The 288,358-nt window shown below is 42.8% G+C and overlaps 1 protein-coding gene, 1 long non-coding RNA gene, 1 other non-coding gene and 1 pseudogene across 10 annotated transcripts; 2 read left to right on the forward strand and 2 right to left on the reverse strand.

The window, feature by feature from the left end:
- Positions 1 to 997: 997 nt before the first annotated feature.
- Positions 998 to 78,702, reverse strand: LOC105498737 (uncharacterized). Of its 4 annotated transcripts, XR_011612395.1 has the most exons (7): positions 53,062 to 53,179; positions 51,373 to 51,486; positions 36,605 to 37,194; positions 28,869 to 28,980; positions 27,261 to 27,393; positions 11,273 to 11,322; positions 998 to 2,093 (listed from the first exon to the last, which is right to left on the reverse strand). It is a non-coding gene; the product is annotated as an uncharacterized lncRNA (long non-coding RNA). The 4 variants fall into 4 exon arrangements; XR_011612396.1 differs by lacking the exons at positions 998 to 2,093; positions 53,062 to 53,179 and adding an exon at positions 78,383 to 78,702 and having other exon boundaries at positions 8,234 to 11,322; XR_011612397.1 differs by lacking the exon at positions 998 to 2,093 and having other exon boundaries at positions 8,234 to 11,322; positions 36,819 to 37,194.
- On the forward strand, positions 48,787 to 48,893 carry LOC112423013 (U6 spliceosomal RNA). Its single transcript, XR_003013461.1, has one exon. It is a non-coding gene; the product is annotated as a U6 spliceosomal RNA (small nuclear RNA).
- Positions 78,703 to 78,785: 83 nt separating the features above from the next.
- LOC105498736 (TLE family member 1, transcriptional corepressor) lies at positions 78,786 to 186,744 on the forward strand. Of its 5 annotated transcripts, none has more exons than XM_011771023.3 (20): positions 78,786 to 80,132; positions 80,915 to 81,015; positions 82,450 to 82,513; positions 82,626 to 82,670; positions 114,855 to 114,917; positions 116,922 to 117,026; positions 134,931 to 135,135; positions 135,868 to 135,884; positions 148,659 to 148,775; positions 152,598 to 152,651; positions 153,163 to 153,315; positions 155,425 to 155,569; positions 156,913 to 157,103; positions 158,570 to 158,646; positions 176,806 to 177,055; positions 179,029 to 179,276; positions 182,256 to 182,403; positions 184,769 to 184,919; positions 185,902 to 185,978; positions 186,121 to 186,744. In XM_011771023.3, the coding sequence occupies exons 1-20, from the start codon at positions 80,109 to 80,111 to the stop codon at positions 186,226 to 186,228; spliced, it is 2,343 nt and encodes a 780-aa protein (XP_011769325.1). In that variant the 5' UTR covers positions 78,786 to 80,108; the 3' UTR covers positions 186,229 to 186,744. The 5 variants fall into 5 exon arrangements, with proteins under 5 accessions (XP_011769325.1, XP_011769328.1, XP_011769327.1 ...); XM_011771026.3 differs by having other exon boundaries at positions 116,922 to 116,996; XM_011771025.3 differs by having other exon boundaries at positions 79,238 to 80,132; positions 156,916 to 157,103.
- A 94,442-nt stretch (positions 186,745 to 281,186) lies between these two features.
- Positions 281,187 to 281,554, reverse strand: LOC105498964 (CST complex subunit TEN1-like; annotated as a pseudogene).
- Between the last annotated feature and the right edge of the window lie 6,804 nt (positions 281,555 to 288,358).

A 288,358-nucleotide genomic window follows, 5' to 3' on the forward strand; every position in this document is an offset into this window, starting at 1 on the left:
TGTAGTCCCAACTACTTCGGAGGCTGAGTCGGGAGGATTGCTTGAGCCCAGGAGATAGAGGCTGCAGTGAGCTGTGACTGTGCTGCTGCATTCCAGCCTGGGCAACAGAACGAGACCCTGTCTCAAAAAGAAAAAAGAAAGAAAGAAGAAGAAAAAGAAAGAAAGAAAGAAAGAGAAAGAAAGAAAGAAAGAAAGAAAGAAAGAAAGAAAGAAAGAAAGAAAGAAAGAAAGAAAGAAAGAAAGAAAGGGAAAGAAAGAAAGAGAGAGAGGGAGGGAGGGAAGGAGGGAAAAGAAAAGAAAAGGAAAGAGATAAAATTATGTAGAGAAGAAAAATGTTACTTTCAAAGTCTTTTAACTATTCAAGTTTAGTGTAATGAAAAAAGTATAATCCATATCTGGCACTGGAGTCATCATATTTCTAGTAAATTGGTTAAATTTTCTTTCATTACACCTCTCAGAATTTTGTCCTTTTGAGGAAGGCAAACAACTCAGCCTCGGCAATACTGTGTCTCATTTAACAATCTATTTCAGTCTTATTCTTGGCAGTTACCAATGACCTGGCGCTGTTGACACATTTTCAGTGTGTGTGGCTATGTGTGAAATGCTGCCATGTTGCTATTTTCCTACACAGTTCTCCCCTTTGATCACCAACCTTGTCTTGTCTCCCACTCTCCCTTGCAGCTCTAATTGTTTTTTATTCCTTTGAAACCATCTGGAAAAAAAGAAGGTCCTTAAAGAATAGTCTCCTTTCCAGTCATTGCTGCCAACTTAGAAATATTTCAATTTCTTTCTTGCTGAGTATTTTTAGTTTGTTAAGAAGATTTTTTCTTCCCACCTAGCCAAGATTAGTTAAAACCTAGGTCTACCCAATTGTCCTCCAGCAGTAACATCCCAGGGCCCCCAGGTGTCACAGTGGGAAGATTACAGGATTTAAATCAAAACATTTTATTTTATTTCAAGTCATAATCCTACCACTTTCCCAGTTAGAGACCTTGGGCAATCACAGCCACTCTGGGATTCAGTGTCCTCATCTGTAAAATGGGGGTGATCAGACCACCTAGTTTTCAGGGTTGTTTTAAGGATTAAATAAGTGAATGTACATGAATATCCCTTGAGAAGTGTAATGCAGTGATGTTAATGTTTGCTCAGTTCAATAAACATTTCTTTAATAACTAATAGGGGTGGCAAACTCAAAGGACTACAGGTAACAGGCAACGTAAATGCATGCAGCAGGCAGGGTTCCATGCCTCAAGGAGTGGGGAAGGTGCGTGTCTGGAGACCTTGAGCTCACAAGCCTGTCTGAGGACAATCTTGGCTCAGCTCCAGTCTACAGTTTCCATCTCAGAAAAAGATCTAGTGTTGGCCAGATGTTTTGATTTTTCAAGAAAAGCTAGAAAATATGATCATTTCAATGTGAAATCTTTTTATTTTTAAATGTTGACAACTAATTTTTAGAACTCCCTTTGTGGGTGAAAACACAATACTCATCTACCAGCTGAATTTGCCCCACAGACCTCCAGTTTTGCCTACTATGTGCCATATACCATGGGAGGCCCTAGGAATGCAAAGAAAAAATATATAGTCCATGGTGGACATGGAGATGCAACTGCCTTGATCCCCTTTTGAGAAAGGATGTGCTGCCCAGCTGCAGGGAGCGCTGTCAGCAGATGGCCCTCAGCTGTCAGCCTCTTCAGGTACTGCTTCAGCTGCAGAGCTGCATCACTCATGGTCACGCCCCTTCCTGGTTGGCCCATACCCAATAATGGGTGGTGGCAGGGGTGTAAAGACCTAGCTACCTCACACCAATTCAGAACAACGAAAGGCCATTCCAGCTCCAGAGCTCTTCACGGTGTCAGGTGAGACAGTTGTCAGGTTTGCATCAGAGCTTCACTTCACCTTAGGTCCATTCTTGTTTCCTTGTCTTCCTTTCCACAGGTGATGACCCAAAGGCCCACATACATATTTTGGTCACTAAACTCCATCTCAGAAGCAGCTTCCTGGGGAATCCAGCATGCAGCATGATCCTTGAACTCAGGGAACAATTTGTATGATGAGCCAGGTGGACAGATGAATTCAATACTGTGTGAGAAGTGCTAGGATAGACACATAAAGAAAAAGCGATAGGAAGGGAGGAGAAGTACACCAATTCAATCAATGAGGCTCAAGTTCTTCCTGGAGTGAATAATCTTGAGATAATTTTGAAGGTTTTTAAGCATATAAAGAAGGAAGAACAGGCCAGGCTCAGTGGCTCACACGTGGGATTTGGCTCAGTGCTGCCAAATCCCAGCACTTTGGCAGTCCAAGGTGAGAGGATCACTTCAGGCCAGGAGTTCAAGACCAGCCTAGGCAACATAGTGAGACCTTGTCGCTACAAAAAAAAAGAAGAGAGAAGAAAGGAAAGTAGAAAGGAGAGGAAGAAGGAGGAGGAGGAAGAGGAGGAGGAGGAAGAGGAGGAGGAGGAAGAGGAGGAGGAGGAGAAGGAAGAGGAGAAGAGAGAAGGAGGAGGAGGAGGAGAAGGAAGAGGAGAACAGATAAGGAGGAGGAGGAGGAGGAACAGGTATTTCAGGCAAAGCAAACACTGAAAGCAAGCAGTAAATAGACATCCAAGAAACAGATGCCATATACATGGAGGATCAGCAGCAGTTTGGTACTAACAGAGCTTAAAATGTTAAGTTGGGAATAGGCCTGAGATGAAGTTGAAGAGAAAGTTTTAACTTAAGAACTTGGCCTTGATTCAGTAGATAAAGTGAACTGAAAATTTTTCCTCTTAGTTTACTAAACACTTATTCTTTCTTTCCTCCAATAAGCTTTATATGTTGGTCCTTCCTGGAGTCTATTTTCATTCAATAGGCATTCCTTGAGAAGTTTCATCTTCTATCATAGTTGAAAATCTAGACATAAGCACCCAACTCATCTCCACGTAAATGGCCCATAGGAATCACAAATTCAACATGTCCAAAATCAAGTTCATCACCTGACTCTCCTACACTTCATCTTTCCAAATTTCCAACCTTAGTGAATACTAGCACTGTCCACCCAATTGCTCAAGCTAGGGTCCTAAGCATCAGTCTTGGTTCCTTCCACTCCTTTACACTCCAAATTCAGTCTTTTTTAATGTGTCCTATAAATAATCTCACTTTAATATATTTCTCATCACTCCATAGCCAGTGCCACTTTTTTAGTTCAGTCAGAGCTCTTTACAGTTGGCTCATTTGCCTCTAGTCTTATCCCCTTTCAAGTCTATTCACCAAATAACTGCAAGAACAATCCCTCCAAAGCACACATATGATCATATCAAGCTTCAACCTAAAGTCCTCCAGGGGTCTCCATAATCTTTGAGATAAAGTCCAAAGTTCTCAACAAAATTCATCATCTGATACTGATTTCACACTTTCTGCTTCACACACAATATATTACTTTCAATTCCTCCAGCTCTTTATGCCCTCTCTCACTCCAGAACTTGTACCAGCTTGCCCACATAGTCTGAAATTTCTTTCCCTGGCTGTCTCTACTTTCCTTCTCTTCACCTGGTTAACCCCTGTTAGTCGTTCAGGGATTAACGTATGTGTTGCTTTCTCTACCACCTTTACCCCTATTATAAGCTAAATGCCTTGTTTATAATTCTGTCATTGCACCTATCAATCTGTACTTCTGTCTCTCTACCACAAGATACAACTGAATGCAGAGAACATATCTATTCATTCCCAAATGTCCAATGCTTAGCACAACATCATTTCCAAATAAATGAATGAATGAAATATATTTTATTTCTAAATGTTCCCTCTGATAGCAATGTGACTAACTGTTTCAAGAGGGAACTCACTAGAGGCCAAGAGACATGTTATAAGAGGCAGTGATGACCTAAACCAGAAAAGTGGGAGTGGCAAAAAAGTAGCTATATGGAGAAATAGCTTACAGATAAAATCAGCAGAATTGATGATTGGATATTGGGGCTAAGGAAAAGGTTATGGTATGAAATAATGTTTGGATTTCTGATTTGGGCACCAGGATAGTGATATCTTAACTAGGATACAATATGAGAGGAGAAGCAGGTTGGATAAAGGGCATAGCGACGATGAGTTTTAATGAGTTTGCTCAGGGCACGTTGAGGATGAAGTGCATATGGAAAGACCAGGTGGATTTATTTTGACTTTGGCATATGGATTGGGGGGAGTAGTAAAAACCATAAATGAAATGGTATGATGAGCTGGGCATGGTGGCGGATGCATGTAGTCCCAGCTACTTGGGAGGCTGGAGAATGGTGTGAATCCAGGAGGCTGAGCTTGCAGTGAGCTGAGATTGCGCCACTGCACTCCAGCTTGGGTGTCAGAGCAAGACTGTGAAAGAAAGAAAGAAAAGAAAGAAAGAAAGAAAGAAAGAAAGAAAGAAAGAAAGAAAGAAAGAAAGAAAGAAAGAAAGAAAGAAAGAAAGAAAGAAAGAAAGAAACAAAGAAAGAAAGAGAGAGAGAAAGAGAGAAAGAAAGAAAGAAAGAAAGAAAGAGAAAGAAAGAAAGAAAGAAAGAAGGAAAGAAGGAAGGAAGGAAGGAAGGAAGGAAGGAAGGAAGGAAGGAAGGAAGGAAAGAAAGAGGAGAGAGAGAGAGAGAGGGAGGGAGGGAGGGAGGGAAGGAAGGAAGGAAAGAAAAAGAAAGAAAGAAATGGCATAGTGAGGGCGAGCGTGGTGGCTCACACCTGTAATCCCAGCACTTTGGGAGGCTGAGGCAGGCGGATCACCTGAGGTCAGGAGCTTGAGACCAGCCTGACCAACATGGAGAAACCCTTTCTCTACTAAAAATACAAAATTAACTAAGCATGGTGGCACATGCCTGTAATCCCAGCTACTCAGGAGGCTGAGGCAGGAGAATCGCTTGAACCTGGGAGGAGGAGGATGGTGTGAGCCGAGATTGCGCCATTGCACTCCAGCCTAGGCAACAAGAGCAAAACTCCATCTCAAAATTAAAAAAAAAGAGGAAGAAATGGCATGGGGGAATAGTTGGTGTAAGGAAGAGGTCAAGCACAGTGCCCTGGGAACATCAACTTTGTTACAGGTTGGGCTAGATTTCTTCTTTTTGCCCCCTCCAGATCCACTGTCCATCCCACCCCAGGAGACTGACCTATATGGACTACGCCAATGGGCTTCCTTGCCCTCTGGTTTTGCTTTGGTTTAGCTCATGAGAAAGACTACCAGTAGAGAGAAGGAGAGAGGAGAATGACATCCAGGTATTTATTCTCCAGCTCACTCTCTGCTTCATCCCTTTACCAACTACCTCTCCAAGTTCCAGCAATGGCCCTTCCTACCTATCAGGGCCAGGTGTGGTAAGGAAGCCTCGCTGATACTAGCCAGGGGTACTGTCCTAGTCCTTCTTACTTTTCCTAAGCCATACACACTTTTTAAATAACTCTTTTATTAAAATCTCCCCAATTACGGCCAGGCACGGTGGCTCACGCCTGTAATCCCAGCTCTTAGGGAGGCCGAGGCGGGCAGATCACCTGAGGTTGGGAGCTGGAGACCAGCCTGACCAACATGGAGAAACCCCGTCTCTACTAAAAATACAAAATTAGCCAGGCGTGGTGGCACATGCCTGTAATCCCAGCTACTCCAGAGGCTGAGGCAGAAGAATCACTTGAACCCAGAAGGCAGAGGTTACGGTGAGCCGAGATCGTGCCACTGCACTTCAGCCTGGGCAACAAGAGTGAAACTCCGTCTCAAAACATAATAAATAAATAAATAAATAAATAAATAAATAAATAAATAAATAAATAAAATCTCCCCAATTATTCAGCTTGAAAATGCCATCATTTTCCTAAAGAGACCCTGAGAGATAAACAAAGGATGCTAGGAAAGAGAGGGAAACTAATCTGATAAACGAACTCTATCACGGTGCCTTAGTAGATTACTCTTCCCAAGTAAACAGAGTTATCTGAAAACTAAAGAATAACCCTAAAAGTGGAAATTTCAGGCACCAGGACGAAGGAGGAAGTGGTTGATAGCTAGAATGAATGTAACGGCAAACAACTTGGAAATTCTTAAGGATTAAATTCCAATGAGGCATATTCCAAAGGGCTAAATAACTCTACATATAAGTCACTTCTAAGTGCCTGTGGTGACATGGTCTCATATTATAATAAACTTTGTAAGAGTTAATAATAGCAGGGGTTCCAAATAACTGAGTATAAAATACTGGTGTGTGGGGATCTAAAAGGATAGCAATCTTGCTAACTTAATGGGATCCAACTAATGGAGTCCAACAGCTGAGCATCAACATAGCACAAAAGATATGCAAAAATATTAAGAGAAATTCAGCTGTCTGCTCCATTGGAACCACAAAGAAGTAATATTAACATATTCGGTTGTATTAAAGATAGGATTTTGACATACATGTATATGGCCTCAACATTATTTTGAATACATTCAAGCTGGACAGTGGCCTTTATTGGAGTTCTTCAGATTGTAAAATGTAGGTCACGCTGACTCTGGGCCAGTTCTGTGATATCCCCTTCCCTGTCTGTATCCTCCTGGTCATCTTTACTGCTCCACAATGTCTGACTCCCTTCCTACATGAGCCCTCTAAACAGATTCTACTTCATTCTAGGCAGCTGTTGTCGTACCTACAACCCCTCAGGACCCTTATACTGCCAGCTTGTTTACGGAAATTGGCTAGATTACAAATTTAATTTGTTTTTCTATGATTTAGCCTATCAACCCTGCAAGAATGTAAAAAAAAAAAATAGTGGGGGCAACTCAAGAACAATTAAAATGTCAGCTGGGCACAATAGCTTGTGCCTGTAATCTCGTGATTCCGGAGGATCAATTGCGGTCAGGAGTTTGAGGCTGCAGTGAGCTATGACGGTACCAGTGCACTTTAGCCTGGGTGACAAAGTGAGACCCTGTCTCTAAAAAAAAAATTCTTTTTTGTTTTTTGAGACGGAGTCTTGCTCTGTCGCCCAGGCTAGAGTGCAGTGGTGCGATCTTGGCTCACTGCAAGCTCCACCTCCTGGGTTCATGCTATTCTCCTGCCTCAGCCTCCTGAGTAGCTGGGACTATAGGCGCCCGCCACCACGCCTGGCTAATTTTTTGTATTTTTAGTAGAGACAGGGTTTCACTGTGTTAGCCAGGATGGTCTCGATCTCCTGACCTGGTGATCTGCCCGCCTCAACCTCCCAAAGTGCTGGGATTACAGGCGTGAGCCACCATGCCCAGCCAAAAAAAATTTTTTTAAGGAACAATTAAAATGTCAACGTGTTTAGAAAGAGACCTATTCGTAATGCAAATATGAAATGCTTTTGATGTTGATATTCAGGTCATTAGAACTCAGTGTCAATCACGGCGTCAGAATTTTGCTTTGACTTACCAATGAGGCAAAAAAAAAAAAAAAAAAAAAAAAAGGGCAGCAGACCTAGAGCTTGTTTCCCCTACTTATCTCAAGTCAACAATCTAAAATCAAAGAAAAATCCCGAACTTCGAAATAACTCTAAAGTTCACCTCTTCTAACTTGCTTCTCCATTTGCTAACATCTTGTATGATGTCCCCCACAAAGTCACTTGTTCATGCATTCAACAGACACAAATTGAGCACCTGTTCTTGCCAAGCACCACTTATTTAACTCCAAAGATGAAAGCACTTTTGTTGCTACTTCCAAGAAACTCACACTAAGCCTGTCCTTGAATGGTGACTTCATGACATAAATCATTATGATCAAGTTCTCTTGAATTGAAATTGCCTCTGCACTACTTCCAGAAGAGAAAATTTGGTTCTGTCTTCACATATTTTTAGGGAGTATTAAGTTTTTGTGCTGTCCACCCTGACCTCAAGATTTTTTGGCAAAACATACGAAGTTCACTCAATTACTCCTCATATGATTTAGCATCTAAAACGCTCAGAACCCTGGTCACACTCCTCTAAACACATTCAAGTTTGTCAAAGCCCCTCTTAAAGTGAGGAGATCAAAATAGAAAATGTATCACATTTCTATTTCTATTTTCTAGAATGACCTGGTTACTGACTTTTTTTTTTTTTTTTCCCTCTTAGACGGAGTTTCACTCTTGTTGCCCAGGCTGGAATGCAATGGTGTGATCTCGGCTCACTGCAACCTCCGCCTCCCGGGTTCAAGTGATTCTCCTGCCTCAGCCTGCCGAGTAGCTGGGATTACAGGCACACACCACCATACCTGGCTAATCTTGTATTTTTAGTAGAGATGGGGTTTCACCATGCTGGCCAGGCTGGTCTTGAACTCCTGACCTCAGGTGATCTGCCCACCTTGGCCTCCCAAAGTGCTGGGATTACAGGTGTAAGCCACTGCACCCGGCTGGATACTGACTTTTTCTAATGCAACTACAATTCCTTGGCCTTTGAAAACACTTCTGTCATTCTGCTATATGAGCATGGTCTTTGGAGTCAGACCCAAGTTCATATAGATAGATGATTTTGTAATCTTGGACAAGTTGCTTCACATCTCTGAACCCTAACTTCATCTGTGAAACAGAGATAATCATTATTTCCTTATAGATTTTTTGGTAAGGGTGAAAATATATGACATGTAAAGCCCCTTAGCACAGTACTTGGTACATAGTAGATGCTCAAAAAATTGCCATTGGGCTGGGCGCATTGGCTCACATCCAGCACCTTGGGAGGCTGAGGTGGGCAGATCACTTGAGGTCAGGAGTTCAAGACCAGCCTGGCCAGCATGGTGAAACTCCATCTCTACTAAAACTACAAAAATTAGCCAGGTGTAGGGGTGCATGCCTATAGTCCTAGCTACTAGGGAGACTGAAGCACGAGAATCTCTTGAACCCGGAAGGCAAAGGTTGAAGTGAGTAGAGATAGCGCCACTGCACTTCATCTCAAAAAGAAAAAAAAATTGCTAATTGGTACCCTTAATATCATTTTTATTTTCACAGACACAGCAATTGCTTTTCTTTTGAAACAGTGTCTCTCTTTGTCGCCCAGGCTGGAGTGCAATGGTGCGATCTTGGCTCACTGGAACCTCTGCCTCCTGAGTTCAAGTGATTCTCCTGCCTCAGCCTCCCAAGTAGCTGAGACTACAGGTGCCCATCACCATGCTCGGGTAATTTTTTTGTATTTTTTAGTAGAGACGGTGTTTCAGTGTGTTGGCCAGGCTGGTCTTGAACTGCTGATCTCAGGTGATCCGCCCACTTCGGCCTCCCAAAGTGCTGGGATTACAGGTGTGAGCCACCGCACCCAGCCTTGTTTTTAATTTTCCACAGAAACTGACCTCAAATTCAGTCCCATCCTTCCTTTATTCAACTGATTTTCTCCCTGACATTTCAGACTTCACGTTTGTTATTGTAACAGTTCATGTGTGTTCATCTTCTCTTCCCAGTGTATTGAGATTTTCTTTAGATTTGAATACTGTTGTGTCACCTGCAGATCGGATACACCCGACCTTTAAGTCTTCATCCTGGTTACTGATAACGCTGAAAATAGAGAGACCAAGGACAGACAGCCCCATGACACACTAGGAGACCTTCATCAGGTTTATGCCTGTTCCCAGTTTTCAGCAGTTGTTTAATGAGTTGTGAATAGATCTGCTGCACTGACACCTTACACAAATGCTATTATCTTTCCACAAGCACATCCTAAGAGAAAAACTGGAGGATCAATTTGTCTCTGGCATCCCCCAAATCTATTTGCCTAGTAACTCTGTTACATAAGAAAATATCTGCTATGATTTAATGAATTTACACTGGCTCTCAATGCTTATTTTCTTTTCTAATTATTTATAAGTCATCTCTCTAATAATTCACAGTATGTCTTTTCCTCCTCCTTCTTTGTATTAAGCAAAATAATAATGGATCCCCAAATATGTCCATATCCTAATGCCAGCCTGTAAAATTGTTCTTTCTGTGACAAAGGGACCTTATGGATGAGATTTTAAGGCTAAGGACTTTCATATAAGGAGAGCAGCCTGAATTACCCAATTACTGAATCCAATTACATAATTACATGAGTCTTTTTTTTTTTTTTCAGACGGGAGTCTTGCTCTGTTGCCCAGGCTGGAGTGCAGTGGCATGATCTCAGCTCACTGCAACCTCCGCCTCCTGACTCAAGCGATTCTCATGCCTCAGCCTCCCGAATAGCTGGGATTATAGGGGCCTGCCTGGTTAATTTTTGTAGTTTTTAAAGTAGAGACGGGGTTTTGCCATGTTGGCCAGACTGGTCTTGAGCTCCTGGCCTCAAGTGATCTGCCTGCCTCGGTTCCCCAAAGTGCTGGGATTACAGACGTGAGCCACTGCGCCCGGTCTAATCGCATGAGTCTTAAGAGCAGAGAACCTTTTTCAGCTGTGGTCAGGGGGTGATCAAGTTCCCTGAGGGAGGTGCAATGTCACTGGCCACAAGCCAAGGAAAGTGGGCAGTCTTTAGAAGTCAGAAAAGGCAGAAAACAGATTCTCCTCTACAGCCTCCAGAAAGGAATGCAACTGTGCCAAAACTTGATTCAGTCCAGTGAGACCTGTGTTGGACTTCTGGTCTTCAGAACCATAAAATAATAAATCTGTGTAGTTTGAAGCCCCCAAAGTGCTAACTTGTTATAGCAGACATAGGAAACTAATACCTTCTCATCATCTTTCTCCCACTCTTTTGTGAATTTATACTTTGAGTTAACATGGATTTTTTTTCAATTTCACTTTTGGCCAATTGGGGTTTAATTTGGCCAAGACATAGGAGACCAGGATAAGTCTGGTGAATAGCAGGAAGTCATCCGTTAATCTCTCAATAACAAATCATTCTTGTCTCTCCATTCATGTAGGTTGCAATGACACGTCTGTGTAGCAAAACTTTGCTGGAATTGTAATCACTATGACTACATAACTGCATTTCTTTTTTGACACAAGTTCTCGCTTGGTTATTGAGACTGAAGTGGCATGAATATGGCTCACTGCAGCTTCAACCACATGGGCTTAAGTGGGCTCTGCCCACCTCAGCCTTCCAAGCAGCTGGGACGACAGGTGCACCACCACACCTGGCTAATTTTTTGCTTGTTTGTAAACAGGAAGTCTCACTTTTTGCCCAGGCTAGTCTTGAACTCCTGGGCTCAAGTGATCCTCCTGCCTCAGCCTCCCAAAGCACTGGGATTACAACTATATTTCTTTTTTTAAAAAAATCTAAAAATTCATCTAGTCTTCACTCCCTTGCACTTCTGATATATATCAACAAAATTTGATGTAGTTTTACTAAATATATTCTATGCTTAAAACCTGTACAATTATGTCATTGTGGAAGCTACACTTGTGAGCCAGAGCCCAACTCTGTCACTTACCAGTTTGTGACTTTCAATAGTAATTTCTTTCTGCACCTCAGTTTTCATACCTAGGAAAACAAGGACATTTGATAAGACAATCTCTAAAGTCTCTTTCTTACTCTAAATTGCTGTGTTTTATTAGAGTATAGACAAAAAAAAAAAAAAAAAAATTGTCTCTGTTTCTTTGCCAAAAGGATAAACTGACTAAAATACATTATTTCCTTTATTTGTTCATGCCAGTCCATTTACATGAAATGCACTCTCCTTCTCCTTTATTTTCTTTTATCACTTAGATTTCCAGCTAGTAAAATGCTCCTCTGCTTTCAAGTCCCAAATCAAATGCCACTTCTCATGAAAACTTCCTTGATCACAGCATCAGGAGTTAATCTTGCTCTCCTCTGAAATACTACAGCACTCATTTCCTGTAGGCTTATCACACACTGAGTTATTCTCCTTTGTTGCCATGTCTTGCCACTCTAACCACACTGCAGCCTCCTGGAGATGGGACCATGTTCCTTGTCTGCCAATCACAAGTGTTGAGTAAATATCCTGGCCGGGTGCAGTGGCTCACACCTGTAATCCTAGTACTTTGGGAGGCCCAGGTGGGTGGATCACTTGAGGTCAGGAGTTCAAGACCAGCTTGGCCAACATGGTGAAACCCTGTCTGTGCTAAAAATACAAACATTAGCTGGGCGTGATGGCACGCGCCTGTAATCCCAGCTACTCAGGAGGCTGAGGCAGGAGAATCACTTGAACCCAGGAAGCAGAGGTTGCATATCATCTCCTATCTCTCCGTTTCCTTTAACTTTTCCAGCTTCAGCCCAACAGCTCAACTGTCTCCCATTTGATTAAAAAAAAAAAAAAAAAAAAAATCCTCCAAAGGCCCCATATCCAACTCCAGCCCCATCCCTGGATCTCCCACTGTCACATGTCATGGAGGAGTGGAGGTGTGTACATCTACCCCCTCTATTTCACCACCTCCTCCTTGTGCTCCACTGCCATCTGCCTTCCACCCCATCACTCCACAGAACACACTTCTCCCAAGGCTACCAATGCCCCCAACTCGCTGTAGACAGTGGACACTATACTTATCCTCTAGGCATCACTTTCTGCTATTGACCAAGAGCTCCTTCCTGAAACCCTTTCTTCCATGGCCCTCCGTGGCAGGACGCAGCTCTTCCTGCCCGGATGGTCCTTCAGTCTCTAGCGCCTGCTCTCCCTCCGTCATTCACCTCCTGCACACTTACCCTCCTTAGAGTTCTATCCTGGGCCTTCTGCTGCACTTGGTCTACAGGTTTCCTTGTACCCCTTCCATCCTCAAAGCACCCATCATCATATAAAAGAGCAATTTAGACTAGCAAGGCCTTTGCTCTCCAGAAGTTTATATCCTAATATGCAAACACAGGCAATAAACAAGCAAACGAATAAATCCTAAGATAATTTCAGACAGTGATAAGTGCAATGAAGGAAATAATTAACTGGAGGAGGATATTTTACGAAGGGGGGTGAGAGAAGGCTTCTCTGAGGAGGTGACACAGAAGCTGGAAAAAAAATACCTCTGATTACAAAGAACCAGTTCTGAGATGAACCAAGGAAAAGCATTCCAGGCAAAGGGAATTTACAAGTTAGAAGGTCCTGAGATGGAAAAGATTCTGCCCTGTTTTAGAGAGACAATAGGAGGTCATGGCATTTGATGAGGTGGCAGCAGGACGCTGGAGTCCAATGCAAACAGCCTTGTAGGCTGAGATGAGGAATTTGGATTTTCGTCTAAGTGCACAGAACAGCTATAGGTGATTGCAGCAGTCATTACTATGAATTTCCTACAAAAGCCAAGTGTTTTTTAAAATGCAGGTCTGTTCTTATCACTGCCCTGAGGAAATCTCCCCAGTAGTTTCCTATGCTCTTAGGAAGGTCTGAACCCTTGAAATGACCTCCAAGGGCAATCATGCCTGCTGCGATCACTTCCTATATCCAGGCCTGTCCTTGCCACAACCCCTTTGCCCTTCACATTCTAACTACACTCTAGTAGCTTTAGGTCCTTGGACACATTGGGCTCACAGTAAATTCCAGACAGTGCTGTCCAAGAGAAATATACTGTGAGCCACATGTATAATTTTAAGCTTTCTAGTAGTCACATTATGCAAATAGAAAGAAACAGGTGAAACTAGTTTTTTGCTTGTTTGTTTGTTTGTTTTTGAGACAGGGATTCACTCTGTCACCTAGGCTGGAGTTCAGTGGTGCCATCTCAGCTCACTGCAACCTCTGCCTCCTAGGTTCAAGCAGTCTTCCCAGCTCAGCCTCCCAAGTAGCTGGGATTACAGGCATGTGCCACCATGCCTGGCTCATTTTTGTGTTTTTTTGTAGAGCCCTATTAATGGGATTTGTAGTGTTCACCTGGTTGAAGGGATCACCTGGTTGAAGAGCAAAGACCATAGAGACAGGACCTCTTGTCAGTGTCAGGAGACATAAGGTGCACCTTTCGTTGTTGTTCTATTGACAGATGCGTTGTTATATAAGTAATGCATTTACTTGTTACAAAATTCAAAAGGTACAGATATGAAGAGTAAGTCTTGCTTCATCCCAGTTTCTAAGCCATCCCCTTTCTGGAGACTACAAATATTACTCATTTCTGATATTTACTTCCGTTCTCTTCTAATGGAAAAAAAATCATCTTACAGACTAACATTTTTCAGTTTTCTCAATAATGCGAAGAATGAAAGAACCAACAACTCTTCCTTAGAAGGCACCCTTTGGACTATTATCTGCTCTCGGGCATGTGCTACAGAATTAATGGATTTCTGTACTTTCATTTAAATGGGGAAGCAATATAATGTGGAATTGAATTTTTTTTTTTTTTTTTTTTTTGCTATGGGAATTGAAATATTTTTATCCAAACAATTATCCTTAGTTGAGGTCTTTTCCACTGAAATATTACTAATCACTAAATGGAGTAGACAATTCTCTCTTTTTTTTTTTTTTCTTTTTTTGAGACGGAGATTCGTTCTTGTTGCCCAGATTGGAGTGCAATGGCACAGTCTTGGCTCACTGCAACTTCTGGCTCCTGGGTTCAAGTGATTCTCCTGCCTCAGCCTCCCAAGTAACGGGGATTACAGGCACCTGCCACTATGCCCGGCTAATTTTTTTGTATTTTTAGTAGAGACGGGGTTTCACCATGTTGGCCAGGCTGGTCTTGAACTCCTGACCTTGGGTGATCTGCCCGCCTCAGCCTCCCAAAGTGCTGGGATTACAGGCATGAGCCGCTGCACTCAGCTGGAGTAGACAATTCTTTAGACTTACTTATCACTGGCCATGTAAGGAGCATTAAATGCCCAAGTCCATCCTTTTACATGTGTAAGTGTTAGGTATTATTCAGTCTATGTCTAAGAGGGAAATCTTCAATACAAAATGCCTTGACCAGTCAGGAACTGTGGCTCACACCTATAATCCCAGCACTTTGGGAGGCCAAGGTGGGAGGGTCATTTAAGCCCAGGAGTTTGAGACCAGCCTGGGCAACATAGGGAGACCCCATCTCTACAAAATATAAAAGATATAAAACAAACAAACAAAAAAAACCCCAAAATGATTTGACAAAGGCTGAAAGGTCATGAAGGGAACACTTTTAGGCATATGATTATTGATTTTTATTTATATTCCATTCCAGTCTCCACAGCCCCAACCCCTTGCTTGTATCTCTCTCGGCCTAGCAAAGCCTCAGCAGACCCTACAAAAGAGAAGTGGAGCCAGAAACCAAAAGATTCTCAGGGCCCATATGCCCTGACTCTTCCTGTCCCCTCTTGCCCACCTTTGGCCACCCGGGTAGCTGGAGAAGAGGTTCTAAAAGAATGCACAGTTGGTTCTGGCCCCTTTTATCATCACAAGAATGCAGGTCTGAAAAAAAAATGTCAGTTAAAGGTACATTTTAAAAGTTGGTAAAAAAAAAAAAAAAAAAAAAAAAGGCCAGGTGTGGTGGCTCAGGCCTATAATCCCAGCACTTTGGGAAGCCAAGGCAGGTGGATCACGTGACGTCAGGAGTGTGAGACCAGCCTGGCCAACATGGCGAAACCCGTCTCTATTAAAAACACAAAAGTTAGTCAGGCGTGGTGGTGGGTGCCTATAATCCCAGCTATTCAGGAGGCTGAGGCAGGAGAATAGCCTGAACCCAGGTGCCAGAGGTTGCAGTGAGCTGAGATTGTGTCACTTCACTCCGGGCTGGGTGAAAGAGTGAAACAAAGTTTCAAAAAAATAAATAAATTGGTTAAAATCTTTCAGATTTTGCTGTTTGAATGGAGTGTGTGTGTGTGTGTGCACGTGCGCGTGCGTGCATGCCTGTGTGTGACAGGGTCTAGCTCTGTTGCCCAGGCTGGAGTGCGGTAGCACAATCTTGGGTCATTGCAATCTCTGCCTCCTGGGTTCAAGCGATTCTCGTGCCTCAGCCTCCCCAGTAGTTAGAACCACAGACACTCACCACCATACTCAGCTAACTTTTGTATTTTCAGTAGAGACGATGTTTCACTATGTTGGCCATGCTGGTCTTGAACTCCCAGGCTCAAGCAATCCGCCTGCGTTGGCCTCCCAAAGTGCTGGAATTATAGGCATGAACCACAATACCTGGCCTTGAATGGCACATTTTCATAGACTTTTGCTGTTGTTGTTGTTGTTGTTTTGAGACAGAGTTTCACTCTTATTGCCCAGGCTGGAGTGCAATGGCATGATCTCAGCTTACTGCAACCTCTGCCTCCTGGGTTCAAGCAATTATCCTGCCTCAGCCTCCCAAGTAACTAGGATTACAGGCATGTGCCACCATACCCGACTAATTTTTGTATTTTTAGTAGAGACAGGGTTTTGCTGTGTTGGCCAGGCTGGTCTTGAACTCTTGACCTCAGGTGATCCACCCACCTCGGCCTCCCAAAGTGCTGGGATTATAGGCATGAGCCACCGTGCCCAGCTGCTATTGTTGAGACTGAGTCTCACTCTGTCGCCCAGGCTGGAGTGCAGTGGTGCCATCTTGGCTCACTGCAAACTCTGCCTCCCAGGTTCATGCCATTCTCCTGCCTCAGCCTCCTGAGTAGCTGGGACTATAGGTGCCCACCACCACGCCCATTGGTCAGGCTGGTCTTGAACTCCTGATCTCAGGTGATCCATCTGCCTCGGCCTCCTAAAGTGCTGGGATTACAGGCATGAGTCACTGCACCTGGCCAAATTCACCTACTTGGGAGGCTGGGGCAGAAGAATCACTTGAACCCAGTAGGCGGAGGCTGCAGTGAGCCAAGATTGCGCCATTGCACTCCAGCCTGGGCAACAAGAGTGAAACTCTGTAAAAAATCAAACCAAACCAAACAAACAAACAAACAAACAAAAACCTCAAATATACTTTCCTCTTTCCTAAAACTTCTTTGGAAACTTAGCCTATGATGGAGTGCTGATGGAATAATGTGTGACCGTCTTTAGGGGAAAGACATTCTCATGGACCTCTGATGTCATCCTAAGTGATTTTTATTAAAACGTTATAATATATGGAAACTTAAAACTAGATATAAAGAATGTTTGCGTATAGACATCATGCCACAATAAAACCAAAACAAACTTATAGGTCAACAAATGTAGGAAAGCCATACAATTCAAATGAATACTTTTAATTTAATGGAACAAATACAGAATGCTCACTCCCCTCAACAGCGTGAAAGTGGTGCTCCCTGCCCAGGCTCTCCTGAGTTCAGCCCGCTGGCCTCATGCTTCGCAGTGACTCAATGCTTCCACTGCTTGTCTCTATTTACGTTACGCAGAACCTTCCTTTGTACATCCTGTGATGAGGTCATTGGGCCTTCACTTGGTGAGAACACAACATTCACATGTCTGTGTGTTTTGTCTTGTTTTTAATCATTTACAATGATTTTTCTGACAAAGAAACTGTCATTCCCTGTCACCAAGAAAATCTTAAACACAGATAAAAATGCAGGCCCTGAAAGTATGTGGAAGCTCTCTGTTAAGTTGATCAGCCAAATGAACCAAAATATGTTGATTGTCCCTGATTATTAGCATCAAAATGAAAATACAAAATTGAATTCTCATAGAGAACTCAAGGCCCCTTGAGAATATGACTGAAGACTTTCAAGGATCTTCAGCTCTCAATTTGAGAAATATAAATGAAGTGAAAAAGGTCCTTGATTAAAAGTCAAAAAAATCTGGATACAAATCGGAGCACTAACATTTATAGCGAATGGGCCTGGGATGTTTACCTCATAGATCTGTTAGAAAGATTAGCTATGATCTGATAAAAATTATTTCTGAAACCACCTTAGAACATGTTAGAAGATGCCTTGGCCAAGTATCCTGGAAAACAGTATGAGCGTAAGTGATAGGTGCGCGACAGCGGGCACTGCTGTCCCAGGGAAGAAGAGGAAAGAAAAGGGGAGAGGCCTGTTATTCCGTCATCATTATGGATAAGAATATTCCAACCTTCCCTTGCCCCTGTCAGGGGGTTCAGATTTTGAATATAATTAGAAAAAATACTAGTTTGCAATTTTGCATTTAAATTATATTCTGAATTATTCTGTTTTTAAAATAAAGCCAACCCTCACCCCAAATTTTTATTATAAATAGAAAACATAAAATATTTTATCCCTAGAGGCCATTTGGGGATTTTATTGTAGTATAGTCTCATGTCCTGATTATGGTCATGTGTACCTGAAGTATATTTGCTGAAACTCGTTGCCTAATTTGAAATTCAAAACTTTAGAAATGCAAACATGCAAACATGATTGCAAATATGCAAAGTACAAGGTCTAATACGATTGGCCCTAATCAAGGCAAAGTCCTTTAAAATAAATACATAAAACAGAGTTTAGAATAGGCTAAGAAGCAGTAACACATGCAAAGTAGCTAATTGCTCTTGGTTCACCATGAATATTAATCTTATTTAACCTGTAAAAGATAACTACAGGGAAAACACCAAAAGGCCTGCTCTCTGTCCCATCATTTTTTCCACCCAGCCATTTTGCAGTTTTCACTTCTCAATTCCAGGCTGTGCCTATTCTTAGACAGTCAGTAATACCAAGTATAAGCCACTGCATGTTAGGCATGAATTAATTAACAGTAATATCCAGGTTGCTGGCAACATAGTGCCAGCAGGTAGGGTCAGGCAAGATGGGTCATGGAAAGAAGGTGTGTTCTGTGGTCTTACGTCAGACACCACTGAGTTAAGTAAATAGACAATGGTGCATTTCATCCTGCCTATGGGGCTTTGAACATTTTACCCACCATCACAGCTCTTGCAAAGACAGCCACCCATGCAGAAAGAGACAGGACCCCTTGAGAGCGTGCTGACCGACTCATCCAGGTCAGGAGGCCACAGTGAGCACAGCCCGTCCAGTGAGCTAGCTGGACGGAGGCAAGTCTCCAAAATAACAGTCCTCCCCTAAAGAGTGGACATCTCAGCTCAGACCAAATCAAGCGAGAAAAAAACAACAGTGAGCATGCAAAAGAGAATTCAATCCAAGTAAGTCTAGAAAACCCCCTTAGCTGCTTCAGTCTGCTGTGGTCACTGCTTCCGTAGGGAGGAGAAACTAGAGGTGAATATAAGAACTCACTGAAGTCCCGTGCACTATGGTACATATAAATACGAGTGTAACCGCTATGTATTTAGTTTGCTTTAGAGCATGGGTCCAGTCATTCTCAGTATATTCTGTCCTCTTTGGAGTTTTGAGTTAAAAACAAACCAAAAGAATCTTATAGTTTTTGCCATGTAGATGCATCTGATTAGGGTTTTGATTTCTGACTTTTACCAAGACTCTGATTATTACCAAGATGGCCAAAATCCCTAAGAAACATTTCTCAGGTCAATATGCAAGTATGTTATGTATGTTTAGTAAATGGCTGCTGCTTGCTTTGATTAGAACCCATCCTTCCAAGAAAGAAGCCCCCTTTCTGGAATAGCTCCTTTCCGCCCTATAAACAAGTGGTTCACGGGATGGGGGGAGTGTGGCCATGTTCTTATATGACCCCGCCTCCGCCAAACTAGAGTTGCCAGGACCCGGCTGGGGCCCACACAGTCAGAGCCTTCCCCAAGACTTTTCTATCTAGAATTAAGAAACAAAATCAGGGCCGGGCGCGGTGGCTCACGCCTGTAATCCCAGGGCTTTGGGAGGCCGAGGCGGGTGGATCACAAGGTCAGGAGATCGAGACCGTCCTGGCTAACACGGTGAAACCCCGTGTCTACTAAAAAATACAAAAAACTAGCGGGGCGCGGTGGTGGGCGCCTGTAGTCCCAGCTACTCGGGAGGCTGAGGCAGGAGAATGGCGTGAACCCGGGAGGCGGAGCTTGCAGTGAGCCGAGATGGCGCCACTGCACTCCAGCCTGGGCGACAGAGCAAGACTCCATCTCAAAAAAAAAAGAGAAAAGAAAAAAAGAAACAAAATCAGCCCCTCTTTGGTGTTTTAACCCACAGTATGTGAGACTCAGATCTGCGATGAGAGAGAAAGCCCTGGATACCAGGAGGGATAGAGCTGCAGACAGAGAGAGAAGGAATCCAGGGGGCACTTGGGAGTCCCGGTTCCGGTTTTATTTCATTTTATTGTTAAATTTCTGCCTGGTTCCTTGTCTTTCTCATAGATTGACCTCTTGACCCCTCCTTCAGTTACTTAAAATATCCCAATATTCTCCCAATATATTCCTCCCTTATTCTTAAACAAATTCAGTTCGGGTTTCGGTTGCCAGCAACCCAGGGGATCCTGAATAATAAAGCAATATGTGGTTATTGTCTCAGGCCTCAAAGGATAAACATGAAAATGTACAACAGCTAAAGGACTAGGTGGTGATTCCAGCTACAACTTTATTTTAGCTAACGTGGACAGGTGGCTTACCACAAGTTTAGCCTCAAGGGTTAGGCTGATATCAAAGCAAAAAAAAAAAAAAACCAAAACTCGATTTCCACATTGTTGGATTTCCACACTAATGAAAGGGCAATCGCTGTAGGAGACAGTGGGAAACAGTAAGGATTTTCAAAGAGGGCTTCTTTCTTTCATTCTTTTTATTATTATTATATTTTTAAAAATTCTCTGCTTCTGAACCCTTTGCTCCACAGGCAGTGCAGCTGGGGAAGCCATGGGCGATCTCCCCCTTACTCTACCAGCAAGGCCCGGAACGACTTGCCTCCTGGTCATTGCCCCTAACTAAACAGGGCCCAAGGCTGGGAGAAATCAAAGGAGTTATTTTTACAAAGAAGGGTTTTTTTGCATGCTGTGCAGGTCCATTAGGAACTGTCTGGCTGGAAGCTGAACCGTCTGAAGCAACTGCAACAGGAAGAAATGGCAATCGAGATCCCTCTGCTTTCCCTTCACTCCTGCCACCCTCGCCAAACCCACATCCAAATGGCAGCAGAGACATCAGCACCTGTCTGGTTCAGAAGAGCCTTTGAATCTCCCCAAGGGGTGCACAGTTGGGAAGCAAAACATGTTTGCTTGTTTGTTTGGTTTTGCTTTCTTGAAGGAAACCTTAAGATAACACAGCACTGCCCTCAACATCTCCCCCTATGTCGGTGATTGGGAGATGAAAGGGACAGACAGCACCACCCAGAGTGGAAAAGACAAATTAAGACTTGATCAACTGAGCAATCCCCTGCTGAGGCCCCCCAGCTTGGCCAGACCTCTTAACACGGAGACAATCCCGCAATGTACAGGTCGGCTTTGCTGCTGCCTGTGCAGCCAACTATTATTTTAAAGAAAATCTGAAATCTTCACCTCCCACACACATCTCCCAAACAATAGTCCTCCCCTCTCTGCTTCATCATGGAGGAAGTCTAAAAGGGTTGCAATTCAGAGATTCCTCTCCCTTCCTCCTATATGTAGGCATTACCTTCAGTCCAAAGACTGGCCTAATGTTAGCTAAATGAAATCTAGAGAGTTAGATTTTCGGCTGTTGTGAGTGTGCATTCCTTCACAAAGACACCACAGAAAGAAATGCCCTGAGATGAAAGGAATTCATGCGTGGGTTTGCTCTCCTGTACCTTGGCTGAAAGAGCTGTGCCTACGCAAAGAGAGTAGCTTCGCTGGAAGGTGCACAAGTTAGGCTAATGTTTCAATGTGTCATTGAGTTAGTAGAGTGAGGATTGTTTATCTTTTAATCAGTAAAAATACTTTTGCTGAGTATGAAAACCAATGAAAGTGTTTTATTACCTGAATTGTATTCAGATCTGTTTATTACTTTTCATTGTTTTTAAGTCCTTGATCAAAGACTTCACAGCACATGGACTGAGTCCTGTGGATTTGTTTTGCAAATGGGTTTTCACATGTGTTAACTGTGACTTCTGGTAAAGAAAACCAGAGCTAGCCAGTGTATAAGCAGTAAAAACAGATTTTATTCAGGAACTATTGCAATCAGGAAAAAGAGACCTCAGTGGAGAACAGAGTTCAGCTGCAAATAAGACAAGGAGGGGTAGGGAGTTACAGCAAGGAGTAGGCTTGAAGAGTGGGGAGAGACTGGTGGATGGAAAATTACTAAAAGGAGACACCAAGGGTGAGGGGAGATCCTTGGTGCAGACAGGGCAGAATGATCAGATATTGAAGGTAGGGGATGAGGAATTTGATCAGATATGGAAGAATCTGATATCAAAGGTGTGAGATTCTCTTTAACTTAACCGGACTCTTGCTAAAACTGAGCAATGCAGGCCCAACCAAATGTACACTGAAGCCCACGCTTGAGCCATGTTGAGAAGAGGGCTTAGAGCAGTCTCACTAGAGCTGGGTCAAGGAGAGAGTTTTGTCACATTTACCATCCAGAATTTACAGGGCAGATGTATACTGTTCCCCTGAAAGCAGTCTTCTGAGGAGGCAACACTACCACTGGCATCGCTTGAAGTATTTCTGGATCCTTCTTAAACACTGCCTACAGAAAAGTGAAGCAGATCTGGGTTTGAATTCTTGCTTTACCACTCATTTACAGTCTAATCTGATAATTAACTTCTCAGCCTGTTCTTTCATCCATGAAATGGGGTTACTAATACCTACCTTTCAGGTTGTTGAGAGGGTTAGAGAAGATAGCTGATGTGAAACACTGGTTAACTTTGGAAACACATAAAGCCTAAATAAATAGCTATTCTAAAGATCTCCTTTAAAGCTGGCGATGTTCTTTTAAATGTCCCTAGTGGTTACACACTTGGTTTTCTGGATTTTTGAAATGGCCTAAATTTACCAAAGCCCATCCCTACGGGAAAGATATCAAACTGAGTAATACTGTTTTTGGTCAGAAACAGAGTTTACCTCTTACATTATGAGGCTGCTTTTGTCATATTACTTGGAAACTGGTTCTGAAGAAATGGCCAAAAAGAAATTCCTAAGTGGTTGCCATGGCCTTCCCTGGTGGTTGTTAGCTTCCACTCCACGTCTGCACAGCTCCATCTACCACTGCCCCCCGCCCCATGTATAGTCTCAGACCCAACACCCGTCTCCAACCTAGGCTGCCTGGCTTCTTGTCCATTCAGACGCTTAATGTTTAGGCACCTTACCAGACCTGGTTTCTAGTAACACATTTACAAGAGCTGGACTCCTGAATCAGCCCCCAAATCACTCTGTTACCATACAGACTGCATGCCCAAGAATCAAACTTTTTTTTTTTTTTTTGAGATAGACTCTCATTCTATTGTCCAGGTTGGAGTGCTGTGGTACAACCTCAGCTGACTGCATCCTCTACCTCCTGGGTCCAAGCGATTCTCCTACCTCAGCCTCCCAAGTAGCTGGTTCTACAGGCATGCACTACCATGCCCAGATAATTTTGCCTTCTTAGTAGAGATAGGGTTTTACCATGTTGGCTAGGCTGGTCTCAAACTCCTGGCCTCAAGTGATCCACCTGCCTCAGCCTCCCAAAGTTGTGGAGGCGTGGCTGGCCATAGATGTTAACAACTTCTTCTTTTTTTTTTTTTTTTGAGATGGAGTCTTGCTCTGTTGCCCAGGCTAGAGTGCAGTGGTCCAATCTCAGCTCACTGCAACCTCTGCCTCTTGGGATCAAGTGATTCTCTTGCCTCAGCCTCCCAAGTAGCTGAGACCACAGGCGCATGCCATCATGCCCGGCTAATTTTTTGTATTTTTAGTAGAGATGGGGTTTTACCGTGTTAGCCAGAATGGTCTCGATCTCCTGACCTTGTTATCCACTGGCTTCGGCCTCCCAAAGTGCTGGGATTACAGGCATGAGCCACTGCGCCTGGCTGATGTTAACTTCTTTTTTTTTTTTTTTGAGACGGAGTCTCGCTGTGTCTCCCAGGCTGGAGTGCAGTGGCGTGATCTCGGCTCACTGCAAGCTCCGCCTCCCGGGTTCACGCCATTCTCCCGCCTCAGCCTCCCAAGTAGCTGGGACCACAGGCGCCCACCATGTTAACTTCTTAAGAAGCTATTTTTACCTTCAGATTCCAATATTGTCCCAGTTCACTGACCTGGGCTCTTCCAACTCCCGGCCCTGACACGTGACCACACTGAGCTCTCTGGATCGCCCTGGCACTCCCTCAGCACGCCAGTTCTCCTGCTATTTGAAATGGGCCTTGCTACACAGAAGAAGAATCCCTGTATAGAAGATTCATCACATTCTTCTTTGCAAGCAATAGAATCAAACTGACTAGTTTTAATAGAAAAGTAATTTATTGAAGGATACTGGGACTTGAGAGAAGATCAGGAAAGGCTAGACAACCAGGCTCAGTAAATGGGCAAGAAGAAGAAAAACTAGAATCAGCCACAGCCAGAGCCAAAATCATGCCCAAGCCCTTACTGGTGAGGACACCACTGCCACAAGTGCTGAGTGCTGGACCTCATGGCCACCACCTCAGCTCTGTGCATCAGATGCAGCACCCCTCAGCTCCTGCCACTACAGGCATCCCCCAAAGGGATTCTCTACTATGCTTCTTTGTATAAACAGCCTCTGCCGCAGTCTGGAGGGAGCCAGTTAGACTGGTCTATCCCAGGTCGTAGGGCAGTGCCCTTGCTTCAAGAGATCCTGGGAAAGTATCTGACATCTTCAGCTTCCACGACAGGTGTCCAAAACAAGTATCCGTGAAGCCTCGCAGGCTGTGTCTGCTATGACGAGGACATCAATCTCAATGTAGTAAACTTTAGCTCACTGGAATTTTAAAAGTTTGGAACAATTTTCTGGAAAGCCTTAAAAGAGGTTAAGCCTTTGCTTTAAGAAATTTCATTGCTGGGCACAGTGGATCACGTCTGTAATGCCAGCACTTTGGGAGACCGAGGCTGGTGGATCACCTGAGGTCAGGAGTCGGACACCAGCCTGGCCAACATGGTGAAACCCCCATCTCTACTAAAAATACAAAAATCAGCTGGGCGTGGTGGCGGGCACCTGTAATCCCAGCTACTCAGGAGGCTGAAGCAGGAAAATTGCTTGAACCTGGGAGGCGGAGGTGGCAGTGAGCCAAGATTGCACCATTGCACTCCAGCCTGGGCAACAAAAGCAAAACTTTGTCTCAAAAAGAAAGAAAAAGGAAGGAAGGAAGGAAGGAAGGAAGGAAGGAAGGAAGGAAGGAAGGAAGGAAGGAAGGAAGGAAGGAAGGGAGGGAGGAAGGAAGGGAGGAAGGGGGGAACGGGGGAAGGAAGGGAGGAAGGAAGGAGAAATTCCACTTTTCAGAGTCTAGGATTAGGCTATAATGTGAAGCAGACTAAAATTTCTTCAAAAATATGTTCATTTTTATTAACTATTACAATTGGAAAAAACTCTAAATGTTCACGCCTGTAATCCCAGTGCTTTGGGAGGCTGAGGTGGGAGGATAGCTTGAGGCCAGGAGTTTGAGACCAGCCTGGGCAACAATGCAAGTGATCCCATGCTATAAAAAAATTTTTTTTTCATGAGCTGGGTGCAGTGGTATGATCCCATTCTATAAAATTTTTTTTTTTTTTTCATGAGCTGGGTGCAGTGGTATGCACCTATAGTTCCAACTACTTGGAAGGCTGAAGCAGGAGAATCACTTAAATCTAGGAGTTCGAGGCTATAGAGAACTATGATCATGTCACAGCACTCCAGCCTAGCTTGGGCAACAAAGTGAGATGCTGTCTCTTAAAAAAAAAAATTACAATCATATTAATTTTGAAGATACAAAGCAAGATATAAAACTGCCTACATAAATGCAGAATTACATACAGAATGGTCTTACCATGTAAAAGTATTGACAGATAAGGAGCTAGACAGATAAATGCATCAGTAGGGTAGTCATGCTCACAATTGGTAAAAGCCATAAAAAATTTCTTTTCTTATTTCCACTTTCTGTATCTTTCTGATTTTTCTTTTAAAGGGGATGTACTGAATATATTCCTTATATATTTTTAAAAGTGATTTTTAAAATATCTGTTTCATTTCCTATGGTCACTCCTGATATAACAATTTATCAATTAAGTTAGCTTATTTTATATTTTAAAAGACTAAGAGCCATACAGTTAAATGCAATGACACACAGTTCTTTTTTCTTTCTTTCTTTCTTTTTTTGAGATGGAGTCTCACTCTGTCGCCCAGGGTGGAGTGTAGTGGTATGATCTTGGCTCACTGCAACCTCCACTTCCCGGGTTCAAGCAGTTCTCCGCCTTAGCCTCCGGAATAGCTGGGACTACAGGCGTGCACCACCATGCCTGGCTAATTTTTGTATTTTTAGTAGAGATGGAGTTTCACCATATTGGCCAGGCTGATCTTGAACTCCTGACCTCATGATCCGCCCACCTCGGCCTCCCAAAGTGCTGGGATTACAGGCGGGAGCCACCGCCCCCAGCCGACACACACAGTTCTAAAAGTCACGTTATAAACAACTGGAGTTAGCTGAGTGTGCGCTCGGTGTTAGATGATATTAGGGAATTATTTTTTGAGATATATTGGTTCGAATAGTCACAATGTCTATAATTTAATTTTTAAAAATCAGCAAAAATATATGTAAAGGAAATATTAAAAAATTAAGGAAAGCCATATAAAATGTTCAAAATGATTGAAAGTAATTGGTTAGGAAAAGGCAAAGGGTTAAATAAGGATGGGCCGGGCGCAGTGCCTCATGCCTGTAATCCCAGCACTTTGGGAGGCCGAGGCAGGCGGATCACCTGAGGTTAGGAGTTCAAGATCAGCCTGGCCAACATGGTGAAACCCCGTCTCTACTAAAAATACAAAAATTAGCCAGGCATGGTGGCAAGTGCCTGTAATCCCAGCTGCTCCAGCTACTGGGGAGGTTGAGGCAGGAGAATCGCTGGAACCCAGGGGGCGGAGGTTGTGGTGAGCGGAGATGGCGCCACTGCGCTCCAGCTTGGGTGACAGAGCGAGACTCCGTCTCAAAAAAACAAAACAAAAACAAACAAACAAAATCGATGCAAGTATTAACCAGAAGAAAGAAGGTGTAGCTATATTAATATTAAATTAGTGGTTAAAGCAGAAAGTATTGCTAGAGATAAATAGAAAAACTTTATTATGAGATAAAGGTTAAGTTTACCAGAAGATATAAGAATTCTAAATTTGTATTCACCCTAATAACCTAGCCTCAAAATGTATACAGCAAAAACTGAAGAAAGAAATGAAGTCATACTTTCAGTGAGAGATTTTATCACCCCTCTCTCAATAAATGATAGAATAAGCAAACACTCAAAACAAGCAAAAAATAAGCAAATCATGAACAATACAGAAGGCTTGAACAAGGTTAATAAACTTGACACAATTGACAAGAGGAACATTCCCACCAACAACCACAGAAAACATTTCCTTTTCAAGTGTATTTGGAACATTTATCAAACTCATGTATGCTGGACAACAAAGCAAGTCTGAACAACTTTCACATGACTGAAATCATACAGAATCTGTTCCCTGGGCTTCACAGAATGACGCTAAAACATCACTTGTAATAGAAATACAGGGCTGGGCACAGTGGCTCCCAGTGCATTGGGAGGCAGAGGTGGGAGGGTTGCGTGAGGCCAGGAATTCAAGACCAGCCTGGGCAACAAAGCAAGATCCCGTCTCCAGAAAAAATAAAAATTAGCTGGGTGTGGTGGTACATACCTGTAGTCTCAGCTGCTTGAGGGGGAGTACGGTTTCAGGCGAGAGGGTCACTGGAGCCCAGGAAGTCGAGGCTGCAGTGAGCTGTGATCGCACCACTGCGCTCCAGCCTGAGCAGCAGAGAGACACCCTGTCTCTAAAAAAAAAGAAAGAAAGAAAGAAAAAAAGAAATATAGATACCATTAGGAAAAAGGTAACTAGAAAATTCACAAGTTGGTCTGGCATGGTGGCTCATGCCTGTAATCCCAGCACTTTGGGAGGCCGAGGTGGGCAGATCACCTAAGGTCAGGAGTTCGAGACCAGTCTGACCAATATGATGAAACCCCATCTCTATTAAAAATACAAAATTAGCCGGGCGTGGTGGCATGAGCCTGTAATTTCAGCTACTTGGGAGGCTGAGACAGGAGAATTGCTTGAAGCTGGGAGATGGAGGTTGCAGTGAGCTGAGATCACACCATTGCACTCCAGCCTGGGCAACAAGAGCAAAACTCCATCTCAAAAAAAAAAAAAAAAAAAAATTCACAAATTAAGTGACCCAGTTTTAAATATTTTGTGGTATAAAGACTAAATCACAAAAGAAATTAGAAAATATCCAGAACTGAATGATGAATAACTTACCCCTTTAAGATATTCTATGCCACACTACCAAACCAAAGACAGTTCATTTTTTATAAAATAGCAAGACTTTTCTTATTCCAAAAAGAGCTATACATGACCAGGCAAAAAATATCCAGGTCAATTTTTTTTTTTTTTTTTTTCTCTTGAGACAGAGTTTCGCTCTTGTTGCCCAGGCTGGAGTGCAATGGCATGATCTTGGCTCATGCCTGTAATCCCAGCACTTTGGGAGGGCAAGGCAGGTGGATCACCTGAAGTCAGGAGTTCAAGACCAGCCTGACTATGATGGTGAAACCCCATCTCTACTAAAAATACCAAAAATTAGCCGGGTGTGGTGGTGCATGCCTGTAATCCCAGCTCTTCATGAAGCTGATGCAGGAGAATCGCTTGAACTCAGGAGATGGAGGTTGCAGTGAGCCGAGACTGCGCCACTGCACTCCAGCCTGAGCGACAGAGCAAGACTCCATCTCAAAAGGAAAAAAAAAAAAAAGTCAAATTAAGAAAACTAAGAAAGGCAGAGAAATTTCTCCATATTAAAGGAACAAAGGAGACATGGGAACTCAGTACAAGGCATGATCCTACACTGGATCCTGATCTGGGGAAAAAATTCGTTTATAATTAATTATTGGGACATCATTTTAACAATTGAGAAAATCTGAATTTACATTTGAACTATGGATTACATAGATAATACAAAGAAACACAGCAAGTGGGGCAAGATATAAATAATGAATGAATGTAAAGGGCATTTGGGAGTTCCTTGCACAATTCTTGAAACTTGAGATGAAAGGAAGTAATTGTTCCTGAACCATCATAACGGAATGGGTAGAAACAAACCCTGTCTTGTTTCTTTTTGGCCTTTTAATTTAAAGTCAATATTTTAATAATCTTTTTGATGCTCCAGTTGGTTGCTCCCAGCCTGCAAATGGACCACTACCAATATGTAATTAAAGGAGAATAACAAAGAGAATATAGATTACACAGGTGCTGACTTACAAATGCAAACGTTGTAGCAGAAGATTAAGCTCCCTGGAGGCTAGAGGTGCACATCTTTGCTTATTGCCATCATAATTCATTAATGGTCAAAGTAACGCTGAGATCAATATTCCTGCAGTCATGGGAATGAAAAAAAATGATCACCACCAAAACAAGATACAAAGACAGCCTCAAAATGTTTCTCCCTGCATAATTAAGAAACCACTCATTGTCATGAATTTTAAAACTGAACAGATTTTCTTAGGTATTGTGTGTTCAAGAGGTGGCATACATTAAAGGATGTTGAAAAGAATTGTTGTTCCCTTACATAGAAGGGTATGCAAGAGACAGAGAAACAGAGTTGCATATGTTTATCTAGTTATCTTCTTAGCTCCTCAAGAACAAATATTTTCCTTGAAGTCTTCTTTCCTTTCTCTCTCTCTCTCTTTCTTTCCTTCTTCTTTTTAATTTTTTTTGAGACAGAGTCTTGTTCTGTCACCAGGCTGGAGTGCAGTGGTGTGATCTTGGCTGACTGCAACCTCTGCCTCCCGGGTTCAAGCAATTCTCCTGCCTCAGCCTCCCGAGTAGCAGGGACTACAGGCACCCGCCACCACTCCCGGCTAATTTTTTTTTTTTTTTTCCAGATGGAGCCCAGGCTAAAGTGTAAGTAGTGCGATCTCCGCTCACTGCAAGCTCCGCCTCCCGGGTTCAGGCCATTCTCCTGCCTCAGCCTCCTGAGTAGCTGGGACTACAGGTGCCTGCCACCACACCCGGCTAACTTTTTGTATTTTTAGTAGAGATGGGGTTTCACTATGTTGGCCAGGATTGTTTTAGTCTCTTGACCTCATGATCCGCCTGCCTTGGCCTACCGAAGTGCAGGGATTACAGGCGTGAGCCACCACGCCTGGCCTACATTTTTCCTATTGGCCATTTGTGTGTCTTCTTTTGAAAAGCATCTATTAAGGTCTTTTGCCCATTTTTAAATTGGATTATTTATTTTTTGCAATTGAGTTAAATTCCTTATCTATTTTGGATATTAACTCCTTCTCAGATGCAGTTTGTAAATATTTTCTCCCATTCTGTGGGTTGTCTTTTCACTCTGTTGATTGTTTCCTTTGCCGTGCAGAAGGTTTTTGGTTTGATGTAATTCCACTTGTCCATTTTTACTTTTGTTGCTTGTGCTTTCTTTTTTTTTTTTTTTTTTTTTTCTGAGTCTCACTCTGTCGCCCAGGCTGGAGTACAGTGGCGTGATCTCAGCTAACTGCAAGCTCCACCTCCTGGGTTCACGCCATTCTTCTGCCTCAGCCTCCCAAGTAGCTGGGACCACAGGCGCCCGCCACCTCGCCTGGCTAATTTTTTGTACTTTTAGCAGAGGCGGGGTTTCACCATGTTAGCCAGGATAGTCTCAATCTCCTGACCTCGTGATCCGCCTGTCTCAGCCTCCCAGAGTGCTAGGATTACAGGTGTGAGTCATTGCACCAGCAGGCCTTTTTTTTTTTTTTTTTTTTTTTTGAGAGGGAGTCTCACTCTGTCACCCAGGCTGGAGTGCAATGGTGCAATCTCGGCTAACTGCAACTTCTGCCTCCTGGATCCAAGCGATTCTTGTGCCTCAGACTCCCGAGTAGCTGGGATTACAGGCACTCACCACCATGCCTGGCTAATATTTTGTATTTTTAGTAGAGATGGGGTTTCGCCATGTTGGCCAGGCTGGTCTTGAACTCCTGACCTCAGGTGATCCACCGCCTTGGCCTCCCAGAGTGCTGGGATTACAGGCATGAGCCTCCGCGCCTGACTGTGCTTTTGAGTTCTCATCCAAAAAATCTTTCCCCAGATCGATGTCACGAAGTATTTCCCTTATGTTTTTTTTTCCAGTAGTTTTATAGTTTCAGATCTTACATTTAAGTCTTTAGTCCATTTTGAGTTGATTTTTGTATATGGTGAGAGGTAGGTGTCTAGTTTCATTCTTCTGCATATGGACATTCAGTTCTCCCCACATCATTTATTGAAGATACTGTCCTTTTTCCAATGTATGTTCTTAGTACCATCACAGAAAATCAGCTGGCTGTGTGTGGATTTCTTTCTGTGTTCCCTATTCAGTGCCATTTTTATAGTGTGTCTATAGCTTATGTGTCTATTTTTATGCCAATACCATGCTATTTTGGTTATCATAGCTTTGTATAGTATATTTTGAACTCAGGTAGTGTGATGTCTCCAGTTTTGTTCTTTTTGTTCAAGAATGCTTTGGCTATTTGGGAACTTTTGTGGTTCCATACAAATTTTAGAATTAATTTTTTTCTATTTTTGTGAAGAATGTCATTTAAAGTTTGACAGGGATTGCACTGAATCTGTAGATCATTTTGAGTAGTATGTACATTTTAAGAATATTAATTATTTCAGTCCATGAACACAGAATATCTTTCCATTTATTTGTATTCTCTTCAATTTCTTTCATCAGTGTTTTATAGTTTCCATTGTAGAGATATTTTACCTCCTTGGTTAAATGTATTCCTAGATTATATATATTTATATATATTAGTTATTATAAATGGGATTTTCTTGATTTCTTTTTTGGATAGTTCATTATTGGTATAAAAAAACACTACTGATTTTCGTATGTTAATTTTGCATCCTGCAACTTTACTAAATTGGTTTATCAGTTCTAACCGTTTTTTTGGTGGAGTCATTAGGGTTTTCTACACACATGTCAACTGCAAACAGGGACACTTTGACTTCCTCCTTTCCAATTTGGATGTCTTTTATTTCTTTCTCTTTCCTAATTACTTTGGCTAGCAGTTCTAGGACTATGTTGAATAAAAGTGATGAAAGTGGACATCCTTGTCTTGATCCAGATCTTAGAGGAAAACGTTTCAAGTTTTCCCCATACAGTATGATGTTAGCTGTGGGTTTGTGTGAGACTTTCTGTTAAACATTTCTTGTTTTTTTTTTTTTTTCTTTGGATGGAGTCTTGCTCCGTCGCCCAGGCTGGAGTGTAGTGGTGCATCTTGGCTCACTGCAACCTCTGCCTCCTGGGTTCAAGTGATGCTCCTGCCTCAGCCTCCCAAGTAGCTGGGACTACAGGTGCCCACGACCACACCTGGCTAGTTTTTGTATTTTTAGTAGAGACAGGGCTTCACCATGTTGGCCAGGCTGGTCTTGAACTCTCAACCTCAGGTGATCTGCCCTCCTCGACCTCCCAAAGTGCTGAGATTACAGGCATGAGCCACTGCGCCCAGGCTCTGTTAAACATTTCTGCTTTTAGTTTTCTAGTTGTAAAGAGGCTCTCTCACCCAAAACTTTTAAAATAAATACTGCCCTTTTATGATATGCTCATATTTTACATAAGTTGGAATAACAAGGCTCTCAAGAGTGATATGACTCACGCCTGTAATCCCAGCATTTTGGGAGGCTGAGGTGGGAGCATAGCTTGACTGCAGGAGTTCGAGACCAGCCTGGGCAACACAGAGGGACACTGTCTCTACAAAAAACAAACAAACAAACAAACAAAATTAGCTAGGCGTGGTGGTGTGTGCTTGTAGTCCCAGCTACTTGGAAGGCTGAGGTGGGAGGATCACTTGAGCCTGGGAGGTCAAGGCTGCAGTGAGCCCTGATCGTACCACTTGCACTCAGCCTGGGCAAAAGAGCAAGACCCTGTCTCAAAAACAAACAAAGAATAATGAATATTTGAAATAGTATAACCGGCCTATTAAGAAAGTCCCAGCTTTGGCAGGCACAGTGACTTACACCTGTAATCCTAATACTTTGGGAGGCTGAGGTGGGAGGGTCACTTGAGCCCAGGTGTTTAAGACCAGCCTGGGCAACATGGTGAGACCCCATCTCTGAAAAAAATTTTTTTTTAATTAAAAACATGGGCCGGCTGCGGTGGCACACACCTGTAATCCCAGCACTTTGGGAGGCCAAGGCAGGTGGATCACGAGGTCAAGAGATCAAGACCATCCTGGCCAACATGGTGAAACCCCGTCAACATGGTGAAACCCCGTCTCTACTAAAAATACAAAAACTAGCCAGACGTAGTGGTGCGTGCCTGTAGTCCCAGCTACTTGGGAGGCTGAGGCAGGAGAATCTCTTGAACCTGGGAGGTAGAGGTTGCAGTGAGCTGAGATCATGCCACTGCACTCCAGCCTGGCAACAGAGCAAGACTCCGTCCAAAAAAAAAAAAAAAATTGGCCAGACGCAGTGGCTCATGCTTATAATCCCAGCACTTTGGGAGGTGGAGGTGGGCAGATCACCTGAGGTCAGTATTTCAAGACCAGCCTGGCTAACGTGGTGAAATCCCGTCTTTACTAAAAATACAAAAACTAGCCAGGTGTGGTGGCACATACCTGTAGTCCCAGTTACTTGGGAGGCTGTGGCAGGAGAATTGCTTGAACCCAGGAGACAGAGTTTGTAATGAGCCGAGATCATGCCACTGCACTCCAGCCTGGGTGACATAGCAAGACTCTATCTCAATAAATAAATACATAAATAAAGTTTTAAAAATAAGAAAGTCCCAGTTTTGTGCAAAATTTGAAATTATTTAACTCCAGTCAAGAGTAATTTTTTAGGCTGGGTGCAGTGGCTCATGCCTGTAATCCTAACACTTTGGGAGGCCGAGGCCGGTGGATCACCTGAGGTCAGGAATTCAAGACCAGCCTGGACAACATGGTGAAACCTTGTTTCTACCAAAAATACAAAAATTAACCAGGCGTGGTGGTGGGCACCTGTAGTTCTAGCTACTTGGGAGGCTGAGTCAGGAGAATGCTTGAACCTGGGAGGCAGAGGTTGCAGTGAGCCGAGATCGCACCACTGCACTCCAGCCTGGGTGACAGGAGCGAGACTCTATCTCAAAAAATAAATAAATAGGCCCGGTGGGGTGGCTCACGCCTGTAATCCCAGCACTTTGGGAGACCGAGGCAGGTGGATCACCATGTCAGGAGTTCAAGACTATCCTGACCGACATGGTGAAACCCCGTTTCTACTAAAAATACAAAAATTAGCCAGGCATGGTGGCGCATGCCTGTAATGGCAGCTACTCAGGAGGCTGAGGCAGGAGAATCGCTTGAACCTGGGAGGCGGAGGTTGCAGTGAGCCGAGATCGCACCATTGTGCTCCAGCCTGGGCAACAAGAGCGAAACTTGTCTCAAAAAAAAAGTTCATCAAATTAAAAAAATATAATAATATTTTGTAGAAAGGAGGTCTTACTTTGTTGCCCAGGCTGGTGTCAAGCTCCTGGGCTCTAGTGATCTTCCTACCTCAACTTCTCAAAGTACTGGGATTACAGGCGTGAGCCACCACCCCTGGCCTATTATTTTAATTTTTAGAGTTATAATTTTTAAATAGTTTTTATTCTATAACAAGGTCATCTAAGGAGCAAGTTCCAGTGAGCATTTAATTCAGTGAGAACAATAACCCAATCTTGAAAATATATTCTTTTGGAACAGAAGTCAGAGACAATAAAACACTAGATAAAGCCACATGGCCATGTACCAAGCTATTAAATTTTGGAGACAGTACTCTGTGAAATATCAAAGATAATTCCGGGAAAATTTGAGAGAGTATTAAAGCAAATACAACTTTAAGTTTGCAAATACAATCTTATAACTGGGTATGGATAATGAAATGGAAAAAATGCTATGGCTGCAAGATCATTCCTAACACAATGTGTCCCTATGCTACAGAGATTGTCTGCACCTGTGCTATGAGATTATACCCCCATGACCATACAGACCTGCCTACAAAAAAACTACTCATGACTTATGCATGCTTTGAATATATGAAGTGTTTGGAAAAATCACTCTTCTTTCCAATTTCTTGGTTATCTAATGGCCTGCAGGTATAAAAGATAAGAACCTAGCTCATTTATGTTTTCTTCTTCCTTCCAATTCCTTCAGTGTTAGGTAGTTATGTCATTATTTTTAAGTTTTGTTGTGGTTACCCTTTAACTTTAAATAGTATGTTACACCTCAATTTTTCATTCCAAAAACTTGAGTCAGTATCCTGACTTCAGATTATAGAAGTTGCAGGTATCTATGATACTATCCTTCTCTTCATATTTCCTTAACTTTCCATTTCCCACCTTTTGTTACCTATACTTTTATATTATGAAGAATAATGCTTGCCTTTTTTTGCAACATAACCAAGATCTTCCTTACTTTGTCCTTAAGTTGAGTGTAAAGGATGAACTTTAACTTAGAAGATGAATACATTCTAGAGATCTAATGTACAGGATGGTGACTGTAGTTAAGACAACAACGACAACAAAAAGTAATTACATTAGTAAGACTACATCAATATTGTGCACTGCTGAACTAGGTAGCATATTAGGAATGCAATTTTCCTCTCTATGAGGGCAGTGTCATATCCTTCATATATTTATCATACCCTTCATATGTTTATCATACCCTTCATATATTCAATGAAAAATGTCTTAGCACCATGTACTAGTCTTTTTCTCACACTCCCTAAATTACTGAAAATTATACATTATTCTTCTAAATTGGGCCATAACATACTCAATTAGCTTTTGGTTTTTCTGGAATTATTAATTTCCTATCTTTTTATTGACTAAATATATAGTTTATCTTATACTAAAATTTTTTTTTTTTTTTTGAGACAGACTCTCTCTCTGTCGCCCAGGCTGGAGTGCAGTGGGGCGATCTCGGCTCACTGCAAGCTCCGCCTCCTGGGTTCACGCCATTCTCCTGCCTCAGCCTCCCGTGTAGCTGGGACTACAGGTGCCTGCCACAGCACCCGGCTAATTTTTTGTACTTTTAGTAGAGACGGGGTTTCACCATGTTAGCCAGGATGGTCTCGATCTCCTGACCTTGTGATCCGCCCGTCTCAGCCTCCCAAAGTGCTGGGATTACAGGCGTGAGCCACCACGCCAGGCCTATACTAAAACTTTTGTTGTTGTTCTCCTAGTAACACTATGAACTGCATGCAATACTTTTGCCCCAGAGTCCTTCTCTTTGGAACTCTTTGTCCTCCTACTTCAAAATGGATAATTTTTTTTTTTAATCACACACTACTTTCCTTTCTTGTGTTAGAAAGATCCCTTGCCTTAATCTTTCTTGGATAACTTCATCATCCTGCTGGAATACATGCTCAAATAACTTAAAAAAGGAGTCCTTTACAAGCCCTGGTTTGTATGAAACACCTACATTCTACCCTCACAGTTGATTGATAGGTAGGCTGGATATGTAAATTAGTTTCAAATTTAATTTCCCCCAGAATTGAAAGGACTACTCGATTATCTTCCAGCAGCCAGAGATGTTAATGAGAATTTGGCTGTTCAATTTTCATTCCTCTATAGGTGGCCTAATTCTTCCTTCTGGAAGCTTTCAAAAACTTTTGTTTATTCTTAGAGTTCTAAAAATTTTACAAAATTATGTCCAAGTGGGTTATCTTCCCCATTTATCACTGTTGGCACTTAGAGGGTTATTCTAATGTAAAAATGTGTCCTTTTCTCGGAAATTTTCTTATATAATTTCTCTAGTAATGTCCCTTATGCCATTTTGTCTGTTCTCCACTTCTGGATCTCATATTACTTAGCTGTTGGACCTCTTAAATGGGTTTTTACATCGCCTATTTTCTGTCATATGTCTCATCAGTGATGGAGAATGCCATCTTCACCGCACTACTGTCACTTTTGTCTACATCAATTGATTAAAATAATAATAACTACTACTACTAACTATGTCAGCCTGGAGTAGAATCCTTGTTTTTACCATTTTGAGTGTTTTACCCAGCGTCATAGCTACCCAACTGCTGTTCAGATAGCATCCTCTCAGAAGGTTGATGCTGAAAATGCCAGGAAATGGAATATTTTAAATAAAAATAGAAAACCTTATTGAAGTCCGGTTGTAGATATTTCTTTGCCCTCTTCTGCCAGGCTCATCACTCTACCATAGATAAAATTAAATTGGTGTGGCATAATTTGCACTTCACAAAATCATGTTGATTACGACCCAGTACCTTGTGCTCTTCTAGGTGGTTGCAAATTGATTGTTTGATGATTTGCTCTTGTATCTTCCCAGGTATCCAAGATAAGCTGAATAGTCTATAATTACTACAGCTGTCTTTTTCCCTGTTTTAAAAAACAGGTACTCCATCTGCTGATTCTACTTGTCAGGACCTTCTTCTGTCCAACCTTCATTTTCTAAAATAAAGGCTGGTGGTCTTGCAATTATATTTGCCAATTCCTTAAGTGTCCTGGGATGCGAGTAATCAAGCCCTGCTGATTTGAATGTACCAGGCTTTCTGAAGTGCTCTTCAATCACTTCTTTCTCCTTGTTTGCCTTTGCACCTCCAAGATGATAGCACTTAATCCAGTTTAGTTTCCTTATCATCGCTGATTAAAAAGAAAAATGAAACAGGTTAAAAACACAGTGAAAGCCTCTGCTATTACAGTTCTTTGTTAATAGTTTTTATTTAGCAGTATCTGCTGATAGTGTTGTTTTGCTGGTAGTTTTAGTGGTTGCATTTTACATCCTATAGAGCAAATTCCTTCTGGTATTCTTCCTTCCATTTTTTCACCCTTCCTGCCTCTTTCATTCCTTCCTTTCTTCCTCCCTCCCTCCTATTTTCCCTCCTTCCTTCTCTCTGTCTCTCTCTTTCTTTCTTTTAAATTTCTTACAGAGGATGAGATAAGGGGAAGGGAGGAAAAAAAGAGGCCAAGAATCCCACATAATATTATGATTAAGACATTTACTAATCACCAAATGCCCACATGCTGCCCGCAATTTTTCAGCCTGCTTGTAGCTGGAGTGAGGGGGCACATGACTAGTTCTGGTCCACAGGTACTGAAGAGCTATGAGTCTCCCAGGATTTCTTTCCTCTGCCCCAGGTAGGTAGAAGTCACATGTTCTGGACGGTGAACCAACAAAAGACAAGCAGCGTGGACCCCTGAGTCACCATTAGAAGGCCGCAGTCCTAGAGAGTCATCAGATCCCCAGAGGACTATGTGTTAAGCCACAGATATTTGGGGGTTTGTTTTTTCTAGCTTAACATCACTAATACAGTACCAGTTTTTGGATTAGTCAGATTAGGCTAGGTTTTTACCAAGGGAACAAATTAACCCTGAAATCTAAGTGGTTTAACATGACAAAGGTTTATTTCTTACTCATGGTACGTGGTAGCTAGTCTCCAAAAAGGGCTCCCAATGACTCTTCCCTCCTGGTAATCACACCCTTGGAAAGTTACCTCCTACTCTGACTCTGCATGATCCCATGACTCACTTTAAACAAGGAAGTGTGCAGAAATAAGTGTGGCAGAAGTGACACTGTGGCTCTCCCCAGTGCCTTAGAAATCCTGGCACTTCCTGATATTGCATTTGGAGCCATTCACGATATAAAATGTCTAGAGAATGAACCTCTATGGAGAGGAGCACCAAAGTGCCAGACATAAGCAAAGAAGCATCTTTAGTTCAATCCCAGTCAAGCTTCCTAAGCACCCCAGACCCAGTCACCATCTGACCACAACCACAGGACAGACTCTAAGTGAGTAAGAACTCCCCAGGTGAGCCCAGCCAACTCACAAAATTGGAGAAGTAACAAAAAATTGTTGTTTTAAACCATTTTGTATGGGATGGCTTGTTAGGCAGCAGTAGCAACCTGAAGCATCATACATACCCAATGTAGGTGAATGGGCACTGGGCTCCACACAGACATTCATGGAACCAGGTTGACATGGGTTCCACCATCTTGTATCTGCACCATTGGGAATGCGACCTCTTTGATGGCAGTAGTAAGGGAAGAGAGGGCTGAGGGGTTGCAACCCAACTTTTAAATGTTTTCATCTCTGCTCCCATTCCATTGGCCAATGAGAATTGTCAGGGAGTAAACGGAGATTCAATGCACATTACATGACTCTGCCATGGACCTTGCCAATAAAATTTGCCCTTGTTTCCTATAGTATTATAAGGCGGCTTATCCAAGTACCTACCACCCAACTGGCTTTCCAAGAATTATAAACAATGATGTAGGACTGGCTCATACATCTCACAGAACCAACTGGGTGTACCTCCTCCCAACTTTGCATTCTGTGATGCCATGTGGGTAGCTAGAAGTCAGCCACGGTAGAAATATTTGCACCATATAGCTTGGCAAATGCTACAAATCAGGGCTTTCTTCCCATGTATCTAGTTACACCAGATCCAAAATATACCTACTATTCAGGTTGCCTCTATATTCATGCACATTTGTTTATTATTATAGGTAGAATTTTTTAAACTAGCCACTGATGGTCTCATTTCTTTCCCTATTGCAAACAGACCAATCTATGAATTGAAGATGTTAACATAAACCTGATTAACCTTTTATTAATAAAAAAAAGATGGCAGTTTGAAGTTTCTTCTATATAACCAGAATGTGCATATTTTAATACACAGACACTAGGTTAATATTCGTATTAGTACAGTACTGGAAATGTTGCTATAAAAGAAGTATTAAATGTACCTGTTCTCAGTCAGCATCAACAAGGTTTTCACCCCTCCAGTAATTATTGCATCTAATAACACTGCCTTAGCTACTGATTCATTCTGGAAGCTTCAGTATCTTTTAGGCTTTAGAGTTTATATGACTAAACTCCTTTATTTTAAGCCTTGCTGAAAGAGTTAATTCAGTGTCCTGTTCTAGTTCACCAACTCTTTATTTCCAAACCTTCAACCTCCACATACAAACAATCAGGAGAAAGGCCATCAATAAGGTTTCAGCATCTATTATGGGATATGAAGCAATAACATTTTAAATAGCACCTTGGAGGCCTGGAGGAGTTAATACATCTTTCAGCAGTCCCTACTTTATAGCTCTGGAGTATTTTGAACCCTGAAAAGCTGGATTATTTATGAGGAGATTGAGAAGGCTCCAGTTGGAGGGAAACCTCATTTCTTGTTTCTTATACAAACAAGAAAGGGTATGCTTTGATAAGGTTTGAATCTGTGTCCCGGCCCAAATTTCATGTCAAACTGTAATCCCCAGTGTTGGAGGTGGGACCTGGTAGGAGGTGATTGGATTATGGGAGCAGTTTCTCATGAATGCTTTAGCACCATCCCCTGGGGGCTTTTCTTGTGATAGTGAGTTATCATGAGATCTAGTTGTTTAAAAGTGTGTAGCACCTGGCCGGGCGCGGTGGCTCACGCCTATAATCCCAGCACTTTGGGAGGCCGAGGCGGGTCTCATGAGGTCAGGAGATAGAGACCATCCTGGCTAACACGGTGAAACCCCGTCTCTACTAAAAATACAAAAAATGAGCAGGGCATGGTAGCAGGAACCTGTAATCCCAGCTACTTGGGAGGCCTGAGGCAGGAGAATCGCTTGAACCCGGGAGGCGGAGGTTGCAGTGAGCTGAGATCGCACCACTGCACTCCAGCCTGGGCAACAAGAGCGAAACTCCGTCTCATAAAAAAAAAAAAAAAATGTGATGCTGACATTCCTTCACTGAGAGATGGGGTCCCTCAACTAAGGTGGATTTTTGTAACTGCTTCCACAAATAGAATGAGATCAAATGACATTGCATGGCTTCAGAGGCTGGGTACTAAAAGGCAATGTGGCTTCCACCTGGCTCTCTCCTTGGGACCTGTGCATTTGGAGCCCTTAGCCTCCATGGGAAAGTCCATCTATCCTGAAGCTACCATGATAAAGAGACCACAGAGAAACAGAGAGGTTCCTATACAGCCACAACTCTTCCAGCCACAACTGCTTGAGTCTTTGCAACCCAAGAATCAGGCATGTGCGAGTGTCAGCCTTCAAGCTGTCAGCTGAAACCAAGTTGGAGTGGAAATGAGCTGTCCATGCTAAGCCTTGTTCAGATTACAGATCTGTAAGAAAAGTAAGTGTTGCTCTTGTTTTAAGCCACTGAATTTTGCAGCCCTTGTTTCTGAAACAGCAAGTAACAGATGCCCTTCTAGCTAGCATCCGCAGAATGTTGAAGAAGATTATAGGATGAAGGTCTAGAATCATCTGAGGAGCCCAAAAATAAGACGCACAGCTGGATCTCATGATGGCTTGACGAGAACCTAAACCAGAAGAGCAGCAAAAATCAAGTCAGCTACTTAGCTCCAGTGTCCTCCTCTCTGTGCCTCCATGGTCTTCTCCTGTCTCTTATTTTGCGGCCCTCCTCTCTGCCTCTCAGCATGTCTACTTCCTTCCTTCTCTCTGCAGTCTGGTGTTGTGTGTTTCTTCTTGACTGCTGCAAAGCCAAAGCTCTTCAGTTGGGATGCTCTTAGTTTAAGAGACCAGCCTATACTAACTTGCATCCTTTCTCTCCAGTGAAAAATTCTTGGGAGAGAGGATCTAATTGGCCAGCCTGAGTCAGATGTCTCTTTCTGGTCCAATCAGATGACACTGGGGGCAAGGCCACATTGTACCAACATGGCTGCCACTCCCACTGCCCAGCTCCCTGTGAAAATTCTTAGAAGGGGGCTCAGAGGCTTGCAAACATAGCAATACATCCAATGCTTGAATATTAGAAGGCATTTTGGATAGTCTTATTCATGACTACCACAGCCAGGCACGGTGGCTCACACCTGTAATCCCAGCACTTTGGGAGGCCGAGGCGGGCAGATCACCTGAGGTCGGTGATCAGCCTGACCAATATGGAGAAACCCCATCTCTACTAAAAATACAAAATTAGCCGGGTATGGTGGCGCATGCCTGTAATCCCATCTACTCGGGAAGCTGAGGCAGGAGAATCACTTGAACCCGGGAGGCAGAGGTTGTGAGCTGAGATTGCGCCTTTGCACTCCAGCCTGGGCAACAAGAGTGAAACTCCGTCTCAAAAAACAAAACAAAACCCTACCACAGACTCCCCTTTAAATTGCTTTTTGCTTTATTTACAAATATGCTTAGACAAGTGTATGCCAACCCCCTCCTCATTCCCAGCCCATTCTCACAGTTATTTGAAAGGGCACTTCTGGAACTCCACAAGAAGGCAGTGGATCCGAAAGATGTAACCTCAAGGAACGGAACTCAACGCTTGTTTTTCTTATATTTATTGTTTGAGGTTTATCTTATAATGTGAAGTTGCCTTCCTTCCTTTCCTCCCTTTCCTCCCTTTCCTCCCCTCCCCTCCCCTCCCCTCCCCTCCCCTCCCCTCCCCTCCCCTTCCCTTCCTTAGACAGAGTCTCTGTCGCCCAGGCTGGTGTGCAGTGGCACAATCTCGGCTCACTGCAACCTCTGTCTCCCGGGTTCAAGCGATTCTCCTGCCTCAGCCTCCCGAGTACTTGGGATTACAGACGCGCGCCACCATGCCCAGCTAATTTTTGTATTTTTAGTAGAGTTGGCGTTTCACCATGTTGGCCAGGCTGGTCTCAAACTCCTGGCATCAAGTGATCTGCCCCCCTCAGCCTCCCGAAGTGCTGGGATTACAGGCGTGAGCCACCGCACCCGGCTGAAACTGAGGCTTCTTGATGAACTTTGACAATTTTCCCACACTAAAAATTTTCTGGCAGGGCACGGTGGCTTATGCCTGTAATCCGAGCATTTTGGGAGGCCAAGGCAGGAGGCTGGCTTGAGGCCAAGAGTTCAAGATCAGCCTGGGAAACATAGCAAGTCTCTGAAAAAAAGAAAAAGATTTTAGAATTTCCCATTGCTAAGTAATCTGTGGTGTCAGAAATCAGGATAGAGGTTGCCCCCAGGGGAGGGAGAGACTGGACCGGATCTCTGGAGTGCTGAGAATGTTTTGTTTCTTTTTCTGGGAGGTGGATGAATGAGTGTATTCCAGTTTGTGAAAACTCATGAAGCTATACACATATGATATGTACATTTTTCTGTAGGTATATTATCCTTCAATACATGTTTAAATATACTTCACTAATTATAAAAGATCGCTCAAACCAGCGTCACTATCACATGTTGCTGATCAGTTTGTAGAAATATAGATAAAATATATGGTATATACACATATGATTTAACAGTACAAATAACATCTTCTATAAATACATACATGTTTGTTAGGGTGTAAACTCCATCGTAACATTTCTTCAGGATACTGTATAGATATACTAACCTCTCAGAAAACTCAGGCCCCTAAAATACTCCATTTGAGTGACAGTGGAATAGTGAATGGCTCTAGAGTCAGACTGTTCGGGCTCCAATTCTACTGCATGCTAGGTTTTTTTTTTTTTTTTTTTTTTTTTTTTTTTTTTTTTTTTTTTTGTTGTTGTTGTTGTTGTTGAGACGGAGTTTTGCTCTTGTTGCCCAGGCTGGAGTGCAATAGGGCAATCTCGGTTCACTGCAACCTCTGCCTCCCAGGTTCAAATGATTCTCCTCCCTCAGCTTCCCAAGTAGAGGGATTACAGGCAGGCGCGATCACGCCCAGCTAATTTTGTATTTTCAGTAGAGACAGGGTTTCTCCATGTTGGTCAGGCTGGTATCGAACTCCCGACCTCAGGTGATCTGCCCACCTTAGCCTCCCAAAGTGCTGGGATTACAGGTGTGAGCCACCGTGCCTGACCTTTGTTTTGTTTTTGAGACAGGGTCTCAAACTTTTTTTTTTTGAGATGGAGTCTCGCTCTGTAGCCCAGGCTGGAGTGCAATGGCGCGATCTTGGCTCACTGCAACCTCCGCCTCCTGGTGTGTCTGGAATTGGTTCCGGCCGGTGGGTTCGTGGTCTCACTGAATTCAAGAACTGAGCCACAGACCTTTGGGGTGAATGTTACAGCTCTTAAAGATGGCGCAGACCCAGAGAGTGAGTGGTTGCAAGGTTAATTGTGAAGAGCAAAAGGACAAAGCTTCCACAGCATGGAAGACCACCCCAGTGGGTTGCTGCTGCTGGCTGGGGTGGCCAGCTTTTTTCCCTTATTTGTCTCCTCCCATGTTCTGTTTCTGTCCTATCAGAATGCCCTTTTTTCAATCCTCCCTGTGATTGGCTACTTTTGGGATCCTGCTGATTGGTGCATTTTACAGAGTGGTGATTGGTGCGTTTTACAATCCTCTTGCTAGACAGAAAAGTTCTCCAAGTCCCCACTTGACCCAGGAAGTCCAGCTGGCTTCACCTCTCACTGGGTTCAAGCAATTCTGCCTCAGCCCCCCGAGTAGCTGGGATTACAGGAGACTGCCACCATGCCCAGCTAATTTTTGTATTTTTAGTAGAGACAAGGTTTCACTATGTTGGTCAGGCTGGTCTTGAACTCCTAGGTTAAAGCAATCCTCCTGCCTTCACCTCCCAAAGTGCTGGAATTACAGATGTGAGCCACCCTGCCTAGCCTGCATGCTAGTATTATGACCTTGGGAAAGTGATTTAACTTCAGCTTTCTTATCTAAAATGGAAATATTAAAAATAACTACTTCATGGGAATGTTGTATAAATTTTAAAAATAATGCTTATAAAGTGCTTGAAAACAGGTCTGTCCCATAGTAAAAACTTCATAGATATTAATTATTATTGTTGTTGTTATTAGACTATCTGAAAAATCAAAGAAGAGAGCATCCCTTTTTCTACCTTTTACTATCCCATCCACTCCAACTCAACAGAACTCACTTCAATTCAGTTTACATTGATTGGGCATCTCTGTGGGCCAGGCTCCATGCTCAAATCTGGGCAGAGTGGATGCTTAAAGCATGTTTCGGGCTGTACAGAGTCCCCTACTGCAGAGACCTAAACCCCTGGGAAGATTCTATGCTGGTAGCATTTCCCAAAGGTTCTGTGGCTCATTTCTCCCCAAGTTCACTTCTGGTGCTATTAGAAGTTCTACAAATTTCAGTCTTGAGCCAGTGCGTGAACACAGGCAAATTGTCTCTGGTGGGGTTCTCATCAGAGGAACCTGGCAAGGTAAAAAAGAGGAAGCAGGATGAAGGCTGTGTTTATTTTTTGTTGTGGATATTGTGTTGTGTTTCACCAGGGTGCCAGTCTACTTGACCTAAACAGAAACAACCTGTGTAGTCTTGTGTGACACTGGTATTGTTTTAAGTCAACATTAGGAGGTGGGACAAGAGAAAATGGCCATTAATTAGAACTTAAGCCCCAAACTCTCTCTATATACAATGGGGCATGGAGCGTCCAAGCTGAACAACTGTTTGGAGGTCATTTGTAACCAGGGTAATCTGCTATGGACAGTATCGAAAACGACAGTCACCTCCTTCAGAATTTACTGTCACCGTTGTCCTTAATAACTCCTATTTTTACTGTTCACATCTAGCACTGCATCAATGGATGAGCTGAGAACGTCTTGAAAAGGAACTTGTGAAAAATGCGAAGGAAATACTACTGCTAAATAGGCAAGGCTAATGTTCTCACAACTGTGGAAAACAAAACTGAAAAGAAAACACAACACCAAAGTCCTAAAGCAGTGTTTTTGCATTCATTTTCTCCCTCCATCCTTCCTTCCTGAATAAGCAGCTAACGGAGAACAGCCTGATATGCATTCCTCTTCCCTTCCAGATAGAGAATTGGGTGCTCTGCAGCTGGGCTTCTGTCCTGTCCATACCTGGCAGGACATGGACAAAAGAAGAAGAAGAAGCTGGTAAAAGAAGAAGAAGAGACTGGGTGCAGTGGCTCACACCTGTAATCCCAGCACTTTGGGAGGCCGAGACGGGCAGATCACCTGAGGTCAGGAGTTTCAAGACCAGCCTGACCAAGATGGAGAAACCCTGTCTCTACTAAAAAAAAAATACAAAATTAGCTGGGCGTGGTGGTGCATGCCTGTAATCCCAGCTACTCGGGAGGCTGAGTCAGGAGAATCACTCGGGAGGCTGAGGCAGGAGAATCACTTGAACTGAGGAGGAGGAGGTTGCGGTGAGCCGAGATCGCACCATTGCACTCCAGCCTGGGCAACAAGAGCGAAACTCCATCTCAAAAAAAAAAAAAAAAAAGGAAGAGCAGGGGTAGAGGAGGCAGGAACTCCGCAGTGCGCAGGGAGGGACTGTCTCCCCCCAGGTTAAGCAGCCCTGTGCCATGTATCACGGCATGTGGGAGGTAAGGATCCTTCCCCACTTGATTGTTTCTGGGCAGAATTCAGCATGGTGAATAGCATGGGCTGGCACCCAAAGTGCTTGGCTTTGAGTCCTGGCTCAGCCATTTACCTTGCATAAGTAATTTAGTCTCTCTGTGCCTCAGCTTCCCCATCTGTAAAATGGGGATAACAATAGTACCTGCCTTCTAGAGTTGTGATGAAATTAAAGGAGTTAGTATGTGAAAAACAGTTAAAACAGGGCTTAGCACATATAAACCACCCAATAAATGTTAGCTGTTATTATTATCTCCTTTAGCTCCAAATCATAATTACGATGAACATCATTGTATTATTTTGTCCTCCAGCTGCATGCCATGAAACCACCATATAGGCAAAAATTACCAAGTCCTTTTTCTATTTTAGTTACTACATACTTTATCAGACTCAAGATGAAACACTGTGGGCTGACTTAACAGTGATGACTAAAGTGAGGTCCAGGATGCTATTTTACTAGAAATCCTACCTCTAGGAGTACCTTCTAAGGGAATTTTCAGATATGCAAATCCAAGGTACAAAGGGCATCACTGCAGTATTATTTACGGAGTGAAAAACTGGCCTAAGTGTAGAACAATCTGAGAATGATTAAATATGTTATGGTGCAGAAATAGGCTTTTGAAGAATTTTTAATGACTAGGAAATGCTCATTAAATAAACGTAAGTAGAAAAGCAGGCTTCAAAACTGTTTACAATTGGATCACATTTGGTAACTATGTAAGCACATTTGCAGAGAAAACAAAACCCTAGAGAAATGTATCAAGATGTTCACAGTGGAGTTTCTGAGGGTGGAACTTAAGTATGGTTTTTGTTTACATTTTCTTTATATTTTTTGGTGCCTTCCATGTTTTACACAGGAACACACACAGTTTTTATATTTGGGAAAAACATTAAGTCATAAAACCAAAACATTTAAAGAAAGAATCCTTCAGAAGACATACAGTGGACTGAGAGGAACTAGGAATTGAACCCATGTTTCCTAACCTCTAGTTATTTGGGTGTTTTAAAGCCCAGAATGCCACATAATAGAGACAGGTGTTGTTACTTTTGAAAAAATAAATAAATAAATAAATAAATAATTATTATTATTATTATTTGAGACGCACTCCCGCCTTGTCGCCCAGGTTGGAGTGCAGTGGCGTGATCTTGGCTCACTGCAACCTCCGCCTCCTGGGTTCAAGCAATTCTCCTGTCTCAGAGTGGGATTACAGGTGCGCAACACCATGCCCGGCTAATTTTTTGTATCTTTAGTAGAGACGGGGTTTGTCCATGTTGGCCAAGCTGTTCTCAAACTCCTGACCTCATGATCCGCCCACCTCGGCCTCCCAAAGTGTTGGGATTATAGGCGTGAGCCACCATGCCCGACTGGTGTTGCTACTTTTCAACTTACTTTGCTCTGGGAAGAAAAGCTACGTGAAATCTCTGGGTTAAAAAATTACAGAGCCCAGCGCAATAGCAAGTAACTGCAGTCCTCAGGAGGCTAAGGCAGGAGTATTGCTTGAGCCCAGGAGTTTGAGGCTGTAGAGTGATATGATTGAGTCTGTGTATAGCCACTGTACTCCAGCCTGGGCAATACAGCCAACACCCCATCTCTAACATTTAAAAAAAAAAAAAAAGATAAATGAAAAGATACAGGGCTGGATGCGGGTGCGGTGGCTCATGCCTGTAATCCCAGCACTTTGGGAGGCCGAGACAGGCGGATCACGAGGTCAGGAGATTGAGACCATCCTGGCCAACACGGTGAAACCCCGTTTCTACTAAAAAATACAAAAAACTAGCCGGGCGAGGTGGCGGGCGCCTGCAGTCCCAGCTACTCAGGAGGCTGAGGCAGGAGAATGGCATAAGGCGGAGCTTGCAGTGAGCTGAGATCCGGCCACTGCACTCCAGCCTGGGCGACAGAGCGAGACTCCATCTCAAAAAAAACAAAAACAAAAACAAAATAAAACAAAAAAAAGATAAATGAAAAGATACACGGCCGGATGTGCGTGCGGTGGCTCACGCCTGTAATCCCAGCACTTTGGGAGGATGAGGCAGGTGGATCACCCGAGGTCAGGAGTTCAAGACCAGCCTGACCAACATGGAGAAACCCTGTCTCTACTAAAAATACAAAATTAGCTGGCTGTGGTAGCATGAGCCTGTAATCCCAGCTACTTGGGAGGCTGAGGCAGGAGAATCACTTGAATCCAGGAGAAGGAGGTTGCAGTGAGCTGAGATCGCTCTTGCTGCCCAGATTGCACTCCAGCCTGGGCAGCAAGAGCGAAACTCCCTCTCAAAAAAAAAAAAAAAAAAAGAAAGAAAGAAAGAAAAGAAAAGATATATAGATATAGATGAGGACATCTGGGGAGAATAGCAGGGACTTCTTAAGTATAGGATACAATTTGGTATTGAATAATCACAACCATTTGTTTTTACATGGGGGAGAAACATCCTTGGCCCACAGCAGAATGGACGAAAGCCATCCATCCACTCTTTTGGAAGGAGTTTTTTCAAAAAAATTCCGTGGTTTAGCTGGGCACGGTGGCTCACACCTGTAATCCCAGCACTTTGGGAGGCTAAGGTGGGCAGATCATGAGGTCAGGAGTTGAAGACCAGCCTGGTCAATACGGTGAAACTCTGTCTCTACTAAAAATACAAAAAAAAAAAAAAAAAAAAATTAGCCAGGCGTAGTGGCGGGCACCTGTAATGCCAGCTACTCAGGAGGCTGAGGCAGGAGAATTGTTTGAACCCAGGAGGAGGAGGTTACAGTGGGCCAAGATTGCGCCATTGCACTCCAGCTGGGCGACAGGGTGAGACTCTGTCTCGGGGAAAAAAAAAAAAAAAAATCCGTGGTTTTTAAAAAAAAGAAAAGCTAACTAACACAAACAAACAGGACAAGAGACATATCTAAATAGACAAGTAACAGAATTCCCAAATTCCCATGCCTCTGCACGCAGGACCTTGCTAATAAACCTCCCATTTGGAGTCCTACACGTCAAGGAAGATTACTAAGAAGAATTTGGAGTGCTCACTTTGGCAGCACGTATACTAAAACTGGAACAATACAGAGGAGATTAACCTGCCCCTTGCATAAGGATGACATGCAAATCTGTGAAGCATTCCACATTTTTTTAAGAAAGTTTTTTTAAAGAAAAAAAAAAAATGAAACAGCTTGGAAAACATCAGAGAAAGCCAGCAGACCATCCAGGCCACTGGAGCCTATTCAGCCGAGCCTGGGCTCCTGCCCCGTTCAGCTGTGTGCCTGGGCCTGCAGCTCAGCAGGAGAGGGACCTTGCAGGACTCACACCTTGGCCTGAGAGGCCAGAGTAATAAAATTAGGATTATTTATGATGCAGAAGTGATTTAATAACATTTTTCAAGAACCTGAAGGATTTATGTAGAGGAACTGCTGTTCTAGTAACTAAACCCTTTTGGATGGTCTCCAAGATAAACCAGGCTTGTCTAGCTTCCGCCCTGAGCCCCTCCACCTCTTCCAATTGCTCTTGGCAAATAATCTCTTCCACTTTACCAGAGGGTGATGGTCAAGGAGATGACCTTCCTGGCTGCTTTATCTACCCTCCTCCCCACCTCAAAATATCTCCCAACATCTCTCTTTGTTCCTTCACGTCACAAAGGAAGAATCAAAGGAGGAGGGAGCTAACATTTATTGACTGCCTGCTGCGTGCCAGCAGCTTGCAGAAACATTACCTCATTTAATTCCCACAAACACCCTGTGAGGTAGGCATAATTATCCCTGTTTTGCTTGTTAGGGGATGGAGGAATATTCTTTTAGCAACTGGTATGAGAATTTCTCCTGGGGGCGAGGCGTGGTGGCTCGGGGCTGTAATCCCAGCACTTTGGGAGGCCAAGGAGGGTGGATGACTTGAGGTCAAGAGTTTGAGACCAGCCTGGCCAACATGGCGGAACCCTGTCTCTATTAAAAATACAAAAAATTAGCCGGGTGTGGTGGTGCACGCCTGTAATCCCAGCTTCTCAAGATGCTGAGCCATGAGAATAGCTTGAGGCCAGGAGGTAGAAATTGCAGTCCACACTCCAGCCTGGAACAGAGCAAGCAGAGCAAGACTCTGTCTCAAAAAAAAAAAAAAAAAAAGAATTTGTCTTGGGGAGAGAATCATCTTCATGGGAAAATGCCTTTATCAGCCTCTTTGGACAGTGTGGAGGGAGGGGAGAGAGATGAGGAAATGTGTGTGGAATGGGCAGGGTGAGGGGACAGTGGGCTCCTCACTCAGAAAGAAGAGGGGAGGGGCAGAGGCAAGAAAAGAGCAGGAGCTTTAGAGAAAGGTTTTGGGTGGCACAATATGCCCCTACCCTCAAAAGCATCTCTCTTAAAATCTCAAGTAAATTTACTAAGCTCATGAAATGCTGAAAGAAAATTGTTGAATGTGCTTTCTGGCATAGGGTGAAACAAAGCCACGTGTGTGTCACCTGAGATGGTGACAGGCAGACCTGTAAAGGAAGTACATTTCCTAAATTCAAGAGCAGGAAGGCCCCCCACCCCCACCCGTTGACATCTGAGTTCTGTAGAGAGGGGAAAACTGAGGCTCAGAAGTTAATCAGCTTCACTAAAGTCACACAGCATCACTAACAAAGGGAATTGATCCCAGGTCTGTTTATCTCGAATGCCTATTGTTTTTACTCTACTCCACATGCTGCTCGAGGAAAGACAGCTTCTTCCTCTCCCAGGCCAACTCTTCCACTGCTGTACTCCATCTAATCATAGTAATTAATAGTAGTGAATATGCATTGAGTATCTACCATATGCCAGACATTGTTGCATGCAGTAGCTCATTTGCTCCTCACAACGACACTATATTTTTGACCATATAATTATTCACATTTTATTATATGGAAACTGCTGCTCAGAGAGGTTAAGACACTACTAGCTCAAAGTCCCACTGCTGTAAGTGGTGAAACCAACATTTGAATCACAGCCTATGGTCTTAACTGCATTGCACTCTCTCATCTCATCCCTTCTCACCTCTTGAAAGAACAGTTCTTCAAATTAACCCATCTAATTAACCTGTTCTCTCCCTCCTGCTCCTAGGATGGGACCTGGTGGGGTTTGCAGAGGTCACGCAACACTGAACAGGGAAGGTGTTCTGATGGGCTTGGGTCAAAGCTCAGGCTAATAGTATAACTTGGGGGTTTGGTAAATTTTTTCTGTAAAGAGCCAGACAGTAAATATTTCAGGCTTTATGGGCCATATGGTCTCTGTAGCCAACTGCTCAACTCTGCTCTTGTAACATGAAAGTAGCCATAGTCATAAGTGAATGGGCAGGACTGTGTTCCAATAAAGCTTTATTGATGGACACTGACATTTGAATTTCCTAAAATTTTTATGTGTCACAAAATACTATTCTTCTTTTGCTTCTTTTCTCCAATCATATAAAAAGGTAAAAACCATGCTTAGCGTAAAAGTCATATAAAAATGGGAGGCAGGCTGGATTTGGCCTGCAGGTGACAGTTCGCTGACCCTAGTTTTACCAAACCTTCCCTTCTTTTGGATTCTACATCCAGCTGGGCCAACTCCAGATTAAACAGCTTCTGGGTCGGGCTTTGAGCCTGCCCTCCTTTGCCCGCTTCTCTTACCTATGAAACCACACAGGTCCAGTCCACAAGCCTCTGCTCATCGCTGCCCCATCAGGAGCTCTCCTCCAGTCTTCTAGCATCTCCTGACCAACCACAAGCTGCTGTCTGCTGTCCCTGCAGGAGGTGGCCATAAAGAAAGATGGAACTGCCATCATTTAGATGACCCTGGTGAAGCAAAGCCCCAAGGACAGGTTAAAGGGGTATCACGCAAACACTATGACAAGCCTTGCAAATAATACGCTTCAAATAGACTGCACATCATAAAAGGAAATCTCTAGGAAAGGTGGAGAAGACATTGCTAACAATCTGGGTCCAAGGAAGGAGTCCTGGAGACAGAAATGGAAATGCCTTTCTCCTGCAGGAGACCAAGGCCAGAGGACAAGATATGGAGGACAGGAGTGCACCAGGGTCACAGGACAGTTTAGGTCTAGTACCACAGAGAGGACTAAAAAGCACTGACAGTCGGGCGCGGTGGCTCATGCCTGTAATCCCAGCACTTTGAGAGGACAAGGCGGGTGGATCACCTGAGGTCGGGAGTTCGAGACCAGCCTGGCCAACATGGCAAAACCCCATCTCTACTAGAAATACAAAAATTAGCCAGGCATGGTGGCATGTGCCTGTAATCCCAGCTACTCGGGAGGGAGGCTGAGACACGAGAATTGCTTGAACCCAGGAGGCAGAGGTGCAGTGAGCTGAGATCGTGGCACTGCACTCCAGCCTAGGTGACAGAGCAAGACTCTGTCTCAAAAAAAAAAAAAAAAAAAAGCACTGACTAAGGAAAGGCTAAGAATAACAACAACAACAAACTGCTAACTTTTTTTTATTAAACACCTATTGTGTTCTAGGCATATGTTGCTGGTTTTTAAAAAATAATACTGTCTCTTATTTAACTCTTTCAACACTCTGGCAAAATAGTCATTTAAAAAATCTTGCATTCATTTTTTTAAAATAAATATTGTGCATCTTTTATGTGGCAGACACTATGCTAGATGCTGAGGATAAGCAAGTAAGCAAAAATAGACCTTGTGCCTGCTTTCATGGAGATTATACAGGGATTGACAAATTTTTTTTCCGTAAAGGACCAGATTGTAAGTATTTTAGGTTTTGTGGGCCATAAGGCCTCTGCTGCAACTACTCAACTCTGCCACTGCAGTGCAAAAGCAACCACACACAATATGTAAAAAAGTAGGTGTGGCTGCATGCCAATAAAACTTTTTTATGAAAATAGGCTTCAGGCCAAAGCCGGCTACAGTTTGCTGACCCCTGTTCTAGTAGGAGACAAACATTAAGTAAATAATTACACAAAAAGCAATCATTAAGTGACATCAGGTAGAAGTTCCTGATACTAAAAAACACTATAATCAGAGAGATTTAACCTATTCAGGGAGATCAGAGGTTTCCCTGAGGGAGCAGGTCTTAGATCTAATGTAGCAGTTAATTAGTGAGGTGAGAGTAAGACTATTGCAGACAAAGGAAACAGCTTGTGCAAAGGCCTGGGCCAGAAAGAAGCATAGTAAACCCAAGTTAAAAGAGGTTTATAGGGCCAGCGCGAGGTGGCTCACGCCTATAATCCCAGCACTTTGGGAGGCCGAGGCAGGCAGATTACCTGAGGTTGGGAGTTTCAGACCAACGTGGAGAAACCCTGTCTCTACTAAAAATACAAAATTAGCTGGGCGTGGTGGCACATACCTGCAATCCCAGCTACTAGGGAGGCTGAAGCAGGAGAATCGCTTGAACCTGGGAGGCGGAGGTTGCGGTGAGCTGAGATCGTGCCATTGCACTCCAGCCTGGGCAACAGGAGCGAAACTCCGTCTCAAAAAAAAAAAAAAAAAAAGGAGGTTTATAAGCCTGGTGCGGTGGCTCATGCCTGTAATCCCAACATTTTGGGAGGCCGAGGGCAGGTGGATCACAAGGTCAGGAGTTCAAGACCAGCCTGGCAAAGATGGTGAAACCCCATCTCTACTAAAAATACAAAAATTAGCTGAGTGCGGTGGCGGGTGCCTGTAATTCCAGCTACTTGCGAGGCTGAGCCAGATAATTACTTGAACTCAGGAGGCAGAGGTTGCAGTGAGCTGAGATCTTGCCACTGCACTCCAGGCTGGGTGACAGAGTGAGATTCTGTCTCAATATATAAATAAATAAATAAATAAATAAATTAATTAATTAATTAATTAAAAGGTTTATATAGTTGGGGCAGAAAAAGTCAGTGAGTGTGAGCTCAGACTGAAAACAGCAGGGAGTGCTAAGCCCTGTAAGGTCTTGTGGATCTTGTTAGGGGATAAGGTCCCTATTTAAATACAGAGACTGCTGCACAGGGAGTTAAGTAACACGCTCAAGGTCATGTAGCCCGCAAAAGGTGGAGCTAGAAGCCTTATCTCTAGACCCAACTTCCGTATTCCCTTCGTGTTCATTTTGGTTCTGTTTGCCCAGTGTCTTTACAAATTTTCCTCTGTGAAATTCCCAAATCATTCAACAAAATTAAAAGGAAAGAGAAAGCCGAGTCCTGCACCTAGGCTAGGAGGCTAGCAGAGCCCTGATACCAGCGGGAAACCAGAGTGAACCTGGCAGATAAGTCCTACTGTGGAGGACCTACAGGTCTGGGGAGAGCTGTGCTCCTACTTCTTCTTTTTTCTCTGATGACCCCTTATATGAGTCTTAGCAAAGCTTCCTCTGTCCTTGATGTCAAAGGAACCTTCAGAATTATCGCCCAGACTCCTCCCCCTGCGTTGCCAGGCCCTCTGGATCTTGCCCTGCCTGCCTCTGCACTCTGTCCTCACTGCCTCACTTGCACGCTCCCCTTGGGGACACTTGCATGGCTTGCTGCTCTGTGAACACTCCACGTCCCCTCCTCAGTTCCACGCTGTTCCGCTGCTGGAAGAGCACATGCCTTGCCCTTCCCCTTTGTCTGGAAACCTTCTCTTCTTGAAGAATCCACGAAAATGTAGCACATAGACACCATGGAATACTATGCAGTCACCAAAAAGGAGTTCATGTAATTTGCAGGGACATGGATGAAGCTGGAAACCATCATTATCAGCAAACTAACACTGGAACAGAAAACCAAACACCACATGTTCTCACTCCTAAGTGGGAGCTGAACAATGATAACACATGGACACAGGGAGGGGAACATCACACACTGGGGCCTGTCAGAGGGTTGGGGGGCTAGGGGAGGGATAGCATTAGGAGAAATACATCATGTAGATGACGGGTTGATGGGTGCAGCAAACCACCACGGCACATGTATATCTATGTAACAAACCTGTACATTTTGAACATGTATCCCAGAACTTAAAGTATAATATAATAAAACAAAACAAAACAAAAAACCTTCAAAGAGGAATCTCCAAAAGCAAAATAAATAAATAAATAAAAGAATCCACCTAGGAGGCCGGGCTCAGTGTCTTACAGCTGTAATCTCAGCACTTTGGGAGGCAGAGGTGGGTGGCATGTGCTGCAATCCCAGCTATTTGGGAGGCTGAGGCAGGAGAATTGCTTGAACCCAGGAGGTGGAGGTTGCAGTGAGCCAAGATCATGCCACTGCACTCCAGTCTCGGTGACAAGAGCAAAACTGAAATCAAAACAAAAACAAAACAAAAAAACAAAAACAAAACCAAATCCACCCAGGAATGGTTCCTGATGCTTCCAGTTCTGCAGGAAGCTGTGCTCCCCTTCAATGCCCACACGGTTCTTGGTGTGAATGGCTAACATCCTAAACTACAGTTCATGTCGGCCTCCCACACTGTACCCTGAGCTAGCAAAGGGCTTATGCGATGGGCGTTTGGCACTTTCATATGGAGGTTAACCCGCTGACTTGTTAACTCCACTTATTCCCAGCTCTTAGGCATCTGCATATTTCTATCCTTCAGATTTCCTAGCACTAGGCCTGATAGCAGCACTTCTCAAAGTGGGGTCCCCAGTCCAACAGCATCAGCATCACCTGGGAACTCTCTAGAAATGCAAATTCTAGAGCCCTCATTGGACCTCTGAGATCAGAAACCGGGGGTGTGCAGCGATGTGTGCTTTCATAAGCCCTCCAGGTGACACTGAGGCAGGCGAATGTTTGAGAACCACGGCCTCACCAGAAGTTATTGCTCATTAAATTGTTGATTCCCTGAGGATGGTAACTGGTTGTTTTCAGCCTAGAAAAGAAAAAGAGTAACTGAGAAAATGACACGAAAAGCTTTTACTAGGCTGGGTTTTTAGAAAAGAAATTTTCTGACACGATATTTCAAATATGGGACTTTCAAAGAAGGCTCTGCTTTGTAAGCGTTGAAAAACAAGATCGATTCTCCTCTGTCTGGCTTGGGTGTGGTCTTGCTGAAGGGCAGGGGTTTGGACGAGATAACCTCGCCAGATGCCCTCCACTGCTCAGATTCTCTGCTTCTCGATATTCTATGCTCCAGGAAAGAAATATAAGTTAGGGAGCAGGGCATTATTGCTAGGGGACTTTGGGCTTTCAGCCCACAAGGAAGTATATACTTCTTTCCTCTTCTAAGGTGAGTCTTTGCCAGTCTATACTCATAAAAAGAGATGACCAGGACCTTTGAGAAAGGTAATTGTTTGTTTTTAGGTCATAAAAATGAATCCTTGCTTTGTTTTCAAAGGAACATGCTCTTCATGCAATCTATACAATCTGAATGACAAGTAGGTGAGGTCCAAGATTGGAAAGATAAAACTTCATTGTTGGTTTTTGGCCTGGAGCTGAAACAATGGGACAAAGGAGTGGCTTGTTGGTATAAGCTCTATAAAACACAATAATATTAGTCATGTAAACAGGAGAAAATAGGAGAGGCTTAATGAGATAAATTACACCGAGTCACCACATTAGGGATTAAAAGATTCTGATTAAGCAAACGCTAAAAAGTACAAAAGAAAGGATAAAGGGAAGCGTGGTAACTTTAGTGTTAGAAAACAATGGGTCCTTCTATCTAGGGTGCTGTTTGACAAGGGGGAGCTTTGAGAGGCTGCCTGAGCCAACTGTGAGCGTCCATTAAGATCCCACTTTTCATCCAAAAAAAAAAAAAAATCCTATACTCAAACCAGGGCTCACAAAGCCAACACATTCTTTTTTTCTTCCTTATTCTTTTTCTTTCCCTCTTCACAATTGCAAAGCAATCCATTTTGCTAGATGAGTCTGTGAAGGGAATAAAAGCACTCCAGGTTTCTGAATCTATTAGCATTCCCAGATTTGCTGGCCTAACTTCCAAAGTGTGACTGGCTGCCATTCTCAGGCTAAGGGGAAAATAGCCAACTCATTGATGTTTAAGATTGCCTGTGTACCTGTGAGAACAGCCACTTTTTCATAACTATTTTTATAAGGACATTTGAACAACTGAAGTAGAGGGTACAGATGTGTACTATTTCATCTAACAGAGCCGCTGGAGCCTTGAGTCAGTATTACCTGCTCATCATGTAGCTGTCTGTATTAAAGTGCACATCTACAGATGAGAAGATATAAAACTCTGTCAAAACGTAGAACAGCGAAACTCTCAGTGGTTCGCACTTCCACATACTTCTTGGCACCGGTATAAGTGCAAGGTCGCCAAAGGCCAGCGAGCCTTTATATATATGTATATTTTGAGACAGAGTCTTGCTCTTTCACCCAGGCTGGAGGGCAGTGGCACCATCTCGGCTCATTGCAACCACTGCCTCCCAGGTTCAAGTGATTCTTGTGCCTCAGCCTCCCCAGTAGCTGGGATTAGAGGTGCGTGCCACCACAACCGGCCTGGAACAATTTTTTTTTTTTTACATAAATGTAAAACATAAGCTCCCAGAAGCAGAATTGCTTTCAAAGGGTAGGAATGTTTTAAAATTTTTGGTATTACTTACACATGCCTTTCAGAACAGTGATACTAGGCCAGGTACTGTGACTCATGCCTGTAATCCCAGCACTTTGGGAGACCAAGGCTGGCGAATCGCTGGAACCCAGGAGTTCGAGACCAGCTGGGCAACATGGGGAAACCCCACCTCCACTAAAAATACAAAAAATTAGCTCGGTGTGGTAGTGCACACCTGTAGTCTTAGCTATGGAGGCTGAGTTGGGAGAATCACCTGGGCCCAGGGAGGTACAGGCTGCAGTGAGCCAAGATCCCAGCCTGGGAGTACACTCCAGCCTGAGAGTGAGAACCTGTCTCAACAACGAAAGAAAAGTGATATGAAATTCACTTCGACTAACAGTGAATGATTTTGCTTATTTCCTTGACTCCCTGAACCATACTTTTTCGTACAAGTATTTGCCAATTTGAGGAGCTAAAAATGACATTCCATTTTTGTTTTAATAAGTATTTCATATTCATGTTCTATATATAGAGAGAGAAAATTGTTTTTTCTTTGGGAATTGCGTATTCATGTGTTTGCACATTTTTTTTTTACTGAAATAGCGGTAGTTTTTTGCATGGATTATAAAAACTTCATGTATTAATGATACTACTTTACTTGCTCATATATGCTGTAGGATTTCCCTCTAATTTTTCATTTTAATTTTTTTCATGGTGTTTTTGACATGCCAAAGTATTTAACATTCATGTAGTCAAATCCGGAAATGCGTTGTTTTCTTCCTTTGCTTTTAAGCTTACAAAATTCTGTACTGGCTGGGTATGGTGGCTCAAGCCTGTAATCCAGCACTTTGGGAGGCCAAGGCTGGCGAATCGCTGGAACCCAGGAGTTCGAGACCAGCTGGGCAACATAGCAAGACCCCATCTCAAATTTTAAAAATTAAAAATTTTAAACATTAAAAATAAATAAATAGGGCCAGGTGTGGTGGCTTACACCTGTAAAACCAACACTCTGGGAGGCTGAGACAGGAGGATCACTTGAGCCCAGGAGTTTGAGACCAGCTTGGGCAACACAGCAAAATCCTGTGTCTATGAAAAATAGAAAAATTAACCGGGTGTGGTGGTGCATGCCTGTAGTCTCAGCTACTCCGGAGGCTGAGGTGGGAGAATGGTGTGAACCCGGGAGACGGAGCTTGTAGTGAGCAGAGATCACGCCACTGCACTCCAACCTGGAGGAGAGTGTGAGACTCTGTCTCAAAAAATAAAATAAAATAAAGTAAAATGCAATTGCCTCATCCTCTGAGGTGGGACCCATAAATCTGCATTTTCACCAAGCATCAGAGAGAATTCTTCTGCAAGGTGGCACAAGAAAATTTTCAACATTGATTATCTGATTCGATACATAGGTATACATCCACATCCACATCTGTATAGTACCCACGGATCATCTCCAGCTGTACATCTCCCAGGTACCTACAGCTCAATCCAAAACAGAATTCAACACCTCTCTACCCAAAACTCTTCCTCCTCTTCCTTCTTCCTCTTTCTTTCTTCCAGAAAGAAAAAAGTATCATTTTTCTTTCTGACACACACCACGACGTTTCCTTGCCCCAGATCTGAATCAGCCATGTCTTCAGGGAGCTCTGGGTACATTCTCATGGGTAATGACATTCAGATACTAAGATATTGGCACTAGGTATCATTCGAATTCTCTTGTCTTAATTTGAACTGTTTTCTCAGAATGCAGTTCCAACAGTGGGATTATTAAATTAGGAAAGGTGATATATTTTATGGCTCTTAATTCAATATTGACAAAGGTACAGCCAGTCCACTGCTGGGCTCTGTTAGGACTGTATTCCTTTGCCTCTCCTTCGCCTGTTAGTGTCAGTCACTAATATTAAAGCAGTAGCATTGGCTGACAGTGTCCTCAAATGTGAGAGCTTCAGAGAACAGTTCTGACGCACAGCTCCTGTCATTCCCCTCTCTGGTCCTCTGGGGATCTTTGCTGAAGAGACACATTCTGAACTAGAGCCAGAGAGGGAATAAAGAACTAGTTGGGTAAGTGCATAAACAGCTCGACTTCTACCTCATCCCCAAATTAGTGCAGCTCTGGTTAATTTTGTGTGTGTGTGTGTGTGTGTGTGTGTGTGTGTGTGTGTGTGTGTTGAGATGGAGTCTCACACTGTCACCCAGGCTAGAGTGCAGTGGCCTGATCTAGGCTCACTGCAACCTCTGCCTTCCGGTTTCAAGTGATTCTCCTGCCTCAGCCTCCTGAGTAACTGAGATTACAGGCGCCCACCACCACGCCTGGCTAATTTTTGTATTTTTAGTAGAAACAGGGTTTCACCATGTTGGCCAGGCTGGTCTCGAACTTCTGACCTAGTGATACGCCCACCTCGGCCTCCCTAACTGCTGGGATTACAGGCATGAGCCACTGCACCCGGCCAACTCTGGTTGATTTTTAGGGGAAGACATGGCCAAGGCCGGAACTCCTGAGCAGGGCATTCCACTTCTGTTTCTTTCCTGAGTCTAAGCAGCATCAGAATGTACAAGGAAGGCTAGCCTGATCCTTTGGGGTGGCAGGAGGTAAGAAAGAATAAAATGGAATGTGGTTTCTGAACTTCAATGAACAGTAATGACACACGCTGATAAATGTGGCCCAGGTTAGTATACTGAGGAGAATGCAGGGTGGTGAGGGAGTAGTCAAGAGGAAGGTACAAAGGGGACAGAAGTATGACGGCAAAGTGGGCTCTCCTAGAACCATTTTAGATGTGCAGGAGAAGAAATTCCCTCTCCCAAATCTACTGCCAGGCATACCCTCCAGCCATGTTTACCTCTCCCTTTTGGTGGTAAAGCCCACCGAAACTAACTCCAAAAGAGACTGAGAGCCCCAGAAAGAACAGGTCTTGCTTCAAGCTGTTTCAATATCTTTTTTTTTTTTTTTTTTTTTTTGAGAAGAAGTCTAGCTCTGTTGCCCAGGCTGGAGTGCAGTGGCACGATCTTGGCTCACCGCAACCTCCACCTCCAGGGTTCAAACAATTCTCTGCCTCAGCCTCCTGATTAGCTGGGATTACAGGTGGCCGCCACCACGCCCAGCTAATTTTTGTTTTATTAGAAACAGGGTTTCACCACCTTGGCCAAGCTGGTCTTGACCTCCCCACCTTGTGGTCTACCCACCTTGGCCTCCTAAAGTGCTGGGGTTACCGGCGTGAGCTACCGCACCGAGCCTGTTTCAACATCTTTAAGGACTAGAAGTGAAGAAAAAGATGTTAGGTAAGAACCAGACCATATATTGTTTGACTTGACAAATCTTGTACTTATCTAAAATGTGCTAATACTCTGTTGCTTCTACTGTCTGTGAGCTCAAGAGACACAGTTTCCTTCCTAGGCTTTTCTAGTGCTCCTGCGTCATAGAGATCCTAATATCTTCTGATTGACCTCTTCGTATTCTATTTATTTATTTATACTTTAATTTTAGAGACAGGGTCTCACTTTGTCTGCAACCTCGAACTCCTGGGCTCAAGCCGTCTTCCTGTGTTAGCCTCCCAAGTAGCTAGAAATATAGGCGTGTGCCACCAAACTCTCAGCTAATTTTTTTTTTCTTTTTCTTTTTGTAGAGATGAATGTCTCACTCTATTATTGCCCAGGCTGGTCTTGAACTCCTGGTCTCAAGTGATCCTCCAGCCTCGGCCTCTCAAAATGTTGGGATTACAAGTATGAGCGACCTCACCGGGCCCAAATTAGGATAACAAATAGAAATTTTAAATTTAAATTTTCATGCCATAAGTTTTTATACCTTTAGTGCTAATACGTGTTTGGAAAGAATTAATACGTAGAAAACAAGTATTATTGGAAAAGTTCAGAAACAGTTGCTTAGGCCTAGCACAGCAGCCAGATTATGTTTCGTGATGATGTATCCGTGGTTTCTATTTTAGACTGCATAGATAGGACAGCCATTTTCCACCAGGTAAATTAGTCTTCATCTGGTTGTGCTCTTCCAGGAGCACAGCGTCAAGACTCAGTGACACTCATGACACCATTTCAAGTCACATGGCCCCACCACTTCATCCAGGTCTCTCTGAAGCTAACCCTTATTTGACCCGTAGCATATATTCTGTGATAGTCTTTTACTATTACTCATAATTTAAAGTATGAGTTTTGAATTTCCGGCTATCCTGTATGTTTTGAGATAAGAAGTAACATTTATGTAAATAGTTCCTTATGTCCTCAATACCTAGAAGAGAACTGTATTTTTTGGTAGATCTAAATAAATACTGGCTGATAACTTGTTACCTGGAACAGATTATGCTTGAAAACTTTAACTTCCATTAACGCACACACACCCATCCTTGAAAGTGGATATGGGGCAGCTAAATCTTGATAAGTAAGGGATGAGACAATGTACACCAACTAAGGACCAACAGCCCAGGAGTTTGAATTCTAGGAGGACCATGAGAGGTGTACAGCTGGACTTTGATGAGAAGGTCATTAGCCCCTAAAAGAGTTGTCATAGCTTTTGGGGAGAAAATGCTTCACCAAAGAAATTCTATTTATTTTATGATGAGATCGGGCACATTCAGGATGGTATGGCCTATTTATTCTATTTATTTTAAAGGCTTGCTGGAAGCCATCTAGCCACTGGCCAACTGCAAACTATGTGCACTTTTCTGGGTCCCAAAGCCAACTTAAGAGGCTGCATCCCTAGCGTTCCTTTTACCTGTGAAAGAACTGTTTTTTTCTATACAGACCTCTGAGCTACACTCAGTGAAACTAATTCCAACTTGGGATTCTTATTAATTATCTGTTGAGATTGTAGAACTAGGCAGTATCCTTTCGGAATATTTTTCAAGAAATGAGTATAATAGTATTCACAAAAGGAAAACATCAGGCTCTTTTTGCAATGCAAATAACAACTCTCAACATTAATCCCTTCCACCGGCCACCACCACCACCATCACTACCTTCCTAACTTTCCCTAATACCATCCTGGCTGCTATCTTCAACCCAAAAGGATGATGGGGAAGAGAATATTCCCTCCTTATGAAAGAGCTTCCTAGGGCTGGTGCAGTGGCTCATATCGGTAATCTCACCACTTTGGGAAGCTGAAGACGAGGATCACTTGAGCCCAGAAGTTCAAGACCAACGTGAGCAATATGGTGAGACTTCATCTCTCCAAAAAGTTTAAAAATTAGGCCGGGTACGGTGGCTTACACCTGTAATCTCAGCATTTTGAGAGGCCAAGGCAGGTGGATTGCTTGAGCTCAGGAGTTTGAGACCAGCCTTGGCAACATGATGAAACCCCGTCTCTACAAAAAATACAAAAATTAAGCCGGGTGCGGTGGCTCACGCTTGTAATCCCAGCACTTTGGGAGGCTGAGGCAGGCAGATCACAAGGTCAGGAGTTCAAGACCAGCCTGGCCAACATAGTGAAACCCCGTCTCTACTAAAAATACAAAAATTAGCCAGGCGTGGTGGCACATGCCCGTAGTCCCAGCTACTCAGGAGGCTGAGGCAAGAGAATTGCTTGAACCCTGGAGGTGGAGGTTGCAGTGAGCCAAGGTGGTACCACTGCACTCAGGCCTGTGCTACAGTGAGACTCTGTCTAAAAAAAAAAAAAAAAAAAATACAAAAATTAGTCAGGCCTGGTGGTACACACCTGTGGTCCTGCTACTTGGGAGGCTGAAGCGGGAGGATCGCTTGAACCCAGGAGGTCGAGGCTGCAGTGAGCTATGACTATGCCACTGCACTCCAGTCTGGGTGACAGAGCAAGACCTTGTATATGTATTTAAAAAGTAGGCTGGGTGTGGTGGTTCATGTCTGTAATCCCAGCACTATGGGAGGCCAAGGCGGGAAGATCACAAGGTCAAGAGATAGAGACCATCCTGGCCAACATGGTGAAATGACATCTCTACTAAAAATACAAAAATTGGCTGGGCATGGTGGTGCATGCCTGTAATCCCAGCTACTCAGGAGGCTCAGGCAGGAGAATTGCTTAAACCCAGGAGGTGGAGGTTGCAGTGGAGCTGAGATCACGCCACTGCACTCCAGCCTGGTGACAGAGCGAGACTCCGTCTCAAATAAAAATAAAAATAAAAATAAATAAAATAAATAAATAAATAAAGTTTCCTAGTTCTAGCCTGGTACAATCATGGACCTTCCAGTCCATGCTGTTCCTAATGTCTGCTAATGTATTAGTATGTGAATATGCATATTAAAAATAGAGGAATGTATTCCAAAGAATGTATCTGAAAACATTGGATAACATTTAACAAACTGTAAATCCTAAAGATGCCTCCCCATTTGACACTGAGGGAATTCTTAGTAAGTGAAATTTAAGAAGAAACTAAATACCACCTTCTCCTCCCCCTTGTTCATTATTCCTTTCTCTTCCCTCCTCCAACTCTGAGAGCTAGGCACTGCTTAGAGCATAAAGATAGGCTTTGTTCTATCTTCCCAAGTAGAACTTTTCTTAAATGGCTGCAATGGGGAAGGAGAGGAATAGCAATGTAAAAGCTGGTAGAATTTGTCTAGGGATACAGCAATGCTAAGCAAACGATGGCTTTGTTTGTTTTGTTTTTTGCTTGAACTGTGTAGCCAAGATTGATTACCTGATGGTCCAATATTTCCTTACTGAAAAAAGCTAAATCTAGAGAGAAAAATCCCTTCTCCTTTTCTTTCATTTTTCACAAATGAAGGTTTTGTATTTTGATTTTTTTTTTTTTTTTTTGTCTTTCTAAAGTAGGCCTGATTTGAAAGGAAAGATTTCAAATGAAAAAAGACACATAGAAGAGGTTCTAGGGAGTCTCCCAGATAATTGTTGAATTAAAAGATAATTGGATTAGGCCAGGCGTGGTGGCTCACACCTATAATCCCAGCACTTTGGGAGGCTGAGGCAGGTGGATCACTTGAGGCCAGGAGTTCAAGACCAGCCTGGCCAACATGGTGAAAACCCATCTCTACTAAAAATATAAAAATTAGCCGGGCGTGGTGGTGCGTGCCTGTAATCCCAAGTACTTGAGAGGCTGAGGCAAGAGAATCGCTTGAATTGGGAGGCGGAGGCTGGAGTGAGCTGAGATCCCGCCACTGCACTCCAGCCAAGGTGACAGAGATAGACTTCATCTCAAAAAAAAAAAAAAAAAAAAAAGAGAAAAAAAAAAGAAAAGATAATTGAGTTTGACTTCTACCACATAGCGGCAACCCATAGCCATTAGAATTCTTATTTAACCAGGGCTCATCAATTCTCACTAAACCTTATTCACAGATTTGAGAGACCTCAACCATCACTAATAAAATTGATGATGTGAAAGGAAAATCTCCAGGAGGAAAAATGGAAAGTTCCCAGTTCAAAACGAATACTAGACCAGATCATATTCCTAAAAAGAATCCAGCTGATATCTAATTCACTTCCTAATTTCTATATGTGTTTCTCAAGCTCTTTCTAACATACAACTTGATATTCATTGGGTGAGATGGCATGACATTCAAGGAGAGCATATGTGAGATCTGATTCCATTAACCTCTCAGATTAGCACCATTTCGTTCTTATTATATTATGTAAATGGGCAACTCAGGGCAGTAGTCACCAAAAATAGCTGATGTATACTGTTCATTCTTTGTTTTCCTTGCCCTCTCACCCAAAGTTTGAAAGTTTGCATTTCTAGTTTCTTTCTTTTTTTTCTTTTCTCTTTTGAGACAAGGTCTTGGCTTTGTCGCCCTGGCTGGAGTACAGTGGCGCGATCTTGGCTCACTGCAACCTCCACCTCATGGGTTCAAGCAGTTCTCTGGCCTCAGCCTCCTAAGTAGCTGGGACTATAGGCATGCGCCACCACATTCAGCTAATTTTTGTATTTTTAGTAGAGGCGGGGTTTCACCTGTTGGCCAGGCTGGTCTCCAACTCCTCACCTCAAGTGATCCACCCACCTCGGCCTCTCAAAGTACTGGGATTATAGGCATGAGCTACCGTGCCCAGCCTCTAGTGCTGTTTTTTCATGAGTATGAAACAGTCTATGAATGGATAGGGGGTGGGAGGGTATTCAAGGTCATTGGCTCCTGCCTTTCCCTGAGATCCATTTATCCTGCCCCCGAGAAATACCATGATGATGTCCTTCTTGGACCCTGGAGTTTTGGGCCGTGATTGGACTAAAGTTTCACAGAACATTATTTTTGGAGTCCATGCTGCCCTGTGATTGTCCAGGATGCATCTCTAGTAAGGGTGTTATTTTCCCAGCACCTGCTGACCTCAGACAGGGCCTTCAACATGCCTCAGGCAAAAAAAGGAAAGGGAATAATGTTCACAAAGTTAAACACTGTGTTAATTACTTTACTACCGTATCTCACTTCTCCTCTTTCAGTCCAAGAAACCACCTTGAGAGACTGTGTTATTATCCTTATTTTATAAGTGAGGAAACTGAGGCCCAGAGAGCAGCAGTTGTTTGCCCAAGGTCAATCTAGTAAGGGGTAGGGAGGAATTCCTTTTCAGGACCCTCTGTCTCCGAGCCTGGTTCTCTTTTTTTGGACCACTCTAGGCTTGGGGTGAGTAGATGGGCACGGAGGCAGCTGAGAGATGCCATCAGATGTGGCAGACAGGAGAGGGGTGCTGAGATTGGGGGTGCAGGTGGGGGCCTCAAGGCAGAAAAGAGCCAGCAGGGAAGGGAGCGACTACAGAGTTACTCAGAAATTCTCTGAAGAGCTTTGAATCCTATTGATTTGGAATTTAAGGGTAACTTCACCAAAGGCAGGGATTACGACTTCTCATTGCAAAAGGGATAAAGGAAAGAAAAATCTGTTCTGACATTATTGAGCAGACTATGTTGCCATTTTCCATGAGAACCTGGTTTTGAGGACAATAGCTTTCCAAGCTAGAGGGTTAATAATCAAATTGAAAAATCCTATAGCGTAATTTAAAGGAATGTTTTAAAATTGTGTGTTGCAACCTGTATTTGTGTGTATATGTGCACAAGGTTCATTTGAGATGTTTAAAATGTACTTCTTTTTTTTCTGAGACTGAGTCTTGCTCTGTCGCCCAGGCTGGAGTGCAATGGTGTGATCTTGGCTCACTGCAACCCCCGCCTCCCCAGTTCAAGCAATTTTCCTGCCTCAGCCTCCGTAGTATCTGGGATTACAGGCACCCGCCATCATGCCTGGCTAGTTTTTGTATTTTTTGTAGAGACAGGGTTTCACCATGTTGGCCAGGCTGGTCTTGAACTCCTGACCTCAGGTGATCTGCCCGCCTCGGCCTCCCCAAGTGTTGGGATTACAGGAGTAAGCCACCACGGCCACCCTAAAATTTACTTCTTACTACAGTTCATGGTTAAAGATCTTTAAAGCTATTGATTTCAAGAGGGCATTGCAAGCTAGAAACACATCCATTGACATTCAGCAGACCAAATGTTTCCAAATGTGACACTAGTACTCAGACTACATGTCTACTATTACCAAGATCATCCCAAACCATTTTAATTGCAGAACTTTAGATAGATAGATAAATAGATACATGGACAGATGACAGATAATCTTCTGCTCTCCCCCCTACCCCCCCTTAATTGTAGCATTTACAAAGTTGTAAATCAGCCTTCCTTTCTTTGTGGAACTGGAATTTAGGGCATGAATTGGGTGTTGCCAGAAAGCACACAACTGAAGGTGGCCATGTTTTTCCACTGGTAGACACAGTTCTAGAGCCCTGAGGCAGCTGTTAGTTCTATTTGCAGGAATATGAATTCTTAAAGTATCTACTTCACCTCAAAAGTACCAAGAGAAATCCTACCAAGCTTGTGGGGAAAGTACATATATACATTTTTCTATCAGTAGATCCATGGGGAATGTGAGAACAGAGGAAGAAATGGCACTGGAAGAATAGCTAAGAAGTCAGCTGTGGCTACTGGCTGCTAGTGAGCTCTCTAGAGCACCAGGATGGGACACCCAGCTCTCCTGCTTGTGACTCTAGGAAAGTACTGGGCCCCAGATTCCTGTTCAGTGAAATAGGGATGATAACAGTGCCTACCTAATAGAAATGATGTGTACAGTAAATTAGGTCATATTAACATGTAAACTACTTAGAACAGCGTCTGGCACATAGTCAGTGCCTAATAAAAAATTATAGGCTAGGGGCTGGGCATGATAGCTCATGCTGTAAACCTAGCACTTTGGGAAGCTGAGGCAGGAGGACCACTTGAAGCCAGGAGTTTCAGATCAGCCTGGGTAATTTAGAGAAACCCTATCTCTACAAAACCAAAACAAAACGAAACAAATCTTTTTAAAATGTCATGCAGGCCGGGCGTGGTGGCTCATGCCTGTAATCCCAGCACTTTGGGAGGCCGAGTTGGGTGGATCGCTTGTCTGCGGTTCGAGACCAGCTTGGCAAACATGGTGAAATCCCGTCTCTACTAAAACTACAAAAATTAGCCGGGCGTGGCGGCATGGGCCTGTAATCCCAGCTACTCAGGAGGCTGAGACAGGAGAATTGCTTAAACCCAGGAGGCGGAGGTTGCAGTGAGCCGAGATGGCGCCACTGCACAGTCTGGGTGACAGAGCTAGGCTACATCTCAAAAATAAATAAATGAATAGAAAATGAATAGGATGAGAATCCAAATTAAAATAAAACTGGTACATGAGAAAAAGGAATCCCATTTTTTTTTTTTTTTTTAGATTGTGGTAAAATATAGATAACATAAAATTTACCATCTCACTTTTTTTTTTATTTTTTTTTTTGAGATGGAGTTTTGCTTTTGTTGCCCAGGCTGGAGAGCAATGGCGCGATACCAGCTCACTGCAACCTCTGTCCCCTGGGTTCAAGCGATTCTCCTGCCTCATTCTCCTGCCTCATTCTCCTGAGTAGCTGAGACTACAGGCACGTGCCACCATGCCCGGCTAATATTTGTATTTTTAGTAGAGACAGGGTTTCACTATGTTGGCCAGGCTGGTATACAACTCCTGACCTTGTGATCCGCCCACCTCGGCCTCCCAAAGTGGGAGCCACTGCACCCAGCCTAATTTACCATCTTATTAATTTTTTTTTTTAAAGACAGAATCTCATTTTATCATTCAGGCTGGAATGCAGCAGTGCAATCTGGGCTCACTGCAACCTCTGCCTCCTGGGCTTGAGCGATTCTCCCATCTCAGCCTTCCCGTGTAGCTGGGACCATGCCCAGCTAATTTTTGCGTTTTTTTGTAGAGACGGGTTTTCGCCATGTTGGCCAGGCTGGTCTCCACCTCCTGGTCTCAAGGGATCCACCTGCCTCGGCCTCCCAAATTGCTGGATTACAGGTGTGAGCCACTGCACCTGGCCATCTTACCCATTTTCAAGCATGCAGTTCGGTGCCACCGAGTGCATTTATGTTGTTGTGCAACCATCACTGCCATCCATCCACAGAACTGTTTCACCCTGCAAAGCTGAAGCTCCATAACCATTAAATAAGAACTCTCCTTTACCCCCTACTCCCAGCCTTGGGCAACCACCATTCTACTGTTGCCTCCAAGAACGTGCTACTGTAGGCCCCTCATGTAAGTGGCAGCATTTGGCATTTGTTTTTTGGTGACGGGCTTATTTAACTTAGCATAACGTCCTCAAGGTTCATCCATGTTGTAGCATATGTCAGAATTTCCTTCATTTTTGGGGCCTATTGACTTTCAGTCTGTCAATTCTTTTTTCAAATTTTCAGAAAGTTAAGATGTAAATATGATAATCCTCTCTTCTCTCCAGCAAAGGCAAAAATCACTTCTCTTCAAACACTCACTGCATTTACCTGCACATACAAATGCGAATTGAAAACTGGTTTTCTTAAGAAAGGTATCATTCCTTGAGGCAGGCTGTTTACATTAATCAACGTTTCCCTAATACTTGTCAGTGTTTTGTAACACTTTTTCAAGTGCCAATTGTAACTTGCTAGTTCCTCTGAAGTGTGGAGGCTGCAAATAGGGGAAACCAGGATGGGAATTCTGTTCCCCTGGGGCATCTACTGTCATGGAGAAGCATCAGTTCTTTTCATGGTTTCGTTTTACATAATAATTAGCTATGTGGATGGTGTCTCGAAGTATTGGATGGATGGATTTATCACCATGTGTGAAAAGTCCTGGTTTCCCAGTATTTTCATATTTGCCTCTCCTTTTAGGCACTCAAATTTTACATCACAAATTGAAGATTTAATCTGTTCATTCATTCGCTAGAATCTGTTTACTAATGTCACAGAAAGTTTTCCCTTCAATAAACATAATGGTGATAGGAAAAACACAACATACTAAAAAGCTATGATTAAAGGGAAAAAGAATTGATAGACGGGATATCTCAACTGTCACCTCTCAGATTATGCCTTGTCGTTTTCACAACTTTTCTGGAAAACTATTTATTTATTAGCACATCATAAATATGTGCCCTTGTGATTCTGCATGAGCGCAACTTCAGTGTCCAAGATTTAGTGCTATTTTCATTTCTTTTCATGAGTAATATTTAAAGCTTGGTACACAGCAATAATCTGCATCAGCATTACATTTCAAAATATTAAGGAAATTTAAAAATCTAACAATTTATAAGTTTCACTGCTAGGTCAAATGATGAAAAGGCTAGCAAAACAACTATTCATAATAGAAATAAAGGGGCTGGGTGCGGTGGCTCATGCCTGTAATCCCAGCACTTTGGGAGGCTGAGGCAGGCAGATCACCTGAGGTTGGGGGTTCGAGGCCAGCCTGACCAACATGGAGAAACTCCGTCTCTATTAAAAATACAAAAGTAGTCCGGTGTGGTGCTGCATGCCTGTAATCCCAGCTACTCGGGAGGCTGAGGCAGGAGAATCACTTGAACCTGGGAGGAGGAGGTTGCAGTGAGCTGAGATGGCGCCATTGCACTCCAGCCTGGGCAACAAGAGCAAAACTCCATCTCAAAAAAAAAAAAATAAAAAAAAAAATAAAAAAAAAAAAAGGCCGGGCATGGTGGCTCACGCCTGTAATCCCAGTACTTTAGGAGGCCAAGACGGGTGGATCATCTGAGGTTGGGAGTTCAAGACAAGCCTGACCAACATGGTGAAACCCCATCTCTACTAAAAATAGAAAACTAGCTGGGTGTGGTGGCGCATGCCTGTAATCCCATCTACTTGGGAGGCTGAGGCAGGAGAATCACTTGAATCCAGGAGGTGGAGGTTGTAGTGAGCCAAGATTGCACCATTGCACTCCAGCCTGGGCAACAACAGTGAAACTCAGCCTCAAAAAAAAAGAAAAAAAAAAAGAAAGAAGAAAAGGAATAAAGGAATTAAAATTTATTTGCTATTGCCTTATTCTTAACATAAAACAGTTTTCCTCTTTATTTTATAACAGATTTTCTGGTGATTTTGAGATTTATGGATCATAAAACAATGCTTTAGAGGATTGTTAATGTAATGCCCTAATGTATTTAAAGATTTTCATTTTATATTAATTGGTAACTAATGGACATTTGGGACTCCTGAAGAAAACCAAACAAAAATAAAATAGCATAAATAATAAAACTACTAAAAGATCCAGAGCAAAAACACTGGTAATACTTTGGTTATTAGTATGACAGTTCTCCCATGATCGGGGAAAAAAATCATCTTCTCATATATATATATATATTTTTTTTTTTTCCTGAGACGGAGTCTCGCTCTGTCACCCAAGCTGGAGTGCAGTAGCACAATCTTGGTTCACTGCAACCTCTGCCTCCCGGGTTCAAGCAATTCTCCTGCCTCAGCCTCCCGAGTAGCTGGGATTACAGGCACCCGCCACCACATCCGGCTAATTCTTTGTATTTTTAGTAGTGACAGGGTTTCACTATGTTGGCCAGGCTGGTCTTGAACTGACTTCGTGATCCACCAGCGTCAGCCTCCCAAAGTACTGGGATTACAGGCGTGAGTACCGCGGCTTGCCTCATACTTCTTTTTTTTTAAACTAGAAACATTACAAGTAAATCTTTTAACTATGAAGTGAATTCCATTATAATACATGATAAAAAAAAGAGATGTAGACAATGAACCTAGAATTGTTTTCCCAGACTTTTCATCATGAAAAATTTTCAAACATAGAAATACTGAAAGAATAGTAAAATGAACAGCTATAGACATTATCCTGAAATTCTGTAATGGTTAACACATTGCCAAATTCGCTTTCTTTTTCTCTCTCTACATACACTTCTTATTTGCAGTTGTAGGTGTTATTTGAAGTTGCATGTTTCACCATTTATCTTCTCAGAATAACATCCTCCAAAATAACCACAATACTCTAACATCAAAAAAAGCCAACCCTAATTCTATACTATCTATAATATCCAGTCCAAATTAAAGTTGCCCAAGACATCTTGCATGTTTTTTTTTTTTTTTTAAATCCAGGAGCCAATAAAGATTTACACATTGCATTTTCATTATATATCTTTGTTTTTAAGGAATAGTCCTTCCCCACTTCTCTCCTCTCTGTCTCTCGACATTAACTTTTTAAATAGCTCAGGCTAGCTGTCTTGTAGAATGTCCCAGCATTCTGTATTTATTCCATTTAACTTGCTCATCTAGACTTAAACTTTCCGTTCTGGAAACGTGAAGGTATCTGGAATATCTTGCACTCTAGTCCCCTCCCATCCCCAGAGTTCACCTGCCCTCAGCTGTGAAGAACATCTAGAGATCATCAATTAGTTGAACTCAAGTTTTAACCCTTCAATGATATGGCTAGCTTCAGGAAGAAAAGTTATTTAAATGATACTGCCAAAGTGAAAGCGTTTAAAGGAAAGGAAAGATGTCTCGGTGTAAAGTTGATTTCCCAGCAAGTCCTGGGCCTGCAGCAAAGGCGGCTCAGCAGAGAATGTTAAGGGGCCCAGGTCCGCTCTTGTTACGTGAATATGTAGGAAGGAGCATCAAAGGTGCTTCCTTTACTTTTTTCTTTTGTCTACCAAATGCTCTTCAGCTTCAGTCGAGCTAAACTAAATGAATTTAAAAAAGCGTATGATCCCAACTTTTCTCAGACTTTAGAACGGGTTAATAAAAAGGAGGTTGGGCGCAGTGGCTCATGCCTATAATCCCAACACTTTGGGAGGCTGAGGTGGGCGGATCACGAGCTCAGGAGATCGAGACCATCCTGGCTAACATGGTGAAACCCCATCTCTACTAAAAATACATAAAATTAGCCGGTCGTGGTGGCGGGCGCCTGTAATCCCAGCAACTTGGGAGGCTGAGGCAGGAGAATGGTGTGAATCCAGGAGGCTGAGGTTGCAGTGAGCCGAGATGGCGCCACTGCACCACTGCACTCCAGCCTGGGCAATAGAGCTAGACTCCGTCACCAAAAAAAAAAAAAAAAGAAAGAAAAGAAAAGAAAAGAAAAGAAAAGAGGGGGAGGGCAAACTTCACTGAGATCTTTGATTATGGTCTGAACTCCAGGCAGTGTTTCATCAAGCCCCAAAATACTGTTCTTGCTTTTCTGGGGCATCTCGCTTGTAGACAGGGAAAGCTCTGGCAGAAAGGCTCTCTGCTTGAACTACTTCAAAGAAACTAATCATGAATATATCCTATTAGTGTGAAAATCCCAAATTAATCAGGTAACATTAACACATAGGAGTGTGCCGTACATGTGCATTACTTGTAAACAGACTTGGTCGGGTGTGGTGGCTCACGCCTGTAATCCCAGCACTTTGGGAGGCCAAGGCAGGCAGATCACGAGGTCAGGAGTTCGAGATCAGCCTGGCCAACACGGTGAAACCTCGTCTCTACAAAAAATACAAAAATTAGCCGGGTGTGGTGGTGGGTGCCTGTAATCCCAGCTACTCGGGAGGCTGAGGCAGAAGAATTGCTTGAACTTGGGAGGCGGAGGTTGCAGTGAGCCGAGATCACAACACTACACTCCAGCCTGGGTGACAGAGCAAGACTCCGTTGCGGGGGGGCGGCGGGGGAGAGATATAAACAGACTTAGGAGTAGAAGGGGCATTAATAGGCAGAAGAGCGTGGTACAATGGGATTTATATCTGCACTCCTATGATTGCTTATAAACACATGCTATTTTAGACTGACATCTTTCTCGGAATATAGACTTAAATAAACAGAAGTTCGGCCGCAGCTGAGGTGGTGTTCTTCTGCAGGCCTCAGACACAGTCAAGCATTTTTAAAAACGTGATTGGTGGGCTAAGAAGTTTATCCGCCTGGTTCCTCAAATTCCCAAACAGTTTATTTGAATACTGAGTGAATAGCTAATCTTGTACAAGTTCTGGGGCTTTAACAAGGTAAACGAATGGGTGGGCTGTGAAAGTAAACACTGCATTTCCTCCCAGGCTCACCCTGGCTTCCAAAATTCCTCTCCCTCACTCCTTTCGCTCTCCCCAGCCTTCTAGTTCCCAAGCTTGGTCTCTCGTATCCTGTGAAAGTACTGAAATTGCAAAGGAGACATTTTTAATTATAAGTACTACAGTAATGAATTCAAGTACACTCGTTTATCATAAAGGGCTTTCCCATCTGTCTCTAAAGTATACTTAAAAATGCTGTGTATTTGATAACATTAGCACCAAGCATCTTCTACATGTTAATAACCAGCGTTTTAGATGTTCGCTCCCCCCACCTCAAAAGACCGCACAGTGGTGGTTCCAGAAAGAGCACATTTATCTCTCCGTGTTTGGGAGTGCCTGTGTGGTCTCTTCCTAATTTATTTGCACTCCAATCCTTGGGGATCTCATCGCAATCCCCCTAGGCAAAGGGAGATTAGGGAATAGGACTGTCTGCTTCTCCCCACTCTGACAGAGAAGGGAGAACAACTTCCCCAAGTCCCACAAGTTCTTCTGGCCACTGTACAAATTGTTCTTGAGCATGGAGGGTTTCCAAAAGCCCTAATTAGCAACTCACAGCAAACATTTCTTTGCATTAGCTAATGATCCGGCTGCACTTGTAAGCAAACAGAACCAACATATCTAATCAATGCTGAAAAACCAACCAAATGCCTATTAAACATCTGGATGTAATTTTCTAGTTAGAACAAAATGAAAACATATGCAGGTTCCTTTGATCTTCGTCTTAACAAAGAAATTGTTGATAAAAAAGCATACTGGTCAGTCAATGTGTCATTTTCATAAAGTCTGCTCATTTCTCTTCAAATGCTCCCAGTTTAATTTAGTTGGTTTCCTGCAATCTCTAATTTTACCATATTGTGTGAAACCGCAAGAGATTCTTTGGAAGTGATTTTATTTGAGGTTTTACTGCTGCATGGATCTGCTACTGATTTTTTTTTTCCTTCTCTGCCTTCTTCCCTCCACCTCCACGTCCATCTTGTCCTTTTCTTTGGTAAAGGGGTGGGGGAGAAAAAGATTACAAAGCAATGCTGGGAACAATTCTTCTGGACCTTACATTCTTAGGTTTAAGAAAACTCTCAATTAAAAAAAAAAGAAAAAGAAAACGTGGGGCAGGGTGGCTCACTCCTGTAATCCTGGCACTTTGGGAGGCCAAGGCAGTCGGATCACCTGATGTTAGAAGTTCGAGACCAGACTGGCCAACATGGTGAAACACTGTCTCCACTAAAAATACAAAAATTAGGCGGGCATGGTGGTGCATGCCTGTTATCCCAGCTGCTCAGAAGACTGAGGCACATGAATCGCTTGAACCTGGGAGGTGGAGGTTGCAATGAGCTGAGATCACAACCACTGCACTCCAACCTGGGTGACAGAGAGAGACTCTGACTCAAAAAAAAAAAAAAAAAAAAAAAAAAAAGGAAATGAGAAAATTAGCAATAATTCTCAGCTAAAATGAAGAGAACACAACAAAAGTGGTCTTTTAAAAATTATAATTATTAGCCAGGCGTGGTGGCTCACACCTGTAATCCCAGCACTTTGGGAGGCTGAGGCGGGCAGATCACGAGGTCAGGAGTTCGAGACCAGCCTGGCCAACATGGCAAAAACCCCGTCTGTACTAAAAATACAAAAATAGCCGGGTGTTGTGGCACATGCCTGTAGTCCCAGCTACTGGGGAGGCCGAGGCAAGAGAATCTTGAACCCAAGAGGCAGAGGTTGCAGTGAGCTGAGATGGCGCCATTGCACTTCAGCCTGGGGGACAGAGGGAGACTCAGTCTCCAAAAAAAAAAAAAAAAAATTACAATTATGATTTCAAATAAAAAAGTAATAGATTTAAAAGATGTCTAGTTGCTACAATCAGCATCCATAACTTTTCCTATTTTGTGTAGTATCTGTACTAGATAACATCTAGCTTTTGCAATTACTTAGGCTATTGCTGAGTTGAAAATTTGATAATAAGCAACAAATGAATGGGAATATACCCACATATACATCAAAAGAAAATGAACAAGCTGACAATCTTTGTGTTTCTCTGCAGAGCATAAAAAGGGTACCATGTTTTTCAGAGAAAATTTCCAGTGGAAGCATCATACATTTCACATAAAAACATCATTGACATACGAATGTTAAAGGTAAAGAAGATTACGGTTAACAGGCTTTAAATGGAAGACCAAAATTATAGATTTCATAAGGAGGACTATTTTCTTTTAAACAGGCTGTAGGCAATCTGCACATATATTATTTATTTAAAACATAAGATTAAAGCTACTTGACTGTTTAAACACCATCATTTGTAATGCAGTTTGATGAGAGTTTTGTAGTATAATTATTACAGCATGACAATCATGGAGAAAATATGACCTTGAAAAGGGCAGAGCCTTCTCCCACTCTGACAGACAATGCTCTAAATGGGAAGAAAAGGCTTCAAAAACCAAAACCAACCATTTTTATGCGCACAATTAAAGGCCTTCCAATTTTAAATTCATAATGATCTGTAGATACTAGATACTACATTATAAGGAAATCAGAAGGCCTGGTGTTTTCAAACTCTATTGGCAAGGAAAGACTAGTTAAAAGAGAATTTCCAGTGTTTCCTCATGGCAAACTGGGAATATGGTGAGCAGACACATTGTCTGTGAGTAGATACATTAGGGAACATTTAAAGATGCCTTAGAACTGATTTTGAGGGCAGCGGGGTGGGGAAAGGAGAAGTAGCAACACTTTTGCCCCGTCTCAAAGCATATTTTAGTGGCTCTGTTTAAACTTAATGAGAGTGTGCCAGTTATTCAAGATACAGGCACGTAAAGCCTGGGTAAGCTGCGGAGGAGTATCAGTTGCTCCAGTTGTCACAGCATGTATACAAGCATACTTGTGGCATCCAAGCACTTTCTATCCAGTCCTGGAGCTGATAAGGGATGAACTGGCTGCAGACTGGAATATGTGGCTCGTACATTAGATGATTTCAAGGAAAACAGGTTGCTAAAGGCCTGGGGTCCTATGATTCCAAAAAGTCCTGTATGTCGAGCAAAACTCTCATCATCACCAAATTTAACCAAAGAAAGTGAGGCAGTGCTTTCTTCTTTTTTGTTCTCCATGTTAGCAAAATGAATAATATAGCCGCCTTCCCAACTGTACTTAATGAGAACACCACAAAGCTACAATGCCCAACTTGTTTAAGAATTTACTATGGGAGCCGGGCGCGGTGGCTCAAGCCTGTAATCCCAGCACTTTGGGAGGCCGAGACGGGCGGATCACGAGGTCAGGAGATCAAGACCATCCTGGCTAACACGGTGAAACCCCGTCTCTACTAAAAAATACAAAAAACTAGCCGGGCGAGGTGGCGGGCCCCTGTAGTCCCAGCTACTCGGGAGGCTGAGGCAGGAGAATGGCGTGAACCCGGGAGGCGGAGCTTGCAGTGAGCCGAGATCCGGCCACTGCACTCCAGCCTGGGCGACAGAGCAAGACTCCGTCTCAAAAAAAAAAAAAAAAAAAAAAAAAAAAAAAAGAATTTACTATGGCTTCGTACAGACAGGCTAAAATAGCTTTTTTATTTTTCATTTATAATTGATATTTGGGAGTGATGCAATTATAGATAAATCAATATCATACATATTTTAAAACAACTCCAACAGTGAAAAGTATTATCTAAAACAACTTCTAAAACTATTTCAAGAAAAAGATCTCTGTAAAAGCACATCTTTAAATAAAATGTATGTCTCTTTAAATAAGCTCCTTCCCATAAGTCTCTTGAAAGTAAAATAATGGGAACGTGGGGGTTATTAATACCAAAAACTTAACTAGTTTCCAACATAAGATAAATACTTGTCCAAGATGTGCCCTTATAGAAAAAGTTACCACCGTTTGGCTAAACCAGCATTATTCACTCACTGCTCATGTGGAAGTAGCTCCATTGGACTGTTCTTCAAACAAAAGTATAAATGCAGCAATACTGACGGTTTTCTGCTGTGGGTGTATTTAGAGACATACACAAAAACCGAAGACTCTCAGCATTAATTATACAGCGTGTCTTGATTATTACAATCTCAAAATCCCTTTTAACTCAAGTTCTACTTCATAAGAACCGTAGCCACGTCATTTACCTAACTCTTCCCATTTAGCTCTTCACACAGCTCAGCTCAGGAGTACCACCCAGACTATGGGGGTGGGGTGTGCGGGACAGGTTTTTCAAGTCTCAGTGCTGGTTTATTACATTGTCTCTCTTTGTTCCCAGGAATTGGAAACAGACTCTTGGTCTTGTAGCTGAGAGGCTCCTAAAAACCTCAGCCGCTCCCCTCCTCTCCTAACAGCGAAGTCTGGACTTTTAAGACGAAGACCTGGGATTTCACGCCCCGGGCAAAGCGTCTCATCTGCGGACACGCGTGCCTTGTTCTGGCAGCACCCTGGGAATCCTTCCCGCCAAACGGGGCAGGACGATCTTTTTGAAAAGTGGCTTGAAATCCTGCAATAAAAACCAAATCCTACCACTTTGGGTGCAAAGGAGGTGGGTGGGGTGGGAGGACATCATAGTCGTCTCTGCGGCTGGTGTACCTACGCCAACCGTGCCGTTGCTCATTTACGCATTTCCAACTAAGTGCACAGTCCACTCCCTCTCGTACATCCGTAAAAAGGCAGCTCAAGGAAAAACAAACGTCAGATGTATTTTTGAATGTGGCCTCACTTTCAGAGTAGCATCAAACAAGGGGGTCCAGCACTGAAAAACACATTTGCTCGAATTACCAAAACCCCCCCTCCGCCTCCAATAAGAAACTACGCAGCTAGTCTTTGAGTTACTTTCACTTAGATCTGAGGATTTTCATTAAAGGGAAAAGTGAGCAAGTGGCAGGATTTTTGCTAACTCGAGCCCCCAGCTTCCTCGGCTGCACGCTCGCCAGTCCCTCCCGCTAGCGCGCTCCTGCGCGCTCTCTAGCCAGCCCCACGTTACTTTGATTGACAGCCCAGCCCCGCCGCTCTCCTTCCCACCGACCTTCCCATCTTCAGTGCCAATCTCCGCGAATCGCCTCTTCCCATTGGATGGTTTTGCCGTCCCGCGGCTCCTCCAGGAACAGTTCCTCACCAAGCCCGGGAGGACGCGGCTGGCGGAGGAGGGGCCGGGGTGGGAGGGGAGACCGAGGAGACCGCGGAGAAGGAAGCGAGAGGACGGGGGAGGGAGAACGGCCCGTCCGGCGCTGCGCTGCCATAGGCTCCGGGGAGGCGCGCGTCAGCGCCCCACGTTGGGTGCAGCGCACGCGATTGGCTGATGAGGGCCTCCTGCCCCCCCCCCCACCTCCTGGGCCCACGTCCCCCGCCGGCTCGGAGCTCGCGCCCCCCGCCCGAGCGGGGCTGGGCGGGGCCGGCGCTGGTTAGCTCCGGAGTGTGAAACCGCGTGTTAATGTAACCGGCGCGAGAGGCGCGGGCGGCGGCGGCGGCGGTGGGAGCGGCGGCTGCAGGAGCAGCAGCAGCAGCAGCAGCAGCGGCGGGTACTCTGTGCCCCGCGTCCCGGAGGCAGCCGACTGCGCCACCCTACCCTCGCACGGCCGGGCGGGACCCGCGCCACCAGCCCGGACCTCCGTCGTCCCGCGGCGACCAAAACCCCCGCTAGCCCCACCGCTGTGACTACTCCGGACTCGCCCGCAGAGTTTGCCCGCCGGGGAGGGTGGCCGATTGGCGGAGCGCACTCCTGCTGTTTTCCCCACCATCTCGTGGATGTCGTCCCTCGGGTGGTGAGAGAACTTTGCAGCGGGCTGGAGCGCCCTTTGCGGAGAAGCAGAAGAAGGTAAAGGAAGGAAAGAAAGAAGACCGAGGAAGAAGGGGCTCGGAAGAAGGGTCCAGAGCGGCCGAGCCGGCCGTGCAGGGCTAGTGCGCGCGAGGCGCGGCGCCCTGATGCTCCTCGGGCTCGAGGAGCAGCGGGCAGTTGCTGGACTGCTCTCGGTGGAGTAGCCCCGTCGGTCCCGGAGGGTTTGTGCAACGGCTGAGAACACCGAGTGTTGGTCGCACGGGGCGTGCCGAGTCGCCTCCCGGCGCGCCCTCCGCACTTTCCCCGCCTCGTCATCCCTCGCTTCCCGGCCAGGAGCCTCCGCCGCTTCCTCAACCTCGCTCCCCTTTGCGTCCCGGGAGCCTGCGAGCACCTGGCCGAAGGCGCAGCCGAGTCTTGCGGGAGTCGCCCCGAAAGCGTCGGGTTTGTTTGTGTGGGGTTAGCGGGGGCCGCCTCGCCACCTGCATCTCGCCCGCCGCCGCCTCGGGGAAAACCCGAAGAGGAGGCGGACCAGGAGAAGAGCAAAGAAAAGCAGCCCGTCTGGATTTGTTTGCCCAGGACTGGCGCCGCGCACGCGGATCGCCGAGGGGAGTGCGGTCGGAGTCACCGCGCCCCCGCCTCCCCGCCCCGGCGGCTGAGGCCGGGGGGTTGGAGCGCTGCCCCCGCGCACAGTCCCCGAGCGCCCGGCGTCTCCGCGCAGGTTCTCGAAGCAGCTGGGCCTGGGGCGCCCACCAATGTGGCCCTGAGGGCCGGAGCCCGCACCGACGGGAGCGGGAGCAGGAGCAGCTGGGGGCGCCGAGTGGCCGGTGCGCCCGGCCGAGCGCGCCTGCGTGCGTGGCCAGCGCGCTCCCCGCTTCTGCCTGGCTTCCCGGCTTAATTTTCCTCGGCGGGATTAAAGTTGGAAATTGACCGGAGAATTGAGTTGCCGGGGAACAGAGCCCCGGCCGCCGCCAGAGCGATGTTCCCGCAGAGCCGGCACCCGGTGAGGCGCGGCTGGGTGGTGGGGGAGCAGGAGCGTTGGAGAGGCGCTTCTCCCGGGCGGTAGGGAGACGGGTGGCTTCGGCGGCCCGGCGGACCCTCTCGCCCTCCGCGGCATAAGGCTGGGGAGGTCTGGGGCCCTCTCCTCTTGGGGTGGGGAGTGGGCTGAAACTCTGAATTTTCTCCCTCCCTTTGGGCTCCTTCCTACTTGACGTCTATACTGAGCGGATAGGGGCGCTGGGGAAGGCTGGGGTTTCTCTCCTGTAGCCATATCCCCCCAACCTTCCCCAAGGGGGGCAGGGCGCCCCCCCTTTGTTTCTCGTCTCGCCTATTTACATGTCAATGCGGCCCCGGTTCCGGTGCGTCTGGAGGTGGCCCTGGCGACTCTGGGAATGGGGAGCGTAAAGGAGTTGTTTTTCTCTTCTGGTCCTCCGGGTCATTATCGCCCCCGTGGGGGAAGGGGCGGCGACACCGACAATCTGGCCTGGTCTAACCGGGCCGCCGGGGAGCCCCCTTCCCTTTGGCCTGGTGACCCGGGCGCACTTAACGCGATCCGCCCTGGAGACTGGGAAGAGCTTCCGAGCCTCTTTAGAAGCCGGGGCCCGGGGAGGGTCCACTTTACCCCTCCCCCAAGTGAAGGGCAAACTCGAGTTTGGGGCCTCATTTTCAGCCACTTCTAACTTTATTTTTTGTTTATGTCCCACCCGTTCTTTCCTTCTCTGACTTACTGCTTTATTCATCCGCCCGCATTCCCGTCCCTCGGTCCCCCTCGCTGGTCGCCCCCAGACGCCGCACCAGGCTGCAGGCCAGCCCTTCAAGTTCACTATCCCGGAGTCCCTGGACCGGATTAAAGAGGAATTCCAGTTCCTGCAGGCGCAGTATCACAGGTGCGTGTCTGGCCGCTCCAGGCGAGTGGTCGCGGGCGTCCCCGTGCCCCTTATCGCCCAGCCGGGTGGCGGCGGCGCCTGTACTTAGTTCTTGCGTCCAGGCGGTGGCGTGTGGAGTCTCAGTTAAGACCTGTCATTCAAGTTACCCCCTTTCCTGGTTCTTCCCGGGCCGCCTCTTCTCTTGTCTCCTCCTCCTCCCATTGTTTCCCTTTTGCTGGTTTGCTGCTGTTCCAGGGAGTCCTTTTTCGTGTCTGTAGAAGTTGCATGAGAATCGTCAATATTTGCGCTTCATGTATTTATTTTTCAACAGACTGAGTTGAAACGTTGGTTCAATCGATGTCTCAGTCCTGGAGTGTGGGTTCAGGGAAGCAAAGCCATGTTGAAATCGCTGTTTGCCATACTAGAAAATTGGGTTTTTGAGGCAAAGTTCATTAAAGAAGGCTAGATGCTTTTAACATTGCCCATCATTGGCGATGGTGAGGGAGGTGGGTATAATAGTGTGCAGAAGAAAGCTCACCTGCTTTGGCGTCATTTCAGGTTGGTTTGGGTAGGATGGGAGAGTGGAGTCACATTTATATCCATCTCAGCCTCAGTTTCTCTGAGTAATGAGGCTTGCCTCCAAAGGACTTACACATTTTTGTAAGATACTCTGCCAATAGTGAACTTCCCAGAAAGGTTAGTTTCTTTCCCTTGCTCCTATGAAGTTTTACCTGATTCTAACTCAGAAATAACTGTATTGACATTTTTTGGTTTTGTCATGCTTGAGAAAAAGCACACAGATGAGGCGAAGTGGCTTGGGTGTGAATTTTCTTACTTTGTCAGGGGCTTTCTGATTATTGACCTTTTGTCTACTTGTAGATAATATCTCTGCAGCTTGAGGCATACTTGCACACACCGTGTTTACCCAGCAGGGAGAACTTCAACCCACTTTATTGCAGTAGCTACTTGACATATTTTGGCAGGGATTTAAAAACCAAAGGTTTTGAAAGGGACTAGCAATTGTAGGAGTAACTTAACAGATAGGATTTTCAAACCTAGAGACCGTTTGAGTTGGCAAAGATGGCACAGTCTATGCGTAAGAGTGAAGATTGTGCAAGGGCCGGATTTTGGTGGAGTCCAGAGAAACTGATGCAGGAAGGTAGGGAGCAGATGACCATGAGGAGGAATCAGTTAGAGGTTCTGACAGATTTTTTGCATTCTTGTCATCTAACCAGATAGGCCTCAAGAAGAATGGTAGCTGAATGGACACCTTGTATTGTTCACATTATTCCTTTTCCCTATTAAATGCAAGGACAAAGCTTTTGGGTGTTTACCTAGATAGTTTATGGCTTTTCCAAATTGGTCTGTGTTTTTACTTGAAGTGCAAATATGTGAGGCAGATGTTAAAACAAGTGACATAATGTTTACATTAAGTTGCCTGTTTTGTTTTCATAGCCTTAAATTGGAATGTGAGAAACTGGCAAGTGAAAAGACAGAAATGCAGAGGCACTATGTGATGGTAGGTATCAAAGAGTCGACTTTTTCCCTTTTCGTATGATATTAGCAAACGTGTTAGCAGAGTATAAAAAACGTGAGTTAATGAAATGCTTGATTCTTTTTTCTCTTTACAGTATTACGAAATGTCATATGGATTAAACATTGAAATGCATAAACAGGTAAGCTTTAGTTGAACTTCAAGCTGAAATGAGAAATCAGTTCGTATGATTTTATAATACTGGCTTTGTTCTCAGTAGTGGGCTCTAGGAGTGGGGGTTTGTATGCTATTTTTCTGCCTTGGTTTCCTGTCCTGTGGATTGATGGCAGTATTCTGCAGCAAGAGTTGCTTCCTGATAATTACGAGTGTTTAAATGACTAGGAGAAAGAGAGGTGTTTTGGAAATATAAACTAGCCTGTTTATTGGCAGATAGGAATTGAGACTTGAGTTTACTTTTCCACCTGTATAGATTTATCCTCTTGAAAGGGCTGGGTATCTTACAGAGTTGTTGGAGTTTAGAATAGTTAATGTTTTTGTGCTGTTCTGCAAGGATGTGTGGACCTGTAGGGGGAAAGAAGGGTATTCAGGAGTTTCTTTAATCATAGTAAACAAGGTATATGACTATCTGTGGAGTATTCCTTATGCTTTGGGTCTGCTCGAAGCAACAGTCAGGATTAGTGGCTTATTAGCAAACAAATTTTTGAAAAATTTCTCAGTTGTTGCAGGTTTGGATGTGAAAAAAGCATCTTTTTATGGCCAGAGCATATGTTGGGAGTTGCTTCAGTCCTAGTGGTTTTAAAAGCATGAAAAGATTAGTGACTGGAAAGCTCTAGCAATGACTATGAGTTTGCAAGTTCCCATAAAATTCACACTTATGGCTACTATAATGGTGTATAAAAAGAGTATTGAGCTGGAACAAGGCACTAAGGACCTCATAAGAGAAGAAAAGCTAAATGATTGCTCAGCCCAAAGGACCCTCGATTGAGTAGTCATTGTCTGCCAAAGAAAGCATTAATGGCAGGGTGTAAGTATTCTGGAGATATGCTGACATTCACTTTTTCATCAAGACGCTGGTACAATAAGTCTTTTAGAAATCGATTGCCTCTTAAAAAATTATCATCAGATGAAGTTGCACAGTTGGACACATTTCAAAGTGCAACAATACAATTCTTACTTGATGTATATGTGCTATTTCATCTCAAACCCTTGTTTCATTAAATTAAAGAGCATGGCTGACCGGCTGGGGCACAGTGGAGAAATTGATTAGTTCAGCCTTCAGATCTTCCTTATATTCAAAGACTTTCATTAAGCAAGTGTGTTTCAGAGTTGAATTCTGCTTTTGTAACTCTGCACTCTTTGATTTTTAATTCATCATAGATTTCATAATGTTAAGTTATCATCGTGTACATTAGATCTGTTCTCAGATATGTGTTTGGAAAGAGATTGTGATGTTCAGGGCCTTTTATTAGTAATGTAATTGGGCCTTTTAAAAATGCAGATTTTACTATGATTTGCAAAGTTGGTAGCCTACTTTATGTTGGGTTTGTGCCTTTGTTTTTGTGTGTTTCTCAATGGCTAGTGCCTTATTCAGGCACTTGTAACTTGTTGATAGTAAATGGGCTAGAAGATCTATGGCTAACGTCTATCATCATTTAAGTGAATTATGCAAATAAACTTGGCCTAGGCTGTTTAATTTTTTTTTTTAATTACTCTGAAGGGCACTTTTTTTTTGGATAACACATTATGGAAGAGTAAGAGGAGACTGAGCTTTTTCTTAAATCCGTGAACTCAAAGGATTTAATAACCTCATTGACTCTTTTACAAGGAAACACCCCCTCGGTGTGATGCTATATGCTGGTGCTGGGTTTATTGGAGGAGCTAAAAGAGGTGTGTAATTCTTCTGGGTTCCTGTAGGTTATGTGGCAGGATGACCTCTTCTTTATCATGTAGGGAGAAGGGGTGAAGTGGGTCAGAAGCACCATGGTGTGAGAATAGTTTTCTAATGAGTTTCTATACAGCGTGAGGCATTTGTGGGTATATGCTGTCCGTCCGTGAGCCTGTATGCATTAATAATATGCTGTGTATAATTGGCTTAGCAATTTGAAAAACGTGAAAAGCTGAGAGACACCATGTTCCTCATAGTAGGGTATTGAGCCCCCTGAAATTTAGTTGATATTGGAAATGCTGACAGACCCTTAACTCGAGTGGTGTGCAAAGTAGTGCTATAATTCAGTTTAAAGTGGCCTTACATTTGAAAAACATCCTTCTGAATGTCACACATTAATAATAAGTTCTGAGGAGGCATTTGGTGCAGCTAGTAATCATAATTCTTATTAAAACTGGTGACGTCTGGCCCCCAGGGTGTAGCCAGGCTCAAATTGATGCTTTTTGCTGCCTGATCACCAGCATGGCCTAAGTGCTCATTATATTGTAGAGAGGGCCTTTGGAGCTCTCATTAGATTTGACAGGAATTCTCTCTAGGGGGAAACTGGGCATTAGCGAGACTCCTGACAGGCTGAAATTATTCCTGCTTTATGGCTTATAACCAAATGCTAGCGAGGCATCATCAGGGGACACAAAAAATTGTCATTTCTGACAACATCTTTGTTACTGAAAAAAAAAAAAAAAAAGCAGTGAAGGGGAAACTTTCTGTACAGAGAGCTTTAATGCTGTTAAGATTTGTCTCCAGTGTGACGATCGCTCTCCCTTCCCACCTTTCAACGGGTTTGTCGAAGGAGTGAGTTCTAGAGATTTCAGTGTCAAATCTCACTGCTGACTTTCCCGTCTGGAAGTTTTAAAGTGAAAGTGCATCCAAATCAAGAATGGTATAATTGTGGTTTCCTTCCCTGGTGTGGTGCCCACAGCCCGTGTTTACGTTGTGTCAACACTTCCTGATAAGCCTTCCCCTTAACTTTCTCTGCTCCCATTTGTGGCGGGTTACCGAAAAGGCACTGAAACAGGAATGGTAATAGATACTTAAATCTTTTATGGTAGCACTAAGAATATTTTTTTCTTAGAGCCTTTTATAGATCCCTGCCTGCCTGTCTTTATCTGTGTGGATGGTAAACTCTGGATATCGCTATACAGTAGAGGTAGACAGTGTCTCCTGAAAAATTGAGGCAGTTCTGATACCATCAGAGTATTAGGGTGCATTAAAAAACAACTAGTTGTTGTGAGCCTGGTGGTTTGCTTAGCTATGCCTAGTGTGTGTGGTGGCGTGATCTTTAAATGTTTTTATCTGTCATATGGCTTGATATTACCTCATTTGATATTTTTGGGAACAAGATGTACTGTAAATGCACACATAAGCCTTATTTTAGCCCACTCGTGTATCTCTTCAGCATGCTGATGAAGCCATGCTATAAATTGTCATTGGTGGCTTTAATTTGCACAGTAATGAACAGTTTTCAATGTGATTTGTCTTCTGTGACCTCCATAGGCATCCTCCGGCGTGGATTGGGCAGGTGTTTTGCTCTACCCACAGCTGTGGGCATGTGTTCAAAGTCTGGGACTTGCTCAAGGCCAAGCATCTATTGAAACTTGAGTTGGGTTGCCTCCTCCAGGGTTGTCTGTGCTGCTTCTTCCTTTTTTTTTTTGAGACGGAGTCTAGCTCTGTCCCCCAGGCTGGAGTGCAGTGGTGCGATCTCTGCTTACTGCAACTTTTGCTTCCTGGGTTCAAGCGATTCTTGTGCCTCAGCCTCCCAAGTAGCTGGGATTACAGGTGCTCGCTACCATGCCCGGCTAACTTTTTTTATTTTTTATTTTTTTATTTTTAGTAGAGTGAGGGTTTCACCATGTTGGCCAGGCTGGTTTCGAACTCCTGACCTCAAGTGATCCACCCGCCTTGACCTCCCAAAGTGCTAGGATTATAGGCATAAGCCACCACACGTGGCCTGTCTGTGCTTCTTCCTGTCCCCTCATGCTGCCATCGGCAAGATGAGGTGGACCATGTCTCCCTAGTGCCTGCCTCTTCAGTTCTCAGTCTTTGTGCTGATCAACTTCATGATTTATAAGACATGTCAGGGCTGGATGTATGTTCTAAAAGTTAGGAAAATCAGCAGTGCTGCTGACTGGTCTTTTCGGGGAGAGGAGGGTTACAGGCCATGGGTAGGTAAAAAGTTGTATCCTACTGAGCAGTACTGGCCTCGGGTTAAAGTACGTTGAAGAAGAAACAAGTCAGGAATCCTGGTGGAGGCACAGTGATGGGGAGGGAGTTTGCTCAGTCACTCTGTGCCTGGGTTCTGAAGAGTGGGCAGAGTGAGAGCATTGGGCTCTCCAGGATGGTGAAGTTTGTTTTTGTTTTTGTTTTGAGACAGAGTCTTACTCTGTTGCCTAGGCTGGAGTATGGTGGCCCAATCTTGGCTCACTGCAACCTCCGCCTCCCAGGTTCAAGCGATTCTCCTGCCTCAGCCTCACGAGTAGTTGGGATTATAGGAGTCCACCATCACACCTGGCTAATTTTTGTATTTTTAGGAGAGACCGGGTTTCACTATGTTGGCTAGGCTGGTTTCGAACTCCTGACCTCAAAGTGATCTGCCCGCCTTGGCTTCGCAAAGTACTGAGATTACAGGCGTGAACCACTGTGCCCGTCTGATGGTGAAGCATTTAGAAATAAATGAAAGGATTAGCTCTTGAAGAAAGGATGATATATTCTGCAATCCTGGTTTGGGAAGGGGAAAGAGCTCCATGTGATATTTCAGTAAGCAACGTCTCAGGCCATGTAAATTTTGGAGTGAAACTGCTTTTACAGTTTTGATGTGTGCTTTAAAATTTCTCTTAGAATAATGCGTTGTTCTTTAGTGGGTTTTTAAAAAAGTATTTAGATGGGACTGTTAGGGACTCAACTGTGGGATATTTCCTTAGATGTGATTCTTTTACTCTTTGCAAATTTTACCTTAGTGGTTTTTTTTTTTTTTAAACCACGTGTGTTTTTGTCTAATAGTTTCTCACTTTGAGATTTCTTTTCCCCCTAAGTCAACATCTCACACAGGGAAATGACTAGAGTATAGACACTTAGAGTTAAGCTCCAGCAGGTGTTAATAACCTTGTTATACAAAGAGGGTAGCTGTCATCAAGATTGGAGTGGTCCCTAACTTCATTAGCCAGGCCTGTTCTTTGCAAGCATAAGTTAAAAGAGATAAAGCTCTCTGTGCATTTAGAGCCTAGATTCCGAGGTGCAAGATAAGCCTTTGTTTCTTATCAGCCAACAGGACTGATCTCTCACCTCTCAAACAGCTTCCCCACCCTTCAGCAGCGGCTGGTTTTTGTCCTGGACTTGGCACTGGAGTAAGGCAAGGGAGGCCCTGGGCATGGATTTTAAGAGGGCACCATCAGAAAACAGTTATCATGATCAATATTTTGAAAATTCAAACTGAATGCCCCCCAAATCTTCAAGGAACAAAATATCCAAATTTTGTGTAAGAGCAGGATCCAACAGTGGGGGTTGGGAGTAGGATGAGGAAAGGAGGTAGAGTCAGGCCATTGCAGGGCCACAGCGCCTCCCTTGCCTCCCCGTCTTTCTGCCTTTGGTTACCTGTCTTGTGGGGAGTGGCCATGAACTGTAGGCTCCGACTTGGTTCCGTTGTAGTTCATTGAAGTCATTTAACTGGGGATTTCCATTAGGGACTGGGCAAGTCGTGAACATGTTCCCTGGCTTCAGTTCCCCTCTCTGTGTAATGAGGGTTAGATTAGACAGAAGTCTGTCTGTTCCGTTCCCTCACATGGTGGGAGCCATCCCAGCATACAGCCGCAGAACCCAGCACCTCGTGAGTGCAAATTGAGGAGCGTCCTTCGCCAGAGGGCTTAAGATGTTCTCCCAAATAGTGTTTATTAAGAAACAGAAAGAAAATCTGCTTCTTTAGTAAATATTTAAATAAATCATCTTGAGTGGTAGTTAAACTAAAAATATATTCAGTTACTAGCTCATGGAACCATTTTAAGTTTCCATGGATCTGAGTCTTTGCTGTTTTATTATTAAACCTTTTGTGGTCTCCAGAAGTGGATTAAATGGGAGGAAACTGAGAAACTTACTGGCTTTCCTCAAAGCTTTGATTGATTCAGTTTCCTACTCCCTGTTGCTTATTGTTGCCTCTGATTTTTAAAAATGGAAATTCTCACAACTAGTACCTTTACTGCAGGGTCTTTAGTATAGTGGTTTTTAAGTAAATTTCAGACAGCTGTTTTTGTCGGTGGGCTTATTTGACAAAATTAGGCATTTGTACCTTCAAAGTACTCCTCACCAGCGGATTGTTCTGTGAAATCGGTGTGGTGTTTTAAGTGGAGCTAGTGTGCACAGGTGTGGCCAGGGGGAGAGAGGTTTTCTGATTTTTTTTTTTCCCCCCTGAGGTGTGGTTTGATCTGAAAAATGAGATAAATTTGCACTGAAATTTTAACATAAATTAGGATATTCATGTATTGCCATTCACTTGATTTAACACAAGTATGATTTCTAAAATGGTTTGCAAAGGAATGATTTCAGAATTGCTCCTTGTATTTCTTCCTGAGCAGGGTCCCCAAGGGAAAAAAAAAGAAAAACATGGAAGAAAAATTTTTTGAATTAACTGTTTGTTGACTACCCAGTCACCATAATATTTTTTAATGAAAATCCAGGAAGTGTTGATACATGATTTTATTGAATAACCTGTGATTTAGCAAAATTACATGTTTCATTATTTAACATTTAGGTTTTTTCCTTTTTTTTTTTTTTTTTTTAAATGGAGACAGAGTCTTACTCTGTCACCCAGACTGGAGTACAGTGGCACGATCTCGGTTTACTGCAGCCTCTGCCTCCTGGGTTCAAGTGATTCTCCTGCCTCAGCCTCTGGAGTAGCTGGGATTACAGGCGTACATTACCATACCTGGTTAATTTTTTTTAAAATTATTTTTTGGTAGAGATGGGGTTTCGCCATGTTGTCCAGGCTAGTTTCAAACTCCTGGCCTCAAGTGATCCACCTTCCTCAGCCTCCCAAAGTGTTGGAATTACGGGTGTTAGACACCAGTCCCAGCCCCTAATTTTTTTTTTTTCCCTTTGAGATCTTGCTCTGTCGTCCAGGTTGGAGTGCAGTGACTCGATCTCGGCTCACTGCAACCTCCACCTCCCTGAGTAGCCGGGATTACAGGTGTGTGGGTTCAAGCGATTCCCTTGTGTCAGACTTCCAAGTAGCCGGGGTTACAGGCGCATGCCCCCATACCCAGCTAATTTTTGTATTTTTTTTAAGTATAGACGGAGTTTTGCCATGTTGACCAGGCTGGTCTTGAACTCGTGGTCTCAAGTGAGCCACCTGCCTCAGCCTCCCAAATGCTGGAATTAACAGGCGTGAGCCACTGCTCCCAGCCCCTAAGTTTTTAGTAATTACTAAGTTGCAGGCCAGGCACGATGGCTCATGCCTATAATCCCAGCTCAAGAGGATCACTTGAGCCCAGGAGTTAGAGACCAGCCTGGCCAACATAGCGAGACCCTCTCTCTACAGAAAAAGATTAAAAACAAGATTAATTGGGCCTGGTGGTACAGACCTATAGTACTAGCTGGTACTAATGCTGAGTGAGGCAGGAGGATCTTTTGATCCCAGGAGTGGGGAGGTTATAGTGAGCTGTGATCACACCTCTGTAGTCTAGACTGGATGACATAAGCAAGACCCTATCTCAGAATACACAATAAATTTTATTCTATTTACCTTCTTTGAAGCAATATAAAAATCATAATGGTGAAAACAATTATTTATCCCCTCCCCTGTAAGCTGCTCTCATTGTAGGTATAAAAAACAGCTGGCCGGGCGCGGTGGCTCAAGCCTGTAATCCCAGCACTTTGGGAGGCCGAGACGGGCGGATCACGAGGTCAGGAGATCGAGACCATCCTGGCTAACATGGTGAAACCCCGTCTCTACTAAAAAGTGCAAAAAACTAGCCGGGCGAGGTGGCGGGCGCCTGTAGTCCCAGCTACTCGGGAGGCTGAGGCAGGAGAATGGCGTAAACCCGGGAGGCGGAGCTTGCAGTGAGCTGAGATCCGGCCACTGCACCCCAGCCTGGGCGACAGAGCGAGACTCCGCCTTAAAAAAAAAACAAAAAAAACAGCTATTTTTTTTTTTTTTTAGTTTCTGTTGTAGTAGTATTTGCTACTTAGTCATTCTTTGACCACAAAATACGTTAGCAGAAAAAGGGTAGGATACAAGTCACTTTTGGTATAAGGAAAAAGCTGGGAGGAAAAAACAAATTCTGAAAATTCTGTCCTCTGAATTAACTTTTTCATCTTCCAAATAGAGAAAAAACTAGTAAGTGTGCTAGATGTACACCACTGTACACTGGAAGGGATAGAGTTGTATATATAGCTTGCTCATCATCCCTGAAATCTATTCCCAGTGTACTGATGGATATTTGTTTTCCATTAGATGAAGTGGAATCAGTCTTTGAGAATGTAGGTGTGTTTGAACTTGCACGTCCAAATCTTGCAGTTTGTCAAACTGCTGAAATACATGTACCATGAGACTGGGTTTGGTATTAGCACCATGACTGATCTAAGTTGGTTACTAGTCTACGATACTAGTCTAGGTATATGTACAACCTCTTGGTAAAAAGCTTGAGTGCATTTACCTGAGTTGCTTACTTTTTTTTTTGAGATGGAGTCTCGCTCTGTCGCCCAGGCTGGAGTGCAGTGGCGCCATGTCGGCTCACTGCAAGCTCCGCCTCCTGGGTTCACACCATTCTCCTGCCTCAGCCTCCCCAGTAGCTATGACTATAGGCGCCTGTCACCAGGCTGGCTAATTTTTTTGTGTTTTTAGTAGAGACGGGGTTTCACCATGTTAGCCAAGATGGTCTCGATCTCCTGACCTCATGGTCCGCCCGCCTCGGCCTCCCAAAGTGCTGGGATTACAGGCGTGAGCCACCACGTCCAGCCTGAGTAGTTTCCTTTATATTTGTAAGGTCTTTTTTTTTTTTGGCGGGTGGGGGGGACAAGAGTCTTGTTCTGTCTCCCAGGCTGTGAGTGCAGTGGTGCAATCTCCACTCACTACAACTTCTGCTCCCAGGTTCAAGCTATTCTCCTACCTCAGCCTCTCGAGTAGCTGGCACTACAGGCAGCCCGCCACCACACCCAGCTAATTGTTATATTTTGGTGGGGGCGAGGGGGCGGGTTTCTCCATGTTGTCCAGGCTGGTCTCGAACTCCTGGCTTTCTAGGATCCTCCAAAGTGATCTGCCCACTTTAGCCTCCCAAAGTGTTGGGATTATAGGCATGAGCCACCACACCTGGCCATATTTGTGTTATGTACATACATTGTTGTATTACAGTATTGTATACATTTAAAATAAATGGACATTTTAAACAGTGGTAAAATGAAGTGTTCCTATTCTCAGTGCACATTCCATTGGCTTGCCCAATGTCCCCACTGCTCAGAGACTGCTGGCCCACATGTCAAACCTGGCTGCACGCTGGGAACTCCAGCCCTGGAAAGGGAGCATCTTAAAGATAGCAGATGCGAATTGTCTTCAGGGTCTTGGGATTACATCCATCCTATCCTGCATGTGTGTTCTTTTAAATTTTGACTTTCCCCTCTGATGACCTCTTTGTGCCTCACAGCCTGCTGTGTCTGCCCCTGAGTACTTTCCCTTCCCGTCTTGGCCACTGCCTCTTTCTCTTCCTGCATTTCCTTTTATCCTGCCAAACAGGTCTTTTCTTGCCGAAAGTATGTTTTGAGTTTTCCTGTTTTCTTTATAAAAAGTCCAGGCCTTTCTATCAACCTTCACATGGCCTTCCTCAGTCTCCTTCAAGTCCCAGTTCAAACACCACCACCTGTTTACTTCAAGGCGGCCAGGGACTGCCCAGTGGCAGGCTGTCACAGCACTTGTTTTGCTCAGTGTCCTTTAACAATGATTTTTCATGTGCTTCTTTGCTTACTCCGACTAGGCTGCAGTCTGCTTGAAGCTGAGTTAGAGACTTCCATCTACCCTTCCCAATGAGTTATATGGAGTAGGCATTGATTATATTGTGTTTTGGGTACTCCTTATGTGTACTGGTACTTGTACCCATTTTGGACCTTGAACATTTGGAAATCAGGTGAAAGCTACTTCGCAAGAAAAGTTTGCACACATTTTTACACACAAATACCCAGGATAGCTTTGCCCAACAATTTTGGCTGTTTGTGTGCATCTCAGGATCCTTCAGCAAGTCCATGGAATTCAGATTAAAAACTCAAATCAAGAAAACTAGTGTGGGTCCGCCTGGCGTGGTGGCTCACGTCTGTAATCCCAGCACTTTGGGAGGCCGAGGCGGGCGGATCACGAGGTCAGGAGATCGAGACCATCCTGGCCAACATGGTGAAACTCCATCTCTACTAAAAATATGAAAATTAGCTGGGCGTGGTGGTGGGCACCTGTCATCCCAGGTGCTTAGGAGGCTGAGGCAGGAAAATCACTTGAACCAGGGAGTCGGAGGTTGTGGTGAGCTGAGATTGCGCCAACTGCACTCCAGCCTGGCGACAGTGCGAGACTCCGTCTCAAAAAAAAAAAAAAAAAAAAGAAAAAAGAAAACTAGTGTGAGTGCTTATGCTAAAATTAAAAATGAAATCTGTTCAGTTCTAATAACCTAATTTAACCAATTTTGCTCAGTTTTTCTTTTGGAAGAGTGATCTGCAGTCAATAACCACTGCGACTTCTTAGGGAGGAGTTTTATTATAGTAATATGTTTGGGTTTGGACTAAAAAAGAGAGATAAACAAAACTAGCATGTTGCTGGGGTCTAGGTTTGGTGTGAATTGAGCATGTTGCAGGCATTACTGTCGCTGGAACTGCAGCTGCCAATAGAGTGTAGACGAATTGCATTACAAACTTCTTTCAAGGCATTAAACTTGACTTGTCACCAGATTTCTTAGTAATAATGAGTATAACCATTGATTATTTACTTAAAGTCTTTACGTAGTATCTTCCATTCTCCCAAACATTTTATTATGAAAAATTTCAAATTACAGAATAAAAGAAATACACAGCATACCCATATTATACCCACCTGTATTATACCTGGAGTCTATAAATTAAAATTTTGTAATATCTACCTGTCATATAGCTTCCATAGGCTCCTCCTTCCCCAAACATCAATAAATAAATTAGTAATATGGTGAACTTGGAAGGGCTTGCTCTAGAGGATCAGGCCTTTCTTTAGCTACCGACCTCGGTTTAGACTGATAACATGAAGCAGGGATTTCCATGTACTTTTTAAAAAATTAATTAATTAATTAATTAATTTATTTCAGTAGAGATGAGGTCTCACTGTGTTGCCCAGGATGGTCTCAAGTTCACCTGTTTTTGTAAGGTTTTCCTCCTAGACATGCCCTTTGTGCTTTTGGTGTGGTTGTATTAGATGATCCACCGTTACATGGTTTTTAGGTGCTCTCTTTCTCAACTGTCACTTGAGATTTTATTTAACACAGAAAAGCTGGACTCCCCTTACCAAGTCCCCTCCTCTCTTCGTTCCTTCTGACCCCTTAATGAAACTTGACTTATACTTTACCTTTAAGATGTAAGCAGTGTATTTGCTGGGGGAAATATTGTTAGCATCGATAGGTAGGAAAGTAGATATAATTCTGCAGAAGGACTCTGATTTTGAACTTTGTGTGTATGGAATTGTCCTGACGGAGATTTTCAGTTGGCCTCAGCGGCCTTGGGTGGTAAAGGGGTGTAAAGGACCAGAAACAAAACCCCATTGAGGACCCCAGTGTGTGGAGCCAGGCCCTCCAAGGCTATGGCCTTCAGGTTGCTCCTCAGGAGTACAGCCTTTGTTCCCTCTCGGTGCCCTCTTGATGCCTTGAGCAAACAGCGGGTTGGAGCTCCTTATAAGTACGGTGGCCGGCCAGTGTATTGACACGCACAGACACAATAGAAAACTGCATTAGGAGGCAAGCCATTGGGATTTGCAGTAAATATATTACAGAACACAAGTGACTTGCCGATACTGCTTGTTTAGCAGTTTGCAAGGGCAATGGCAGTATGGATTTTTGAATTAGAAGGGAAGGGCTGTTCTTTCTCTGTGTGGGAACATCTAGTTGATGGCTGGGGAGAAAATTGATTTAGGGAACAAAATGCAGCCGCCGTTATTTGTGCCATTTGAAAGGCGTCTATGGATTAGTGAGTGAAAATAAAAAGGTTGCTTTTGGTTTAGGAAAGAGGGTCTTAACATTGATCTGCATCTTGGTCTGGTATGGAGAGAATAAAGGATGGACCACCGGATGGAGAAAGGGCATCCAGTCCCCAGGCAGTCTGCAGCTACAGGTGCACACTCCATTCTCACATAGTTGTCTTTCTCAGCCCTTTGGCTTTCAGAAGTCGACTTTTTGCGTTTATTATTACAGTAAGCTTTTCCAGAATATTAGAGTTGTCATAACCTCATCCATGGAGCTCCCATGTGCCCTAGGCATTGTTCCTCCAGGAGCCCCCTGTCAACCTTCCCAGTCTCCCTTTGTGTGGATACTAATTATTCCACCTTGAAAAAGAGAAAACAGGCAAGTAGGATTAGGGGATGACACCTGCCCCACAGGGTAGTTACCAAGATTAAGTGAGTTACCATATGCAGAAGCAGTTGCGTAGTTTCCTGGCATGGGGGTACTCTCAGGGGTAGCTGTGATCCAAATAGCAGTCCCTTTAAAACTCTACCCCTGCTGTTGGACTTCTAGGTCATGCTTCATCGACACTTCCATTTGTTTTTGCAAACCCAGCTTCCTTCCTACCTCTGAACTGATTTTCCCATTACAGTGTTTTATTTGTTTCTTTCTAAGATCATAAGCATTTATCTTGAGGCTCAAAAGGAGAAAAAAAAAAACTTGTTGGCAGTCTTTTTTTCTTTTTGAGATGAAGTCTCACTCTTGTCCCCCAGGCTGGAGTGCAATGGCACAATCTTGGTTCACTGCAACCTCCACCTCCCAGGTTCAAGCGATTCTCTTGCCTCAGCCTCCGAAGTAGCTGGGATTACAGGTGTGTGCCACCACTCCCAGCTAATTTTTTAATTTTTAGTAAAATCAGGGTTTCATCATGTTGGCCAGGCTGGTCACAAACTCCTGACCTCAAGTGATCTGCCCGCCTCGGCCTCCCAAAGTGCTGGGATTACAGGCGTGAGCCACTGCGCCTGGCCTTGTTGGCAGTCTTTATTGTCTAAGTAAAATGTCTTTCTTTGGCCAACAGCAGAATGTGTCCTTGAAAGACAATAGCTTTAAGTAAGTAATATAACTATCAGTGACAATAAAGTTGTGTTGAGTCTTTTCATTTAAAGGGATGGAAGAACAACAAAGGATTTGGTTCATTCTATCAAAGCAAGTTTTGGCAGAATAAGGAATAGGAGGTATATTTCAGAGTTTTTCTTTCTAATGTAACATGGAAAATCCAACTCTTAGAGAATTTGTCATTTTGAAAACAAGCAGGGTATATGGAGTTAGAAGATCAAGTTGTTGCTTGGTTACAGAAAGGAAAAATTTCATTTCGATGACGGGTATGTACACCTGTGGGGAGTGTGTGCATGTAGTTTTCTTTTTGCTCTGTAAAGTACTGCGTGTAAGTTTTGAGTAGAGTAGTTGTGGTGCTATCTTTCTCTGTCTACTTCATGCGCTTGAGATTTTTGTTGACAGTCAACATTCACAGCTGCTGCTTATGTGCTCATATTTGGGGAAGCAAAAAAAAAAAAGGAAAAAAAATTGTTGAGAGGCCGAGGCGGGAGAATCACTTGAACCTGGGAGGCGGAGGTTGCAGTGAGCTAAGATTGCTCCATCGCACTCCAGCCTGGGCAAAAAGAGTGAAACTCTGTCTCAAAAAAAAAAAAAAAAAAAAAAAAATTATTGCAAGGGAGAAAAGCAGAGCCATTGGGATTGGTCAGACTGGAAGTTTAGGCTGTTTACTCTTCATCCCAAGCACAATGCAATAGAAACTTCTTGTGTGTCTTTGTAAGTATTTGAGATAAAGCAGGGCACAGTTGAAACAAGTTGTGCCAGTACCTGCTCTCAAACAAGCTCCAAAGTTGGCTGCTTTCTGATCTGGGTGTGCTGAGAAGCTCCGCGTTCGTGGCTCTTTCTGCTTAGCTTGAGAAGTGGCCCTGACACCCTGAGGATCTGTAGGGGAAGCACTAGGTTCTTGACAACCCCCTAGCCTGCCAGTTGGCCTGGGTCCCAGAACCTTTTCCATTTGTAAGTGGGCTGGCTCTTTTACAGTGCCTGGGCCATGAGCTCCCTCAGAGCCAATGTCTCTGCATAGCTACTGAGGAGATTGGAATTGGACCATTGAAATGTATCCAACTTCTGTACTTTTTAGCTGACCAAAGGCCAAAGTCACACCACTAACTTAGAAGGGGAGCTGCTGACATTTGAATCTTGTAAGAAATCTGTATTTTATAATTGACGACCCTAGATGCTATGATATTTGTGAATTACATGGAAGCATAAGGAGGTTTCAAATACTGACTGGATTTTTCTGAGTGTTGATTTTTTTTTTCATTTTTCTTAAATAGAGACAGAGTTTCGCCATGTTGCCCAGGCTAGTCTTGAACTCCAGGGCTCAAGTGATCTGCCCTCTTCAGCCTTCCAAAGTGCTAGGATTACAGGCATTAGTCACCACGCCCAGCCTAAGAATACATTGGTTTTGAACTGGTTGTTAAATCTGTACTCATCCTTATTTCTTTTTTGTTTTGAGACAGAGTCTCACTTTGTTGCCCAGGCTGGAGTGCAATGGTGTGATCTCAGCTCACTGCAGTCATTGCCTCCCAGGATCAAGCTATTCTCTTGTCTCAGCCTCCCAAGTAGCTGGGATTACAGGTGCTCGCTACCATGCCCAGCTAATTTTGGATTTTTAGTAGAGATGGAGTTTTGCCATGTTGGTCAGGCTGGTCTCGAACTCCTCACCTCAGGTGATCCATCTATCTTGGCGTCCCAAAGTGCTGGGATTGCCGGCATGAGCCACTGCGCCCAGCCCATCCTTATTTCTTGACTAATTTATTAAGTATGGCTTATCTACCAAAAGGGCCCCAGACAGATCAATGTCAGTGCATCACTGACCTTATGCAGCCACTGTTTGGGTTATCGTTTTTATCACAAGATCAAATACCCAAGAAAAGCTATGATTTTTGTTGTTGTTATTTTTAATTTTTTTTTTTTTGTGATTAGCTTCTGGAACTCTCAAAGTGCTAAAATTGCTCAAAGTTAATAAGGAATGAGTAACAATTGTTGCTTCTCAAATTAAAGCAGTATAAAAGGTGGCTCATGCCTGTAATCCCAGCACTTTGGGAGGCTGAGGTGGGCGAATCACAAGGTCAGGAGGGTCAGGAGTTCGAGAGCAGCCTGGCCAATATGGTGAAACCCCGTCTCTACTAAAAATGCAAAAATTAGCTGAGCATAGTGGTGGGCGCCTGTAGTTACCCCAGCTACTTGGGAGGCTGAGGCAGAAGAATCACTTGAACCCGGGAGGCGGAGGTTGCAGTGAGCCGAGACTGTACCACTGCACTCCAGCCTGGGTGACAGAGCCATACTCTGCCTCAAAAAAAAAAAAAGGAAGGGGCTTTTGTGTAGACTTTGCATTGTGAGAATATTGGTATTGACACCATTTATAATTTGGAGTGTAGTTTGAAGACCAGATTCTACTGTTTGTCGCATACTGGTTAATATGGCTGTAAAGAGGAGATGAATGTGGCCACTTTTCCCAGTCTATTACTCAGGAGGACTGTAAATTTGATTGGCTGTTACAATTCTAGCAGAATCATTCGATTTGAGAGCAATAGAAAGATAAGATATCCAATTACCCAAATGATTTGCAGGGTTGGCCAACGTTGTCATGGAGACACGAGTTGGAACAAATTAAATTTTAAGCAATAAAATAATCTTAAAGCCCGTCTGGGAACAAGAAAATTTGGCAGTGGCACTTACCTGAATTGAATCTTAGCTTGACACGATGTTGTTTGACATTGATATACTGTGGGGGCCTAAACTTATATGTGGCACAACGCTATGTTTAAAAAGTAGCTCAGCCAAACCAGCAAAGGGGAGTATTGGTATAAAGTCGGGGATATTAACATTTATTTATTCTACAGCTTAAATGATGATTAGACTCTGGGTTCCCAAGAATATTTTGTATCTAAGGATTGAAATGCCTTAATAATGATTAAGCAGCTTTAATTAGACACTTGGGGGAAAAAAAAAGATTTATTTAGCAGCAACACGCAATTTTTGGAACTGCCGTTCCTCTTTGTGTGCATATCTTTTGGTGAAGGGGGGGTGGAGGTGTAAGCATGCATATATTTGCATGTACAAGTAAGGAGATTTTGGCACATGCCCCTACACTGCAGATGATTCTGTGTATTAGTTAAAATTTCTACTTTGCAGTACTGCTTGCAGACTGGAAAATTGCGTTCCAAACTTCAGCTGATGATCTAAAACCTGAATAAGCATTAGTCTGTGGCTTAGAAGGTTATTTCCCCTCATTAATATATTGTTTAACTGGTTCCTGGCTTGTGCCACGGATTTGAAAACAGCCGAGTGGCCCAGAAGGAGGGAGGGCTTTTTATCCACATGTCTATTAGACAGATGGAGATGAAAATTGGTCTGAGGGCAAGCCATTTGCAGCGTTCTCACAGCCTTCGATTTTCCTCTCATCCTCACCACAGATCATCTCAAATGATTCAGTAATGACCAAAAGTGCAACATTGACCTTTATTCCCTGGTGGATTACTGTGTTTCACAGTCCAAATGGCAGGAAGTCTATTCTGTTCTTCCAGAAGGAGCGCAGCATTATTGAGCCAGCCCAGCCCTGTGGGAACCACACAAGTGCAGACCAGTGTAACAGAATACGTGGGTTAAATTTGGTTTCTGGTGCTCTGGGAAACGAGAATTGACATGTCCTGGAACCCACATAATTAATGGAAGAATATCTAGGATGTTTTCTAAAAACACACAGGAGCACATAAATTGATTTGTCCACTTGTAAAATAACTTGTGAATTACAGGAGTGGTAACTTCTGGTGGCCCCTGGTTTATAAATTGTTCTTGCTTCCATTATCTTCAGTTCCTCTCTCCTTCTTATTTAATGCTTCCCTAGTATGTCTTAGACAATACTGTAAGGCTTTATAATTTTAAAATTATAAACTGACATGACTGAGCATAAGGGGATGAAGGGCTTTTTCTTTGGCATACTTTTAATTATGTATATTCTTGGTCAGTCCCTGTAACCCGGAATAGATTGTCTCATACGACACTTTTTTTTCCCATCCTGAAAGTAGGTTGATTGTTATCTTGGAGGAATGGTGATTATTTTTCTCTTAGATTCCTCTGTGGATTGTATAATGATGCAGTGATTGGGTTTTTTTTTTTTTTTTTGATAAAGAAGTAATTTGTATTTAAAATGTTATTCCTGTTTGCCTCCACATGCATGGCTGAGTCAATATTCTGTGAATCCATATACCATGGCACCTGTCATCTAGGATCCTTTTGCTTACTCTCTTCTAAATACTTAAAATAATCTTTTCCAAAGGTTATGCTTTGAAAAATTTAGCCAGCATCTCAGATTTCATTTTAATCGTGACTATAATGCTTTTGAGAAAATAAAACTTAACTGTTTACTGTTCACAAGTTATTTTTCTGCCTCAGTGGCTCCAAATTTTAAACCCTACCCTTGCCCACCACAACTTCCAGCTTCCTTTACACATCCTTCTTTTTTTTTTTTCCAAGATGCAATCTTGGTTCTGTCGCCCAGGCTGCTGGAGTGCAGTGGCACAATCTTGGCTCATTGCGACCTCCGCCTCCTGGGTTCAAGCAATTCTTGTGCTTCAGCCTCCTGATGTAGCTGGGATTATAGGCATGTGCCACCACGCCCGGCTAATTTTTGTAATTTTAGTAGAGACAGGGTTTCACCATGTTGGCCAGGCTGTTCTCAATTTCCTGGCCTCAGGCAATCCACCCACCTCGGCCTCCCAAAATGCTGGGGTTACAGGTGTGAAGCCACCATGCCTGGTCTGAGTATCCTCACTACTTTGAGAGTAAGTTGTGGAGCACTGCAGGTTTTTTGGCATGTGATATTGATTAAAAACATAATTCCAGGTTCCATCCGGGAAGGCAGCAACCTTACCTTCCTTCCCAAAGGACCACCTCTCCCCAGCAGCTCAGCTTGGGGGAGCAGGAATACAGCTTAGGGGCTGAGACTTTCCAGCTGAAGTTTCAGCACTGAGTTTGAGGGGCCAGGAATAGCTTTGATACATCTATCAAACTTGGAGCTATTATGTGGATTGGGGGCCTAGACCTCCTTGCAGAGAGCTGCTTTCCCTAAGAAGTTGCTCAGGAAGTAGAGGGGCAGCCGTTACTCATGTATGTGTGTCATTCAGCTGTAGCCATGGCCCATGGAAACCTTGTGCAGAAAGTTCCTTTTCTACCATCCAGGTTGGCTGAAGATTTCAATGTGTTAGGAAAACATTCAGAGGTAACTTGATTTTTGCTTTTTTTTTTTTTTTTTTTGAGACAGTCTCTCTCTGTCACCCAGGCTGGAGTGATCTCTCGGCTCACTGCAACTTCTGCCTTCGGGGTTCAAGCCATTCTTGTACCTCAGCCTTCTGAGTAGCTGGGATTTCTGGTGTGCACCACTACACCCAGCTAATTTTTGTATTTTTAGCCATGTTGGCCAGGCTGGTCTCCTTCTGACCTCAAGTGATCTGCCTGCCTCGGCCTCCCAAAGTGCAGGAATTACAGGTATGAGCCACTGTGCCTACCTGATTTTTGCATATTTTTATCTCACTCTGTTGCCCAGGCTGAAGTGCAGTGGCTTAATCATAACTCCAAACTCTGAACTAAGGATTACTCCGAACAAGTGATCCTTTGCCTAAGCATCCCCAGTAGCTAGGACTATAGGCCACACCACCACACCCAGCTAATTTTTTAAATTTTTATGTAGAAATGAGGTGTTACTATGTTGCCCAGGCTGGTCTTGAACTCCTGGTCTCCAGCAAGCCTCCTACCTTGCTCTCAAAAGTGCTGACAGATGTGAGCAGTGCTTCAGGCTTTTGTCTTTATTTACACAGGCATATTTTATTTTATTATTTATTTATTTTTTTGAGACCAGTCTCGCTGTGTCGCCCAGGCTGGAGTGCAGTGGCGTGATCTCGGCTCATTGCAACCTCCGCCTCCCGGGTTCAAGCGATTCTCCTGCCTCAGCCTCCTGAGTAGCTGGGATTACAGGCGTGCACCACCACGCCTGGCTAATTTTTGTATTTTTAGTAGAGACGGGGTTTCACCATGTTAGTCAGGCTGGTCTCAAACTCCTGACCTCATGATCCGCCTGCCTTGGCCTCCCAGAGTGCTGGGATTACATGCGTGACCCACCGTGCCTGGCTATACAGGCATATTTTCGTTTCACAATTGTCATTTTAACCTTCATCCAATGATGATGATGATGATATAGTCTGCTTTTCCTCCCACTAATCCTGCTGTTGTATTATCTCATTTCTTATGAGCTCTCTAATGACTGAGATCTGTGAAGAGAGTTAAAGGTATAGGCTTGCTGGGGTGTGGCCCAGGGAGAGGCTTGTTTTTCTTCCCCAGGAGGGTAGGTGATGACTTCACGGTGATGATCTGTGACTCACTCTGCAGAGTTTGGAGAAAGATTTCTTTCTCCACCACAGAGTGCATTTTCCTTTAAGGCCACCAAAAGCTGCCCTTTTTCCGTCCTGGGACAAGTCAATACAATTTCCTGTGAACAGGCCCTTTCTGAACTCCATAACAAGGGTTTCTGAATAATGGAAATGTGCTATTTAGGAACTAAAACAGCTGTGATGCTTTTGTCAAAGATGCATCTTTACCAAAATGACAAATTAAAGCCCAAATGCTCTGCTTGGCAACAGTTGGGTCAAAACATTTAAGTCATTAATTAGAAGGAACTGAAGGGGGAAAAATTTACACAAACAGCATTGCAGACTCAACTTCATCTTGGAAAATGCAACTGAATTCTTAAAAAAAAAAAAAAAAAAAAAAAAAAGAGGGCAGCCCTCAAGTGGGGCCTGGCAAGCTTGTCATTTGCAAATAAATCAAAAGACCATCATTGCAGGAAGGAGAACCAATGAATAGAGTTGCTTTGTCATTCTTTGATGGGCCCCACACTCAAGCCTGCTATTAAAAATGAATGCATTCAAGAGGCTCTGCATTAAGAACATAAACAATTAAGGGCACTTGAGTTGCTCTGCTGAGAGCTGCTGCGAAGATAGGAGAGCTTTCTCCGGAGATGCAGGCCCCTGCAATCTGCCTCACCAGGAGCTAGAGAATGGGAGCAATTAGTGTTGCTATCTCTGCCCGAGCAGCCTTCAGCATGGTGTTTTTTTTTTTTTTTCCCCCCTTCCTTCCTTTCTTTTAACCCCTCCTTGTTTTCAGAGAAGCTGCGAGTGTGAAAGATGGGGAGTGAAAGGATAGTATCTGGGCCCAGTTGGAGAGAGCTCAGATTTAGAATGTTGCAGGAGCTGCCAAGTGAGGGGGAGATGGAACATAAAAGTTATTATCTGCCAGTAATTGGTGACTTGTGTTCTGATTAGTTGAGCCACTAAAGGGTTTCTGTCGTCTGGTACTCTTTGTTTTGTTTTAATCACAGGCTTGAAGAAGGGGCGAGATTACATTGCCATGGGTGGAATAACTTAAATGAATATTGTGCGAGGTTTTCCACAGAAGGCAAATGTGTTCCTACACCCCCGGTTTCTGTTCTTGCCTCAGTGTTTTGTAAAAATGTGTGAGAGGGCAGCCCTCATATTGCTGCAAGGCTCTGGAGAGAGGCAGGCCTGACCTCTCCTCTCCACTGTCTCGTTCTGACATTAGGCAAGTTATTGTAACCTTTTAGCCTATTCTCCTGGGGCACCTGGTGACCACATGAAGATTAGAGAGTGGGCATCAGAGCACCTGGCAGGTGCCAAGCAGTAGATGCTGTTGAAATAGATGGCAGTGCTTCTCAAAGTGTGGTCTCCAGTCCAAGAGCCTCAGGATTACCTGGGAACTTGTTAGAAATGAATATTCTCAGGCCTAGACTACAACAGGAGCTCTGCAGGTGGGCCTAGTCATCTGTGTATGACACAAGCACAAGGCCATCCTAGTGTACGCTGGAGTTTGGGAACCACTGATAGCCTCACTAACCTTTATAAGGTTTTTTTTGTTTGTTTGTTTTGTTTTTTAAATTAAAAGAGAGACTGAGTTTCCCTATGTTGCCCAGGCTGGTCTCAAACTCCTGGGCTCAAGGGATCCTCCTGCCTTGGCCCCCCAAAAGTGCTGGGATTGTAGGCGTGAGCCACTGTGCCCGACCTCCCCACATTTTTAAAATTTGGATTTCCTGAAAATGTGATTAGTCATTTTATTGGCGTAATTACATTTTAAACAAAAGCTACTCAGACACATTAGATTTAAAGATGAATTTACCTTTTCATGAGCTATTGGTGAGCAAGGCACTGTGATGGGAGAAATCTTGACTCTTGAGTAGCAGATATCCTGAAGGAGGCCTCTTGGCAAAGGAACTCTTCCTCTCCTATGAAGGGAAAGGGAGTATTGGAAGATTATTTGCTCTGTTTTGTGTGTATCATTTTCGGCACACAGTTTTTCTGCATGCATCCCTAATTAAATTTTTTTTTTCTTTTGTAGAGGTACTGTCTTGCTGTGTTGCCCAAGTTGGTCTTAAACTCCTGGCCTCAAGTGATCCATCCCGCCCAAAATGGTGGGATTATAGGCATGAGCCACCATGCCTGGCTCCTAATTTTCTTTAGGTATAAAAATAAGATGTCATCTTCGGGAACTAGAGATGTGTTTGTGGATTTTGTTCTACCGGTGGGCCAGATGGTCTGATGTTAGGGTTGATGGATCATTCTTTCTGCCTGTGGAGGAGAATATTAAAGTGGAGTTTGGCTACAACTCATTTACTTAAGGTTTGCAATTCATAATTGAGGTCCCTTATAAACTGTCTATTCTATGCAGAGATCTCTGCTAGGGTAGCAAGGGCACGGTGACCCTGTCATTGACAGATGAGAGGCACTTTCTGTAGTCCCTTTGTTGGCTGAGAGATCATGCCGACTTGGCCTTGTGCTGCTGCAGCCCTGTTTGGACTGTATGGCCTTTCAGCAGCTGCATTGCTTTGCAGACAGGGCCGAGTTCATCAGCTCTTTCTTGTTGTGAGTATCTCCCACTTCCTAACTTCTGTGCCTGGCGACAGAGGTGAGACTCTGTCTCAAAAAAAAAAAAAAAAAAAGAACTAGGCAGGGAATATGTGGCTTCTAATCTTGTTTTATGATCTTGGACAAATCATTTCCTTTAGACCTCTGTTTCTACACGTGTGATTTGAGGATTCTAAGAGGGCTGGGTACCCAAATGGTTCCAGGTTTGCCAGCATTGTTGTGTCTCAGGGCCACTGTTGATCGCAAACGTGGTGGGCCTGGCGGTACTTATCTCTCTTCCTGATGTAATAAATGTAAACAGTAAGTTGGCCGGGTGCAATGGCTTGTTGTGCCTGTAATCCCAGCACTTTGGGGGACTGAGGTGTGTGGATAATTTGAGGTCAGGAGTTCCAGACCAGCCTGGCCAATATGGTGAACCCCCATCTACTAAAAATGCAAAAATTAGCTGCATGTGGTGGTGCACGCCTGTAGTCCCAGCTACTCGGGAAGCTGAGGCAAGAGAATTGCTTAAACCCATGAGGCGGAGGTTGCAGTGAGCTGAGATCATGCCACTGCACTCCAGCCTGGGCAACAGGATTAGACCCTGACTCAAAGCAACAACAACAACAAACATTTAAACAGTAAGTCAAGGGCAATGATTCCAAAGTCACTAGAGGGAGGAAAAAAAGGTCACTAAAAACCCTACCACCTCAGCATAATTACTCTTTTAATTTTGGATATCAACTTAAGGTGCTTGGCCACATTCCTAATTTTTTTTTTTTTTTTTTTTTGTTACGGAGTTTCACTTTTGTTGCCCAAGCTGGAGTGTAATGTTGCTATCTTGGCTCATTGCGACCTCCAGCTCCTGGGTTCAAGCTATTCTCCCACCTCAGCTCCTCGGGTAGCTGGGATTACAGGCATGCACCACCACGCCCGGCTAATTTTTTTGTATTTTTAGTAGAGACAGGGTTTCACTGTGTTGGTCAGGATGGTCTGAAACTCCTGACCTCAGGTGATCTGCCCACCTTGGCCCCCCAAAGTGTTGGGATTACAGGTGTGAGCCACAGCGCCTGGCCCTTAAAAAAAAAAAAAAAAAAAAAAAAAAGGCATATTAATACTAACACCGTGTCTTTGTTTCTTCCCCTCCTGCGTCATCTAGTGAATGTCTTGGTCATTTTAGCATCATTATCACAAATATGACTTTAATGGCTACTCGCCATGCCTGTGGGTTGTGTGTAGTGTATTTAACTGTTCTCTTAGTATTAGACAACTGATTTATTAGGAGGGCAAATGTTAACTTTCTCAAAAACTGGGCAGATGGTTGTGATGTGTTGAATTGCTGTTACATCTTTACCTGGCTTTTTCTCTTTTCCCTTTGAAACTAGTGCTGCAGTGAACAGCTTCATGCATGGAATGCTTTTCATTTGAACTATTTCCTTAGGATAAATTCTTAGCTGTGGGAAGCCTTACCAAAGGGTTTGAATAATTTCATGCTCTTGAAACACATTGCCCAGTTGCTTTCCAAGACAGTGCTACCAATTTAATGTCATCAGTAACGTAGGATTGTTCCAGTTTCCCTGAGGATGCATCATCATTGAATTTTGTTAATTTTTTAAAAACTGCCTTAACCGTTTCTGAATGACCTACCTGACTTACAACAAAATTTACATTTTTGTTTGGTTGCCGGTGAGGTTTCTGTGTACATTTTTTTTTTTTTTTTTTGGATTTAAGGTTGTCATTTCACAGACTCAGAAACTTCTAGTCAGAAGGGATTTAGAGGTTATCTGTTTATTTCCTTTGTGTGCTTTGTTTTCATGTTCTTGCCCATGTATCTGTTGCCAGACACTTCTTACCAACACTCCACTGTGTTTTTATCTTGGCTTCCCGCTTGGTTCAAAGAAACCAGAAGATCAGTTTGCCAGCCCTCAGCATAAGCACCATTTTTTATGATCCATCAATTTGCAATTTAATGCTAGTGGAGTTTCCCCTCCCTAAGCTGACTTTGGGCAAGGTGCCATTGGATTGCTTTGAGGCCCATGGGCAATTACTCTTAAGCAGTCCTCGCCCTGTTTTGAGCTTCAAACAGCACTCATTATGCTGCACTACTGTATGTGTAGTGGGGAAGTGTGCGGGTGCTGAGGAGTAGGCTCTTCCACATTGCAATTAGACAAAGTGTGAGAAGTAGGAAAAGGTGGTGAGACTTTTAGGAATTATAGAATCCTAAACTCTTAAGCTATTTAGAAGACCATATCTTGAATTTATTTATTTATTTATTTATTTATTTTTGAGACCAAATCTCACTCTGCCAGGCTGGAGTGCAGTGGCGCCATCTCAGCTCACTGCAACCTCGGCCTCCCGGGTTCAAGCAATTCTCCTGTCTCAGCCTTCCGAGTAGTTGGGGCTACAGGCGCGTGCCACCACGCCAGGATAACCTTTTTTTTTTTTTTTTTTTTTGTATTTTTAGTAGAGGTGGGGTTTCACCGTGTTAGCCAGGATGGTCTTGACCTGACCTCCTGATCCACCTGCCTTGGCCTCCCAAAGTACTGGGATTACAGGCGTGAGCCACCATGCCCGGCCATGTATTGAATTTAAAAGTCTTGCAGAATACACTAGAGTTTGATTGATTGCTGGTCTCTGAGGTCCTTGGCCATATTTCAGCTCAGTTAAAACATACATGTAAGGCCGGGCGCGGTGGCTCAAGCCTGTAATCCCAGCACTTTGGGAGGCCGAGGCGGGCGGATCACAAGGTCAGGAGATCGAGACCACAGTGAAACCCCGTCTCTACTAAAAATACAAAAAAAAAAAATTAGCCGGGCGCGGTGGCGGGCGCCTGTAGTCCTAGCTACTCAGGAGGCTGAGGCAGGAGAATGGCGTGAACCCAGGAGGCGGAGCTTGCAGTGAGCCGAGATCGCGCCACTGCACTCCAGCCTGGGCAACAGCGTGAGACTCCGTCTCAAAAAAAAAAAAAAAAAAAAAAAAAAACATACATGTAGCTGGGCATGGTGGCTCACGCCTGTAATCCCAGCACTTTGGGAGGCCGAGGCGGGCGGATCACCTGAGGTCGGGAGTTTGAGACCAGCCTGACCAACATGCAGAAACCCCGTCTCTACTAAAAATACAAAATTAACCGGACATGGTGGCACACGCCTGTAATCCCAGCTACTCGTGAGGTTGAGGCAGGAAAATCCCTTGAACCCGGGAGGCGGAGGGTGCGGAGAGCCAAGATCGCGCCGTTGCACTCCAGCCTGGGCAACAAGGGCGAAACTCTGTCTCAAAAAAAAAAAAAAAAAAAAAAGGCCGGGCGCGGTGACTCAAGCCTGTAATCCCAGCGCTTTGGGAGGCCGAGACGGGCGGATCACGAGGTCAGGAGATTAAGACCATCCTGGCTAACACGGTGAAACCCTGTCTCTATTAAAAATACAAAAAAATTAGCTGGGCTTGGTGGCGGACGCATGTGGTCCCAGCTACTCCGGAGGCTGAGGCAGGAGAATGGCCTGAACCCGGGAGGCGGAGCTTGCGGTGAGCAGAGATGGCGCCACTGCACTCCAGCCTGGGCGACAGAGAGAGACTCCATCTCATAAAATAAAATAAAAAAATAAAACCATACATGTACATGAATTGTATACTTACCAACATATGATTTTGTTTTTATTTTTTTGTGAACAGCCTTTCTCTAGTACTGTTTAGTAATTGTTTATGTGGGTGCACCTTGGCCATTGAAATTAGGGGTGCATGGAGATTTAAGTTTTAGTTCATTGAGGCATGACTCTGAAAGTATGTTAAATATGTACCCTTACATCAGTTTTAGTAGGGGAGGTACAGCGAAGAAATGTGTCACAGTATTTAGTAGGAGTCGTGTTCTCCTAATGCTTCCCATCTTGTTGTGTTGAGAAGGCTTTTATGTAGAAAGCCGTTAAGAAACTGTATGGAAGCTTTCTTTGTATGACATGGTGATTTTTAAGCACACAGGTTTAGTTTACCAAATGACAGTAAGTGCTGTGGAGGATCTTGAAGGACCTAGAGAAGAGTGTGTTTATTGGTATTATGGGGGAAAGGCAGCTTCTCAGTGAATTTGAGGCGGGCCTTGAAGGATTGGGAAGAGCTCTCATATTTGTATAGCACTGTGGAATAGTATACCTTAGCTTACATACCAGCTCATCAGCTCACTCAATTTTGATGAAACTCTGAAGCAGAGTGGTGGTAATCCTGTTAAGTAAGAGACCTGGGAGGGACCCAGTGGTTTAAGTGACTTAACATAGAACACCTTACGTAGTAGTTTGCCAAGTAGATTGCCATCATCTAGAAACCAATTTTTAGATGCTGAGGGCTAAATGTATTACCATATGCAAATCAGCGAGGAGAGCTGGCATGGGTAAGGAGAATGAAAGACTGTTGTAGACAGGTAATTTGGACTCCTGCTTCCTGCTGCCTCAGTAGGCGGTGGCCATCCATGCAGAAAGGCTTGTTGCTGGAGCCTTCATCCTGCTGCGTACATTTCTGGGTGGAGGGTTTCATGCAGATTTGGTTTGTGGATAGCTCTTGAATGCAGATTTATTGTTGTTACCTTATACAGTATCAAAAATCTAGGCACAGGGAAAGTTTATAAGCATTATGACTTAGCAGGTACCAAATAAGTCTTCATCATTGGGTAGGAAAATGATTTCTAGGTGGGAAATACAGTTAGCCCTCAGTTTTTCACTGCAGCTGTCTAGCCTTTGCAAGAGGTGGAAGGCAGCATGGTCAAATACCCAGGTTAATCTGCCGGCACACTCCGATCAGTAATAGCATGGGTAGGAGTCACGAGAGGCCGGGTGCGGTGGCTCACGCCTGTAATCTCACCACTTTGGGAGGCTGAGGCGGGCGGATCACAAGGTCAGGAGATCGAGACCATCCTGACCAACATGGTGAAACGCCATCTCTACTAAAAACAGAAAAATTAGCCGGGCGTGGTGGCACGTGCCTGTCATCCCAGCTACTTGGGAGACTGAGGCAGAAGAATTGCTTGAACCAGGGAGTCGGAGGTTTCAGTGAGCCGAGATGGCTCCACTGCACTCCAGCCTGGTGACAGAGCAAGACTCCATCTAAAATAAGTAAGTAAATACATTAAAATAAAGTCACTACGAGACTTGTTAATTTGTGCTAAATTAAGAATCTTACCAGAATACTCTTTTGTTGAAGCAAGAGATAATACCAAGAATTATTGCCAGTTTTTATGCTACTGCAATCCAGATTATTTGAAGGGAAGATGTTCATGAAGCCTCTTGGGAGCTAGTGATGTTTTAGGACTCACAGAGCATTGTCAGGTAAGCTCTGTACCCTCACCTGCCAGGAGGTAGGTTGTGCAGGTGGAGGAGCCAGGGTATTTCAGAGGACGTCAGCGCATTTTCTGGGGTAAACCAGCTTGTTAGTAGAACAGTCCAAGACTTGGATTTAGATTTTCTGACTCAAAAGTCAAGCTGGCTCCTCAGGATAGTTTTAAGATCAGGGTTTAGAGACCTGGCAGACGGAGGGGAAGTCTCGGGTAACACTCTCCTTTATTGCTCCTATTTGCTTCTTCTCCAGACTATTTATGTAGAATTTCCAGAACATACGGTATGGCTTTTGATGTTTTTCATCAGGTTGGGCTTTGATTTCTAACTTTTCTTCCTCCTGTTTCAGGCTTATCCAGTCTAACCCAACTTACATAGTACAGTCGGCCCTTTGTATCTGTGGGTTCCGTGTCTGTGAATTCAACTAACTATGGTTTGAAAATATATATATTTTTAAAACATTGCGTCGGCCGGGCACAGTGGCTCATGCTAGGATTATAAATCCTAGCACTTTGGGAGGCCGAGGCAGGTGAATCACTTGAGATCAGGAGTTTAAAATCAGCCTGCTCAACATGGTGAAACCCCGTCTTTACTAAAAATACAAAAAATTAGCCGGGTGTGGTTGCAGGTGCCTGTAATTCCAGCTACTTGGGAGGCTGAGGCAGGAGAGTTCCTTAGAACCCGGGAGGTGGAGGTTGCAATGAGCCAAGATTGTGCCACTGCACTCCAGCCTAGGCGACAGAGCGAGACTCTGTCTCAAAAAAAAAAAAAAAAAAAAAAAAAAAAAAAACGTCTGTAGTGAACATGTACAGACTTTTTTCTTGTCATTTCCTAAATAATACAACAACCATTTACCTAGGATTTACACTGTATTAGGTAAGTAATCTGGAGATGATATAAAGTGTATGGGTAGATGTGCATAGCTTATATGCAAATACTATACCATTTTATAGAAAGGACTTAAGCATCCTTGAATTTTGGTTTCCATGGAGGATTCTGAACCAATCCCCCACTGATAGCGAGAGACCACTGTATCATTGCCTTTGCTTTCGTATGTATTTCTTTTCTTTATTTTATTTTTGATAACTTTAATATTATTAAAGGTTTACAAGTTCATTTCATTCAGACTCGATCTTAACTGTCCTCTGACCATGTTCAAGTCTACTTTGACGCCATTCTAGGTAGTAACACATAGTTATTATCATAAAGATGAGGGCATCTTTTCTTAAACCAAAATAAATTCCAGCTAAATCAAATAGTTAAGTATAAAAATGCAGCCATAGCACACTAGAAGAAAAGTAAGAATGGCTTTTATGATATTGGTGTGTTCTAATCTTCACCTAAAGGCCAGGAGCATAGGAAGAAAATGCTTTCGTTTGACAACATAAAGACTTAAAGTTCTATACAGCAAAACATTCGTATCAAGCAAGGTTGAAAGACAAGTGGCAAGCTGAGCAAACTCTGATAAAGGGTTAATATTTGTCTCATGCAAGGAAACACCACCAAAAGACAAAAATGATTAAACAACAATGGAAGAATGGAGAAGGGAAACATAGAGTGGACCAATAAATACATGAAAAGATGTTTAACTAGAGGAAGAATTCAAGTAATGCAAATAAAAATGAGGTCATTTTTTAATCCATTAGATGGATGAAGATTAAAGAAAGGTCAACAAAACCCAATATTGACACTGGGTGGGAGAGCAGGCACCCTCCTGAACTTGCAATAATTGGTACAGCTTTTTTTTTTTTTTTTTGAGACGGAGTCTCACTGTGACTCCCAGACTGGAGTGCAGTGGCACAATCTTGGCTCACTGCAAGCTCCGCCTCCTAGGTTCACACCATTCTCCTGCCTCAGCCTCCCGAGTAGCTGGGACTACAGGCGCCCACCACCAAGCCCGGCTAATTTTTTTGTATTTTTAGTAGAGACAGGGTTTCACCGTGTTAGCCAGGATGATCTTGATCTCCTGACCTTGTGATCCACCCGTCTTAGCCTCCCAAAGTGCTGGGATTACAGGCATGAGCCACCGCGCCCGGCCTGGTACAGCTTTTCTGCTGGGCAGTTTGGCAGCATGCATTGCAACTTAAAATATGCATACACTTTGACCCAGCAGTTTCACATCTAGGGATTCCTTTTAGAGATCTGTGTGGAGGGTTATTTGACACAGAGTCGTTAATTGTGCAAAATTAAATGAAACAAATATTCCCTGGTGTCAATAGTACTTAAACATCTTTATGCTTATATGGTGGAATATTTCAAGGTACTTGTTAATCTAAATTGACTGGGATGATGTCCATGACACATGTTTGAGTAACAAATTATAGACAGGCAGGGTATATAACGGAAACCCCTTGGTATTAAAATGTGTCTCTCACTGTGGGTTTCTGTGCACATAAGTGAGAACCTGGAATAATGGTACCCTAAAATCATCAATATGTTACCCATGCTTATCCTTGGATGATGAACGCAGGGTTATTTTGACTTTCTTTTATATTTCTGTATATACATCTGTGTGCATGTGTATGAGTTCAAAGTGAGCATATATCATTTTTAAAATTGGAAACCTTTAAGTGTGAATTTCCAAGAAGGGGAATGTACAGAATGTTGCAGGAATATGTGGTAGGTAGGGAGTTGGGAGCAAGGACCTATGTAGGATACCCACTAAAGGCATCTCTACTCCTTTACGTGAGTGCAGAACCCTGTTGCAAAGGAGAGGAAAGCCTTGCCCATGCTTTCGAGGAGAGCCATGACCTTGAGGTAGCTTGAGTGGGTGGCTGTGATCAAATGAACTGGGTGGGGCTGACCCAGTTCTGTTTTTGTACCTGGTACAGCTGCACCCTTTTTGCATATATCTGCCTCGCTCTCTAAAGCAAGGTCATGCATGGGCTTCCTCTCTTTACCAGTCATTTCCCCTCCTAGTACATTTTGTCCAAGGCATGGTCTGTCTGTAACCTTGTCTCATTGGTGGTCAGGTAGAATTGGGTTGGGTCAGCCTAAATCCAATCTTATAAAACCAAAGACTTTGTTTAGTTAATTCAGATCATCTTAGAAGATACAAGGCTGCCGTTTTTTATACGCTTGATTGTAAAGTTCCTGGGATTTTGTTTCCTTTTTTTTTTGAGACAGGGTCTTGCTGTGTCGCCTGGGCTGGAGTACGGTGGCACGATCTCAGCTCACTGCAGGCTCAACTTTGTTCCTGGGGTTTCTACTTTGTCTTTTTCCGTTCTCTATTTCTCAAGGTCCTGGACTGTGTGCTTTTAAATTTTTTTCTTGTGATCCTTTTCATTGCTTAATTCAGTAATATAGGTGGCATTTAGTAAACATTGACAAAATGATGAAATAAGTAAGGTCAAGGATGGGCCTCTTTACAAATGACTTTTTTTTTTTTTTCTTTTTTAAAAAAGCAGAACTGGTTCTTCCCAAATAGAGGAGAGCAGAACTGCTTTGCATTGCTGTAGGGTGTTGGAGTTGCTGCAGGTGGATCCTCCCCGGGCTAGAAGTAGAGTACCCTCTGTTCCCTCTCTTGCCAGTTTTTGTCCCTTGTAGCAGAGGGACTGCTGTGGATGTGGAGCGGAGCAAAGGCTTTTCCAGCCTTCTTTACTTTTATATTTTTTGAGATGGAGTCTCCCTCTCGCATAAGCTGGAGTGCAGTGGCGTGATCTCAGCTTACTGCAGCCTGCACCTCCTGGGTTCAAGCAGTTCTCTACCTCAGCCTCCCGAGTAGCTGGGATTACAGGTGCCCGCCATCGTGCCCGGCTAATTTTTGTATTTTTAGTAGAGATGGGGTTTCACCGTCTTGGCCAGGCTGGTGTTGAACTCCTGACCTTGTAATCCACCTGCCTTGGCCTCTGAAAGTGCTGTGATTACAGGCGTGAGCCACCGCACCTGGCCTTTCCTGCCTTCTTTAAACCAGCCTGTGCTGTAGACACTGGGGACACCTTTTTGTTTAGCTGACCCCTGGGCCCTGTCGGTGAAGTCTTCTGAGTTTGACACTGAACTGTGGCGAAACTTTCAGAACACCCAGGATATCATGACTTGACCATCACCCTCTAGAATGGAATGTTTTTAGTCATGTTTTCTTGGTTTGTTGAAAGTTTGAGGGAAGCCTGTGAACAATAAAATCCTGTTTCAATTGTACATGAGCTGGGACAAGTGGGAAAGAGGTCAGCAGATCTTTCTTCTGCTCTGTCACCTTAGGCCTTGTCTTTGAAAGCTGGACTGCTTTGACAGTGCTGTGGCTGCCGTGGCTTCTGACACCAGCTTGAATGAACTTGCAATAATGATATAAATGTGTCATGGTGTGCCGTCACTGAAAAAGTACACTTGGCCAGGCTCAGTGGCTCACGCCTGTAATCCCAGCACGTTGGGAGGCCGAGGCAGGCAGATCATGAGGTCAGGAGATCAAGACCATCCTGGTTAACATGGTGAAACCCAGTCTCTACTAAAAATACAAAAAAAAAAAAAAAATTAGCCGGGTGTGGTGGTGGACGCCTGTAGTCCCAGCTACTTGGGAGGCTGAGGCAGGAGAATGGCGTAACCCAGGAGGCAGAGCTTGCATTGAGCCGAGATCACACTACTGCACTCCAGCCTGGGCGACAGAGTGAGACTCCGTCTCAAAAAAAAAAAAAAATTATATATATATATAGTCACCATATTAAATGATCATGTAGCCTTAAACCGCCTAGATTTTCCAATTAAATTAAACTACTCATTATCTCTTATTATGCGACCAATAAAGTGTGCAGTTGTGGCTTACTTTGCAAGTGGGATTAATATCTACTGTTTATCTCAAGATAAGTATTAGTAACATAACCTGGGGAAACCTTTTTATGCACCTTTCCAGAGCAAGGGAGGGAGAGGAGGACTAAAGTGTTAGAGGTATGAAGTTTTACCTTTCTAAACTGATTGTGAAGTATTCTAAACATTTGTATGGCTTTGTCTTTATAGACTGAAATCGCCAAGAGATTGAATACGATTTGTGCACAAGTCATCCCATTTCTGTCTCAGGAAGTAAGTAAAACCGTTCAGCTGTTAAAGTGCAATTATGTTGCTTCTCTGTTTGCAAATTAGCTAGTTTTAAGATGTTAATTTTATCACAAGGAACAAGTGTGAAGAACATCTGTTACAGCTGAAGTGTGTAAACCCCCTGCTAGTCTATCCAGCACATCTGAGGGCACACTGTGGAAATGGTGACAATAGCTCAACCTCCAAATTAATTTTTTTTTTCCTCTGGAAAACTGCAAAATGACTATCCAATGTATAGTTTTGCTTTCTTTTTTTTTTTTTTTCTGAGACGGAGTCTCGCCCTGTCGCCCAGGCTGGAGTGCAGTGGCCAGATCTCAGCTCACTGCAAACTCCGCCCCCCGGGTTCATGCCATTCTCCTGCCTCAGCCTCCTGAGTAGCTGGGGCTACAGGCGCCCACCACCTCACCCGGCTAGTTTTTTGTATTTTTAGTAGAGACGGGGTTTCCCCGTGTTAGCCAGGATGGTCTCGATTTCCTGACCTCGTGATCCGCCCGCCTCGGCCTCCCAAAGTGCTGGGATTACAGGCGTGAGCCACCGCGCCCGGCCAGTTTTGCTTTCTTTAAGTAGCATAAGCTTGAGAGCTACTGAAAATTCAGGTGTCCTTTTTATCTTTTAAATAGAAAGCTGTTCTCATACTGACTTTTAAAAATGGTTCCATCAAGGTAGACTTTACTAGGGAAGCAGGTAGTTCTTTTGTACTTACGTATCAAGGCAGTTGTCTTAATACTGTCCTTGAAGGGGCGGATGATAATAGTCCAAAATACATTAACTTACTGAGTCATATGCATGTGTAAGCTATTTTGTTTAGTTACAAAGTCATAGAAGTTTAATCTTAACATTCTTTGAGGGGGGAAATCTCTTCATATGAGTAATCTATGAAATTGACTCAGGACTATTGTATTTTAGCTTTGCCTTGAAAAGTTTACCTTCCTTTTGGATATAAGCTACTAAATGCTGTAATGTGTTCTAAGTGTGCATGGGATGAATGCGTCTTCACACAGGGTGGAAAGCTTATTGGCCCGGGAGTTGGAATACTGGGTATCCTGGTTGGCATCTGTTGCTCCATGCTGGATGGTCACCATCTCGTTATTGTTGTAACAGCCTTTTCCAGTATAACCTTTGTCTGTCTGATATGACAGTAGATTTGTCTGCCGTTTGAATGTATTAGTAGTTGTTAGACTTTAGTGATCCAGGGCTCTATGTTACATTCTCATGCCTCCCAAAGTAAATGTATGGCTTTGTTTTTATTTGTGGGTGGAGTTGGGAGTTGGGAGGTGTGGGGTGAGTTTCCATCTCTGAACTGAGGCTGGAGTCCTTCCTTTGCCTTGTGGAGGGTGAAGAATCAAAAGGCTGTAAAAGAGTGAGAGGAATTCCAGGAGTTTCTGAAAATGACGGGGGGGGGGGGGTCAAGGTTGATTGATCAGATAAGTGATCAACAGATTTAATGTTAAAGTTTTAGGTATTAAAATGGGTATTTTATTTGTTTATTTTAAAAATAGAGGTTTCACCATGTTGCCCACGCTGATCTTGAACTCCTGGGCTCACCCCGTCTTGGCCTCCCAAAGTGCTGAGATTACAGGCATGAGCCACTGCGCCTGGCTGTAAAATGAATATTTTAAAATTGCTGTAAACTTATGGCCAAACTTATCATGGTGAACCTCTTCTGTGAAGAAGGACGATCTTCCAAATTCTGTTCTATTTATTTTTTAAGGTCCTATGTTATCATTCTTTATGTCCTTTTTTGTTTTCTACCATTCCAAGCCAAAATTTGCAGCCAGAAGTAGTGACTGGTGTTGTTTAGAAATAAAGGGCACTGCCATTCTCAGTTTTTCCCTGTGTTCTCTGAAAATAATGTGTGGTTGAGAAATTCCGCGTTTAAACCCCTCTACTTCAGCCTGCATTGCGCACAGCATTTGACTTTTTGTTGTTAGAATATACAATGAAGTTCTTGGCTGTTCCTAATGCCCTTTCTTCTCCTTGTTTTCAAAGCATCAACAACAGGTGGCCCAGGCTGTCGAACGTGCCAAACAGGTGACCATGGCAGAGTTGAATGCCATCATCGGGGTACGTGGCCTACCAGGTCTACCTCCTACAGTGTGTATAACCAGCTTTCATTTCTTATTAATTTGATGGCTTTATATATATGTGTGTGTGTGTGTGTGTGTGTGTATTTGTGTAGCTTAACGTTGACCTATTTGATAAGGGTGGGAGGAAGAGACTTGGGGTGTGCTAAGGTATATGGAGGAAGAGGGCTTAGCATAAGGAAGATGACAGGAGAAACATTTTAGGAGGGGACAAAAAATAAATCTATTAATTAAAAACATTCGTTTTAAACAGACTGGGGTCTTGATATTTTGTCTAGTCTGGCCTGGAACTCAAGTGATCCTCCTGCCTTAGCCTCCTGAGTAGCTGGGTCCGAGGGCAGGCACCCCCTTGCCCGTCCTTAAATCTACTTTTAAGTGGTAAAATAAATGTAGTTCATCCTGTGACACCTAAACCACCCTTGCTTCATTAGTCTAGTAAAAGCTTTAGGTTAGAATTTTAAATACTTTCCTCATTTCTCTCTTACAATGTGAGATCACAGTGAGGTCAAAATGGGTCTCTGAATTATCGTTTCATTTAGTTATCCTTGCTTTTTGCCTTTTGCTTTCTGGGGTATTCGAACCTACATAACTGTTGGCTCTTGTTCTTTCTTGCGCCTCTTTCATGAATTTTTAAGTGACAAACCAATGAAAAGAGCGCTTTCTTGCTGTGGAAGAAGTGTTAATTGTCTGCCCTAGTGCTCCCTGGCCTTTCACCCGGGTTCTGCTCTCCTCTGTTGAGTTCAGTTAGTGCTCCGTGCTGGCCACTGGTTGTCAATCACAAGTCATTTGCTCTGCATTAATGAATCTGGTGAACTGTGCATTCCATCCCCTGCATGAGTTCATCCCCCGCCCCCCACTGCAGGACCTGGGACGGTTCTCATGTGTTCTTCCCCTTCCAGACTAAGCCAAAGAAGGAGCTGAAACAAGGGACCATCCTTTCTGATTTTATTCATATGTGAGTGCCTTGAGCAGATTCAAATCACTCATTTATCAATTTATGTTAATTGCTTGTGAGATGATGCCCTGCTGGTCTTTATAGTTCCCTCAGACACTTTGTAATGATAATTAGACATGCTGCTGTACGGATTAAGAGTGCCATAGTCCAATGACGGCCACAGACAATGGAACCAGTTAATCCATCAGAGCTTAAAATTACATCCCAACTGGAGATGGAGAAAAAACATAAGAGCCAAGGAGGATTAAAGAACGAGCCTCAGCTTGAAAACTCTCCTTTCATCAGTTTCTCAATTGCAGATCTGCAGTTGGGTTGTCTGTGGTAAGCTATTGGCAGTCAATTAGGTGAAATAAACTAGGAGGGTGACCTTCATTTCCTTTTAATAGCTTTTTCCTCCCTGAAATGGGGAGCTTCAGTGGATTTTCAGCTTAAATTTTATTCAAGCTGCTTTATTACACTTGACAGCTTAGCTCTGCATAAACAATTCTCCCTCCTTTTCCCCCCAGATCCAGGCACTGCCTTCCCCCTCCTTCAGTATCACATTTTTGACTGTTACTTAGTGGGCTCTCTAATCACATTCAACAAAAAACACAATTACATCTGCATTTGTCTGCTGCCTTCTGTACCCTTTTCTTGTGTAATGAATTGCTTTATTTCAGAGATCAAATCAAATATTCACTGGTACTTTCGCATGTACTGTGTTTGATTAGCAAAGACTAATAGTGAATTGTACTTGTAGCTCAAGCACAGAATTTTTTCACCCAAATGAATGAGGATGGAAAAGCCTGTTTTGATTAAAGGAAAACATATGCAAAGCAGTTCTCAAGTACCCAGTTAAACTTTGTGGAACATGTTTGTTTTCTGATAGACTCTAAATTTCGACATATAATTTCTTGATGGTAAAACTCTGATGTTTACATTCTCAAAGGCACCGCCCAGCTCTCGTGAATCTCCTTTGCACCTACACTTTAGGAAGGAGGAAATCGTATTAACCAGATGTTCATAGGTAATACCCAGTTTGAGCTGAACCGGAGAATAAAAATAGCAGATCTTTTTCGAAGGGCAAATGAATTTCTAATTTTACAAATGGCTTTAGTCCAGGAAAAATGTTGTGGAGGTTATTATAAAGGCAGGTTAGCTCTGGGTGCCTTGGCAACAATAAACCAAAGTGGTGAATCAGGTGCAATGCAAACGAGACTTACGCCCATTGCGTGTCTTGGGCATACTGGCATGTGCGGTTTTTATCATTGTAATTTTTGGATTAGTATATGAATTTATGTCAGAAGGCTCTTTTCAAGTTTGTAGTGATCAATAATTATCCCACACCTTAAGTTTCATGCTGTGGCATATGCTTGATTTTTGCTTGAAAGGAATTGTGTGCATCCTGGAAAATCGAAGTAGCATAAAATTGGGTTGACAATTCAGTGGACCTTTGCACCCCTTCATTGAACATGCAGTGTGTCAACCTGTCTCCCCAGAGGGGAGGAGGTACCGGGAGACTGTCTGTTCCTACAAGCAGCAGCTGCACAGAGTAAATGCAGCCTGGTTTGATAGCAGCTGTCAGTATTGTTCAGGGGCCGACTTAGGGTAAAGAACAATGGGAGAGGCCACGCTCTTAGTCTGCATCCACTTTCAGGCTAAGAAAAGAAATAGTAATTTAACGGTTTAGACATCTATTACAAGTGTGAAAGATCATGAAAGAGTACCCTTTAAAATGCAAATGAGCCGAAACATTCTCATTCCCTTTAAGGTACAATCAAGGAGCTTGACTGCTTGCTTGACAGGGCTAAAGATACTTCTCCTTATCAAACCTGGAAAAAGTAAATCTTCTCAAGGACATCCACCTTCTAGGTTAGTTCGAGGTGTGTCTTGGGCCTGCGGGTGCTCTTTGAGGAGGCAGAGAGAGGTTATATTTTGTCTGTGCTTGTTGAGGGAATTAGCAGAGTCCCCATTTCTCACCAGCATAGAAATTGTAGTTCTCCTATCTGGCAGAAAATACTGAATTTTAATTCTTTCTCACCGTAGCACCTGCCTTCAACTTACATAGAGTATCAGTATTTAAGAAAAATAAGCGTCTTAGATATTTGATACTGGAGAGACTATTGAAATATTTCTGTAGACCTTTTTTTAAACAGCTTTGACAGCAAATCTGGTGACTGGCAGAATAATAACTACGGTCCTACTTTTTGAATTTTGCTTCTTACCAATTCTTTTGCTATTAAATGTGTTGTAGTCTTGTCACAATGAAAAGGCTAATTTATAGTGCAAAGGTGTACAAAATTTGTACAAGGTTTATTTGGTTTGACACATAGCTCACTTAGGCCTTAGCAAACAAGTCGCATTGTGAGAAGGGAACTTACTCATTTGAGACCTTGAGTTTTTAGATCAGGATCGTTGTTAAACCATAAGCAACATTTTTGTTTGTTTTTTAAAATTTCTACTAAGAATGGTCAAAACAAAATTGGTTATTAAACGTTGTAACATCTTATTTGTGGAATGGCTAATGGCTGCCTGAATGCAGGGAGAATTGATAGAAAGACTCTTCAAGACCACTTCTCCACTTTATTATTTGGGGAGTTTGCAACTAAAAGCTCTCTTCTGCCTGCTCTGATAGGTACTGAATAATTGATTTCAGTTGGGATTGGGATTTCAAATAATTAGTGTTCTCTTAACATCACAGATAATCGAGGGATAATATAGAGAGATACATATCTGTACACACATAGATTTGTTTTTTTCAGTTGATGTCTAATTGTAATATAGTGAAATGCACAGCTTGATTTTTGACACCTATGTATACCCGGTAACCCACATTCCACAGTAAGGGGGTGGTTTCCAGAACCCCAGTGGATTCCATTATTCTTATCAGTTTTTCCCCTTCTCCTAAAGAAAGATAGTTGCTTTTTTTTTCTTTCTTTCTTTCTTTTGGCATGTGAAAGAAGAGCTAAAGATGGTTGGGGTTTTTTTTGGAGACAGAGTTTTACTCTGTAACTCAGGCTGGAGTGCAGTGGCATGATCTCTGCTCACTGCAACCTCTGCCTCCCATGTTCAAGCAATTCTTCTGCCTCAGCCTCCCGAGTAGCTGGGATTACAGGCATGCGCCGCCAAGCCCAGCTGATTTTTGTATTTTTAGTAGAGACAGGGTTTCACCATGTTGGCCAGGCTGGTCTTGAACTCCCAAACTCAGGTGATCCACCTGCCTCAGCCTCCTAAAGTGTTGGGATTACAGGTATGGGCCACCGTACCTGGCCATAAAGATGGTGGTTTTTTTAACTGAAAAGTTAAAAAAGAATCAGTCAATTACATTTTAAAAAATATTAATAGTAAACAATGGCACAGTTGTATGTTTTATTTCTAACCACCTGTTGTTCCATTTCATGGTGTTTTTGGTAATCCACATAAGAATATTTACACTGTGTTGCCTTGGACAAAGCATGGGCCTTGGGATCAGATGGACTTGGGGAGGATGCTTAGCTGCCATCTATTAGCTTTATGACCTCATATAGTCAGTTAACCTCTACAATGTCCCCCATCCGTGGATGGTAATACCGTCTCTACCTTCCCTGCTTTTGTGGGGATAAGACCCTGGCTGGCAGTCTTCAATGAACATGTGATCCTGACCCCTTGAACTGCAGTTTTGTCTGCCTAGTTTTCCTAAGTGCTTGTAGCAGATCTGTAGGTCCAGTTGGTCAAGCCCTGGTCGGGGGTGGTTGTGCCAAGCAGCAGTTCACCCCTTTGTCTTGTTTAGTGGTTACAGGGATGTGGGTGTTTGAGATTGGACCCAGCCAGATGCTCTGCTCCTGCCATTAGTTGTTGTGCATGAATGACAGGGACACAATAGTGAAAAAGGACGGCCATTTAGCTTTTGATGTACAAACTTAGAAGTTCAAAACCACAAGAAAAAAGTTAAGTTTGGGGAACAGATGGAGACAGAATTGAGAGCAAAAATGTGAAGACATCATTGACTTCCTTACCTAACATGAGGAAGAAGGCAGACAGTGCCATTGTTGACACAGAGAGGTTATAGGAATCATTCTGATAAAGTTGGGAGGGAAGAGAGTTAGAAGAGATGGCCGGATGACCAGTGGGGATTGTCCTTCCCTTCCACAAAATGACAGGTTTCTATTTGTGGCCTCAAAGCGGACAGTTGGGTGCAAGACAATTTGAGCAGTTTCCTGTGGTAATGCCTGTGAACTTTAGGAGATCAAGAAATTTGGGTTTGTTTACATATAACCTATGTACAAGAGAGAGAAGAAAAAAAGAAATTTGGGTTTAGGCAACCTGATTTTTCTTTCTCACTTATTTGGATGTAGTCTGACTTATTTTTCATGAACACAACCTTGGTCAAGGCATATGGGGCTTATATGGGAATCTGTTTATTGATCAGATTTCTATGTTCCTCCTCCATAGGCAAATACCTGATTCTGTATATTTTAAAACAACTTAGTATAAAATTAAAAATAAGTCTAGGGTATTTTGTGATGTCTGGCTAGATGTTTTCGTGTAGGGGATGGCTGTGAATTCAAACTCCTAAAACATTTGTAGAAGGAGCTTGTCCATCCCTAAGAGATTGAGTTGTAGACCTAAAGGGCTCTCCACTGTTGCATGAGATGATTGGTTTAAGGATTAGTAAAATGTTGGATTATTTTTCTCCTTTGGCTGTAGCTGTCAGCTATCTATGGGATTGTAGTGTGTGAAGTTTAAGAGGATGAGGTTAGCCTCTTATTCTTATGAGTATGCGGTTAATCCCTGGAAAGCCATCAATAACCCAGCCGTAAGTTTCTTTATAAAACAAATTCTCCCTAGGAGAATAATGCATAGCCTGCTACCGAGAGAAGACTAAATAGCTACAACAAACATGGATCTTCTAGCTCTACTAACTTGTATTTAGTGACGTACTCTCTACTTAAATTACAACAATCTAGCGCTTTTATTAAATTTCCACAGGGAAAGAACAATATTGCAAAGAAGTCTTCGCAGCCCATCTCTCCTTTGGTTAAGTTTGTTTGTCTGTTTTTACTGAGAGCACAACTAGGTGCCTGACAAATGCAGAACTTTTCCTCAGTGTCCGGATTATCGTCATCACGCTTTGTAGTTATTAGAAAAGTGTTGAAGCATTTACTTTTTAATTTCCCCACGTATTTCTTTCCTTTTTTAAAAAAAATTTTAATTTAATTTTAAGTTTCGGGATACATGCACAGGATGTGCAGGTTTGTTACATAGGTAAACATGTGCAGTGATTGCTGCGCCTGTCAACCCACCCACATAGTTTCCTGTGATTTTTACTTGATTCCCTGGAATAAAGCATTATATATTCTTCTTTTTTCCAGAAGGAGGAGAAAAGCTTCAGAATAGAAAATAGAGTACCCCATTATAGGAATTACAGCTGTGTATTTTTAAATTTTTAATTTTTGTGGGTACATACTATCTGTATATATTTATGAGGTACAGGAGATGTTTTGATGCAGGCATACAGTGTTTAATAAGCACATCATAAAGAATAGGGTATCTATCCCCTGAAGCATTTATCTTTTTTTTTTTTTTTTTTTTGAGACGGAGTTTCGCTCTTGTTGCCCAGGCTGGAGTGCAATGGCACGATCTTGGCTCACTGCAACCTCTGCCTCCTGGGTTCAAGTGATTCTCCTGCCTCACCCTCCCGAGTAGCTGGGATTACAGGCATGTGCCACCATGCCTGGCTAATTTTGTATTTTTGGTAGAGACGGCGTTTCTCCATGTTGGCCAGGCTGGTCTGGAACTCCTGACCTTAGGTGATCTGCCCACCTCGGCCTTTCAAAGTGCTGGGATTATAGGTGTGAGCCCCTGCGCCCGGCAAGCATTTATCTTTTGTGTTACAATCTAATGACACTCTTTTAGTTATTTTAAAATTACAATTAAATTATTATGTTTTTTTGTTTGTTTTTTTGTTTTTTTTTTTGAGACGGAGTTTCTCTCTTGTTTCCCAGGCTGGAGTGCAATGTTGGGATCTCGGCTCACCACAGCCTCTGCCTCCTGGGTTCAAGCAATTCTTCTGCCTCAGCCTCCCCTCACAAGTAGCTGGGATTACAGGCATGCACCACCATGCCCAGCTAATTTTGTATTTTTAGTATAGACAGGGTTTCTCCATGTTGGTCAGGCTGGTCTTGAACTCCTGATCTCAGGTGATCCATCTGCCTCGGCCTCCCAAAGTGCTGGGATTACAGGCGTGAGTCACTGTACCTGGCCAAATTCACCTTTTTAAAAGCATATACTTAAGTGGGTTTTAGCATATTCACATTGCTGTACAACATCACGACTATAAAATTTTTCTAGGACGTTTTTGTCACCCTATAAAGAAACTCCATATTCATTACCATTTATTCTTCATGCCTCCTCCCCTAACCTCTGGCAACTACCAATGTGCTTATCCATCTCTATGAATTTGCCTGTTCTGGACATTTCATATGAATGGAATCATATAATACGTAGCGTTGTATGCCTGGCTTCTTCATGTTTTCAAGGTTTATCCATGTTGTAGTATGCACCAGTATTTTAGTCCTTTTTATTGACAATTAACATTTCATCAATATACCACAGTTGCTTATTCATTCATAAGTTGATGGACATTTAGGTGATTTCCACTGATTGTCTATTATGAATAAGGATGCTGTGAACATTTGTGTACATGTTTTTGTGTGGGCATGTTTTCTCTTGGATTTGTCTCTGGGAGTAGAATTACTGGGTCTGTGGTAACTTTATTCACTTTTTGAGCAACAGCCAAACTATTTTCCAAAGCGGCTGCATCATGTTGCATTCTCACAATAGCATATGAGAATTCCAATTTCTCTATATGATCTCTGCCATTTACTGTCCATCTTTTTTATTCTATGCATCCTAGTGGGTGTGAAGCAGCATCTCCTGTTTTTTATTTGCATTTTCCTGATGGCTAATGATGTTGAGCATCTTTTCAACCAAAACCCGCGTAGTTTTTGTAGTGGATTTACCATCACATGGCTTGTCATAGCCTTAATGGCCTTCCGGGGAAATGGGATGAGCAAGGCAGTGGTCGTGCAGGAAGAGTTGGCCTGTGTGGATTAGCTGAAATGGAGAAAGAGTAAAGACAGGCCAGGCATGGTGGCTCACGCCTATAATCCCAGCACTTTGGGAGGCTGAGGTGGGTGGATCACCTGAGGTTGGGAGTTCTAGACCAGCCTGACCAACATGGGGAAACCCCGTCTCTACTAAAAAGACAAAATTAACCTGGCCTGGTGGCACATGCCTGTAATCCCAGCTACTCGGGAGGCTGAGGCAGGAGAATCGCTTGAACCCAGGAGGCAGAGGTTGTGGTGAGCCGAGATAGCGCCACTGCACTCCAGCCTGGGCAACAAGAGTGAAACTCCGTCTCAAAACAACAACAACAACAACAAACACCCCACCAAGTACCAAGTACCATTTTAGCAAATTTCAAGTATACAATACAGTATTATTAACTATAGTCTCCGTGCTGTACCTTGGAAATCCAGATCTTCTTTATCTTGGGTAACTGAAACCTTGCACCCTTTGACCAACCTCTCCTCATTTTCCCCTACCCCTCCAGGCAGCCACCATTCTACTCTCTGCTTCTGTGAGTTGTACTCTTAGATTCCACATAGTAGGGAGATTATGCGTTATTTGTCTTTCTGAATCTGCCTATTTTGCTTAGCCTACTGTCCTGCAGATTTACCCATGTTGTCACAAGTGGTAGGATTTTCTTCTTTTTCAAGGCTGAATGGTATTCCATTGTGTTTGTATGTACCACATTTTCTTTATCTGTTCATCCATCAACAGACATTTGGGTTGTTTGATTATCTTGGCTCTCGTGAATAGCGCTGCAGTGGTCATGGAGTGCAGATGTATGGTATGCTGATTTCATTCTCTTTCTCTCTCTCTCTCTGTCTGATTTCATTCTCTCTCTCTCTCTCTCTGTCTCTGATATACTGATTTCATTCTCTCTCTCTCTTTCTCTCTCTTTCTTTCTTTCTAGATGGAGAATCACTCTGTCACCCAGGCTGGAGTGCAGTGGCACTGTGTCGGCTCACTGCAACCTCCATCTCCTGGGTTCAAGCAATTCTCCTGCCTCAGCCTCCTGAGTAGCTGGGATTATAGGCGCCCACCACATCTGGCTAATTTTTTTTTTTTTTTTTTTTTTTTTCAGTAGAGATGTGGTTTCACCATGTTGGCCAGGCTGGTCTCGGACTCCTGACCTCAGATGATCCACCCGCCTTGGCCTCCCAAAGTGCTGGGATTGCAGGTGTAAGCCACCGCACATAGATCCTGATTTCATTTTCTTTAGATATATACCCAGAAGTGGGATTGCTGGATCATGTACAGATTGAGCAGCCCTAATTCTAATTCTCAGCCAGTAAGAATATTGCAAATATTTAAAAATCTGAGGCCGGGCGCGGTGGCTCAAGCCTGTAATCCCAGCACTTTGGGAGGCCGAGACGGGCGGATCACGAGGTCAGGAGATCGAGACCATCCTGGCTAACACAGTGAAACCCCATCTCTACTAAAAATACAAAAAAAAACTAGCCGGGCGAGGTGGCGGGCGCCTGTAGTCCCAGCTACTCGGGAGGCCGAGGCAGGAGAATGGCGGAAACCCGGGAGGCGGAGCTTGCAGTGAGCTGAGATCCGGCCACTGCACTCCAGCCTGGGCGACAGAGCCAGACTCAGTCTCAAAAAAAAAAAAAAAAAAAAAAAATCTGAAAAAAAGCCAGAATCCAAACATTGCTGGTCCCAAGCACTTCAGAAAAGGGATACTTAACCTTTTTGAGAAAGTAGTTCTATTTTTAACTTTTTAAGAAACTTCTATACTGTTGTTTTCTATCAGGACTGTACCAGTTTACATTCTAAGAACAGTGTACGAGGGTTACCTTTTCTCCACACCGTCACTAACACATATCTTGTCTTCTGTTACCTGCCATCTCAATGGGTTTGAGGTGATATTTCTTTCTTTTTTTTTTTTTTTTTTTTGGAGATGAAGCTTTGCTCTTGTTGCCCAGGCTGGAGTGCAATGGCGTGATCTCTGCTCACTGCAACCTCCGCCTCCCAGGTTCAAGCGATTCTCCTGCCTCAGCCTCCTGAGTAGCTGGGATTGCAGGCATGTGCCACCACGCCCAGCTAATTTTGTATTTTTCACAGACACTGGGTTTCTCCATGTTAGTTGGGCTGGTCTGGAACTCCCCACCTTAGGTGATCTGCCCACCTCGGCCTCCCAAAGTGCTGGGGTTACAGGCGTGAGCCACTACGCCCAGCCTGAGGTGATATTTCATTGTGGCTCTGATTTGCATTTCCTTCATGATTAATTATATTGAGCATTTTTTCGTTTATCTGTTGGCCATTTGTATGTCTTCTTTGAAAAATGTCTGTTTAGGAGGTCCTTTGCCCATTTTTAAATTAGGATACTTATTTTTTTATTTTCGTACTATTGAGTTTTTTGGATGTTAACCTCTTATTTGAGGGATGGTTTGCAAACATTTTCTCCCATTCCTTAGGTTGCCCATGCATCCTTTTCTGTGTGCTCCTGCATTGAGATGGGGCCTTTAATGGATTGTTACTTTAGTTTTTATTATTGTCTTCGAGTGGCTGGAGAATTCTTGGCCCTGTAAGCAGTTTCTCCCAGTTTATCACCCTTGCCCCTCTTTACGTGAGAGGCCATTCACATAATGGGAGGTATTGCGATAACTCCTGCAGTAGTGTCCTTGATGTTTTCTGCTGCCAGACGGCTCTTTCCCACTTGTTTATGTAGCATACCAGTTTTCTTCTTCTTTCTTTCTTTATTTTTGCTGTCTCCCAAGATAGGATTTGAGTGTTTTAAAGAACAGGAAAATAGCAGAAATCAAGGAAGAGTGATTTGGAGAGAACTGTCAACAAACACTCCTTTTCACGTTTTTTTCCCCTTTAAAAAAAGTGTTTAAATACCGAGTGCTATAAATGCCACTTACTGTCACTCTTAGCATCAGAGGTGCCATTTAGGGGCATGGTTTTAGTTTGGGTTGGGTTAAGTCTGTGATTTTAATGACATAGTTTTTCTTGGGGTTATAAGCAGGTGAAGTTTCAGAAATTAAAGTTGATTCCATGGTTGGTGGTAAGGAGCTTAGGATCCGGTGAGGAGAAGGTGGGCATTGGCCTGTGTTTTCATACTGGGTGTCCTTCCCAGTTGTTAGAGGCTACAACAACATGGTGATAAGCCATGTGCTGTGACTGTGTGTAGAAACTATACCATTACAATAATACTCTGAATGTAAACAGCAAAGTCAGTTTCATTATAGTAATATAATTGACCCAAGCTGCACTAAGTAAAATGTGAATTAAAATTCTCAATGCGTGGCTGTTGTTTGACATGGATGAGATGCCTTTATTCCTTGTGGGTTTTCAGTATCATTAACTCAGGGTTTGGCATTTGTTTTATTTGTCTCACTCTCAGCCTATTCAAATGATTTTAGTTAGAGCAAGTACATTGATCTCTTTATCCCCAAATCTGAACATTTGTCATTCCCTTTAGGGCCGCAGATCACCAGTATGTAAAATTTCCCAGTGTAGTCCTTTCTCAAATTGCTTTGTAAAATACAAGGACTTTTTTTTTTTTTTTTTTTTTGAGACGGAGTCTTGCTCTGTCACCCAGGCTGGAGTGCAGTGGCGCAATCTCGGCTCACTGCAAGCTCCGCCTCCTAGGTTTATGCCATTCTCCTGCCTCAGCCTCCCGAGTAGCTGGGACTACAGGCGCCCACCACCTCGCCTGGCTAGTTTTTTGTATTTTTAGTAGAGACGGGGTTTCACCATGTTAGCCGGGATGGTCTCGATCTCCTGACCTCGTGATCCGCCCGCCTCGGCCTCCCAAAGTGCTGGGATTACCGCGCCCGGCCTTTTTTTTTTTTTTTTTTTCTCTTTAATTTTTGAAATCGTTAGTGGAATCAGCTTAAGAAAGCAGATGTTCATTTTTTTGTGTTATGACAGGGTACTCAGATGGCGATGAAGGGACAGTGAATGTGATTGAATGTTGAATAGTATTTTTATTTTTTAAACAAGAATTTGGCAAGTCACTTAGCATACAAGAACATGAATTCTCATTAATGGCACAGAATCTCAGCTTAGGTCTAAATTCAAGTTAGTGAACCTTAGCACTGTTGACATTTTGGGCAGGATAATTCTCTGTGGTGGGGGCTGTCCTGTGCATTGTAGGACGTTCACAGCATCCTTGGCCTTCACCCACTAGATGCACCAGTAGCATCCTTTTCCCTTCCCCGCAGTGACCTCCACACACGGCCACCTGTCCCTGAAGCAGGGAGGGGAGGGGTGTCAAAATTGGTTCTGCTTGAGAACCAGTGGTCTAGAATCATAGCCTGAGAAACCAGCTATATTGCTAGAAACTGTCATTGATTTTCAAAAATGCTTTTTCTCGGCTGGGCTTGGTTGTTCATGCCTGTAATCCCAGCACTTTGGGAGGCCGAGGTGGGTGGATCACTCGAAGCCAGGAGTTCGAGACCAGCCTGGCCAACATGGCAAAACCCCATCTCTACTAAAAATACAAAAATTAGCTGGGTTTGGTGGTGCTTACCTGTAATCCCAGCTACTATGGAGGCTGAGGCACAAGAATAGCTTGAACCCAGGAGGCGGAGGTTGCAATGAGCCAAGATTACACCACTATACTCCAGCCTGGGCGACAGAGTGAGACTGTCTCAAAAAAAAAAAACAAAAAAAAACAACAAAAAAAAACCTTTTTCTAATCACTTTACAAACTTTTGCATGTGTGTTCTACATTGTATAAATCTACAAGCACTTTGACTTTTAAACAAATTTCCTAATTACTATAAACTAATGCTTAGAAGAATAAATTTCCTCATCCTTCCTGTCTTGTTGATAAAAACATCTTGCAGTTTTCCAAATGATAGGGGCAGGTTTTGGTTAGAGAGGACAGATGCAGGCCAGCTATGGTAGCTTACGCTTGTAATCCAGCACTTTGGAAGGCCAAGGCAGGAGGATTGCTTGAAGCCAGGAGTTCTAGACCAGCCTGGGCAACATGGTGAGACCCCATCTCTATAAAAAAATTAGCCAAGCTGTGGCCAGGGCACAGTGGCCCACACCTGTAATCCCAGCACTTTGGGAGGCTGAGGAGGGAGGATTGCTTGAAAACAGGAGTTCCAGACCAGCCTGGGCAACATGGTGAGACCCCATCTCTATAAAAAAATTAGCCAAGTGTAGTGGTGCACACTTGTAGTCCCAGCTAAGTATGTACTTAGGAAGCTGAGGTGGGAGGATTGCTTGAGCCCAGGCATTTGAGCTGCAGTGAGCCATAATTGTGCTGCTGCACTCCAGCCTGAGTGACAGAGTGAGACTTTGGCTAAAAAAACATGCATGTATCGGCTGGGTGTGGTGGCGCACGCTTGTAATCTCAGCACTTTAGGGGGCCGAAGTGGGCGGATCACTTGAGGTCAGGAGTTCCAGATCAGCCTGGCCAATGTGGTGAAACCTCATCTCTACTAAAAATACAAAAATTAGCTGGGCGTGGTGGTGCGTACCTGGAATCCCAGGTACTTGTGTGGCTGAGGCAGGAGAATTGCTTGAGCCCAGAAGGAGGAGATTGTAGGGAGCTGAGATTTCGCCACTGTACTCCAGCCTGGGCGACAGTGAAGACTCTGTCCAAAAAAAAAAAAAAAAAAAAAGTGTGCATAAATTCTCCTGATTGGCAGAGCTATTGGGTTTTGGCTGTATAGTAATATCAGTATCACTTTTTCCTAAAATATGTTCAAGTAGCATCCATGCTTTTTCCTTTTGTTGAAGGCGGTAAGTACCAGTGTCTCAGGTAAGCCTTGTTGAGAGCAAATGGGCATCCAAAGACAGATGGGACCGAGGAGCGCTGTCCTTTTGGAGATAGCTGCTTTACTCTTGTAGATTTGGCCCCTCTACTCATTTAAATAGATATTTTATCTTAGAAATGATACTTTGCATTTATAATGTTAAGAATCTACTTCTGAGAAAAGCCAGAGCCACCACTGTTAGGCTTGATTGTTCTTGACATACTTCTTTGGAAGAGAGCTGGGGGCAAGGGATAGCATCCTTTTGAAGATATATGACAGGCATTGAGAAGAGGGGACAGGAGATGGTACTCATGCAGTCTAAGCATAAACTCCCCCCGTCACTGCCATTAGGCCTGTTGGTGAGGGTGGATTTGTCTCTGGGTACGTAGTATGGCACGTTCTCAAGAGCATCTGGTAATTGAGCAGCGGGGGAAATGCGAAGTCTTCAGTAGAGAACGACTTTGCCCCCTTTCTTATTCTTGAGAACATGACTGAGCTGCTGGGGTTACACGAGAAATGTTGTCCTAGGAAACAAAAGGGTTGTAGCCCTCATTCTGGCTCTGAGCCCCGTAGCAAGCCTGTTGGCTTTGAGCCAGTTATCATCTGTGAAATGGGAACCATGATACCTACCCTCACTGCCTCAGATGTGTTCTAAGCTTGTGCCAGACGATGGACACTTAAATATTATCTAGGAGCACTGCCCTGCAGAAACAAGAAGTTGAATATGAAGTGGAATGTCCACATTTCCTAGAATCACGACATCTTCAGCAGTTGTGATCCATTTGATTGTTACTTAGTACTCCTTTCAATTTGATAGGATTTTGCTTAAAAAAAAAAAAAAAAGCAGCTTTCATTGTAGCCAAGCAATGGATAGAAGAACCCAGTTACCTCTAATAATAGACAGTGAGCTGTTCGTTCAGGGGACCTAGAAGGTCAGATTAGGGTAGAGGTGGAAGTTACCCATGGCCAGTTAGGCTGTTGAATGTTGCTGTTGCTATATATTAGTCAAACTGTTGGGTTTAACCACAAAGGTTTACTTCACAGCTGTGGCAAAGCCCCATTATGTAAGCCAACACCTCTTCACAGTAAGATATCAGAATCTGCTCCCAGTTCATCTTTTTTTTTTTTTGGAGAATGAGTCTCACTCTTGTCACCCAGGCTAGAGTGCAGTGGCATGATCTCAGCTCACTACAGCCTCCGCCTTCCAGGTTCAAGTGATTCTCCCACCTCAGCCTTTCGGGTAGCTGGGATTATAGCATGCACCACCACGCCCAGCTAATTTGTATATTTTTAGTAGAGACAGGGTTTCACCATGTTGGTCAGGCTGGTCTCAAACTCCTGACCTCAAGTGATCCACCTGTCTCAGCTTCCTAAAGCGCTGGGATTACAGGCATGATCCACCTTCCCCAGTTCATCTTTCTGAAAGCTAGCTTGGATTTTGGGAGGGGAAATCTTTTTTTTTTTTTTTTTTTTTTTTTGGGATGGAGTCTCATTCTGTCATCCAGGCTGGAGTGCAGTGGTGTGATCTCAGCTGACTGCAACCTCTGCCACTTGGGTTCAAGCGATTCTCCTGCCTCAGCCTCCCTAGTAGCTGGAATTACAGACATCCGCCACCACGCCTGGCTAATTTTTGTGTTTTTAGTAAAGACAGGGTTTCAGCATCTTGGCCAGGCTGGTCTTGAGCTCCTGACCTTGTGATCTACCCGCCTTGGGCTCCCAAAGTATTGAGATTACAGGGGTGAGCCACTGTGCCTAGCCGGAAATCTTTACTTTCTTAGTATCTAAATATTACCGGCGTATGTTTGGTCTGACGTAAGAATCCCAGCTCTGAAGTCATCTTCTGGTGACTGCATTCTAGATTTTTAGGGGAGTAGGGGGAGCAGGGAGAAGGGTGAGAGGGTGGCGTCCTCCACCCTGTGGTTAGATTCCTTCCCCTCAGCTTAGTCTCTCTCATCTTCTTTTAATTAGTGCCGTGCTTAATTACCCGCTGCACTTGCTTGTGTATGCATCATTGCATTTCTCCCCCAGAAGCCGGACATAGCTCTTACTCTCCAAGTAATGATAGTAATTGCTGGTAGGGCAGACCTGTTCCTCATCCTTCTCCAAGCACATTTCTTATGGCAGGTGTCTAGTTCCTAATTAAGTGCTAATGAGCATGCCTGGTGGACTGTGATGCCACTGCAAGCTTCTTCAGTTTTATGTCTCACTATTGCCAAGCTCTTAAAAGGTGACAGAGCAAGAATTAGTGTCTTTGGAATGACAGGAAGGTGATTTTATGCATAAAGAAATTGTTATTATGATCTCAAATGGTGAATGAGTAGTTTATACTTTCCAAGAATGCTATGAATGCTGCCTGTTCTGACCTCACCCCCTTTCCCATTTTGCTTCTAATTAGAACTGTGCTCTCTTTGAACAGAATGAAAGTTTATAAAGATGGTTGGCTGGCTCTTAGATGTTTTTATTTATTTATTTTAAAATAGAGATGGAATCTCCCCATGTCACCCAGGCCAGTCTCAAACTCTTGGGCTACAGTAATCTTCCTGCCTTGGCCTCCAAAGTGTTGGGATTATAGGAATATAGTGAGCCACCGTGCCTGACCCTAAACATTTTTAGAAAGATTGGAGTGCTGGAAAATTCATTGTAAAATTTCCACAGACACTGATTTCTGGCTTTACGATGGTGTTTTCTCTAACTTTTGAGGTTGGGAAGTGTGTTTGGGATTCCGTTAAAAGTCAGTGGGCTGGGTAGAAATGACTGAAGATCTGGCATGAAGATTTAATATATTCAGTGCACGCAAGGGGATAATAAATAAAATGAGTAATTGAGTCCCAGGGAAGTGAGCACAAATCAGAATCTGGAGAATTTTCTAACATTACACCTTAGAAATTGAGCCTTAATCGTTTTTACTGCCTCATCAAAAGTAAGTTTTATGTTGGACAGCTGAAATGTGGTCAGATTCATGGTGCAGGGGCCATTTCTTGGATACTTTTTCATTTCATACAATGTGCTTTTAAATATAATGTGTAAGAGCAATGCTACTGTGTAATGAGAACTGACTTAGAACTTCTGGAATGGGTTAAACAATGGGGGCAAAGTGCAATCATGGAAAAGGCATTTGGGAACAGGGGCTTGGCTCACTGGCTGGAGTCCCACACATAAGTGCTTTCCTCATCCATGGTCCTACCCATTCTAGGTCTGAGTATTTTCATGAGTCAAGTACAAAGAGTGGGTTTGAGGCGTGGAGCTTGGTAGGAAGGAAAGCATATACAAAGTTTCGTCTCTAATGTTTCTTCCAGTGGCCACAAGCCTGGCTCCCCGAGATCTCTCCTGTCTGTGGCCTTATGGTAAACAGCAGCTGTAAGAGTTGCTTCTCTACTGACTGCAGTCCCCTCCCACCTAGGGAGAGAGTTTCAGCAATTTACTGAATGCCTTTGAGACTTTGTTCCTTCTGGGAAATGGGAATTGCAATACTTCCTCACAGGACTGAGAGGGCTTGATGGAATAAGGGGGCACAAGTGCCTGGGTGGTGCATGAGACACCCATCTTTCCAAATTCTGTTCGTTAGTGATAGTGTTTTGGTTTGTCTCATCATACTACTGTGGTAAGTCAATGCAAGGACGTAGGGTGGAATGGAGTTACCTGGTGACAGGTTGAGAGTATGGCTACTATATTGTAGGATGCATCCCCACCCCCATCTTAAACTCTCCAAAAACAGCATGAGTCTGAAAATCTGTGGCATCTTAGATTCAGTGACGTGCTGGATCCTCCTCCCTGGAGGCGCATAGAGACAGAAGAACTAGCTCCTGTTTACTTACTGATGTAGCCAGCCTTGCTTAATAATAAACAGCTCCTGTCTTGGGGTGAGTGATACCAGAAAGTGACAGTGTAGTTGTAAGGATTATATTTTGGGAAGGTGGGAGAGGTCATTGAGCAGGTGAAAGCTTTTGATGAACTGAAAGCACTAACCGCATTTTTTCCCCTTTCCTCCCTCTCTTTCTTGGCTCCCTTTGTGTGTTTGTTGAACCTCCTGTTCTGTTTCCTCCTTCCCCTCCTGTCATGTCTGTTTTTCCCTGGATGCCGCCTCCATCGCCATCACTGTCACCACTACCTCCTCCTCCTCCTTTTTCTCTCTCACCACCACCAACAGCAGCAGCAGTTGCAAGCTCAGCATCTTTCTCATGGCCACGGACCCCCAGTTCCCCTTACGCCTCACCCTTCGGGACTTCAGCCTCCTGGAATCCCGCCCCTCGGGGGCAGTGCCGGCCTTCTTGCGCTGTCTAGTGCTCTGAGTGGGCAGTCTCACTTGGCAATAAAAGATGACAAGAAGCACCACGATGCAGAGCACCACAGAGGTGAGAGGCCGGGCAAGCCAGATTAGGACTTTGTCCTCATACTCTTACAGTGCTGCAAAGTTGTGTGCATCGCTAAAGAGAGCCCCAACCTATACAGAGAGCAAACAATGAGATAAGAGGAACTGTCGCAAAGCTTTCCACTGAAACACAGGTCACCCTGGAAGTTTGCAGGGTTTGCTGTGGGCATCTGTAGATGTCTCGATCTCGTTAGATTGCAGGCATCTTGACATCTTGGCAACTGCCTAGTTAATGCCAGTGGCCTGTACCATATTATGGAAAACTGTTAACTGCTTAATTGGGTAATTTTCAAAGAAAGTAATGTTGTTAAATGGGGCGAAATAAGAAGTTAAATTTGAAAGTGAATGTGTTCAAATGAAAGGTTTGATAATTGCATCTGTTACTACTTAGTTTCATAGGCTTTAATTCTAGTATGCATTAAATATTGGGCAAAATTGCACTTGACTAATTTTTTGAAGAAAAGTAATTTATTCTGTCAAGAAATAAAAAAATAGGCTTTGTGTATGGTTAAACTGTAAATCTTATGTTTACAAAATACTGTAATTTTCAGGAAATCACTGTATTAGGAATGTGCAATGACTTATATAAATAAAAGCCATTTTTAAAACTGTTTGGGGCTTGTGTTCTAATTATTCCCCCCTTTTTTTTATTTCTGTTCTTGCCTCTGTGTCTGAACGGGCATGTCTGTGCGTTTCTTGGTAACCTCGGGAGCAGACAGAGAGCCGGGCACAGTAAGTACTCAAACGCCTGCTGCACACACACACATATGCACATACTGTCCCCTTCTGACAACACTTCTCTACACGGGCACAGACAGACACGCTCACTCTCCCTGTCTCTTTCAGTGACCTGGCTTTTTTCTTCTACTTTTTCTTCCTTTAAAATTTCTTTTTCTTACATGACTGTTTGCTCTGCTCTTGTCTTTTTATAAAACTTGCATCAGACAAGAGGGGCATAATTTGGAGGCAACATTGTTTGCTGTGATTACTTACTTGGAAATATACTTTGATCTATGTATGCCTCCGCCTCACTGTAAAAGTGTTAATGGTTGCATTCTAAGTCTGGGGTTGGCTGTAGTTTAAAAGAATATTCATTTTTATATCTTAAATCAGTTTTAGAGGCAAGAGATCACAATCCCTTTGTGAAGTTGGTTAGTAATATACTATTTCTACCTAAACCAGTCATTATCCTCTGCGAATGCATTTTAGTTGCTAGGTTTCCATATCTTGTTTTCTTTGCATAATTGCCCTTGGAATGTGAACTTGATCTTATATCTATTTTAGACATAAGAACTGAGCGTACCAGTAAGCTCTTAAAAAGAAGGAAATTCAGCGGACAGGGCTGTGTGCATAGAGAGTTCATGTTTTCACCAGTCTAAGTCACACTCATTTTTCATGCGCATGTGTGATCCGTACATGCATCTGCCAGTTAGCTCTGGGGAGACCCGTACTTAAAGTGCGCCTCAAATGTTGTGTAGCAAATAGAGAGAATTCGGCCCCTTTTCAGCTGGGATATCCTGCAGGTTTTGCCTCCTTTCCTTCTTTGTGAACACAGCAGTATTTTGACTGTGTTTAATATGGTAAAAAAAAAAAAAAAAAAATGGGATACTGAACATTTAAATAATTCTGATAACTTTTTTGGTCTAAGTTTTGGGGGAAAGATAAAAGTTCAGGGTTTTTTTTTTTCTTTTCTTTTTTTAAACCCTGTTCTGTGTAGAATAGTAGCTACTTTAAAAATTGTCTTTGAGACAGATCTTGGTATATTTCATGTATCTGGATGTGTTTGGAGGAGTGGGGAATGGTTGAAGGAAAGGGTAGCTAGTTTTAAAGTTCTTGTCCTACAAGTTTCTCCGGAAAATGTTGGGAGGGGATGGGGGGACAAAAAGTTATAGGTAGGAAATAAAATATTCTACACACAAAGTACAGATAAGTAAACTGGCTCTGGTTTATGGAGGAAGCCTTATTGTTTTGCCATTCCAGGGTTCCTACAGATAGCCTTTTTTTTTTTTTTTGAGATGGAATATCGCTCTGTCACCCAGGCTGGAGTGCAGTAGCACTATCTCAGCTCACTGCAACCTCCGCCTCCTGGGTTTAAGCGATTTTTCCGCATCAGCTGGGATTACAGGCATGTGCCACCACACCCAGCTAATTTTGTCTTTTTAGTAGAGACGGAGTTTCCCCATGTTGGTAAGGCTGATCTGGAACTCCCGACCTCAGGTGATCCGCCCGCCTCAGCCTCCCAAAGTGCTGGGATTGCAGGCTTGAATCACCATGCCCAGCGAGATAGTCATCTTTTATGTCTGTTCAGTAGAGTATCAGATTTAAAAACCTAACGCTGGATGAAATCACAGAAGGAATTTGCGGAGAGCCCATGCCCTTTAGGCTGTTATGTGTTTTAAATCTAGTGAACTTATTCTGGCTTTGGGACTTCAGTTTAACATGTTTTCCTCGGTCCTCCTGTTTCACCTTAAATGGCTGTGTTCATTGAGTGCATACCATATACGTAAGGCACTATGGGACACGTATCTGTAATTCGGGGTATGTAGGCATGCAGCAAAGCCCTTGCCCAGAGAACTGAGGGGGAGGGAGTGACACAGTTACCAAAAGACGCAAGACTGGAGAGAGGTTCAGCAAAAGTTCTGTAACTCACTGGTATCGGAATTGTGGAAGTGATGCCACATGGTATGTGCCTCTCTGAAATGCCAGGGCTGTGAATAGGCAGAGGTTTGTATGCTTAAGCTAGTAGAGATGTATGTTATACCTCTGTGTCTTTCTGAATTTCCGAATGTGTCTGATAACCTCTTGTTGGTATTTTTGACTGAAAAAATATATGCGAGTGCTTAATTCATGGGTTCATTGGAGTGGCTGGAGGGAGGGTTTTTGGTTGTCCCCTTCAAGAAGTATGAAGCAGTCCTTGAGTTTCAGGCAATTGTGGGTTATTTTTAAGTCTGTAAGTTAGGGTTAGCAGTCAACCAACTTTCTAGTTCAAGTGTGGATTTACGTGTTTTGGGCATGTGTCCTTTTTTATATCAAATTTTTGACAAGTTCTAATCATTTCAATGAATATTTTCAGAACAAGTATATATGCTGTGTTTCCTGCCTAATGACTACAGAAAACTGTTGGGCAATGATGATTAAAATGGGAAAACTACACTAATTGTAACCTCAACATTTAATTCAGTCCATAGAGAGGCATTAAATTGTTCACTGTCCACATAAGTGGGATTTTGCTACAGTTATGTAAAATTAAATAGCTCTTCAAACTTTGTATAAAAATGAGTATGAAAAGCAGTGGATAATGAGATGATGCATACTATTAGTGCCTAAAATGTTATAGTACTTATCTATTTAATAAAGTGGTTTGAATCAGAAAGTCTAATTTTACTTGGCAGATCAAGTCAGCCAATTGCTGTTTGCTGCTGTTTTTTAATCCAGTGAAAGGTTAAGGGCAGTTGCTACAGGCCAGTGATTTTCAAAGCCTTATGGCCTCATGATCTTGATACCCTTGAAATAAAATTATTGAGGACCCTGAATAACTTTTTATCTGGGTTATATTTTGATATTTACTGGGTTAATATTTTGATTTTCAATATTTACTGGGTAAGAAATAATAAAAAAAATTAAATCACCTAAACAGATGAAGAGCTACTTAATTTAAATTGTATTAATACAAATAACATTATTAGTGAAAAATAACTTCCGAAACAAAAAAAAAAAATTATAGTGGGAAGAGTGGCATTGTTAGGTATGTCTACAACTGTCTTGAATGTCCTGTTATTTATTTAGTTTTAAAGAGGACAGCTGGATTCTTCTGCATTTGCTCTTTTGTGGTATTTAGTTGAAGTTTAGGAAGAAAATCTGCCCTCATAGATTTTCGAGGGTCTCTGGGACCCTTAAGGGATCCTTGGACCAAAGTCTAAGAACCTTGGCCATAAGTAAGACTAACTCCTTACTGTTGGTTTTTTTTTTTTTCTTCTTGTTTTTCTTTCTATATTGAACATATTATTTATACCAAGTGCAGAAATCAGAGACTGATGGGATCCACAGGGAATGTGGGTGTGTATGAATTTTTATCTGTGAGCCTAAAACTGGTTGGTAGGTAGTTTATTTTTAGTGGCAGAAATTAATTTGCTAGTTAAAGATTTTATGGTGGGAAAACAAATGAGCCTTAAATAAGCAATCTGTTTTAATGTGAAGCCTAGAAAACAGAAGTGCAATCAGTGCACTGCATAACAACACTTGCGTCAACAGTGGATTGCATATATGATGGTGGTCCCGTAAGAGCATAACACCGTACCTTTTCAATGTTTAGGTGTGTTTAGATACACAAATACTTACATTGTGTTGTAGCTGCCTGTAATATTCAGGACAGTAACATGTACAGGTTTGTAGTCTAGGAGCAGTAGCTTAGGTGTGTAGTAGGCTGTACCACCCAGGTTTGTGTAAGCACACTATTTGATATTTGCACAATGATGAAATTGCCTGACATCCCTTTCTCACAAAGTATCCCTGTTGTTCAGTGACACATGGCTGTTCTAAGAGTGAAAGTTTTTATGGAAACTACCTTAAAGTTTCTTACTTCTGAAAGGGATGAATGATAAAGCTAGCAACTTTATAGAGTTTTTGCGTTGGTTTAAAGGTTTTTTTTGGCTGTTTTAAAATTTTGATATCTGTTTTTTCTTACATAAGTGCAGTTCTTGAGCAGAGAAATATGAAATGACCTAAAAAAGGCCATTGTTTCTTAGTAGCATTCAATAGTAATAAAAACATAACTTTAGATATTTTAATTAATTTAAAGATAAATTACATTAAATTTTGGCTGAAGGGAATGCTATTTTTATCTGCTTGAAAGAGAGAATTGACAACAAGTTGTATGGTTTAAAAAAATGTATAATAGGTCATGCTTTTAAATACTTTGAGTCATTTAACAAATATTTGTTGAGCCCTGACTATGTGGCCAAGTACTGTTTGAGGTACTGCGTATACTTGCTCTCATTTTGCAGCGATCCCTTTTATGTCACAGTTAAACATTTGTTGAATGTAAGGCACTGAAATACTTAGCCAGTGTGATCACTGTTTGGAAAAGGGAGGAGACTCTGGGGGAGACTCCAGAGCAGACAGTTTGTAGACCTACGCAGTGGCGTTCATGGATGGACTGTATAAGTATGTGCAGATTGTGGTGGGTCTGTGTTCATTTGCAGAATTCTGGGGAGAGATTATAACTCGTCAAATTCTCAAAAAGGGGTTCCTGACTCAGAACAGTCTAAGCACCACTCATCTGTCTTTCAGGTCATATGGCACAGCAGCATAAAAAAACCTCCTTTATCAAGGAGGCTGGATGCATCCGGTCACATAGTTACTTAGTTAACAGAGATTGAGAGTTAGTAATCTGAAGGACCATGTTGTCACTCTGTAATTGACTTCTAAAATCACCAGGAGTTTGTATTTAGAGCTTACCTAGAGATAATTACGACAAACATCACCTTGTTTTACATAAGGTGGTTTCTTTCTTTTCTTTCTTGTTACTCTTCTCTAGCTGTTCTTGACTAGTTAATTGTCAGAGGCAGGACCAAATCCTAGTTAGGACCACCCATACGTCACTTTTTCTCAAAATGACAACATTATGGAAGGCAAGGAGGAGTTAAGATGTGGGACTTTGGAAAAGAATACTGTTGGTCTTTTTCTGGGGAAAAAAAATCACCTTCACTCCCAGAGGCCCATGGGAACCGTGGTGGCACCAGGTGGTAGAATGAACGTGAGTTTTGTACAAAGGCAGACCTGAGTGGAATTCTGGCTACACAGGCAAGGCTTTTTCATTCTTTTGTGCCTTCCTAGTCCCATCTATAAGAGGTGATCGTAGTGGTTGCCTCATAGGGAGGGGGTTAGGAGGCCTCAGGTGGGAGGATAGCAGACAGCATGGAAGGTGCTTAGGGAATGCCCTCCTCCCACTGCCGTTGGCAGAGTAGCAAGACAACAGTAAATGCATCATTCATGACTCTCAATGCAGTTACTTCTGGGTTTCTCTCCTATTTATTTTTTTAATTAAAACAATTTTTCTTTTAATTTTTGTATACTCAGAGTCTCAGTATGTTGCCTAGGCTGGTCTCAAACTCTTGGCTTCAAGTGATCCTCCCACCTTGGCCTCCCGAAGTGCTGAGATGACAGGCGTGAGCCTCTGCACCCAGCCTTGGTTTTCTCTCCCTTTTTAAAGTACATATTACACAGGCAGTTATGGAAATAAGGATCCGCGTGCCAATGTGGCAGTTACTGTTGGTTCTCAGCACGTCAACACCATGAAACTGATCTCAGCTGCTTATTAACTTGATCAGTTTCCTGATAATCAAATTTCTCAAAAGTAGACACAGCCTTGGAGGTGCTGTTTTTGCCTAAATACTTATGAATTCATCTTGACCTGACATTTTAAGAGATTGCCTAGAAATAAAGGCTAAAACTGAGATGAGTCACGTAAAATTTCAATTTTTGGGCACAATGGAAAACGCTTAAGTTTTCTTAAGCAGTCTCCTGGGCAGGTTTCCCTTCTGGCCAAGTTTAAAACTCTGCTTAAAAAAGATAGATCCTCTTTGAGAATGTTGGCAACACTGCTGTGAGTAGGGTGAACCCTTGAAAGCCCTGGTGGTTTCTAGATTGTCAGGAGCCTGTACCAGGTAGAGGCGTCTGTTGACTGGATGCAATAAATCAGGTAGATATCGGGGCGTTGGTGGACTGGATTAATGTTCAGGTTTTATCTCACTGTGATTACAGTGAAAATAGAGCATCTTTAAAAAAAAAAAAACAAAAAGCGAGAGAACAATTTTTGCCTCCAAAACCTCTTTTTTGAGTTTGTGCTCTGTAATTAGAAAACCTGCGATTGTTTTTGTCCCTATAATCATTTTTATCATTTCCTCACTGGAACATAGGTGGACAACAAATTCTGTGTCCTTATCTTTGAGATAAGGAAGTATAAATGTAAGTGCTGTCAGATACAAGATGACTTAGTCAAGTCCTGACCTAAGGGCTTTGTAGTTTCAGGGCCATTTCTTGCATTAGCAATTGTCTCAACAGGGGCTAGAGAGCAAAGAGGCACAGAAACAGGTAAGCAGCTCTTAGAAACCATGCTTTCAAAAATGCTTTGACATAGAGGTTTTGGTTTTGCTGTGATTAGGTCCTGAGATGGGGAATGGCAGTGTCATGAGGTTATTTAAAAATTAATTTTAAATAATTGTATTTATTGTCTGCTACAGAGTTTGTTTCTTTTGCTTTGCCTGGAGGAGGGTAGAAGGGCCAGCTACAAATGAGAGGGTGGTGACGAAGGCATCGTGGTTTTAGCACCCTGTCCATCCTCAACATTAACTGGCCCTGTATGTCACCTGCATGGCTACCTTTCTGTGAGTCCTCCTGACTTGATGAGTTGCAAAATCAAGGTGCAGGAATGCACTGGTTCTTCCCCATAGTTTGCATTTAAACTGTGTGAAACATCAATGTGTGCCCTTCAGACGGGCTGCACAGGCAGGGTTGTGAGATGTGATGTGATTGCCAGTGGACAGATTTTCAACTTTGTCATGTTGTTAACAAGTGGGGATCTCATTAGTTTTATGGGTTAAAAATGCAGTAGTTGAAGTTTTGGGCAGAGTACGTGAATGACCAATTGGACCGTAGCAAAAAGTACGGCGCAGGGTGATGGCTTAATTGATACCAGGTGTAGATGGAGAAGGCACACAGATGTGATGGGGTGCGTCGTTACCTAATTGTTTTAATGTTCACCGAGAAGTTAATTGTCAGTGTGGAGTGTGCTAGTAAATTAGGTTCCTACTGCCTTAGTGTAACTGAGGATAAATGAGGTGTCACGAGTTTCCAATCTGTACCTCTGACACAAACACTTTTCCTGCGGGGAGGAGAAAGTTCCCAAGGGGAATCAGCATGGCAGCTAAAGAAATCCATTTGAATAATGTGCTTTATTTTTGCATTAGGGAAACCTGTCTTGCTTTTGCTGTGTGCATGAATGGGTTTTCCTTTCAGTTTTGCTGCTGGTGGTTTTAGGGTTTGAACTTGTTGGCAGAGAAGTTGCTTGGAGGTCTTAGGATGCATGAAGGCCTCTGTAACTAGTGTTTGGTAGCATTGACAGGGCAGCGTTTTATTAAAGTTGCTTTTTTTTCCCCCCCCATAGTTTCTGGGGTTACTTTTCAGAACATGTTAGTAGATGTGAACAACCATTAGTGTTAAATTGCTGAAGAAAAGTCAGATTATTGGAACAAGACTATAAAGACTGGTTTTTATCCTTTTTGAAGTGCTGGGTCTTTGCTACCTTTGTCTTGAATGGGTGTTTGGAGCATGAAATAGACACATCACTTGTGCTGAATGGTCAGGATAAAGGAATACAGAGTTCCAGTCTTAACATGTTCTTTTGACGCCACTGGGTGCTCTCTGAGGTTCAGTCAACCCATCTGCTTACATTGTAAGTTCTTATATGAAGGTATGGTTTCACAATTGTGTTGGAATGTTTATTTTTGCTTTATTTTAAGAGCATATGTTGGCCTCTTGCATCCAGGAAATTCGAACACTTTGCCAATTATCTAGTTACCCTGAGGCCATGGAGCTACCGCAGGGAAAGATCCTGGTGTGTGTTTAATAAAACATGGTTCCCACAGTTAGGAAATTGTGCTCAGAATTTGTCTCAGAATGCACACAAGCTGTAATATCGGAAGATCTGCCATTCCTCATTTCTTCTGACCAGCTCTTTTGCTGTCATAGCCGTTCTATTCTGTCATCCTATTAGTGCAAGTTAGATGTAACCCTTAGGAAGCATATATTAATAAGTAGTAATTTGCTTGTTGCCAGTGAAGATGCCCTCTGAGATTTGGCATTCTCACAGAATTCCAGATTTTCGTGAGAGAGAGAGAGAGAGAGAGAGAGAGAGAGAGAGAGAGAGAGAGTCCCTTCTTGTGGAGTATATGGTTTCTCTGTTCTTGCACCTCATCTAATCATGTCATGTACTTTCTATATAAAAGTTATGCCAGTTCTGCCCATTTTTGAACCCTCTTTATGTATCTGATACTGAGCATTCTAGGAGGATCTTTTCTTTTAGACTTCTCAGATATGCTTCTCCCTTTATGTTTTACTTGACCCTGTACCCGTAAGTGTGTGCCACACGTAGGTGCAGAAAATTATTTGGTTTTAGAATTTTAGTTTGTTTTGAACAGTATGTTTTCAACTGATTTGCCCAGGTTTGTAATGTCCTCCGTGGGCTGTATAACTCCTATTTTGAGTTTCTGTAGAAGACATAAATAAGGAGATTTTGTTTATTTCTTAAAAAATTTTTTTAAATAAAGGAAAACTTACATGCAGTCTAGAAACCTCAGTCCTTGGGACACTTGTAATAGAAGTCTGCCCAACATTTACAGTCTTTAAAAATCCTGGCAGATATTTAAATTTTACCAGCTGCAAGGTGAAATAAAGCATTGGGTTTCTTGGCTGGAATTAGAGTATATCAGTCAGTATGGTAACACTGGTTCTCATGTTGATCAAAAAGCTGATTCTCAATTAAGTATTTATTTGGCAAATAAATATTTGAAAAATGAATTCTACTTGATGAATCCTGTTTGGTAGATTAAAATCTTTCAAAATATAGACTTAGGAAGAGGTGTCTACAGTGGCAAATAGGTCTGTAGGATGATTACCTGCGGTGATTGGCATCCCATGAAGCCTGTGTGTACCTGGGCTGCTTTGTCACTCTCTGCTGAGGCCTTTTTTAGTGTTAATTTTGGGTTTTGAGTGGCACGGCAGGAATTTGGGACTATTCCTAGTTCATTTTAAAGTAGACTTTAAAATGTTCATTTAAAAATTACACATTTCTATTTTTGGTATGGAAGCCATCTAACCTGATTAAAGCAAGGCATTCTGTTGGTTAGGAGGTGGGTCAGAGAAACCATGCGTCAGGTATTATGTCACATTAGAATGTTAAGTGCAGTAGTTTAAAGAGCCAGGCTGAATTTCAAATAAGTTTTTGGGTACAAGTGTTCCGTGTATATAAACTTGAGTTTAAAAATCACTCTTCTGAGAGAGGAGGCACTTTGACTGTAATAGGAATCAGCAGGTAGTGGACAGAGCCGCTTGACCCCAGGCAAATTACCTCTGTCTTGGGACATCCTAGTCCTCCAGATTAAAGGAGCAGGAGGAGGAGGAGGAGGAACAAAATGTCTCGACAGTTGCTTTAGCCTCTTCTCAGGTTTGTTTCTAATTATTTTCTGTGTTTAGAATGCATGACTATTTTTTTTTTTTGATTTTTCATTTTATTATTTTTTTGAGGTAGAGTCTCACTTTGTCACCCAGGCTGGAGTGCAGTGGCACAATCTCTGCTCATTGCAACCTCCACCTACTGGGTTCAAGCGATTCTTATGCCGCAGCCTCCTAAGTAGCTGGGATTACAGGTGTGTGCTACCACACCCGGCTAATTTTTTTTTTTTTAGTACAGATGGGGTTTCACCATGTTGGCCAGGCTGGTCTCGAACTCCTGTCCTCAGGCAATCTGCCCGCCTTGGCCTCCCAAATTGCTGAGATTACAGGCATGAGCCACCGCCCCGGCCTCATAACCATTTTTAAATAGCGTAATGCAAAGCAACCTCTGTTTCATTCTTTTGCAAATGGTATCCTCATAAATGTTGCCTCGATTTGTTAGATGAGGACCCAGACAACATAGCACTCGAAATTTTGGAGGATCAAAATGACAATTTAGTCAATACCCAGGTTTAATCTCTGAATTCTCAAAATATGTATAAAGTGGCTCTTAATGGCCATCAAAATGACTGTGTTCTACCCTGGAGCCAGAAGCAACACACAGTAGGGGGTGCACAAGGAGAAATCACAGCGTGAGGGAAAAATACCTCAAAAAATGCAGTACCCACCAAGTCACTTTTGGGTTTCTGGGAACAAGTGAGGGAATCATGAAGGTAAGGGTCCCCCAGGCAGTAGTTTAAAAACCAGAATGGTTGCTGTTGCTGCCAGTGAATCTCATTAGGCTGGAACTATTTGCTCATATCAAGAACAACAATGAAAGCAACATCAGGGCTGGAAGAAGGCAGGGGCAGTTATACACAGAAAGCTGGGTTCACGGGAACAAGAGTAAAAGGAGGCGGTCTCTTTTTGGTGGGGTAGCCTTTAGGTAGAAAGCCGGCCGGGCGTCCGGCAGCTGCATGGGCCAGGGATCCCTGGGTTGAGTGTGGCTTTCCTGTGCCTTTCCAGCCCACACTCTCTGCTGCCTTGTTTTGAGTCAATTTTACAGCATCAGAGGTATGATGAGGCATCTTGTTTTGTAACTTGTTGAAGTCTGCTGTTGAATGGGGTCCATTTCGGATAAGCAGTGCTGCTAATTACTAGCCCTGTCCACCACATTTGGAGGAACTTTCAGAGCTTTTCAAAACCTATTCAGACTATAAGCTTCATTTAAGCTGCTCAAGCGGAAATTACAGTGGTAACTTTGAACACATAGACACAGAGGCCTCAAAGCTTGACAGTCTCAAACGTCCAGTCATAGAAAGGTTATTGTTTCTAACAGAAATTGTATTGTTTCTAACAGAAGTGTAGTTTACTTTTACGTTCACAGTACCACTTGACATCGTTTAAAAAAAAAAAAAAAAAAAAGGACATTAAGAAGCTGTCTTGGAATGGCCCTGTGGCTTGGACGTGCAGTGCTGATGACAGCAGGAGAGCTTGGAAGACTGTGGAGAGACTGGTCAGCACACACCGACTCTATGCCCCATTTTGCTGGGCACTTGGGCGGATTTAAAGTTGAATAAGACATAGCCCTGCCCTGGATGCTGCTCAGAGTCTGGAGGAGGAGACCTCGGGGCTGAAATAAACTAGAAGAGAGAGGTGTATTTAAACATGTTTCCCATGTGTGAACAAGCAGCTGCTGCTCCGGCCCAGCTTTTCAGAGGGCGTATTAGCACTTTGCAAGAGTTAGGTCTCCTGCAGCCCTGTCGGCTGTGGGTCTGGGTTGGAGGGGTTAGTTTTTAGCGGACATTTATCTAGGTAATTAGTTCAGGGATCCAGCCGGCTCACCTTTCAGCCCCAAACACTGTGGTAAAGATATTACTTTGAGCTTCTCTATATTGAATTGCATTGGTCCCTCCCAGCTGCTTTTATCTAAGCCTCCTGGCATTTGTGTAGCTTGAACAGTCATGAATAAAAGAGCCCAGCTCCTTTAGAGTCGGTCCCTGAGGAGGGCCGAGAGGCTTGGGATTGCCTTCTGGTCCCCAGTTTTGATTTCCTCCTGCATATGGTTGAGCTGGGAACAACCCTCCCATGGTGGGGTCCATGGTTTTCAGGGGGAGCTTTGAGGGCTGGCCACCTGGCTGATTACCTCTGGCTGGTTAGGAATGAAACTCACGGCTTTTAAAAAGGTACCATAAAGTATTTGCTCCTGTTGTATACTGTCGATTAGATGTGGTCTAACTTAAAGGCATCCCCCAGCCCGTTCTGTTTTAAATTGTGGCAGAGAAAGGTAACATAATTGTCTGTTGGCCCTGGACACCGCCCTCTTAGTTCTCAAACATCTTTCAGAGATTGGGGTTATCTGGGCTTTGTGAAAGGAGGTTTTTGCACAGCTCATTCAACATTGTTCAGGGCAGTAACACATCACTGAACAAATTGCCCCCTTGCATATGCTAATCCCACACTTAAAAGAACTCATTGTAACATGTTCTGATGCTTTAGCCCGAGGGGAGATGGGAATTGAAGAGATGTCAGATCATGTCATGTGACCCCAAAATATCTAAAATGCCTGTTTTCTTTGGGTCAACAGTTCCTACTCAGCATATGCGAATGAAAGTATCCTGTGTGGTTTGTGGAAAAGATTAGTCCTTGTTCCTGCTTTTGTGTGTGGGAGCTGGCCTTGCTATTGAAGATTCACTGGCCGAAATTCCCCCCTTGGGTCTTAAATTTCAGCGCTATTGGCGAGGAACACCAAGTCTTATTTTCAACAATAAATTAAAAGAATTCAAAAGAGTTCCTTCATTGTTGCTGTGGAAAATGTGATTTGCCTTTTAGGAAACCATGCTGTTAATCCCACCGCTTCCTTTGTGCCTTTTTAGAGTGGTACACATTGACTCTTACAGTTAAAGAATATGTCTAATAGAGTAATCTCAAGATTTGCGCATAGGCCATTTGCATTCCTGACCAGGAAGTCGCAGTGGGAAAGAATAAAAACACATCCACATACAACACAGTAAGCTCCTATTTCTCCGACAGTAAATAGAACAGAAGCACATTTCCAAGGAGGCCTGAAGAATCCACCTAGCTTTGGATGGTTTAATTGCAAAGTCAGGGTCTCCTTTTTAAGTGTGTAAACCTGTAGATACGTTTGCCATCAGAGTCTTTAGATGAGATGAATTAAATGGAATGAAAGGCTGTGTAGGTATCGCCTTTCAAAAATAGTTCTCACATCGAGGTTGGGTTTTCATGTGTACAAAGAGGCTTGGGAAGAAATCTTTGATTAATTTTTTTGTCTTGCAGAGTAATTCCCTTCTGGTCCCAGACAGTCTAAGAGGCACAGATAAACGCAGAAATGGGCCTGAATTTTCCAATGACATCAAGAAAAGGAAGGTGGATGATAAGGACTCCAGCCACTATGTAAGTAATTAAAGGACTTGAAATAGCATTTGTTTGCTTACTGCTCACCTAAGTGAGTATCCAAGTATACTCTTAAGATCTTAGTGATAATTCCATGTCCTTAAAAATAATAACATAAAGAGGAGAGGTTCTTACATTGTAGGATATTATTTCCCTTTGGGGCAGTAAATTATGCTTCTGCCGGGCTCAGTGTTACGCTTTGGACTTCCTGCCTTTGTTACTCAAAAGGGAATATGAAAATGCAGGGCTGGCTTTGTGCGCTGTGGTTGCTCAGGGCCCTGCTGTTCTTAGGAGTCCCCCCAGCCCCTGCCCTCTCTTGGTGTAATGCTCAGATCTCACTATCTTTACATTCTCAATTTTTGAATAAGGTCTCTGCATTTTTCATTTTGTCCTGGACTCTGTGAATTTAGTAGCCACTCCTGCTAAAATAGAGTAAAAATTGTAGTGTCACAGAAGCTTTGTGGATGCTGTTCTGATGATACAGGCTCATACTACTTCTCAAGACAGAGCTCAACGTTTTCCACAGTGAGCGTTCTAGTGAACTAAGTTCATGGTGAAAATGGAAGAAATCCCAGAGGCATCTTGTTTAAACTCTGTAGATGAGATCACTCTACTGGTTGATGGAGTGGGGACTCTTGTCACAGATCCAGCTAAAACCACATTCAAAAGGAAACCAAACCGAGCCAGATGGCCATTGGCTCTGGTCTCAGGGTTATAAACATTGCAGCCGATGTATGACTTGGAGTTGCCTGTGTGTCCCCGAGTGTCTGTTTCAGGATGGATGCATTCTCAGGAACAGTATGAAAGCAGAGTTGCTGAATTGGGGCTACGTCCCTGATGCCCTTGGAGGAAGAGGCGTCAACTGTGCAGGCTATGTGGAGTTCTAAACACTAGATAGACGATAGTGTCTGCTGCTGGCTTGCCCAAGCCTATAGCTGATGATAGGTAACATCTTTTTGAGCACCACCTGGAGTTAGTGCCAGGTACCTTGTGATTTTTACATGGATTATTTCATTTAACTCTTATAACATCCCAGTGATTTGCTGGAGCCAGCTCTAGTATCTCTGCTCTTTGACACTATGCTAAGATGCCCAAACCCAGCTCCAGTATTCGATTATTTTACCAGAGATCCTCTATTTGGTTCGCACTTTGCACCATGCTTTAATAACATACTAAAAAACAAAGCGGTTGGTTCTCCCCATCCTAACCCAACACTTTTTAGCACATATCATTCTCCCCTTGTCTGTTGCCCAGAGCCGATGTCCCATGCATGTACTTTCATTGTGACATTCAGTGTTACTACGCAAGTTGGAAGGTTTATGACATGCAGATATTTGCTAAGGTAGAATTCTGATGTTACGAAGCAAGTTGGAAGGTTTATGACATGCAGATATTTGCCGATGTAGAATTCTGAATTGCCCTTCATGAGGCTGTTGTGTATAGTAAGTTATTTAGTAATGAGTGCTCTAGAATCCATAAAGCTTGGCATGGTAGTTTTGTAACCTGCGTGTACTAGGTTTGTCTGGTTGGATAGTGGTTAGGGACCGTGTGTGGAGAGTATGTTGGAGAGTCTGAGACAAAGTCCTCAGATCTTAGATCACCAATGACAGACATGTACTGTCCTTTGCAGTACCCTTTGCAGAAGGGTCCAGTACAAAGCTAAGATTTAAATTACAGTAAACTCACTTCAGAGTTCCATTGTAATAAAGGAATTGTTCGCTATTTTTGCTAGTTCCGTCTGTGTACTAAATTAGCCATTTTTATAATTTTCTTTGTAGAAGATAAACTCTTTTAGTTTATATTTTTTCACCACCACCACCCTTAATACCTGGAAACATTTGTGCTTTGCTGTGGGCTTTACCAAGAGAAAACAGATTTTCGTTAGTATTAGTTTTGTTCTTTATTGTATGAAAATATTTATTTCAGTAGACTGTTATTTAGGATTACCCAGGCTTCCTCATTGGTTGTAATTTGAATTGTTACTGGTGAATTGCATGGTGCCCTGTAACCATGGCTAAAATATATCTTGTAACACACTATTGAAGAAAATAAATTGGGTCTCCCACATGTAGTGCTCTGTGTATGATTAGGAAACAGATCATGTAAGACTTGAATTTAGAGTTGAGGGTAAACTTTCCAGCCTAGATTTGTGGGCCTACTTCAGAAGGCCAATGTGGATAATATTTGCACTTGTTTGTACTAATAACTTTTCAGATATTATTTCTATATTCTTCATTGACAACAGTATCAGTACAAGCATTGTTTAGATCATAAATTCGGGACCTCTTCCTTTCCAAGAATTCAAACCCATTGAGATGTCCTGCTTTTTCCATATACCTACATTGTATAATGTATTACTCTGCTGTAAAGGACATGAGACATTTTGGCTAAGAAAGTAGACTTTTTCAGCCTGCCTCAAACTTGATGGAGGGGGTGATCGCATCATTGAATTGTTTTTTTGTTTTTTGTTGTTTTTTTTATTTTGAGATGGAGTCTTGCTCTTGTCACCCAGGCTGGAGTGCAGTGGCACAGTCTCGGCTCACTGCAACCTCCGTGTCCCAGGTTCAAGCGATTTCTCCTGCCTCAACCTCCTGAGTAGCTGAGATTACAGGTGCACACCACTACACCCAGCTAATTTTTGTGTTTTTAGTAGAGACGGGGTTTCACCATGTTGGTCGGGCTGGTCTCAAGCTCCTGACCTTGTGATCCACCCGCCTCAGCCTCCCAAAGTGCTGGGATTATAAGCATGAACCACTGCATCCGGCCCACATCATTAAATTGAACAGGCTTTATTTTATTTATTTTTTTTGAGACAGTCTTGCTTTGTTGGCCAGGCCAGAGTGCAGCGGCATGATCTCAGCTCACTGCAACCTACACTTCCTGGGTTCAAACGATTCTTGTGCCTCAGCCGCCTGAATAGCTGTGACTGCAGGCATGCGCCACCACGCCCGGCTAATTTTTGTATTTTTAGTAGAGACAGGGTTTCACCATGTTGGCCAGGCTGGTCTTGAACTCCTGGCCTCAAGTGGTCTGCCTGCCCGCATTGGCCTCCCAAAGTGCTGGGATTACAGGCGTGAGCCGCCATGCCCGGCTGAACAGCTTTTCCGAATATTTTCCAAACCCAGTGCTACCTTGGAATTTCCCCTGATTAGTAAATACTGTAGCTTTATGAAGGGACAATGAGAGCCTTACTGCAGAATGCCAGTGCCTTTCAAATATTGCCATCTATTATCTTTCCAAAAATACTTCAAGCTGATTGCAAAAAAGGTTAATTTTTAATTTTTTGTTACTTAAGAGAAAAAGATTGGGTTTTGTTTGCTTATTCCATCCACTGGCTAGCTTTGCTGGATTCGTTTTGTTTTTTGTTTTTTGTTTTTTGTTTTTTTTGCATTAACTAGTAATCCCATGGGAAAATGCTTTACCTTGAAATCATATGGAAAGACTCTGATATAAGGGTATGCATATTTTAAATTAGAGATTTCAGCCCTCAAGAGAAATTCAGCTGTTGCAACCATTTACTGAGCACTTACAACCTGCCAAGTATTTGCAACTTGCCATCACCTGTAAACAAGTTGTGATTGGATAGTTGGTTTGCTACTGCTACAGAATTCCTGCCTGAAGCTTTGCATAGCCCCAGGTCAGATGAGAAGAGGGGGAAGATGATAATAATTACTAGGGCTGACAAACTGATAGAGAGCCTTCAGGCCTGTCCCAGGTAGTTTTTTTGTCTGTCTGCTACTAAGAACTATAGAAAGAAATCTAACTGTGCCCCAAACCCATTCTTAGCTTTTAGTAAATGGCGTTAATGTTTCTTTCTTCCAGGACAGTGATGGTGACAAAAGCGATGACAACTTAGTTGTGGATGTGTCTAATGAGGTAACCATTCTTTTCATCAAAGTTTGTCTTCAGAATGATTTGAATAATGTTATGAAAATAATCTAACAGTGAATGAAGGAAGTAGAGCCCCTCAGTGCGGGGGACCTCTTGCAACTTTTTGCATTAAGAAGTTAATGGTTGCTCATGTATGGAGCAATAATGGTCTAACTGACATAAAGTTTTATTTCCTTTAAAAAAAAGATATTTCTGCAGATATTTTGAATGCCTAAGTTGGATGTCTGGCTCCCCTTTCCTTCCAATGCCCTCTAGGCAAAGTTCTTAAGCCTGAGGCACAAGGAGGGATATGACTGTGGGGTTGTTTTTTATGGCATGTTTGCGGGTATGTTTGTGGAGACCATGTTGCTCGTTATAACATGGTGTTGGTCACCTTGTACACCCCCAACCCGAAGGACTTTCAGCACTGTCCTTAAATTTAGAGAATGAGTGTGGAAAGGGAAAGGTCGGTCTGTTACAAGCTAAATCACGAAAACTTTTGATTATGCTCGTTGAGGACCCTTCCTCTCCGCGAGCAAGCCCTGCCCACTCGCCCCGGGAAAATGGAATCGACAAAAACCGCCTGCTAAAGAAGGATGCTTCTAGCAGCCCAGCTTCCACGGCCTCCTCGGCAAGTTCCACTTCTTTGAAATCCAAAGAAATGAGCTTGGTAGGTAAAGAAAACTGACACTTGCCTGTTTGGCCGTGTATGTTTCATTGTGGACTGGCGGACCCTGAAGTATTGGAAATGTAGGGGTTTTGCTGCTTGAGGGTTGTATTTTGAAGAGTTTACTAGTGAAACTCATCCTTCTGTTCTTTGTCATCATTCAGGGTTTACTTTTCCCCCTCTCAGTCATCTCTTTTTGACCACGATTAGGGAGGGTGTACACGCATCCGTGTTCATTACCGCCTTCTGCTTCTTTTTTGAGACAGAGTCTCACTCTGTCACCCAGGCTGGAGTGCAGTGGTGCAATCTCGACTCACTGCAACTCCTGCCTCCTGGGTTCAAGCGATTCTCCTGCCTCAGCCTCCTGAGTAGCTGGGATTACAGGCACGCGCCACCATGCCCAGCTATTTTTTTTTTTTTTTTTGTATTTTTAGTAGAGATGGGGTTTCGCCGTTTGGTCAGGCTGGTTTCAAACTCCTGACCTGGTGATCCACCCACTTGGGCCTCCCAAAGTGCTGGGATTACACGGGTGAGCCACCACTCCCGGCCTCATTGCCTTCTTACTTGGGGGATATGTCCTTGCCACACAGCTCTCTGAAACTTCCCAGTTGACAAATGGTTCAAACTTCTGAGATTTTTTTTTTTTTTTTTTCCGAGACAGAATCTCACTCTGTTTTCCGGGCTGGAGTGTGGTGGTGTGATCTCGGCACGCTGCAACCTCCGCCTCCCAGGTTCAACCAATTCTCCTGCTTCAGCTTCCCCAGTAGCTGGGATTACAGGTGCCCATCACCACGCCTGGTACCACCACGCATTAGAGAGGGTGTACACGCATCCATGTTCATTGCCGCCTTCTTCTTCTTCCTTTTTTTTTTGAGATGGAGTCTCACTCTGTCACCCAGGCTGGAGTGCAGTGGTGGTGCAATCTCGGCTTGTTACAGGGTTTCATGTTGGCCATGCTCATCTTGAACTCCTGACCTCAGGCAATCTGCCTGCCTCGGCCTCCCAAAGTGCTGGGATTACAGGTGTGAGCCACCACACCTGGCCTCAAACTTCCGAGATTCTTAAGTCTTCATTTTCTTAGGCTGACCATTTACCTGGTAGACCGATCCGTCATACCGGGGCATGTCATAGAGCATGCCCCAATGTTATGGAGCTCGTCAGATCAGTGATGCACAAAGGAGGCCCCAGGGGAAGCCAGGAACTGGTGCATCAGAACCCACTGGTGGTCATTCATTCAATCAAACTTGGTAGACTGCGTCATCTTTTAACAATAACATTTCATAACAACCCTGCAGTTAATCCTTACCTGGTCCCTGTAGGCATTATCTCGTTTTACCGGTTGCAGAGAATGAATAACTTAAGGCCACACAGCTGTGGCTCATGATCCAAGGTCAGAAAGATCTCTCTTCAGCCTGTGCTCTTTGCCACACTGTATTGGTTCTTGGACTGTGTTGTAAAGCACATGAAAGGTTGAAAAGCCAGAGAAGGTGCCCTGTAACCCCGTTACCATCTGGACTCTGAAAGGCCCCTCACTGGTGTTCAGTCTCTGCTCTGCACTGATGGGTCCACTTCGGTTATGTAGGCAAGTGGGCAGTGGCACTTAACTCCAAAGCGTTGTTCTTTTTAGGCATATTGGTAAGGCTAGCCCTGGGGCTTTTGTCTCTGAGATATTGGCCCCACTCTCTCTCACCATTTGTCTCAACCCCAGGGCTACCTAAAAAGGACACTCAAAAAGGGGTCTTCCTTGGACTTTCTTGGCGGCCGGGGCATGTGTTTCTGAGTGCCTGGGAAAGATTCTCTGGGTGGTCATCTTTCTAACTTGGCATCGACCCAAAGTCCACAGCCCAATGGAAAATACTTTTAAAATAAAATCTGCGGAGGAAGAAGTGTGATCATGTTCTGTGTCTCTAGCTCGAGTTTTAATTCTGGCAGGAAGAGGAAAGGTCAACATTTCTCTCTCACAAGTTAATGCTGTCAACATTGTGTGGATTTATGAAAATTGGCTGAGGGAGTAGCTAGAAGGTGCCCAGTGTCCCAGCTGCTGTTGTGATAAATTGTGTAATATGGCTTGGATTAAAAATAATACTCATTTAATTTGTTTAATGACACCAGCATGAAAAAGCCAGCACGCCTGTTCTGAAATCCAGCACACCAACGCCTCGGAGCGACATGCCAACGCCGGGCACCAGCGCCACTCCAGGCCTCCGTCCAGGCCTCGGCAAGCCTCCAGCCATAGACCCCCTCGTTAACCAAGCGGGTAGAGCATCGCCTCTTGTTGTGCTTTGTTTGGTTTCTCCCATTCCCAGCTTGATTTGCTGTCTGTTAATGTTGTGATGCAATTGCCCTACAAATATGAAATGTACTTAGGGCCACCCTCCTTCCTATCTCTGAAAAAGCCACGATAAGAAACAGATGTTTGTCCTTGGGTTTCAGCAGCTGCACTCTGTTCAGTCTCCAACTGTTTACATTCAGCTTTTCTTTTTTTTTTTCTTTGAGACGAAGTCTCGCTCTTGTTCCCCCAGGCTGGAGTGTAATGGCGTGATCTCAGCTCACTGCAACCTCTGCCTCCTGGGTTCAAGCGATTCTCTTGCTTCAGCCTCCCAAAGAGCTGGGCTTAAAAATTAGCCTGCCACCACGCCTGGCTAATTTTTATATTTTTAGTAGAGACAGGGTTTCAACGTGTTGGCCAGGCTGGACTCGAACTCCTGACCTCAGGTGATCTGCCCGCCTCTGCCTCCCAAAGTGCTGGGATTACAGGCGTGAGCCACCTTGCCCAGCCTTCTTTTATTTTTAAATAATTCAAATCCTAGGGACTTCAGTAAAGTTTCTGATAATTATTTTGAACACAAGCCTCCCTACCTAACTAGCATTGTGCGTCTGACTTTGCTAATATTGGCTGAAACAGTGGTTTGGCCGGCCCAACCGCGCTCCTTGCAGACTATAGTTGGTTGGTTTTCTGCCAGGGGAGGCTTCAGGAATCAGTGGTCTTTCCTTCAGTAGAAATTAGGAGGGTTTCCCTGTGACTCCAGCCCTTAAAAAACTCATAATTTGCAACCTGACATCCCCCGGTGGGAAAGGAAAAAAGCAACAGCCTGGGCCCAAAGGAAAACAGGCAACAGAATCTTCCTCCTAAACCCGTGCTTTGGTTTACGTAAATCCAGGATTGGGTTTTCATTTGGAATTGGTACCAGGGAATGGAAAGTTCGGACTGAAAGAGAAATCTTGGATTTTATCGAGAAAATCTTCTTTTGAGATTAAGTCAGGTAAACACTTGGTGTCTGTGCCTTGGTTTGCCCTCTGTAAATTGGGTATGGTAATACGCTTAATTCCCCTGGCTTCCGGTGCCGCTACTTACACGAATAAGAAAATGTGTGGGTTGTGCTTCCCCTGGAGTCTTCTCTTTCCTGGAGATGAATTCCACTCTGGGGAAGGAGGGATCCAGTGTATAAAAATTGGAGGTGATTTCCCCCCCCTCCCCCAGAAGCCTTCCCTCTTTCTCTCTCCCTGTGAGTGACACTAACAAATGACGAGGCCAGACTTGCTGGTCAGGTTTGATGGAGTGGGTCAGTTGAGTGATGTGTGGCTTGTGTTTCTTTTCAGCAGCTGGCTTGAGGACACCCCTGGCAGTTCCTGGTCCATACCCTGCTCCTTTTGGGATGGTCCCCCACGCTGGCATGAACGGCGAGCTGACCAGCCCAGGCGCTGCCTATGCCAGTTTACACAACATGTCACCCCAGATGAGCGCCGCAGCTGCCGCGGCCGCCGTGGTGGCCTACGGGCGCTCCCCCATGGTAGGCCGCTGTCGGGTGGGCTCTGGTTGGGGTAGGAATGCTGCATGCTCCATTTAGCGCTGTCAGGTTTGGGGCCAGGCCTCTCTGCGCTGCATGGGCAGGAGCAGCCAGCCCCACACACCTCGGAGACAAAGACGCCCAGTGTCCCAGCCGCACACTCGCCTTCCTCTTGTCAGCTTTCATCAGCACGCTGCTTCATTAAGTGAGAGCCAAACGTTTTTTTGTTTTACTGTTTTTGTGGATGAAAAAGGCAGTGTTTAGAAGCTCCTTCAGTGGTTCAGGGGACATCTGGTTTTCTCCCACCAAAGTCGATTTTTTTTATTTGAAGGCGATGAAATGATTCAAGTGGTTCACAGAAGCCTTTTCATTCATTTTCTTGAACTCTTTTTTCCTCATTAAACCTTGGGAAAAAATGTCTGGGAAGCCATTGCTCTCTCTTTCTATGCCTGTGCTACACTTTAAACCCAATCGCCTGATTGATGTATAAGCAGTGGTCTCTGTAAACAGGTAGAATTCTGGACAGACTGAACCACAGGGGCAGGCTGGCCTGTTTGCCCTGCCTCTTGCCACTGTGCAAATGGTCTAATTTTTGACCAAGAAGACACAGAACTGCATTTGAAGGGTAGAATTGGCTCTGCGATCATTGATTGCATTAAGGGTATAAAATCCCACCATCATTTCTCTTGGCTGTTTGGAAAATGCCCTGCACCTTTCTCTCTTGTCCCCTCTTCACATAGCATTACCTCCACTAGTTTGCGCTGACGTTAAGATTCATTGGTTTTTCCTGATATTGCTCTTGTAGGAGAGGCTGTGCAGTGGCGGGCAAAAGTGTTGAAAGTAAGGTGGTCAGCTGAGAGACTCGATGCTGTCCTTGTGCTGCACAAAGTAGGGAATCCATGTATGAATGCTTAAGCATTAAATTAGACCTGTGGTACGCAACTGGGGATGATTTTCTTCCTTGAGGACATTTGATAATATCTGGAGACACTTTTGATTATCATAACTGGGGGTGGGAGGGGGCAGGTGTGGATTCCTCTTGGCACATCAACAGTAGGGGCCAGGAATGCTGTTCAACATCCTGCAATGCGCAGGATGGCCCCCAACAAAGAAAAGAACTGTTTGGCACAAAATGTCAATAGTGCTGAGGTTGAGAAATCCTAATACAACATATTGCTCTGTGAACTTGCTTGCAAGTCTAAGGGAGGTATTTACCATGGGGAAGTGGTTCTCAGTGCACAAATAGATCATATCTCCTGTCTACCCCCCAAAAAGGAAGTGGGTCTTGTGGCGTTCAGAGGTGCTTATGTTACCTCTTGCATAGTAATTAAAAAGAAAAACACTAGGCCATGTCACTGTTCCCATTGAAGTTGCTTTGGGGATCTGTGAGTTTCTAATGAAAGGTATTGATGTTCACAAAGTGCCTGCTACAATAACCTGAGTCTGCAATGCCTTATTTTTGTTTCCAGGTGGGGTTTGATCCTCCCCCTCACATGAGAGTACCTACCATTCCTCCAAACCTGGCAGGAATCCCAGGGGGGAAACCGTAAGTACCTCAAAGACCTTGGTTTTGTTTTAAAGGTGGTTACTCAGTCTTTGGTATTAGCAGACTAGAATTCCAAAGGGAGTACAGGCTTGGGCGTTTCCAAGGAGATTTCTGGTATCTTTTCCTGAGGAGTGTTAACACTTTCTATAAATAGGCAACTTGTAGGTGTCATGCCTCTGTCTTCTCCCTGGGGGTGATCTCCTAAGTTCAGTTATTTCTAGAGAGAAACTGTTGGAGATGAGGACGAGGTGGGAGGAAAGCGCTGGAGGTGACTGGCCCTCTTCGCTTGACCCCTCCGAAAACTGCTCTGCCCTGCCATTTGGTTAGAGGGCAGCTGCTGGAGATTCCCAGCTGTGCTGTGCTGTGGGCAGTCAGCTGTCACAAACTCTTGCAGGCTTAGACATTCAAAATGTGTCATCTCTTTACCCAGCTCCGTGCCACCTTTTTCTTGTTTTGGTGGAAACGAGAGTTATTTGAAGGGTAGGTTGTGTTGCATGCCAGCACCCCAGGTTTACTCCCAAGTAGAGTTTTGATGAGTGCTCCGAGAGATCTAGAATTATAAAAAGCAAAGTGGCTTCATGGGGAAGCAGGAAAAGTTAACGTTCATTTTGTGTCCAGTGCACAAAAAGCTTTGGAATTTGAAAAAACTCAGTTGGCTATTCTTCCTGGGTCACTTTAAAAATTGCTTGCTTTTCATCATGTTAGTAATTAGAAGTGTGATTTCAAAGAATTCCTAAAGTTCTCAAATTTTTTAAACAGCAGAATTGTTTAATTGCAGCAAAACTCTGCCTTCTAAGATAGAAAATAGCAGAGGCCAGGCACGGTGGCCCACGCCTGTAATCCTAGTACTTTGGGAGGCTGAGGTGGGTGGATCACCTGAGATCAGGGCTTCGAGACCAGCCTGACCAACGTAGCGAAACCCCGTCTCTACTGAAAATACAAAAATTAGCTGGGTGTGGTGGTATGTGCCTGTAATCCCAGCTGCTCGGGAGACTGAGGCAGGAGAATCGCTTGAACCTGGGTGGCGGAGGTTGCAGTGAGTGAAGATCACGCCATTGCACTCTAACCTGGGCGACAGAGGGAGACTCTGTCTCAAAAAGAAAAGAAAAAATGGCAGGTCTTTACAAATGTAGTTGTTTTTCTTTTCTTTTCTTTTTTGAGACGGAGTTTCACTCTTGTTGCTCAGGCTGGAATGCAATGGTGTGATCTCTGCTCACTGCAACCTCTGCCTCCTGGGTTCAAGCAGTTCTCCTGTCTCAGCCTCCCAAGCAGCTGGGATTACAGGCGCAAGCCACTACGCCTGGCTCATTTTTGTATTTTTAGTAGAGACGGTATTTCATCATATTGGTCAGGCTGGTCTTGAACTCCTGACCTCAGGCGATGAACCCGGCTCAACCTCCCAAAGTGCTGGGATTACAGGCATGAGCCACCGCGCCCAGCCGATTTTTTTTTTCAATAAAGGTACGGGTGCTACATGTCTTAGGCCTTCAGTTTGTTTTTGTCATACCCTTGCCTTCACGTGGTTGCTTTCAGCTTTTATCAGTACGTCACTTGCATGTCACATTAGTGAGTTTTTTATTTTTAGAAACAGGGTCTTGCTCTGTTGCCCAGGCTGGAATGCAGTGGCACAATCGCAGCTCACTGCAACCTCGACCTCCTGGGCTCCAGCAATCCTTCTGCCTTGGCTTCCTGAGTAGCTAAGACTATAGGTGTCTGTCACCATACCTGGCCAATTTTTAAATTTATCTTTGTAGTGACAGGGTCTCCCTGTGTTGCCCAGGCTGGTCTCAAACTCTTGGCCTCACACAGTCCTCCTGCCTTGGCCTCCCAAAGTGCTTGGATTACAGGCATGAGCCACCACGCCCAGCATGATGAATTATTTTGAACAGTCCACTCAGCTGCCCTGTCATCCTTGGTATGGTTTTGATAAGAGCCTTGTTTCAAATAAACCACCAGCATGAGATAAAATTGAATTTCTTAACCTGTCACCTGCTTTTTAGGAAAGGCGATTCCCATTGCACTACTTTTCATGTATTTTAATATCTCTTTCACAATAATTTGATTCATGATGAAATGAGGTTTTCGTCTACACTAGGAATCAGTAGCGATGTTAGGAATTTAAAATGACATCTGTGCCCAATGAAGGGAGTGAGGGGTAGTATTGCTCAATGCTCACTTAGCTGGTAGTTCTCTTCCAGTTGAGTACCCATGGACTAGTTACTACCTGGTGTGTTTTCTTGGGGATTTGGGAATGCCCCCCTGCTTCCAGCCTGGGAGGTCCTTGGGGCACTTGTGAGCATTCCCTGTCTGTGGTTGCCAGCGGCGTTGTAGCTGTTGTGTTCTACCGATTGGTGAGTGGATAAAGGGCAAACCGGTAAAGTTGTGATGAGAAGCAGTAATACCAGTAACTGATGAACCTTTGGTGGAATAATAGGGAAATAAGGCCAAGTTCAGCTGACCCTTAGGGAAAGTTAGCTTCACGAGTTAGAGGTACAGGGTGTGTGTTCAGCTGCTAAGCCCCCACCTTGGGTGTAACTGAAGATGCAGTGAGGGAAGGCGGGTGAGCAGAGCTGTGAGCTGTGATGCTAAGGTGGAAGGCTGATAGGTGGGCACAGTTAAATTGGACCCTGTTCCTTATGTGTGTGTGTGTGTGTGTGTTAACAGGATCAGTTGTAAGATAGAAGTAGCATCGTGCTTATTAGAGTTAAGTATTGATGTCCTTGGCTTGTGAGCACCTTGCATTTCTTTGTGTTTAAAGCCGTGCAAACTAGAATCACAATGTGCCTAAGGACGAGGACAGTGGACACAGTGGCCAATGTTATGAGACTATGTCAGGGTACTTTTCTCATCTTGGTCAAAATGGCCATTGGCCTTTGGATCTGAGCAATCATTGCTCTCTCTAAAATAATTAAAATCTCTCTCTTTATTAATTTATTTTATTTTATTATTATTATTTTTTAGAGACACTGGGTCTCCCTGGGTTGCCTAGGCTGGTTTCGAATTCCTGGGCTCAAATGATCCTCCTGCCGTGGCCTCCCAAAGTGCTGCGACTACAGCCATGAGCCACCGTGCCTGGCCTAAAATACATTTTTTAGGATTCTCTTTCATGTTTGAGCCATATTATGTGAGGAAGATAGACTTAATATCAGAAGGAAAAATGAGCTTTGCCATTGTTGCCAGGGTCTGGGCTATATACAATCTTACTGTGTCTCTCTCTCTTTCTCTCTTTCTCTCTCTATGTGTGTATGTATTTTTTATATATATATAACATATATATATAACATATATATTATACTTTAAGTTCTAGGGTATATGTGTACAATGTATAGGTTTGTTACATATGTATACATGTGACATGTTGGTTTGCTGCACCCATCAACTCATCATTTACAGTAGGTATTTCTCCTAATGCTATCCCTCCCCCAGCCCCCAGCCTGCTGACAGGCCCCGTGTGTGATGTTCCCCACCCTGTGTCCAAGTGTTCTCATTGTTCAGCTCCCACCTATGATTGAAAACATGTGGTGTTTGGTTTTCTGTCCTTTGCTGAGAATGATGGTTTCCAGCTTCATCCATGTCCCTGCAAAGGAACATGAACTCATCCTTTTTTTATGGCTGCATAGTATTCCATGATGTATATGTGCCACATTTTCTTAATCCAGTCTCTCACTGATGGACATTTGGGTTGGTTCCAAGTCTTTGCTATTGTGAATAGTGCTACAATAAACATATGTGTGCATGTATCTTTATAGCAGCATGATTTATAATCCTTTGGGTATATACCCAGTAATAGGATGGTTGGGTCAAATGGTATTTCTAGTTCTAGATCTTTGAGGAATTGCCACACTCTCTTGCACAATGGTTGAACTAATTTACAGTCCCACCAACAGTGTAAAAACGTTCCTGTTTCTCCACATACTCTCCAGCAGCTGTTGTTTCCTGACTTTTTAATGATCGCCATTCTAACTGGTGTGAGATGGTATCTCATTATGGTTTTGATTGGCATTTCTCTGATGACCAGTGATGATGAGCATTTTTTCATGTGTCTGTTGGCTGCATAAATGTCTTCTTTTTAGAAGTGTCTCTTCATATCCTTTGCCCACTTTTTGATGGGGTTGTTTTTTTTTCTTGTAAATTTAAGTTCTTTGTAGGTTCTGGATATTAGTCCTTTGTCAGATGAGTAGATTGCAAAATTTTTCTCCCATTCTGTAGGTTGCCTGTTCACTCTGATGGTAGTTTCTTTTGCTGTGCAGAAGCTCTTTAGTTTAATTAGATCCCATTTGTCTATTTTGGCTTTTGTTACCATTGCTTTTGGTGTTTTAGTCATGAAGTCCTTACCCATGCCTGTGTCCTGAATGGTATTGCCTAGGTTTTCTTCTAGGGTTTTTATGGTTTTAGGTCTAACATTTCAAATTTTAATCCATCTTGAATTAATTTTTGTATAAGGTGTAAGGAAGGGATTCAGTTTCAGCTTTCTACATATGACTGACCATATTTATCTATTAATTAGTATGAGAGAACTTGCTGTTCTTACTGTTTAGTAAGGTAATATTGCCTGAGGCAGTGCTGCTCAAACCATTTATGGTGACCAGTTTTTTTCCTGAGTAAATCAAAGATGGAGACATTTGTAACCTACAATACAAGTGAATAGGAAGAAAAAGATACAAAATCCAAGTCCATTTTTTGTTGTTACAAGAGTCAACAGCCCTAAGTCCTCAGGTTGCTGTGCTCGCTCTTGATGACTGCGCTCATCTCACTGCAAACAGTAGCCAGTGTTTGCTGACCACACGTTGAGTAGGGCTGGTCTGAGGCACTTAAGAGAAATGAGGACAAACTCGTGTGTCCAGGGTAGAGTGAACAAGGCGTTAAAGGTTATACAAATAATTCTCTGAAAAATACCCATGGAAAGAATGCTTGGGTGAGGCAGACAGAAGGCACAGTTGCCATTCATAGACTGAGTGTGAACTGTCAGGCTTCATGTGCGATGCCAGGCGTGCTCCAGGAAAGAGGCTGCTCTCAGCCTTCTCTGCCCGTGGGGGCTTGATGATGTCATTAAAAGAAGAGTAAATATCCTAGTTTAACTTGTGATACGTGCTCTTGAGGCAGAGCAGTGGGTGATAGGCAGACATGTAAATAAGTGACCAAAATTAGAGTCAGAAAGACTTCCGTGGGATGAAGCTGACGCTGAAGCACGTGCAGGAAGGATTAAGTTTCCCAGGGAACTGGGGAGGGACAGCCTGGGTTGCGCACAGAGAGAGAGCTTGAGGGATGAGAGAGAGAGCTTGCAGATGGATGAGTGCCTCCTGACTGTTACCGCCGAAAGAGTTCAGTTGGGGCAGGAGGGACTTTAACATCCCTTTAGTATAAATGCTCATGCGTGGTTCAAGCCTGCTAAGATAACCTGTGCAGTGACTATATGCCTCTGACCGTGCGTGTCATTTGTCCAAGGACAGGGGACCCGCTGCTGCCCAGAGCAATGCATTTTCCATGGCTCTGTGGAAACTCTTCTAGCCCTTGAACTGAATCTGTCTCCCTGGAACTTTGACCCATCAATTCTGGCTTTTTCCTACCCCCCGAGACCACACAGCACACTGCTAATCCGTCATCCCCATGGCAGCTCTTCAGTGTTGAGAGACCCCCACACCACCCTGAGGCTTCTCCTCTGGCTAGAATTTGTCTGGCGCTTCAGCCCTCTCTTGTGGGCCGTGATTTAGGGTTCCCACATCATCTGCTCACTAAGATCCAGACCCTGTCACTTCCTTTCCATCCACACTTTCACGGATTTTATTGAGACCTCCTGCATAGGCATAAGGGGCCCCACTGGGAGCTCACAGCCTTGGATGGGGTGCAGGGAAGGAAAAATTCTCCTTTGCCCTCTGAGTCTGCAGCTGGGCCTGAGAATCAAACTGATATAAGATAGATTAACAGGAGAAATGCACGCAAGTCTTACTAAGGATTTTGGTGTACATGGGAGTCTTCACAAGGAAATGAAGACCCGAAGAATTGTCCAGAGCAGGCAGCTTGTATCACTTTTCAGACTGGAGTGTAGTGGCCCAATCTTGGCTCACTGCAACCTCTACCTCCCAGGTTCAAGCGATTCTCCTGCCTCAGTCTCCCGAGTAGCTGGAATTACAAGCGTACACTACCATGTCTGGCTAATTTTTGTATTTTTGGTAGAGGCGGGGTTTCACCATGTTGGCCAAGCTGGTCTTGAATTCCTAACCTCAGGTGATCCACCTGCCTTGACCTCCCAAAGTGCTGGGATTACAGGCATGAGCCACCACGCCTGGCCTTGTATCACTTTTATACAAAGAAATGACAAATTTGTGAAGACATGACAAGAAAGAGTTTTGGGATGGAGGCAGTAAATTGTGGTTAGGTAACTAAGAGATAGATATATTGGCGGAAAACTTGTGGGAGACAAAGGTTGTTTTGGTAAGTTTATTTGTACACATCCCTTTTAGTGTTGCTTCCCAGACTCTGGTGATGAGGCTGTTCTTCTTCTGTTTCTGGTAGAGGGAGGGCACCTTTCTCATGGGAAATTGTATGGCCTGTGTTTGTATAGAAAGCGGTCGGGAAGTCTTTCCTGGATCTCTCATTTCTCAAGTGTTTTCAGCTCAAAATAACCAGTATACCAAAGGGGCATATTTGGTTGTGGCATATCCCGAACTCCTTCAAGGGGAACATGAGTTAAATAATCACAAAATCAGAGGCAGAATTGTAGACCCCCAGGCTACCACAGAGCTATCACAGAGGAGCACTGTTCTAGAAAGCCTGTGACAGGGCATGGGGGACTGATCCCACTGGGGAGGGTCAAGCAGGGATTCCCTGCCGAAGGGTTTTCAGAGCTGCACTAACCCAACGGGGGCAGGGGCTGAACCTCTAGGTGGAGAGACCAGCATGTGCAGAGGCCCTGTGGCTTCACATGGTTGTCAGTCAGAGTGGAACAGAGCAAGATGACTTGCAGTGCTAGCATTCCACACTCCTGTTTCCAGTGTTAAGATGACAAGATCTCAGTAGGGTTTCCCAACCACCCTGGTCACCTTCCCTCCTCTCTCATACCCATTCCAGTCTCCCCTAACTTCTTTTTGTTAAAGCATCATACCCATTCCCTCTGACATCTGAGCCCAAATTTTAGTGTTAGATTCTTCCCTATTTAACTTTTTTTTTTTTTTAACAGTCTTATTCTTTGTTAAAATTCTCACCTTTCTCATGCCCCGTTTTGCCAGTAAGGTCCTAGATGAGGGTTATCTTTCTTCCTCACCAAATTGCTGTCAGTTTATTCTTTATTGTAAAGCACTTGTCAGGGCCGTGTGTTGCACAGAGGTCTTCAAAAGTTACAGATTCAGCATCTTAATTCAAAAATTCAAAATCCAAAATGCTTCAAAATCTGAAACTTTTTGAGTACCGACATGATGCCACACATGGAAAATTCCACACCTGACCTCATGTGACAAGGTGCAGTCAAAACACACAACACACAACACACAGTTTATTCGGCATCCCCAAGGGAAAACTAAAATCACCTTCAGGCTATGTGCATAAGGTCTGTATGAAACAGAAATGAATCTTGTGTTTAGATTGGGTTCCATCCCCAAGATAACTCATTTATGTTTATGTAAATATTCTGAAGTCTGAAAACAATCCAAGATTGGAAACACTTCTGGTTCTGAAGCATTTTGGATACGGGATGTTCGACCTGTATAAACCGACATGCCATTCAAGGCCCGTGGGTAATATCGCCCCAGCCTGCTTTTCCGGTGTCACGTCCTGTGTGCTTTATATCCTGTGCTAACCCAATGGGATGAGTCTCTGTTCCCTGATGACTCCAGCCCCTGCTCCCTGGAGCAGCTTCCCTTCTCACTGGTCTCTTCCTGTTGAAGTATTTTCTGTCCTTCAAAGCCCGCTTGAGTTGCTGCCTCCTTCATGAAGCCTTCATGGATGCCTTCCCATCTCTGGTCCCCCTCCAGTTGCACCATGAAACATCTTATAATCATGTACAGACCGTGTTTCTAACTACTTCCTCCCCAGGAGGATGGAAGCTCCCGAAGTCTTGTCCCTTGAGCACAGACACCCAGGAAACAAATGTTCATTGCCTTGAATAGGTGGGAGACAGGTCCAGGATTGTGTAAGACCCTGTGATTCATTCTTTTCTCAAGGAGATCCTTGGTTCGCATTTTCGAATTATTAAGTAGTGTTGGTTTATAAGAGGTAACCCTGAGCTTGTTTTCACACCCTCAAGGCTGGATTTAATTGGTATTGTTTAGTTCAGCATAACTTGAATTCATTTTTGGTTTTAGGACATTTATTCCCCTGAGCTCTTTGGAGATCATTGGTAAGAGAAATTCCAAAGTTTAGTTAGACTTTTTTTTTTTTTCTGGCACTGTAGCACTGCTGTTCTCCCTAAAAATACCTGGGGGCTGTGCTCTACCTGCCTTATATATTAGCACCTAGAGGTCAGTAATAACTCAGGCTAATCATAGTTTGGCTTAAGAGTCTAGGGTAGTTACGGGTCCTTTCACCCTGTGTTTTAATGCCAGACATGTAATTTAGAAATCTTCTACCCACTTGTTTAGTGTTTAAATAAATCTTTAAAGTACCTTTTTGGTTTAGAGCCTAAAGGGAAAAGAAAAATCTTAACTGCATTTGGGGTAAAATTGCCTCATAGGAAAACATTTGCAGCAGTGATTAGAGAGACCCTTTCCAGGCTTTTCGCCAAGAAAAAGTTTCAGTGGCCGGGGCTTCCCCCTTTCACCCCACTTTTTCTGTTTCTGGTCTTCTGGTTTCTCTGTTTTTGTCTAGATTCCACAGCTCGCTTATTTAGTGGACTTGAACATTGATTCAGCCCTCTTTTTATTTGACGGGGTTGTATTACTCTGGGTTCTCCAGAGGAACAAAATGAATAAACTATAGATATGGATATGGAGAAGGAGTTATTTGGAGGGGTTGACTCACATGACTGTGTAGACTGAGAAATCCCATGATTTATTGTCTGCAAGCTGGAGGCCCGGGAAAGCCGGTGTAGTTCTACTCCAAGCTGAGGCTCGAGAACCAGGAGCACTGATGATCGAGAGCAGCAGCAGGTAGATGTTCCAGCTCAAGCAAAGGGCACATTTGCTACTCCTCTAACTTTCTGTCCTGTCCAGGCCCTCAGTGATGCCCACCTGCATTGGTGAGGGGACCTTCTTTACTCAGGTTACCTATTCAAATGCTAATTTCTTCTAGAAACGGGTCTCAGAGACGCACCTAGAAATAAAGTTTTATCAGCCACTCTGGTGTCCCTTAGTCAATTTAATCAAGTTGACATATAAAGTTGACCATCACAGTGATATTTGGGTAGGTTTTTTTTTTTTTTTTTGGATCTATTAAATGCTAAAAATAACATGCCCATTCTGTTCCTTATTTTTGCCATGTGGGTATTAGTTTAGTTTCTGTTTTTCTACCTTCTGATAATATAGGAATATGTAGTTTAATTTTTTGAGATTAAGTTGAGGTGAGGCCTGTCCTTTTTAAAAAGAAAAATGAGATGGGGATGTCCAGGGTGACCTCAAACTCCTGAGCTCAGGGGATCCTCCTGACCCAGTCTCCTGAGTAGCTGGGAGGACCTTCCTTTTGATGTCAGTTGTGTTTAGCTACAATAATTCCTCACTGGACTTCTCTCTCTCCCTCTTCACCTTGTCAGAAATGACGTTTGGTTTATGGGATATAAATATAGTGTGTATATTTCTTGCTTGGATGATGCTCGTTTTTGTCTGTAGTGATAGTTCCTTTGCTGGAATGTTTTAGTTTAGCTTTGAAATAGCGATATATTAAGCCTCTTTTTGTTTTACTTTTCATCCAAGAGTTTCTCCATTTGTATCTTTGTCCTATTGAGGAGCCTTGTTCCTGCTCCAGCACACTGAGAAGTTTGGAAATGTATAATTGATAGAGAAAGTTAGGTCCTAGAACTCAGAATCTTAAATGTTGACTTTGGCTGGAATACCTCCTTGTTTATCAACTTAGGTCATCTGTTTCTTGTTTTCTTTGCTTGTAATCTTTTACATATCCATTTTAAGAAGTTTTGTATTTGCCTTTAAAAAAATAAATGAAAATCGAGTGTATGCATCTAAACAAGGAAACAAAGAGTCTCCCAACCTAATGCTTTGAAGTTTGCTACTTACAAGTTAGTTGGTAATAAAGCCCTCCGTTAACATAGAAATGCTGTCTTCTAAGTAAGGTAGAAATTATACCCGTTCTGCATATTTTCTATTTGGAAGAATACGCGAATGGCCAAACTGGAAAAATTTTGTAGATGTTATGGGTTAGATGTGCAGACCCTTAAAAAAATTTGACAGAGGGAGGTTTTACCTATAGCAGGTAAATTATACTTTCTTCTAAAATCTTAGAATAATAAGACTCTGATTTTCTTATGAGCTCCATGTCACTATTCCCCTCAGCCACCACCTTTATTAGTTTTCAGGCTAAGAGTATCCTCCGGAATCATAAATTACATTATTCTCATCCATTCTATCCTTAAGGAGCCTGGTTCCCCCAGCCCCCACAGTCACGCTCACAATGTGGACATGCCTCATGTTGCTCACAATGTGTGGGGTGAGTCTTTGTCCTGGTGGGTCCCACGTTATCCCTCTTGAGGGGATAACGTCACAGGTAGTGCTGACGTGGAAGCTAAGGTAAAGATTAACAGCTCCACTTTTGCAGCTGGGCTGAGCTGGAGTTGGCTCTACCGCTTGCTAGCTGGGTAGTTATGGGCGAGTTACTTAGAGTCTCCTGTGCCACCTTCCCTCATCTCTAAACAGTAAGGGATAGTGAGCCCCTCCTGTGATGTGGCAAGCAAAGGTTGACTATATTGCGCTTCATAGTTTTCTTGAAGTACTTTCCCATGTGGCTTCATTACTTCACACCTCAGTGGTCCTGTTTATAGGCTAAGTTTTGTCAGGGCGCTTTGTAAAAATGGGGAAATGAGGCTCAAGTTAGTTAGGCATGGTGCCCACAGGTTACTAGTCATTAAACTGAAGCAATTGCTTGTGCCTCCTGACTTCTTGCACTTGACCATGTGGGTCCTGCTTTCCAGGGCCTGGAGGCAGGATGGAGCTTGTTCCATGTGACCTGTGGTTGCTTCTGCCACAGCTTGCTTGGGAAGGGCCCAGTGTCCACTGGATTTAGCTGACTTAGGGTAAAGCTATGGATTTCACTTCATTATTGTCATTGCTTTCATTGTCTTTTTTGTGGTCTAAGTCAGCTCTGTAGGGACTGCCTTTGCCCCTTAGGAAAACTGTTACCATCTCTTAGTGACATTTGGTATAATTGCTAGACATTGCCTGGGAAAAGTTGGCTGGCATCACCCAGGGCCTTAGAGAGGAATGCCCACCTTGTTTTAGCAGATTTTCCTTACCAGGGCAACTTTTCCTGTCTCAATATATAAGTGATTAGGTAACAGTAGACAACTTGTGTTCTGATCCGTGGAGAGTGCCGGCCGGTGAAATCCTCTGCTTACCCCTGAAGAACTCTGGAATGGGAAAGACAGAAATGTTCACCGTGTGAGAAATACTCTTAGAGAGGTTAGTAGGAAAGGTTAGGACCCTGGGAAAGAATCGTCAAGGCTGGGGAGGTCGTGGCAGTCGGAGGGAGGGAGGCAGCGGCGTGTACCTGGGAGGTTGTGGCAGTCAGAGGGAGGGAGGCAGCGGCGTGTACCTGGGAGGTTGTGGCAGTCAGAGGGAGGGAGGCAGCGGCCTGTACTTGGGAGGGAGGCAGTGCTGTTCTAGCAGGAGGGAAGTTTGTGCGCAACTTGGAGATGTGACAGCATGTGATATTTTAGGGGACTGGCCTGTTGTCCCACGTGGCTGGGAGTTTAAGGTCACATGAAGTAAGACTTGTTGACACTAAATTGTAAAGGGCTTCATGAGCCCTAAAGAGCTTGAAGAGCGAATGAAGGTTTTTGGCACGATCGGATTTTTGAGCCTTGTTAATATAGCTAACAATGTCACATCCAGAGTGCCGAATCCATAGGCAGCGGGGCTTGACCACAGCCGTCATCTCTGGGGTCTGTGGTTCTTCACTATTGTTTACTTGATTCTGCCACTGCAGTTCCTATTTCCAGCAAACCAACAGCCCTGTAAACACCTGTTTTCCTTTGACCACAGAGCACAGCGTAGTTTTATTAAGAGGAGCCTGGTCTGCTAGGAAAAAACAACCTGCGCCCTTGGAACACAGTCTTGTTTTCCAGTTCACCGCGGCCGCGAAGGAGCCCAGTGGGGACTCTCTGCTTTTAGTTCCTTCACCTCTGCTGTGTGCCCAGTAAATGAAAAGCCCCTCGCTCTGAATGGGTTTTTATTTCATTCAATTTTTGAATCTGTGAAGTCGAGTGGGCTTTATTCTTTTTGATTCTGACACCAGACTTCAGAATCAGACACGATCCTGATCTGTAGGAGCTTGATTCAGAAAGCTAGGTGGGGGCTGGGGCTCAGTTCTGAGGCTTTCTGAGATGCGGGTGGGCTTCTCTGTGTGGCCCCTAGCGAGGGATCCAGGACTGACTTTCTGCCCTGCAGTTTGCCACAATTCTATCCAAACGTCCATCTCTACTCTTTGGGCGTTCGTTCTAGTCTTTGCTGAATGCCATTTCCTCCACTCTCACCTTGGATGATTTGTGAATTTTGTGTTTTTCGTTGCCTCGTCACTGCCCTTGTGCTTTCCTGATTTCCCACCCCGCGTCTTCCTCCCTTTCCGCATTCCCTGACCCACATACTTGTCCACTGGTTGAGATAAAGCCCTCAATTCAACGTATCTTCACTTGGCATTTTCAGTTGTGGTGGTTCGATAACAATACTGTCATTTCCTGAAGACTCACTGCAGGGGTCAAGTGCGGTGTTAAGTGTTTTGCAGCTGTTACCACTTTAATCCTTACAGCAACCCCTGCGACCTCTATATTTTATTGTTATTCCTGCCTTATGGATCATGAAACGGACACATTCTAGACTGCAGGCTGGCTGATTGGCAAGACCACGGTTGATGTGGCCAGAGACCCAGAGAGAGGTTCATTTAACAGCAAAGTTTGGGCACTTGATTTGGCTGTGGACCTAATCTAATGTGTTAACTGGTTAAGAGCCTTCCCCTCGACTTCCTCTAAATAACTAAAAGAATCTAAACTTTAAACATTGAAATACCATACACATACAGAAAGTTCATGAATCCCATGTGTCTAGCTCAGCGACTTTTCACCAAAGGCAGCCACCTGTGTAACCAGCCCTTGGATCAAGGAACAGAGCAGGATCATTGCCCAGAAACCCGTCCCATGCCCCTTGCAGTCACCAAGGTTAACTACCACCTTGACTTTCAGTACTGCAGATAAATTTTGCCTGTGTTCGAAATTCTAGAAATGCAGTCATTTCCATGTCCGTTCTTTTGTAGCTGGCTGCATTCGGAATTCAGGCGTGAGCGATATTCATGAATACTCACTATCTGTTTATACATTCCTCTTTCTGATTGGTTTTACTTTTCTAGTTCCTCAACCAGTAGAGAAAGTTAAGTTTCCTCCTGGGATCCCTTCACCATTGTCACGATGAGCCCTCAGTGTGGCCTTTTATCGAAAAAGCTCTGTTATTATTGTAGGTGAATAATTTCCTCCCCTGGTTTTTTCCTTCCAGTTGATCCCTCCTAAAGACCCATCTGCCCTTTGCGTTGCTCTGGTGTGTTCATTTGATTTGGCTCCGCAGCCCAGCAGGCAGCACCAGCTTCCTGCGGGGCCCCCTGTGACTGATGTATTAACATCCATATGGGTTTCCCCTGGGACTGATGAGTGTTCACAGCTTCTGACAGCAGCTCACTGCATTGTGAATCAATTTTAAATTGCCTCCGTATGATGATCGCGGGCCTCCTGTGCATTTTAAAGAAGAGGACACCTGGGAGAGAAGTGGGTGTCTTCCAAAGATCAGACAGATCTCCCGTCTGTTACTCGGTGCATCTATTTAATCGGGAACATTTAACTCTATGATAAGCAGGCTTCCGGTTGAAGGAAGATAAAATTTCCTTTCGCTGAAAAATGTGGGATTGCTGAAAGGGTGCCTGAGGGAAACCCGGCCTTACCTCGAGGCGCCCAGCTTGATTTGTGGTACACAGAGAGAAACTAGTCCTTACGTGTTATTTCTCTCATAGCACCGAGATCTTTGAGAAGCAGTTTCCCCACCTTAACCACCATCCTTATAAATCATGTGCAACTCAATTGTTTTACTTTTATTTTTATTTTTTAAATTATTATTTTATTATTTTTTTTGAAATGGAGTCTTGCTCTGTTGCCCAGGCTGGAGTGCCGTGGTGCGATCTTGGCTCAGTGCAAGCTCCGCCTCCCGGGTTCACGCCATTCTCCTGCCTCAGCCTCCCGAGTAGCTGGGACTACAGGTGCCCGCCACCACACTCAGCTAATTTTTTTGTATTTTTAGTAGAGACGGGATTTCACTCTGTTAGCCAGGATGGTCTTGATCTCCTGATCTCGTGATCCGCCCGCCTCAGCCTCCCAAAGTGCTGGGATTACAAGAGCGAGCCACAGCACCAGACCTCAGTTGTTTTATTTTATGGAAATTTACTTGTCATTTCTTCAGTATCACCTGGCTTTTTTGTTGTTGTTTTTGGACCCAGAGCATGGAGCCTGATTCTGAGTCATAGAACTTGGCTACTGGACGTTGTTCGTTGAGCATTCTTCAAAGCCTAGAATTCTTGTAGGACATGAATAGACTTAAACTCTCACAGTTCTGTGGCAATCTTTAAGGGCAACAAAATGCTATTTGATTATTAATCCAAATATCCCATAATAAACGGCATAGGTTCCTGTTTAACTATGATGTGGGCTCGATATATTGCTAAGGACACCAAATAATCCTGTTGGATGAAAAATGAGATTGAGTGGTTTGGTGATGTGAGGGCTTAGAGCTATATTTTTTTGTTTGTTTGTTTGTTTTGTTTTTTTTTTTGAGACGGAGTCTCGCTCTGTCGCCCAGGCTGGAGTGCAGTGACCGGATCTCAGCTCACTGCAAGCTCCGCCTCCCGGGTTTACGCCATTCTCCTGCCTCAGCCTCCCGAGTAGCTGGGACTACAGGCGCCCGCCACCTCGCCTGGCTAGTTTTTTGTATTTTTTAGTAGAGACGGGGTTTCACCGTGTTAGCCAGGATGGTCTCGATCTCCTGACCTCGTGATCCGCCCGTCTCGGCCTCCCAAAGTGCTGGGATTACAGGCTTGAGCCACCGCGCCCGGCCCCTAGAGCTATATTGTTTTTATACGTGTATTTATTTCCCAGGACAGTCTCCATGGTTCCCATTACATGTGCTTATTCATTAAAATTAAGAGTAACATTAAGGATTTGGGCCAAATAGCTATTTTACTATTAGTTACTGGTACCAATTTGCCAGCAGGTAACAGATTGAGATTGTGTCCTGTGGTTGAGTGGGGGGGAAGTTTAAAAGTCTTCATGTGTTTGATGTTTTGCTTTTATGGAGGGAAGATAATAGCATGCATTTTATTTTCAAACAAATGTATGTGGGTTTTAAGTGCAGGGTGGTAGAGACATGGCATAATCGTTTTCAGTTTTGTGCTTGCTAAGTTACTTTACAAAATTTGAGTTTGTATTAAAATGAAAATTTAAGCACTGTGTTAGTACTCATGGTGTTTACATTATGTATAAAGCTGCCAATGACAGGCTCCAGAAAGGCACACTTTTTCAAGGGTTATTGGCAGGAGGAAGCAGTGCCTACTTCACTTATTGTTGATGGTTTGAACTTTTAGCGCTTCTAGTGATTTCAAGTTAAGAAAGTGGAAATAGTGGTCTTCAAAGTAGAATGTGCATACTTTTCTTTTTTAAGACGGAGTCTTGCTCTTGTCGCCCAGGGTGGAGTGCAGTGGCGTGATCTTGGCTCACTGCAACCTCCATTTCCCAGGTTCAAGTGATTCTCCTGCCTCAGCCTCCCAAGTAGCTGGGATTACAGGCATGTGCCACCACGCCCAGCTATTTTTTGTATTTTTAGTAGAGACGGGATTTCACCATGTTGGTCAGGCTGGTCTTGAACTCCTGACCTTGTGATCCGCCCCCCTCTGCCTCCCAAAGTGCTGGGATTACAGGCGTGAGCCACCGCGCCCAGCCAAATGTGCATCATTTTATCAGTTGACATAGAGTGAAAACATTAGCACTTCCCTTTCTTCTATCCTCTAAAGTGTCTTTTCTTTGTTTATGTTTTATCATGTCCCTAGGATCTTAGCTCTTGGAGTTTAAATTAAATTCGTTGGAGAAAAAATATGCTTTGAATTTTGGTGTAGAAGTAGAAGTGGGTAATCAGGATTAGGTTTGTTTGTATTTAACAGGGGAAGAAAATGGTAGCTTAAATAATGTGGAAGTTTATTACTCTCTCACATAAAAGACACTGGCTCTCAGCGGCTCAGGGCAGGTATGACAGCCCCATAGTGTCACCAGGGCCTCTGCATCCTGTCTTTCTGTTCTGTCTCCCCCAGCAATTCCTTCCTTCCTTCCTTCCTTCCTTCCTTCCTTCCTTCCTTCCTTCCTTCCTTCCTTCCTTCCTTCCTTCCTTCCTTCCTTCCTTCCTTCCTTCCTTCCTTCCTCCCTCCCTCCCTCCCTCCCTCCCTCCTCCCTTCCTTTCCCTTCCCTTCCCTTCCCTTCCCTTCCCTTCCCTTCCCTCCCCTCCCCTCCCCTCCCCTCCCCTCCCCTCCCCTCCCCTCCCCTCCCCTTCCTCCCCCCCCTCCATCCCTCCCTTCCTTCCTTCCATTTTAAGTTCTGGGATACATGTGCAGAATGTGCAAGTTTGTTACATAGGTATACACATGCCATGGTGGTTTGCTGCACCCATCAACCCATCACCTACGTTAGGTATTTCTCCTAATGCTATCCTTCCCCTAGCCCCCCACCTCCTGGCAGGCCCCAGTGTGTGATATTCCCCTCCCTGTGTCCATGTGTTCTCATTGTTCAACTCCCACTTATGAGTGAGAACATACAGTGTTTGGTTTTCTGTTCCTATGTTAGTTTGCTGAGAATGATGGTTTCTAGTTTCATCCATGTCCCTGCAAAGGACATGAACTCATCCTTTTTTTTTTTTATGGCTGTATAGTATTCCATGGTGTATATGTGTAACATTTTCTTTATCCAGTCTATCATTGATGGGCATTTGGGTTGGTTCCACATCTTTGCTATCCAGCAATTGATTTCTGTCTTTGAAATCAACCTCTGGGCCATAGGAGCACCAGTCATCCCTCTTAGCTCAGGCAGTGGGAAGGAAGAAGAGAAGAGGGCAGGTATGCTCCCTCCCTATTTATTTTTTTAGAGCAGTTATGGGTTCCAGGCAAAATAGAGTGGAAAGTTACAGAAGAGTTCCCATATTCCCCATCCCTCTCCTCTCTTTCAAGTTCAGAACTTCCTCAGTGCCATCCAGCAGCTTCTTCTTAGACCTTATTGGTCAGAACAGAGGCACGCTGGGCTAAAGGAGAGTGGGGAAGAGTAGTTTTTTTAGCTGGGCACTTTGCTGCCTTATATAATGGCGTTCCTGACCAACATAGGCAAGGAAGATTGTTGAGTAGGAAACCTAAAATCCTGTTTAAAGCCATATAAGATAATCTCTTATTTTCTCTTCCTTAAGCAAAAGAAAGTTGAAGTCCAAACCATAAACTGGTATTTTTAGAAAGCTGTTTTTTGGGGTGGGGGGGTTGTTTTTGCTATTAAAATACACTATCTACTCTGTTTAATTATTATTAGTTCTTAAGGGCTTCATCTTTAGCAGGGAAAATAATCATTTAAAATTATACTAAGAAATCATAAAATTACACAAGATACATGGAAGGAGGTATTTTATGTTCATTTGGAAGCGCGTTAAGTGTTTTATAAGGAGATTTGAGGGAATGCTTTATAGAATGGATAAGAACGATTTAAATACCTTAAAAAAATTTTAAATACAGTTCTATGTATATGTCATTTGGTACACGCTAGATTTCTGCTATTAATTATTTTAAATTTGCACCATCAGTAAATACTTCAACTTGTATTGTTTTGAAAGGAAAATATACAAGAGAATCTTTCCTTTTTTTCATCGTTTTCGTAGTCGTAGCATGTTGCCGAGGTAATGACTGCTTCCTCTGTCAATGTGTTTTCTGTCTTCTCTCCATTCGTTTTTCCAAAAGTGCGTACTCCTTCCACGTTACCGCAGACGGTCAGATGCAGCCTGTCCCTTTTCCCCCCGATGCCCTCATCGGACCCGGAATCCCCCGGCATGCTCGCCAGATCAACACCCTCAACCACGGGGAGGTGGTGTGCGCGGTGACCATCAGCAACCCCACGAGACACGTGTACACAGGCGGGAAGGGCTGCGTCAAGGTCTGGGACATCAGCCACCCTGGCAATAAGAGTCCTGTCTCCCAGCTCGACTGTCTGGTGAGTGGACAGGAACTGGTGCACAAGGGCAATTTCTCCCTGGAGATTCAATAAGGAAATAGCTGTGTGGGCCTGGGTTTTATTCCCATTATGAGGAAATAGAAGCCCCTTCTGTTTCCTGTGTTGGGTATTTAACCCCCTCGGCCCCCCGTTTAAATGCGAAGGTTTCATTTGTTGCTGTTGCACTGGCTAAATCCCAGAGTTGATGGATTTCTTTTTATAAAATATTTTACACTGGTTTACAGAGGCTCTCCTTGTGTATGGATGTACATTACAAAAGGGGGTTTCCCATTTAATGGACAAAAGCACAACTTGGCCTGGACTCTGGTCCCTGCCATCCACTCAGTTTTTAATTTCCCTATAGCCTTTAGATAAATATAGAATAGTAAATTTTTTTTTTTTTTTTGAGACGGAGTCTCTTTCTATCGCCCAGGCTGGAGTGCGGTGGCCGGATCTCAGCTCACTGCAAGCTCCGCCTCCCGGGTTCACGCCATTCTCCTGCCTCAGCCTCCCGAGTAGCTGGGACTACAGGCGCCCGCCGCCTCGCCCGGCTAATTTTTTGTATTTTTTAGTAGAGACGGGGTTTCACCATGTTAGCCAGGATGGTCTCGATCTCCTGACCTCGTGATCCGCCCATCTCGGCCTCCTAAAGTGCTGGGATTACAGGCTTGAGCCACCGCGCCCGGCCGAATAGTAAATATTTGATAACATGGCATAAAAACCATTCTGAACAGGGTAAGGTCTGTGTTTTTAAGGGACACCTGAGAGAGCTGGTTAGGTTTTATGACCTTCACTTCAGGAAAGGGTTAAAGGCTGTCACTGCAAAGACTGGGGACAGCCATCAACAAAATAGAGCGGTGAGAATGCGTTCCCAGAGTTCCTAAGCCATGTCCGCTCAGAGCCTGAGAATACCATTTTGCATTTTTCAGGGACATAAAACATGTTGGGACATGTTCCAGTCTCTAAACCATAACCCCAGGATTTACAGAGCACATACCGCTGGCCTTAAGCAGACTCCGAACTGCCCTGCCCTGCCATGCCCTGGCATGGGGTCTGCCTGCGCTCTGCGGTTGCAGATGGTGCCGTGTACCACTGCCTGCCTGGAAAATTGTAAGGATTCCGGAGAGAGTGTTTCCAGAAAGCTGAGTGGCAGTGTTTTTGAAACACAGACTTGTGTTTAGAGTAGTTATTAGTGCCTTTTTTAAAAAAACAAATAACTTCCAAATGTCTTCATTCATGAAACTTATATTTAAATATGGCCCAACATTCTATAGCAGTGGGAATATCCTTTGTTGAAGTCACGTGTCTAAGGTTTCTTTAATCTTTGAAAGACAGTCCATCGTGAAAAGCACTTAAGCAAACTTTAGCCATATCTGCATCTTTCAGGGGTTGATCATATGAGGGCCCCCCACCCCCACCCCCTTCATATGTGTTGGTTTTGATGGCAAGGTGCCTGCTTTTATCAGGTTCTTTGGCCTTTGCATTGAGGGGCTTAGATATAATAGCAGCCACATGACAACTTGAGAAAGCAGCTTTGGTAAGTTATTAGCAAGAATCCCTCTGACTAATGAAGTAATGTGCTCAGCATAACGAAGACCAAAACATAGACGGGGGCCTGCAGTGTCCAAGCAGTAAATGATGCAGGGTGATGAGGCAGATGTATAAACGAGCTTGGAAAAGTGGTTTCTTCTCAGGGAACTGTGTGTACACCTGGACCTCATACCTAGATAGTTTCAGCTCTGTGATGCAGGACACCAGAAACAGTTATCTAAGCTCCTGTGAATTTGTTTTGTTTACTGTTTTGAAGGAGACAGTTGTGCTTGGACCCCAATCTTGACTAGAGATCTCTTGCTCTGTTAGAGTGTCCGTGAAATGTCACTCTTTAACTCAAAAAACCAAGACAGCCATTAGAGAACATGGTGCTATGATTGCTCGGTAATTCATTGTAGCAATGAATTATGTTTATTTTACAGAACAGAGACAATTATATCCGTTCCTGTAAATTGCTACCTGATGGCTGCACTCTCATAGTGGGAGGGGAAGCCAGTACTTTGTCCATTTGGGACCTGGCAGCTCCGACCCCACGCATCAAGGCGGAGCTGACATCCTCGGCCCCCGCCTGCTACGCCCTGGCCATCAGCCCCGATTCCAAGGTCTGCTTCTCATGCTGCAGCGACGGCAACATCGCTGTGTGGGATCTGCACAACCAGACACTAGTGAGGTGAGCAAAGATGGTCGTCTAAGGAGGGGTTCCCTTCTTGAGCAGCCGGGCCTATCACCTCTGCTTCTCTCTGGCTGCCCGCAGCCTGCACAGTAAGAGCCTCTTGAATGCCAGGCATGGGGTTAGATGATGGGGGAACAAAGACAACCGTGTTGCTGCCTTTGGGGGGCTTACAGTCTTGCTACCATGCCTGGGGTCACCGAGACGTTCTATCTCCTTATAGATAGTCTGTATATCCTATAGTCTGTATGTCAGCCCGCATACAGACTCCAAACTTGTTCAAAAAATATTTCTGGCTTTTGCCAAGGGGTGGCCTAATGTGAATTACACGGCAGCACAAAGGGCCCTCGCTACTAGATGTTTTGGGCTTTGGCTAGAACTTGGTGCAGACAAGAGCCAACTGATAAAAGATAACAGAAAATCAACAAGGAGACATGAGAAGAGCAGATTCCATGAATTTCACCCACAAAATGGTTTTAAAGTATCTCAATAATGAAATAGGAGACCTGCCCAGGGGTGGTTCCACCCAGGAGCCCGCAGGGTTTTGCCTCGCGTCCTGGCATTGGCCCTGTCCCCTTAGCAGCAGCTGCAGTTCTGGTACCCTTGTGTCTCTCCTCAGCTCCCCCACCAAATGCCCCCTTCAGAAGTCAGTGCTCACACCAGAACTGTTCTCACAAAGTCTTTTTAAAGTAAGCACGAATGAAACATGAAAGGTAAAATGAAGCACGTGTTTTACTCTTGTTTCATCTTCACTGGGAAGCCATCCCTGTGGATGGTGCAGTTTGGGGTCCATGGCTTGTTTGGTAAGTCCCCTCTTGTGCTGCCCAGAGAAGGCACGGGCTCCAGAAATCATCGTGACAGCTCACTCTCTTCAAACCTCCGCTGTAGAAATCCATTAAGTGTCATTGAGCTGGGCCCGGTCCCTGCGTGTGGGCGACAGTGCGGCAGTTATTTTCCTCTTCCGTTTGCTGAGTAGTGTAGGTGAGCAAAACGGAATAATGGAGCCAGAGCCGAACGCCCTCTCAACCTTTTATCCTAGCAAAGTGACTTGTTTTTTCTTTTTTTAAAACTCCATAAGTAGCACTTTCAAAATATCAATTCCAAGCACTTTTCAGATATTCCTCCACTTAGTCCTCATGACACTGTCCTGCTATTTGTCCCATTTTATAGATGAAGTGCCTGAGGCTCAGAGAGGGTAAGTTACTGGCTTCAGGTTGCACAGTCGGATGTGGTGGAGTCAAGCTGGGGCCCAGGCATTCTGCTGTCTTCTCTGTGCTGTGATCCCTTGCTCCGTGCCGGCTCCTGGGGAGTAAATACCTGTTGGATAGGATGGGGTAGCATCTTACAAATCTTTCTCTGGACCGCCCACAGGTGGCTAGTGGCTGCCGCCTGTAACAGGGCCATGCACAGCCTATTGCATGTCTTTGTATCCATCGTAACCCAGCACATTCTGAACAGTCATAGGATGTGCCTGAGAGTCATGCTGAAGTATATGGATGGAGGGAGGGCAGCGGGATGGGAGGCAGCCGTCAGGTACCATATGTCAGCAGAGGAACATGTTTTCAGTCAAGGAGGAACAGCGTTTAATGAGTTAGAAAGGTCCAAAGAAGTCAGAGGGTCAAGAGATCACTGGATTTCCAGAGCGGTTTGAAGGGAAGAAAAGCAACACTTTCAGCAAGAGACGCAGCGACTGCTCCAGGCCTGGGTGTTCTGTGGGGATGTCTGGGAAGCGAGCAGAAACACTTGAGGTCCACCTACACGGCCGCAGTAGAGGAGAGAGGACCAAGCCTGGATCCTAAAGTGCAGAAGTTGGGAATGGCTTGCAGAGAGAAGATGTTTAAAGTGATGGTTCACATCTTGGCTTAGAATTTAGGACAGTAGTGGTGCTTTTTCCTTCCCTTGCACTCTTTAAAATCCAAGCTCAGGTTAAAAGTTTGGAGCTCTATGGGAATGATAAGGTGTGGGGATCCTGGAGGAAGAAGCAGCGTGGAAGCTTTCCTCTCGGTGTTGAAATTCTCACGCAGTTCTTTACTGGATCCCGCCTGGTTCCGAGGGTGGGTCTAGACTTTGTTCACCTTTTCTGGCTGCTCCCCCACCAGCTCCCTCTCAGCATGCAGAACTGAGTCCAGGATGGTCGCCATCCCTGCTGGGGCTTACAATGACCTCCCCTCAGCCGCTCTGCTCATTGCCTTGCACAGCATCTGTGCTCAGCAGATCCCTGTTAGCTGATAGTTTCTGGTGGCGATTTTTGAATGTAGCACAAGGTTCTGCTTTAAAGAACAACCTTGTGCTCAGCTTGGAGGCAGAGTCTTTCTGAGGTGCCCATGGCAATTACCTCTGTCTCTGCCCAATGCCTCTGAGGTCAGGAGGCTGGTATGCGTGACCCTTTGTCTCTGGGAGTCCAGATTTCCTAATGCAGGGCTCTTTCTAACAGAAAGCAAGGTTGAGTAAATACATGAGCTCATGCTCTGTTGGCACGTAGAGCATTGCTGTGTTGATCCACTCATGGAAACAGCAATGCTTCTGTCCACTCTGCTTGTAACGTCCCCGTTTCTTTCTCTCATGGATTCAGGCCTGCACAATTAAAGAACAGACCTTTATCTTTCCATAAGGAATACAATTGGGATTTTGTGTGTTTGTCTTTTATTTTTTATTTAACAATTCAACACTTTTCCAGAGCTGGCAAGAATTGTACCTTGCAGATGGATTTGTCAGAGTAGTGTATTTAACTTCTGGGTAGTGACCTGCACTGGCATATTCCATTTCTTTAGCACTTGGATCGTGAAAAAAAAGGAAAGACAATCAGCAGGTGCTGTGTCCCCTCCTCCTCGGGGGAAGGTTAGTTTGATCTTGCACATCAGCAGACACTGGTGGGATGACACACACACATGCACACACAGGGTCCAAAACTAACAACACAACAGTGTTTACCTTGAGCTCTGGCAGGAAATCATTATTCAATCTGGTTTGTTTTATCAGGCAATTCCAGGGCCACACAGACGGAGCCAGCTGTATTGACATTTCTAATGATGGCACCAAGCTCTGGACGGGTGGTTTGGACAACACGGTCAGGTCCTGGGACCTGCGCGAAGGGCGGCAGCTGCAGCAGCACGACTTCACCTCCCAGGTGACTGAGTGACTTCCGCTTGCCCCAGAGTCTGGGAGGTGCTGGGGTGTGTCTTCCTCCTCATACCCTCCCCGCTTACCCTAGGATGTTAGTGGCTGGACAAACAGATCAGGGCCGAATTTGAGATAACTAATTTAAAAACAACGACCACCACCTCCTCCTTCACGACCCTCCCCACTACCTTCCCCAAAACTCCTAGAGTGGTTTTTAGAATCCTGTAGATTAAGGGGTGTTCGCTGTTATATTTATATATGAGTTTGTTTAAGGGATTTGTACGGTGAGGAATATATAGTTTTCCTTCAGCAGTGTTTGATCGGTGGCACGTATTCTCACCATCTAATGTAGGAGTAGGAGATAATTTTTTTGATTCCCAAATAAATAGAGCTTGAGAAATCTGCAGAATGTCACTAGGAGTGGAGAGAAGTCACAGCCTCTCTGAAAGTTCATTTATTTCCCCTGCACCAGAGAGCTTAAAAAAATGCAGAAATACCTCAGTGATATGCATTTTATTCCTCATCCTTTAAAAAATGAACTTGTGGCTGACTAGATTTGCAGACTTTTGAAATAATATATAAATGGCAGCTTTGTAGATTGTGAAAAGTATTTTGATGTCCAGTGTCTGAGTGTAGACTTGTTTTGGAAAAAACAGTGTTTGCCGTTTTAAATGCTTTCTGGTGGTAGAATTGTTGCCTTGATCATGACTTGGCAATTTTTTTTTTTCTTTACCTTGTTTTGTAATAAAAATAATTCTACTCAGAAAACTAGGACAGAAACAGAAAACAAGCATATATACTTCTAAATTTCATATTCTGGTTAACATTTTGTTGAGTTTCTTAGAGTCTTGCTGTTTTCCCTCTTTCCTAACATAAGTAGGATACAATTTTTGGTCTGCCTTTTTTGTTTTTTTTTAAACTTCTTAGAGAAATTCTCAAATACATATGAGTACAGCAAATGTCCAAGCAGTTATGAGAGTACAGAGAATTGTACAATAAACGCCACATGCCCATCACTCAGCTTTAAGTTATTTGGCCGTGTGATAACTCTTGTCCCCATCCCCAAACACTGGATTATTTTAAAGTAAATTCCAGACAGCATATCATTTTATCCATAAGCACAGTCATGCACCATATAACCTTTTGGCCAAGGACAGACCTCAAATGTGACAGTGATCCCTTAAGATTATAATACCATATTTTTCTGTACCTTTTCAATGTTTAGATATATCTGAGTGTACACATACTTCCCATTATGCTACAGTTGCCTACAGTACTCAGTACAGTAGCATGCTGTGCAGGCTTGTAGCCTACGAGTGATAGGCTCCCCCATCTAGGTGTGTGTAAGTGCACTCTGTGAAGTTCACACAATAAAGTAACCTAATGAGGCCAGGCGCAGTGGCTCACGCCTATAATCCCAACACTTTGGGAGGCCGAGGCAGACGGATCACGAGGTCAGGAGATCGAGACCATCCTGGCTAACATGGTGAAACTCCGTCTCTACTAAAAATACAAAAAATTAGCCGGGCGTGGTGGTGGGCGCCTGTAGTCCCAGCAACTCAGGAGGCTGAGGCAGGAGAATGGCGTGAACGTGGGAGGCAGAGCTTGTAGTGAGCCGAGATCTCGTCACTGCACTCCAGTCTGGGTGACAGAGCGAGACTCCGTCTCAAAAAATAAAGAAATTAAAAGACTGGGCGCAGTGGCTCATGCCTGTAATCCCAGCACTCTGGGAGGCAGAGGTAGTTGGATCCAGGGGTCAGGAGTTCGAGACCAGCCTGGCCAATATGGTGAAACCCTGTCTCTACTAAAAATACAAAAATTAGCCAGGCGTGGTGGCTCATGCCTGGAGTCCCAGCTAGTCAGGAGGCTGAGGCAGGAGAATCACTTGAACCCAGGAGGCAGGGGTTGCAGTGAGCTGAGATCGTGCCACTGCACTCTGGCCTGGGCGACAGAGCAAAACTCCATCTCGAAAAAAATAAAAATATAAAAATAAATAAAAAACAAAATAAAGTCACCTAACGACACATTTCTCAGAACACATCTGCCTCGATAGGTGATATATGATTGTATTTCAGTTACTGTCTCGAAAAGGTAAGGCCTGCTTTAAAATGTACACATGAATGCCATTATTATTAGGAATCATTTCTTAATTTTATCCCAAAGGACAGAGGGGTTCAAATGTTTCCAGTTTCCTAAAGGTTTTGACACTTGGTTCATCTGCGTTAGATCACTTGCCCTGTGGCCCTCCCCACAGTCTGGACTCGGATGATTACCTCCGCCTATTCTTGCTCTTTCCCCCGCTTTCACATTGCGTCTTCCCTTCCTAAGTGTATCAGGCGGAATCATGAGTGAACCTGTCCTGCTCCTTGCAGATCTTCTCCCTGGGCTACTGCCCCACAGGGGAGTGGCTGGCAGTGGGCATGGAGAGCAGCAACGTGGAGGTGCTGCACGTGAACAAGCCCGACAAGTACCAGTTGCACCTGCACGAGAGCTGCGTGCTGTCCCTGAAATTTGCTTACTGTGGTGAGTTCAGCCGAAAGGAAACTGGCGGTCGTTGATGGCCCAAATGGAAAATGCTTCTTAAAAAAATATGGTAGAGATCATATCTGGAAACAGTGTTGTTCTTTGAGCAGCTGGATGCAATAATTCCATTGTTTTAATATGCCCTTCAGAGCACAGCAATGTCTGTTTCAGTTTGTTTTGCTAATTTGAGAAAAGTCAGCAGGCAATGATGTGATTGCCTAATACAAGGTTTGGACACAGGTTTGTTTCAGTGGGGGTTGGGAGATGACAATGAGTTTCCACTTTGTAGAGGGGTGGGTGGGAATTTACTGAAGAATGGGGCAGGGGCAATGGAAGTCATGAGCTGTCCGTGATGAGGAATCCAGGGTCAGAGAAGCGGATATTTAGGTGTACCCAGACACTTAGTTACACTCTACAGTGAGGTTGAAGACGGAAGAAGTTCATGTGGAAACCCTTCTTGTGCACTGCAGATGGGCAGATACCTGTTCACAGGATGCAGAGGTGGACGGACGGACAGATGGATGGATGGATGGATGGATGGATGGATGGATGGATGGATGGATAGATGAATGCCTATCACTTATTGAGCATTTTTCTTCGTGCTATATGATGTGACTGGCATTTTACTTAAGTTAGATGTTTAATCCTGTCTAGTCCCATTTTATCATGGGAAGACTGACTAAAATAGAAGACATTCTTCATTGATTCTATATTTGAGGGTTACCGTGTGTTGGATATGATGCTACTAGTCCTGTATCCAGTGACTAAGGAGGCTGACACCTCTTAGATTATACCCAAGATCACACTGATAAATCACTGAGGAGCCCAGATTTAAAACCACTGTTCATGTCACGGACCAGTCCCTTAGGGCATGATAGTTCATACATTAAAAATGTTCTTAGTTTGATTCAGTCCCAGTTGCTAATTGTATAAGTAGGAATTTTAACCTTGTGAAAACGAGATATTCCTTTGCTAATTCTAGGTAAATGGTTTGTAAGTACTGGAAAAGATAACCTCCTCAATGCTTGGCGGACCCCCTATGGAGCCAGCATATTCCAGGTGAGTAAGTGCTCCTCACCTAGATCCACAATTTCACCACAGTGTTGCCTTTGAAACCAGGAGTGAAGGCGCCTCAGAGGGAGCGGGGCCTCTGAGTACCGTTGTTCCACATTAAACACGTGTTCATTGTTTTCTCTTCCAGTCCAAAGAGTCCTCGTCAGTGCTTAGCTGTGACATCTCTGTGGATGATAAGTACATAGTCACTGGCTCAGGGGACAAGAAGGCTACAGTCTATGAAGTCATCTACTGAAAACATGATGTGGTTTAACGTTGATAGTTGAATTGGGCCAAAATGTTTCGAATTTGTAGAAATAGAAAAGTTGTAACTTTAAAAGAGAAAAAAACATACAAACACCTGTTTCCAAACCTTGACACGAAACTACTTTGAGTCTACAAAGAGGAGGCGACAAGTCCATCAGCAGAAAGTCACCTGTCTACATAGACCAAATGGAGCACCAAGGCCAAGCAGACAGAGGGGCCATGGGTTGTGGGATTGAGGAACGGAATCGGCCGACTCACGTGACAGCCCATTCTTTCTTTCTGGGTGATCTGGGGATCACGCCTTGCCCAAGTGTGAGATTACCTTTCCTATTCCTTGCAGTTCACCTCACTTTCTGTCGTTTGTAGAGCAGTGGTGTCTCCAATGAACTTGTTTCCTGGTTTTGCATCTTGTGAAATGTTTTTTTGTATTTTTGTTGAAGGTTAAACATTTGTATAAATTGTAAATATATTTGGTTTATTACAGTAAAGGCTTTAGTACCAATAAGTGGTTTTCCTTTTCTTTCTTTATTGTTTTTTATTACAGCTTTGGGATCATCAATGTGGGTTTTGTAAGCAAAGATTATACATTTGTAGAGGAAGTTTTGAATTGCACTGCTTATTTTATAAATATATTTGGTGGTAGGCTCCCGTTGCATTAGAACCTAATCCTTCACAAGCCTGAGTTACTGGGAGCTCAAGACTAGGAATTGTGAGTCATTGAAGGTTTACTAATGACAGTTTTCTTTAGGAAGGTAAAATTACTTCATCAAGATTTGTTCTTTTGTTATGATACTGTTGTGATTCAAGGTCACAAATTAAAACTCTGCTTTTTTCTGGTGATTCATTGGAAGGCAAAATATTCCTTTTTCTAGGAAGGCCCAATCTTTTCTTTCTTTTCCCTTTCTCTTTCCCTTTCTCTTTTTCTTTCTTTCGTTCTCTCCCTCTCTTTTTTTGTTTAAAGATTTGGGTTCACACTCTGTTTGTTACCCAGGTTGGAGTGCATGATCACATCTCACTGCAGCCTTGAGCTCCTGGGCTTAAGCAATCCTCCCACTTCAGCCTCCTGAATAGCCGGGCTAATTTTTTTTTTTTTTTTAATTTTCATTTTTTGTAGAGGCAGAGTCTCACTTTGTTGCCCAGGCTGGTCTCGACCTCCTGGCCTCAAGTGATCCTCCTGCCTTGGTCTCCCAAAGTGCTAGGTTAAAGGCGTGACCAACTACATGCCGGCCCCAATAGTTTCAAATCTGTATTCTCGCTCTTCACAAGCTTCACTTGGGTTTTGTGTTATGATCGATGATACATAGAAAGCTGCAGAGTTCATTCACCTGTAAAGCGTGGAAAGCCAGCTGGTTTTGTCTTCATTAGTACTTATTTGGTCTATTATACAAATTTAGTTAAGCCAACCATACCCAGCACTTCTCCGCATTCTTCTCATTAAGGCCCTCCCTGTAGCTCTAGCCATTATTATCTGTCATTAATCTTTGGTCTTTATCTTTGTGGACATGCTTTTACTAATTTGATTAGATGAAATCTGTAACCCTGGGCTTTTAATAAGTTACCATCCACGTTTCCTCCTGGAAAAGCTACACGGCTCATTTTTTATATACTATTATTTTCTATTATTTTATAAAATAATAGCTAATAATTTTAAGGCAGCGTTCCTGGCTGTTTAAAAATAGCACCTAAGGAATTTTTAATGTTCTTGTTTTCTTATGATCCAGCGAGTTGTTGGCAGTTTGTCTTAATATTTTCCATTTGTTACCAAGACCTTGTTCTTTATATATTCAAAAACATTACTTTGTTTGCTTTTTGCCAAAAAAAAAAAAAGTTTATGTACTGAGTTAAATATTTTCACTTCTCATTAAGTGAATGGCAAACCCCCAATTATTGAAGCTGATGTTGCTATCATCCCTTCCTAGTATAACAAAATAGGTTTCTGTCTGATGGACTCAGATGACTTGTTAATGGATTGTTTATCTTTTCTGTTCTCTCTCCCTCCCCACCTTACTTTCCTATTTTCTCTAATACCAACAATGAAGTAGCTTAAAGACCATAAGAGTTTGTCTCCCTCCCACCTGCGACCCAGGGACCCAGGCCACAATGCGGCTGTGCACCTGTAAGGCCTCTCTAGTTGCCACCACTTCCAGCCAGCGGCTGGGAAAGGGCAGAAGTCCAGGGAAAGGGATGTGCTTTTAAGCAGATGACTAGAATTTGTTCCATCACTTTTATTTGCCAGTCCATCGGCAGGGAGTTTGTCACCTGGTGGCCACAAGGGAGACTGCAAATGCGATGTCTTGCTTTGCAGCCATATGCCTGTGGAAAAGGGGGATGCATGTGTGTGGCTTAAAGAGATACTCCTGTTTTCTGTTAGTGGATTTTCTCCCTTCATTTTCCCTCATACTTTATAGTTCCCAAACTTCTGACATTCTTTCTGTAATGGGATTTTTCTGAAACTTTATCAACTCATAGATCGTCTTGAATCTGATGAAACCACTTCTATTTGACTTTGGAAAAGACTCCGACTGTGTTGGTGGCAAGAGTCCTGGAGATGACTCGTGCAAGCCCAGCTGCAGAAGGGTTAGAGTCTTAGGAAAATTGCCAGGACAATTCAGTGTTTCCCACTTGGAAAATGGGAGCAGTAAAACTTGTGTCTACCTTTCAGGGTCTGGAGGATGGCGGTAGGTATGAGAACAGGGTTGTGAGTGGCGACTGTCACACAAATGCGAGTACAAGTGGGAGAGCAATTTCTTCCTACGCTGTGACCGTAGGAGTCACCACTCCTGTCCCTCAGGAGATTGTAATCATGTGATTGTTGAGACCCAGTAAGCCAAATATTTATATACCTTCTGCCCTGAATATGGGTTACAAAGTAAGTTTCAACAAATTCAGATTCTTCGGTCACCATGTGCCAAGAGCTATGTGGCAATTTCGCATAGAAAAATGTCAGAAGGTGGTTATCATTATCCTCATATAACCAAGGGTCAGGGAAGCTGTGTCCCCATGGCCTCACAGGGCAGACCAAATGCAGGTTCTGCCCTGAGCCTTGTCTGTGTTCTTTCACATTTCGTAGAGTGGGCTGTGAATTTTTTTTTTTTTTTTTTTTTTTTTTTTTTTGAGACGAAGTCTTGCTGTGTCGCCCAGGCTGGAGTGCGGTGGTGTGATCTTGGCTCACTGCTGCCTCCCGGGTTCACTCCATTCTCCTGCCTCAGCCTCCTGAGTAGCTGGGACTACAGGTGCCCACTGCCACGCCTGGCTAATTTTTTTGTATTTTTTAGTAGAGACAGGGTTTCACGGTGTTAGCCAGGATGGTCTCTATCTTCTGACCTTGTGATCCGCCCGCCTCGGCCTCCCAAAGTGCTGGGATTACAAGTGTGAGCCGCCGCGCCCGGCTGAGTGGGCTGTGACTTTTGTTTTCCCCCCTAGTTCTCCAAATTCCCTCCTCATTTCATTTTAAAGATTTATAATTTGCACGGTTCCCTTAAGTAGAACTCCTACGTAATGTTAGGTGTATAGATATGTTTGTGTTCACTAATTTATAACCTAATTTGTACAAATATTTGTTTTCCTCGTTCTTTACCAACAAATCGTATGTATTTAATCTTGGTTTTTAAAATCACCCACAGCCTTTACTCATACCTTGCATGTACGTTTCTACCATGTGACTCTTCTATGGAATTGGCTTGAAAAATCAAAATCCTAGTGAGATTGGTTTTGTAATACTTTTTTCATAGCTAGATGTTTCTAGCACCTATTTTATAATAAGGACAAAATATTGCCTCAATATAATTACCACTTATTAAGTTTCTGTTATTTGTGAGGTGGTAGGGTAGGGGTTTGACATAAATTCTAATTTTTGTGGTGGCTGATGGGATTTTGATGGACCACCTCTTTTAAGATATGACTGCTAAATAGCAGCTGCCCCAAAGCTGAGAACATTCACACAGGGAGTTTTATTTTTATTATATTTTTTGTAGAGGTGGGGTTTCACCATGTTGGCCAGGCTGGTCTTGAACTCCTGACCAAGGTAATCTTCCTCCCTTGGCCTCCCAAAGTGCTGGGATTTCAGGAGTGAGCCACCATGCCCAGCCCATATGGGGATTTTTTTGATTGCACTTTTGCTAATAGTTTTGACTTTACCCAGATTTTCCAACAGATCAGAGAAAGGTATCAGATTCTTAATTTCAGCATGTTGTTTAATTCCATCAAGAGACTGCTGCCTCTGTCACCATGGCGAGGAAGTTGAGTGGTGACATTTCATACTCTCTGCTCGGGTGGGTGGATTGTTTACGTCTCAAGGATGTCCGCTCTTCACGTGGCAGTGACATCATCAAATCACCACACTTTCAGGCTTCCCTGAGCAAGATGAAGCTCATATAAGCGTCTTTTTCTTTTTCTTTTTTTTTTTTTTTGTGACGGAGTCTCGCTCTGCCGCCCAGGCTGGAGTGCAGTGGCCGGATCTCAGCTCACTGCAAGCTCCGCCTCCCGGGTTCACGCCATTCTCCTGCCTCAGCCTCCGGAGTAGCTGGGACTACAGGCGCCAGCCACCGCGCCCGGCTAGTTTTTTGTATTTTTTAGTAGAGACGGGGTTTCACCGTGTTAGCCAGGATGGTCTCGATCTCCTGACCTCGTGATCCGCCCGTCTCTGCCTCCCAAAGTGCTGGGATTACAGGCTTGAGCCACCGCGCCTGGCCTATAAGGGTCTTTTTCTAACCTGGGGAGTTTACTATCCAGATATCCAAAACTTTTTTGCCTGCATATTTTAAACCAGCACTTAATAAACAGTTAAATATTTTGTACTTAATCAGGTTCACGTTTCTGGAGAAGTCGTCAAACGTTTGTCTGCATCAGCATCACTAGTTAAAATTCAGATTTCTGGACCCCGGTCTCAGAGTTTCTGATTCAGTAGGCCATGTTGGAACCCGAGAATTTGCATTTCTAAAGTGAGTTCCCAGGTGGTCCTGAGACTGCTGGACTGGGGACCACACTTTGAGAACTACTGATCTGGCATAATCTTTTCAACAGAGCCATCAATTTAATAAACTGTGAGAGCATATTAATAATTTCCTAAAGACTGGAGCCCTCGCAGTATTTGAGAGTTTGAGGCTGAAGATTAAAAGGAAGATGGCAATAAAGTGGAAGGCTTACTGTTTTGAAGTTGCTTGACATCTGTTCTTTGAGTTCTTTCTTGATTAGTATCTTTGCCCAAAACTAACTTTTGAAGCAGAGTACTGTAATAACCTTACAATAACTGAGCTCTTAAAATTGTTGCTTCTTGCTTAGACATAAATCAGTGTGAGTCTGCAAAGGTTTGGAAGACGTATCGCAAGGACCCAATGTGGAGGCCACAAGAATGTACATGGTGTTTAACTGGAGTGGTGATGCAGAGTTAGAAATCATTCCTTGAAAACTGGAATACATAACTGTGTAAAACAGTAAGCTGCTGACTTTACAGAGTGTTGTCCTTCAACATATATTAGATTCAGTCAACCATTTGACTTCAGCAGGGTGGTCACTGGGCTGGTGACTAAGATGGAGTTATTCCAAAGAGGGAAGCTGGGGAAGAATCTGCTGATGGTGATAGAGGGGATGTGGTGAGGCATGGCCCTAAGGAAACCAACAGGAATGATGGGCAGGCAGCTCTCAGCAGTCTTGGTTGTGAATTACACTTTGGCATTGCTGACCCTTGGTTAGAACACCCAATGGTGCTATTCCAACAAGTGGAAGCACTATTGTATGCCAGGCAATGTGCCAAGGGCTTCCAGATGTTCTTGCATGTAATTACTGAATGTGCTCATATACATAATAAAAAACAGTACGCTTTGTTTTTATTGATACTTTTAAGAAAATCAAAAAGTTCACACACCTGATTATCAATCTGGAAAAGAAGAAAATTAAAACCCACTGTAATTGTTTCACCTAGAAACTGTTCTGTTTTTTGTTTTTTGTTTTGTTTTGTTTTGTTTTTTTGAGAGAGTCTCGCTCTGTCGCCCAGGCTGGAGTGCAGTGGTGCGATCTCGACTCACTGCAAGCTCTGACTCCCAGGTTCATGCCATTCTCCTGCCTCAGTCTCCCGAGTCGCTGGGACTACAGGGGCCCGCCACCACGCCCGGCTAATTTTGTGTGTGTGTGTGTGTGTGTTTTTAGTAGAGACGGGGTTTCACCGTGTTAGCCAGGATGTTCTCCATCTCCTGACCTCGTGATCCGCCTGCCTCGGCCTCCCAAAGTGCGGGGATTAGAGGCACGAGCCACTGCGCCTGGCTGTTTGTTTTTTTTTTTTTTTTTTTTTGTGACAAAGTCTTACTCTGTCTCCCAGGCTAGACTGCAGTGGCATGATCTAGGCTCACTGCAATCTCCGCCTCCCAGGTTCAAGTGATTCTCGTGCCTCAGCCTTTCCAGTAGCTGGGATTACAGGAGTGTGCCACCACACCCAGCTAATTTTTGTATTTTTAGTAGAGACGGGGTTTCGCTATATTGGCCGGGCTGATCTCAAACTCCTGACCTCAAGTGATCCACCCACCTTGGCCTCCCAAAGCACTGGGATTACAGGCGTGAGCCACCACGCCCGGCTGGAAGTACTCTTTTTTATGCCAGTCATGCCAAATATAATACAGATGATTAATAATGTGTTTGCTACTTACCAAAGGACAGGTAAGCACTTTGTGTTATCTCACTGAACCTTCACAAAAGCCCAGTGAGGTCGTTACTGGGTTCATGCTTATTTAACAGATGAGGAAACCAAGGCACAGAGATTAACTTGATTGAGATCACACAGCAGATTGTGGCATCACATTTTAACTCAGATGTTCAGACTCCAAAGTTTAAATTCTGTTCTACCGTCTTGTCCATGAGGTTTTTTAACCTGCTTCTCACTTTTTTTTTATTACTTAAAATTTACAGTGTTGGGTATATTATAATTTGCCTATTTCTCATTTGTTAGGTATGTAGGCCATTTTAAACATTAAGATATTATAATCCTTATAAAGAAAATGTTCATATATAATTTTCTCTCCTAATTTCTGCTCCTTTCCTTGGAATTAATCCTAAGAAGTTGAATTACCACATCAAAAGATAAGATATTTCAGATCTTTGTTATTATAAACTGCCAAATTGCTTTCCAGAAATATTGGGCTTGTGTATACTGTCTCTAGTAAAGCAGGGCAATGGCTGCTTTTCTCAGGTCAACCTCATTAATGTTCTTACTCTAAGAAAGTATTTCCTAACAATAGGCAATAAATATCTCATGTTCCCATCTAGTTTTGTTCTCGCTTCCATTCGTTATTTTCTAAAGGATCCTGAAGTCAGTTCATAGGCTGTCTAACACCATCCTTAAGAACAGTGGATGTCTGTCCTGTTAACAATTCCTAGAAAAGCTTTCATAGACTCTTGATAGCTTCTTTTAGACAATGTGAATGCCTAGTTTTCTTGATCGGTTTCTATCGTATATACTTGTGTGTTCTATTTTCAATATTAAGAATCTGTAGTTTTCCAGGATCGTGATAATTATTTTTCATTGTTACCATTTGCTTGCTGCAAAGGGGTAATTTAGAAACCCTCATGATGATAAACCTTAATAAGTTAAGAGCGGGGATCTATAACCTACTCCTGCATTAGTATTATTTAAAAAGATCTTCTGTAGTTGTCTGAGTAATATGCCATGGGCACTGTGGTGTGTTAAGAAGGACACTGCATTTGTAATCAACTCCAGACCAGGCACAGATGGCAGGTGTGATACGTAGTTACCTTTTTTGTATATCCTTGAGCGACTTCCTCAGCCCTTCTCAGGATCTTCAGCTGCAAGATTGGAATAAAAGTGTATACCTCACAGAGCTGTTAACAGAATTAAACAAGGTACTGCATTTTGAGAATTTAACATGGGGGCTAGTCATGTATTTCCTTGAGAAGTTGCCACATTGGGCCCAGTTTGACTGGCCACTGGACCTCCCCAGCTAGTTGTTACTTGGGACTGCCTTGAGTGGTGAATGAATGGGTAGACTTTAACAAAAGCTTGTACAAAGCGTAACTAACACAGTCAGCAACTCTTGTTTAGTTTGTTTAAGGGCATGGGTGGTGACTGGGAAGTCAGGCCTCGATACCCAGGACCTTCTGAACTGGTGTCTTTTCCTGGAAAAAACCAAATTCAAATGTTACCTTCGGAAAAGGTGATGTTTGAAGAAACTTGTAATGCTTTGCAGCATGCCTGGATTGTAGGGCTACAGCCCATTTGTGTGAGTCCTGATATGATCAACTTATGTTTGCCCAATCTGTGGATAGCTTCTCTCAACTCTAAAAAAAGATGCTGATGGTGTGATTAAATGGGTTACCTAGTAAGTTACTAGGTTTTGAGAGTATCCCTCATTATCCTAGAACAGTGATTGTTCAGACCATTTTCCATAGAAAGAAAATGCATGTTTCAATACCCCTTAAAGTGTAAGTGGCATTTATCTCTTGCAATTTAAAGGCTATACTTACTTATATTAATTTCCCTCAAAATGAGTGAGCTCTATTAAGGCTTGCACAGTTTCCATCTGTTGTATGTTCCTGTTAATTGTTAGGTTTTCAGCAATTTCTTGATGTAAGTGGTCATTTCCTTTGCTGTGAATAGGATATGCTACTATTTATCCTGTTTTCCTTACGCTAAGTCTAGTTAGAGAAGTAACCAGGGTAATGACCCACCTTACATGCCACGAACTGATGAAGTAAACAACGGCCAACGTGCAAATCCACTTGCAAAAGTGAGGCAAGAAGGGCCCAAACATTGAGTTTACTGCCTTATTTTATATATTGTTGGAGGAAAAGGCTACAAAGCATTAAAAAACAAAACTGCCAGGCAAAAAATCTCTATTTTTGGTGCATTTCCCTTACATTTATTTGTAGATGCATGCAGACATGTGTAAACACACCACCATTTTGTGTTCTGCTCTCACTAGCTATCACAAATTTTTGCCCCTTTATTTCTGCATAGTCTTTTGGCTCATGCCTGTAATCCCAGCATTTTGGGAGGCCAAGGTGGGCGGATTGCTTGAACTCAGGAGTTTGAGACCAGCCTGGGCACCATGGTGAAACCCCATCTCTACAAAAATTAGCCGGACGTGGTAGTGGGTACCTGTAGTCCCAGCTCTTAAGGAGGCTGAGGTGGGAGGATTGCTTGTGCCTGGGAGGTGGAAGTTGCAGTGAGCCAAGATTGCGCCACCATACTCCAGCCTGGGTGACAGAGTGAGATCCTGTTTCAAAACAAAAACAAAAACAAAACTCTTCCATCCTATTATTTCTATTTTTGGTGTATTTCCCTTACATTTGTTTCTTCATACATGCATACATATATAAGCACAACACCCATTCCATTTGCTATCACAAAATTTCCCCCTTTATTTCTGCATAGTCTTCTGTACTTTTTATTGACCCCATCAAATAATACAATGCCATTTATTAGACTACTGCCATTTTGCATGGTTTTGTTTTGTTTTTTCCTTGAGATGGTCTCACTCTGTTACCCAGGCTGGAGTGCAGTGGCACAATCTCAGCTCATTGCAGCCTCAGCTTTCTAGGCTCAAGTGATCCTCCCATCTCAGCCTCCTGGGTAGCTGGGACTATAAGGTGCACACCATCATGGCTGGCTAAGTTTTTTGTATTTTTAGTAGAGACAGGGTTTTACCATGTTGGCCAAGCTGGTCTTGAACTCGTGGGCTCAAGACATCCACCCATCTTGGCCTCCCAAAGTGCTGGGATTACAGGCGCGAGCCACTGTGCTTGGCCTTGCATGGTTATTTTAACTCTAATAACTAATACTGTATTAAAGTCTCCATATATAGGACTCTCTTTTTATTCTCTTGAACTATTACCTTGCATTTAATCACAAGAATGGGCTTGCTACATCATTGAGTGTGACTATATCATAAGCCTATTTTCCATTTCTGTTGTTGGCTTACGTAGAAGTAAAATTTGTTACCTCTACCCGACACAAGCATCTCAATCAAGAGTTTTCTATTTATCAAGCATTTTTGGTATAGCCTTTCCTAAGAATGTTTTATACGGCAAAATTAAAGAAAAGGAACAAACTGTTTCCCTTTTCATTATAGAAACCATCAACACCCAAGTACGGCCTATGCCAAAACCTGTGCCCTTCTAGATTTCTTCTGATGTTGTGTGAAGTGACCCATGTCCTGCATAAAAGACAGTCGAGAAAGACAAAGCTCTTGTTCTTTGCGTGAGTGATTCATTGGTTGATTGCCTGGAGTTTTCCACTTGGGAGCAAATTCCTTCTGTGGTTTCCAGGCTTTAAGAGACATTAGTTTGCTTTTCAATTTACATGGCCATTCTACTGAATCCACTGCACAGCTCTCTGCCATTGTAATAGCCCTGATACATAACTTCACATTTGGAATGTAGAGTGCAACCATTCTTAATAGTTTACTTTAATGGCCACTCTTTTCTTTCCCTTATGGTTTCTTGTATAGTATTATTTTTTTAAGCAGACAGCCATTGTAGTGCCACCACATTCTGCATTTAGCATACCCTCTGCAGTGAAAATCCTTGAAAAACAACCGTAGTTCCTGGAAAGCAAATCCCTCAGTGTGAAGAACATTGATTGGTGGGGAAAGAAAATGACCTGATGAGCCCTTGTCTGGAATTTTCCTTTCTTTTTTCTATCTAAGAAAAGTGAGCATGATGTCTTAGACAGCACACAATCAAGTGGTCCAAGCCACAGAGAGAGGAGCTGTGTGAACCAGCTGGATTAGGTAGTTATCCGCATGATGGCAGTTTTTAAGGTCTGAGCCAGGCCTCGCTACCTGTGTATTTGTTTTACTTGAAAGACTAGTTTTTGAAATAAAGGAAACCTTGTATTTCTTTTAACCTTCTTAGAAAGTTTCAGGTCACTTCCAATTCCTTTTCTTCTTGACCCCCCCTTCTGCTGATTGAGGGAGTTGCAGCCTGGGCTGATTGTCCTCTTCAATGCTGTCGTCTGAGACCAGCGAAGTAAGAGTTCTTGCTCTCAGTTCTTGGGAGGGCAGCATCCCTGATGCCGTTGTCAGGGAAACCGGTTTCAGATGGGTGCAAAGAAGGTAAAGGATTCAAACATCTTATTTGAAATAATGAAATAAAAATGCAACCCATAACTCTCCCCTCCCCCTCACCTATCTAATGTCAATTTCCATGGAAACAAGATCAGAAAGGCCGCTGACAGCCAGCAGCTGACAGCAAACTGTCGTGTCTCTCTAGGTGGCAGGCATCCTTTTGATATCCGCAAATGCCAATTTGTACAATCCCATGACATATCACTGGGCTGGAAAGACTCTTTTATTTGAAGAGTGAATAAAATAGAATACACCTAGCCAAGATGTCTGTCCTTCTAGCATTTTATCAAACAAATTATAATTCAGGAATATGGCCCAGGCGCTTTTTATTGCTTTTCGTGCTATCCACTTTGTCAGTGTGCAAAACTCCTCATCTACCATGTGTATCTTTCTCATTTCTGGACCTGTACTTAGCAGCATGGTAACCATCTACTCAGAGATTTGGAAGATGCAGACCTCCTGTACCTTCAGTTTACAGAACATAAATATTCGTGTTGTCTTTTTTTCTGAAAATCTCTGTTAGTGCCTAAAAACTTGGTCATCTTGTCTACTAATTTATATCCATTTCATTTTATTTTGTTATTTTATTTTACTTTAGACAGGGTCTCACTCTGTCACTCAGGCTGGAGTACAGGGATGCAGTCACAGCTCACTGCAGCCTCGAGCTCCTGGGCTCAAGCAATCTTCCCATCTTGGCCTTTCGAGTAGCTGAGAATGCAGGCACACACCACCACGCCCGACTAATATTTTCTATTTTTTTAGAGACAGGGTCTCATTATGTTGCCCAGCCTGGTCTTGAACTCCTGCATTCAAGCGATCCTCCCGCCTTGGCCTCCCAAACTGTTGGGATTACAGGTGTGAGCCACTGTGCCCGGCTTGTATCCATTTTAGATGTTTTCACTTTTAGACAACATGGATTTTTAGTATGTAATGTTTAGAAATTTCTAATGTACACATCTAAATAATTAAAAACTCTATGCTGTTGCTCGCATCTGTGGAGCAGAATCCTCCACAGGTAAGTGAGATACTAATGTCTCATCACAGCCATAATTCAATTGAGCATTTCAACAAAGGATGATGATTTCTTAGTAACGTGGACACATTCGTAGCAGAAAGGACTCGACGAAGGAAAAGAAGCTGAGTGCAGTGGCACACGCCTGTAGTCTCAGCTACTCAGGAGGCTGAGGCAGAAGGATCCCTTGAGACCAGGAGTTCGAGGCTGTGGTGTGCGTTGATCATTCCTGTGAATAGCCACTGCACTCCAGCCTGGGCCTTTCCCATGTAGAGATGCTAGATCACTCACATGAATTTTAGATGAGTTTTAGCCTTTCCAGCCATCTTTTGCTAAAGTGAATACAATTCAGAATGCTCTCTACTATGGCCTCCTCTACTGACATTAGAGTTAAATCATTTGAAGTAAATCTATTAGAAGTTTTCTGCTTTAAGTTTTAAACCTCGATGGATGATTTGCACTTAGTAAATATCAATTGCTACCTATTAATGGTGGTACAGAATATATAAATTATACTTTTTTTAGCACAGACCTGCCTGTGTGGTAAGAGAAATCTAAGGCAACACACAGATATGAGGAGCTCAGCACCATGGCCGTACTGTCCTTGCCAGGCACATTCCTCTTACCATCAGCAGCTAAAGGAAGCGTTCCTGGTAGCCACAACTGAACACATTTCTGAGAGTGAGGTGCTTGGTTGAATGGCTCACATAAGAAAAATAGTGAATGGGCTGGGCGTGGTGGCTCACATCTGTAATCCCAGCACTTTGGTAGGCTGAGGCAGGTGGATCACCTGAGGTTGGGAGTTCGAGACCAGCCTGACCAACATGGAGAAACCCCGTCTCTACTAAAAATACAAAATTAGCTGAGCGTGGTGGTGCATGTCTGTAATCCCAGCTGCTCGGGAGGCTGAGGAAGGAGAATCGCTTGAACCCGGGAGGCAGAGGTTGCAGTGAGCTGGGATTGCACCATTGCACTCCAGCCTGGGCAACAAGAGCGAAACTCCATTTCCAAGAAAAAAGGAAAAGTACTGAAAGGATTTTGTTGCTGATCTTTCTCTCCACTCCTGGGAGCAGGAAAACATTAAGATAAATCACCAGTGAGCTAATATCATCACAAGCTAAAAAAATAGTAAACCGATCACTTTCCCCTTTTCCTTTCCCCTCTGTTTCTGTCTTTACCCAAATTGACTGGGAATGGGGTTAGGATTGACTGAAGTCCATGATGCATGTGTGATTTCTTTAAGTTTGGTGGGGAGATACACAAATGTGTGGAAATAAACCTTTGATTTGATTTGAACAGAAATTTTGTTGTGTTGTGGTAAATATGATTCTTTATGTTGGCAACTGACAGCTGTTCAAAAGCAAGTTATTAAGTGGCTTGCCTTACGTAATTGTGAGAACTTTGGGGATAGCTTCTTGACATAGTCAGAAAAATATCAGTGACTATCCTGCCAAAATGGGAAAATTTTCTCCCAGCCTTTCCATAGGCTGTTTTCACAAGATTCAATTGTCATTATTGTTTACATTGAGAATTCTGGTTTATGGCTATTTCTACTTTAAGAATTACAATTATGTAATTTGCTAGTAATTGAAATTTTTTTTTTTTTTGAGACAGGGTCTTACTGTGTTGCCCAGGCTGGAGTGCAGTGGTGCAATTATAGCTCACTGTGGTCTTGAACTCAAGCGATCCTCCTGCCTCAGCAATTGAAATCATTAAAGTCATTTGGACCAGCTCTTCAATGATTCTAGAATGTGAGGAAAATCAGAAGAAATAAATGCTGTACATAAAACTACAGTTGATAAAAACATTGGAGCAAATCCTAAAGTCAGTACTGAGTTATACTTATTTTATTGAACTTTAAATAGAAAACAACCACAGTGACATGTAATCATCTGGAAGAGAGGCTGCCTGGTGCACTTTTTATTGAATTATAATGTTATTTTAATCACCAGTAGAATCTCAGAGCAAATGCGTATCCTCACTGCACTCCATAACAAGGAAAGCAAGGAAAACTGCTTTTTTTTCTAGCCTAAGTAGAAAATCTTTTCTCCATCCAGGATTCAGTGGAAGCATTTGCTCTACCTGAAAGCACAAGGCTTGACTTTTAAAAATGCAACCTTTGAAATGTTAGAGGTGAATATAAAGATGTGGACAGGCCTCAAATAACAAATTTGCTGAGCTGGACAAAATAGGCAACAATGTGCTTTTATTAATAAAATAGGTAAAAGGTAAAAGGATATTTCAATTATATAAAAAGCAGTTACATCATTGAACATTTAGTATGTACAAATAACTCTGGTAGGCACTATTTCAGAATAGTAATTACTATGATTAACATTTTTCCAGTACTTACTACATGTCAGGTACTTTACTAAGTACTTTACTTGAGATATTTTCAAAAATCAGAAGAAATGGTTTCTGCTCTGAAGGAGCTAACTCAAGAGCCAGGATTAGAGTGAGGTGAGGAAGGCATTGGCCTTAGGCTCAAAATGTAAAGTGGTGCCAAAAAATGCAGTGATCAGTATATTTTACTGCAATATTAAAAATAATGAAAATTAGTTCAAAATATGTATGGGGATATGGAGTAATGGGAACTCTCATTTTTTGCTGGTGAGAATGCAAAATACAGCCACTTTGGAAGACAGTTTGTTGGTTTCTTACAACTAAACAAACTCTTACCAGAGGATCCAGCAATCTCGCTCCTTGGTGTTTACCCAAATGAACTGAAAACTTATGTTCACACCAAAACCTACACACGGATGTTTATAGCAGATTTACTATAATTGCCCAAACTTGGAAACTACCAAGATATCCTACAGTAAGTGAGTAGATGCGATGGTTTATTTTGTGTGTCAACTTGACTGGGCCATAGGGTGTCCAGATATTTGATTATTCTGGCTGTGTCTGTGAAGGTGCTTCTGGATGTGAAGAACATTTTATTTGGTAGACTGAGCAAAGTAGATTGTCCTCCCTAGTGTGGGTGGACTTCATCCAAACTGTTGATGGCCCGAATAGAACAAAAAGGCTAGGAGAGAATTTGCTTTGTCTATCATTGAGTTGAAACATAAGTCTCTTCTGCCTTTGGACTTGGTCTCAGACTGGAACTTAACACCATGGGCTCTCTGGATTCTCAGGCTTCTGGACTTGGACTGGATCTCTACCATCAGACCTCCTGGGTTTCAGTTTGCCAACCTCAGACCTTCAGATTTCTCAGCTTCTATAACTGCATGAGCCAATTCCTCATCATCAGTCCATTTCCCCATACCCTCTGTACCTACATATATACATATATATGTACATACACACACATATATACACGTGTGTGTGTGTGTGTGTGTGTGTGTATCCTATTGGAGGACCCAGACAAATATAGTGGATAAACTGGAACATCCAGACAAAGTTATATTATTCAGTACTAAAAAGAAACAAGCTGTCAAGTCACAAAAAGACATGGAGGAAATTTATATCTTACTAGCCTAAGAAGCCAATCTGAAAAGGATACATGTTGCATGATTCTAGCTATAGACATACTGGAAAAGGAAAAACTACAGAGACAGTAAAAAGGTCCGTGGTTGCCAGGGCTTAGGGGAGAGGGAGGAACCAATAGGCAAAGCAACTCTGAACTTGCACACAGCCTCACTCGCCTAATGCTAATCTTGGCCCCGTTGGAGGCTGTCTTTACTTGAAACTTTCATACTGTGTTCATCATGGATTTTTTTTTTGCATTTATTTTGATGTTTAAAATATTACATTAAAATAGTACTTATTTTGATTACAGGGTTTTCTGGCGTTTCCTTAGATTTTGTGCACATGGCAAATGCCTTATTCCCCTGATCCTAGTCCTGGTCCTGAGTATAGTAGATGTCACACACACGATTAATTATAAAATAAGGTAATAAATTATGCATTGCATGAAGGTAACTTTTATAGTCTCCAAAGACATGTGAAACATGATCCCTGGAGGCATAGGAAGAAAAAACGGTATTTATATATATATATATATAATTAATATATAATATGTATTATAAAATATAAATATATAGTTATATAAAATCTATAATAAATAATAAAATAAGGCTTACTACTATTTAATAGCGGGTTTGATGACATATCCCCTACCTGATCCATATGTCAGCAGAACACATGTCACATTCAGTTCACAAGGTATCTCGAGGGATGGCAGGGACAGTGAAGAGGGGTTGACAGTGTTCTATTAGCAAATTATGATGTGTTGCAGATTTCATGTTCAGGTAAAGCAGATTTCTGTATTAGCTTCCCCAATTTTAAGCAACGCTTACCAATTGTATAGGTGGCTTAGAAACCCTCTAGCGATGGAGCTGGAGGATGAATAAGATAATACTAATCATGCAAACATAAGGCAATCAAAAATGCCTATGCTGACATTTTTCCCATTTGGAATACTTGAAACTCTTCATCAGCCAAATTATGAGGTTCAAAAAAAGTGAGGTTTTCATTAGGCCTGACAAGTTTTTCCTGAAGCAAAATTCAAAATTATCAAGAAGACGGTTTGTAAAAAAAGGGGTTACATCTATTCTGACAAAGGATGTACATCAACCTAATTTGTTGGATTCTTCAGTCGAATGGTCAGCGGTGGGTAGGAATTCTTTGCCTCCTCTGCCACCATCTCACTACCAGATGAGGGAATTGATCAATGTAATAATGGCTTTAATGGATCATTCTTTCCTGTGGCCATGCCTCTTTGCAATGTGATGTTGCTGCTAGTCCTATCAAGTGACAGAGTCTATTTCTCTGCCCCCCTTGAATCTTGGCTGGCCTGTAACCCACTTTGACCAATGGCATATGTCAGAAGTGATGTTGAGCTAGTCCTCTAGAGGCTATTTAGCTTCTACTCTCATGCCCTTGGAAGCCTGAGATCATCACGCTGTAACAAAGCTTAGCATTGTCTCCTGGGGAAGCATTAACAGAGGTGCCCCCATCGACAGCTGGCACCAACAGCCAGACATGGGATTCAGGACGGTCCCAGCACTTCGGGAGGCCAAGGCAGGCGAATCACGAGGTCAGGAGTTCAAGACCAGCTTGGCCAACATGGTGAAACCCCATCTCTACTAAAATTACAAAAATTAGCTGAGTGTGATGGTGCGTGCCTATAATCCCAGCTACTCGGGAGGCTGAGGCAGGAGAATCGTTTGAACCTGGGAAGCAGAGGCTGCAGTGAGCTGAGATCATGCCATTGCACTCCAACCTGCACAGGGCGAGGCTCCATCCCTGAAGGAAAAGAAAAAAAAGACCCAGATTGCCAACCAACAGAATCATGAAACACACTAAATTATCGCTTCAAGCCATTGGGTTTGGGGGTGGTCAATAGCAGCAGATAAGTGAAACAGGTTAAAAATGGAAGCTGGTCTCAGACAGAATTCTTTCACATGTAGAGACTTGTAAGAAAACAGGTTCAAAAGCATCATACAGGCCGGGCGCGGTGGCTCAAGCCTGTAATCCCAGCACTTTGGGAGGCCGAGGCGGGCGGATCACAAGGTCAGGAGATCGAGACCACAGTGAAACCCCGTCTCTACTAAAAATACAAAAAATTAGCCGGGCGCGGTGGCGGGCGCCTGTAGTCCCAGCTACTCAGGAGGCTGAGGCAGGAGAATGGCGTGAACCCGGGAGGCGGAGCTTGCAGTGAGCCGAGATCGCGCCACTGCACTCCAGCCTGGGCAACAGCGTGAGACTCCGTCTCAAAAAAAAAAAAAAACAAAAAGAACAAAAGCATCATACAACCTTTTCTCCAGGCTTGGTGTAGCCCCTGTTCTCTGTCTTCTTGGGCGTTCGGAACAGCCCCCTGCGGGGAAGGAACAGCAAGTCTTCCAGCTGGATCAGGCAGCAGAGTCCTCTGTGAATGGGGCCATGCAGGACCACGTGGAGTTCTGTAACTGGGGTACTGCTTTGAAGGTGTTGGACTGCAGGGCGGTGGTGCATGCCTAATCATTTTAGCCAACTAGACACCTTGAAAACATTTTCGCAATGAAAAGCCTAAATCTAACATCCATATGCTAATTTAGGAGCCTTCTGGTGCTGATTTAGAGGATGCTGTTTGGAGTATTTGCAGCATCTGGAGAATGGACTCTTGTTTAGGATTCCTCAGTTCCTAATTATCTGCCCCTAGAGTGGGGATTCCTGAGTAGGGCTTGTGCTAACTCACAGCAACCGAGGAGATTGACATTAACTAGCACATACGTGTGGATCACTGATTTTCTTTGTTTCCTCCCTTTCTCCAGGCAGCAGCCTCAAAGGTAAGTGTAACATGGTCCTATACAAGGCTGGTGAATGGAAAGAGGATAGGAAGTCTCCAAGAGAGACAAGCAGAGTTGGTGATAGAGGATGGGAGTGTGCTGGGGTCCCACGACGGAGGAGCCAGGCAAAAGCAAGAAAGCCTTGTGTCACTTGTGACTTCCACCCAGAGTTTTAAAATCAGATTTCCCAGTTTTCTGCAGTTCATGGCCCTTACAGAAAAGGAAAATATTCATAAAACACAACAAGGAAGACAGAGGCTGCCAGTACTATGGATCACTGAGGGGATCTTATGGTTTCCCCAGGGTGCCTCGAGGCAACAATGGGATGTTTTGTATATTTGTTAAAAAAAAAAAAAAGCCCTTCTTTGTAACTTATATATTTAATTAAAGTAAATGAAAGTTGACAGTTTCAATAAAATGTAGGAAAAATTCAATACCCCTTGAAATCACTGGGAACACCCTAGGCAGAGCACAGCCAGGGGTGAGTCTCTGCACCCAATCATATTTAACCACAAAAAAACTCAGTAGGAATAAGCAGAAGAATGAAAGGAAGCAGACAAGTCTAAATCAATGGTAATTTAAAGTTGTATATTTTAGAAACAAAAGATTGCTTTACTACTTCCATAAACTTTACAAGTTAGACACTAAGGTAGAAGTAGCAATTTCATAGGTTAAATGAGAAGAGTTAACAAAACAACTACAATTCCCAAGTAAACAGAAGTCTCCCAAATTGCCACGTCTGCCCTCTCGAGCTAGTTGGGTCAAAGTACAATTTAGTCACATGGGTAATGATGTGAACCCCATGTATCGAGTGACTGCTGTGTTCCAGAGACTTCCTCATCCTACCTCATTCTCTTCAGCATATTTCAACCCATGTAGCTGTCCCATCTCCCACCTTGAAACCAAAATCCAAAACCAAATCAAAACAAAGTTTTCTTAACTCCACGTCCCCCTCCCCTCCCCCATCCCCAGGTACCGCCCCATTTGTTTTCTCATGACATCAGTTCTTTTCAGAATTATTCCACACTGCTTGCCTCCATGTCTTCGTTTCCCGGCTTCAATTCAACACACTCCTCAGGCTTTTAATCCCAAGCACGCCATGGAAACTGCTCTTGACAAGGTCTGCAAAGCACTCCTTGCCAAATCCGTTGGCCAATTCTTTATGTTCTTCTTGTTCAACCTCTCAGCAGCGTTTAGAACAGTGGATGACTCTGTCCTTCTAAAAACGCTCTCTTTTCTTGGCTTTGGAGACACCAAAGCCTTCCAGCTCCCTTCCCACCTCCCTGGATTCTGGCTTCTCCTCACTGGCACTCTCCTGTTTCTTTACTACTCTCCAGCTGCACTTGCCTGCTTTCTGTTTCTGAAGCATGCCAAGCTTGTGCCTCCTGCCCAGTGCCTTTGCACAAGCTGTTCCCTCTGTCTGGTTGCCACGTGGAGATACTTTCGCATCGTTCAGCTCAAATATCATGACCTCATAGAGTCCCTGGCCTCATTATCTGAAGTCACACCCCCACCCCACCCCGTTGCCGGCTTGTTTTATTTTTTTCATACATGTATTTCTGTCTTAAATCCCTATTTGTGGACTTGCTTACTGTTTGTTGTCTTTCTCAGGAATGCAAACCCCTTGAGAGCAAAAGCAATGTCTGTGGCTACCTGAAGATACCCACTACAGCAGCCAGCCTCCAAACTGACCTCCAGTTATCCTTGCCTCCTGCTATTCATGCTCTCGTGCAGTCCCTTCCTACCTTGCACTGGGGCTAACCTGTGTGAGCAACAGAATACTAAACAAAGTGACAGTCTCAGACCTTCTGCCTTGGCCTCTTGGATTGCTTCCTTTTGGGGAAGCCCGTTGCCATTTTGTGAGGTCACTCAAGCAGCCATCAGTGGAGAGGAACTCAAGCCTTTGCTTGACTTTAGCCTGCCAATATCTGGCTGCAACCTCATCAAGACCCCAAGCCACGCCAGAACTGCCAGCCACATGTGTCCTGAATTCCTCATCCACAGAAACCATGAGAGATAATACATGAGTATTTTCGCTTTAAGCCATTAAGTTTTTTGGTGGTTTGTTATGCAGCATTAGATATTCACAGATATGCTTACATTCAGTTGAAAAGGATGCTCAGACTAGAAAATGAATTTCTGCATGTCACTTCATATTTGACTTCAACATGAATCCACATAATACCCGTCAGCCTATCAAGAAGTATTTGTTGAACACATGCCATGTGGCAAACACTGTGCTAAGCCGGAAATCCAGAGCTACACAAAGTATGGCCCCTGCTCTCAAGCAGCTCGATATCATTTCTAAGACAAGACAATAGCTATTTGGGAGATAACTATGACTGTGTGAAAAGTTAACAACATAAAATAGAAATTTACAGGATGATAATTTCAGAGGAAGGCAAGAGACCTCAGGGTTTGGTTAGCATAAAACATTTTTATTGTAGAGATGGACATGGACCTACATGAAAACGTAGATCTAGAATGTTTGCAGTTCTCAAACTTTAGAACGCATCGGAACACCTGGAGAGCTTAAAACTCAGATTTCTGGACCCTATTCCAAGTTTCTGATTCAGTTGGACTGGGGTGGAGGTCCAAGAATGTGCATTTGCAACAAGCTCCCAGATGATACTGATGATGCTGGTGCAAGGGTTACCCTTTGAGAAACCACACTCCTCTAGATGCCAGCCACTCAGTGTGGTTCACACACCAGCAGCAGAAATGTCTCCTGGAACCTTGTTAGACATGTTGACTCTCAGGCCCCACCTCATGCCTACTGAATCAGATTCTGCAAGTTAACAAGGTCCCCAGGTGACTCATGTACACGGGGAAGCTTGAGAAATCCTGCTGCAGAGGGTAGATGGGTTACGCTCCCTTTAGCAAGCTGGGCAAGAGCTGGATTTGCTGGACACAACTGAGGTCAGGTATGACTTGTGTGTATGTGAGAACTTTTCTCGATGGTCACCCCATTTGGGTTTCATTGATTTTCTCAGGCAGACCTTTTGTTTTGTTTTGTTTTAGAACTCATTGATTTTTGCGGCAGACTGAGTCCTCCTCATCAGTTCTCTGCAGGTAATTTCAATTCATTTTGATTCACTTCCTCACTGGCTTGGCATTTCTCCACCGGCACTTGGCAGTACCACTAATTGTGCTTGCCTGGGAGTGACTGGATATGACACAACTGTGGAAAACTGCAAAAGGTCAAGGGGCTACTGCCTTGTGCAAAAGCAGAGAGGCCTGCATGCCTTTTGGAAAGCCAGGACATTTGAACCCGGGCCAGGCGCAGGAGTCCAGTGATGTTCATGCATTTCACTAAGTAAGAAGCAGGTGACAAAATGAACATGGCTATGGAAATGCTTTGAACACAACTGAAAAATTCTATGCTTGCTCAAGGCGAATGGGCTGTTTTCCACTGGTGATTATGAGCTAGATATGGTGACATCAACTGCTCTAATGTTCAGCCCAAGGAATTTTATCTTATGCCTTTTGTGTTCACATGAAGGCCAGGCCACTCCCAGGGACAGAGGAGGCCATTGTGTCTGCTCTGTCATGTCAGGACACAGGGAAAGCTCCATTCCTCACATTTTTAGATAGGGATAAAAATTTCCTTGCTTTCTTCTCTATTTTTGTGGGTTTTCAGAACTTACCCCGTCAATTGAAATCACATGTTAGCCATGCTCTTCCGGGTATAACAGGCTGCTAATTCTCCCCCTTTCATTCAACTGCCATTCAGCAAACATTCTCTATCTTTGGACAGACAAAGATGATTAAGACAATGCCTTTTTTCAAGGGGGAGGGAACACGCTTATTTTCAAAAGCTGCAAATTAGCGTGCTATGTATTGTATAAATACTGCTAAATTTATACAATCATTCAGTTCTCTTAGACAGAGGTTCCCAAACGTTCTCTGTTCACGGTACCCAGTGATGTTTTGATGGCACTCGAAGCCTAAAGAAAATATCTACAGTTCTGCTTTTTTTTTTTTTTGAGACAGAGAGACAGAGTCTCGCTCTGTCACCCAGGCTGGAGTGCAGTGGTGTGATCTCAGCTCACTGCAACCTCTGCCTCTTGGGTTCAAGCGATTCTCCTGCCTCAGCCTCCTAACTGGGACTACAGGTGCACGGCACCACATCCAGCTAATTTTTGTGTTTTTGGTAGAGACGGGGTTTCACCATGTTGGCCAGGCTGGTATCAAACTCCTGGACTCAGTGATTCTTCTCTCTCGACCTCCCAAAGTGCTAGGATTACAGGTGTGAGCCACCATGCCTGGCCCAGTTCTGCTTATTAAGTAGTTAGGTTAAAACAACTTTATAATACCTGTGCCGTATATATTACTTAGTAAACATTTAAATAAATACACATAAATTGGAAGAAAAAAATTTTTTAGATGACCATACTTACTAATGAGATTGTGTACACTGGTTGAGAACTTTACAGCTTCTCAAATTATGGAAGCACCACCATCCCTCACTTTCTGTTTCTTGTTGAATTTTGTGGTCTCATGTTAAAGTTGAACTAGTTGAGGCTAGCAGTTTGTACAGTTTGTACAGTGTCTGGCAGTTGTTAAGTACCTCTGTGTTTCTCTTGAGAATTTAAAATATCTCATGGCATCTGTATGAGTTTGCTGGGGAGCCACAGGGAACCAGGAGGTCTTATGTAAGTACTGAAAAAACATGCAACTCAAAAAATCCTGGAGCTGTGCATTAGTCCGTTTTCTCGCTGCTGATAAAGACATACCTGAGACTGGGCAATTTATAAAAGAAAGAGGTTTAGCTGGACTCACAGTTCCACGTGGCTGGGGAAGCTTTACAATCATGGCAGAATGCAAGGAGGAGCAAGGCCCCTCTTACATGGATGGCAGCAGGCAAAGAAGGAATGAGGAAGATGCAAAAGTGGAAACCCCTGATAAAACCAACAGATCTCGTGAGACCTGCTCACTTCCATGAGAACAGTATGTGGAAAACTGCCCCCATGATTCAATTACCTCCCACTGGGTCCCTCCCACAACATGTGGGAATTATGGGAGTATAATTCAAGATGAGATTTGGGTGGGGACACACAGCCAAACCACATCAAGCGTATATTGCTCAGTCTCCTCAGGGACGCAAATTTATTAAAGTGCATTCCAATGAACAAATGTTAAAAATGAGGTCCATTTTTCTCTGATGTTATTTAGATTCATTATCCCATTATCTAATTCATTTTTTTAACCCATTTTAAGGTCTCTGATACTGTAAAGAGTTTTGTTGGTTTAAAATTATTTTTGTCATCAATTTATTTATTATAATATACACACAGTAAAAAGAGCAAGTGTGCTTTGAACGAGTGCCTTCTTGCTGGGTTTTTACGTAGGTACACACTATCGATGTGTGGGCTGGATAATTCTTTGTTGTGGCAGACTGTCCTGTGCAATACAGGATGTTTAGCAGCCTCCCTGGCCTCCACCCTCTGGGTACCAGCAGCATGCCCACCCAGTTGTGACAACCAAAAATATCTTCAGACATTGCCAAATGTCTGCAGGGGTAAAATCACCCCCAGTTGAGAAGCCCTGGTCTATACCATGAAACCACTACCCTCAGGTTGCCAGATTTAGCAAATAAAAATACAAGATGGTCAGTTATATTTGATGTCAGATAAACAACAAATAATTTTTTGTATCAGTGTGTTCCAAATATTTAACTGGGCATCCTGTATTTTATCTGGCGCGCCTACACCTCCCAGATCAAGATAGAGAACATTTCCAGAACCACAGAGGGCTCCTTTGTGCCCCTTCTCAGTCAATCAATGCCCACACCCCAGGGCAACCACCATTTTGAATGAAGTCAACTTTTATGTTCTTGTGAAATCCACAGCAACACTTCCCAACAAACCCTTTCTCTGTTGCTCGGTTTTTTCTCCCCTGAAGGGCCTCAAAGCCTCTCCCATGCTAAACTTAAAGAATCTCTTAGACCCGACTCCTGTACCTTTTCAGTTTCCCTCCCCCTCCTCACTCCCTGTGACTCATTCACCTTCTTGTTTTGCTCTTTCTGCCCTCCTGCTTCTCTTCACAGAAATGAGAGACTGAGAACCAATCCCGCAAGCAGTTATCATTCCACATTCCTGTTGCCTCTCTCATACTCTTCCTGCCACACATTTTCTGGATTCTGCATGACCACAAACTCAGAGCTAGGCTGACAAAGCCTTCTCTGTAGGGAGGAGAGGGATCTGGAGGGCACATCTGGGAGAAGTGAATGGCCGGCAGTCCTCGCCAGTCCATCTGGCTGTCAGGGTTGATGTAATCTCCGGATCCCCGTAGCATCTCCTCCACCTCAGTCCCTTTAGGCCTTTCTCCTGGCATCTAACTGTGGGACGAGACTGAAGGATACAGCTTCAGGATTCCTCCTTCTGGGAACAGGAACAAATCGCAAGCCTCCTCTTTGTGTTGGCGTCTCCCTACCACACACTCTCATTGCATAACATTTACGCACACACTGAATTACCTTGTTTTTCTGTTCATACAAAAGCGTCATGTCAGTCACATTTTAGAGGTCATGAAGGGAACAATTTGGGTAGGGCTGAATTTGCAGAAATCAAGTGAATGTTGCTGAGAGTTGCTGTCATGAACTAGGTAAGATTTTGACACCAAAAGTAAGCCACGACCTTTGCCTGGGTAGGTGTGAGTCAGGGAAGTTTCTAGAGGAGGTAATGCTTGAACTAAGATTTTGCCTCGGATGTTGCTAAACAGTAGTGACTGAGCAAGTGTGTTCTAGATTAAGAATGTTTGGAAGAAAGGTAATCGTGTCGGTCTGGGTTCTGGGACAAGAAGAGGGAGAAGCAGGGTTGATGTCTGGGCGGAGATGGGTTGAATAGGGTGAGGATCCAGGAGGAGTAAAGTTGGGAACTTCAGCATTTTCTGTGCGTCACAGGGAATCATCATTTTAGACCGTTCACCCTAGTGGTTCTGTGCAGAGGGATGAGTCAAGAGATTCGTAATTCAGGTCAAGGGGCCAATCATTCACCTCTTAGTATGAATTCCTATACACCCATCAGTTCTGTCCAAAGCTCTAGATGGCATTGGCAGTAAGAAGAGAGGGTATTACTGGGGCAGTGAGAAGACAATAGGACGTTTTGAGGCAGTGGATGCTGTGAGGGAGTTCAGGCTCGGTGGAGGGATATGCCTCCCTGCAGAAGGGCTGTCTCCAGTGGTTTTCTGTGACTGAACACATGAAGTTGGGACAGGGAGGCACGTGGGGGACTGAAGAAAGAGTGAAAAGGACACAGATGGCCCGTGTCATAAGTCTGCCTGGAGTAGGTGTCAGTCACATGAATGGATATGCCAGTAGGGGATTGTCAAGTGCTCTCAGAACCCAGGGTTACAGGTGTGACACCTCCGGAACATTTGTTCTTGTATTTATCAACATGTCCAAGAATGAGTACGAGATTAAGAGAACAAATAGTTTGAAGATTAAGTAATCATGCATTCTGTCGTGGCAGTCCCCGTAGTGCCTCGTTTGATCAGTTTAGTAGAAGCAAGAGACAGTAGTTTACAACTGCAGAGCATGAAAGCTGCTCTCCCAGAAAGGTCTGAGTTCCTGGTAGAGGAATAATGAGCTCACAGGCTGGAAAGGTCACAAAGCAAAGTTAACCCATAGCATGGAAAACTAAAAAATGACTTGTTACATCGCTTGTCATGGGTCTAATTTGTTTAAAATCAAATCCATCTGTTCATTTCACACCCTTTGTTCCACTTCCTTGCTGCAATCCACAGTGGATTACTCCATTACTTTAAAACTGGCTGCACTTACAATAAGCTAATAACTTATTTTGTGGTTAACTGCATCAAGATATTCTGGAACACAACCAACATTCATTCTCTCTCTCTCTCTCTCTCTCTCTCTCTCTCTCTCTCTCAGTCTCTGTCTCTCCCTCTCTGCCCCTTTGAAGAAAGAACTTCTTAGTGCAGCACATTGACCAGGGAAATCCTTTAAGTCTCCTTCACGAAATATCGTGTTTACAGGCTCTGACGAGAAGCAGGTAGGAGAAGAGGCATGTGTCACTCTCTAGCCCTTCCTCTCACTACTCGAATAACCTGCCGCAAAGGCTTACTTTGTCTCCCATGGGCCATACATTACAAAAGACTTCGTGGCTCAATTGATTCCATTTATGATCTCCAAATCTTAATTTCAAATGAAGCTTGCTCCTTTTCAGGAAAGAATTATCTTCTATGTAATAAACCAGAGTCCCCTGAGGCATTCATTTGAGATGCATCAATTCCCTTAAGGTCTCCTAACCCATTAAAATATGTACAGTATTTCTGGTTAACTAATGGATCACTGGAAAAAATGGGATTGCATGCATGATATAATTCAAAGAAATGCACTTGGGGTTGTTGGCCAATCCATTCACAGGAACATTTGCTGATTGGGAAAATATTTAATTTTTTTGGCTTAATCTTTTGCCAGACCACACAAACTAGTGGAGGTTGTTATTTTTGATTTGTTGGACCCAATTCTGAAGACAGAGCAGCAATGGAATTTGTGATTTTGTCACTGCTCCTGATGAAGAAATGACTGGCTGGCATTTAAACACAGTTGGAGTTGTACAATCCATGGATTTTGCCTTTTTTTTTTCTTGTTGAGTGCAAGTTATGGCTAGATGTTATTATGTATTCACTCCTGCCTTGTTCTGAAGGGCCAGACATTTTGGAAATATTGTATTTATGAAATTGGATATTAAAATGGCAAGTGATTTAAGCTGAGGAGTGGGTGTTGAAAGATCCCAGCACACACGCTTATAGTAATTTTACATTTTTCATTACTGAGGTAATTAAAAAATTCCTTAGGGCTGAATTATAGTAAAATTTTATGTATCCTTATACTAAGCATAAACTAATTTTCTTTCCCACTGGACAGTGTTAATTTAAGTAGGAAATATTTTTAATTCTATCTCACTTATTCATATCATGAAAAATTGCAAACCTTGCTAATTTTATTCAACATCATTTCTTTCTAAATAGTCTTAGATTTAGTAACTGATATGCATTTAGTATCAAAGGGTAAGCATATCTGAAAGCTTTTTTTTTTTTTTTTGGTCTCATCATGACCTCTACATGTTCATTCCTAGTTCTTTTATTTTATCGTATTTATTTTTGTTTTTATTTATTTATTTTTTTGAGACGGAGTCTCGCTCTGTCACCCAGGCTGGAATGCAGTGATGCAATCTCAGCTCACTGCAAGCTCCGCCTCCTGGGTTCACGTCATTCTCCTGCCTCAGTCTCCTGAATAGCTGGGACTACAGGCGCCTTCCACCACGCCCAGCTAATTTTTTGTATTTTTTAGTAGAGACGGGGTTTCACTGTGTTAGTCAGGATAGCCTCAATCTCCTGACCTCATGATCCTCCAAAAGTGCTGGGCCTCCCAAAGTGCAGGGATTACAGGCGGGAGCCACCGCGCCCGGCCGTTCATTCCTAGTTCTTATGTGCCCTCAGAAAAGTTTTAGAATCTGCACTTCTTGTTATCTAAGTTTATGAAGGTCATGAAAATGTGCCCATAAGTTTTTCTTTTAATTTTGAGATTGAGGAATATATGAGATGCTATGTGACCTTGGACAAGTCCTTCACTTGTCTTTATCTTTGAAGGAAATTTAATGAGCCAAATTCTCTCCCTGACCTAATTCCTGCTCTTGAAGTAACAAGTAAAACACTCACAGAAGCCCCTTGACTCTTTCAAGCCCAAAGGGTGCCATTTTGTGTATTATTTCCAATGGTATTAACTATAGGGTTCACTTTTCTGCTACTTATGGAAAGAGAAGTGAATGTAGCATATAAAGCGTAGTACAGAATCTGATTGAAAACCATTTTATCTAGAAATGACAAGAAGGAACTGAGTGCCTCCATTCATGGAGCAAGAATCTTCTATAATGGCTCACCCATTTGGAAGTTATGCCCAAGAGGCATGCAATGCCAGAGAAAGGGAAGAGGGAGAACAAAGAGAAAACACTATACCTTAGTGCTTAGGCAGATTCCGTGTGATACCTGAGACCTGGGGGAAGCTTTGCACTTCATATATTAGGGGGTGGCTTAAGCAGGGGGAGCAGAGCATCTGTTGCCAACCTGGGAGATGGAGGAGGAGGAGGATGAACAGAATAGGAAGAGGAGGAGGAAGAGGAAGAGTAGAAGAAGGAGAGGAAGGAGGGGCTTTCTGTAAGTGTACTCTGTATAAGGTGCTCTGCCAGTGCTGGTCATAATGGCTGAGGTGAGTAAGCACTGCCCTCTTCATCAGCACTGCTTCCATAGTGCTTCATGAGCACTACCTCCTGTAATCCACCTACACTGTAACAGATAAGGAAACAAAGTCACAACTAGTTCACTTGGCTAAATGCCCATAGCGGGTAAGATTTAAAGTGGGGCTTTAAATTGAGGGTTCATTCCTATGCTTTTTCTACAGTGTGTCATTGCCATTCTTAGAGATTCATTATGAGGTATACATTTGGTGTCCCGTTCCATTCATCTCACCCCATACCTATCCCAGGGGTTTTCAACCTAGCTGTGTGGCAGAATCCACCAGGAGTCTTTCCTGAGACCTATTCAGTTGGAACCTCCTCAAATGTGGGGGGCAAATGGATAGTGACTGGTTTATACCAAAAAGTATCAGCACTTTAGCTCAGGGCCTCTTCATTCCACTTAGTCAATCAGTGTTTTTGGAGGATTATTAGGGGTCTAGCTCTGGACACTTTGTTTGAGATTAAAAACATTCTGTCTTCAAGACTCAAGATCATCAAAATAACTTTTCGGGGTAGGAATAAGTATGGATGATGAAGCTTCAGATCCCACAATCGGCAAGTGGAAGAGATGGTCTGGAGCCGAGACCTCACTACTTTTGTATTGCTTGGGCAAACCTCCCCTGTCTATCCTCCACACCAGCAAGCCAGGGTAATCTGCTTAAATCAACCCTGCAAATCTCAAGGTTTGAAAATTTCCATGCCAAAACTTGTTCCCTTTTCTCTTTGAGGTGATCTTTTTTGGCGTACCGCTACGCATACTGGTATGATAATGAGCCAAAAATAAAGCACCATAATACTACTTTTATAGAGGTATCAGCAATATCAGCAAATAGAGCAGAGGCTACCTACTCTTTCCAGAGGCTAATCCAGTTCAGAGAGATGAGAGGTGTTTCTGCCTCAGTGTTTATTAACCTGTGAAGATTAGGTACTTCCTAATCTTTAGGAAGTGACGGTTTTAGTTTTTATTTTCTTTCTTCCTTTAAAAAAATTCAGCCTTCTTTAAGTTCTTTGAAGATAGATATTATTCAGAAATGGGGTTCACAAGATTAGCAAGGGGTTCTGCATTCCTCTCTGGCACATACTGTGCTCTTTTTTTTTTTTTGAGGTGGAGTTTTGCTCTTGTCAGGAGTGCAATGATGCAATCTCAGGCTGGAGTGCAATGATGCAATCTCAGCTCACTGCAACTTCCGCCTCCCTGGTTCAAGCGATTCTCCTGCCTCAGCCTCCTGAGCAGCTAGGATTACAGGCATGCGCCGCCGTGCCTGGCTACTTTTGTACTTTTAGTAGAGACGGGGTTTCTCCATGTTGGTCAGGCTGGTCTCAAACTCCCAACCTCAGGTGATCCGCCCACCTTGGCCTCCCAAAGTGCTGGGATTACAGGCGTGAGCCACTACACCCAGCCACATACTCTGCTCTTAACCCCTTCTTGTAGGCTCCTGTAACCTTGAGACTACTCCAGCCTCCTTATGCCAGGGCACGAGTGTGCAATTATCCTAATGTGAGAGCAATTTAGAGCATAGATCAGGTTGTCCAAAACATTCCTGTTGATCTGCTTTTCCAGTGACAGTCCCTAGATGCAGATAACCACAGAGTACATTGGTTACCATTTCCATACCCTTCCATCGTCCCTTCAAATAGAACCACATGAGGATAGCTGAGCTGACTGAATCTCTGCTGTTTATTTACTTGCACTGTTTAATTCCATCTGAGTTGTTCTGTTTCTCACCTTAGTTTACTTTTGTAGGCAGTTTGTTCCTCCTTTCTTCAAAAGAAGCATCCAGGTAACTGTGGCCACAACATCTTGCGATTTATCTGTTTATAAGCTGGTCTTCTCCACTAGGCTGTGAAATCCCCAGCAGCAGGGATCCTGCCTTATTCATCTTTGTAAACCTCAGGACATGCCAGGCCTGGCACAGAGTAGGTCTTTTATAAATTAGGTTTTTAAAAAATGCCTGAGTTGGTACAATGATTATATTTTTTCTTTAATCAGACTTTCCCCCCTTCCCTTATCTATCCTTTCTAAATCTTTTAGGTTGAACATGTATTATTTATGTAATATGAGAGAAGATTTAAATACAAAATAAAGATGTTTCTATTTCGTTCTATGAAAACATTTCCATCGTTATATTACACCGTTAGCTTTCAAGAAACAATCTAGGCAAAGCGTAAATCAGTGTCGCAAGCATGTTTTGCAAATGTTTCTGTTATTTTTTTGAAATGCATTTCACTGTACACAAGGACATGGTCAGAGGAGATATAAGAAAGATCTCGACTGGGCGCGGTGGCTCATGCCTGTAATCCCAGCAATTTGGGAGGCCAAGGCAGGTGGATCATGAGGTCAGGAGATCGAGACCATCCTGGATAACACGGTGAAACCCCGTCTTTACTAAAAATAGAAAAAATTAGCCAGGCGTGGTGGCGGGTGCCTGTAGTCCCAGCTACTCGGGAGGCTGAGGCAGGAGAATGGCATGAACCCGGGAGGAGGAGCTTGCAGTGATCAGAGACCATGCCACTGCACTCCAGCCTGGTTGACTGAGCGAGACTCTGTCTCCAAAAAACACAGGTCTGTATTTGCTAGCCAGAGAGTTGCAACCTGTTACATGGTGCCTTCTTCCTTCCATGTTGGCTCTTCCTTCCAACATTCCCACCCCGTGACTTACAAATTGCCAGCTTAGCCCTAACTCTATAAACAGAAATTATTGAATGCTAATAATTTCTGGTAAGCCATTTAAGAGACATTGAAGTCACTAATATATATGTGATCCCCTTTTTACTGCCATTTCCAGGGAAAGTGCTACGAAGTGATATGTGGCAATAAGAAATTCAGAAGGAAGGGAATATGAAATTCAGCGAGCAGCGTGAATGATTTGCTGTTAGCATGAGGCCCGATAACACTACAAAGCTATAAACTCTGTCCATCTAGATTGCCCAGTTAGGTGGCAGAGATGCAATTTGTCTTTTCTGAAGCCGCCTGCTGCTTGCTAGCTCCATCTCCTGTCACAGCCTATTAGCTCCCCAAGAAAATTGGTGGGAAATTGCCTGCAGATTGTAGGAAATTGCATCTCCAGGCCCTGGAAAAAATGTAGGATAGCACAACACTGACCCTCCCAGAGCAGCTATTAATACAGCAAAAACTGACCTTTGACTTTCTGGGAAACGACTTTGCTATTTGCTGAATAAAGACTGTATTATATGTGGCTGAAGGAGGGTGCAAATGATTATCCTAGAGAGGCTCGCAGCCAACCTGCTTTTGAAAGCTTAAATATTAGTTAGACGATTTTTTTTTCCTTCTTCTCTTTTTTTTTTGGTTGGTTGGTTTGTTTTAGCTGGAGAGGGTTTGAATGTTGTACCTCTGCAGGGAGAAAACTGTCCAGTTGGCTTGTTTTTGAAAGCACCTTTTTCCCCGAGTTAAAAAGAAAAACTAAATTATGTCAAGGAAATGCTCATGACTCTCTAAGGCAAAAATCCAGGAAGTCTGTCTTTTAAAGACGAGATTAAAAAACAAAGATGAGGGCATTTGAGCTTTGTTTTTCTACCCCTCTGTTCCGTGGCACATACATCTGGGGCTTCCCCCGCAATCCCCGATTGCGTTTTACAATTCTACAATTCTGTCTATTTCTACTCACTTCTGAATCATTTTCTTTATAGGCCATCCCCAGAAGTTCAGACATCAAGATAATTCAGTGTTCCACAGGGGTACATATTGTGCATATTTTAAGCATCATTAACTTTATGTTACGAAAAATAAAGACCCTGACATGGTATTTACAGGCTTGCATTTCTCCCTAGAAGGATCTGAGCTCCCATTTACGAGCAGTATTTTTGAAGAGGGAGAAGAGCAGCTTAGTTGCTCTGAATGGGTGGGATGCCCTCAGTGCTGCTATATCCTAAATATTGTCCCCTCGGCACCAGCCTCACCCCCCTCCCATTACTGGGTCATTTACTTTCAGTACTCTTGGGAACAAGTCTGAAATGAGATGGTCGGATGCAGATCATCATTTCTATAAAGCAGTAAGATATAGACCATGTTGACAAGAAGGCACCCCACTCAGGGAAAAATAGCTCCAATGAAAGCTCCAAATTTATACATGATAGAAAGCATTGCCCATTCATTCATATGCTCGTAATTTAAGATCAAAATTGCTCTCAGTTATGATATACCAGTTTCTCTTTCCTTGTGAAGTGCAATGATGTCACCCCTTTTATTATTTGTACAGATTGAAAAATTGCTGAACAGGACTCCTCTCAGCTTTTCTAAAGTCCAGAGAGGTCTGACGTTTGTTTTCTTTCTTTCTTTCTTTCCCTCCCTCCCTCCCTCCCTCCCTTCCTTCCTTCCTCCCTCCCTCCCTCCCTCCCTGCCTTCCTCCCTCCCTCCCTCCCTTCCTCCCTCCCTCCCTCCCTCCCTTCCTCCCTCCCTTCCTCCCTCCCTCCCTCCCTCCCTGCCTTCCTCCCTTTCCCTCCTTTCCTACCTCCTTCCTTTCTTTTTTTTTTTTTTTTTTGGCACAAGGTCTCACTCTGTCACTCAGGTTAGAGTGCAGTCTTGAATTCCTGGGCTCAAGTGATCCTTCTGCCTCAGCCTCCCGAGTAGCTGGGACTGAGGAGTGCACCGCTGCACCTGGCCAGAGGCATTCTTTCAACCTGCTGCTTTCTTACATTTCATTCTTATTTCTAGAGAGAAAACTACCGGACACCGTATTGTATCACAGAGTGCTGAATACCGCCTGAGAATTTCTGAGCTCTTATATGGGCTCTGGTGCTCTCACTGTGTGATCTTGGATAATTAAAAAAAAAAAACTTCTTAGAGCCTCAGTTTCATTATCTAAAAAATGAATGTTCTCCAAGAACCCTTCCAGATATTAAATTCCATGGTAACGGGTAAGAAGCTGTGGTAGGATGGAAGGCTGAGCTGGTCCTAAGTCAGGCTCCCTTACCCTGCTGCCTGCCTACTTCTTATGCTTGACTGACTGTTCTTGGGGAAAGAGTTCTGTTTGGTCAAAGAATCTACCTTGGATTCTACAAGCACTCAACAGTCAACCAGCTAATTTACCAGTCATTATATATCAAGTAAACTACTTCCTTATAACTACAGAAGAACCCTAAGGAATTCTTAAGAAATAACCCCTCGAAACATGGACTGTCAAGGGTCAGTGGACATTGGGTGTAGAAGGCCCATCACAAGGGGGCTGCTGGGGTATGGAATTTAGGTATAGAGTTGGTCTTTATAGCTCCATATTACACGATATAAAAAGGAACATAGAAAGAGTTCTGGTTAACCTCAAGAACATATACTAAGTAAAAAAAGCCAGACACAAAAAAATCATACATTATGTGATTCCATATATGTGAAATATCCAGAACAGGTAAATCCACAGAAATACAAAATAGGTCAGTGGTTGCCAGAGGCTGGGGGTGTTGTGGATGGAGTAGCAGGGAGTGACTGCTTAGTGGTACTGTTTCCTTTTGGAGAGGTGACAATGTTTTGGAACTAGATAAAGGTGATGATTGAACAACAGTGTTAATGTACTATAAATGCCACTGAATTGTACCCTTTAAAAATAGTTAATTTTATGTTATCTGAATTTTACCTCAATAAAAGAAGGAGATCTAGTTAAATTGATAAATGAACAAATGTAAGGAGATATAATTACTTCACATTTAAAATGGGAACTTTAGCCTAGGCAGTGTAGCTCTTGCCACAAACCACCCCCGTGACCTTTCTTATCTGCCTCTGTTTCCACTTTAATCTTTGACCATGAGGATGATGTGAGAAATGACTGGATGTTTTGATTCTGCAGACCCTTAAATAACTCTACAGCTTCAAAGCCCAAGGCTAGGGCTGGTTTTGAGATATTTTAATTTTCAGGTGATTTATGAATGCTATTTTCCCTACCAGTTCCTTCAAAATCCAATTCAGTTGCTACGTCTTTTCTGAAAAGTTTCCAATCCTTCCAGCTCAGAGAGATCTCAGCCTTCTCTGAATGAATGGCATTTATCGACCCTTTTAGGGCTTTACTAACTTCCTACCTTGGATTATGGTTGTTTATTTTTCAGAGAAGTTTTACCTCCCCTGCTTGAGGCCAGAATCAAATCTTATTCTCCCAGACACCAGGGCGTATGTGCCCAGTAAACATTTGCGCTTTTGCTTGTTTTCTTCTCTACCTGAAGTGTGCTTTGTAGAATTCCACAGCAGTTCTTTCCCTCCTTCGGCTTAGCTGCCGAGGTACTTTTTTTTGTAGGGATCTACTCCTTTTCCATTCTCAGTCCCCATGACGACAGTTAAGCTAAATGTCTCCCCCATTTGCGTGCCACCCTTCCAGCTATCTCCAGGGGCGAGCTCATTTACATATTCCAAATCTGAGACTCTTTCTACCATAGATTGCAGATTTGGGCTCACTACACCTGAAGGTGCAGGTGACCTTTTGCCATGGTGTGGGAAGAGGCTGCCTGAGAATAAAGCCAACACAAAGAAAAGCAGAGCCAAGCAAAGGAGAGAGACTGGGTCCGGGAATCTTGTTCACATCCCAAGACTCTGTCCACCTAGAGCTAAAGTTGCCCTCAGATTTCTTAGTTTCATGAGCCAATCATTTCCTCTTTTTTTTTTTTTTTTTCCAGGTCCAATATATTCTTTGAAGTTTTGGGTAAGGGCAGATGTTCTCTGGGAAGCCCTTGCATCATTTTTTTTTTTTTTTAACTTTTTTATCTCATTCACCTGTTTTTCATAATTCCACTTTTAACAGAGGTTTATTAGGCAATAGAATATAAATAGATATACAAAAGAATAAGACTGTTTTTACCTCTAGGGAATTATATTTACAGAAAACCTTGTGTTTAGTCAATTTTGCTTAATTTTATCTCCTTTAATCCTTATATGAGTCTTGTGAGATGAGTATTACTACTATAGATGAGGAAACTGAGAATCAGAGGCTATAAAATTATTCACAGGAATAAGCCCACAGTTTGGTTATTTGAACTCCAACTTAGACATCTACTTCCTTTGCTCTTCCAGTGCAGTCTACCTTGCACTATGAGTTACGTATGTTTTGTCTCCTTTACTAGTCTAGGTTCCTTGAGGGCAGGGACTGTGGCTTACTTATTTTTCAATCAGCCACAACTCTTGGCATAGTCTTTTAATGATGGTAGGGTTTAGTGAGTATTTTGGGGGTAACTTGATAGATATATGAGTGAACCACAGCTAAATGAATAATTTGTGTTCTCTGAAGTCTGTAACAGTAGCTATATCACAATATTCTTGGGAGCTAGAAATGCCAAAATGCTACTCCTGAAGCTCACCCTATTGGACACCTTAATAGCAGTCTATTTCCTCAAAGGCATCACCTCCATCATGGGAGCAGGTGTGGAGACATCAAGACTCAGGATCATAGGAAGGTTTATCATGGAATGAATGATGGTTAAATTTTAGGGCCACCTGGCTGGGCACGGTGGCTCACACCTGTAATCCCAGCTCTTTGGGAGGCCAAGGTGGGCAGATCATAAGGTCAGGAGATGGAGACCATCCTGGCTAACACAGTGAAACTCCGTCTCTACTAAAAACACAAAAAAATTAGCCGGGCATGGTGGCAGGCACCTGTAGTCCCAGCTACTTGGGAGGCTGAGGCAGGAGAATGGCTTGAACCTGGGAGGTGGAGCTTGCAGTGAGCCAAGGTCGTACTACTGCACTCTAGCCTGGGCGACAGAGTGAGACTCCGTCTCAAAAAAGAAAACAAACAAACAAAAAAACCATTTAGGGCCACTCATTTGCAAAGTCATATGTTTCTGTAAAGTTTGCAAAAGTATGACATATTGTTTAAGATCACAGTCTCTTTCCATTCCAACTTCCCTTTTACTACTCTTTCTTTCATATAGGATGGCATTGGAATGGCCATGAGTGTTGGGAATCCAAGTAAGAGGAAGTTGAGTTGGGAATGCGGGTAGTTTGAGGTTAACAGGATATGTTTATGTGGTTCACAGTCACTTTCTGGAAGTATGTAGTGAATGTTTATTTAGAATGATAATTAGGATGGGTATCCTCATGTGGGAATGGCTTCTAGAAATACTCCTATTGCCTGTTGTGTTAATTAACCCAGTATCGTGCCATGAAGATATGGGGAAGAATTTTCTTGCACTATGAACATGTCTTTTAGAGCCCGGCATTGTAAGTGAGTAAGTGATGGAGGGAAACGAACAGTCAGTAGCTAACATGGAAAATTCATCCAATTGTCATCTCTAAGTAGAATATTTGTTTCTCACGGAAGCCTAGTAAATGGAAGGTCTTTCTTCTCAGGAATACAACCGGATAGTGCAACATGTACAATTATAAAAACACCATCTTGTTTTCTTTTTAAATGAGAATTGAGGAAAATAGAAGATTGGTATAGGGCCTTGCAAGGGACCCATGGGAGTGAGAGGTCCTGAAGCTCAAGTTTGATGGTAAATCCACTTCTGGAAACACTTTTTCAAAATTATTGTTCTGTGAAGCAGTTGTCAAGAATGCAGACCCAAAAATGTAGAAAAAATAATATAGAGGGGTATCAGACAGTTACAAATGTAAGTGTTTTTGCATTTTGTACCATTTGTGCTATTAATATTTTAAAAATTTAGAATGTGACTTTTCTCATTCTAAAGACATAGTTATTAAGTAATCCTTTTACTAAAGAGTACTCACCTTTCCCTCACAAAAATGTAAATACTTCAGACCTCACAAAATCTAGATTTGCTCCCGCTGGGAATAACTATCAAATGATTTGTGTTAGTTCATCTCCCTAAACACCCATGAAATTTAGCTCACAGTGTTTCTTCCTGGAGAAGAATTCCCTTTTGGTTTTCCTTAGGGACATGGACAGGCGTGTTGTGATCTCTGTGTTTACAAATTCCAAAGTGACAGGATGCCTCGTGCTTTCCAATTGTGTGGCAGTTTCTTTGGTTCTCTGTAATAACTTCAGCTTCAGGATCTGTTAGGGCATCGCTTTTTGCCAATGAGAAGTACCCAAGGCAAGGCTTTTTGGCTTACCATAAAATATTAACTACAATTTATGCACAGGTAGGCCAAGACCCAGGGGGGAAAAATTATTTTGCCCAAACTCATGAGATAATGAGTATCAGAGCGGCAATTACAGTTTTCCGACTCCCCAACTGTACATGCAATTTGCAGGTTTACAGTCCTGTACAAAAAACCGCCAGAGAACACAGATGGGCTTCTAACCCTTGCTAATGAGAGCATCACTCTTCATTGCTGGGATAATTAAGCAAATATTTAGTGGTCAGAAACCCACCCAGACTTTAAATAAAATCAGTCAAATCCCAATCCCTTGGGAGTTGTTGATTTTGGAATTAAAAAAAAAAAATCTAAACTGTAACTCTGCACGTGTGTGTGTATGGGCATGTGTGTGTGTACGTGTGTGTGTGTGTACAGTTCTTACTTTTATGATTTAAAGCAGAGAAGAGTTAATCCGATAGCATTATGCCTATTGAAAAGCCACATTCCTCAGAAAGGCCGTGCTTCTGACACTCAAAAGGCTCAAGGTCAAGAGAACATTTTCTCTTTGTTGATTGCTCCTTTTTTCCCACTGAATTTTACTCTTCCTTATGGAATTAGACCCTTTAAGTAAATTGCCAACAGTTCCCCCTGTGTGAAGCGCTGTCTAGCCTACCAAACTGCCTGAAACAATCCTTGACATTTCTTGTGTAAATAACAGCAGTGGATTCAGCGCTTCCAAGAATGGGAGTTGAAAAAATAATGAACTATGTTTTTTTCCAAGATAAAACACACTGTGCTCTCCAGAAATTAGAAGGGTTCAAGGAATGAAAGAACAGATTAATACATAATTCCTGTGTTGTTTTTATTACAACCCATTCCTTCCACCCACCACTACTAATTCTTCTTATTCAGCTATATTTTTACTTATTTCCATAGACTTTATCAACTCTGAACAAACTGTAGACTTTATTTATTTATTGTGACTATAGTTTATAATCTGTCTCTGCTTGCTAGAATAGAAGATCTAAGGGGACAAGAATTTTTATCTGGAGATATTGTAAGCATCTAAAATAGCACGCAGGACATAATAGGAGCTCAATAAATAGTTTTTGAAAGACTGCATACTGTGTGTCAGCTCATGGAGAGCAAAAAGTAAATATGATATTACACCTTTCTCTGAGAAGCCAAATTACTGTCCCCATGGATTGAAATTCTAGAATTTTGGCATTAAATTTCATGCTATTCATTCTTATCATTGGTATCAAGACCTTGATTTGTTTGAGGTAACAGTGCGTCTACTAAATACAGCCCATTTCCCAGCCTTCCCCGCAGCTTTTCTCTCACTTCTGGCCAGTGAGGCATAAGTTGAATTCTACAGGGATATCTAGGGAAGTGTTGCTTTCCTGATATTGGCACACACTTTTCCTCTTTGTCACTTTTTTCTTCTTCCTGCCTGGAATGTGGACGCCATGCCCAGAGGAATAGCTACTATCATGAGACCCTGAGGATGATAGCAAAATGCTCAAAAAGGCAGACGAAAAAGATAGAAGTAGAATAAAATGGCTTAGGGCAAGTGTGGTGGCTCATGCCTGTAACCCCAGCACTTTGGGAGGCCGAAGGGGGCGGATCTTCTGAGGTCAGGAGTTCGAGACCAGCCTGATCAACATGGAGAAACCTGTCTCTACTAAAAATACAAAATTAGCCAGGCATGGTGGCGCATGCCTGTAATCCAAGCTACTCGGGCGGCTGAGGCAGGAGAATGGCTTGAACTTGGGAGGCGGAGGTTGTGGTGAGCCGAGATTGCACCATTGCACTCCAGCCTGGGGAACAACAGTGAAACTCTGTCTCAAAAAAAAAAAAAAAAAAAAAGATGGCCTACTCTTGGACTTGTTACATAAGAACAATAAAATCCTATTTGGTTAAAGCCTTTTTATATGGATCTATAAATTGAATGGAAAACAATCCTCAAAAATATACCCATATCAAGTCATGACTTAGTGAAATATCTTTAATATTTTTCATAATCCCAATCCTTCAGAAAGTTAAACCCATTGGATAAATTCTACATTTTGGTACCTTACTATCACAGATCCAGGGAGTCTCAAAAATAGAGGAAAAGGAAAGATGACTGGAGTGCAGAGGATCGCTGCAGGATCTGCTCCAAAGAATAAACTTAAAGAAATCTCGATTCACTTAAAATGCACTTAAAAATATATTGATCATATCTACCCTTCAAAATGCAGCCCATTTCTAGCAAAGCCTTTCTTGTTTGCTTTCTTCCCTCTTCCAGTACTATATTGTGATAGATGTATTGCTGTCCATGGCCGGGCGCGGTGGCTCACGCCTGTAATCCCAGCACTTTGGGAGGCTGAAGCGGGTGGATCACGAGGTCAGGAGATTGAGACTATCCTGGCTAACACGGTGAAACCCCATCTCTACTAAAAATACAAAAAATTAGCCGGGTGTGGTGGCACGTGCCTGTAGTCCCAGCTACTTGGGAGGCTGGGGCAGGAGAATGCCATGAACCCAGGAGGTGGAGCTTGCAGTGAGCCGAGATGGCGCCACTGCACTCCAGCCTGGGCGACAGAGTGAGACTCCATCTCAAAAAATAAATAAATAAATAATTAAAGATTTATTGCTGTCCATTTTCATGGACTAAGTGTAGATCTGAAATCTGAGGTTTCAGATAATAGGGCTGAATCATTCAGCAATCTTTTGTGCTCATGTAGTGGGTTGTAGTGACTCACATTCAGGTGTATGTCTATGGGTGTATGTACAAGTGTGCAAGAATTGTGTGAATGTCTGAGAGGCTTCAACAGGAGAAGTTTCCTCTTTGCACCCCAAATCAGCCAGTAATTTAGTCCACTCTTTCCTTACCCAGGACAATCATTCCCGCCAGTAATTGTCATTTTGATAATTGCCCAACAGCAAGTTTTAAGTTTTTTTTTTTGTAGATTAGTGGAAGCACTACACAAAAATAAAATACTTTCCTTATTTCTGAGAAGTTACATATGGCCTTCTAGTGGACTTTCAGATTTAGTGCTCTGATTTTTTTTTTTTTTAATAGTGTACAGCTAATCCTATAAAGAGAAACTTACAATCGCCTTCCACCAAGACATTTAGAGCATTAGCTATCTGTATGTGTTTTTATTTTTTGAATGAATTAAATAAGTTTAAACTTAATTTTATTAAAATAAAAATTATGACTTTCTTAGATATGGGGTCTCACTGTGTTACCCAGGCTGGTCTCAAGCTCCTGGACTCAGTGATTCCTCACCCTAACCTCCTGAGTAGCTAGGACTATAGACATACACCACTTTGCCCAGCTTGTGTGCCTGTTTTTAAAAGATGTTATCTTATTGTAGAAAATATCCCTTTTAAAAAGTTTAAAAAGTTTAACTTTGCAATTTCCTATGCTTTGGTCAGACACCTAAAAAAACAAAAAAGAACAAAAAACAACATTCCATTAAAAGGAAACCAGTTACTTCTCTGTTTTTCTAGCTTTGCAGGGGGGTTTTACCATTACACTCTTTTGAGGAAACTTGTGTTATGAGAAGCAAAGTGAAGGAAACAGAGAAGAAATAGTAAGGCTGCTTCAGTTCTGATTGGCTTTGTCTACCCTAGGGACTGAAAGTTCCCCTAGACGTAGAACTTTAACTTCAACTTAATTGCACTTTATGTAATTTCTTGCTCCTGGATTCTTCTTTCCTTTCTCCTATTATTTAACAAATTGATTCTCAATTTCAAATATATATTTTTATACTTTTTAAATGAAAAGTTGAAAGGAAACAAAACTGATTTATTCCACAATAAATTTCAAAAAACCAAACAAAAAGATGTCCAAGGAGAAAGTATTACCTTAATTCTCTCTTTGGGAGTTGTCTCAGGATTTGAAGATCAAGGCAGAGCTTACTCCCACTCCCCACCCTCAAAATTCATTCTTCAGTTTCTTTTCATGAATAGAACCTTGGAACTTATAATAAAGACTATATTTTCCAGCATCCTTCATAGCTAAGCGTGGCCGTGTGACTAAGTTCTGGCCAGAATTGGTGTGTACAACTTCATAGCATGTGGATGTGACGGCTGGACCACTTAGAGAAAACATTGTTTTTTAGTATGTATTTTTTTTTTTTTTTTGAGTCACGCAGACAACGAAAATTCTGACATCAAACTCACATAAATAAGGCTTGTGTTTAGAAATCCTTAATGCGACAGTATAATTTATTTTTTATTTTTTTACTTCACTCAAATCCAAAGCCAACATCAACAGAAGCATAAATGCCAAACATCTCCCTTTGCAGTGTGTGGAATAATTTTCCTCTACACTCTGAGAATGTATGTATTTGGAGGAACCAGTGTTATGCCAAAGCTCTGTAATCTGAACTGTTTCTTTGCTAAAGCCCCAACTTGTACTGGGTGTAGCCCAGTAAATATGAGCTACAGGTCACTTGAGGGGTCTTCAATGCCTTCTCTACTGCTTGCTTATCTTTCTAGATTCACACTTTTCATCTCTGGCCTCCAATCCGTCCATATATTTTCCTGCCAGCCAAGCCATGCATTCAAATGACATTTTAAATATTTTATACAGCATTTTAGTTATGCCCGGAGGGATGAGTCTGCCATGTTGCTGGAAATAGAATTCTAAATCCTGTTTTGTCTCATCTTCAAAAAATAGTGCTTACTTGATCACTTTATATTCATCAACATCACTTCCTTTATTATCCCACCATTCCTCATGTTAGACATAGAGCTATGGGGTTTCTTTTATTTATTTTTCTTTCCTTTCTTTCTTTTTGAAAAACCTCTCCTCTTCATTTTCTTCCCTCCTCTCGCATTCCTCCCCCCTTTTTTCTCTCCTCCTCTCTCTATCTCACTCTATCTTTCTTTTGGAGAAATCTAGGGCCACAGAGCCATGTCACCAGTGGGCTTTTATTTATTTATTTATTTTTGAGACAACCTTGCTCTGTCACCCAGGCAAGAGTGTAGTGGCACGATCTTGGCTCACTGCAGCCGCTGCCTTCCGGGTTCCAGCAGTTCTCCTGCCTCAGCCTCCTGGGTAGCTGGGATTACAGGCACCTGCCACCATGCCCAGCTAATTTTTGTATTTTTAGTAGAGACAGGGTTTCACCATATTGGCCAGGCTGGTCTCGAACTCCTGACCTCAGGTGATCTGCCTGTCTCGGCCTCCCAAAGTGCTGGGATTACAGGCGTCAGCCACTGCACCTGGCCGGCTTTTAAGGAAAAAGTAGAAGAATCACTGTTCACTTCTCCAGTCAAGAATATATTGTGACTTCTCAGTCATTTGTATTATAAGATATTTTAGTCAGTTTGGGCTATACAAAAAAGTACCACAGATTGGGTGGCTTATAAACAACAGGAACTTATTTCTTACAGTTCTGGAGGATGGAAGTCCAAGATCAGGGTGCGAGCACTGTCAGGTTCTGATGAATGCTGTCTTCTGAGTTGCAGACTGCCATCTTCTCTTTGTATCTTCAAATGGTGGAAGGAGGGTGTGAGAGCTTTCTGGAGTCCCTTTCATATGTGTACTAATCCCATTCATGAGGTTTCACCCTCATGACTTAATTACCTCTCAATGTCCCCACCTTCTGATACCACTACGTTAGGGGGTATGATTTCAACGTATGATTTTTTGTTGTTGTTGTTAGATGGAGTCTCATCTCTGTCAGCCAGGCTGGAGTGCAGTGGTTTGATCTTGGCTCACTGCAACATCCACCTCCCAGGTTCAAGAGTTTCTCCTGTCTCCCTCCTAAGTAGCTGGGATTACAAGCGTGCGCCACCACGCCTGGCTAATTTTTGTATTTTTAGTAGAGATGGGGTTTCACCATGTTGGCCAGGCTGGTCTCGAACTCCTGACCTCAGATGATCCACCCACCTCAGCCTCCCAAAGTGCTGTGATTACAGGCATGAGCCATTGCGCCCTGCCTCTCAACATATAAATTTTAAGAGGACCCATTCATTCCATTGCCAAAAGCATACTGTCTAATAATGTTTTATAGATTAAAAGATCAGATTTATTTAATAAGCATCCATCAAGCACTTGCTATAAACCAGTAGGGGATCCAAGATAAATAAGGCATAGTCCCTGCCCCTGAAGTCCTTACAATTCAGAGAAGCTTACACACTACATCAGTCACTGAGCATATGGCTGTACAACGCGGGTCTCTCACTCGGCTTCAGAACAGCACCCAATGATTGGAGAAGGAAGAACAGACAGAACATTTGTTGATGAAGGAGATGAGCTTCATCTTATCACTGTGGACTTGCACCAGACTTAAAATATCATGACATGGTGTCCTGAACTTTGTTTCATTCATTCATACAGCACACGTTAATTGAGTGCCAACTGTGTGTCAGGCAATGTGGGAGGCACTGGGGCTCCAGAGATGAATAAGATCCTGCCTTAAAATAGCTGGTTGTGTGGGGTGGCTGTGCAGTGTGCTAGTGCCAGGGCAGGGAGAAGCACAAGGTGCTAGGTGAGCGGGGGGGCGGGGCATATGCAGAAGGTGTCTAGAGGAGGTTAATCCGTATGTGGGAGTTCCCCTTTAAGAGACCCCCCACATGGGCGGGGCGCGGTGGCTCACGCCTGTAATCTCAGTACTTTGGAAGGCCAAGGCGGGTGGATCATGAGATTAGGAGATCGGGACCACCCTGGCTAACACGGTGAAACCCTGTCTCTACTAAAAATACAAAAAACTAGCCGGGCGTGGTGGTGGGCGCCTGTGGTCCCAGCTACTTGGGGAGGCTGAGGCAGGAGAATGGCGTGAACCGGGGAGGCGGAGCTTGCAGTGAACTGAGATCGCACCACTGCACTCTAGTCTGGGCCACAGAGCGAGACTCGGTCTCTAAAAAAAAAGAAAAAAAAAAAAAACCCACATGAGCTAATTTTGTAGCTCAAGAATGAGTGACTGAGGTAGTCAGGTCCCTGGAATTGGAGTTTCGTCTGGGAAATAAACATCATATAATTATTAATTATTGTTTATATTATGTGTGTGAGACTGTTTTTGGCCTTAAAGAAATCACAAACACATTTCTTGTGGAAGTGTAGAGGAATATTCTGCTTTTGAATGAATGGATAAACTGATCAGGAAGCTCCAAATTCGAAAAACAGATCCCCTGTCAGTCAGAATGTAGATGTCAGCCTCAGAGATAAACCAACTGCCGTGGTTTCTTTTCTATCACAGCTCGGTGACCTCAAATAGCCCTTTGCAAAAGAGCTGGCACAGGCTATTACAAAAAGCGTTATATTGCACTTCAGTATTTGAACACATTCTAATTGGGATGGGTGAAATAATGACCCAGAGATAGGATTGTTTCCACAGGCTTATTTTCCAATTACCACAACGTACAGTGGAAATAATCGCTTTGTTAAGATCCATTCTGTTAGGATCATGCTTTACATTGGTGTCCCAAGACATATAAATTTTTATTAGTACAAAAGTGCAAAGGGAGAAAACAAACAATTCATAGAACTGCAGGATAATGGACGTCTCTCAGTGCATACTGTCTCTATTCTTGGTAGATCAGTGGCTAGAGTAGGGCCTAGCAGATGACGTATTGAATGTATTCTTGGTTGTAGATCACAGCTGAACAAACTGCTCTGGAGTGTGAAGGGTCAGTGCAGTGTAAACAGAACTCAGCAGTGACCTATGGAGTCGTCTCAAGACATAATAAATACAGTCTTCATGCTCCTTCCCGCCTTCTGCTGATTCAGGTATTCTTCAGCACCGTGGGGCTCGTCTCCGGAGCGATATTTCAAACCCAGCAGACCATTGTATTTGGAGTAAATGTTCTAACTGTGCTTTTAATTTTGGCAAAATAGCATTTAGCTCTTTCTGAAAATGTCATCATACACATGGAGCTTCGTTGAGAAAGAATAAAACGCGTTTAGAACACTCCATTAGCTTTGGCTACCATTAGTTCTGCTATTCTGGAAGAATTTCTCTTAGATTTAGGGGATAAAAACAGAATTATTTCTTTCAGTTCAGAAAATAATTTGTGGCAGAATCGTTAACTTTCCTCTCCTTGAAATCCTCCAACGACAATTTAGTCCTGTCTTCCCTCATCGAGGGGTGTCTGGGCTGGTATTACCTCCTGCCAAAGTAGCACTGAGCCCACATCCACCCTGTTTCCTTCCCTGGACAGCCACGAGTCCATCAGGAGAGCCTGTACCAGTTCCTGCCCTTGTTGGATGAAAAGGTTCTCTGATTAGGCTCTGCTATCAGCTCATACTCGCTTATGGAGGTATTTTAAGACAAAGCTGCTCACCTGGACCTGAGGCAATTGGAGCTGGTGAGAGGGTAACATACTCCTTATGTTCCCTGTGCACCCCAGGGCAGAGAAGAAAGAGATTTAGGAAGCTGCATGAATATATCTAGGAATGCTTTCCAACCTTCATCATGTGCAAGATTAACACAGATTTGCTTATCCAGTGGGGTAGTCTTACATGAAGACAAAAGCTGCTCATAGAATGGTACTCTCTGACACTGCGCTGTTAGATACAGTGTAACCTCCCTTCACCTCAAGCCAAGCCAAACAGGCAGCTCAGTCCATAACCTACAGTAATTTAATCCAGATGGTCATATTTTCTTTACACTGCAAACCATTTCCAGTGAATTCACTGTTTTTTTTTTTTTTCTTTCCTATTTTTATAATTAAAGTTTTGGCTTGCTAAGTACTAGCTATCCAAGAAGAGGAAAGATCAGATGCTTAAGATTAAGCATTGAAAGTCAATAATGTTTGATTGTATGCTCTCACTCATAAGTGGAAGCTAAGCTATGAGGATGCAAAGGCATAAGAATGAAACAATGGACTTTGGGGATTCAGGGGAAAGGGTGGGAGGGGGGTGAGGGATAAGAGACTACAAATTGGGTACAGTGTATACTGCTCAGGTGATGGGTGCACCAAAATCTCAGAAATCAACACTTATTATTATTGATTAACTTATTCATGTAACCAAACATCACCTGTTCCCCAAAAATCTATGGAAAAAAAAACAAACAAAGTCAATGATGTTTGGTTAAGATACAATGGAATAAAACGAACTGCACACCCACAGGTCCAAAAGTTAAAACTTGACTGAGACTTATGCTATTAGATAGTTGGTTTTATTTGGAAGTCAAGTGATCATGAAGGATAAAGCTAATAATGGTGGCATTGAGGAGAAGATGGGGATGTTATGGTAAAGAAATGGCCCATACTGAGCTGTTGTGTGGCATCATTGAAAATCTCAACAGAATTTTCCAGTGAAATAAAACAACAACAAGAAATTGACACAGAGGGCTAGAATATGTGAGTCATTAACTTCTTCAACTTGGAGACCTGTGATGAGTCAGGGTAGGAAATCTCATGAGAAAAAAAAAAAACTAAAAGTTAAAAAGAACAACTCGAAGAGATCTGATTTAGAGAATTATGTGCATCCATTTATGTCTTAGCCATTCTTCATCTTGCACTAGATGCATTTAAAAGTGAAATACAAGGGCTCATATGACTGGCTAAAAATAATTTCAAGACCTTTCATCAGTCATTTTTACCCAACACCTACTTGATTTCCAAACTCATCGCTTTGCTTGGCAAATAAAGATGTGCTTAGCTTACTTTGAATACTGTTTCTTCTTTGGCCTTTATGTCTACCCTGTATTTATGAAGCTTTCCATGCTCATCTCTCTTCACTTCTTCACAGCACTGTAAATCTAGCACCTGCCTAAAATTATTCCCAACTTAGAAGATTCAACTTACTCTTCAATACAAAAGGAAACATATCGCTCCTGGACATCTACACAACATTCTGTACACGTCCACATGGTCTTTGTTGGCATATGTACTTTGCAAGGGCAAAAACCATGTCTTTTGTAAGCTTGTGTGGTTTCTGCTTCTGTGTCATGACCCATACGGACGCTCAATAAATGTTGAATCAAAGTGAATTGCTTTCCAGTGCATTTATTGGCACACGTACTCTGGTGGGTCAAGATCCATCTCTTTTTGCAGTGCTCAGTGGTTTTCTGTTTGAATGCATTCCTGATCAGGCCAGAGTTGTTGGATGGCTCTAAAAATTGTTCACAGTTTGCTAAACAAGGAAGCCGCACGGTCGCATTATTGTATTGTAGCCATGTACCAGGTTTACAAATCAAGAAAATCCCTCTTATGTTGTACAAATGGTTGTTCTTTCTCTTTTGTTCTTCTCCTTTTTCCTTCCTTCCTTGCGCCCTTCCTCCCTTCCTTTCTTTCCCTTCCTTCTTTCTTCCCCTCTTCCTCCCCTATCCCCTCTTTTATTTCTTTCTAACAAAGCTCTTATGTGAAACTCAAACACTTATAACAAGATCAACATCTGTGAAGGACTGTCTTTTTCAGCCCAACCAAGATAACAAATACAACTCCGGAAGCCTGGCCTCATACCCCAATTGAGGAAGGTGTCAACAAGATGAGTTGAATCAAGGTTGGCCCTGTTCTCTGCCTGGGGGTGGCACTGGCCCTACCAGCAGGGACACCGCGTTTCCAGCTTCAGGCTTTCAATTCTCTCTATAGCTTAATGGCTCACAGACCTTTTCTGAGACAGCTGGATGACAATGTGCCTTTATGACAGCCTGACTCTTTTCTCCCCATTGAAATCTCAAACTGAACTGTTTAAGACAGTCTGTCTCCTATCGTTCCATCAACAAGGCCTGAATAGGCAAGGCAAGCGCTCCTGCAGCACTAGTTTATTTTCTTGATTTTTTTTTTTTTTTTTGCCACAATAAAAGAGTAAGGGGACAAGACAGTCCAGGGTGTGAAAGATGGCTGGCAAAGGCCTCTGTGTGAGGTCCTCGGCGAGATAATCTCATTCTAAAGATCTGGGTGACTGGAATTTCCCTTCCCCCATCCCTGCAGACATTGCCCTCCCCAACATCCTTCTAATACAAATCCTTAAGCATTAAGTCAGGCGGAAAATGAGTCTACTCTACATTTATCTTCCTGAATGGCAGTCAACTCCCGCTTAATCTTTCAACATATATTTGTTCAATGGATCAACAGATTGTGTAAGCAGCATGACGGTTGGGTTTAGAAATGTGTCTGCTCATGTTTGGTTTGTGCTGAACCATTGACCATTTTGTTTGTGAATCCATCATAAATTATACCTCTGCATTACCCAGCACTAGGGATGGGACAGAGGACAGTGCTCACACAGGCGGAAAGACTTTTTTAGTCACTGTCATTTTCCAGCATTGAGAATGCTGACTTGTTTTATTTTGTGAATGCTTTTTTTTTTAAAGAAACCTTTTCATACTAGAAAACTTCCTATTTGATTAATCTTCTTTTCCCAAAAGCTTCTCTTACACATTCTTTTGCTATCTTTTTCCCCATTAAAATAAAGAAGACTTTCAGGATACAGAGTAAGTAATAACATAGTATAAAATATGAATAAAAAGGTTAAGAATTAACAACCTTTCCTAATGTCCTATATGGACATATTTCATTCATTCATTAGGACTTTCTTACTGTCCTATATGGACATGTTTAATTCGAACCACTGTTCCTCAAAAATGAGAAGAAGAGTTTATTTGGGTATTAAAAGATTGAAGAGTTGATCAGTCAATTCATGATGCAACTGATATATGCTTTTTTTTTTTAAAAAAATGAATTGTCAGTTGTTGCACTGAATATTTAGTCAAGCAACCACTGTTTATTGAGCATCTGCTACATTAAAATCCATGGAGAAAATATAAAAAAAGACAAATCTCCTGACCTCAATAACTTAAATCAAATTGGAGGACTAACATTATAAGCATATTTTTAAAGTTTTATGAGGATTCCTAAATAAAAATGAGGGGAAGAGAAAATTTGCTTTGCAGTAGTATAGTCAGTGAATAAAAAGGAATAATTTTCAGGGCAGTTTTACTCTTTGACTTGAAAACTGTTCAACAATATTTATTGTGGAATACCTAGTATATTTTGAGCATAGCATGCATAATATAAAGTAAGATTTATTTTCTATCTACATGACACTTAAGATTGAAATAGAAAGAGAGGAAGTGGGGCCGTACAGAAAATTGATGTCAGCCATCCTGTCCAAGTCACATCTAACTCATGTCCCTGTCAGGCCTGAGGTCAGGAACACAAAGCCGACTGCATTTGCTGGTTCTCATGAGTAGATTTTGCATATCAAAGTGGAGGCATTAGATAAAAGGACATTTCCATATATTTTGAATGTTACATTCTTATATTTTAAAATGGAAGCATAAGCATTACTTTGAAATATTCAAGGCAGACTTGTACTTAGACCAGTAATGATACATCGTTTTAAAAAAACCTATTTTTCATGTTGCATTCTAACTACTGAGTCACCGCTATGCATCCACTGTTGCTGACTCCCCATAAGGACCCTGTCAATAGCTCAGGTAGCTGTTGTTATGCTCAGAGAGGTAAGGAAACTGCAAGGGCTTCTGGGCAAGTCCCTGAGGACACAGAGTTATTTGTTGAGTGATCTGGCATAGTATCTAGGCCTCCTGATTTCTAGCTCTGGGTTCTTTCCCCTTCTGTATTTAGCATTCTTTGATTAAGCTTCACAGTGAATGGGAAGAACCCTGATTTGAAAACTCATCTATTGGTTCTTTTTTCTTTTTCCTGATAAGCAATATCAACTGGAGTTTTTCTTTAGCTCAAGGTATGTTTTATTGTTTATAGGTAAATCCATCTGCAGATGCCAAGACAAATTCTTTGCAAATGGAGATAACATGTTAAGGTGATTCAGCACTGACTGATGCCTCACACACTTTGAATATGGAATAACAGTAATAAAAAATGTCACCTAATGTCTAATAAACAGAATGTCAACAGAAAGTCCTTTTTGGTAGACTAGATTGAGAGACATTCAGGCATTGGAGTGTTTTCCTAGATTTGATGGCATTGAAAGGCACAGCCAAACTAGAGTCCTGAACCCCAAATTAGTAGTGATAGTTCCCTTGATTGTAGAAAGAAAACCTTACACCAGTCAGCCCAAGAAAAGAGAAGGATTCTTACGAGGTTTTGCTGAGTCTGTCAGGAAGTAGCGCTAACAAATGGACCTTATGCGCCTGGTTGCTGGGAAGACAGGGAACAATGGCCTTTCCTTGACTAATGTAAGGTTAGGCAAGCCTCGGGTTAGGAATCCACCCCAGGTCTAACCACCTGAGGGTCCCCAGGTGCTGCGCATCACCACATCCATTCAGAGGAGGGTATAGTCAGAGCTAGCAAAGACCTGTGTCTCTTGTTAAGAGTATTCTTTTTATTCTGTTTACCTTACACCACAGCTAATGGACTCAGTAGACTCTAAATGTTCCCTCAATTTGATTAGTGTTGATCTGGTTATTTATAATTGCTGAGAAGCATAACATAGTTTTGTTTTTTTGCTACAGTTTATTATGCAATATTTGATTTCCTCTAAAAATAGAAGAAAATTGTAATACTCAAAATGACCATATTAGTCAATGGCAGGGACAGAAATTAGAATGCTGCATATTCTGGCCATGTGGACTATGGTTATCCCAATGCTTCCTAATACAAGAAAAGGATACAATTATCCATTATTGAGTTATCTCTGATAAATAATAAATATGGAATTTCTGCTAACAGTGACAGAGAAAATATACAAGCTAAGTTATCTCCTTTTCTTCTTCTCCCTACCACCCCTCCTTTCCCTCCACCTCTTCCTCCCCAGCTCCTTCTTTGGAGACTGTCCCAAAGCAGTGCACCTCGATTTGGCCTTCTTTAGCTCTTCTTATTCCCTGTACACATTTCAAGGCAGGAGTTCCCATCATAGAATGTGAAAAATCTGGGCATTATTGAAATCATGCAAGGTAGGTGTTAGGGACTGGATTATGTCTTCTCAAAATTTATTTATTTATTTATTTATTTATTTAATTTTGAGACTGAGTCTTGCTCTGTTGCCCACGCTGGAGTGCAGTGGCACAATCTCAGCTCACTGCAACCTCCGCCTCCTAGGTTCAAGCGATTCTCCTGTCTCAGCTTCCCGAGTAGCTGGAATTACAGGTGATTGCCACAACACCCGGCTGGTTTTTTTTTTTTTTTTTTTTTTGTATTTTTGGTAGACATGGGGTTTCCCCATGTTGGCCAAGCTGGTCTCGAACTCCTGACCTCAAGTGATCCGCCTGCCTCAGCCTCCCAAAGTGCTGGAATTGTAGGCGTGAGCCACCGCGCCTGGCCCAAAATTTGTATTTTAAAGCCCTAACCTCCAGTGTAACAGGAGACAGGGACTTTAAAGTGGTGATTACGGTTAAATGAGGTCATAAGGGTGGGTTCCTAGTCCAGCATGACTGGCAGCCCATAAAAAGAGAGAACGACACCAAGGATGTGTGCACACAAAGAAAGGCCATGTAGAAGGTGGCTGTCTGCAAGCCAAGGAGAGAGACCACAGGAGAAATCAACCCTATTAGCACCTTGATCTTGGACTTCCAGTCTCTGGAACTGTGAGAAATAAATTTCTGTTGTTTAAGCCTCCTAGACTGTGGCATTTTGTTATGGGAGCCCTAGCAGATTAATACAATAGAAATGGATATTTTGCAGTTATTTCTAACATTTTGAAAACATGGCTAAAACACAGCGTGTAATTAAACAAGTCAATATTTGTTTTGATAGCTCATATTTCATTATATGTTGTATTTTTAAATGGGAAAAGGAATTAATAATGAATAATTTTTAAGAAATGTAGAGCAAATAATGAATAATTTTTAAGAAGTGTAGACCAAATGTGAAAACCATGTATGTGTACCTCTCGGATGTTTGACTTTAGGGAGCATTTTTCTTTTTTCTTTTCTTTTTTAAAGACGGAGTTTCACTATGTTGCCCAGACTGGTGTCAAACACCGGGGCTCAAGCAATCTTCCTGCCTCGGCCTCCCAAAGTATTGTGATTACAGGCATGAGCCACTGTGCTCAGCCCAGGGAGTGTAATTAACCAAAAGCCCCAAGCTACTGCATGCGGAAGTTCACCACCACGTTCATGCCAAGGCACACTTCCCCTGGCCGTTCCCTGCTGTTGACCGAGTGTGGTGGATATACTAAGGCAGGCCCATTCCGGGGGATGGGGACTGCTGTGACAGGCAACTCAAGCTCCATAACTATGCATTGATCTTGCTCAAATTTCCCTAGAACTGCATGGCAGTCCAGGTCTCTTCCAAACCCGGCTCGGCCTCCTTTTCTCTCTCCTCACAGGCATTAGACCTCCATTAAGATCTGACAGCTCTCCCAGCTTCCTCCTGTTTCCTCCCAGTTCTCTCTCACCAGTGGCTTCCCCAATAAGTTTTTTTGCACATTCATTCTGTTTGGGTATCTGTTTTTTGGAGGACCCAATCTAGCACACCATATTTTTTCCAAAACATAAGATGGTTGAGAGTGGTGATAGAGAGAAACTTATTGGGAATGGTAACTCTTCTTTATTATTATGAATTCTTTTAGGTGCCATTTCCTCCAGAAATGACAAAACTAGATTCTTCTTTGCATCTTTCCCATCCTCTTCCAAACCTCCATCCCTGAAGACGGTAGGGCCCATCTCCCCTTTCCTGTGCTCCCGTGATACCTCTGTCCATTCACCTTTCTCTCCCACTACATAGTAAGCTCCTTCGAGGCTGCAACCTCGGCTTTTTTCTTTGAATCACTCATGCCTAGCACAGAGCTACCATGTGAAAATTACTCTTTAAATGTGAATTAAATGGACGACTCAACCACTAAGTTAATATATGTTCACTGTCTCAGGAAGTAACCTAACTGAGGGATTATAGAAGATCATGAAGGATAACCAGGAAAAGATGGGTTTCCAAATCTTCCAACAAAAATCTAATGAAGAAAGACATTGGTGGCGTGGTGTGAAACTGTGGGAGAGGGCAGATTAGTAGAGAGACCTTTCCACCAGCTGTACATACTGTCTCAGGAACAGCACCCTCAAAAGGTTAAAAGTCAGCAATGAACACTACAGATGTGACTACTGTTCCCTCTTCACTTCCTGACTCAGTTTCTTAGCCACTTAGGGCTGAGTGGGAGATGCAGAGAAAATGGCTTCATTCCCTACCTCTGCCTTTTTTAGACTTCGGGGTAAAATGGGTAAAACTTGACATTTTATGTTCCGAAATATTATTCAGTGTCATGGGGAAAAAGTGCCTGCTATATGGAAATACATTTGCTTGAAAGGGGAAGGGAAACTCATTCAACAAGAGTGCAAAGTTCTTGGCAGCATGCTCTGTACTTCTCGTAGGTTGTCTCATTTACATCTTGTACAACCTTTGATTTTGTTGTCTCAGTTTTTATAGATGGGGAAGCTGAAATGCAGAGAGGTTAAGTGGTAGGTCACAAAGATACTAAGTGGAGAAACCAGAATTTGCAAACAGGCCCTCCCTCCTGAATCCCAAGATGATGGTCTTTATCCTACGTGGTCTGCCTGCTTCATAGCCTAAAAGCTTTTATTTTGAAAACTCTTACCATTGTCAAATTTAAAGGCAGATAAAAAATTTTGGTAAGGCCACTGGCAGGTAGAGAAATGCTGGGTGAAAATAGAGGTGAAGAAGGATAATAATCCAGATTCCAAATAATTCCCTCTAGTAACCACAGGTTGGTTATAATGAGGTAGAAAAGTGAACGCCCTGGAAGCTGGCCTCCAGGCAAACACATGATGCTGAGTCACACTAAGAAAGTCACTTCTTCCAAGAGAAGCAGAGAAATGGGGCCATTTAAATATCAGCTGGAAATGGAATTGGGAAAGATCAGAGGAAGCTAGAGAATTCTCAGGCTACTGCCTCTTTGTGTTCAAAACTGAGACTATTAGGAGCAGTTTAAGGAAGTGGGCCTTGCATAGAGGGGGTTAAAATATGAAAAGAATTGGCAGCAACATTTATTGTTAAGGAGATGTTGAAATGCTGCCAGTTAATTTAACAATAGTCTGCCTTAAAAAAAATCACGTGGGTTTACATAGCCTTCATTTGTATTTGCTAAGCAAAGCTTATCATCACACCCTTTCCTTAATTTTTTATCTTCCTCATACAATGTCCAATGTGGAATTTCATCAGTATTTTCTTTTTTATCCTTGGATGATAGAAGCCTCCAATTTTTTCCCCTTTCCTCTTTACTTTAGAGAGAGGAAGAACACTTAGAATTTGCCCTTGAGATACAATGTCTTCCAAATATTAGCTGAGGGAATAGCAAGGCTCTGAGTTGCCGTGTGCTGTTGTTTGCTGGAATAAATAATCATACAAAGGCCTAGTTCTTTCCTCTCTCTTTCAGCAGAGTTCAAGCCAGGGTTATTTACAGGTATCCTCGTAAAACCAATGGAAAGACTCTGAATATCTCAGCTTTTCAATCTTGCTTTTGCTTTTTCTTTTCTATCACAGTGTCCCTTTTTATTTCTTTCTAGGCTCTTGACCTTATTATTTTTTTTTTTTTCCCAAACAATAGGAGCTCTTCTGTGTGTGAGTGAACATGCATATGCTCATGTGTGTATGTGTGCACATTTGTGCATACTTCTATGTGTGTCTGTGTGTCTATGTCTCTCTGTGTGGTGTTCCTTTTCTTTAAAAGCAATACTGCCAGGTGCGGTGGCTCATGCCTGTAATCCCAGCACTTTGGGAGGCCAAGGTGGGCGGATTACTTGAGGCCTGGAGGTCGAGACCAGCCTGGCCAACATGGCGAAACCCCATCTCTATAAAAAATCAGCTGGGCATGGTGGCACAAGCCTGTAATCCCAGCTATTCGGGAGGCTGAAGCGTGAGAATTGCTTGAGCCTCGGAGGCAGAGGTTGCAGTGAGCTGAGATGGCACCACTGCACTCCAGCAGCCTGGGCGACAAAGTGAGACTTTGTCTCAAAAAAAAAAAAAAAAAAAAAAAGCAACACTCACGGTACCACATCACTGAATTTCCAAGGCTCTGCCATCTGTAATTATAATTTGCTAGATGTTGATAGACTAAAAGTCAAATAAAGATCTTAAACACTCACTCCCCAGTTCTACTGGCATTTGGAAACTTAAATGTATAAAATGCCTTGAGATGCCTTGAGGAGGTTATGACACTGGGCTCAGATTTCTCAAATGTTCATGTATGTATCTGTTTTTAAAAACAGGAATTTCTTTTCTTTTTTGAAAGAGTAAGCACCTTACAAACTGGAAGTCATCAGAATGTTGTCTTTCCCTATTCATGATACCTTACATTTGCCGAACACAGATTAAGGCACATTATCAACCTACTCAATTACAATGGAACTCCTATGGAAATGTCTGTTACAACCACATTAATATCTCATTAGTTCATCATGTTAACGTTATTACAATGGTTATCAAAGGAATTGGCACTGATTGGTACCTAATTTTGAAGGGTTGTTGCCCCGAGCATCATTGGAGAGGGAGGCTCAGGAGTAGTAGAAACCTGCTGTCTGTCTTCTTCCTTAACAAAAAAAAAAAAAAAAAAAAAAAAAAAGAAAAAAGAAAAAAAGAAGGAAAGAAAGAAAGGACAAGTGAATATTCCTGGCAAAAACATGCTGCAGAGACTGTCTGAGACGCAAGATAGAAATCTATTTTGACAGGTGCAGTCATTATTCTTATCAGCTAGGATAGCATTATTCTTTTGTTTTATTGGCAAAGCTAGCGAGAAGACAAAATTTGTCTTTACATAAATGCATTAGAATGTAATAACAATTAGCTGATATAATTAAATTATTACTAATGTTGATAACATCACGTCTGTGTCTTTACAATGAACATGTAGCTCTGCTTATTTACATCTTTCCCCAAAGGAGTTCAAATAGATTTACAGAAAAGTTAAACCACTCCTACTTTCCCATTCATTTGCATACATTGAAAGAAATAAGGCATAGAAGTTGATTATGCCATTTTATCAGAAAATAATGTCCCTGCAGTTTTAAGCCTTTCACTAAGTTGGTAATCCTCCATGTTAGGGCAGTAATGTTTGTGCGGCAGTAAGACGGGCAGAACTAAGACCAAGATCCAGGTGCCATGACTTCCAATGGGCGTTAATTTCCGTGTCTGCAAGGTTTCCGGCTGGAGGTCCTCCACAGTGATATCAGAGCTGGCCTTGAAGACAGATAGAAAGAAGGTAAAGTCCATTGCTTATGCTGCCTGTACTTTTCCCACCTGTCTCCCTACTTTTCCTTTATTTATTTATTTGCTGAGTCAGGGTCTCAGTCTATCGCCCAGGCTGGAGTGCAGTGGCGCAATCTTGGCTCACTGCAACCTCCGCTTCCCAGGTTCAAGTGATCCTCCCACCCAAGCCTCCCCAGTAGCTGGGACTACAGGTGCACACCATCACGCCCGGGTACTTTTTTAATTTTTTGGTAGAGATGGGGTTTAACCATGTTGGCCAGGCTGGTCTCGAACTCCTGACCTCAGGTGATCTGCCTGCCTCAGCTGCCCAAAGTGCTAGGATTACAGGCATGAGCCACCATGCCCGGCCACTTTTCCTTTAGATATTTCAGAACACTCATGGTCTTTTCCATGAAATTTTGAAGTGGATTGTCATTGCAGTTTACCTTTTGGTTTTCTTAGCAAAAACAAAACAAAACAAAACAAAACAAAAACTGAAAATTAGTTATAGGGAGTAGTTGTTATTGAAAGTCTGCAGAGAAAGAAGACATGGTGAAACAGGCCTCCTGGAGAGTGGGAGAGCAAACTGTGTCAGAAAATGTGACTAGTGCTTGCCTGGCAGTGCTGATGCCCTGTCTGAAATTAGCACAAACATGTAATGAGTGAGTTGTCAGTGTGGTTGTGAGGATTTCTCCTTCCGTGTTCAGCTGCTTAGATGCAGACACATGGTTGTACTGGGATCTTGCTGGGTTTGGAAGACAGAAGAAGAAAAGAACAAAAACACCAAAGGTATATGAAAGGGAAACATTGCAGTAGGGGATTGTGGAGTCTAACCAGGGTGAGGAGGCAAATGAAATGGTGGCAGTATGATAGACAGTGAAAAGTGGAAGAGGCAGTCAATGGGAGGTTCCACTGTGGTTGAAGCATATTGGCTCAGAATTGTTGGAGGGATGTCCAAGAAAAACAGAAGATGGTGATCTCAGTGAGACTCTTGAAATGGAAATTTTGTAGTCAGTATAGTTATTGAGAATGACGCTGTCTAGGACATCAACATGAATGGAAAGTAGATTATTGCAACAAGGGCAGGTTAATCTGGTCATTTATTCTGACAATACACGCTTCCAGGTAACTGGGGAATTTTAGAGTTCAGGGAAAACAATAGCTTGGCAGTAGAAATAAGGAGTAAGGGGAACCTAGCCCATCTTCAACAGTTGTTGAGCATCGGGTGTGAGAATAAAAATAGTCCTTGCTTGAAAGGGCTGCCCTCGAAGTGATACCTGAAAGCTCCAGCTAGAACAAGAAGGCGAAGGTAACTTTCAGAGGGAAGGTCACCAGCATAGGGGATTTTGAGTTCTTCAGGGTACAGGGCAAGGTGTTAGGGAGTCATGGGGATGGGTGATTGAGTCAGATTAGGGGAGGTACAAACCCATATGGGGGTAGCGTCTACGTGGTGAGAGATGACTCTGGGGAGTGGACTCTTTGTTGAGACTGGGATGGCAGGTATGCAATGTATGATGCATGTAGTCCTGATCACTTTAAGGGGACATGGAAATCAGTTCTTATGGCATCCACCGTGAGCATAATCTGCTATATGATGTGAAATGTGAGACTGGAGATACGCAGTGGGATGTGGAATGGGAGGATCTTGCCAGAAATACAAAGGGTTCTATGGGTTTTCCTGAAATTAAGTTATGGGTAATTTAGGAGTGGATGGGATAGGAAGTCTTTCCAAAAGACAAAGAGTTCTGTTTAGAAATTTCGAAGTAAATGTTGAAAGAAGAATTATAAAAAAAAGTCTAAAAGAGTTATTTTTAAATTTTTATCATAAGCCTTTGTGTACTATTATTTAAGTGAAAAACTACATATTTATTATTTTGTTAAATAAACAAATTACTTAAAAAATGATGAGTTTCTAGAGAGGATGGGGATTATTTTAAGAGAGAACACTGAATAAAAAGGATATATATAAAGAAGAAATGGCAAAGACTCCTAATTGCTGATCCCAATGTAAATACTTCTTCCTCCTTAATAACAGAACCTCGGTTTTTGGCAGGGCACTGCTAAATAAGTGAATAAACAAACAAACAAATAAATAAAAAGATTGCTTTACATAAAGTATTTTCCCAGCCTCTCTTGATGCTAGATGGGACCAAATGCTTGCTTCTGGCCAATGCGATATAGTGGAAGACTGAGCAATGGTGGATTAAAAAAGGCCAAACATCCTTTGGCAAACCCTTCATTGAGAGATGCAGTCTAACCTCCCTCACCTTGAATCTGGTCAGGTTCTAAGGCTGCGTTATACCTGCTGTGCTATGGAAAGTCCAAGTTACATGCAAAGGCCATGTGCAGACACTCAGGTTCAGAGTCTCAACTGAGCTTCTGACTGACAGCCAGCTTCATCTGCTAGCCATGTGAATGATGCATCTTAGATGTTCAGCCCAGTTGAGCCTTCAGATGACACAGCTCCATCCAACTGTAGTGACCCCCAAGTAACAACTGCTCAGTTGAACCCAGTCAATCCACAGAACTGTGAGGAGTTACTATGTTTTGGCATAGCTTCTGCACAGTAATAGACAACCAGAACAGTGTCTTTGTGGTAATGTTATTGTTTTTACCATTTGCTGCCCACGTGTGAAAGAATTATATGTCCATCCCCATAACCATGTGACTTGCAGTGTTTCCCTCTAAGAAGATTCTACTCTGTTTCTCAATTAATGTAGAGTTTGGTCATATAATTGTCTTTGGTCAATAGAATGTGAACAGGTGACAAATGCCACATCCAAGCAGAAGCTTTAAGAGAAATTGCATAGATCAGCCATTGTTCTCCTCCCTCTGCCACGAGACTTAAGCCTGCTTCTTTAGTTTAGATCCCTGTGTTAGTTTGCTAAGGTTGTTAGAATACCACAGACTGGATGGCTTAATCAACAGAAATTTATTTCTCATAATTCTGGAGGCTACAAGTCACAGATCACAATGTCTGCAGAGTTGGTTCGTTCTGAGAGCCACGAGGGAAGGATCTGTTCCAGGCTTCTCTCCTTGGCTTACAGATGTCTGTCTTCTCCTGTCTTCACACTGCACATGTCTGTGTCCTAATTTCCTCTTATAAGGTCACCAGTTATATTGGATTAGGACCCACTCTAATGACATCATTTTGAAATTAATTACCTTTTAAAAGACCCCATCTCCAAATATAGTTATATTCTGAGCTACTACGTATTAGGACATCAATGTATGAATTTTTGGAGTGACAAATTTAGCCCATAACTATTCCCAAATGGGAGAAAATGTGGACTAGAGTTTCAGCCAACCCACAGACAACTTGTGAAGAGAGTGAGAAAAATATGTTGTAAGCCTCTGATATTTTGGAGTTTGTTGCCACAGCATAACCTAGCATAAGATAACCAATGCAGTCCTTTACAGGGAAGAACATGTTCTTCTGCCTCTCTTTCTCCTTCGTGCTGCTTGGGATTTGGACAACGTTGACACTTTTAGCCAGCTGGACCATGAGGTTTATGCTAAAGATTGCTGACTATGACGACCATGAAACTGCCACACCTGCCATGGGTGAGCTACCTCTGGACTTTTTCTGGGACAAAGAAACTTCTATCTAATTTAACACAGGAAAGAAAATGATGACAATGCTTCCTTAATTAGAACTGTGCTTCAAGGAGCTCTGACTGGACAAAGGGGAAGAGAGAATCCCAAACACGTAAAGAAATTGTAAAGAGAGGGTAAAGCACATGATCCCTTGTTGTAAATGCATATTTTTCTATAAATGATATTTCCACATCTTCTTTTTTTTTGAGACGGAGTTTTGTTCTTGTTGCCTGGGCTGGAGTGCAATGGCGTGGTCTCGGCTCACCACAACCTCCGCCTCCCGGGTTCAAGCGATTCTCCTGCTTCAGTCTCCCGAGTAGCTGGGATTACAGGCATGTACCTCCACACCCAGTTAATTTTGTATTTTTAACAGAGACGGGGTTTCTCCATGTTGGTCAGGCTGGTCTTGAACTCCCGACCTCAGGTGGTCTGCCCGCCTCAGCCTCCCAAAGTGCTGGGATTACAGGCGTGAGCCACCTTGTCCAGCCGCTATTTCCACATCTTAAAAAAAATCTTGTAAATGAGATTGGTGAGTAATCTCAGCAAACATGAGGTATACTAAAAGATCAGATATGGGCATATGCCATTTTGCCATTCCAGTTTTCAAAAAGAGGAAGGGAGATTCTACTAACCATTGAACTTTATATTTATATGAGCTTTATTTTATTTCCCGGAGTTCCATGAAGAGGAATTGGTTGGGTGACCATTACAGTAACCTCATTTCCTTCTTTGACAGATATATTGGACTATGGAGCCAGGGGAAATGCGACAGTGTACTTTTGAACAAAGCAAAGCGTTTGAAAGGGCTTTCAAAATGTCTTCATAGATCAGTTAGAAAACTATCCGTTTATAGATCAAAAAGGTGTACGAAGAGTAGTTTCTACTGGACAACCAGAACATAGTTTCTATCTCTACTGTCATGGTGTCAGCTTCAACGTAAGGATTGGCTCCCTCTTGTGGTTAAGAGATGGCTTCATTGCTACTTGTTATGAATATGGAGAGAGGATTCCTTCTGGATCTTCCTTCTCTGTGGTCAAAAAGCTTCAGTCCCAGATTGTGACAAAAGAAAGTCCCCAAAAAACAAACAAACAAAACCCTTTTCTCATATTTAATTGACTTCCAATTGGATCAGGAGTCCATCCCAGAACCAATAATTCTGCCCAGGGAAAGGAATGCTCTGCTTAGCCTGGAGCTGACTAGCTAGGGGTGGAGCTTGGCTTCCCCCAAAACGCATTGACTTCGTGGGCTGGAAGGGCGTGCTTACGTATGGATGTGGATGTCTAAAGAGAGCTGAAGAGTTAACAAAAGAGGGAGTGGATTTTTTTGGTGGCCAAACACAATATTCACTGTTCTTAGAAGATTTTGAGAGTGAGATTCTTTAATTATATCATGCAAAAGTTTAAATTTTGATGAGCTAGGCATTCTAATAGATTTATCAGGATTCCATCAACCACAAAATACCCTCCAGTTAATCAGATGAATGAACCCAGGGGCAGAATTGTTTATCATTATTTATCTAGTGGCAGAGACATGTGGGCCAAAAATGGACTTTGGCTTAATTATAAACTAAGTTAACACTCTACTACCTAATTATAGTTGACAAATATGTTTATCTTCTTTAGAACATTAGAGAAGGAGTATGTTCTCAGAATGGATAAGAATGAATTTACAAAAAGAATTCTTTTTTTAATTACAGGAGAGCCCATGTCTGGTTTATCTGAAGATTTGTTTCAAGTTGCGGGCAGGACATGGTGACTCATGCCTGGAATCCCAGCACTTCGGGAGGCCAAGGTGTGAGGACTGCTTGAGTTCAAGAGTTCAAGATTAGCCTGAGCAACACAGTGAGTCTGCGTCTATTCTAAAAGTCAAAAGAATTAGCCAGGAGTGTTGGTGCGTGTCTGTAGTTCCAGCTACTCAGAAGGCTGAGGCCGCAGGATCACATGATCCCAGGATACTGAGGTTGCAGCAGGCTATGATTGCTCCATTGCTCTCCAGCCTGGGTGAAGAGTGAGACTCTGTCTCTAAATAAATAAATAAATAAATAGGCCAGGTGTGGTGACTCATGCCTGTAATCCCAGCACTCTGGGAGGCCGAGGTGCGTGAATCACTTGAGGTCAGGAGTTCAAGATCAGACTGGCCAACATAGTGAAAACTGAAAATACACAAATTATTATTATTATTTTATTTTATCTACTGAAAATACAAAAACTAGCCAGGCATGGTGGTGCATGCCTGTAATCCCAGCTACTAGGGAGGCTGAAGCAGGAAAATTGGTTGAGCCTGGGAGGTGGAGGTTGCAGTGAGTGGCGATTGTGCCACTGCACTCCAGCCTGGGTGACCGAGTGAGAACCTGTATCAAATAAAATTAGATAAAATGAATATGTAAATAAAGAAAAAGATTTGTATTAAATTATGCTAATATAAATTAAAAAGGAATTTGCTAGAATGCAGTCCTTTTTAAAATGCTGTTCGAAATAGTAGTTTGGAATACTTAAACTTCAGTGTTATCCTCAGGGTGATATTCTAAAAAAGTCTCTCAAAAGATCCTTAAGTGTCTTGCATCATTTTATTGAGATCAGACAGATTTTACTTAAAAATGCTTAGAGTTATTCAATAGCTGTTGCTGTTTTTAATGAGATCCTCTGTTCATTGATGCAGAGTGTATCAAGGGTCAATGGTAAAAAGTTCATCTGCAAACTACTTTGTTCCTTATGCTGGCTATTTAATTGAGAAATCAATATGTACAATGTATTGAAGAAAAAGAGACCACAGAGTTTGGGTTGATATTTGGTGAAATGATAGATCTGTAATTTTGGGGATGTTGAGAGAAGTTCTTGTAGATAAATCATTCTTTAGGGCGTGTTCCACGAGATCTCAACCTAAGAACTTAAAGAAGTTTTGAAAACCCTGTCGTTCACAGGGTTTACTGAGTTCCATCAGCAGAAGATTGTCCTTGGGGGCTTTTATCACCTGAAAATGGTTAAATATTCTACAGCTCCTTATTACTCAAAACCTGTGGTCCATGAGCTAGCAATATCATCACCACGGGAAGCTTGTTAGACTTGCAGAACCTCACCTCCATCCCTGGCCTGCTGGTTGGAATCTGCCTTTTTACAAGACCCCCAGAGGATTCATGTGCCCATTAAAATTTGATCCTGGATTACTACAGCTCAGTTAGGGAGATTTCCACACTTCACAGAGCATTGTGAAGTGTGGGTGGGGCAAACAAATTCATGTTTCTTCCGGTCCTCTCAAAGATAGACCTTCAGCTTTCTCACAGAATTTTCATTTCCATTGACTGTAATGGCTACTCATGATGTTTCCTCTTAAAATCTGTATTACTTTTTTTTTTTTTTTTTCCAAGTTAGCTGTCTCCAGAACAAAGGCTGTGGACTGGAGCAACCTCAGTTTGAAATCTGGATCTGCCACTTCCTGGAAATATGACTTTGGTCAAGTTACTTCAACTGTGGAAACCCAGTTTTTTTTTATTTCTAGAATGGGTTAGTATTGATCTTATACTATTGAGAGAATGAATTGAGATGATATGGAGGAAGCATGTAGCCCAGTACCTGCCAAATATATATATATATATATATATATATATATATATAAATCACTGAGTATTAGTTCCTTTCCTCCTTGCTAGAGCATGCAGTCAATTGAAACAGAGTTATCTACTATAAATGATGCAGAAACTACAGAAAGTTTTCCCTTGCATAGCAAAATCCCAATGTGGCTCCCGTAAAACAGATTTGAAGCAGCTCTACTTGCCAAGTAAGTGACTTGCAAAATGATATTTAAATAATTAAGTAGAAATGAATTGTTTAGTGTGGTCCATCTGGACGCCAAATTGCACCAGCCAAAATGATAATTTGGATTTTAACATAATTGATACTTTACTGTTCTTCCTGAGTCTGATTTGTCAACAGGCTTTGCTACTTCTTTGCTACTTAGCTTTTTACTCTGTAGCTGCTTCTGAGTTCTGATAAAAGGTTTACATCTTGCTAAGTTTCGTTGACTTTTTTGTAATTCTTGTCCATGGAGGAGCTGGAGTGGTGTACTTCCTGGTTCTCAGATATATGGCTAAGTGGGTCTTGATGAGTCATTGAGCAACTGGTTGAGAAGTTGCACCTGAAAGATAGCCTGGGCTGAAAGCCATAACCATCATTAGCTCTTTACAGTTAAACTGTGACTCGATCTTGAATTCCATGATCACTCTATCCCAGGATAGATGGATTGTGAAATGACAGTAATATGGTTTGACTCTGTGTCCCCACCCAAATCTCATCTCAAATTGTAATCCCCATGTGTTGAGGGAGGCTGGTAGGTAATTGGATCATGGGGGCGGTTTCCCCCATGCTGTTCTTGTGATAGTGAGTGAGTTCTCACGAGATCTGATGGTTTTATAAGCTTCTGGCATTTCCCTGGCTTGCACTTCTCGCTCCAGCTGCCTTGTGAGGAAGGTGTCTGCTTCACTTTCGCCTTCCACCATGACTGTGCGTTTCCTGAGGCCTCCCCAGCCATGTGGAACTGTGAGTTAATTAAACCTCTTTCCTTTATAAATTACTCAGTCTCAGGCATTTCTTTATAGTACTGTGAAAATGGACGAATACAGACAGCCGACTGCATGGCAGCACTTCAGACATGGAGGGGGGCCCTGAGGGCCGTGCACAGGCAAGTCTGTGTGACTGAAGATGAGGTGTCCATTCCTGGGTTCTTCATGTGGAATGCAGGTCTCCACAATTCCTTCCTCCAGAGAACTTCATGAAGTAGGTTCTCAAGATATTGTCATTTATTTATAAATGCTTTTTAAAATTCAAAATATAAGAAACTATACAAGAGAACATAACAAACACCTGTATTCCCACCACGCAGAACTGTTAATATCCCATTTAACCCTCATTTCTTATACCATTTTTTCCCCAATACCTCCAAAGGCAAACACTGTCAATAGTTTGGTGTATGTCATATATGCCTTTATAAAAAAAAAAAAAACTATGCTGGCCGGGTGCGGTGGCTCACGCCTGTAATCCCAGCACTTTGGGAGGCCGAGGTGGGTGGATCACAAGGTCAGGAGATCGAGACCATCCTGGCTAACACGGTAAAACCCCATCTCTACTAAAAATACAAAAAAATTAGCTGGGCGTGGTGGCGGGCACCTGTAGTCCCAGCTACTCCAGAGGCTGAGGCAGGAGAATGGCGTGAACCTGGGAGGCAGAGCTTGCAGTGAGCAGAGATCATGCCACTGTACTGCAGCCTGGGCAACAGCAAGATTCCATCTCAAAAAACAAAACAAAAACAAAAAAACCTCTATCCTGTTTAGCTATCTATCTTTATCTCTCTCTCCATATCCATATTTAATATGTAGTAGTATTTTGTGAGTGCTTTTTGAAATTTACATAAATGGCATCAAATTGCATCATTTATCACCTCCCTCCCTTCAACATTATGATTTTATGATCTAGCCATGTTGACAGAGCCAGTTAATTTCTTGTAATATAGACCCAATCAGTTTCATTTAATGGTAGAACTTTGAATCTTGGAAACAGACCACACTTCTCTCTTTTTAGGATTTATGAGTTGTGGCTAATATCTAGACACCACCAATAGATCTATGCTATGCACTGGCATTTATGTTCCCACCCTAATGGTTTGCTTATTTAACTAATGTCTGCTGTTTCATTAGATTAGCATATTAATTAAAACAGTACTTATCCCTCCTGGTAAAGTGATGACTTGTATGGTTTATTCTTTTGTTCATAAAGTTAAGAGGTGATGTTTGTGCTCTTTGGTGAGCTCAGGCACCCCAAATAAAGGTCAACACATTAAACAACCCATTTGATAAAAACAGGAGTAGTCCACTTAAGTATCCTCTTCTAATTTGTTGGCTATTGTTAGACCCAGACCAATGAATAGATTGCTTCCATGTTTAGACAGGTCTAGACTTAACCCAGCATTCACAGTTTACCTTTCTCTTTGGCAGCTGGGGAGAGAAGTTTCTGTGGCTTCTGTCAAAGAAAATGTGTTTACCCTTATTAACAAAGTCAACAGAGTAATGACGCTAAGGTCTTTGAGGTCATCTTCGTGCCACACTTAATGGAGTAGTTATTTTAGTGGGAACATTACCCCCCATATAAACTATATTTTCCAGGCACCTCAATACTCTATCTTCTGACACCTTTTATTAAGGACTTTTTCCAAATTGTCAAATAAAAATGTAGCTATGCAAAGTTGTACATTGAAATGAAATATACTACAAAGAAGTCAATAGCCCTAGAAGTTAAGTTCTAATTTCAGGGAGAATGAATTTGTAAGCAGGACTAAATGTGTGTTTGTGTGTGTGTGTCTGCATGGGCACACAAGGACCGTATTTTTGGTTGGTGGTGTAAACAAGCACATTTTAAATGAGCTATGTGCTGACTACCCTCTCTGATCATTGATGGTTTACTTTTCATTCCAATTACTTTTTTCTCCCTACTCCTCCATGGTAATCTTTCTGGTTAAAATCACCAGTGACTATGCACTGTCAAATTCTGTAGTTAATTCTCAATCTTTGTCTTACTCTAGCCCTTAGAATATTTGACACAATTGATCACTCCCTCTTTGAAACACTTTCTTCATCAGGCTTCTAGGGACAACATTTTTTTCCTCTTGGTTATCCATTCTTTTTCTGTCTCTTCTGTGAGGTGCCCTTTATCTTCCAAACTCCTTAATTTCAATGTAACCAAGGGGTCAGCCCTCCCATTTCTTTACTTTTTAAAAACACACCAATAGATGTGACCACATCTGGTCCATACCCATGAGGTAATGATTCCCAAATTTATATCTAGTCCAAATCTCTTCTTTGACTTTTCAACTCTTATGTCCAGTTGGCTTCTTGGGCAACTCCACCTTAAAAACTGTAAACTGAAACCTTCAGTTCCATACCCCAAATCTTTGTGACCTCAGTATTCCCCATTTTAATAAATAGAACCTCCATCTATCCAATTGTTCAGGCCACAGACTTTGAATCCTTTGCTGACCTTCATAGTCTGTACCCATTCTATCAGCATATCTGTTGTTTTTAGCCTTAAAATACATCCAGACTGTGACCCTTTCTTAACATCTCCACTGCTACCACTCTAGTCCAAGTTGTTGTAGTGTCTGCATGGACTATCCCAATTGCCTCAAGTAGCTTCTCTTTTCCCACTCTTGCCATATTATAGATAAGTTGCTGACCAGTAGTTAGAATGATTCTTTCAAAACACAAATCTGATTATGTCATTTTGTCACTTTAATCCTTAAATGGCTTCCCATCACACTTGGAATGAAAGAGAAAGCCCTTCTAGTAACCTTCCGCGTCCTATAAGATCTGGCCTTTCTTAAAGCGTTTGTACTCACTGTTTTCTCAGCCTAGAGTATTCTTTGAGACATTTTCATGATTTGCTCTCTCACATCACTCAGATTTCTGCACAAATGCCACTTCATTAATGAAGCCTTTTCTGGCCATCTTATCTAAATCTTTCCTCTACTCTTTCCCCCTTAACTTGCTTTATTTTTTCCCTTTTTTTATGCAGTGTCTATTTTCTTCCACTAAAACCTAAGGTCCTAGTGAGCAGGGACTCTGTTTAATTCACTACGTATACCCAGACCTAGAACAATGCCTGACGCATGCATTTGGTGAAGTGAGGAATAATGGATTCTATGTCATTCTTCCTCCCATTTACATTTTCATTTTAGTTTTAGTTAAACTATAATGAAAAATGTCACTTTAAAGTGTCACTTTAAAGAATGTTGTCAGGAGGGCATCTGGTTCCCTTGTGATTATCCCCATCCTGTCCTGATCTGCTACACATTTTCCCAGGTATTGAGACATTTGCTCGGGAAGCATGAATACTTCTGCAGACATTTTGGAAGCAATGGTACCTCATGTACTGCTCAGGTTCCTGTCTTTCTTCTAAATGTTTTCTTCAACTTTAATAAATTGTGACTGAGAATGACATAAAATCAGCAGAAATGTTGTATGTAGATTACCTTTGCTTGTTTAGAACAATAGGAGATGAAGAGAGACTGTCTAAATTAATAATTTTTAGTCTTGCATTTGCACATATATGAATATGTAGCCTTAAGTCTTTTCCTTCATTCTTTCCTCCCTCCCTTCCTCCCTCCCTTCCTTCCTCCCTCCCTCCCTCCCTCCCTCCCTCCCTCCCTTCCTTCTTCCTTCCCTCCCTCCCTCCCTCCCTTCCTCCCTCCCTTCCTTCTTCCTTCCCTTCCTTCCTCCCTCCCTTCCTTCCTCCCTCCCTCTCTCCCTCCGTCCCTCCCTCCCTCCCTCCCTCCCTCCCTCCCTTCCTCCCTCCCTCCCTCCCTCCCTCCCTCCCTCCCTCCCTTCCTCCCTCCCTCCCTTCCTCCCTCCCTCCCTCCCTCCCTTCCTCCCTCCCTTCCTCCCTCCCTCCCTTCCTCCCTCCCTCCCTCCCTCCCTCCCTCCCTCCCTCCCTCCCTTCCTTCCTCCCTCCCTCCCTCCCTCCCTCCCTTCCTTCCTCCCTCCCTCCCTTCCTCCCTCCCTCCCTTCCTCCCTCCCTCCCTTCCTCCCTCCCTCCCTTCCTTCCTCCCTCCCTTCCTCCCTCCCTCCCTCCCTCCCTTCCTCCCTCCCTCCCTTCCTCCCTCCCTTCCTTCCTCCCTCCCTCCCTTCCTTCCTCCCTTCCTCCCTCCCTCCCTCCCTCTCTCCCTCCCTCCCTCCTTCTCTCCCTCCCTCCCTCCCTTCCTCCCTCCCTTCCTTCCTCCCTCCCTTCCTTCCTCCCTCCCTTCCTTCCTCCCTCCCTTCCTTCCTTCCTTCCTTTTTGAGGCAGTCTTGCTCTGTTGCCCAGGCTGGAGTGCAATGGTATGATCTCGGCTCACTGCAGCCTCCACTTCTTGGGTTCAAGCGATTCTCTGCCTCAGTCTCTCAAGCAGCTGGGATTATAGGCACAAGTCACCACGCCTAGCTAATTTTTGTATTTTTAGTAGAGATGAGGTTTCACCACATTGGTCAGGCTTGTCTTGAACACCTGGCCTCAAGTGATCCACCTGCCTCAGCCTCCAGAGTGTTGGAATTACAGGTGTGAGCCATCATGCTGGCCCTTAAGTGTATATTTCTTCGTGCAAATATCTACTAAAGTTTGCCAAGTAAAGATTCCGTTGAATTTGCTTAAGATTATTAATGTAACATTCATAATTATTATAATATCTGTATGCAAATGAGCCCCAAAATATTTAGCACAATTAGAGACAGGTGAATTTCTTTAGTAAATAATTGCTTGTCTTCTACTTGGTATGTAGTAAGGGGGCAAACATTGGCCTTGTAAGTTTTTTTTTTTTTTTTTTTTTGAGACAGAGTCTTGCTCTGTCTCCCAGGTTGGAGTGCAGTGGCGCAATCTCAACTCGCTGCAACCTCTGCCTCCTGGTTTCAAGTGATTCTCCTGCCTCAGCCTCCTGAGTAGCTGGGATTACAGGTGCGTACCACCATGCCTGGCTAATTTTTGTATTTTTAGTAGAGACAGGGTTTCATCATGTTGACCAGGATGGTCTTGAGCTCCTGATTCCAGATGATCCACCTGCCTTGGCCTCCCAAAGTGCTGGGATTACAGGCGGGAGCCACTGCGCCCGGCAGGCCTTGTATGATTAAATCACTGCAAATGTGGAGTTAAAATTTTCTAAATTGAGGAAGGGTTCCTGTGATTTTAAGAGTTAAAAGGAAGAACTGAGACTCTGGTTTTCTTCGTTTAAATGTGAGGAAGGTCTTTTGGTGACCTAATTTTGACCCTTGTGAGGGTTTCTATTTCCTCAGAGAAGCCACAGAACCAGTGTAATCCCCTAAATTGGGAAGGTCTTTACTTACTTTTGACACTTCAGGTAAGTCCAGAGTGACCCATTTTCTTGCTCACCCTGATGGTTCTAGAAACTGGGGGAGAGAAAGATGGCCTAGTGAGAGATCAGTTGGGCTAATTGAAAAGAATCCCCTCCCTGCTTTCTAAACTATCCCTTGGCTTACTGAATTATCCCTTGGAAACAAAGGAAGAACGGCAAAATGTTAAACGCTCTAATCATGCAAGCAAAAATATTGTCCAGTATCAAATTAGATAAACTGATGGTGCATACCCTGAGAGTGCCTCAAGAGACTTCTCCGTCAAGACCACTGGGGAAGTGAGTGAAGTGGATTTAGATGATGCTTTTTGTTCTGGCTGAAAGTATTCTCCCTGAATTTTCTTCCTCGAATCCCTTCTCCTCCCTTTCAAGTCTCTAGTGTCATTGGTTCTCTTCCAACAAGAGTACCTAAGTATGACATCAGAAGAGCTAGCATGCCAAAATGATGCCATATTTATTTTCTGGGGTGACTTTCTTGTAGGCTTCTAGTTATTAAGTTAGGGGCCTGAGGGTAGGCCTGGTGATGGGGGGTAGGTGACTGGTGCTTTGATGGGTAAAAGCACAAGCCCACAATAATGCTTTTGTCTGAAAACAAATCTTCGTATCATGTGTAAGAGAGAAAAATTCCTGCTTGCATAACTTTTTATGATAAGCCGATTGTCATGTGAACACATTACCTTAAAAAACTGTTGAAAAGTCCTACACCCAACTAGGTAGTCACTAATGATAGGGTGAGAAACATATCCAGTCTTATTACAGAAAAGAAGATGAAGATTGACATTGGATACTAGGCTCGACACGAAAGGCAGAAGAGAGCATAGATTTAGCAAAGGGCAAAAAAATTCATGCTGAAGAACCAAGGGATGTTTGTGCTCAGCTGCTGAAAACGGAAGGATCCAACTCTGAGTTCCATAAAACCAAACTGAATTCCTTCCTTCCTTATTTTATATACACATTCCTCTATGCTGTACAAACTCTTCTGAACCTTGCTTTTAAACTTATCAGTATATTTTGGAGATTGTTTCATAATATTACATACAGAGCTACCTTGGCATTTTCGATAGTGCCATAATATTTAGTTATTTTGATGTATTGTAATGGTTTAAAACGATGTCCATTATTGAACATTTTAATTACTTCCAATACACAAATATGATCTTTTTTTGGGAGGAATGCTCTATATAAATTTCATGTGCATATATCTTTGTGTGCATCTGTAAGTGTATTTGACGCACAATTTCCTGAAAGTGCAATTGCTGGGTCAAGAGTATGTGAATAATTTGAAAAGACACTGCCAAATTGTCATTCATTAAGAACATGCCAGTTTACACTTCCACTTACAAGATGCAGGAGTGGCTGTTTCCTCATTCTTTTTGTCAACATAGGATGTTACCAAATGTGTTGATCTTTGCCAATATGCTAGTTAAACCACAGAATCTCATTATAAGTTTATTTGTATTTCTCTTATTATTAATGATTAACATCTTTTGAAATGTTTAAAGGTCATTAGTTTCTTTGAACTGCCTTTTTGTATCTTTTGTTAATTTGTGCTTTTTCCCATTAAGCAATTAGATCAGTTAATGGTTCATCTATTTGATTTGGTTTTTCAAGAAACCAAATTGCGAATTTAATTATTAGTAGTGCCACTTTTTTTCCTGATTTCTAAGTCATTGCTGTTTTCATCTTCTTCACTTATTCCTTGTGTGTGTGTGTGTGTGTGTGTGTGTGTCTCTGTTAACATTAAATGAAACAAGACTGGCAAAATGGTGAAAATAGCTGACAGTGGCTAAATGAGTACCTGAGAGTTCATTATAATGTCTTTTATACTTGCATGTTTGTTAGAAAAATTTTAGAATAAATGAATACTCTCCTCAATCTCTATGCAAATTAATTTGAAAGCTTTACAAAGTAAAAGGTTTTCTTGAAAAGATACAACTTAATAGAACAACTCTTGTATTCCTTTCTTGGCCTCATTTTTTTTTTTTTTGAGATGGTTCCAGGTTGGAGCGCAGAGGCACCACCTCGGTTCATTGCAACCTCTGCAATTCTCGTGCCTCAGCTTTCTGAGTAGCTGGGATTACTGGCGTGTGCCACCACACCCAGCTAATTGTTGTTATTTTTAGTAGAGATGAGGTTTTGCCATGTTGACCAGGCTGGTCTAGAGATGAACTCCTGACCTCAGGTGATCTGCCTGACTCAACCTCCCAAAATGCTGGGATTATAGGTGTGAGCCACTGTGCCCAGCCTCCTGCCCTCTTTTTAAAAAAATATATATTTACTGACATTATTTTAAAAAGTGAACTTTTAATTCAAAATTTTACATTTACAGAAAAGTTACAAAGATGGCAGAGAAGTTCCTTATTCACTTGTACCTTTATAGCCCTTATGCACTTTCCTCACTGTTTACATTACCACGGTACATTTGTCAAAGCTAAGAAACTCATACGGGCACATTACTATTAGTTAAATAGCAGACTTTATTTTTATTAAAAAAAATTTTGTTTTTGTGAGATAGGGTCTTGCTCTGTTGCCCAGGCTGGAGTGTAATTGTACAATCTCGGCTCACTGCAACCTCCTCCTCCTGGGCTCAAGTGGTCCTCCCACCTCAGCCTTCTGAGTAGCTGGGACTACAGGTGTGCACCACAATGCCAGGCTAATTTTTTGTAGTTTTTGTAGAGATAGGGTCTTGCTATGTTGTCCATTCTGGTCTGGAACCCCTGGGCTCAAGCAATCCACCTGTCTTGGTCTCCCAAAATGCTGGGCTTATAGACATAAGCCACCGTGCCTGGCCAGCAGACTTTATTTGGATTTCACTAGTTTTCCATTAATGTCCTCTTTTTGTTCCAGGACCCAACCCAAAGGGTCACGCTGTATATAGTAGTCATATTTCCCCTGGTCTGTGACAGTTTCTCAGTCTTTCCTTGTTTTTCATGGTCTTGACAGTTTTGAGGAGCACTGGACAGATACTCTGTAGAATGTTCCCCAGTCTGGGTTTGTCTGATATTTTTCTCATGATTAGACTGGAGTTCTGAGATTTTGGAAAGAAGACCACAGTGCCCTACTGATCATATTTTATCAAGGCGTACATAACACTCTCATGGCATCATTGAGGATGTTAACTTTGATTACTTGAATAAGGTACTATTGGCCGGGTGCAGTGGCTCACACCTGTAATCCCAGCACTTTGGGAGACCAAAGCAGGTGAATCATTGGAGGTCAGGAGTTCAAGACCAGCCTGGCTAACATGGTGAAACCCTGTCTCTATTTAAAAAAAAAAAAAAAAAAAAAAAAAAAAAAATATATATATATATATATATATATATATATATATATATATATATATATATAAATATAAATTAGCTGGGCATGGTGGCAGGCACCTGTAATCCCAGCTACTCAGGAGGCTGTGGCGGGAGCATTGCTTGAACCCCGGAGGCGGAGGTTGCAGTGAGCTGAGACCATGCCATCGCGCTCCCGCCTGCGCAACAGAGCAAGACTCCATCTAAAAAAAGAAAAGAAAAAAAAAAAAGAATAAGGTACACTTTTCCTTTTTCCTATTCTATTCTTTGGAAGTGAGTCATTAAGTCTAGCTTACCCTTACAGAGTGTTGGAGGTGGAAATGAAGCCATAGTTCCTGGCTTTATAGACCCTCTCCAGTAAGAATAAGTCTCTACACATATTATTTCGTGTATTTCTGTAAGAAAGATTTACACTTTATCCATCCATCTATCTATCTATCTATCTATCTATCTATCTATCTATCTATCTATCTATCTACCTACCTACCTACCTACCTACCTACCTACCTACCTATCTTTTCAATCATTTATTTTAGTATGGACTCATGGATATGTATTCATTTAATACTTTGAATTATAATAATCTAATACTATGTTATTTACTGTATTGTCCAAATCATTCCAGCTATGGCAGTTGGAAGCTCTTTTAGGTTGCTTCCTGTGTCCTTTTGACATGACCCCATCTGTTCTTTGTGTTATTTCTCACGTTCTGATACTATAAGATGTGGCACCCTCATTTTCCTTACCCCATGTGTAGACTTAGCCATTTTTTCAAGAGTCATTTCTTTTTTTTCTTTTTTCTTTTTTCTTTTTTGAGAGGGAGTCTCGCTCTGTGGCCCAGGCTGGAGTGCAGTTGTGCGATCTCGGCTCACTGCAAGCTCCACCTCCTGCGTTCACCTCATTCTCCTGCCTCAGCCTCCCGAGTAACTGGGACTACAGGTGTCCACCACCATGCCCAGCTATTTTTTTTTTTTTTTTGTATTTTTGTAGAAACGGGTTTTTACCGTGTTAGCCAGGATGGTCTCGATCTCCTGACCTCGTGATCCTCCCGCTTTGGCCTCCCAGAGTGCTGGGATTACAGGCGTGAGCCACTGTGCCTTGCCCGAGTCATTTCCTTTTATTGGAGAATTAGAAACCAAGATCATCCTGCCTTCTTTTCGTTCGGTTATTTTTTGTCATTCTATTTTCTACTTTATTAGTACAAAAAAGTACTCTCTTTTTGTCTTTTCTTAGTGGCTAGGCCAGAAATGGCTACATACACCTTTGACTTGTCAAAGCCTAATGTCTGTAATGTCTTCAGTTTTGTTTATTTTTCCATTATTTGAAATGTATTAGCATAGGCTTTCTAACATCCCCAGCTCCCGCTTCCATTGTAGCATGTCCTGTTCAGACAGACTTGCCGTCTGAGTTTTCCTAGCATTGCTCCCTCCCTGACTCTGATGTGGACCTCTTCTTGCATTGGCTCTAAGGTCTCTGTTCCACTCACTTTTGATTCCGTTTCCATAAAGTCCTTCTCAGGGCAGGACCCTTTCCTAGAAGGGAGCTTGCCTGGCAGCTCCCAGGGCTTACGTGGCCCAGGCTGCTCCAGCCCCTTGAGACCTCACACCGGCTCTCGCACTCCCCTGCCATTTTCTTGGGCTGAAACTCCTCCTTGTTTTTGCTGCTCTTCCAGGCTGGACCAGCTGGCTTTCCAGTGAATACTGTGCTCCTATTCTCAGAGCTTCAGACGCTCTTTTACTTAGCCAAGTTTTGTGGCTATTGGTCATTTGTCCCTACTACTTATTTATACTTTGGTATGCATGGTTTGTTGTAATTGTTGTTCTTTTATGTTTGGCTTATCATATATTTCCTTTGTTTGCTTTTATGTGAAGATTCTGAGACCTAAAAACTGTGCTGCCCCCTCTGCTTTCAGTCATCTCAGTCCTTTTATGAGTCTTTTTTTTTTTTTTTTCTTTTGAGACGGAGTCTCACTCTGTCACCCAGGCTGGAGTGCAGTGGCGCGATCTTGGCTCACTGCAGCCTCCGCCTCCTGGGTTCAATCAATTCTCCTGCCTCAGCCTCCCAAGTAGCTGGGACTACAGGCGAGTGCCACCATGCCCAGCTAATTTTTGTACTTTTAGTAGAGATGGGGTTTCACCATGTTGGCCAGAATGGTCTCGATCTCTTGACCTTGTGATCCGCCCGCCTTGACATCCTGAAGTACTGGGATTACAAGCGTGGGCCACTGCACCCGGCCTACTTTACGAGTTTTAATGATGCTATGTTTGCATAGATATATGCCTAAGGGATCTTTACTTTTTAATACTATGAGTTCATTTTAAAAAACTATTGGAATTTATTACCTTTTCATTTCCTCCTTCCTCCCCTCTTTCCCTCTCTCCTTCTTTTTTTCCTTTCTTCTTCCCACCTCCTCCCTGTCTTTCATTTTCAAAGTTTGCTTTTGCCACATTGGAATCAGTCTACATTAGAGGTAGACCTTGCATAGCATTAATAGTTGGGTTTTGTCTTGTTATCTGAGTATCTGAGTAAATTCTGAAAATATGGCATCATTCCATTCACAATTTTTAATCACAGATTTTTTGGGATTTATTGCTGCTAGCACTATGTTATATGTTATGAGAGTTAACGTTTCCTTTGTTCTCTTTTTCATTTATCCTCTGGTCTTTTTGCTCTTCTTTGCTTGGTATATAGTCATCTGATAATCTGAAAGTTTTGTATTGTTTTTGTATGTCATGATTAGCCTTAGAGTTACAATCTTATGTATATTCTTAATCCTCACTATTGTGAACACTGATAAAAAATGTTCCTGCAATTTTGTCTACCCCCATTTTCTCCTTGCCTCTCCTGATTTTAGCTAATTATATTGTCTTTTTCTGTTTTCCTAGTGTTTTCTTTTTGTTTGTTTGTTTGTTTGTTTGTTTTTTGAGATGGAGTCTTGCTCTGTCACCCAGGCTGGAGTGCAGTGGTGTGATCTCGAATCACCGCAACCTCTGCCTCCTGGGTTCAAGTGATTCTCCTGCCTCAACCTCCCGAGTAGCTGGAACTACAGGTGTGCGCTGCCATGCACAGCGCACCTAGTAATTTTTGCCTAGTAATTTTTGTATTTTTAGTAGAGATAGGGTTTCACCATGTTAGCCAGGATGGTCTCGATCTCCTGAACTCGTGATCCTCCCAAAGTGCTGAGATTACAGGCGTCAGCCACTGCTCCTGGCCATTTGTTTGTTTCTTTTTGAGACAGGGTCTCATTCTGTTACCCAGGCTGGAGTGTGGTGGCATGATCATGGCTCACTGCAGCCTCCATTTACTGCGCTTAGGCGATCCTCTTGCTTCAGTCTCACAAGGAGCTGGGCCACAGGCATACGCCACCATGCCTGGCTAATTAAAAAAAATAATTATTTGTAGAGATGAGGTCTCACTATGTTGCCCAGGCTGGTCTCAAACTCCTGGGCTTAAGTGATCCTCCTGCCTCGGCCTCCCACACTGCTGGAATTACAGATGTGAGCAACCACACCTGGCCCCTAGTGTTTACTTTAAACTTTTAAATATATTTATGCTTCTATTACTGGATTAATCAGAATTAAATGATCCATTTAATTTCAGACAATGTAATTGCATGACATTCTCATGTTCTCTCAGTCCTTATTTTCAAACTTTTGTTATTAACTGGAAGCAGAAGAAATTGCCATTTTTATAGGTTAAAATGATAGTATATTGCCAGTTTCATGGTTGTTATTGGATGGCTACCCAAAGAACTATTTCATTAACTTTACATTTAATTACTTTCCTGAGGTATGGCTTGATGTTTATCTCTCTGATTCATTATTTCTTGGCATGTAGTATAACCTTCAATCTGTAGTTTTAAATCTGCTTTCACTTAAGATAGCTATGTTAAATTATATCTTTGATTTTTTTTTCTTCTGTTCAATTCTTTTTTTTCAGGAATAAAAATTATTTGAATTTAGGGTCTCTTTTGTCTCACAGCTATATCTTCTATCTCCTGTCTAATCCTATAAAAGTCACTATATTTATTTAAGTTTATTCTCTTTTCTCAGTCCTGTGTTTTCTGTGGTGTCTGCTTTCCTCTTTGATATTTCCATACTGGCCTTAATTTCTGTGGCAGCTTCATTTTTTTCTTCCACTTATTTCCTGAGCCCTGGCCACCTCGCATCTAATCTGTTGTGTCATCTTTTCTTCCCTCTTGCATATTTGTGTCTCTTCTTTGTGCTCTTGTTTTAAATTAACATTTAGTTTATTTAATTCTCTGAGATTCTGGATACGTATTTGTGACTTTCATCTACTTCATTATAATATTTTTTATGATATGCAGTTTTTGCCATTGTTTTTTCTTTTGTGTTTTACTATAGTATCTGTGTCTTGATCTTTTGCTAATTCCTTTATATTATCCCTCATCTTTGAGTGATAAAGCAGACTTTGGGAGGTGTCTGGTGTTGCAGTGTTCTGGAGTAGTAGGAAGCCTTGATGGTGCACAGTGAAACTACTTAGCTTTAGGGTTTTGAGTGTCAGCTAGTTAACTCCAACATCTCTGGGGCTGTCAGAGTTCAACATCTCCTCAAACTTCAGAATCTTTCCTCTCTCCTACCTCAGCAACATACGATGGCAAGAAATGATGGCAAGTTTGTTTCTTTTTCTGTCTTGGAGTCTCCTATTCCTTCCTACTAGAAAGAAACCAAGGAAACTCCCACGTCACTGCACAATCTCACCCTGTGGCTGCAAATAAAGGACTATTGCTTCTACCTTTGAGGATACCACCTTCTTCGGGCTCTTTAACCTCCAGGTACAGTTGTCTCTTCAGCACAGTTCTGTGCTCTAGGCTGGTATTTGCTGAGTTTGAGAACTCTTCCTCTTGAAATTCGGTCTCAAGTACAGAGTATACCTAGTACCTAGGTTTTGTTCAAGTTGAAAGTTGCCTTACTGCCTTTCAGATGTCTTGTTGCTTTCAGGCAGTTTCCAAGAGAAATGGTGGAAGGATGTGTTCATTTTGCCTTTGTAAAATTGGAAGTCTCTGCGTCATTCATTTTTGAAATTTGTAGCATGACTTTCAAATGGGATTGAGAGGGAAATTCAGTCATTCTCTTAAACTACTTCAGAGAGGTAACCATTCGGGAGTAGATGCACTTAGTAAAGTAGGTTGAACAATTTTTAACCTAACTGTATATAACCTGTTGGCTAATTCTAGGCTAGCCTAGCATACTTGGATTAATGAACGGTAGGGAAATCTTAGGTATTTTTCTCTGAAAATAATCTCATTTGGGGAAGGCAAATGATTTAATTACATTCATGTTCAAGTTAAATTTAGGAGACTTTGAAAAGATTTTAATTTCTTTTTTTTTTTTTTTTGAGACGGAGTCTCGCTGTGTCTCCCAGGCTGGAGTGCAGTGGCGTGATCTCGGCTCACTGCAAGCCCCGCCTCCCGGGTTCACGCCATTCTCCCGCCTCAGCCTCCCAAGTAGCTGAGACTACAGGCGCCCGCCACCACGCCCGGCTAGTTTTTTGTATTTTTAGTAGAGACGGGGTTTCACCATGTTAGCCAGGATAGTCTCGATCTCCTGACCTCGTGATCCACCCGCCTCGGCCTCCCAAAGTGCTGGGATTACAGGCTTGAGCCACCGCGCCCGGCCTATTTTTTTTAGTAGAGACGGGGTTTCACCGTATTAGCCAGGCTGGTCTCGATCTTCTGACCTTGTGATCCGCCCGTCTCGGCCTCCCAAAGTGCTGGGATTACAGGCTTGAGCCACTGCGCCCGGCCTTAATTTCTTAAAATGGTGTTATTTTGTGATATCTTAGAGACTTCTAGTTAGACTTTTAGAAAGTTTATGAACAGATTTCAAAAATGAAACCTCACTAGAGTCATGAGAGATATTAAGAATGTCTGTAGATTTTATAGATGAGGAAACTGAAGCTTGGCGAACTCAGTTATCACATCTAGTGAGTATTAGAGTGAGTTCTAGATGAGCGTATTCCTAAATTCAGTTGTATATAAGAGTTTCATGATTTTTGCTATATCTGCATATTATTTTACGTAATTTTTTTTTCTATATAACATTTTCCTCTAATATGACTCATCTATTTTATTAAAATAATTTTTTTTTTTTTTTTTTTTTTTTTTTTGAGACAAGATCTTGCTCTGTCACCCAGGCTGGAGTTCAGTGGCATGATCACTGTAACTTGAAACTCCTGGGCTCAAGCGATCCTCCTGCCTCGGCCTCCTGAGTAGTTGGGACTACAGGCGTGCATCACCATGCCCAGTTAATTTTTTATTTTGTGTAGAGACAGGGTCTTGCTTTGTTGCTCAGACTGGTCTTGAACTCCTGGCCTCAAGTAATTCTCCCTTCTCGGCCTTCCAAAGTCCTGCCATTACAGGTATGAGCCACTGCACCCAGCCTAAAATAACTGTTTTTTTTTTTTTTTAAAGAAGAAATTTTGTGTAATTACTCTGATAGTACTCCAGGTATAGCCCTCTGAGCAGTGGCATTAGCATCACATAGGAACTAGTTAAAAATGCAAATTTATGGTCCCTCTGCTGACCTAGTGAACCAGAATCTCTAGAGATGAGGTCCAGGAATCTGTGTTTTAATAACTCTCCATTGATTTTTGTGCACATTCAAGTTTAAGAACCACTGCATTACTGTCAATTGAAAGCCAGCATCAGTTGCTGTCAATGAATGGAACTATAGAAAATAAAAATGGATCAACAATATCAAATTTTAGCTGGATACTGTTGCTTGCAGAGGCTCTGAGTTTGGGGCTTGCTCTTTTTATTAAAAGTGCAATTAGCAAATGCTATAAAAGTATTAAATATATATAAACACCAAATGGAGAGTTTATCCTCGAAATATTGAAACAATGAAGAAAATCACTTTCTTACCATGTCCTATGCCACGTAAAATAGGTTTTCTTACTACCAAGTGATAACCTATTCTACATTTTAGTACATATTGGTACAATTCCCAAATGTGTGGTAAATTCGAACTTCCAACACCATGCTGTTTCCTTCATATCCAGCTCTCTTAGACTCTGATCTCTGATTTGGAAGTTGATTATTTTAGCCTTTGGTCACCTTGACTTCTTTGTTTCTGTATATACAGAGATGTGGTTTTGTGGGCAGAAATGCTTTATATCCTCTCCATGAAACTAGATTATCTTTAGTCTTTTTTAAAAATCAAATCATCCTGGCTGGGCGCGGTGGCTCACGCCTATAATCCCAGCACTTTGGGAGGCCGAGGTGGGCGGATCATGAGGTCAAGAGATTGAGACCATCCTGGCTGACATAGTGAAACCCCGTCTCTACTAAATATACAAAAATTAGCTGGGTGTGATGGCACACACCTGTAGTCTCAGCTACTTGGGAGGCTGAGGCAGGAGAATTGCTTGAACCAGGGAGGTGGAGGTTGCAGTGAGCCGAGATTGGGTCACTGCACTCTAGCCTGGGCGACTGAGTGAGACTCTGTATCAAAAAAAAAAAAAAAAAAAAAAAAAAAAAAAAAAAAAAAAAAAAATCAAATAATCCTATCTCTACTTACTTTTTGAATGAAGTCCAATTTTATATCCCTTCAACAGTATTCAATCCTTCACCGTAGAGCTGGAAGCCAACTTGGAATTCAACTCCCTCTTACTGGTCGGCAAACTTATCAGAGAACTGATTGGCAATAGAGGGTTGTACGGGCTTGAACTAAATTAAGACCTGGATTAAAATCTCATCCTATACGTCTTGGCTTCTTCACTTGTAAGATGAGGCTAAAATGCTAACAAGACCTATTTTAGAGGTTTTGGTGGGGAAAGAAAATAATGCTTATGAAAACATTTCCATGATGCTTGGTATATAAAAATTGATCAACATGGCGCTATTACGACTCTTGTTACTACTGCTGGTATTATTATTAGTATCATTATTTGTATTTCTAACACTACTACTGCTACGGTTACTCTTACTGCTGTGACTAAAGATCTCAAAGTTCCTGTGAATCATTTTACCATGCTAGGTGAGCAATATCTGTTTCACCTGCCACTTAAGAGGTTATTCTCTTTACTTGACAATGGTTTTTATGATTAAATGTACCAAAAATGACAAAAAGATCTGCTTATTTACCCAATCTGAAGCACGCTAAGGTCAGTGTCACATAGGGGAATAATGCCTATTTGCCAAATGGTGTGGTTGGAAGTATTCACAAACATATCTTCCACAGTCTCGGCACCAACTTGGAAATTATCATATACCATATTGAAGTAGGCAAGTACAACAGTTAAGACACAGAGCCTGAAGCTAGACAGTACCAGTTTAAAAGCTGACTCGTCCACTTACCTAGTTGTGTTACTCTGGGTAAATTACATTAATCCTCTCTCAGTTTCTCCATCTCTAAACTGAAGATAACACCTACCTCATTAGGTTTGAGGGATTAAGGGAGCTATTATATACAAAGCACTTAGACTAGGTACTGCTCTATCTTTGCCATCTATGCTCTCTTTGTGTTAGATCTCATTATTTTAGTCATCATATGTTTCAGCTTAAGTTAACACAGTATTCTAGGGTTAGTCGTTAAGATCTTAGTTTGAATCGGATGATCAATTTAGATTGGGAGATCAAGGTGTGGGAATAGGACAGAAAAAAATGCATGTTTTAAAGATTTAATTGACTAATCAACAAAATTATATACTCATACACAGTAAGCATACACATATAAACACACACATACATACACACATGCATACACACATTCTCAGATTCTTGACCTTGATGACGTTTCTGTGATTGCAGCAGTTTAAAGCCAATGGTTAGGAATGGTGTGTTTTGATGTAGTGGCAAGGGGTCAGAAGAGGGCCGATAGTGAAAACTCAGATGTCTCAGGAAGGGCCCAGAGGGCCAGGCAGCAGTCTCAACACCCCAACTAGGGTAGAATGGGATCAATAACGTGAAAAGAAGAATAACAATGGGCTAAGGGTGATAATAAAATGAATAATCTCTCACATTTACAGAGCAGGTTATCATTTCTTTAGCATAAATCTTGCAATAACCTTGGGAAGATGGGAAAGAGAAAAACAGGGAGGAACATGGGCCTGGAAGAAAAACCCTGTCTCATCATTTCATTTTAGACTCCTGGTGTCTGCTGGTGTCATGGAGTTTTGAGTCTTGGTGATTTCTTTGGGCTTTTCTTAAAAATTAGACATCGATGAAAATACTCAATGGGATATTGAGGGAAAATATGATAATCTCTTAAGCACTTCATAGTTTGCTTCCTGTCTGTGCTCATTAACTTGCCATTTTTAGAGAGCAAAGAACTTTCTTTGAATTTCTACGTAAGTAAGTATAGCATGAGCATCAAGACTGTTTATTCCCCAATTGTGTGAAGAGATACAATAGTCCTTATCAATCTGAAGCCCATCAAGGCCCCAGCCCATAGTGTTGCTAGCTTGTTCAAAGGTCACACCATGACATACACAACAAGGGCAAATCATTAGGGAAGATTGAGGTTGTGGTCTACTGCACTGTTGTGTTGTTGACTTTGTCACCACCTTGATCTTTTCAACCAGGGGTCTGAGCAGGGTTATGGCATGGAATGGTACAGCTCTTGGCCGATGAAGCCACTCTCTGGGTCTTAGCCCTTATGGCCTCACTGAAGGGGACCACCTGAATGAGGAGTGCGTAACTGAATCTGCAGTTTTTTTTTTTTTTTTTTTTTTGAGATGGAGTCTTGCTCTGCTGCCCAGGCTGGAGTGCAGTGGCACAATCTCGGCTCACTGCAAGCTGTGCCTCCCGGGTTCATGCCATTCTCCTGCCTCAGCCTCCCGAATAGCTGGGACTATAGGCACCCACCACCATGCCCCGCTAATTTTTTGTGTTTTTAGCAGAGATGGGGTTTCACTGTGTTAGCTAGAATGGTCTCGATCTCCTGACCTTGTGATCCACCGGCCTCGGCCTCCCAAAGTGCTGGGATTACAGGCATGAGCCACTGTGGAATCTGCAGTTTTAATGCAAAGCTGCTTCAAAATGTTTTGATGGACAATTATATCTGTCTTGGCATTTAAAACTCCCTTAGCAGGTCATTAGACCTGCTCCTCCACAGCTCCCCAGCCTCTTTTTTTCCTAGTGACTTTTGGCATGGATTGATAGAAATATCCCCAAATCTTTGCACACTTCAGAAACATGCTGTACCCTGAATACGTCTCACAAAGAAAATGTTGATAGACTTTGCTTCAGCCTCATAAAATTCTAACCTAAAAAAATTATGGGCCTGGGTCAAAAGAAGTATGTACAAAAAGTCATCTGGACTCTGTGCAAAGGATTGTTGACACAGAACATACTCTTCTTTTAGACCATCAGTGGGAGACTGGCTGGTCCCGAGCCATGCATAAATCTGTCCATGTGCAATTGGTAGCAGTTCCTAATTGTGGAAAAGGAGGGTGGGAACGGACTGAAGCAGAGGGAGCTGAGACTGGCAGGCAGGGCAGAGCCAGGAGGGAGACACCCAGAACTTAATGCCACCCTTCCAGAAAGCCTCCACCAAGGGGCTGCACTGAGCATACATTACCACCTTTTCTGGAGCTCAGGAAAATGAGACCATAAGTAATGACTATACCTGAGTGCATTGTGGAATGGTTAGATATTGAGAGGAAGAATGTGTCCAGGCTAAGAGACGGGCAAGCAGAGCAGCATTTGCTGAATATGGTAAAAGCGGAGTGGCCCAATTAATTTTTAGGAAAACTTCTCCTGTACCCCAGATATCCAGCCTGTGCTCTCCAGTAGGGGAAGAACATGAATACTCTTGGTTCTTGATGGGTAATACATTGTAAATAGCCTTGGATGGGGGCATTCTTACATGTCCGGAAAGCTAATTTTCAGGCACTGAGTTTACTCTCCAAACGTTTCCCTGTGAACTGTCTTTCTCGGGGTTGGAACACTTTGTGCCACCATTGGAAAGCCTCTTTTGTAAATTTTTACTCCATTATGTTGCAATTTTAACATCTCATGCTTTTGGCACTCGAAGCATTTTTATAATGGTCTTTGGTTTATTTTTGGCTCAGTTTTACGGCTCTCTGCCAGCCTCCAACTTCTGCTGTGTAGCTGACCCAAAATAGTTTCAAAGGCTCAGATGCAACTTGATATCAAAATTTTCTCCCCACGTATTAAAGTTAGCCTTGTAAATGCTGAAGGCACTGAAAAAGTTTTCCTGAGTACCTTCGGCTCATGAGATGAGAAAGGCAAGTTTCTATGTCACTTGTAGGTAAATCCAAATAAAAGATGCTTCTGCAGTGAGGTGCTTTCTACAATTCAGAAAAAAGTTCCAGATGTATAGAAATTGGGTTGACATTTAAAGGGTTCTAAATATGCTCCATAACCAACTAGGCTGACGAGTGTCCTCATGAATCTTCACCATCTGATTCCTCGTGACTATATATTACTACTTCCACCACCACCAGCTAACAATGGTAACAATTATTCTCTGATTACTTTTGATGTGCCAAGACTTTTACCATCTACAATCTTGTTAAAGTATCTCATTAACTGTTTCTAATTGGAACGATTTTCTCCACTGTTTTACAGATAAGAGAATTTGTGATTTAGAGCAACGATTTCCAAACAGGGTTGTAGAATTTCCTGGGGGGTTTTCAAAAATCTCAATGCCTAGGCAGCAACCTGTGCCCATTGCATCAGAATGACTAGGGGTGGAAACCAGATATTAGTATTTTTAAAAAATATACATGAAAAAGATGATTCTAATGTACAATAGTTTCATATTTGGAAACCACTGGCTTAAACAGATTTAAGAGATTAGCTGAGAATTCCCCTGCTACCAAATGGTAAAACGAAGGGACAATTTGAGTCTAAACCTTGTACTTTTACTAATATTCCAGGGTGCCTTTCGTGTTCCTGCAGGAAAAATTATAAAATTTATACAATAATGTAGTCTATGGACCCTGCTCTCAAGGAATTTATGGTCTGAAGAAAAAAATGATGTAAGTAAAGACCAAATCAGCATTAAGCGATGTAGCACTGGTTATGAACTCAGGAAAATGTGAGAGCTATTCAACTAGCCAAGGACATGGGATGGCTTGGATTTGGTGCCTTATGTAAAAGAAACACTGAAAAAAACCCACTCTAACCAACAAAAGTTGAGGAGATCGGTTAAAATCAGAGGTAGAGATTGAAGAACACTGACAGCAATGATGTTAGCACTAGGGAAACGGATTCTTTGGGAAATTATATCATACATTCACTTATCAAATAGTTTACTCATTATTATAGGCAGGGTGCTTTAGACATATTTAATGTCCCAGTAACCCAGAGTGATGTTATCATCCCTATTTTACAGATTGAAAAACCGAAACTCAGTGTAGATAAAACTGGAGCTCACATAACTTAGAAGTCTCAGACTTAGAATTCACATTCAGATTTATTTAACTAATATTGATAAAGGCCCTACTGTGTGCCAAGGAGTGACATAGATGCTGGGGATGTAATGGTGTACAAAATCTTAGTCCGTGATCTTATTGACCTTCAAGTCTAGTGAGTAAAACAGACATGAACCAAACTTTCATGCAAAACACATAAAAATGTAAATGTGTTCTAGTATATAAGGCAAGAAGCATAGTAGGTGTTAATTAGGCAATTAAAGGGAAGGAAACAGACTAAGGGAACAGCTCATGACATTTTTCTATGTTAAAAGGAAACATGGAAATCAGAAGGAGATGAAAGAAGCCCCATGAAGGGGGAGCACCGGAAAAGAGGGTAAATCAAGATGAGGTTGGAGCTGGAGAGGTGGCCAGTGTTAGCTGTGGATGGTGGGAGAAGCTCTGGGAAGTGACATCAGACTCATGTACTGAAAGCGTCACTCTGGTTGTCTTGCAGAGAACGTTTTGCAGGAGGCCAGACTGGATTATGTCAGTGGCTGTCAAACATTTTTTGTAGGTGATTTCTTATAAGAAATACATTTTGTATTGTGACTCAGTATGCTCACGTACAGACACACATCAGCGGTTAAAGCGTCAAGACCTAAGCCTTTTTATGAATGAATATTTCTTTTATGTTTTATCTAGTCTATTTTATTTTTTTAAAAAAGGGCTGGTTGCCATCTACTTTATTTCACAGTCTATAAATGGTGTGCAGTTTTTAAGAATAGTGATTGAGGCCTGGTGTAGTGGCTCATGCCTGTAATCCCAGCACTTTGGGAGGCCGAGGTGGGCGGATCACCTGAGGTCAGGAGTTCAATACCAACCGAGCCAACATGGTGAAACCCCATCTCTAGTAAAAACATAAAAATTAGCCAGGCATGGTGGCGCGTGCCTGTAATCCCAGCTACTCTGGAGGCTGAGGCAGGAGAATTGCTTGAACCCGGGAGGCAGAGGTTGCAGTGAGCCGAGATTTTACCACTGCACTCCAGCGTGGCGACAGAGTGAGACATTGTCTCAAAAAAAAAAAAAAAAAAAAAAAAATACTGAATACTGGTTGAAGCTGGGCATGGTAGCTCACGCCTGTAATCCCAGCACTTCAGGAAGCCAAAGCAGGAGGATTGCTTGAAGTCAGGAGTTTGAAACCAGCCTGGGCAACAAAGTGATACCCTGTCTCTACAAAAACAAATTGAATAAATTAGTTAGGTGTGGTGGTGTACACCAGTAGCCTTCAGCTACTCAAGAGGCTGAGGTGGGAAGATGGCTAGATCCCAGGAATTTGAGGCTGCAGTGAGCTGTGACTGTGCCCCTGCACTCCAGCCTGCGCGTGAGAGAGAAACAAACAAACAAACAGAAAAAAACACAAAAAAATTGCGTGAGGTGTCATTGCTCCTAGTCTATTACAATGGTCTCAATGAGAGGATAATAGAGAATGAGATAAACTGATAGATAACAGGATAGGGAAGAGGAAAGGAAATCTATGAAGGATGACTTAGTTTTCTGGCTTGAGAAACTGTATAGATGGTTTCATAAATGGAGAAATGATACCTTAGAGGAAGACCATCCTTGGTGGGGGTAAATCTTGGGTTCAGCTTTGGACATTTTGGGTTTAGGGTACCATGGAGATACCTCTCAGGAGTTGTCTGTGGGAGAGGCCTGGTCTGGAGATATACATTTTTGTGCTTTCATCAGGTGATTGAGGGACAGTTCTAAGAGAGGCTGTCAGGAGACAGAGTATGAGTGAGAAGAGAAGAGCCAGCACCAAAGTTTGAGAAACTCCAAAATTTGACTGGCAGGTGGAGGAGGATGAACCTGTGAAGAGGATGAGAAGAATGGGCTGGTACGAAAAAACAGACGGCTTGAAGCTGAGAAGAGAGTGCTTCAAAAAAGAAGCCAACAGTGCCAAATGCAGCCACACAGCGTCAAGCAGGAGAAGAAAGAGTCCGCTGTCTTTGTGAATATGAATGTCCATGGTGGCCCTCCACAGAGCTGTTCTGATGGATTCATGGGGGTAGAAGCCAGACTGCAGCACTTTGAGGCCCTAGAAAGGCAGTGATAGACATCAACTCCCTGAGAAAGCATCCTGCCCCCTTGGTGAGAGGCCAGAAACCAAATGTACTGTTCAGAAAAGGCTTTTGTAGCAACGGAAGAGCTCCCAGCTTTCTGAATGGGTCCTGGGGCTCTGGGCTGCCCCCTTCCCTGTAGAGTCTCAGTTTCTTTGGTTACCACCAACTAAGTTAATTCTCCAACCCAAGCATAAGTCACGTGTTCTACCAATATGCGTGCACTTGTGCAGGTGGGAAGTTTAAAGTAATGGATGCAAAAATCAGGGACACTGAGTATTGTATCCACTAACAGTGCTAGCTCCTGACGGAAGGGACTTTGGGCATCTTCCGTGTGTCTTACCACACACTGTACACTCCTGTGTGAAAGAAATAGAGGTGCAGAGAGCTAAGGAACTTGGCTCATGTGGCAAGGGCCAGAGCTGGGATTCCAATTGGAGTCCTATTCTCTAAGACTTTTGGTTGCTGGTCAAAAGTCCAGAGGCATCTGAAGGGTTCTTTGTCCACCCATCATGTAGGGGTGTGGCTGTGCAGAAGGTTGCTTTGATTGCCTGTTGAAGAGGGCTTGACATACGTGGGCCATTTTCAACAATAGAACTTCTGTCTATGCATCTGCTTTCACAACCAGGACATTCCTCATCTACCCTCATATTTCTGAACAGTTCACCATAACGGTGGCCTGTTCCACCTTTAGGAATGGATATTAGATTCACCTGAGCCGTGAAAGCAATATAAGACAGATAACACGGAGCAAATCAATAGGAAATAAGAGAATACGGACATCTATTATACATCATATTTTATCTTAGATATATCTTGACATCCTTGGAAATTTTTGTTCTCTCATTCTTTTCATAGTGGTAAGGTGAAGGTCTGATCTTGGAATTGTAGATGTTCTCATGTTCAAACAAACTGTCATTAATAAAGGCTACTGCTTACAATGCTAACTAAATGTCAGATATGTTACATACCTTTAATCCTCAAAACAGTCATATAAAATAGTTTTTTTGTGGTCTTTTTTTCCACAAATGAGGAAACTGAGTCTGGGGTGGATTAAAATGGCTGCAAATTCTTTGCCACTTTTCTGTTAAGAATGGGTGTTTTCTCCCCTCCTTTGACTCTGAGTTGGCCCTTGTGGCTGACTTGACCAACAGCATGTGGTGGAAGGGACATCGCATGTTCTAGATCTACTTTTTAAGAGGCCTGGAAGCTTTTGCTTTAGTTCTAGCTGCCATGTGAGAATTTCAAGTACCCTGAGACTGTTATGCTTTGAGGAAGCCCAGGCTAGCCATGTGGAGAGGCTACCTGGGGAGGGGGCAGAGGAAGACAGAGAGACAGACGGAGATCTATACCCAGCCAGCACTAGCTCATCAGTCATCTTAGCCTACAAGTCATCCTGGACACATTCTAGCTTCATTAGAAACTGGGGAAAAAACCTGCCCCCAATCCCCTCACAAAACTGTGACTGTCGGTTAAAATGTGGGTCCCAAGCATATGAACAGAGTTGAGCCATCCTAGTCATTTTCAGTTCTCAGTACTACTCTATTTGAGGCCACAGACATTGTAGAGCAGAGATAATCTGTCCCTGCTGTGCACTGCCCTAATTCTAGACTCTGCAAAACCATGACTATGGTAAGATGGTTGTTTTAAATTACTGAGTTTTGAGGTGGTTTGTTATGCAGCAATAAGTAACTTAAGCAGTGTTTCATTAAGCAATTTTGCCTGATGACAGAGGAAGGAGCCGAGTCTGGATTCAAACCCACATTTGCCTGATTACAGAGGTGGCCACTCTCTGCTACTTTGTGTGGTCCCTTCTTCTGGGACTTTTAGATTGGTGTTTAATTTTCTAATAGGTCTCCCACTAAATTTCTCTTAGTTTAAATCCTGGACACATAGAAGGGATAAAAAGATTTGTCCTTCATCATAACAATAAAAAGTTAAATTACAGGTGAAGAAGTTCTGAAGATAATGTTGTGCCAGCTTGTTAATTCTTTTTCCTAGACCTTGTTAGGAAAATAGGAGGGTCCGGAAAACCACCCTAGCCAGAACTTCATCCCTGCCCACTCCCACTTTTCAATTGTTAAAATGAGACTACTTTCCCTACTTCTTGATTTTTTTTTTTATGTTTTAAAATAAAGCATGATGAAGGTAATTCTGCCAGAGGAAAGAGGCAAAAGAGGATTTGTGGAAAACAAATGCATTACCCCCTATTCCAAATTACCATGAAGTAGGAGCCTGTGGAGTCATTTTGTGGGATCTTTGGGAAATGGCAGGAATTCAGCTTACAGGATGAATAGGGGCTGTTCCTTTAGAAGACGTTCTGTGTTTCTGTGGTAGCAAATATACCATGTGATGATAGCCCTGTGAATAGCTGTGTTTATCAAATTCCAAAGCAAATACTCAAGTGAAACTCCACATGAAAGGCCAAACCACAAGCTGGAGGTTCCCCATGGCACTGCCAAATTTGCAAAAATGTCTGTGGTTTGTGTATGTGTGTGTGTTTGAATTACACATCTATTATAAATGCATCTATTTCTAGTGACTGCTACATAGAAGCAGAAGAAAGGCTATTCTCTTACCTAATGTTCTGATATCTGTTTATTATCTCATTTCTCTTACCTGATGCTGAGTAGGCAATGATGGGTAGACCTCATGAAGGTTTTGTTGTAGATCCAGCTTCCCTATCCATAGACGTATTGTGTTATGTAACTTCTAACTCTGGCAATATCTGGCAAGAAAGACATAAATATTGAGTTGCAGGGAAATGTTTAGTGTATAAGGAGTAACTAGCTGATGCGTACATAGGTGTTGTAGATTAGATAATTGTTTGGCAAATATTTACTTTCTTTATCCCCACTACCTCCATGGGAGGAGTATATTTCCCCACTCTACTGATGTGGAGTTGGCATTGTGATTTGCTATGGCTAATGGAATACATAGGAAGTGACAGTGTGTGAGTTCTGATTCCAGGCCTTAAGATGCTTTGCATGTGTCCACATGAACCTCTGGAAGCCTTCAGCTTCTTCCCTTGATACGAGCAACCGTCGCTCTAGTAAAGGGTCCAGAATGACCACTTGTGGAATAGAGTTATTCCAGCTGACTTGCAGCCCAAGGAAGAGTGTATTAGTCTTTTCTCATACTACTGTAAAGAAATACCTGAGACTGGGTAACTTATAAAGAAAAGAGATTTTACTGGGTCATGGTTCCATAGGCGATACAGGAGGCATGGCTGGGGAGTCCTCAGGAAACTTACAATCATGGCAGAAGGTGAAAGGGAAGCAGGCACATCTTCACATGGCCAGGGCAGGAGAAAGAGAGGGAGGAGATGCTATATACTTTAAAAAATTTTTTATTTTATTTATTTATTTATTTATTTATTTATTTATTTATTTATTTATTTATTTTGAGACTGAGTGTTGCTCTTTGTCCAGACTGGAGTGCAGTGGTGCAATCTCAGCTCACTGCAACCTCCGTCTCCTGGGTTCAAGCGATTCTCCTGCCTCAGCCTCCCAAGTAGCTGGGACTACAGGCGTGTGCCACCACACCCCAGCTAATTTTTGTATTTTTAGTAGAGATGGGGTTTCGCTGTGTTTGCCAGGATGGTCTCGATCTCCTGACCTTGTGATTCACCTGCCTCGGCCTCCCAAAGTGCTGGGATTACAGGTGTGAGCCGCTGCGCTCAGCCTATACACTTTTAAACAACCAGATTTTATGAGAACTCTGTCATGAGAACAGCACTAGGGGGATGATGCTAAACTATTAGAAACTGATCTAATTGCCTAATACCAGGCCCCATCTCTAACATTGGGGATTACAATTGAACATGAGATCTGGATGGGGACACAGATCCAGAGCATATCACAGAGCCTTATGCTATAGTCACTGAGTTCTAGGTTGGCTTGTTACTCAGCATTATTGTGACAGTTGCTGATTGATATAATAAGTGTATTTCAACTTACGTGCAAATTTCTTTTTCCCTGAGCTTGTGCTTGTATATTAAGTTTACTTTCATGGTTGCAAATTGGATGAAACAGTTAAAAAAAAAACCCAATATATGAAAATCAAACCTTTGGTTTATTCAGAGTAGAGTTTGTGATGAGAAAGGATGGCTGTCATCTGAGGACAGGATAGAGGACTGTGTGTAAGGTTATAGAATGGCTACTGGACAATTGGGCATGTATCACGAGGAAGATGGGGCAGTTTTTTCATTGCTAGGGATTGCATCTGTTATTTGAATTAGGTAAGTGGCCTGATTGGGAATATGCAATTGAGGAAGAGCCCTATAATGGTTCCTGGTGAAAGGGGAAGATAAGAGTATGGATTTGCTGCTGCCGTGTGAAATTGATGGTCTACTGTTCTAAAATGTCTTATGGGAAGGAAGAGAGCTTAATTTCCTTTAGAGGTAGTTGGATTCACCTGCTTCATGAGGCACTCACTGTATGGCTGACTCACTCTCCAGGCTTAAACCAACAGAATGACATATTTTCTGGGATGCCAACATTTTCCCTGGACCACAAGAGACCAGCAGAGGAAGAGTGGTCTGGGCGGACAGTCAACTCTGACCACATAACAACTCTGCCTTTTTCTTCAGATTGTATGTTCTGGAGGGAAACTGGCGAACATATTTGCCTTTTAGTGTGGACACATCAGCATCTTAGGAAACACATCCAGAATTCAGTCACAAACAAGAAATCCCTCTTCACAGCCCTTTGGCTGCTGCCAGTCTCCTCGCTTTAGCTGAGTACCAAAGATAGACTGCCGAGCAAGTACTGTAGTACTTCTTTGTGAGGTTGAACTAAAATGTGAAAAAAATCAACCAGTGTTTACAGAATGACTCCCATGTCCTGGGGTAGTTGTTTTAAGTGACTTACTTCATTTGCTCCTCATACAATAACACTATGAGGTAAGTGTTATTGTAACCATTTTACAGATGAAGAAACTGAAACAGTTAATCAACTTACTTCCCGTCACACAGCGATTTGGCAGAGCTGTCTCGTTGACCCAAGTCTTTTGGTTCTCAATCCAGTCTTCTTTCCATAATGCCTGGAACTTTCCTACAATTTAATTTTTGGTTTAGAAGATACAATTTGGTAGAGAGATGGTGGTTGACTCTGTTAGATACAAATTGCGGGAATGTAAGGGAAGGCAGTTCAGACTGTCTCGTGGAGTGGAAACAAGACATCCTTGGAGCCCTTGTCAGGAGGATAGGTTAAGAAAATGTTGGGGACTTTTCTGTCAGCCTCCAACTTTCTTCAGAGCCTTGAACCTGTATTAGAATAGATATTTGCAGCAGGCAGAAAGAGGGCAGGAGTTTCCTCTGGCCTGTAAGCCTTTTTCTACTACCTGGTTATGGCAGTGAGAAGACTCCTGATATCTGGACAATGGTGACTTCTGTTTGATGAGAACCCATAATACTGCAGAAGCCATTCTAACTGTTAGTGTACATCTGTTTTCTGTTGGTACCTTTGGCAGTCTCAAAGCTGAGAAGGAGGAATGAGCAGACTGAAAATCAGAACAGGCTTTTATTATCAACTCTGCTGTGATTGTTGCAACTTACTTAGCATTCTTCAACTTTGCCTCTCTGTATTGCGAGGAGATTAGATGATATCATTGCTTCTTTCTTCTTTGTAGCAGCAAAAATATTTTTTTAAGACAACGTCTGACGTGGAATCTTAAGATGTAATATAGATTCAACTCTTCCGGATGAAGCGAGGATTGGATTAAGTGCCCAATGTGGTCTGAATGTTTGTGTCCGCCCAAAATTCCTGTGTTAAAACCTAATTACCAGTGTGGTAGCAGGAGGCGGGGCCTTTGGGAGGTGATTAGGTCATGAGAGCATCTCATGCAAGGGATTGGAGCCTTATTATAAAAGAGGCCTTGGAGAGATCCCCTTCTACCATGTCAAGACACAGCAAGAAGGTGCCATCTATGAACCAGAAAGTGGGCCCTCACCCAACAGCAAATCTATTGATGCCTTGATCTTTGACTTCCCAACTTCCAGAATTATGAGAAATAAGTGTCTGTTGTTTATAAGTCACCCAATCTATGGGGTTTTGTTACGACAGTGTGAAGGGAATAAGACAGACCCAAACCGACGGGCTGTTTGGAAGCCCTTGAGTCACGTATGAGAAACCCAGGGCTTTGTGGGTGAGATTTAAAACTGCTGTTCTGGGTGATCTCTTGGGTCTTTTTCAGAATTAATAGCATGGGATTACAGAACATGGTGGTCTGCATTGTCCTCTAACTGTCCTCCGGTGGTCGTTTCTTGGTTATTTCCAAATCTTCCAGCCTTGGGGAAGCATCCTTCATTATGTGTTTCTATATTTTTTTAATTGTCAAATGAACTGGCTCGAGCCTCTACCTGTAAGCTTCTCACCACGCTTTCCATCCATATCTGAGGATTCTTAAGGGGTGTCCATATCTCGCAGTCATATGTTGCTCCAGTTTTCTGCATCTGCTAACCACACATTTCCTCTTTTGCAGTTGTCTCTTTCTTCTGCCCATATCAGCTCAACATAAACAGCAGCTGCCTTTGGTTCTTTTCCAAGAACCACTCACATATGGCTGCATGAGCCTTGCTTTTGCTGAAGGTTGGCAATAATGGAGGGTTGGGGGGGTCATGGCACCTTATGCACGGCAAATAATTCAAAATTGGATTTTAACCATCCCTGTTTTACATAGTCTCACAGCCATAGCTAGTACTGAAAATTTCTTTCAAGGTCATGCCCTCTGGGGCTTTATTCACCAGGGCCTTCTGAAACCCTCCACGACCCCACACAAGGCACAGCCCCAGCAGCTTGGAGCTCGGCCACCTGCAGTCTCTGGTGGGTGGCGAGGGGGAGCAGGGAGTGTTGGATTTGGGGCCTGTTTTCTGGGTTTTCATTTCTGAGCAAACCCATGTTAGGGGAAGAGGCTGGATTAACCAGCCGCCCCTCTGCTTTCAGGGTCCAGACAAGGCAGTCGCTGCGGAAGAGCTTTTGCTCTGGGCCCCTCCTGTAGCTTCAGACGGTTTGGCCTCAGAAGCAGGTAGGGGGTGTTACTGGGCTGCATTTCCTACTGGCCACCCTCCCTCTTCTGCTGGTCCTGCCTCTGCTCCTGCTTGGTTTGTTCTCACAAGGGCAAGTCCATTCCCTCCACACAGTTCAGCACCAGTGCCTTTAACACGGAGCCTCTGTGCTGCTGGTCCTGCAGCCCCCCGAGGATGATGTACAGGGAGCACACCTGGGCTTGGAAGGGCTTCACCAACTTGGTACAGACAAGAACCTGGTGCCGAACAGATCCATGCTGAGCCATCAGTGTCACTCTGGACTGATCATGTCATAGAGGTACAACCTGTCAAATGTTCTCAGTGTGACCCCACCAGGAACTTGGCTTGCACTGACCTCCCAGTGGAGGGAATAGGTCCCGGGTTTGGGCAGCATCACTTGCTCCTTCTCTGCCCCCTCCATCTGGGTTGCTGTTGGTCACGTGCCAAGGGGAAAATTTCTTTATGGAAAAGACTGCCTTCCAGGGTGCTGGGTTCCCTCACTGTCTGTACTTTCTTAGATCTCTCCTTCCTTCTGAGGCCATTCACTTCTCAGCTTTCTGTGCATGTCCCAATTCTCATTTTTTAAAGTAATAAAAAGGCATTTATTCTTCTCATTCTTCTACTGTTTTCTTCTAGACTACCACCATTGTTCTATCCAAATGGCTCATCAAGGTTTTTTGCTCGACAAAAGACAGTTCTGTTCTTACAAGAAATTCTGCCGAGATCCTTTAAAATTATATTGTCCCTCCTTTCTAATGGTTGGTCATGGAACTATTAATACATGAGGTGTTTCTTGATTTAGCTATAAAGCAGGTGTTTTCTTCCAAGCCTTAATTCAGAGAAATAAGATACCTTTAAATCGAAGATGGATAATTTGGATATTTGTGATTGTTCTGGAATTTTAAACTTTTATTACCTTTACACAAAAAGGAGAAAAAAAAAAACAGTAAAGAACACCCATATTCTCATCACCTGTTGAACAACTTTCATCTCATGGCAAATCCTGTTTTATTTAACTCCCTGCTACTACTTGCAGATGGATCATTTTGAAGCAAATCCAGGACATTGAATCATTTTATTCATAATTTTAGTATGTATCTAAAAGGTAAGGACTCTCTTAAGACAACGTAATCATGTTACCATTGTCGTAAGATTAATAATAATTCCTTAATATCATCAAACAGCTAATTGGTGGTCAAATTCCCCAGATAGGCTAGAAATCTTTTTTTTAAACAATTGTTCAAATCGAGATTAGAATAAAGTTTGTCTATTGCAATTGGTTGATATGTCTCTCAATTCTCTTTTAATTTATAGGCTCTTTCTTCCTCACTCATTTTTTTTTTTTTTTGCAAATTGTTAGTTGAAAAACTTGGGTCATTGGTCCTGTAGAATTTTCACATTCTTGATTTTGCATCCTCAAACTGTCATTTAGTGAGATTCTTGTTCCCCTACATATCTATTAGAAACTGAGTGATCCACAAGCTTCTCTGTATAAGTGGTGGTATCTACTTTCAGAAGGAGACATATATCTGGTTATCTCTCTTTTGGTGATGTTAGGAGCCATTAATGATCATTTTCTGCGTTCATTATTTTACCAGAGTTTGCAAAACTGATGATAATACAATTCAGTAATTCCTTCCTGATTTATAAACTGGAATACTTCTGTAAAGAAATATACTATTCCTCACTATTTGCTTATCCTCAAGTATAGTTGGTATAGGAGAGGCAAAGTATTGCTTGATGCTTTCTTTTGATTCATCAGTTTTTGGAATATTAACTTAATTCCCTAACACTTTCCAAAGGTAGCCAGTGAGTATTTATTTTAGAATCATAATGGTTTAATGCATTTAAACACATACAATGTGTTTTAATCCATTGCAGTTATTATTATTACTTTTTGACACAGGATCTCACTGTGTTGCCCAGACTGGAGTCAAGCGATCCTCTTGCTTCGGCTTCCTGAGGAGCTAGGTTATTTAAAAACTTTTTTTTTTTTTTTTTTTTTTTGAGATGGAGTCTTGGTCTGCTGCCCAGGCTGGAGTGCAGTGGTGATCTCGGCTCACTGCAAGCTCCGCCTCCTGGGTTCACGCCATTCTCCTGCCTCAGCCTCCTGAGTACCTGGGACTACAGGCACCCACCACCACGCCCGGCTAACTTTTTTGTATTTTTAGTAGAGACGGGGTTTCACCGTGTTAGCCAGGATGGTCTCGATCTCCTGACCTTGTGATCCGCCTGCCTCAGCCTCCCAAAGTGCTGAGATTACAGGCTTGAGCCACTGCGCCTGGCTAAAAGCTTTTTTAGAGATGGGATCTTGCTGTGTCATTCAGGCTGGTCTCAAACTCTTGGCCTCAAGTGATCCTCCCACCTTGGCCTCCCAAAGGGCTGGAATTACAGGTGTGAGTCACCATGTTCAGCCCATTGCAGTGATGATTAATATTAAATGTTCACATTGTTCTATCTTTGCCACTGTAATGCTTTTCAAATTGGCTCCTGGACCATTTTTTTTTTTTTGAGAGGGAGTCTTGCTCTGTCGCCCAGGCTGGAGTGCAGTGGCCGGATCTCAGCTCACTGCAAGCTCTGCCTCCCGGGTTTACGCCATTCTCCTGCCTCGGCCTCCCGAGTAGCTGGGACTACAGGCGCCCGCCACCTCGCCTGGCTAGTTTTTTTGTATTTTTTAGTAGAGACGGGGTTTCACCGTGTTCGCCAGGATGGTCTCGATCTCCTGACCTCGTGATCTGCCCGCCTCGGCCTCCCAAAGTGCTGGGATTACAGGCTTGAGCCACCGCGCCCGGCCTCCTGGACCATTTTGACAATTACAATAGCATGTCATAGTTTTCTTGCTTTCTAGTTTGGCAAAATGTTCCAGGTTCATCTAGAATGGGCCATTTCTTCAAATATAGCTGGTTCCTTTTGGTGGGAAAAGGTATTTAAAAATCACAATCTGAGTGTTAGAGTACTTATTGCTACTAGAATGCTGATTATTTCTAAGCCTTTTCAATGGACACAGCTAGGAAATGTATTTGTGTATTTTTTAATGAGAAAATACATCTTAAGTTTATACTGGTATTTCAAATCGATATTTAGAATCACCAAGTTTTTATTTAACTTGAAAATTTCTTGTTTCTCTTTGCTGAAAATCTTGTATCCTAATGATGTATGTATCACTGGGAGATATATATATATATATTTTAAATTTTTAGCCTATATAAATTTTTATGAGTACATAGTAGGTGTATATATACAGTTTTTTGAGACAGACCTTGCTGTGTCACCCAAGCTGGAGTATAGTGGTGCAGTCTCAGCTCACTGCAACCTCCATCTCTTGGGTTCAAGTGATTCTTCTGCCTCAGCCTCCCGAGTAGCTGGGACTACAGGTGCACGCCACCACGCCTGGCTAATTTTTGTAGAGTCTGGGTTTCATCATGTTGGCCAGGCTGGTCTTGAACTCCTGGCCTCAAGTGATCCACCCGCCTTGGACTCCCAAAGCGCTGGAGTTATAGGCGTGAGCCACCGTGCCTAGCTGTAAGTGTATATATTTATGGGATATATGAGATGTTTGGATACAGGCATGCAATGTGGAATATGCACATCATGGAGAATGGGTATCCATCCCCTCTAGCATTTATCCCCTAATGCTATTAATGTGATTATTTCTTAGTTTGATCTTATAAATAATATTTTCAGAATATTAAATTTAATATGATTACAAACAATGTAATGACTTGTGTTCATTTGGGCTGTTACACTAAAATACCATCAACTGGGTAGCTTATAAGCAACAGAAATTTATTGATCACAGTTTTGGAAGCTGGAAAGTCAAGGCACTGGCAGACTTGATGTCTGGTGAGGGCCCACTTCTTGGTTTATAGACTGTGTCTCTCATTGTGTTCTTATATGGTGGAAGGGGTAAAGAAACTCCCTTGGGCCTCTTTTGTAAGAACACTAATCCCATTCACTAGGGTGGAGCCCTGATCATTTCCTAAGGTCCATCCTTTTAATACCATCACATTGAAGTTTAGATTTCAACACATGAGTTTTGGGAGACACAAACATTCAGACTCTAGAATTACTAAAAATAGTTTCTAAGAAGTTCTTTTTGTCCTTCAGGTATATTCATCTAAGAACGTGCAGTCTGATTTTCATGCTTTAAAATCACTTGAAATAATTTTTCTCTCTATGTTAATGTTACCACTTTAGTACAAAATCTAGGTTAATTTATTTTATCTTGCTTTAAGTTTTTAGAAATTTTTTGCTTAAAATTTATTTTGTACTCTTATAAAATACATACAGCATTCCAAAATCAAATAAGTCCAGCATCTACTTCATCCCCTTTACCCTGTCCGTACCCTACCTCTCCACATTGCTTTGTTTTTAGAGGTGTGTGTGCATGCACGTGTGTGTATTTATATTCTCTTTCTTCCTTGGATAAATGACGTCATTGCATGCATACTTTTCTCCATTTTGCTTTTCTCATTTAACAGTGTTTTCGGAGACATCTGCATAGTGATATAGAAAGATACTCTTTATTCATTTTTACAGCTGCACAGTATTACATCATATTACATTGTATGAATGTATTTATATTTAGCTAGTTTCCTATTTATGGATATTTGGATTGTTTTCTTTTTTTTTGCTATTACCGATTGTACTGCAATAGCTATATAAATATGATTTTTAATATTTTCTGATTAACAATAATGAAGCTAGTATATTGTTTGAATGTATTTCTGGAAGTAGGTTTGCTCGGTTAAAGGGTAAATATATATGAAATCCTGATGGACATTTCTAATGGTTCTCCAATGGAGTTGTGTCATTTTGCATTTCTACCAGTATGGGTAAAAAATAGTATCTCAGTGTAATTTTAATTTCAATGTAAAAGAAGTTTGAAGAAATCCAGAAGTTTTACAGTTGTGAGAATTAAGGACCGTCTATCTAGAAAGTCTTCAAAAGTTCACTGTCTAGAGTTGAGCCATTTCTTGTTTATGAGGAGTGGACATCCAGGTTTCCTATCCTGGCTTTCTTCCACCTGCTCACCACAGGTACAGGTGAACAGTACAGGCACGCCACAGAGGTCTTTCTGTATCACCTCTGAGCCAGGACTGGTGGTTTCAACATATTTTTTTCTTAGTTTTATTGTAAATTGAGATTTTTCTATAGATAGACCATTCTGTTAAATGCTTTTGCCTGCGGACTTGATTTTGTTAGATGTTTTCAATGATAAAATTTAGATTGATTTGGGATTTGAAAACCTGACATATCTATGTGTTTACCTATCCATCTGTCTATCCATTTATCCACCCTAGCTATAGCCACAATGAATTGAGGTGGCCTATACACTATGAGTGAAACAAGATTTTTAAAAGGAAATATCAGGGTAAAAGTTTAAAAATGTGGTAAAGGGGTAGAAAAATAGGGAGAAAAATAAATCATGAAATTCTAAACTGAAAAAGCCATGAATATAAGCTGTGATTTTCAACATGTAGGCTCACAGTAAAACACAGTACATTATGTAACTCTCATTGTATAATGGTAACAATTGTACCAGCTCATTAGAGAAGAGGTACAGTTTTTTTTTTTTTTTTTTTTTTTTTTTTTTTTTTTTTTTTGAGACGGAGTCTCCCTTTGTTGCCCAGGTTAGAATACAGTGGCGCAATCTTGGCTCACTGCAACCTCCGCCTCCTGGGTTCACGCCATTCTCCTGCCTCAGCCTCCCATGTAGCTGGGACTACAGGTGCCTGCCACCACGCCTGGCTAATTTTTTGTTGTTTTAGTAGAGATGGAGTTTCACCGTGTTAGCCAGGATGGTCTCGATCTCCTGACCTCGTGATCCGCCCGCCTCAGCCTCCCAAAGAGGTATAGTATTGAAGAAAAGTTAAGGCTGGGTGCAGTGGCTCATGCCTATACTCCTAGCACTTTGGGAGGCCAATGCAGGAGGATTGCTTGAGCCCAGGAGTTCAAGAACAGCCTGGGCAACATACTGAGATTTTGTCTCTATTAAAAATAAAAAAAATTAACCGAGTGTGGTGGTATATGCCTGTAGTCCTAGCTAATCAAGAGGCTGAGGTGGAAGAATCACTTGAGCCGAGGAAGTCAAGGCTGCAGTGAGCTATGACCATGCCACTGCATTCCAGCCTGGTGACAGAGTGAAAACCTGTTTCAAAAAAACAAAAAAAGAAAACAAAAAACCACAAAAAGTTTGGTTGGAAGTTCTGTTTCTAAACCATGGCTAACAAGCTTGTTACAGTCAATCTTCATATACATACATACATGTTACATACATATGCATATATATGTTTGTGTGTGTATTCATCTGTTTGAAGTTTTAAAATATTGTAAGGCTACAAAAAAAAAAAAAAATCCACAAAACAAAAAAACCAGCAGTGAGGATTTGCAGGCCAACATTCCCAGAAAGTAAGGAAGGACAGAGAGGACATTTGGCCCCATGTGACTTTTCCAGTAGAGAAATTTGCTGATTTGCAATTAGTAATGGAGAAGCCAAGAGGCTGAGCAGAAATTTAAATATTCTTATGAGACTAGGATGAAATAATTGGAACTAAAGACCTGCCAAGGAAAAAGGGTTTTAGTAGTCATACCAGGTTTTCATTTGGGATTCTGCAGAACCAAATCTTAAAAATAAATAACCTGGGCTGGGCGCGGTGGCTCACGTCTGTAATCCCAGCACTTGGGGAGGCCAAGGCAGGCGGATCACGAGGTCAGGAGATTGAGACCATCCTGGCCAACATGGTGAAACCCCGTCTCTACTAAAAATACAAAAAAATTAGCCGGGCGTACTTGGGAGGCTGAGGCAGGAGAATGGCGTGAACCCGGGAGGCAGAGCTTGCAGTGAGCTGAGATCACGCCACTGCACTCCAGCCTGGGCAACAGAGCGAGACTCTATCTCGAAAAATAAATAAATAAAAAAATAAAAAAAAATAAATAAATAACCTGAAATTAGATCATCCACCGCAGGGACTGCATTTCAGCTCTGATTATCTCCATCCTTGATGCATTAAGAAGATCTTTCTTGTACCCTGGCAGAAGCACACGTCTAGAAGAGAATACATTTGTAATACCTATCACTGTTAAGAAAGTTGTATCCAGAATGTATTGTAAAACACAAAAATTACAGACAATCCAATAGGAAAGTGGGCAAAATACTGGAACAGGCACTGTTCATGAAAGAGGATCAAAATAGCCA

The sequence above is a fragment of the Macaca nemestrina genome, chromosome 14, assembly GCF_043159975.1.
Source record: "Macaca nemestrina isolate mMacNem1 chromosome 14, mMacNem.hap1, whole genome shotgun sequence".
NCBI lineage: Eukaryota > Metazoa > Chordata > Mammalia > Primates > Cercopithecidae > Macaca > Macaca nemestrina.

Excerpts from the sequence above, each read along its gene's own strand:
- LOC105498736 (XM_011771023.3), top strand. The coding sequence starts at position 80,109 with ATGTTCCCGCAGAGCCGGCACCCG. Across the intron at positions 152,652-153,162 it reads TTGTGGATGTGTCTAATGAG|GACCCTTCCTCTCCGCGAGC; the intron begins GTAACCATTCTT and ends ATGCTCGTTGAG. Across the intron at positions 153,316-155,424 it reads AATCCAAAGAAATGAGCTTG|CATGAAAAAGCCAGCACGCC; the intron begins GTAGGTAAAGAA and ends TAATGACACCAG.